Below are 243,866 nucleotides of genomic sequence, written 5' to 3'. Positions count from 1 at the left end.
CTCCCATCACCCCTGACCATTGGCTATGCTGGCTGGAGCTGGTAGGAGTTGCTGTCTAACAACATCTGGAAGGCCACAGGTTCTCCACCCCTTACACCAGAGGTTTAAACCCTTTTTGAGTCCACGGCTCCTTTGACCAATTCCTTCTTTCTGTAGCTCCCCTGTAGGGAAATGCACTCTGAGCCCCAGAAGCCTACCTGCCTTCCTGCCCAGTCTCCCACTTGTCTGACCATTCCCAACAGCAAGGGCTGACGGACGTGCTGGTTGGCCTCCCTCACCCACTTGCTTAGTTACTCCAGCACCCCTTGGCTAGCCCCAGAGGCACCATTCACCTGGGGAGCTGCTGCAACAAACAGTCGTGCAAACCTCTGGGAGACAGGGAAACAAGAGGGCATCAGAGGAGGGAGGGAAGGAAAGAGGGACAGAGGCCCTTTGTGTGGCCTGCAGCACCCCGACCATCATTCAAGGCACCCCAGGGTATCACGGCACACTGGTTGAAAACGAGTGCCTTACATAAACTCACTTTTCAATGGAGGCCATTCTTGCATTCTTTACATGATAATTATATAACACATGTGTAAGAAGAAATGTGGTGTGTACAATATTACGTGCTGTGAGTTAAACCACAGAGCCTAGGACTTACTGATCAGAAGGTTGGCAGTTTGAATCCCTGCAACGGGGTGAGCTCCCGTTGCTTGGTCCCTGCTTCTGCCAACCTAGCAGTTTGAAAGCACGTCAAAGTGCAAGTAAATAAATAGGTACTGCTCCGGTGGGAAGGTAAACGGCGTTTCCGTGCACTGTTCTTGTTCGCCAGAAGTGGCTTAGTCATGCTGACCACATGACCCAGAAGCTGTACGCCAGCTCCCTCGGCCAATAAAGCGACATGAGCGCTGCAACCCCAGAGTCGGTCACGACTGGACCTAATGGTCAGGGGTCCCTTTACCTTTAACAATATTACGGACTGGACCTTTTGTTATAATCTATTAACATTATTTTGCAGTTTTTGTTGTGATGCCTCACATTTGGCATATAATCTGGTCTCCTTCTAAGTAAATCTAGGCTGTGCTGTCTTCTGACTCACCGATGATGACATAAACATTTATATATAGCTCGTTTGGAGTGTTTGGAGCACTTTATATAAATTAGCTCATTCATTTTCACAACTATCCTAAAAAAGAAATGGGTGAGTCCTATTATAAGAATGTTACTGGTGGGGCCTGAGTAAATGCTGACATGGCAAAGGCCAGCTAGTGATCTTGTGACTATGCTGGTTCACACTTCCAGACCAAAGCTTAACACAATCCCATAAGGGTGCAGTTCTCCAGAAAAGAAACAGCATCCGTTGAGCCACCTTCCTCCTCCAAACAACACACAAGCACCAAACCCAAGAGCAGAACTTGGTTACGGCTCATTGTTTGTCTGGAGTGAGGCACACCAGAAGTCTGGGTTTGGATTGCACACTAAGTCAAACCATGGCTTAGCTCACACCAGCAATCCAGTGGGAAGATTAGCAGAGGAGCGCAGCAGCCAATATCTCTTGCATGCTCATATACATTTGTGCTAAGCAAAACAACATGCAAAGCGGCACTCTAGCTCAAATGATCGGTCTCACAGGTGGGGAACCTCCAGCTCATGGGCCAAGCCTGGCCCACCAAGCGGTCCAATCTAAATTGTTTTAAGCTGTTTTCAACATTGTGCTTTAGTTGTTTTAACCTCACTTGGGACTTTAAGGTGAAGGGTGGGTAATAAATTGTAGTAGTAATAATAATAATACCCGTGATACCATTTTCCCCAAACCATGCCAGCCTTTCAATCAGCTGACATCTGTGGGTGATGTCAGCTGGTGGGTGGGGGTAGAGTTCAATTCTGCTGGTGAAGCCGCCCACCACAGAGAGCAAGACTGAACCCTCTGCTGATCAGTCCAATCCTGCCAGGACTCCTCACTTACTAGTCACCTTATGTCACAAATATGTCAGATGGTGGGCAGGTGGATAGTCCCACCCACCTATCAAAGATGGCCATGAGGTGTGGAGAGATAAAGTTCTGGCCCACCAGACCAAAACATTCCCCCACCTTGCTCTCTATGATCTTTCATGCACATAACTGTCATCGCTTCATTTGCTCTTGGGCAGGCCTGGATCTTGATGGTAGCCTGTATGTTGTCTGTCCTTCCCTGTGATCTTTTTCCAGATATTCCCTGGTTCTGGGATTCCCCGCCCCCTCTTCCTTGCAAAGTCTAAGGGGAAGTGGCATACTTGGCCCCTCTGCCAGCAGATCTTGGAACAGAACCAGGAAGCCATGCTTTCTCTCACAGGGGTGCCTGAAGTAACCACACTGTACCGCACAGTGGTATGTGTTGTTGGGATCCATTTCGACATTGCTGAACTGACCATGTGGGCAGCTTCCCAGCCAAGAGCTGCCTGCCCTCTGCCACACAGTCCTAAGAAGAAGGGAAGGGCTTCAGGCATCTTGAGAAGCTGCCAACTGCATGAGGGACAGGATGGAAGAAACTGCAGCTGTTCCGTTCTGTCAGTCTTCGATGTGATAGGAGGCCAAACCTCTATTGTATAGGGATCAAACTAATGTTAAAAAAACAACACTCCAGACTTTTCTTATGTGAATTCATGTTGCGGAATAGCTATCCTGCAGAACATGACACTGGATCCTGCCCTTTGGACACCTTGCATTTTATACTAGCAGTAGGCATGGCTATCTCACTGGAACTTGTTTTCTAGGGAACTGGGAGCAGGATTGTGTTTTTAGGACTGGTGTCGATTTGAAGCACACCTCACTGCCACTGGACCTGCACTGTAAAATCTACAAGCTCATAATTTGAAGAAAATGAAGACTTTCTCCAATGTATAGAACTGATATGAGTCAAAGGGGACCAAATGGCTCTTCAGATTCTTCCACAAGACTGGAGCGCCCAGTTGAAATCTCCCTACAAATAAAGGCATCCAATCCTGACCACAATGTGCCACAAGAAAAGAGAGGGAACATAGAACACTGCCAGCAGAGAACGTGCCCTCAAATGACTCAATCTTCAGAAGCAGTGGGGTATTTCTGCTGCCTTCCCCAGGGCCATTTTCTATCTGGAGAGGTTTGTGGTTTTGCTGCTTTCTCCTTTACTGTATGATTGAATAATACTGCAAATCCATTAGAGGGCCCTCCATTTTTTGAGAAATAATGCAGAAAATGCAGGCCACGTTTCGCTGAGAGTATGGGCAAGTGGGCATTAACAATGGCACAGTTCTTGTAAGAGGTTAAACTAATAGGATGGAGGAATGATTTCTCAACCAACCTTTGCCAACCTGGTGCCCTCCAGATATTCTGGACTAAAACTCCCATCAGCCCCAGCAAGCTATGGCAGGATTAATTTTGGGGTGGGGTGAGGGACGGAAAATTTAAACCATAGTCTCTGGAGACATCTGCTGGATTAATGGAACATAGCAATTGTCAGAATAAATTGAGGTGGTGATGGTGACCTAAGATTTTTAAAATGTAAATAATAATAATAATTTAGGCCTATAGTATGTTCCCACTCCTTACTTACCTTACTGTAATGTTACCAATATTTAAAATGAAATTGAAACCTGTGTTCTGGTGAACGTTGACCATCAACTGCCAATACTGTATTATATTGCTGAGCATACAGCAAGATGCCAGAGGCACAAAATTAAATTTCACTTACCGTACTAAAATATCTTCAGTAACCCTGCTGGTGCTCACTAGTTTGATGCCAAACATGATATAATTGCTGTTTGTGGTGGTTTAGGGCCAAATTAGACATTTTGAGGGAAACAATTAAGTTTATGAACTCATTATTTCCTCGTAACATGAATACATTACAGGGACTGGAGCATTTATGGGGAGCAGTTGGCAATTTTGGATCCAAATTGGATACAAAATGGCTTGTTTTCCCAAGCAAAATAACCCCCTTTCAATACCTTTGTTCTGTTTCCTCTTAACAGATTTTGCAATCTCCTCTATACAGAAAAATAATAACCTTGAATCTGGAGTTTAAATCACAAACACACATGCAGGAAGCAGATTCATTTCACATTTGCCGGCCTTTCCGGATTTCCCCCATATCATCAAAGTACAAATTTTAAGGTGTGATGTGAAATGACACTTGGAAAATGAGAACACTATATGGATACCCCTACTTTAATAGGGGTACAGTCAGGTTCTGTAGCACCCTGCTTGTGGTTAACGCTTAGCTGGAATGAAATATTCAACGCAGCAATAGAGAAATTAAAATAATAATTTATTTGTCAGACAAATAAATATGAGGCACAGTGGTATATGGTTACCAAGCTCTGGCCTGGCCTCCTGCCATTCTGGCCAGCACTTATATTTCCTTAATCCAGCCCCCTTGCTCCTCCTGTGGCTGCCTCTGTCCAATCAGCCTGGTTGAAATTCCTATTGGCTGTTTGCTAGAACCAATCACAAAAGATACACCCATTTCCTTTTGCCCTTTTATGGGAAACAAAAAGCTATATATTCTTCTATCTATAAATGACAAATAAGTAGTAATATATCTTACATGTGTCTCAACAAGGAACCTTAATTACCAGCTCACCTCGCCCTATTGCCCTCCAAAACAGATGGTTTAATCTTAAATTTTTATCTTAAACAGATGTCAAGGATCTTGAGTTCACATCATCATTGAAAGATCTCCTTGTCTTGGAGGTCTTTAAACAAAGGCCTGACAACCATATGTGTGCTCTAATGATGTTTCCTGCTTGGCAGGGGGGCTGGGCTGATGGCTGATGGCCCCTGTGATCTCTTCCAACTATATGAAATAAGAATCTAGCATAAGGATTTAACATTTCTTAGCTTCTAATTCCTTTGCATAATTACATTTAAGCCAATATATTTAATACATAACATAGATAGCTTTTTAGAAGAATAAACCTTTTCAAAGTAAAAAAGGAAGGAACAGTTTCCAGCCTCAAAATAAGATAGGAAGAAACCTATCTTCTCCAGCCAAGCCAGTTGCCTTTTTCACTGCTCTTGACCTTTCAACCTTAGGAAAATATGGCTCAAGTTTAATGGGAGGCACATGGTTTTATTTTACTATTTATCAACTCTTAATTATGTTTATCTCTTTTTTTATCTTCTGTAATATGTAGGGTCAGTGTAACCTTGGCTGTCAGCCTGTAATTCCCTTTTTACGACTTTGAGAATTGTTTTCTGCTATAAATCAGGGGGCCCCCTTGTCCAGGAGAATAAACATCTTGCCAAGGTTCTTAGGCAGCTGGTCTTCTGCCTGGCATGAAACATTTGAAAATCTTTAAGCTCATCTTAATATACAGGCCTTAATCAAAAATATAAGCTTTGATAAAAATGCAGGCTTATGATTAGATGCCTCAGTTCCAATGCGCATTGTGCTCCTGTGTGAACAAGCCCGTAGCATCATGCTTTGTGTGACACATGCCCTCTCCCCCATAATGGAACATTTTCTCAACTGACTTATTATTTCATTAGGAATTTAGGTTTTACAAGCTGGTTCCAGATGGGAGTTTATGATGAAATTGGTGCTGCTCATGTATACAATGGTGTGGGTTTTTTCCAAGCACCCTCATGACATTATCAAAATTCCAGGCTGCATTTTTGAAAATCTAATCTGGATGCCCCCTTACTGTGAAAAATCAGTTAAGCAAAAAAACAATCTGCTCTGTGGTCCATAACTGTTCCCAGTCAGCCATCATAATATTATGTCCAACATCTTGTGCCCATTTAATCATAGCTGATTTTACCATTTCATCCTGAGTGTTCCATTTCAACAGCAAGTTATACATTCTTGACAAGTTCTTAGTTTTGGGATCTAACAGCTCTATTTCCAATTTTGATTTTTCCACCTGGAAGCCAATTTTTTTGTCCAGATTATATGCCTCCATTATTTGATAATAATGGAGCCAATCCCGCACTCTATTTTTTAGTTTTTCAAAACTCTGTAGTTTTAATCTATCTCCCTCTTGTTCCAGAATTTCCCAATATTTCGGCCATTTGGCCTCCATATTGAGCTTTTTCTGAGCCTTCACTTCCATTGGTGACAACCACCTTGGGGTTTTATTTTCGAGCAAGTCCTTATATCTTATCCAGACGTTAAACAGTGCTTTTCTGACAATATGATTTTTAAACGCTTTATGTGCTTTGACCTTATCATACCACAGATATGCATGCCACCCAAATACGTTGTTAAAACCTTCTAGATCCAGCACGTCAGTGTTTTCAAGAAGCAACCATTCTCTCAGCCAGCAAAAAGCGGCTGATTCATAATAAAGTTTAAGGTCTGGCAGGGCAAATCCACCTCTTTCTTTAGCATCAGTTAGTATCTTAAATTTTATTCGTGGTTTCTTGCCCTGCCAGACAAATCTAGAAATATCTCTCTGCCACTTCTTGAAACAATCCATTTTATCCAGAATTTGCAATGTTTGAAACAAAAACAGCATCCTAGGCAGTACATTCATTTTTATCGCAGCAATTCGGCCTAGCAATGATAGCTTCAGATTTGACCATATTTCTAAGTCCTTTTTCACTTCCATCCAACATTTTTCATAGTTATCCTTAAATAAGTTCACATTCTTGGCAGTCATATTAACCCCTAGGTATTTCACTTTCTTAACCAGTGTTAATCCTGTCTCCTTCTGAAACCTCTCTCTCTGTCACAGTTAGGTTTTTCTCTAACACCTTAGTTTTCATTTTGTTCAGCTTAAAACCCACTACCTGACCAAATTCTTGAATTAGTTCCAGTACTCTTTTAGTACTAGACTCAGGCTCCTGTAATGTCAATACCAAATCATCAGCAAATGCTTTCAATTTGTACTGTTTAGCTCCGACTTGTATACCTTTAACCAATTGGTCCCTTCTAATCATGTTTAAAAGAACCTCCAGGACTGATATAAAAAGCAATGGAGAGACTGGGCAACCTTGTCGTGTTCCTTTCTCTATCTTAAATTCTTCCATCACTACATTATTCACAATTAATTTAGCCTTTTGTTCTGAGTAAATTGCACCTATACCATTTCCAAACCCTTGACCAACCCCCATCCCTTGTAAGTTTTTCTTCATGAAACTACAAGAAATATTGTCGAAGGCTTTCTCTGCGTCCACAAATATCAGAACTGCTTTAGTATTAATATTCACTTGTAATTTCTCTAAGATATTAATTATGTTCCTCGTATTGTCAGACAAATGTCTGCCCGGGAGAAAGCCCGCTTGATCTTTATGAATTTCTTCTACTAACACCTTTTTTAGTCTTTTAGCCAAAATATCTGCAAAAATTTTATAATCCACATTAAGCAAAGATATGGGGCGGTAATTCTTAAGCTTCGTCTTCTCAGACTCTGTTTTCGGTATAAGTGTAATATAAGCTTCCTTCCACGACTCTGGTGCCCTTTTCCCTTCCAATATTTCATTACAGACTTCCTTTAAAGGATGTACTAACCATTCTTTCAAGGATCTATAATATCTTGAAGTCAAACCATCCGGTCCTGGGGATTTACCTAATTGCATGTTCTGAATGGCCCCTTCTACCTCCTGGTCCGTTATTTTATAATTCAACATTAACTTATTTTCTTGAGAGATTTTTTGTAGTCCATTTATTTTCAAAAAACGGTCAATGTCCATTTCTTTCTGCGTCTCCTGTGTATATAGCTGTTTGAAGTACCTCTGGAAGCACTTTCTGATCTTCGCTGGATTCTGTATATTCTTTCCTTCCACTTCCAGGTTTGTAATAATATTAAGTTTTTGTCTTTTTTTCATTTGCCAAGCCAGCAGTTTTCCGCATTTATTCGCCAATTCAAACGTCTTTTGTCTCATCTGTTTAATTTTCCATTCTATTTCCTGATTCATCATTTTCATATATTGTACTTGATATAACTTTATCTCTTTCAGGATCTCCTGCGACTTTGGTTTCACTCTCAATTTCTTTTCTCCTTCCTTTATTTTCTCCAAAATTTTATCTTTTTTCTCATTTTGGACTCTCTTCTTAATTGCATTCTGTTGTATCAGAAATCCTCTCATAACCGCTTTGCTTGCGTCCCAGATTACTCTTTTTTCAACAGTGGTGTTCATATTTATCTCGCAATAATCTCTCAAGGTTTTTTGGGCCTTCTTAGTCACTTCGTCATTCCTAAACAAAGTGTCGTTCATTCTCCATCTAAAGGAACCAATTGGTGTTAGTTTCATTTCCATCTTCACAGCATTATGGTCAGAGCAAGTTTTAGGGCAAATTTCCACTTTTCTGATCTTCGGAGCCAGCCCTCTAGTTGCCCAAATTTGGTCAATTCTTGTCCATGTCATTTTGGCCTCAGAGAAGAACGTTCCCTCTCTTCCCAGAGGGTTCTTCATTCTCCAAGTGTCAACTAAATCCATATTGTCAGTCATATCAAAAAAAGTTTTTGGTAGTCTACCATCCTTAGTAACTACCTGTCTCTGTGCCTTATCCATATTTGTAGATACCACTCCATGCATGTCCCCCATCAAAATCATATTGTAGTCCATGTAATCCAACAGAGTCTTGTGTAACTTCTTAAAAAATTCCGATTTTCCCTCATTTGGTGCATAGATGCCTACTATCAAAAATTTCTCTCCTTGTGATTGGATTTCTTTGCAACAAATCTTCCTTGGTCATCTTTAAATATAAATTTCGGTGATAGGCTCTCCTTTGCATAAAGTACTACTCCTCTTTTTTTAACTTTGTCTGATGAAATAAATTCATGGTCCAATCTTTTATTACTCAGTATTTCCTATGTAGCCTTGTCACATGTGTTTCTTGTAGACAAATCAAGTCCAATTGTTCCTTTTTCAATAAATGAAAGACTCTGCGCCTTTTTTCAGGGGAATTCAGTCCATTAATATTCCAACTTAATATTTGCAATGCCATGATGTGATTACTCTGATTTTCCTCCAACTGCACCCAATGCTTGCTCTTCTTCTGTTGGTATCACTGAATTGTCCAGTCCGAAGCGTAGCTTTGCTATGTCCAGTATTTCTTTTTTTGGTGATCTTCTGTCCAATGCTTTTTGTTCTGGTCCTCTATCAGGTGATCTTCTGTCCGGTGCTCTTGACTCTTTTCCAAGCTCCTTCTGCAGATCTTCCTCGTAATTATTCAAAAATGTAACTTTATCTTCTACTGATTTTATTTTTATTTTCCTTCCTTTGAAACTGAAGGATAGACCTTGGGGAAATTCCCACCTAAAGTTAATTTTGTTCTTTCTCAGGAGGGCAACCAAATCACTGTAATTGGACCTAAGATCCAAAAGGTATTTCGGGATGTCTTTAAAAATCTCCACTCTTGACTGTATTACTTCCAAAGGATTCTTATAGTGCCAACCCAAAATTTTATCTCTCTCTTCTTTAGTTCGGAGGGTAATCAAACAGTCTCTTATTCTATTCTTCTCTTTCCCTCCTCTTCCAAGTCTAAAGGCAGTCACGATTTTAAATTCATCCTGTTCCAAATCCAAATCCCAAAAGTCTGTGAATTCCTGCGTGAGAAAATCTATCAGACTGTCCTTCTCCACTTCAGGTACAGCTCTGATCCTCAAATTCGTCTGTTTTCCCTTAAGCTCAATCATAGAAAATTTCAACTTGTGGTCTTCAAGTTGTCTCTGCAGGTCTGGGACTCTCTCTGTTTCAAGTTGTTTTACCTTAACTTCCACGGCAGCAACTTTTTCCCTGGCTTCCTCTGCAGTCTGTCGTATCGTGGTAGATTCCTGTATCAATTTCTCGATGGTTTCTATATTTGTATTCACCTTTTGTCCCAAGTTATTTAAGCTTTCTGTGTTTAGCTTAATTGTAATAGTTGCGTCATCGACTTTCTTATTAAGTTGTTCCAGTGAGGCATTTATCTTACTTAATGCAAGCGCTAAAGCTTCTTCTGATGACATTCCTCTTGGTTTAGATTGTGTTGGAACAGCCGCTGATGAGGCAGAAGGGCCGGATGCTGATGCTCTTTGCTGCCAGGACTTCCCAGACCTTGTTGTTTTGTCTTGGAGTGGCAAATCTACTTTTTCTTTCCCATCTGCCATAACACTTAAGAATTCCGAGGTCAGTCCCACAGTCCCACAGTCACACAGTGGAAAATTCCCCAGATCCAACTCTTGTAACTGTTTCAGAAACTTCCTCTAGGGGGAAATAGTTGCTATCTGTACAAATAGTTGCTATCTGTACTCGTGTTACTCCAAAATAATGTCTTTTAAAACACAGCTCAAAGAAGAAAGTTGGTTTCAATTTTCAGTTACTTTTCCTCCTTTTTAAGATCAGAAGAGGACAGCTAAAAACAATGTATCTCTCTATTCACAGTCAAAGCACGTTCCAAGGCACAACCGTCTTATTGTCCTATTTGTAGCCCATTCCCAGGTTCTGAGCAGTGGAAATTTAACTTCCTTCCCTGTCTCTTGCAGGTATATATAGTCCAAGCTTCCCCCCCTCTTCTCCTGCTTCCAAGGGGGGGGGGATTCACTATTTATTAAAGAGCTGGAAAAATTAGTCCTTTCCGATCGGCTTTCCGAGACTTTAGCTTGCAGCCTCTTTGCTTTGATCTATTTACAAAAGCGGAATGCGGACTTCCTGTTTGAGCCTCCCCGCTTCAGTACCAAATTAAGTCTTTTTTTCTTTGAAAGCTTCCAATTTATTCTACTCACAGGTAGTTGCTTTTAAAATCAAATTGTCCACAGCAAAAAGTCAGCGCTCTTCGGCAACGGCTGTGCAGCTTCACTCCGTGGAAAAAGCAGTCGATTCACAGCACCACGCCGCTCACCCCACTTCACTCCGGAGCACCGAAATCGGGTTTCCCCGCGAGTAGGGGAGGCGCAAAAGGTGCCTGCCGAATCCCACGTTCACAGGCTTCACCCGCCTGTGATTTTTGAGGGGTCTCCGCCTTCGCCGTGGTGGCCAGACCCGGTTTCCGGTTTCCACAGAGCAAATTCCTCCTATTCAGAGGAATTCCATCATTACTGATGGCGCTAACCTGGAAGTATGAAATTTACGGTATGAAATTTACGGCATGTAATGCCTTAAGAGAGAATATAATGAAAATGATTTACAGGTGGTACATGACACCAGTCAAGCTTGCAAAAATTTACCATTTGCCCGATAATAAATGTTGGAAATGTAAAGAGACTGAAGGCACATTCTTTCACCTTAAGACTTTCTGGGATTAAGACTTTCTGGGAAATGATTTACAATGAAATGAAAAAGGTATTTAAATATACTTTTCTGAAGAAACCAGAGGCCTTTCTCCTGGGCATGGTCGGCCAATTGGTGTCAAAGAAGGATAGAACTTTCTTTATGTATGCTACAACAGCAGCAAGAATACTTATTGCAAAGTACTAGAAGACACAAGATCTACCCACCCGGGAAGAATGGCAGATGAAGGTGATGGACTTTGTGGAACTGGCGGAAATGACTGGCAGAATCCGAGACCAGGGAGAAGAGTCGGTGGAAGAAGATTGGAAGAAATTTAAAGTTTATTTACAGAAATATTGTAAAATTAAGGAATGTTAGTAGGAGGCTGGAATGAAGTTATGTGGCTTTAGCGGAAATATTATAAAGGATTAAGTAAAAATAGATTGTTAATGGATGAAAGGAGGAAAGGTAAAGTTACATTATATTAAGATAAATCATAGGATAAAAATTGGGAAAGATGGGAAGGATTTGCTGAAATAGCTAATTGAACTAGAATACAAAAAAAGGGAGGTGCGAGGAGGTCAAGGAAACAAGTTAATGAAAGATAAGTTATGGGAAGGTTTGTTGTGTTTTTTTTTAATTGTTTCTATTTTTCTGTTTTTCTGTTTTTCATTATTTTATTTTATTTTCTATTTTCTTCTTTTTTTTCTATCCTCTTCTTTTTTTATTGTGATGTGTTGTTATGTTTTTGTTCAACTTGGAATTATGTCTTTTTCTTTTTGTAACATTTAAAACTTTATTTATTTTTTAATAATACTTATTCAGGTTTTAAAACATTACAAAATAAAAAACAGAAAACACAATACAAAAAAAACCAAGACAGTTCCAAGAAAAAATGCAAAAAAAGCAAAAAAAACAAAAACAGATAAAAAGGGGAAAATAATTAGAAAATACATACAATCAAAACAGAAAAAAAAACAAGTTAAACCTTTACATAATTTTTTTTCTATGACTTATTTCCTTGACCTCCTCACACCTCCCCTCTTTGTTTTCTAGTTCAAATAGATATTTCAGCAAATCCTTCATCTTTATTTTTATCCTAATAATTTATCTTAATATACTGTAATTTTCCATTCTCTCTTTCACCAATTAGCCATCCACTTTTACTTTATTTAATCTTATTTCTCATTAAAACTGATATATTTAAACCTATTCTCTTAAGACATTTCCCCTAGGGTCATAAAAATTCCATTCCACGATTTCTCCATCTCTCATTAAAAGCAATTAAAAAATAAATAAATCTCAATATATACACTTTAAATTCCCAATTTTCTTTCACCGTCTCCCCTCCCCAGTCTCGGCCCCTGCCAACAGTTCCATTGGCTTACAACAGTCCATCAACCTGGAGATCTCAAATCCGAGGCTCTTAAGTCTTTTTCATGTCCCATCTGCTGATCTTCTTGATAATCTTTAATATTAAGAAATAGTTCTCGGTGGAGCTCCAACCCAACGATGGTCATATTCCTTCTTATCAAGTCTGCCAGATTTCCATAATTAAAGATAGGGCCCATAAAGTATTCCCGATCTTGTTTCACACTTATTCCGAGTCCAAAGGCCCCAGAAACTTGGGTCCCCTCCTGGCTCAAATTCATATCCCAAAAGTCATTTGATCCCCACATATGGTGATCTCTCCACTTTTCATTTTCCAAATCAAGCCAGGCTCCCATCTCCAAAAACTGGCTTCTCCTAATTACAGTCATGTAAGGCCTCAACTTGTAATCCTCCAATTGTCTCTGTAGGGTTAAAGCTCCCCCTTGCATCACTTTAACAACAACTTTCTCCTTCTCTGGTTCTTCAATTTGTTCAATTGAGAAAGATTCTTGTGCCGGATTCTTGTCGACTTCTTTACTAATGCCTACTTTTGTTCCCAAAATATCAACGCTGGTAGCCATGGCATCTATCTGTTCATGCAGCTTTCCCAACAGATAAAGTGTCCTATTCAATTCAAGCGTAACTTTTTTCTCTGCCGACATCCTTGAAATGTCCAAGGTCAAAGCTAATTTCTCAGAGTTTTTATCTTTAGGCTAATTTCCCAGCTGCATTCTTATGACCATGTCCCAAAACTCCCTCTAGTGGAAAGCAGTCTATCAATCCTTCCATCCTTCCAGCACAGTCCCAAAAGTCTCAAAAGTAAATTAATAACAATTCCAGTTACCTTTCCTTCTTTTTAGACGCAAAAATGGACAATGGAAACAAAGTCTTTCTTTGTATCTTAACAGCTAGCTGTCAAATTTGACAGCTGTCAAACCTTTCTATTCACTGTCGATGGGCTCCTCGCGGACCTCTCCTGGGTTTGGAGACGTGACGCTTCAGTTCCTTAAATTTTACCTTCTCCAGCAGGCTTCCCCTGCTTCCAAAGGGAGTGTAGGTAATAGTTTCAATCAGTGAAGTTTTAATCCTTTACGTAGAGCTTTCCAAGACCTTAGTTAACAAACTCTTTGCTTCAGTCTATTTACAAAAGGGGGAGGTGGACTTCCTGTTTAGACCTTCCCCCGTTCCTTGCCAAATTAAATTGTTTTAAAAAACTAATTTCCCGTTCTACTCACGGGTTGTTGTTTGAAATCCAATTGTCCACAAGAAAAAGTCAGCGCTCTCCGGCAACGGCTGTGCGGCTTCACTCCGTAAAAATAGCGGTTGATTCAAAACACCGCGCCGCTCACCCCACGTCGTTTCGAAGCCCCAAAAAAGGGGTTTCCCTGCGGGTAGGGGGGGCACTTCTGGTGTCAGCCGAATCCCATGTTCCCAGGCTTTAACATTTAAAACTTTAATAAATATTATTTTTTAAAAAAAAAATCTGCTCTGTGTCTACCATCACCACTGGGCTTTACTGTGAATGTGAGGCTGCCTTGAGTCCAGCATTTCCGGGCACCGTTCACATGATGTTGCCCTCAACCAAACCCACCCACCTTTTTTGTAGAGTTTATTTGAATTTCCCTATCCTGGGAAACACCGAAAGGAAAGCAAAATCCAGACCTAATCCACCATTGCTTGGCTGCTGCTGTTTGATTTCTCTTTAGTTAAGGCGATACCAGAAAGATCTATGTGACCTGTGGGAAGTTGGGGTGGGATGCAGAGTTTGTGTTTGCTCCCTTGTTTGGAGAGCGAAAGGAAAAGGAGAATGTTCTTTCTTAAACCTGCTCACACCAAGCATGTTTTGAAGAACAGGTTAGGCTCTGTTGCATCATTAGCTCCTGATATGTGCTGGTACTAGCTTTATCATGGTTCATAAAGCTTAAGTCCCATTTGAATGCAGCGTATCATTAGCATGCATAAATCTGTTACCTAACCATACCATACTTGCAAGGTTGTAAATCCCTTGAGTCATATGATGAGTATATTCTGCATAAATTCTCTGCAAGTTGGAGTCAGACCTATGTCCATCCAGTTCAGTGTTGTCTGCACATACTGGCAGCACTCCCTATCAGTCCTATCTGCAGATGCCACTGTGGGTGGAACCCGAGACTTTCTGCATGCAAAGCAAGTGGTCTAACCACTGAGCTACAGGGCCAATCCCATTGAGCTAGAGCCCTTATGCCTGGTCAGGCTGTTGGGAACCTAGGCTGGAGTTGTCTCTGTGGCATTCATACAGAGCACCCGGTCGTTTCACAGACTATTGACCTGTACACCTGTATTCTTCCACTGCCACCAACCAGGTTTCTTCGGCTGAAATACTGAGTCTCAGTCAGGTTGTAAAGTCAACAATGAAGATTGAAGTTTATTGAAGAACAAACAAGTTTTAAATATGTTTTGAACAGTTTCTCAAATGCGAGCCCTTAACTAGATATGGCACTATCTCACACTGTCACACTCTTTTCTCTCAGTTCTATCCCTGTCTCCCACTCTTTTTTTAAAAAAAATTCTTTTTATTAATTTTCACATTAGATCACCAAAAAGAAAAACAAATCAACGGTTACAACAGTTGTAAAAAACCCCAACACACACAAAAAAGAAAACTAAATAAATATCAATACATAACGTATAAACAATGTCGATTTCCATTACGCTTCTTTGTCTTCTCATTTATATCTTTATATCTTTAAGTATTTTAATCATTCTTCTACACATCTATTGACTTCCATCCCTCCCGGTTTCAGGCTTCTTAGTATGAATAGTTTGTTTCTCCTGCAGTTGATAGTTATAATGATTTGCACATCGTAAGATCTATATCAGTCCTGCTATAGTTTTTAGGTTCTTGTAATTCCCTTCAATATAAATCATAAATTTATTCCAGTCATTAATAAACTTTGTATTCTTTTGGTTTCTAATTTTTTGTGTCATTTTTGCAAGTTCTACAAATTCGAATAACTTTGTTTGCCAATCACTAATTGGTGGGATACTTTGGCTTTTCCAATTTTGGGCAATTAATAATCTAGCGGCAGCTGTAGCATACTGGAATAATGTCTTATCTTCTTTTTTAATTTCGTCCCCAATTATTCCCAGAAGAAAAGCCTCTGGTCTTTTGGGAAATGTATATTTAAATATTTTTTTTTAACTCATTGTAAATATATTCCCAGTATTTCTTCATTTCGTCGCATGTCCACCACATGTGGAAAAAATTACCTTCTTTAGTTTTACACTTCCAGCAAAACTTATTCCCTGTCTTGTACATTTTCCCTAGCTTTGCTGGGGTAATGTACCACCTGTACATCATCTTTTCTAAATTTTCCCTCAGTGTTACACATGCCGTGAATTTCATTCCGCTAGTCCATAAATTCAGCCACTTATCATACTCTATATTATATCCCAGATCCATTGCCCATCTTGTCATGACCTCCTTTATTTCCTCATCTTTGGTGTCCCATTCTAATAGTATATCATACATTTTAGATAATAATTTGGATTTACCCTCTATTATTTCTATCTGAAATTTGGATTTCTTCTCATTCATCCCTACTTTTTTATGTTCCGTCCATATTGCGTTTATTTGGTGGAATTGTAACCAGCTTGTTAATTTCTCTTTCAGCTCCTCATATGTTCTCATCCTCCATCCACTTTCTGATCTTATTAGTAGGTCCTCATAAGTAAACCTTTTTCCTTCCATATTGGTTTTTTTGATCACTGAAATGTCGATTGGTGATAGCCACCAGGGTGTTTTCCATTCAAGGAGTTTTTTATTCTTCTCCCACACTTCATATAGAGGCCCCCTAATAATATGACTAGAAAACCCTCTATGTACTTTTTCTTTGTTTTGCCATAGGTAGGCATGCCAGCCGAACCTATTGTCGAACCCCTCGAGGTCTAATAAGTCAGTATTTTCCAAATTGATCCAATCTTTGATCCAGCAAAGGCAGGCTGCCTCAAAATATAATTTTAGGTTGGGTACCGAGAATCCCCCTCTTTCTTTCCGGTCTGTAAGAAGTTTGAATCTAATTCTTTGCCTTTTTCCTTGCCATATGAATTTCGAAAGAGTTTTTTGCCAATCTGTAAACATTTTAGAGCCTCTGATCACGGGGATGTTTTGAAACAAAAACAGCATTCTTGGAAGTAAGTTCATTTTTATTGCCGCCATCCTTCCCATCCACGAGAGTTTCACTCTGCTCCAGGTGTCCAGGTCTTTCTTAATCTGCTTCCATGTCGTAAGGTAGTTGTCTTGAATCAAGTTTATATTTTTAGTAGTTAACCAAATTCCCAGATACTTTATTTTTTTTGCCACTTTAATTCCATACTGTAATTCTAGCTTTTCATTTTCATCCTTTTGCAAATTCTTCGTTAAAATTTTGGTCTTTAATTTATTCAATTTGAAACCAGATACCTTACCAAATTCTTCTAACATCTCCAAGGCCTTACCAACACTTTCTTGTGGGTTTTCCAGGGATAGCATCAAGTCGTCGGCATACGTTTTTAACTTATACTCCTTTGTTCCTATTTTGATCCCACGGATCTCTGATGTTACTCTTATTTTATTTGTGATTACCTCTAGTGCCATAATAAATAGAAGCGGGGATAGAGGGCAACCCTGTCTTGTTCCTTTTTCAATTTTAAATGAGTTTGTTAAGTTATTATTTATAATCAGTTTTGCAGATTGTTTCGAGTATACTGCTTTTATTCCGTTCATGAACTCGCCCTCTAGCCCCGCTTTTTCCATGCTCTTCAATAGGAACTGCCAAGAGACGTTATCAAATGCCTTTTCAGCATCGATAAAAATCAGCGCCGCGGGTATCTCATTCTTACATTCCAAGTACTCAATAATGTTTATAGCGTGCCTTACGTTATCTCTAAGTTGCCTATTTGGAAGAAATCCTGCCTGATCTTTATGTATTAAATTTACTAGACATTTCTTAAGTCTGCTTGCCAACACCTCTGCGAAGATTTTATAATCATTATTTAATAGTGATATCGGTCTATAGTTCTTAATATTCAGTTTGTCCATATCTGGTTTAGGGATCATCGTTATATAAGCCTCTTTCCAGGACTCTGGAATCTTTCCTCCTTTCAATATCTTATTCATGGTGTCACATAGCACTGGTGTTAATTGGTGTTCTAATACTTTATAGTATTTGGCTGATAATCCGTCCGGTCCTGGGGCTTTTCCTGGTTTCATCTTCTTTATTGCCTCCTGGATCTCTTCTATTTTTATGGGATTATTTAATTGGTATCTTTCTTCATCTGTTATGGTCTTCCCACTATAGTCTTCTAAATATTTTTCTATTTGGGCTATTCCTTTCTCTTCTTTTTTATACAGCTTCTCATAGAATTTGAGGAAATTCTCTTTTATTTCTTTTGGATCTTCAATCAAGTGCTCTTCTACTTTTAGCTTATTTATTACACTTTGTTCTTGCCTTCTTCTCAATTGCCATGCTAATAATTTGCCCGTTTTGTTTGCTGATTCAAAATATTTTTGTTTCATTACTTTGATTTTCCATTCTATTTCTTGACTTGTTAACATTGAATATTGAGATTGTAACATTTTTGTTGTTTGCCTGTTTTGATCATCGTTGGGGTTTGTTATTAATTTTTTCTCACACTCTCTTATCTGATTGAGAATTTCCTCCTTCTTTTGTTCTCTTATTTTCCTCCTGTAGCTGTTTTGCTGTATAAAAAACCCTCTTAAAACCGCTTTACTAGCGTCCCAGACTATGTCCAGACTTGTCCCAGTATTGAGATTCAGGGTAAAGTATTCTTTTAAGGTGGTTTTGGCTTTTTCCACAACCTCCTCGTTTTCTAATAGGTATTCATTTATTCTCCATCTGAAACCGCCCTGTGATTTACCTTTTATTTCCAATATAACCAAGTTATGGTCCGAGAGAGTTCTCGGTTGAATTTCGCAATTTGTAGTTCTTAATGCAAGCTCTCTAGAGACCCAGATTTGATCAATTCTACTCCAACTCTTATGCGGTTCTGAGAAGAAGGTGAATTGCTTCTCTATTGCATGTTTGTGTCTCCAAATGTCTATTAAATCTAAGTTTTCTTCCAAGTTCTTAAAGGATTTTGGCAGCTTCCCTTGTTTATTTTTCCCCTTTCCTAATTGTTTATCTAATTCCGGTTCCAGCACTCCATTAAAGTCTCCCATTAGGATCGTCTTATTAGATTCCAACTCCAATAGCATTTGTTCCAGTTTCTTAAAGAATTCTGGCTTGTTCGAATTTGGGGCGTATATGTTTATCACATTAAGCTTTTCACCTTGGAAGTTAATTTGTACTCCCAAGATCCTTCCTTCATTATCTCTACAGATCACTTTGGGGTCCCATTTTTCTTTCACATATATCGCCACCCCTCTTTTCTTTTCCGTTGTGCAATTTATAAACCCAACTCCCAACTTTTTATGTACCAGGATATGTTTATGTTTTTTACACACGTGTGTCTCCTGTAAACAGATTACGTCTAATTTCTTTCTTTTCAACACATTTACAATTTTATTCCTTTTGGTTTTTTCATTCAGACCATTCACATTCCACGACAGAAATTTTAAGTTCATTATAATGACTACTTTTCGGTCTACAAATAATTAGTGTTTTAAATTCGAGTGGTTTTGTTTTCTCTGTTCTCCTCCTCTTCTTCTTCTACCTCTTCTGCTACTACCTCTTCTTCTTCTTCTTCGTCTGCTTCCTCTCCTCTACCTCTCTCTTCTTGGTCCTTTCCTCTTTCTTTTTTCCTTCTTCTCTCCTCTGTATCCTCGTTTCTTCCTTCATATCTCTCTTCTATTCTTCCTAGCTCTTTCTCATATCTACGCAGAAATTTCTTCACTTCTTGCATCTTGGCGATCCTGAATCTTTTGTCTTTGTAAAAAAAGGAGATTCCTTCAGGGAACTCCCATCTATATTGTATATTGTTCTTTTTTAGGACATTTGCCAATTGTTTATAACCTTCCCTTTTGTGCAGGAGTCTGGTTGGTATCTCTTTAAAGATAATGATTGGTCTGCTGTCAATGACTAATTTTTTTTTGATAGCTTCTTTTTAATATCAAATTTTTCATCTCTATCGAGTTAAAGATAACCAAGCAGTCTCCTGCAATTTTCCTTAATTTCACTTGTTTTGTCTTTATTTTAATTCTGAAAGCGTTTTCCATCGTATATGCAACCTCTTCTTCTTTCAATTCTAACCATTTCGCTAGCTCTTTGATCATTTTTTCCTTAATATTTTCATTTATCTCTTCACCTACTCCCCTAAATTTCAAATTTAATTGTTTTTGTTTCATATCGATCATCGCCAGATTGTCTAAGATTTGGTCCTGGTTTTTATTTAGTTCTCCTATCTCATCCCTTATCCTGTCTGTCTCCTTTCTTTGTTCTTTCATTTCTTTCTGTATTTTTTTATTTGTTTCCTCCATAGCCTTTGACCGACTTGCCAAGTCTTTGATTTTGCTTGACAGTTCTCCAACTGCACCCTCTATTCTCTTATCTATTAACTCATGCATCTCTCCTAGTTTTTTTCCATATGTATTTCACTCTGTTTGAACTCCTCTTTTATTTTTAACCATAAGATGTCTAAGTCCTTTATCTCTTCTTGTCGGGATGTTTTCCTTTCCAATGGTGTTCCTCCTGCCTTTTTTCCTTCTTTCCCTGCCATTTTCTCTTTCACTGGTTTTAAATTAAATCTCCTACAATACTTATTCTCTCCCCTAAACTGTCACAACCTCTATATTCATCTTTTACTCGCTCTGTCTGACTCTGACTCCCCTATCTCCCAATGGTAAAAACCCTGGGCTGAGCCTCAAAACCAGGTAGGCTCCGCCTCTGAGCTTTCTCATTGGTCAGTCTACATTAACCATTCCCACCCCCCTGTACAAACATAATCACAAGGAATGGGCAAACGCCACATCCTCCTTCAGAGTTACATATCTGACAACGGATGGAGATGTAGAGGTGGGTCTTTCTTTCCAAGCCCCTCCAACTGTGATGCTTTCTGAACCAGAGAGAGATTGGATGTGGATATCGCTGCAGGCAAGGCCTGTGTGCTGGGCTGCTGGGCTCTGGCAGTCTGGAAGATGCTGCCATGTCAAGCCAGACTATAGCTCAGCGGCCGAAGATGTGTTATGGAAGGAGAAGGTTCCAGGTGGTGCTGGAGTGAAGTGGCCTCTGGGATGGGATACTTGCAGGCCTCCAGATGTTGCCAGACTACTGGTCCCATCATCCCTGGCCACTGGTCCTTGTGACTGGGGCTGATGGAAGTTGTAGTCTAACAGCATCTAGAGGCCACCATGTTGGTTACGCCTGCAGGGTGAAACCATTGGCAGCTTTATTCCAGTGGCAGCACATCCACTGCAAAAATTCAAAATATAAGGACAATGTTGTAGGGACTGCCACTGTGGTAGCATTGTTTGGGATCCCACCCCACAAGTCTGAGACCTTGGGCAGATACAGGTGATTACCAACAAATTTGGAGGGAGAAGAGTTTGAGCCATATGTGGATACCAGTTGCAGAGGGCGCCCTCTTTATGGTTCTCCCACCAGAACAGCCCATTACAGTCAACCACTGGACCAGGTTGAATATACTGCAAAACCATCTGGCGTCTTGCAGTCTTGAAATTACTACATCCAAAATGCACTGCCATGTTTACGCTTTCCGGAATAGCCCAACTGTTGTGAAACTGGGTAGCACAGCAGTTGGTTCCTCAAAGAAGTTGCAAGAGAAACATCTGAGATAACAGGAACATTTTAATGAATATTTAGAACACATGTGGGCAATAGACCAAGGTCTTGTCCATCACGTTTACATTCTATGTCACTACTGCATGAGTTACTATAGCACAGATTATAGTTTAAAGCAGCCTCCCCCAACCTGGTGCAATAACAACCTTGAAAAATATAGAGTTTGGGGTTTTCCCCCCCTCCTCTTTGTTTTCTCTTCTGCACAGGTTCTGTTTCTCTTTCTCCTTTTTGTTTGTGTCTCACCATGTTTGGTGCACGCATACCATATTTTTCGCTCCATAAGACGCACCTGACCGTAAGACGCACCTAGTTTTTAGAGGAAAGCAAGAAAAAAAATATTCTGAATGTAACAGTGGATGTATGATTTTTCTGGTTCATGCTGTGGCCACAGACATGTGATCTGACGGTGAGTTTGGGGTAGCCCAATGCAAAAATCCTGAGAATCCATGTGGATCTGTGCTTTGTAACCACGTTTTTGCGCCATTGTAGCCCCACAAAACAGTGGGTGTGTGGTTTTTTTGATGCAGGCTGTAGCCATGGACATGCTATGTGATCTGATGGTGAACTTGGGGTGACCCAATGCAAAAATCCTGAGGATCCATGGGCTTTTACCTCCGCTCTCCCAGGCAGCCTCCTTTATCGCTAACGTCCCTATCTCCCTCCCAATCGCTTACTGATCAACTGCTTCCTTTCAACACTCCCTTCCCTCTTGTTTTCCTTAGCTGGAGCAGTTTTTTGCTCCTTCTTTTCTTCTAATTTCTCTCCTTGTTGCTTTAATCTTCTTGTCTCCTCTCTTTGCAAGTTCGCTGTCTTTACCTCCCCCCTCCCAGGCAGCCTCCTTTATTGCTAGCGTCCCTTACCTCCCTCACGATTGCTTGCCGATCAGTGGCTTTGTTTCAACACCCACTTCCCTCTTTCAAAAAAAGAAGCACGATCTGCTTTTTGCCCCTGGGCAATTCAGCTCCAGGGACCACACATTCGCTCCATAAGACGCAGACATTTCCCCTTATTTTTTAGGAAGAAAAAAGTGTGTCTTATGGAGCGAAAAATACGGTAGTTATGTACTTTATGAACTTTCAATAAAGATGTAACATGCACACACACACAAAAAAAGATCTGGCCTGCAGACTCACTCAAGGTTTTATGGGTTATTCTAGCAGTTACCTACAGAAATGAAAATATATATTTCTTTTTTTCTTCATAGCAGCACCTCAAATTTGAATGATTCAGAACCAATACAACATGGAGGGGGGGGTGGCATGTCATTCTCTTGCCTCTGAGCCCATTCATTGCTGAGCTTTGTGATGTCATGGACTATTTTATGCAGTTTTTAATAATTTGGGGAGGGGGAACCTATCACCCGCAGAATTTTGACAGGCAGCACACTTTCCATGCCTGAAGGCAAAAGAGCTGGATGCTCTCTGCAGCAATTTCAGATCCTTTCTGCCTTCGGTGAATCGTCTTTCATGCTTTAGAGAGCAATATGCTTTGTTAATACTTTGTTCTGGTTGCATCTGACAAACCATCACTTAGACCTTTTGAACTGTCTTCCAAGCCAGCTGATCTCTTCCAAAACACGCCACAACCTTTAGAAGAAATGATACAGGATAAATCAAGGGAAAATTTGGGAGTGAACACATTGCAAGCTTTGAGACTGGAGCCAGAGTCTGTCTATGTATAATATAACATTTGAAAACACCCTTATTTGAGGTACACACCTGCATTTAGGATTCAAGACAAGATAAAAAAAAGCTGAAGTTCTAAATACCAAAGATCAAGAAGTTCTGTACTCACTAAGGATTTCCATTCTCGGGGTCCTATACTAAAAGGCCTTGATCCCACCTATATCTATCAGTTTGGGCCAGACTACATTCTGCTTACAATGCAGGAGACAGGAACTCAATGACACATTTTAAACAGGAAAACCAATTTGGGAGAGGGTGACTGGGAAGTAGAGAAAGAGCAGGTGGGGAAAGGGTTAAGTGCACGCCTGACCCTCCCACCTCTTCTCCACACATAGATTGACATAGTTCTAAATCTTATAAATTCCTTATAAAATTGCAGTCAAATATCAACAATTAAGAACCACCATTTCCTCTAGCCAATCAGAGGCTGTCTGCTTGGTTGGGTTGGTTGGTTTTTTAAATAAACCATACACTAGACAAAGAAATACCTAAGTATATTTCTGATCCAATCAACACAAAATTCACTCTTCTTGCTAAGTCATTGCTGAAACAATTAAAAATCAAACCCCATTCAAGAATCTCATCTAGGAAATCCTTACCTTTTACAGAAAGACCATGCCACTCTTGTAGAAGGTTTAATGGATGTAATTTGTTGCAATATGAATCTTGTTACCATACTTAGCAATCCGGGTGTTTTCTGCATTTGTAAGATAGCTGAAGCTACATCCAACGGGGTATGAAAATAATAATAGTAATGGAATTAATGATTTATGGAAAAGAAAAATCAGATTACACACACAAATCTCCACAATATATTTCCCTAGCAGCAGCTATTAAATGACTGGGAAATCCAATTACCCAAGTAAGGGGGACATGGCAGAAATATATATAACGATACATTGTGTGAAGACAGTGTATAGCATAATACTAGGACCTGGTGGTACAATATGTTCAATCTGTACTCTTCTATTTTGGTTTGAAAGAGTTTTACTTGTTTTGATGACTGTGTAAATTGTTTTACTTGCTTTTACAATCTGTACTATTGCAGTCTGCATTTATACAGTCTGTACTATTGCAGTCTGCATTTGTACAGTCTGTACTATTGCAGTCTGCATCTGGGTTTCTCACCTTTCGGACAATGCAGAGACAGTTGTGGCAATAGTCTGCTGCCTGCTCTATGGACTGTACCATTCTTACAATTAGAGGGCTTCGAGAAGTCTTTAGGAACTGTCCTGATAGGCGTGCTGAGGACGTCCACCCTTGGTTGTTGGCAGGAAGCCGCTTGACCAGCATGGAACAACTCTTTTTTACTGAAGACACCAAGAAATTCAACTGTTTTGGCATGAGAGCAGATTTCAAAAATATCTGACAAGAAATAATCAAAGAAACAATCAAATACCTAACAAGAAATAATCAAATATGCAAAGTAATACAAATGGCGTTTTTAAGAACAGGAAAGGGGGTTTATAAGCTTTATTGGCTATGCCCTTCCCACAAACCAGGTAAAAGTAAGAGCATATTGCTTATGAAACCAACTCTTCTTAAAATGCTAGAAGCAAACTCCAGAGTTACATAGAACTCTTCTCCAGATGTAAGTCTTCAAAAGGAGGGGGAAATAGATGTTGCATAATGAGCAAAATCTGCTGGTTTTGGGGTGGGGTGGGGTGCGCAGAGTTGGTTGGCTGTTACTTCAATTGACAAAGGAGCTTCCAGACAGGCATTTATTTGCTTGCTACTGGTTTAAGCAAGGGGTGTTTGTTTGTTTGTTTGTTTGTTTTTGTAGCATCTGCCTGATCAAAATGCCCCCCACAATTTAATTAGGATTTATGCAGAAAATTATTTCTTTCAAATGTGATATCTTTTTTTTAAAAAAAAAACAAAACCCACCAAAACCCTCTCCAGCTAAGCAGCTGTCTGCTATAGCTGAACGACCTGTTTGCAATATTAAGCCCCCATCTGGAAGCACCCAAAGATAAGTGTTAGATGCTGTTAAGTCCATAATCGTCTTTCACACTGAAGAAAAAGTTACAGACCAGAATAAACAGACCAATCTCCTATGTACAGAAGAATAATACTCTTAAATCTGGAGTCTAAATCACACACCAGCTTCAATGTGGGTTTCTCCTAGGCCAAGTGAAGAAAGGGGGTTGGGTTTATGGAGTCTGGACAGTGTACTCTTAATTCACTGTGCCTGTGAAAACAGAATAATGCTGTCTTCACATTACAGCTGTGATTGCGGTACAGAAATCTCTCCAGAAATATATAATGCTGTTTACTTGTGTTCAGAGGCACAACTTTGGGCCAAAGATTGGGGGGGGGGGCAGTGATGCAGCACGTGCATAATGTCGTGCCTGTGACATCACACACACGTCATCAGGAGGAGAGGCGCATTGTCAGGAGGAGTCATGTAACATTTTATGAGCCATGTAGCACTTACTGTTTCTGTGCAAGAAGAGAATGGCATCCAGATAGCCTTGTGAATAAAAGTCATTCAAAACCTAGGAAAAGGCATGCAATGCGTCAAAATAATCTTGGACAATTGGACTGTTCCAGTTGTCAGTGGTGTAAGAGAATACTGATGTTAAATGTAAGCACTAAATTTATTTAAATTATATTTAAATGTTAAGAAATATTTATCGTATGTAAGTTGTATTCTTTGAATGTGCCTCTTGGGATGGTTAACAGTGCCCTTTTGAATTCATTCCCCGCCAGTGAAAAACCCTTTTAAAAAGCAGTGCATCCAAATATGGCAATTAGATCAAAGTCTGGCAATTTGAACACAGAACTTTTCAGACTGTATAAAATAAATGCTTGTACTCCAGTGAGCCTTTGCTGGCATCCCCTCTCCCTTTCGGTGCTCTTCCCCACCCAATATTTGTAAGCCATTTCTTAATTCTACTCCCTCATCTTACTTGACAGACTGATCAACAACGTAATAACTAGACGATTGAGGAAACCTACCCGGCAGTTGGGTGGAAATATGGCATAGTTAATTCTGCACAAGTTCTCTATGGATATCTGAATGGTGCAGTTTGCGATATGAAAGCCGTAGAACATTGCTGGGCAGTTCCGAGGGCAGATGTCAGTCTCTCCTGTAAAAGGAGACACGGTGATGGCCGTCTCCAAGTCGGAACAAGGTTGCAAGTTAGTGAAACCTCCATCAATGTACCGCTGCAAGAAAGCAACAGGGATGTTTCATGATAATTGCGTTAAGCAAATGCAGCACAGCTGAAGCAGAACTAGTACTTTGAAAGGTTAGCAGAAAGAAAGCTGCATTCTAATACTGCTACTGTTGATTAAATTGCTTGGATCTCTAATAGCAAGTCACCATCGGACTCTTTCTTTTGCTGTGAAATATTTCTTGATATTTTTATTTTTATTTTTTTTTAAATTGCTTGTGTTTTTACTTGAGTGGATAAAAATTGGTTTAAAATTTATATACCGCCTGATGGTTAAAAAAAGAGAAAGCCTCAAAGCGGTTAACAAAATGATAAAAGAAGAAAATGAAGATAAATTTACAGCATTAGTTTAAAGCGTGCCAAAAGTTAGAATAATAAAACAAGTTAAAATTCACATCCACTTTCTAAGCTCCTTGTATAAACTTATTGTAACTGAAAGGCAATTGCTATTTATAGAATTCATGTATCTGTGGTATCCCTGAAGGCGAGGCTTTTTCTTTTCTTTTGGTAAAAAGTTAGGTACTGGCTGGCACTCATACCTTGCTGTGGGTTCCAGCACAAAATGACTGCCATTACAACACAAAAGAAAAAAAGTAATAGTGCTTCATACCAGAGAGTACCAGAACACAAAAAAGCACTGCTGGAAGGTCCACCTAGTTCTCAGTCAGTGAAGCTTCATGGTACAGTGGTACCTCGGGTTAAGTACTTAATTCATTCCAGAGGTCCGTTCTTAACCTGAAACTGTTCTTAACCTGAAGCACCACTTTGGCTAATGGGGCCTCCCGCTGCCGCTGCGCCGCCAGAGCCCGATTTCTGTTCTCATCCTGAAGCAAAGTTCTTAACCTGAAGCACTATTTCTGGGTTAGCGGAGTCTGTAACCTGAAGCGTATGTAACCTGAAGCGTATTTAACCTCAGGTACCACTGTTAGTATTGCAAAACATAGCTTGCATACATAGCTTGCATACATTGCAAAACATAGCTTGCAGGACATTCCACTGTTAGTATTGCAAACATAGCTTGCATACTCTCCAACACCCAGGGGATCCAAATTGGGACACTCGTTTTTTTGGTCCCGAGCTCTCGCAGGAGCCAGCTAACTCACGCCAGAGCACTGGGACCAAAAAAAGGGGACATTCTGGGATCTAATCAGAAGCCGGGATGGCTTCTGTACTTCTAGGATGTTCTGCTTAAATCGGGACGGTTGAGCACTATAAGTTTGTCAGTGTATTAGACAGCATGAAATGACAGAATAACCAGCCTTCTCTAGGATGGTGCTAAATAAACTCACCACACCTCGGAAGGAGGGAGGGATGAAGCCAGCATAGATTGGGATAAAGCAACTGCAAACCAATGCCTGTGGGGAGAGAAAGAATATCTGTGTGTTGTGGAGGCATGAGATGGATAGAAGCAATTCTATCATATTCTTCATTTAAAGGGACAAGCTGGTGAACTTTAGTGTCTAAGCCAGAAAGTCCTTGAAATTTAAACCTTGATTCTGCTATGAACTCACAAAGTATTTTTATTATTACCTGCCCCTCACCCCATGGTCCCAGGGTAAAAGGTAAAGGTACCGCTGCCCGTACGGGCCAGTCTTGCCAGACTCTAGGGTTGTGAGCTCATCTCACTCTATAGGCCGGGAGCCAGCACTGTCCGCAGACACTTCCGGGTCACGTGGCCAGCGTGACAAGCTGCATCTGGCGAGTCAGCGCAGCACACGGAACGCCGTTTACCTTCCTGCTGGTAAGCGGTCCCTATTTATCTACTTGCACCCGGGGGTGCTTTCGAACTGCTAGGTTGGCAGGCGCTGGGACCGAACGACGGGAGCGCACCCCGCCACGGGGATTCGAACTGCCGACCATGCGATCGGCAAGTCCTAGGCGCTGAGGTTTTACCCACAGCGCCACCCGCGTCCCACGGTCCCAGGGTGGATCACAACAATTAAAACACTTTAACAATTAAAACAGTTTATTCATTACAGGATATTTATTGAGGGTTACACACACACACCAATCAAGCAGTATAAAAATTTCATGAAATTATTATTTTTTTAAAATCCATTTTATTACCTTGATGTTAATTATTTTAATCTTAATTTCATCCCATACAAGAGGAACTGTGTAATTACCTGAAATTGCAGTGAAAAATACTATACTGTAAAGAGCTTTGAAAAACAAAAAATGAACTTTTTGTCACCTGGATAAGCTCCTCTTTGGAACTGTACTCAGAAACCACAACATTTTGGCCATCTACCAAACGGGTGAGAGAAACATAAAGCCGCCCTGTGGCCATCTGGTGAGAGTTCTCTGGCAGAATTTGGTGCAGTCTTTTCTGCAGGATACGAACCACACTGCAACCAGGGGCAAGAGGGCCAATTATGGGTTTCCTGGTATCTTGTGCAGCCCTATAGAAAAACTTTTTTACATCATCTGGCAGAGGAGAAAAAACAAACATTTATTAGAAAATGGCAGACAGGATTATTAGAATCACCTGTTATTAAATTATGCTCTTGGTTGTCTATAAGAATAGTTAATCCCACATTCCCTCCTATTATTGCTATCTTGACAAATGCAGAGCTGGGACCAGGCATCTGCAGATCTCACTTCCAGTTCTGCCCTTCTTCTGAACTATTGAACTTAACACCATGATGGGGGAGATGGGTCGCAATTAGATATGAACTGCTGACTGAAGCCTACATATGAAAATCCATGTTATTTAAAGCATGCTAAAACAATTAACAGGTAGCTGGAAGGGACAATTACTCATGCACATGCCACAGAAGCTAATTTGTGTTCCATGTGGGGAAATGAACAAAAATAATACAGAGTTCATTCACAAACCATTATAATGTTCCTTCATGTTCTCCCACAACCAGTATTCAGACATATACTGTCTCTGATACTGGAGGTAACATCTCGCTATGAGTCTGTGGGTGCCTTGACTCCCCTAAATTGATTTAATGGGTGTTGGAGTTTAATCAGTGCTTGGAGTACTAAGCAATATCAAAAAACAGTTTTTCCATGCGCAAGAAATTGCCTGGGAGAAGATGAGCCATTAGCAGGGAACAAAGAGAGGGAGATGGACTGTTAGCAAAGCAAGACTGCCAGCAAATGAGAAGAGCTCCTCCCTGAACTCTGAGATGGTGAACAGAAACAAAAGGAGAGGATTGGATTTAGGATTTGAGTGGGCTGTGACATCATCGAGGGTTAGCGCCATCGGCAATGGCGGAATTCCTCTGACTGAGAGGAATTTGCTTCGTGAAAATTTGGGTCTGGCTGCCATGGCGAAGGCAGAGACCCACTGTAAATCACAGGCGGGTGAAGCCTGTGAACGTGGATTAGGCTGGCACCTTCTGCGCCCCCCCTACTCGCGGGGAAACCCGGTTTCGGGGATCTGGAGTGATGTAGGGTGAGTGGTGCAGTGCTTCGAACCAACTGCTTCCTTCACGGAGCGAAGCCGCACAGCTGTTGCCGGAGAGCGCTGACTTTTTCCTGTGGACAATTTGATTTTAAAGCAATTACCCGTGAGTAGAGTGGAGAATTGGACTTTTTAAAACGTCTTAATTTGGCATCGAACGGGGGAGGTTCAAAACAGGAAGTTCGCCTTCCCCTTTTGTAAACAGACTGAAGCAAAGAGTCTGTAAGCTAAAGTCTTGGAAAGCCTATCTTAAAAGACTAAATTTCCATCAGCAAAAACATCTAACCCCCCCTTGGAAGCAGGAGAAGAGGGGGGAAGTGTGGATCATACATGCCTACAGGAGAGAGTGAAGGAAGTTAGAATACTACCACTCTGAACCTGGTCTGGGGCTGTCATTAAGATTGATGTGCTTTGAAATGTTTACGCACTGCAAATAGAACGTTTTTTGACAGCTTGCCAAATAAGAGAGATACTTTGTTTAGACTGTCTCTGTCTGACTTAAAAAAAAAAAAAGTAACTGAAACTGTAACTAATTAACCTTAGTATGCAACAACATTAGCAAGAATACTCATCGCGAAGTATTGGAAGACACAAGATTTACCCACCCGGGAAGAATGGCAGATCAAGGAGAAGAGCAGGTGGAAGAGGACTGGAAGAAGTTTAAAGTCTATCTACAAAAACACTGTAAAATCTTTGAATGTTGAGGACATTGAAAAGGAAAGAAGGGGTTCTAGTGACTGAGTTAAATAAGAGCACAAAGGGAGGGATCAAGAATCAAAATGAACAAAGATTGAGCTTGCTGAACTAATTATTACATAGAATACAAGATCGGGAGGCGGGTGGAAGTAAGGAAAATAAGGTTTTGAAGGTTATAATTGGAAAGTGAGGGATTTCTTTTTGTTTTTTTTATGTTAAAATCTCCTTTTTTCTCTTCTTTTTTTTGTCTATGTTTTCTTTTCTTTTGCAATGTTTGTGAAAACTTTTCTTTTTGTAATGTTTGTGAAAATTTGCTTTTTTTGTTCTTTTTTGTGAAAAATGCAATAAAAATTATTTTAAAAAAAAAAAAAAGGAAGAATGGCAGATGAAGTTGATGGACTATATGGAATTGACTGGCAGAATCCGACACCAGGGAGAAGAGTCGGTGGAAGAAGATTGGAAAAAAATTAAAGATTATTTACAGAAATATTGTAAAATTAATGAGCTATAGAAAAATGGTGAAATGAAGTTATATGGCTTTGGCAGAAATGTTATAAGGAACTAGGTACAGATAGATTGTTAATGTATTAAAGGGAAAAAACAAGGTTAGAATATGTTAAGATTAATTACAGGACAGAAAATAGATGAAGATGGAAAGGAATTGCTGAAACAGTTAATTGAAGTGGAATACAAAAAGGGAGGCGTGAGGAAGTCAATGAAACAAGTGAATGAAAGTTAAGATTGAAAATATTGGAAGTGTTTTTAATTGTTTTTGTTTTGTTTTGTTAATTCAATGTTTTATGTAGTGTTTTTGTTTCTGTTTTTGTATTTTATTATGTTGATTTGTTTGATCCTTTTTCTTTCTTTTTGTAATCTTTAAACTCTTAATAAATATTATTTTTTAAAAAATAAAAAGAATGAGTGGGCTGTGACATCATCGAGGGGAAAAGGGGTCAGGCTGTGAACGCGGAAAGCTGAAGAGCAGGGGACTCGCAGTTGACTCTGAGGCTGCAGCAATGGGAGAAACAGGACTCACTTGGGGTGTAAAGCTGGGAGCCCCTCCATCATAGGCTCAGGTTGTATATATGCATAAATAAACCATATATCATAAAGACACAACAGTCTCAGCTGTGCCTCATTCCCAAACGAAACACCAACCCTGAATAAGCACCTGAAACCCCTGAAATCTCACACTGCAGTGGCGTGTAAGAATATATAGGCAACATGACCACTGGTATCCTTAGCCTCCCTGAATTTGTCTAATCATAGGGTGGTGATCTGAAAACAGGCCTTTTCTGTTTTCCCCTTCCCTCTGCCATATGTGATGAAGCAACCATTAGTTGCCACAGACATCTCCTGATAACTTTCCCTGGCCCATAAGAATGGACCCTGTTTTACATGTTCAAATCCTCTGGATTTCCGTTTTATTTGCTTTTCTGTGCTTTTATATAGCTATTATACTGGTTTGAGGGTTTTTTGTTTTTATTTGAATATATTGTTTGGATCTGTGAGATACTTTTTGAACTATTAAGGTAGTTTATAAATGCTTTTAGATAAGTAAATAAATAAAATAAAATAACGCTTTTATAAATCAACAGTTGTAAATCATTAGCAAGACCATTGTTGCATCTGCCTGAGAGGGAAAATGCCACTTGCAATGCAAATGTTTGTCTGGTAACTGGTAAAGGCACAGAGCAGAGCTTTCCAAACTTTTCAAGTTGGTGACACACTTTCTGAACATGCATCATTTCGCGAGACAGTAAGTCAGTTTTGCATCACTTTTTGACATGGTGATTCAGTTTTACTAGCAAACTGGAGATTAAACGAACCCTTTCCAGCCCCAGGAGGAGCTCAGGGAGTGTTTGTGCAACACACATTGCAGCCAACACACTAATGTGTCGCAACGCAGTTTGATATTGTTATCAATCAGCTTACATGCATAATCATAGGCGCTTCTGCATTTCTTTGCCGTAATAGCCGCTGAGATGACCAAACTAGTTCAGCTCACATGCTATGTCTGGGAGTTGCTTTAGAAAGATGGAACATGTCGCCAGACAGATTAGATTGATCAAAAATACCTGTGTCCTAAGCATACTGGGATACCCAGGAATTAGAACAGTTAAAGATGTTTGAGTAGATATTAAGGGAGGGTGACTTAACGACTAATGCATAACAGTTCATGTAGGGTCGTGATTGGCTAAGCTTCAGTCACTGAAATACAGCTAGAAAAGCAAATTCTGAATTTTAAGTTTGGGGAGACATTGACTTTTTTGTGGCCTGGGGTCAAAACTAAGACTGCCATCTGCACCATTCAAGCAGTAACATACCACTTGAAACTGTCATGACTTCCACCCAACAATCGTGGGAGCTGTAGTTTTTAATGGCTCTGAGAGTTGTTAGGAGATGTGAGAAATTTGGCAAGGGAAGCTTTTCCTACGATGCCTAAAAACACCAGAATGGAGTAGGAGCTTGACAACCCTGCAAACTGATCTACCACCTTCTACTCCAAACACCTGTGTACAACTCATGGCTGGTGTCCCTTGATGAGTACAAGTATCCAGAAGGAAAAAATATGTGCCTTGCTGGGAGACCTGGGGCATTCTTGGCATGACAGCATAAGTCTGTCCCCGCCCCTTCCCTTGGCAATTCCTGGTGGGGTGGCAGCACGCTGTGTAAACTGAAACATGGGAAGCAGCTGTTCATGTGGCAAGGACTGGATTTTATCTATGTTTCATGGGAACTAACAGACATAAATGTCCCTTCAATTCATTAAACAAGCAAAAGGGTAAAGTCTGAGAAGCTAGGGGTGCTCATTAAAATACTGTATAGCAGTGTAACTAGGAGCCTTTTTAAACTGAAGAGTGGGTCGAAAATACTTTAAAAGAACTAAATGGACAGATGCCAATACTCTGGGTCCCTGGGTAAATATCAGCCCCTCCAAGCATCCCTACTTTCCAGGGAAACTCCCAGATTTATAGAAGCTGCTGTGGTTTCTGATTTGATCCCAGAATGTCCTGCTTTTCCTTAGGATGTCCCTATTTTCATCGGAGAAATGTTGGAGGGCATGGAGTTATGTGACACCCCCCGCCCTGAGCCAAGGAGATAATTAACTATACAACCTTTGAAGACATCTGAAGGCAGCCCTGTATAGGGAAGGTTTTTAAATCTTTGATGTTTCATTATGTTTTTATTTATGTTGGAAGCTGCTAAGAGTGGCTGGGGCAACCCAGTCAGATGGACGGGGTATGTAACAAACAACGACAACAACTTTTGTTATTGGATAGGACATCCCTATTTTTATCGGATAAATGTTGGAGGTTATAAAATATCTTATCACTGGTTTATCAAAGCAGCTTCCTTACCATAAGGGCAACTGAGAGGAAACACACTAAGATCTGAAATTATGCCTGAGCACTCACAATTATAGCTTTTTTAAAAAGATTCTTAAAGTATTCAGATGCATGCATGCCCCTGAGTAAGAGAACAATATTGCAAAGTTAAAAGCTCTAAGTCAAACAGTTGGACAGATAACGTGGTGCAAATTGATTACAATATATTCTTCAGGACTATCCAATCCCCCGAGTAGGTGTTCAGAAATCTGCAGTCAGTTAAAGAACATGTTGGGATATCTGTCTAATAAATCATTCTATATCTATTAAAATTGGGTTTTTTCTTGTTGGATATATTTGCATGGGAATCTGAGGTATTATTCCTGTCTTTATAGAACAGTGCACTCTCACAGCATTACCTCTGTATGCTACACTGAAAGAAGAAAGTTTGAGGACTCAACTTCTCCCCAAGTCCCACCCAATAAATTTTGCAGTGAATTACCTAGTTAACAGACACAAATGCATATAAATACATCTAGAACAAGCCAAACCAATTCAAGTGCTTACCCAGATTAAGTTCACACACCACAGCTGCTGCTATGATTGAGCCAGATGATGCTCCATATATTTTTGGCGCAGACCTCAATATTCCAGGCGCTAGTTCCAAGAAGCCCCGGATCACACCTATTTCATAAACAGCAAGAAAACCACTAGCTCCAAAAGAAAAAGACAATGGGGCACCAGACATGCTTAAATCCACTTCAGCCATCTTCAGTAGAACATATCCAGAATTGCCAATCTCTTCTTATGCAAAGCTCCCTTTTTATCTAAACGTCATCAATGCAATCAGGAGAGAATGAGTCACAGGTTTGCCTGCTCAGTACCAGCCCTCATAAAGTGCATTTTTAAAAACTGCTTTTGTTTTGTATCCACAGCCATGTCTCAACTACTTTTCTGGCTAAAAATACTGTTGTGCAGCTATCAAAGTAGCTTTAGAGCAGTGCAGGTATGTCTGTCATCTTCTTTTCTGCATCAGACTGAAGCTCTTGTTTTTGGATAATAAATCCTGCATGTTCTAGTTGTTAGTCTTGCATCAAGTAGCCGGAGCTTGTCTTGCATTTCCTTTGCAGTCTCCACCCCACCCCACCCTCATTTTTTTCCTCTTGGGTCTTCTTCGAGAGTGTTTTTCTAAATTGGATTTTCTCACAATCTCTTCTTAGGAACAGCTCAACACTGAATGAGTAGAGCTTTGTGCAAGGAACTCAGACGCAGTAGCTGTTGCCCAATGGATTACACAGAAGGCAGGGCTAGGTTATCTTTGAAAACTTAGTGAATTAACTCTGCACTTTATAATCTTGGAATAATATTGTTATGAGTTTGGTGGGGGCTGGGATAGGCTTAACACCCTTCTAATTCCTGGATGCAGCAAGTGTTAAAATTGAAGCAAGGATTCAAATTACTGAAAGGCTATTGCTTTCATCTGTTTACTTGCCTGTATGCTAATTGAAAATTGGACAAAAACAGTGCCTCAGTCAGATTAACCTCATTGGGGCAATCCTGAGTTACCTGTAGTGCAAAGGAAAGGATGAACAGAAAGGTGAGGATCAATGTTTTTATTCAAATTGTCCAGTGGCTTATAGCGTCAAATAGGAAGCCTTTTCCCAGAATTTCCTACAGGTGAGCTGGAGTGTTTCCTTGGCTGCGGACCGTAAGGAGGATGTGGTGACAGTGAGGGCATATACCCAAAAACCACAGCAAGCAGCTTTACTATCCCACAGCCCATCCCCTGCAGATGAACTGGAATACAGTGGTACCTTGGGTTACCGACGCTTCAGGTTACAGACTCCGCTAACCCAGAAATAGTACCTCGAGTTAAGAACTTTGCCTCAGGATGAGAACAGAAATTGTGCTTTGGCAGTGCAGTGGCAGCAGGAGGCCCCATTAGCTAAAGTGGTACCTCAGGTTAAGAACAGTTTCAGGTTAAGAATGGACCTCCAGAATGAATTAAGTTCTTAACCACTGTAGTTCCTTAGCTGAGATAACCAGAGTGGCAGGTTCAGCTACTGAAAATCCTCATTCCAAAGGAAGACTTTTTCACTACTATGCTTCTCAATTTAAAATCAATGGATTGTGATGCTCCTACTGGAAAAAGTGCAGGAAGTCATTTATGACGAATTTCTGCTGCCCACTGGAACTAAGAGCTGCAGGGGATAAGGCAATGTCAGGCGCTTTTGCTGGATCTCAGCCCCTCTCACCACCAGATCCAATTTAATGATTGGCTTAATTCATGATGTGACTTGGGCTTGGCATAGTACAAAACTGTGTAATGTTGCCTTAAAAGTCTTCCACGGTATTACTTACATATAAGGGTTGTTTTATGAAAAGATTATTTTTCTCAGAATTAAACTGTTTGTTCTAGAACTATGTGGTTTGGTTTAAAAACTGTGAAGCCCTGATACGTCTCTGCTAGTTTCTGTAATATTTCATAAATATTATATCAGGCTTGGGGTTGTGGGGTTGTATCCAACACAGTGTGAGTGAAGTTCTACTTATGCAGTGGGGCTTCCATTTCATCTCCTCTCTATGCATGCCCACAAAATCTGCTCCAGAGGGTCCCCCAACCCTTTCAAGTTGATTCTGAGGCAGTGCCAGGGGATGCTGAAGAGGACAGGAGTACGAGGGAAATCTGTAAATTGCAAATAGCAGGGGCCTAACTCTTAAGGGGGAGGGACGCAGGTGGCGCTGTGGGTTAAAGCCTCAGCGCCTAGGGCTTGCCGATCGAAAGGTTGGCGGTTCAAATCCCTGCGGCGGGGTGCGCTCCCGCTGCTCGGTCCCAGCGCCTGCCAACCTAGCAGTTCGAAAGCACCTCCGGGTGCAAGTAGATAAATAGGGACCGCTTACCAGCGGGAAGGTAAACGGCGTTTCCGTGTGCGGCTCTGGCTCTGGCCAGAGCAGCGATGTCACGCTGGCCACGTGACCCGGAAGTGTCTCCGGACAGCGCTGGCCCCTGGCCTCTTAAGTGAGATGGGCGCACAACCCCAGAGTCTGTCAAGACTGGCCCGTACGGGCAGGGGTACCTTTACCTTTAACTCTTAAGGGAGATCACTGCAGGGGCAAAGGTTTAAGAACTCTTGCTCCCACACCCACAATACCACCTTCCATCTGTCTCAGGACCCTTCCCCTGCGCCCCCAACCAGTCATTTGTTAAACAAAAAAAGTTCTGCATTGCCAAAGTACATGATAAAGTGAAATCTTGCTTGACCTTTATTTTCAATGCATATTGACAAGATAAATCACCATGAGGAAAGTATCTAAGACTGATGTCAAAAATCACACCGATCTGTGCAGACGTGCCACCTTCAAGTCCCCCTCCCAAGAAAAGACATATTATGAAAACCCTATTCATGTGTGCTTAAAGTGGAGATGCAATGTGATGCACTGTAACTAGCATTATTATATAAAATTATCATTTTCTCTCTCTGCAACCTACACTTCTTTATATTGCTTACCTTAACAGTATGATTTATAGTATAACAGTTCGCTGCCTGTGAGACTTGTGACAAAGCAACAAGACTAAAAGCTTTGGGATCATGGTTCTGCTACTAGGCTTATTTATAAAAATATTTATATAGTGCTATTTCATTTTTAAAAAATCAAAGTGCTTGACAACAATAGTACATAAAGCCAGACACTGACCCACTGAAATCAATGGACTTTCCACTTCATTAGATGTATGCCTGTACAGTATGTATATATCTATATCCAACACATACGCACATCAAAGGATAAGGAGAGAAAATTTAAGCTACGAGGTTCCTGGGAAGCAAAGCCCATGCAAAATTGCAGACTAACAAAATACAGCTAGCGAAACCTACAGCCGACCTGCCAGGAAATCCTTAATGATCCACCATGATTTGTATCTCAAAACCCTGAGCTGTGTCACCTCCTCTCGAGCAGGAGTGTGGACTAGGTTCGTAGGTTTCCTAGTGCCCCTAGGATCGCCAGTGGAAACCAAGTGCCAAACAGCGGCTCAGAAAGTGGGAAGCGAAGGGCTCCTGCAAGGCACACATTGCCGCTGTCTTCAGTCCCAGAACTGGAGCTCACACACAAAAATATGTTCCTGCTTGTCCTCCTCCACCCGGTCTTCCTAATCTCGGCAGCCTAATTTAAGAAGGGAAGAAGAGGAAAGGCTTTGGACTGCCGCGCGCGACAATCTACCCGGGGGATCACTCAAGAGATCCATCTACGAGTATCCCGATCTACTTTCTGCCTGCCCTACTATAATCTAAATTTCTCCAGCTACTTGAATTTCCCGGTGCCAATGGCGGAGTGGAGGGCAGGTATTTTAATTACCGGCTCTTTATTTAAAGCTCTGGAAAGCCTTGACAGTGAGCACAAAACCCCAGCATGTTTGGTACAGAAACTCCACCCGCCCCGAGCCCCACCTCCTTCCCACCGTCCCCAAATGGCCGCGGAAGGCGAAGTCACGCTGTTAAACCAGGCGCGCGTCTCGCGAGACTTCCTGGGCTAGTTCTGGCGGAAGCGGAAGGAGGCGTGTCCTTTCCCTCTACGAGCGAGACGGCAAGATGAGGTGAGTCTGGGTGCTGTTTCGGGCCTTTGGGTTATCCGTCGCCATCCGCGCTTTCAGGGCTGTGTTCGAAGGGCCGCCATGAGGCGGAGGTGGAAGGCGCTTCAGCGGGGCGAATATCGAGGAGGATGGGCTCTGGCACGGGAGGCGTTCGCGTAGAAGAGGCTCGCAGGGATTCATGGCTGCCTTCGACGTGGCACCGCTCCGGCTCCTGTCAGGAAGTTTGAAGGGTTGTTTTTAGAGGCCCGTAGCTGCTCCTACAGGCTGTCAGATCCGAGCAACACAGGGAGTCTCGACCTCTGAAACGCCCTAGAGGCTGAGGGTTGTAGGGCCGGCTTCCCTTCCAGGACCTCATGTTGGAAAGAGAGGCCTCCCTGCCAGAGTCCCTGAAAAAGGCCTGAGTTCGATGCGCTAACTTTCATTCCCCAAACCCTGGATAAGGGGTGCGGAGTGTGTATACACACACACATTGTAATACCAGCATGTGTTGTAATATGGGACATATGTGGTGTCACATATTCACATTCACTCAGGAGAAGGGGAATAATAAATCCCACCGTCACATAAACGCATAGAGTCCCTTCATATGCAGGTGTACAACATAGGGTGTGGACTTTGGGGGAGAACGTTTTCTTATACCGGTTAGCCTAATTTGTGTATTTTGTGGCTTTCTGGAGTGATCTAGTTTAGCAGGTTTATTTGAATTCTATTTTAGCAAACGGAACTAATTTTTTAAGAGGCTTAATCATTAGCAACTGGTAGGAATGTACAAATTTGCGAAGCCATTTATGAATCCACTCATGAATATACAAAATCGCCTTTTTCAGAAAATATTCTGCCCCCAATAACTTGCTTTTGTCACCTGTTGCCTTCTGCATTTAGTCATTGCTGCTGGCACCCATTTCTGGCCATGGAATATATGTACCAGGTCCAAATGTCACATTAGTCCTAAAGCATTAACTGTAAAAGTCAAACCTATGTCAAGAGTGCATACTGATTTACACATTCTTTTTCATTGCCCTTTCAACTGTTGGTAGAACAGTTGGTGCATTACAGTAACAGTAGTATGCACCTGTACCACCATTCACATGTTTAAAACCTGCTCTAGATTAGGCTGGGCTTGTATGTGGTCCAGCAGTTTTTGATAGGAAATGTTAGGGATGTGAGATTAACGGAAGTGCTACATCAGAAAGGCAAATGTAACACTTTCTTTCTTGAGTATAAAGCAGTCCTAAAGCTTGATATGAACCCCAACTATGCAGCCTAGTGGTTGAAAAAATTATACAGTACTTCCAAATACTTTGCCATTTCTGTCTTTATGGCAGCCAGGAGGGGGAGGGGATCATGCCTCAAGTGAAAATGGTAAAGGTACTGAAGTCTGTTCTTAGTCTTGGCACAGCTTTGACTACATAGGTATTCAAGTCCTCTTATTCGTAATGTGTTAGCCATCCTGTTTGTGGTTCAAGTGATTAAGTCTATGGGTTTATTAACTGGGAACACCTTGTTTCAAGTAATTTCTGCTTTGCCAGACTCAATGATTCAGGCAACATTTCCTGTGCCCACCTTAGGCAAATGAGTGGCAAAATCTAGAATAGAACTAAGTGATTATTGCAGATAGGTTGATATTGAACAGTGCGCACGCCAGAATGGGCACCCCCAAATTTCACAACTGCTGGGGAAAATAGTTTTTGAATTAACTCCCCTCAGCATGACCAGCGGTCAGGGTGATGGGAGTTGTGGTCCAACATCTAGATCGGGTCGGCAACATGCGGCCCATGACCATTTTACTGGCCCACAAGCCACCACCCACTCGGTGAGCCCCCACCCCCCGCACTGCGCTAAACCGGTGCAGCACGGGGACTTACCGAGCGGCGCCGGAAATCGCTTCTATGCAGACGCAATTTCTGGCACTGCACCGGCCCGGTCCACAGACAATCTCCGCAGGAGTGATCCAGCCCATGGCTGGTAAGCCTTGCCGACCCCTGTTCTAGATGGCCACAGGTTTTCTATTGCCCTAGCCTAAATAAGTATGTGCAACATGGTTATGTTTTTTTTCTTTCCTCTGCAGCAAAGTCTCCCGTGACACGCTCTACGAAGCCGTGAAGGAAGTCCTTCAAGGGAGTCAGGCGAAGACACGCAAGTAAGAAGTTTCCTGCACCTTCTTGTTCTGTGTACCACATCAAAAATTCTTCTGTCTGTGAGAGCCCAAGCAAGAAAGTGGAGATTTAAAAAGCACTTAGGTTGCAGAGGTTGCATTCTGGCGCGCACCCCCCTTTCTTCTCAACAGTAAATCCACAACTTCTATGGTTATGCAGAAGAGTCCCATTGAAATTCATGGGCCTAGGTTAGCCATGTTTCCAAACTAGGGAACATGGCGGGATGCTTTCTGCGCCTTTGGCAGAGAGGGCAATGCAACGTTTAGCAGGTAGCTTGTACAATGGTCCTTTCTTCCCTTTCTGTTAACTGAGGAGTGAAAATATGACCTGAGAGCATGTAGCTGGGCAGTGCTGCAGCTGCTAGTATTCGGTTGGCAGCATTGTTGAATTTTGTTTGCATTAGAACTGGAAGGTTCTTCCCAGTGTCTTCTTGACAGCGTGAATAGAGGCTTGCAGATATCCAAGCACATCAATTGTCCGCTTTTCCTTTGTGAATCAAGGGGAAAGACACTTGCATAGCATGGAGTGGGACATTTGGGTAGCTGTTGAAATTTAGGGGAAGCAACACAAGCTGCTCCCTCAAGGAACAACTGCAGCAACTTTGCCTAGAAATTGAGAAGGAGGGGTTGGTGATGCACAGCAGGATGATCATCCATCCCTTGGGACTCTATAATCAGTTACAGAAGTTGTATTTGTTAAATTTATAAGGACTAGAAACATTTGTTTATTTTGTATGTGTTCATGTGTATCAGTGGATCATACTATGAACAGCCACTCTTTAAATTTCTGTGGTTTGCACTGTCTTAGTTTTTGTTTGTTTTGTTTTTGTAAATGTAAACTACACTTTCATAAGAACTATCATAAGGTAGTGTAGAACATAAAACAAAATGTTGCAATAATAACATCAGTAATGGCATGCCTAGAAAATGGTTTTAAAAAAAGTTTCACAGGCCTGATTAAAGTGTACAGTTTTTAAAAGATTCCTGGCTCATGCACCTTCCAAGAGCAGTAGATTATTCCTTGGGTGGGGGCAAAAGAGAATAGGATTGCTATCTTTGCTTTTTCCCCTGGCAGGAAAATGCAGCTAAAAACATACCCTGATGCTATATCTGTACTGCTGGGTGAATCCAGGAGCAAGAATAAACAGTGCTGAATAATTGAGTAATCAACATGACATCGTTTTACAGGAGCTTCTTGGTGATAGATACATGTGGTTGAGCTGCAGAAATTAGGAGAACATAAGTATCTTGCCCACCCACTTCTCAAATAGTACTTGGGTGTACAGCTTAATTCATCCGTTGCCTAACTGGTTTCTTTTCCTGTTTCCTTAGGTTCTTGGAGACTGTGGAGTTGCAGATCAGTCTGAAAAACTATGACCCACAAAAGGACAAGCGTTTTTCTGGCACTGTCAGGTTTGGCACTGTTCCTGTACCACCCAGCCTTCAGCCTGCACCCCTCTCCCTGTTACTTCAAGGCTCTTAATTCAGCCTACCTACCCTGCAGCATGTTGACTGAAAAGTACATGGCAGCTGGGTGCAATGCTGAATTGCCCGGGAAGTTCAGATCCTCCTGCTGCAAAGTGGGTGTGGCTGGACGGACCCCTACCCTGGGTCTTAAAACATGAGGGAAGGTGTGGTGAAGCTCTTCTGCTGATCCCACCGATCACTTTATGAAGCCAGATTAGACGCTGGTGGGCGAAGACGTTCTAGCTGGCTGCGGTAAGGCTTTTCAGCCCTTGTGCAGTGCATCCCTTTAGCGTTTCATATCACTGGCAGTTGTGAGGAGGCTAATGGTGATGCTTCCTTTTCCTCTTCCACCAGGCTCAAGTCTGCTCCACGGCCTAAATTCTCAATCTGTGTATTGGGGGACCAGCAGCACTGTGATGAGGCCAAAGCTGTTGACATCCCTCACATGGACATAGAGGCTCTGAAGAAACTTAATAAGAACAAGAAGCTTGTAAAGAAACTAGGTGAGCAAAATTGGAAAAGGGCTTCTGAAGCACCAAGGATATTGTACAACATCAGCAAATAAGAATTAGCATGAAGGACATAGCTGTCAACGTTTCCCTTTTTTAAAGGGAAATTCCCTTACTCCGAATAGGATTCCTCGCAAGAAAAGGGAAAAGTTGACAGCTGTGATGTAGGAGTAGTTAAATATAAGGCATGGTTAAGATATCCTTGGTCTTTCAAGCAGAAAATGGCTTAATTGCACCTAGGCAAAAACCTTCCCCCATCTATCATCGAGTTGGAAAGGTACCCCAAGGATCATCTAGTCCAACCCTCTGCAATACAGGAATATGCAGCTGTCCCCTACGGGGATGAACCCTGCAACCTTGGCATTATCAGTGCTGTGAACTATCTGCATATTCTGGCTACCATCAGAGCATGTCTTTTTTATCCAGTGCAGTCAATACACATAAAAATTTCCACTTGTGCAGTGTTGCTGCTGCCGCCGCCGCCACCACACACCTCCATAATCTGCTCCAGGTGGTTGGGAGAATTGTGGGACAGAATTTGGCATTGTGCTGGGTAAGGAGAGGACGCTGAAATCTTGTGCCAACCAAAAATCTGCCAAGCAACGTTGGATTTTTTTTGTTTGGTAGTGCTCACTGTCCAAAGTGGGGAAACGTTGATAAGAGTGGGAGAAACAAACCATGATCACTGTCTCCCACATAACATTAAAGCCAGCCAGCCACTCTATGCCTTGTTTTCCTAGAAAAGGAGGAGCAAAGCTGAGATAGTTCAAGCTCTGTGCACCAGCACACAGCTTTAACACACATGCCAACTTGCCTAACCACAGTTTGCAGCTAGCATTATGTGCAAACATGGCTGCTATGTTGGGGTAACTTGTGATTTCTGAGCATCTTATCTAACTGGTGCAGCAAGACTGCTCAGAAGTCTTGTGCAAACAAAAGTCCTTACATAAGCCTTTGGATTGAAGGCTTTGTTTTCATGTAAATTAAATTTTGTCATACAGTTGAAAATGAACTAAAGTATATGGAACCCAAACTGCTTCTCTTGGGATCCTGTTGGATATGGTTAGGTTAGTTCTCGTTTTCATTTCAGGTTTTATTTAACCTCTGGTTTGAATTTCCCTTAAAAAGTAGGTGTATACAAGGAAAGTATCTCATTGGTGGTTTTTGAAGATGTCTGCTTTGCAAGCTTTTGAGGTGGGCCTCAGATGGTCTTGATGCCATATGCTCATCCTTCTGTTTTTTTACAGCCAAGAAGTATGATGCTTTCTTGGCCTCCGAGTCCCTGATCAAGCAGATTCCTCGAATCCTGGGGCCAGGACTGAACAAAGCTGGCAAGTTTCCTTCTCTCCTCACTCACAATGAGAACATGGTGGCAAAGATTGATGAGGTCAAATCCACAATAAAGTTTCAAATGAAAAAGGTAATTTTCTTTTAATTGCACAAATATGTAGTATTGAAGCTAAAGAACTTGATAGTCATCTTTACTTGACTGAATTTGGTTGCATTTCCCTGGGTAAGGTTTATTTACAGATACACAAATCTGGCTTATGAATGGCTGAATTTAAAGTACTATTGTACTCCTCCTATAAGGCCCACAAAAAGTCTCTGTTAATATCCCTTCAAAAATCCATAATACAGAAGGAGACTTCTTCCAGCTCAGTTCCTGATTGCATTGGCTCAGTCTCTCTTGTTAATTAGATTTATATACCGCCCTTCTCTCAAAAGATCTCAGAGCAGTTCACAAAATAGCACCCTTCCTTAAAGTGGTGAAAAATAACTTGTCTCTGTCATCAAATTCAGTGGTAGCTGATGCAGGTTCCTTTTCCTGCTTAGTGGGGCAGGTGATTGGTGGTAGTTTTGCCTTTTTCATTTTGTGAGCTTATTCTGTTCTTTTAGATGTAGCAACCATTTTGTGTTGTGTTATGCCCTTGTGGCAGCCATTTTGTGACTGGCCCACAGTGTTCTCTAGAGAGTTTATTCCCTAGTAACTATTTAGGAATTCATCCTGTATGAGCCATTGTAGTTTGCTGTGTAACAGAACAGGATAAGTACAGTGGTACCTTGGTTCTCGACTTAACCCGTTCCAGGAGTCTGTTCGACTCCCGAAACGGTTCAAAAACCAAGGTACGGCTTCTGATTGGCTGCACGAGCTTCCTGCATTCAATCGGAAGCCGCGTCAGATGTTCAGGTTCCGAAAAACATTCACAAACCAGAACACTCACTTCCGGGTTTGCGGTGTTTGGGAGCCAAGCCATTTTAGTACCAAGGTACCACTGTATTGGGACAACCCATCTCTCCCCCCCCCCCTCCAAATTATTCTGCTCACTTGGGTGAGGCCTTGCTGTAAGACTTGTGACATTTGGGATTTTTTGTATGCTTGTGAATGGATTATTTGTATGCTTGTGTTTTCCCAAGCCCTAACCGCTTTTATCTTATTGAGACAACTGAATGAGTAAATACTTTACTGTGTCCTCTCAGGTGCTCTGTCTGGCTGTGGCTGTTGGGCATGTGAAGATGACTGAGGATGAGTTAGTCTACAACATTCATCTGGCCATCAACTTCTTGGTCTCTTTGCTGAAGAAAAATTGGCAGAATGTGCGGGCCTTGTACATCAAGAGTACCATGGGGAAACCCCAGCGCCTTTACTGATGAAAATATAAATATTTTTGACTACCTTAACATGTGTGGATTTTGGCTTTATAAAAGTCCTAGTACCTGGAATCTCTGAATACTTGTCGTTTTCTGTTAAGCAGAGATTCCCCTGCATGCTAACAGTGTTGGGGAATGTACAAAACACTTGAAAAGGCCAAGGACTGGTAGCACACAGGTCCTTTCCAGCATGAAAAATGTCAAGGGGTTTGGAGATAGAGCAATTGTTACTTATTTGATTTATATACTGCCCTTGCAAGATCTCAGGGTGGTTCACAGGATAAAAATGCAGTGTAAAAGCACAAATAGTTAAAACTAAAACAACAAAATAAGGACACCCCCCCCCAAAAAAATATCACATTTAAAAGGCTGTAGAATGTTAATCAGCTAAATGCTTGCTAGAAGAGGAACATTTTTGTCTGGCACCTAAATATACATAATGAAGGCACCAGACAAACCTCTCTGGGGATAGCGTTTCAGGAAGCTGCTGCGTAGAAAGCCCATTCTTGGGTTGCCACCCTCCATGCCTCTGTACTGTGGAGGGGCACACAAGGACCTTTGATGATGAATGCAGGGTCTGGGTCAGTTTATATGGGTGGAGGTGGTCCTTGAGGTATTTAGGTTCTGTGACATTGGGAGGCTGAGGGTGGGAAAGAAAGCTGCCCAATACAGAGTCAGACGAGAATAGCCCATCTAGCTCAGTAATATATTTACTGATTGGCAGTGACGCCAGGATTTCAGAGGATGGAGAATGTTCTCCTTTCAAGAATAACAAAGATGGGGATAGGATGTCCTATAGTTTGTTACTTCCCAGTAGCCACTTCAGTACTTCACCTGAGCTGCTGAAGGCACCTAATTTTGTGGGCTGAAGCTTTTCTCAATGTGCCACTCTCCACCTCACTATGGAGCATAGAGTACCATATTTTTCTGTCTATAAGACGCCCCTTATTTTGGGGGACTCATAATGGGAGATGGCCCAGTGTATAAGACTCCCCCTAATTTTTTGACATTTTTTAGGGCAAAAGCCTACTCTTATGCAAGGAAAAAAATAGTTTCATCTTGCCACGATCAGTACGATATACTTACAACTAGCTCTTAAAATTTGGTTTCCAGATTCCTAATCGTCTTGGTTGCTTTCATCTGGACACACTCCAATTGCTCAATGTCCTTAAAATGTTTCCAGAAGAGGACATGCAGTCTGACAAGTGCAGAATAGAATGGAAATAGTATACCAGTGATCTGGACAGTAGGTGATAACCAGCTAAGTTATACTCGTGAATAGACCCATTGAAATAAACTTACTTATTAATGGGTCTACTCTTTTTAACTTTGAATATTTTATTTACAGTATTTTTAGCCTGCTCTTCATTTGAGTATTTTCAGTTTCAGAACGGAACAAAGTAATAATAAATGGGCGGGAGGGGATACAAAAAATACAAAATCATACTGACTGGTCCAATAAACTAACCTTCTGTCATAAGATAAACAAAAAATAAAATTCATACTCTTTCCAAATAGGTAAAAAGCAAATTCAGGACATTCAAAAATGAAGCAACCAGTGGGCTTGGCAACAGTTCCAGCCTCATTTTCCACCTAGGGCAGCCCGCTGTGTGCCAGCAGCCTCTCACTGTGGCTTTGGAGCAACTTAACACCTTTGACTTTGTAGAAGAAAAAATAGTCTTCAGAATCAGTTTAGGGTTTAAAACTGGCAAGATCTCTGCAAAGAAATACTGCTTTGCAGAGTTACAATGACCCAGCAAGATATTTTTCCGCTAATCGTAAAGCACTCTGGCCTAGGCAGAGATTTACACAAATTTGTAGTACAGTGCAGTCACATTGCAAAAAAAATCAAATTTGTAGTAAAATGGGTGGGGGTGTTTCCTGCTCCAAGGGTTCTGTGTATACACGAACATTGTGTATATTTGGCCTCTGTGCCAAGTGGGCCTTGCTTTATGTGGCTTGGGGTTACTTGCTCAAAGTCCTGACATATGTACAGTGCCTATATCCATGCTATGGAACAGATGGTACAGTACTGCAAAAATAAGAGTTTAGCAGACCTCAGCAAGATACTGAAAATCTGATGGGTGTTTGGGGAATGCAGGTTCTACAAATTCATAAAATTATTGTGTCATAACTACATCCATAACTTTTAAATAACAGATTTGACAATATCAAATCTTAGTCATTTATTTTATAAAATAAATGACAATATATTTCATTTATTTATATCAACAATATATTTCACAATGCCGTCAGGCTTTTCTTATAATTCAAACTGGAATTTGCACATAGAAATACGAGCTCAATGCACCTTTGTAGTTTGTGTTCAGATTCATGCCTATGTCAGAAGGGAGATTACCCAAGGTCTACTTTTGAAAATGCAGTCCCATATGATTAAATTTGATACTTTGCATCAAAGAATAAGGGAGACGACTTGTGGGTTTTCAATAACTTAAGTCTATGGAGTCAAGAGGTCTATTGCCAAAGTAGATTTCAGGAACAGGCTGGCAGAAACCTACACTGCGTTTTATCATCTATGGCTTCAGTTAGAATTGTTGCTGAGTACAGCCTAGTTTATAAGTATCAAGAGCATGGAAATCTCTTCCATCACCTTAAATAGGGTACCTATGAGGAAAGCTTATACACTTTTGAGGTTTCAGTTAATACTATTTTGTCATTTTGGATGAAAGAATTAGTCATATTTCATGTAATCTGGCGCCATATAGAATGGGAAATAGAAGATTTATAATGTTTTGTTTTCTAGTACTGAAACAACATCAAGAACAGATTCATCCTTCAACTGGGAAAGAAGCTTGGGATAATATGCTGAAATTTAAGAATCTGTTTTCAAAAAGTGTCCAGGAAGTTTACCAGCAAATGAAAATTTTTGCATTGAATGATGTCAAAACAAAAAATTACAGTAGCTCATATCCATGTACTTGAAATTGACCCAAAATGCAAATCATACTCAGTTGTGTAATTAGGGTGTTCAGTTTCATCTCGTCTTAATTTTATCCGAATTGTATGGCAGTCTTGTTATGGCTGAACAAAAATAACATAAGAAGAGCCTGCTGGATCAGAGCAATGGCCCACCTAGTCCAGCATCCTGTTTTCATAGAGGCCACCCAGGTACCTGTGGGAAAACCACAAGCAGGATTCAAGCACAAGAGCCCTCTCCCCTTCTGTGGTTTTCAGCAACTGGCATTCAGAAGCATGGCTGCAACTGAAGGCAGAGCATATAGCCACCATGGCTAGCAGCCAGCAATATCCATCAATTTGTCTAATCCTCTTAAGAGTTATCCAAGTTGCTGGCCTTTACTGCCTCCTCCGGGAGCAACTTCCATACTTTAACAATGCACTGTGGAAAAGTACTTCCTTTTATCTGTTCTGAATCTTCCAACATTCAGCTTCATTGGATGCCCTCGAATCTAGTGTTACGAGAGAGGAAAAACCTCAGTTGTATACATTTCAATTATATATTGCCGTACCTACATGTAGAAATAAATTTGGGGAGCTGTGCCAATATGGAAGGTGCAGAATCTGGAGAAACATCCTATTCCTTATTTGAGTAATGTCAAAACTCCGCATGTTCCATGTGTGCTTGCTTTGCAGGCATAAAAGGGAGTAAGATGCAGAAGTTTCCGAGCGACCCAGCAGCCCTGTTTGCTGAGCTTCAGCAGGGCACCTTCATATCTGATTTGACATGGTCTTGAGCGTGTGACATTAAGGAGCCGGTGAAGCTCCTTTCTGGCCAGTCAAACAATCTCTGCTTATCCTTATGCACAGGCATCACTGTAGCTTAAGTCTGATCAAAAGCAACAAAGCTGCTTTGAGAATGGATGGGGGAGAGATGAGGTTAGTTGGCAAGAGCAGCTATGTTGTGGGTTAGTTCAGTGCTGGAGGTGGAGGGGTGGAAATTAGCCAGAAAGCAAGGCTGCCCTTAGCCATTTGGTTGCCTGAGGAAACAGGAGTTGACGGGGTCAAAACTAGCTTGCTAGCTATGTAAAATGTGATGCTTGCAATTCAGTTTTTAGCAATTCTGTACTGAAAATAATTTAAAATTTTCTCTTAAAAATCTGCCCATTTAATTGGGCACATTTTAAACTGGTTTATCTTAACTGAATTGGTTAGTCAGTCAGCCACACACACGTTCTACAGTTCAGTGATGGAATGTCGAATTCTGGATGCAACTTCTGTTGAGGCTTCATCATTACTTAGATAAACCCTGACTGGGCTTACCATGGACACAGCTGCAGTTTAAATGTCTTGAATTCTGCTGCTGCAATTTCTGAAATGATACTCTTTCTGGAGGCAACAGTAGACTTCTGGGCCCTCCCAGTTAGGTTAGTATCTGAGAGATGCTTGCAGTTCTTGCACAATTTGTTCTCCAACTGCAGTATGGCATTGGGGCAGGATGAACAGGAGGGCCCCAAACACAGCAGGGCTGGCTGCATTTGGTAGTAAGTTTACTCAGGAGGGAACCACTCCCTTTCCAAGCTGAGACACTGGAACTGAGACAGTCTCCTTGTCAGTCTGTAAGCTGCTCTAACATATGGCTAGAAAGAGCTGAAACCATGACAAGCATGCAGTGTTTACAAGGCGGCAGCCATCCGGCTTATAAACAAGGGGCTTCTCCAGCGAGCAGCAGCAGCAGCAAAAGTGCATTCCAAAGACTGCAAGCTTGGCAAGAGGAAGTCTGCTTTGAAGGAGGAGAAGCACTGGAGCCTGGTCTTCCTTAGCGGGCGCTTTTGTTTAGGGGCAGACTGTCCCTGTCTCTGTCCAGCTTAGGCTCTTGCACTGCATTCATCAACGTAGGAGGAGCACCCTCTTCAAAGGGATTTCCTTTGGTGCTCATGCTCAGACTTTGCGGCTCAGCACTTGACAGTCCTTACATCCCTGTGTCCAGGTAGGTCCGTTGTCCTTATATATTTGCTGCACGGGCGGGGGAACGAGCACAAAGGGGGAAAGGGTCAGAGAGCGCTTGTGGCCATTTCATGGCAGGGCTGCACACACTCAATCTGTCAGTGTCCCAGATCCCTTAATTTAACAGTAGAGCATGTGCTTAAGTGAGCTTTGAAATGAGATGTGGGAGAGAAGAAATTGAAAAAAAGCATTACTCTGTCGAAAGGGTATGATGCAGTATTAATGAAAATATCCTTGCCCAGCCTGGTGCCCTCTGGATGTTTTGACCAAAGCTGTCATTCCCCAGACAGTGTGGCTGCTTTCAGACACTAGAAGACCTGGATGCCTGGATGTGACCTAGGAGGCCAGCTGAGTGAGCCCAGACACATCCAGCTGTCTGGATGAAGAGAAATTCCTAAACAAGAAAAACAATGGAGTGGATCAGGGTTGGGGAGAACCTGTGATGCTCCAGATGTTGCTGGAATTCAGTTCCCATCATCCCTGACCATTGCCATGTTGACTGAGGCTGATGGGAGTTGGACTCCAACATCACTGAGTGAGGGTGGGGGAAACAGATCTCTCTGTGTTATAGTTGTGGAAATGAGAAGAATGAATTTCCAAGGATAACTTTTGTCTAACTTGGATATCTTGACATCTTTTACCCTCTAAACCAGGGCTGGATGTCAAATATATGTTGCCCTGCTCTCATGCTTTATTTTCCTCCTATTTCTTATGTGCTCTAATGGTTTACATACCTCTCTCATTTTAATTATTGTGTTTATCCTATGTAGTATTGCTTTAAGTTGTACAACACATTGGGGACCATGCAGTCGAATTATTGTAAATAATAAGCCTCTGCTCCCAGGTCTCCTGAAGTCTCAGCATGTAGCCCTTAAGAGTAGATTCCCAAGGCCAAATCCAGCCAGTTTTGCAAAAGAAAAAAAGCACCTGTTAAGTTTGTGGAGAATAACAATATCAATGCAGCCTGTGTCCATCTGATTTAGAGGTGGGGAGCCGACACATTGAACATGTTTACTAGTATACAGGGAGATACCTGTTTTGAAGCAAACAATCTGATGGTGGAAATGACAAATATCTGACTTCCTACTTATCCCTTCTCTATTGTCTTATGAGTTTGGAAGCTTTAATGTTTGATGTGGCTAAGGATTCTTAGATGGAAAAGAGCTAAAAGCGTTAAGTCAAGCAATCCCTTCCTGCTTACTGCTTTGGTCCTGGACTCCCGGCTCTGTGCCCTTGGCCTGGATTAGAGTTGCTTTCTGTGGGAAAAGCTTCGGAGTGGGAGCTCCCAATAGCACCTGTGTTTTGCAGGGATGATAAAGAGGCTGTGAGAAGAGATCCATCATAGGCAGGTGCTCTCAGGGGAGAAGAATGTCCCACTGGGCATGGCGGTGAAGGCGCTGGTGCAACAGCAGCGGCCGTGAAACCCCATCCATCGCTTTCTCCCTCTCTCACCTTCCTGACAGCTGCTGCTTTAAAGCCAACTTGTGATCTCCAGAAGGAAGAAGGGCCCCAAGGTGAGATGAGGCAACAGCTCTCCCTCTTTGCACACATAGAATTGTTGTTAGAACAGTAGTCTCGAAAAGAGTCAAAACTGTTTGTAGTGACCCCGGAGACTGGCTCCAACCAAAAAATATTTCACAAAACGCTGAGGCATGTATATTTCATGAGTGTGTTTATATAGTGGATTAGTTGCAGTGCGTAATTGCTCTTATATGGCTGCTCTGTTGGTGAATGCATGGCTGAGAGAGGCTTTTATGAAACCCCGCTCTGTCTAGGCATTCAGCCCTGCTGGTTTCCATTACATATTAGTAGTACATCTTGGGGGGGGGGTACGTTTTTGACTGTATATGTCATCGGTACAGCTCTGATTGTACATTCACTTTATTATCTCTACGGTCTGGGGGCAGGGAGAGGATTAAGATGCTATTTGGCTCTATTCCCTTGTATTTTATGAGCTATTAAAATATGCAGTTTTAAGGAAGTGTGAAATGAGAATAACAATGAACCTGTGAGGGTGGAATCCTCCTTTACGAACCAAGATAAAACTTCCACTTGCAGCCTTGTTGCCTCTCAACTGTGATATGTACTTATTGACCATCTCTATTGGACATTCCATTTTTCATCTTCCAGTCTCTGTCTTTTTTACCTAGGCATTCTTTCACGTGTCTTCTGCGTTTATCTGTAAGGCCAGACTTTTCACAAAACCCTCAGAGCTTATAGGCTGTTGCAATGTTTCTCTCACATTTGCAAACCTCCCAAAGTGTGTGCGTGCAGCAGCTATTATGGTGAGCAGCTTAAAGCAGCCTTCCACGTGATAGCAATTTTGCGTGTAGAAACCCTCAAAGCTTGTCTGCACACCAGTGCTGAACTGAATTTGATTTACCTGACAGCTAGTCTTCAGTGTCTGCTACACTGAATACATGCGACCATCAGTGTACAGGTGCTACTAGATCTAATATTTGATCAATTTACATTCCACCACTTGGAAGAGTATAGCAATCATATACACCTGCTTTTCATGGTCACGACTTGTCTTTCTGTGTACTTCCTTGTCTCTTCTAATGTGTTTCCTCACTTCTCCGGTTTACTGCAAAACTACATGTTAATGCACCCAACTAAACTGTTTGTTTTCCACCTGCTTTGCAGTATTTTGTTGTTGTTGGGTGGGTGGGACTTGCACAATTACAGATTTGCTGCCTGTCCATGAGACCAGAAAAGAAAACAATGGCTTTTATTTAGAACAACTCCTGGAGTGAGCGTTCTTCGGATGTACTTGAGACTGAAATATTAAGCCTCCCCAGCAGATGGCCTGCTTTCTCCATCCTGGAACAAATTTCCATACCTCCTGGATTACAGCAGATAGTTACTTAACAGTAGCAGCCTGGAGACTGCAAGGCCCATTTGTCAATGTAGTTGAAATGTGATGAACACAAAACCTTTGCCAGAGGTTTGTGACTCATAGCTTTTTTTTCCTGAAAATGCCTTTACAGGGAGCTTCTTTGTCCAGTTTACCAGGGAGGGAGAGGTCACAACAAGGACTCTGCAGTCTTGGCTGCCAGCCACCTGGTCCAGGATGGCGAGTGGAGCGGTGCTGCAGAGGTAAAGATGCTGAGTCCATGCCAGCCAGGATCCGTGGAGTAGGGGATGCTCAGAAGGGAGTGGGATTGTTGGGAAGCTGTGCCTGCAGCACATCAAGCCAGATCACACTGCAGAAGGTGACCCAGCACCATGAAACTTTGACACATTACTGGCAATTGCTCCCAGGGTCTCCCTTCTGGAGTAGCAAAACTCATAGGATCTTGAAAGCCTGTGGCGGGGTGGGCAGAGGGAAGAGTTACTTGCCTGCTTGGACTGCACCTTCCTCTCCATGCTGGTGAGGCTCTGTGGTCGTTAATCCAGCCTGTTTATCTTTCAGCAAAGAACCGCTGATGCAGCATCGGGCAGAGCTGGATGGAAGTAGGCTATCTTTGGATTCAGGTAAGGAAACAGAGAAAGCCTGGGATGGAAGGAGGAATCAATTTCCCTGGGTAGGAGGAGGCTCTCTCTCTCCCTCTCTCTTTCACAATGCCTGATGTGGTTTGTAAGCACTGCTCTAAATCCTGGAAGTTGCCAGGGTCTTCATTGCTGAGCAGCTGATTTAAAGGCTCACAACCCTACAGGATGGTGGGGTTAGCTGCCCTTCTAGGAGGCAGCCCTCTGACAGCTGACCTCTTGCACAGACTACCTGCAAAGAAATGCTTTCTTCTTGCAAGGTTTAGTGGCTTGCCTTTGAACAGCATCTCTGACGTCAGGTACTGGTTCAGTGCTCCATGAGCACCTCAGGCTCCTATTGACCAGGTGAGAAGACTATGCAAACTCACTCTCACAGAACAGCATCCAGCTCTGGGTGCCACAATGTAAGGAGGATATTGATAAGCTGGAATGTGTGCAGAGAGGGGCAACCAAGATGATCAAGGGTCTGGAAACCAAGCCTTATGAGGAACGGTTGAAGGAGCTGGGTATGTTTAGCCTGGAAAAGAGACTGAGACGAGATATGATAGCCATCTTCGAATATCTAAAAGGGCTTTCACATGGAAGATGGAGCAAGCTTGTTTTCTCCTGCTCCAGAACCAATGGCTTCAAGTTACATGAAAAGAGATTCTTACAAAACATATGATAGCAAGAGCTGTTTGACTGTGGAACAGACTCCCTTGGAAAGTGGAGGACTGTCCTTCCTTGGAGGCTTTTAAGCAGTGGTTGGATGGCTATCTGTCATGGATGCTTTAGTTGAGGTTCCTGCATTGCGGGGGGTTGGACCAGATGACCCTTGGGGGTAGGCTTCCAATTCAGTAATTCTATGATTCTAGGCCCCAGTTTCTGTTCTCTTTCTCCCATCCCAACTACAATGGAGCCACCACTCCCTGGTCTTAGATTTTGGATCACATGTCTAGTGTGCATTGACATTAAACAGGCATGGTCCTTCCTTCCTTCCTTCCTTCCTTCCTTCCTTCCTTCCTTCCTTCCTTCCTTCCTTCCTGAGACTGTGTACACACTATACTTTTCAACCACATTTGAAGCGCTTTCTTTCCTGAAAAGAACTCTGAGCACTGTAATTTACCCCTCACAGAGTCACAATTCCCAGCAACCCTTAACAAACCACAGTGGCCAGAATTTGGGGAGTGGGGCGGTATTTTGAATGTGCTTTAAAGGTATAGTGTCCTTGGGAGCCGCTAGCTATCTTGTTCCACCCTTGTTGTTCAAGGGACAAGGAGGTGTACGTTGATGCCTCTGATTCTGTTGCTAGCTTCTGGTTTGGAGTTGACTGGGAAATATTCCATGCTGACTTCGCTGACCCAGCACATTAGAAGCTGAGATGAGTACAAGTCTGACCTTTTGCCCTCCATTCTCTAGGAACAATGGCCAGTTCAGAAGGTGAATCAGAAAGGGTGATGGATGAGAGAAGGCATAGCTCTGATAGCACAAACAAGGTGAGCAGCACTAAGGGGACCACTTTACTTTTAGTTGACTTATTCTTAACAGGAAGTTCCCAAGTAGTGTCCATCTTAGGTGCTGATCAGCTCCAGAACTGCTTAGTTTCATACATAGCACCATGGGGGTGGGGTCCCCCTTCTCATAATCCATTTACCAGCTGGAACCTGCCTTGTTCCACCCTAGCAAGTCTTTCCCCTAAAAGGATGTTCCAGCGTGCTCTACATGGAAGGAGACATTTTCTTCCGCCTCTGCTCCTCCCTACTGTGTGAGCTTAGCATCACTGGGGTTCCTACCTGTGTCACTCCTTCCCCTTCTAGGAGAGCCTAGTCCATCACCGCAGGGCTGTGTGTCCTCCTCTACACCTGTCTGCTGCTCTTTTCCCTTTGCAGCGTTGTGCTAGGAAACTCCAAGAACAGGCACTCAAGGAGAGCACGAGGGGCGGGGAACCAACGGTGCACTTTGAAGATAGTGGTGAGAGTGATGAAGGTTGGTGAGTGAGACTTTGCCATGGCTTTCCTCATTTGCCCTTCTCCTCTGGGAGGGTCCCCTTCACTTCTTTTAATGTTATTTATTTACATTTTCTAGACTCTCCCATCCACTTCCTTTTCTGCCATTCACTCTCTTTTGTTTTGCTTCTCCTTCTTTCCAAAATAATTTTTATTTGATTTTACAATTATAAAAATATAATACACATCCATAGTTTAAAAATTCCTCTGAATTTCTGGACTTCCCACCTTCCTCTCCATGGGTTCAGTTGTTAATTTTTTTTCTACCTCATCTTTTTCAGTAATCCCTATTTTTTAATAACTCCATTATCTCCATAGTACCCGGTTACATTACAAGTGTTATTGCAATCCTGCTAATGTTTTCATCTGTTTACAGTGGTTCCCAAGATAATTTTTTTCCCATTCCTTATTAAAGTTTTGGTCTTCTTGGTTCCTGAGCTTCCAGTCAATTTTGCCATTTCTGCATAATCCAACAATTTAATTTACCATTTTTCTCTGGCAGGGACTTTATCTTCTTTCCTGTTTTGCTTCTCCCTTTTCTTCTCTCTTTCTCTCCTTTTGTTTCTACTTGATTTATTTATTTATTACATTTATGTACCGCTTTTCCTCCAGAGAGCTCAAGGTGGCATACGTAGTTCTCCCCGCCCCCTCCATTTTATCATCACAACAACCCTGTGAGGTAGGTCAGGCTGAGAGACTGTGACTGGCCCAAGATCACCCACTGAGCTTCATGGCCAAGTAGGACAAGGGTCTCCCGGGTCCTAGTCGGACACTGTAACCACTATGCCACACTGCCTCTCAGTTCTGTTTCTGTCTCCATCCTAAAAGATCAACACATTCCTTTCTAAGCCCCAAGGAGATTAAATGGAGGAGCGTTTCTTCCGGTGTAGGTCACCAGGAACTCCCCTTAGTGTCTTCCGCACAGGTCTTGTCTTGCCCTTCCTAGCTGCCCTGGTGAAACTGTTCCTCCCTCCCTTGTCTTTCTTCACCCTCAGCTGCTCGCCTTCTTAAACTTCCTTCCTGCTGAAAGTGACAGGCTGTAAACAGCTAGAGCCTACCTTTGTTTGCGTTGAATCCAGGGTTATGAGACAATGTACACTGTTTTGCAAAAGTTAGCATATTTTGCTTGACTTCCAGGTTCAGATGGCCCTTTCCATCATTTCCCCTATATTCCTCCCTTATTTTTTGTTTAAAACTGAGCGATAATCTGTATTTTGAAACTGCATCATTTTTTAAAAAGTGTACTTGCTGCTCTCCCTCCTAATTTCCTTGTCACAAAAATCCTGTATGGTAGGCTAGACTATGAGAGGCAATGATTGGCGCAAGTTAGCCCAGGGAACTCCATAGCTAATCGGGGATTTGAACCCTGGTCTCCTGGGTCCTAGTTCCCCACTGTTTTATTTCCTGCTTTATTTTAGCTATGTCATTCTGTTTGCTTGTTTCATGGCTGAAGAGCAACAGATGGATGGTTTGCCTCTATCCTGAGTGGGAAAAGTCTACATTGCAACTGGTCTTGATCTAGGCTAGAAAGATCTTGACTATAAAGGCCTGGCAGTAGCTCGTATCTTATAAATCTAGTGTGTGGGTGACCTGTAAATCAAGTGCTTTTGACTAACCTCCAACTCAGGGGTCAGAAAACATTTTCAATAGGGGGCCGGTCCACTGTCCCTCAGACCTTGTGGGGGGCCAGACTATATTTTGGAAAAATAATAATGAATGAATTGCTATGCCTCACAAAACACCCAGAGATGCATTTTAAATAAAAGGACACATTCTACTCATGGAAAAACGTGCTGATTCCTGGACCATCCACGGGCCGGATTAAGAAGGCGATTGGGTCGGATCCGGCCCCCAGGCCTTAGTTTGCCTACCCATGCTCCAATTATTAGCTTGCCATAGCTTGGTGTTTTCTACTCAGATAAAGAATGATGTCATGGAGCTCCCATAGTGCTTGATTTTCCTTGTCTGGCTCTGGTTTGGCTCTGTTTCAAGGCTGGTCTTTCTTTACCTAGACCCAGATCCCTCTGAAGATGCGCTGACTACCTCCGCGATGGAACTTTCTGTGCTGCAAAGGCTGGGCCTGCATAGGTAGGAACCTTCCACGTATCTGTTTCTTGTGAGCAGGGAGGGCTGTATGAAGCATGGCACCTGTTCCAAGAAGGCAGCATGAAAATGATCTTGCAGTCAGACGGAAGCAAACTGCTGCATTTGGGATCATGTCGACCCACGTAGACAGTGTCGCAGGACATTGTGAAGCCATGGGGAATCTTACCATATTATTTCCCGACCGGTTCCCTTGTATACCTTGGGCTAATATTGGCACTGCAATCCCTTTGCCCTTCTTCTTGAACAGAAGTACCGGTATTCCCATCTAGATCTCTTTGCTCAGAGTTTTTGCAGATAAGAGGATCAAGAATGCAACATGTTGTGTGTGGATGTCATGAAATCTCTTATGGCTCTGCTTTCTCTTCCTTCGCAGGGTAGCTTTGACAGAGCAGGATGTGGAGGTGAGTTGAGTGCTGTTGTCTCCACTTGGCTTCGATGTCTAGTATCACTTTTGTGTGCCACTTTGAATGAAATATTCTGAGGCTTAGCGAGACCATCGTCAGAACAGCAAATGATCATAGCAACCAGCTTCAGTCTCGCAGTTAATTTTGGGGCCTTGCTTTCCAGCTGGTAGTTAGGCAGTGGCCCTGGCTCCTGTGATGCTCTGACTATTCAGTCAATCAGGTTGTTATTGTTCGTAGCCCGTGGCCATAACAATATTAAATTGCAAAACAAACAAACAAGACAATCCGAGCATGAGATAAAACATCCATGAACTGCAAATTGTCAAAACTTAAAGTTTACCCAAATAATTTAGCTTTCAAAATTCCCTTGGCAATTTACACTGTTTTAAATAGCTAAACTATACACAACAAATTTGTCTACGTTGGTCAGCAGCCTTCTAATTTTGAAATAATTTCATTTACCTTCTTAACAATTCTGGAATGAACAGAGAAATCTGTCGGAACCAAGTTGATGGACTATGCCAAAATGGGAAAAAATGGGAAGCTCAGAAATCAAGAAGACAAGAACTTTAAAAAAGAATGGGGAAAGTTCATAATTTATTTACGAGACCATTGTTAGCAGGTTAAAACATAAGGAGGATTTTAAACACCCTTGTAAAGTAATGGAAAGTATGGATAATTTGGAAGGATAAAAATTTGGATAAGTGTTGATATGCAGTTGTAAATATTACCATCAGGACCCATGGAAGAGATGGGGAGAAGTCAGGAGATTCAGAGTAATTTTGATAGTTAGATCTTGAATTGTTTTTTGTTGTATGTTTACATTTTAAAAAAATCAAGCTACAGTGGTTCCCCGCAAGACGAATGCCTCGCAAGACGAAAAACCCGCTAGACGAAAGGGTTTTCCGTTTTTCGAGGCGCTTCGCAAGACGAATTTCCCTATGGGCTTGCTTCACAAGATGAAAACGTCTTGCGAGTCTTGCGAGTTTTTTCCCTCCCCCCCTTTTTCTAAGCCGCTAAGCCGCTAATAGCGCTAAGCCGCTAATCCGCTAATAGGGATGCTTCGCAAGACGAAAAAACCGCTAGATGAAGAGACTCGCGGAACGGATTATTTTCGTCTTGCGAGGCACCACTGTAATATATAATAAAACCACAACAATAACAAATCTGCTGGTAGGTGAGGGTGTGTGTGCAGTTCCACCCATCCTTGTGTGAGAGTCTTGGTGGAGCACAGCAAGCTGGTTGAGAGCCAGATTGCTTGGAGGAACAGTCCATCTGTGTGACTGATGGGTGGCTGTTTGTATTGTTATTTACATTGTTCTGTCCATGAATGGCTTCATTGTCTTCTTGGTTTTTCCTGTTCATTTTTGTTGAGTGGAAGGAGTGACTGGTGTTAGCGGTTGGTGACTGAATGGGTGACATTCGAGTGATTGGGTGGATGATGTGTTTGTGTGTATTGGTGGGAGCAAAATGGGACAAGTGATACTGAATGAGTAATAGGCATTTGTGATTTGTGCAGATGTCAGGTAGAATTTGAGTCTCACATGTAGTATTTTGCAAGTCAGGGTGTGCCTTGGTGAGAGGCAAGCTGGAGACGGAAGGGATCCCTGACTCTAAAGATATTTTTAAATGTCATTAGTGATTTTATTGTTTTATTGCATTGCATTGCAGTTTTGCCGTTTCATTGTTTGTTATATATGTCATATTTATTGTTTTGTAAATCACATAGAGACTGATTTCAGTATTAAGTGGTATACAAATATTATATAATGCACAATGTTTCCAGTATGGCTGATGCTCTGACTAACCACCTGCTGCCCTTGGCGGGGAACATCCCGCACTCATCCAAAGTTGTCCATAGAGCAAGTGTTAAGTTGATCAGCAGCTCATTGCACACAGTTGGTAAATCTCTACATTCATAACTGCTGATCATTCCCAATCCATTTGCAGCACATTCCAAGGGCCTTGCTAGACAGTATAGCATGGGAAAATGCACTGTTCCCAATATATAGTCAAGTCACATTTTCCCAATAGTTAAATCACTAATTATTATTGCTGGGAGGGTGCAATACTTTCTTCAGCTATCAGGGCGTGTCTTGAACAATTAGGACTTTGAGATGTGCCTGGAAGATGGATTCACAAGACTCCACAGGCACCTGCTTGATGGTCATGATGACGCCAATAACAATGGGCCTCCCAAAGTCTTACTATCTCCACCCAGTGCCCAGCCTGAATGTGTAGACATTAGACTAGAAACAACCGAAGTTGACTGACCAGTCTTCAGGCACAGCCTTGAAGTGCTTCTTATCAGTTTAACTCTCACACAGAGATGTATACACAACTGGCAACCTGATTTGCCCTTCTTCCCCCCCCCCCCGACTGGCTGTTGAGGTGAAACTGAGGTGAAACTGAGCCAGTGTGGTGTAGTGGTTAAGAGCGGTAGTCTCGTAATCTGGTGAACCAGGTTCGCGTCTCTGCTTCTCCACAGTCACCCTTCTCTGAAGTCGCTCAGCCCCACTCACCTCACAGAGTGTTTGTTGTGGGGGAGGAAGGGAAAGGAGAATGTTAGCCGCTTTGAGACTCCTTCGGGTAGTGATAAACAGGGATATCAAATCCAAACTCTTCTTCTCTTCAAGAGCCTGAAAACTTCAGGAATACATTTGCATAAAATTATTAAAATATTTAAGCAAAATTAGATGCTTATTTCTAGAACTGGCCTTCCTTTTCTCACAAACCAGGCCATAAACATTTCCCCTAAAATGCTTTTGTTTTTGCAATGGTGCTGGTGAGTTTCCTTTCCTTTTTTTTCTTTTTAAACCTATGCTTGCATTTGAATGCCGGTTCCTGAGAGTCGTTTGCTGTGTTTTGACCTGCCCCCTTTCTTGGCAGGCAGCTTTTGCACACTTGGCTCTTGCCTTCCGCTGTGACGTGTTCACGCTGAGGCGGCGAGTGCAGGTGGAAGAGCGAGCGAGGAACACAGCTGAGGAGAATATTCAGCATGAGCTTGGGGAATGCCGGGCGATGCTGCAGGTCAGTGAAGCCATGTCCCAAGAACCCTTGGCCATTTGGACCATTCGTTTGCTGCATTCCTCTTAAAACATTGTGACTAAATTTGGCATGAAGGTTCCTGAGATTTTGGTGTTTTGATGCAGTTGGGTGCCATTTTGAATCAAGATGGTGGGCTGAACCTTTCAAAGCCGCACTGATTATTTTGGTTTCTTAGAATTCTCAAGCAGTGCCAGGTATGAGGCTGCTAGTCTGTTGCAAGGTACAAACAGGATCACTGTTTGCTATAAGCACTTTAGGGGATGTGGTGCTTTTTGTTGCTTGTGTCGTGCTGTCTTGCATCTATACAGTACACAGGACATAGTCCAGTGAGTGGTGCTGTCTTCTCCCCTTTACTGATTCTCATGGTCACCATATACCTCTTTTCTCAACATTTTTAAGTGGGTGTCCCTCACCATCATTTTTGCACCCCATTTAGTGTGTCATTTTAAAATTATGTTGCTTGCACTATTCCACCATGGTGCAATTGCAGAAATCTGAAAACTGCAGTTATTTCCGAATATGGTTGGGTGACAGCTGTTGGTAAGCAGCCTAAGTTAATTGCACTTAGTTTCTATTTAAATAAATGAGACTTAAATAAATTAACTTGATCCCATGGATTTTTGATTGTGCCTAATTTCAACTATCTTCATTTTGATCCAGCTGTTCACAGAATATCATAGATATTCACAGAATATGTGGTCCTGTTGGAGGAGAAGTGGGAGGTGATTTTGACGGATTCCCCCTGAAGACCTCATGGCTACCTCTCCACACTATTTCAGAGGTCCCACAATCCTCCAGAGCCATTTTTTCCTCCGGGGGAGGGCAACAACAGAGAGGAGGAATCAGCAAAAACCACCTCCCTCTGCTTCCTTCAGCTGGAGTACCCTGTAAACAGAGTTCTGCTCATGGGAACTGTGGATCCATGCAATTGTCTAAACCAAACCTGATTAAACTGCTGGTGAATATGTCTAATGTGTAAGTAATGATCCATTGCTTGGGATTGCCTTTTTATCAAGGTCTGGTGAAGAACCTCAGTTAGGAGTTAGGCTGATAGTCCAGTTAATCCAATATTTTCCATCTTGTGTTTTATCTCTCCAGAAGCTGGATCAGGCCTGCCTGGACCCCAGGCACAAGGAATTGGTAGAACATTTGCAAAGCACTCTTGCCGTCCTAGAAGGAGCAATTGAACGGGCAACGGGCGCAGCGGAGAAATTAGGAGCTGTCCATCAGGTCAATTACCAGGCTAGGTGGTGAACATAAGACAAATGACTGTGGGCTCTTCTACAAGTGTGTCTTTTTGCCAGTGTAGAACTTAAATTCACACTATCAGTTGTTTTAAAGATTTGCCATAGGCATGAGGAATCCCATTTAGCCCTAGAGTCAATTTCCCTTCTAGCCAACCTTCTTGGGGGCCACATGCCACAGCAAAAGTGGGCAGAACAATTGCTATAAATTTTACCTTTGTACAGCAGGCTAATTTTTGCAAACACTTTCACCCCCCCCCCACAACCCTTCATCCAGACAAGTAAGAGGTGTTTGCAGAGTCCAAGGACACATTCCAGCCAGGCAAAAACACCCAAGGAGAGTGGGAAGCAGGGCTCATGAGGGATGTGACCAAGGAGGGAGTCTGGCCTGTGGAGAATTCTGAGGGCCAGATTGCGTTTGGCTTCTGGGCCTGAGCTCCGCCAACTTACTGTATCGAGATCTTGAAGCTCTTTTATTAAAAGGACTCTTGTTGTTTTCTTTCGAGAGCTGATACAGCACAATGGCAAAGAGAATGTGCTCTGGAGGACCAGGAATTCCTCAGTTTAATCTGCTATTAACTCTATAGGTTATTAAATCTATAGGCAATCCACCACCTCTCACCCGAAGTACCTCCATGGCCAATCTGCCATACAGAAATAAGTAAGCACGCAGCAATATCTCCAGGCCCCTTCCCAAGAGGACTGTGCTGGCTTTTGGTCTCTGAGCTACCTTGCCCCACTGCTTTGCTTTAAACCACCCCTTGCACTCTCTCCCACAGGAGGCCCGCATGAGCCGGGCTGCAGAGGTGATGGTGCAGCACGTCGAGAACCTGAAAAGGCACCACCTGAGAGAGCACACGGAGCTGGAGGAGATGAAGAGGCTCATTCAGCAGAACTCGCGTAACCGGCAGCTGGCAGAAAACAGGGGTGAGGTGGGGCCCGCTTTTGTGCAAAGAGTGGCTGTGCGGTGCCTTGAGATGAAAACATAATGTGAACAAATGCTGGTGTGTGGACAGAAGGGGCACTAGCGGGAATAAGAAGACACCAGGCGCTGGAGTCAGTTCTCAGGAGCAAGTTGCATGGGGCTTTTTTGGGTGTTGAAATGGATTATAGATAACAGCACACTGGTGAAAAGCCAACACTTTGCAGTGCATCAGTTCAGTTGAACTGCAAATACATGAGAGGTGATTCTAGATAAACAAAGCCAGCTCTTTGCTACTGCTTCCACTCTCCTCATAACCCCAACAGAGTCCTTCCCTGGCAACTTGCATCACATGTACCAGTGAAGCCCTTGAAGCTTTGTTCAGCTGCCAGCAGAAGAAGCTGCCTTATACTGAATCAAACCATTGGTCCATCCAGCTCAGTATTCTCTACACCCCAGGGTTTCAGGTCAAGGTTTCTTCCAGCCCGCCCTGCAGATGCCAAGGATTGCACCTCAGACCATCTGCATGCAGGTGCTCCTATCCTATAGGGAAAATATGGGTGGAAAGACTTCATACTTGACTGATATACTTTATTTTTTTTGACTAAGACCCTCTCCCCAAAAGATCTACCAACCAGTACTTGGAGCAAAAGCCATATACAGTGGTACCTCTGGTTGTGAACGGGATCCGTTCCAGAGGCCCGTTCGCAACATGAAAAGAACGCAACCCGCAGTGGCGCGTCTGTGCATGTGCGGGTTGTGATTCGCCGCTTCTGCGCATGTACGTGATGTCATTTTGCACTTCTGCACATGCGCGAGCGGCAAAACCCGGAAGTAACCCTTTCCGGTACTTCCGGGTTGCCATGGGACATAACCTAAAAGAATGTAACATGAAGCGGACATAACATGAGCTATGACTGTAGTTAGAATTAAAGAACAGGGTGCCTTTGTGTACATTATGAGCCTAGGAATTTGTTTTCAGTACCTCACAGTCCTGTCAAACAAAGTACTTTCCTAGTTGCCCTTTCTGTACTTTAGCAGTCTAATTTATGACGGGCTTTTTGTCGTCGTTGTTCCAAATATTTTCCATTATATTATGAAATCATAAATTATCCATATTATCCACAAATTGTCCAAGTTATTGCAGATTATCTGCAAGTTGCTACTAAATTCCAATCTACCTTCTGCTCAAGTGTGCTCTAGAGCATAAAGCAGTTCAAGGCAGATGCAGTGATTGCCTTTATGAACATGGGAGGCCTTCCCATAGTCAGGCCATTGGTCCATTGACCTCAATGTTGTCTACACTGACCAGCAGCATCTCTCCAGGGTTTCAAACTGGAGACTTCCCCAGCCCTACCTGGAGATCCCAAGGGCGGAACCTGGGACAAAGCGTGTGCCGTACCACTGAGCTACAGCCCTTCCCCTGTTTTTGTCTCCCTAGACGATAGTGAGCAGAGACTGAAGCATCCTCCATTGCGAATGTTCCAGCAGGTAAAGTGACAGGGTGGAGGTGGGGGACTGTGTGCATCTCCTCCTATGTTTCATGGAGCACAGGACCTGTGCTGCTGCTGCTTTCCCTGAGATCATGCCAGAAGGCAAATGGGTCACTTTGGCCCTTCAAGTATTGTTCAGTTCCATGAATAGCCCCTTTTACAAATGAGCTCTTGAGCAGAGGTCTACCTGCCCTAACCATACTAGCTAGATTTTTTTATTTTTTTTTTGGTGGGGGGTGTATATGCTAATGGGACATCCAGTGGATGGGGGAGAAATCCATTCAAAACCAAAAGGCTTTCAGTACAGGTGACCCAATATGTTAGTTATTTTAATGATACTACATGTTAATAACATAAAATGTAACAGAATCAAATGTTTTAAAATGCCTGCTGCTTGTTTCAGTTTCCTTGCACTCATTGACTTAATGCAGCAAAATTGGCTTCCTTGTGCCTGAGCAACTGGGTATAATATTACCTGCAGACTTTCCCGTATATTCCATAACCCAACATACCACAAGTCTCTTTAATGAAAGCTGAACATTCAGGGAATATGCATTCTTCGCAAGCCTCCCTGTAACTACTGCTCTGCTAACTAGGATTGTTCTTCTATGTCCCAGGGATCAGCTCGTCGTAGAGTCAGCATTGCAGTTATTCCCAGACAGCTGATGGTAAGGAAGCTCTCCCTCTATGATGAGCTTTTTGCAATGAAGGATATGCCTGATCTTCATTGCTTGCTGGTTTGCAATGCACCAAAACACAGTGACGTCCCACATTCCAACTGAACTGCCCGTTATGCATTGCACAAATGTGTCTAATTCCGCCTGGGCACATTCTGGAGTTCCTCCATGAGTTTATTCAAATCTAAGTTGAGATCATTTTTGTATTGCCTGAAGCTGGAAAAGCAAGCTTTTACTAAGCCATGTTTATTAAAGCTTACCAGTATTGAAGGCTGTGTAATTCCTAAGTGCCATTGCAATGCATGATGGGAAATGAATCTGTTCATTCCCAGTCTGTTCCAATTCCCAGCATGCACCTTTAGGCCTGAAAGTGACCTGAAAACTTTTTGGTAGTGATGATCTGGTAAATATGTTCTTATTATCAATTTGTTGTTTTACATTGGTATGCGTCAATCCCATTCATTTTTTGGACATTGTTTCCACAGCACCACATTCAAGACCAGCCTTGGGTTGCTCCAAGACGGGCAAGTTTATTGAACATGTGTCCTGATTTGCTTGCACAATATCTGCAAGAAAGTTATATGGCGCTGCCATCAAGTGGTAGTTATCCCACAGTTCCAGTGCTTTTCCCTGTCACTTTTCTTACTGCAAAGTTTTTGTTTTAGCACAAGAGCTCTGTATTGCAATGTGCCCACTTTCACGGGGGTGAGTTATGAAGGTGTTTTTTATTCCATGAAAGACATATGCTGGCATCCACTTGAACGGGTGAGAGGTCAGTGCAAAAGTGCTGACAGTCTGGAAGCGAACTTAGTTATAAGGATTCCAAGTTCTGTTCCAGATGCAATATATGCTATACTAACAAGCCTGGGGCAACAGGACACTGTGCAGGAGTGGTGCCTTCTCTCCTGTTGCTGCAAGTTTGCCTATTCTCCTTATCCACTGGCTGTGAAGCTGAACTGGAAGAGTTTGGATTTGATATCCCGCTTTATCACTACCCGAAGGAGTCTCAAAGCGGCTAACATTCTCCTTTCCCTTCCTCCCCCACAACAAACACTCTGTGAGGTGAGTGGGGCTGAGAGACTTCAAAGAAGTGTGACTGGCCCAAGGTCACCCAGCAGCTGCATGTGGAGGAGCGGAGACGCGAACCCGGTTCCCCAGATTACGAATCTACCGCTCTTAACCACTACACCACACCTTCTTTACATTAGCTTCTTCAGGATTAAGCAGAACTGCTATACACAAAGGAACTAGCGTCAACAAAAGGGACTGGCTGGCAAAAATGAGAGAGAAGTAACTGCACATCATGCTTTTGTCTGCTTTCAGTGTCCATGTGAATTCACGTGACTCACTTTTATCTGAATCTTTGCTTCATGCGGCTTTTTGTTTTCATTAAAGTTAACAATCACTGGCAAAAGTGCTTTGTGCCAGCCTCTGAGGCTTCTAGTGAGCTACAAATTCCTAGCAGCACTGTTAACCACAGGGAATCAGCAGCCATGAGTCATCCCCACACCCTCCTCCTCAGATCCTGGGATTCAGAATGCCACATTTGGAATTCCCTTTAGTTACTCAAGTTTTCAGGCTTTGAGGGCTAGGAGACTCCCGACTGCCAGTATTTTGTGGGAGGGATTTTAAGTGCAAACTGGGAAATTATAGTTTCCACAATTTAAGTGGATTAAAGTGCTCTCACTCTAGTGTGGTAAATCCAGTTATAATTTTGCAGTTAGGAACATGATGAGGAAATTAACTGAAAAGTGTGGAGTGAATAAATAATTAACAGGAAGATGTGTAAACACCCTGCAAGAAAATCAGGATGGATGCTCATTGTTTTATAACCACCCTGCAAACAAATCAGAACAAATGCTCAATAAATATTGGATATAATTTAATCCCCGTGTAAGCTTTGTACCAAGAGACCAGTGTTCAAATCCCTGCTGAACTTAACAGGTGAACTTGGGCCAGTCACAACCTCTCTGTCTAACCTACCTCACAGGGTTGTTGTGAGGGTAAAATTGGGGTGTGGGGTGTGTAAGAACCATGTACACCACCAGGAGCTCCTTGCAGGAATGGTGGGATGTAAGGAAATAAAAATTCCAAAAAATAAAATAAATAAGTTAAGCTCTTGGGTTAAGCTCTGGAAAAGCTCTTGGTACTACCAAATCAAAGCTGTAGTTCTCAGAATAGTGCAGTTACAAATGGCTCACGCTCCATTATTCTGTTGATCCAGTTTTTGATGCTTGCTCTGTTTGAATTTTGTTGCTTTCCTCCAAAGAGCCCCCCCCTTCTAGTCCCCAGAAGAGATGATGCAAGTCGCTCAAGGCTTCCCAGCCTCTCTTCATCTTTTGATCACAATCTTCCTTGATTCTTATTGCAGCACTTTCACAGCCCTGAAAATGAGCAGAGCTCTGAGGGGGAAGCAATTAAGTCAGTGGCAGTGGAGGAGGAGGAGGTGGAGGAGGAGAACCCAGACAGGTAGGGATGGGTTGATGCAAGAGGCAAAGCTTGATTCAAGTGTGCGGAATAGCCTTGCTTGGTCCTTGGCATGTCCAGTGTGGTAATCTTATAATTTCCTTCCCACAGACAACCCCACAGTCTCCAGGAAGACTCTGCTGACAATTACTTTCTCCTGCATGCAGCATCTCCCAGCTTCTCCCAGCAGAGCGTGGCAGGGACAACCAGAATCGAGTATGATGTATTATTATTATTATTATTTATTAATTTTGTGTAACACTTTTCATCTGAAGATCACAGGGCGGTTCACAACATAAAAATGCAAAATGTGAACACAAAATATGTAATAAAACAAGTATAGTGGACGCTCGGATTGCGAACGTGATCCGTGCGGGATGCATGTTTGCAACCCACAGCGTTCGCAACCCGCAGTGGCGACTCTGCGCATGTGCAGGTTGCGATTTGACGCTTCTGCACATGCACAAAGTGCAATTTAGCTCTTCTGCGCATGCGCGACCCCCAAAACCTGGAAGTAGCCCGTTCTGGTACTTCTGGGTTTTGGCGGGTCCATAACCTGAAAAAATGCAACCTGAAGCGTCTATAACCCAAGGTATGACTGCACAAAACAAAACCAATAACCCCCACTCCAACAATCACATTTAAAAGGCAATAGGATGCCTGGTTGTAGACAGAGGGCAGCAACAAACAGGAAGCCACTGCAGAAAAGGCCCATTCTTGTGTTGCTGCCCTCTGGGCTTTTCGTGGAGGAGGCGCATGAAAAAGGGCCTCACATGTTGTAGACAGAAGCCACTACACAGAAGGGAAAGCAGTGTGATCTCTGCCTCCTGGAGGGAGAATCTGGCCTCTTTAAATGAGAGCAGACATCTGAGTGATGAAGGCATCAAACTACGAACTGAGACCCAGGGTTTGTTTCCCAGATAATATGTTTTGGCTATGCACTGTGCAGCAGGCATTTTGCTGCAAGTGGATTGCTGGTTTCTGCAGCAGACAGGCCCATGTTTTAAAATACACACACCTGGGAGCTCCCAGCACATGTACACAGGTGCTGTGAGGCTGCCACTTGTCAGTCACACTCCACTTTATTTGATGAGAGAAACACCGGTATGCCTGGGTATTGCCATGTAAAGTGAAGCTGTTCTTTGTGCCAGGGGACATGCCAGTTAGTCTACCTCTGTATCAGGGCCCATCTCCAAAATGGCTCTCGGTCTTCTTTAATCACCTCCTTGGGAGGACAAATATATTTTAGGCTGAGTCAATCTGCTGTGGCAAAGATGGGAGCCCAAAGAAGCTCCTTGAGTGATAGATAGACTCCATTTCTCTGAAGTTTCATCCAGCATTACTAGAAATGTACTCCATTGCTAGCTGAGCTGTGAGCCTCTTTTTCTGGGGTTAGTTGACCACTGCAGGATGCACACTGTCTTTCTTCTCAGGAGGGAGTCAGAACTTCGGTGCAGAAGCAACATCAGTAAGACTGTAGAGGAAGAACTCAAAGAGGAATCAGGCATTGAGGAACTAGATGAAGAATGTGAGGAACTGAGGGGAGAGACGCTTCTGTAAGTGAACAATGCTTTCTATGCTTGCCATCCATAGGATTGTTCTAGCCCTTCTCCACATGGGAAGTTTTCTTTGCAGTCTGAACAGAACTTTCTGTAATCCACAGTTTTGGTTGCCATATCTCAAAAAAGAAAAAGGATATTGTAGAGCTAGGAAATGTGTTCTATTGAATTTAGGGTGTTCTGTTGAAACAGATTGGCCAGAGATTTGGAGCGAGACAAAGGGACATACTCTTCCTCACATCACAAAATTAGTTTATGGAATTTGTTGCCACTGGATGTGGTCATGGCCCCTCTCTTAGGTGGGTTTAAAAGGGGGGGGGTGAGACAAATTCATAGGTGGGAAAGTCTATTAGTGGCTACTAGTCATGAGGAGAAGATTCAGAAGCAGCATTGCCACCAAATGCCAGCTGCTGGGAGTAATCTCAGGAATGGGCTTCTGTCTTCATGTGCTGCTTGTGGACTTCACTGAGGTATTTGGATCGGCTACTGTGGGGAAACAGGATTCTAGTTTGGGTGGATCTAGCAGGCCTGTTCTGCTGTATTTTCATTTCTGGGAATTCAGCATTCTGTGAGGAACTATTTTTGTAAAAGAAATGTAAAATGTTTAGCCTTTATGACCATGGAATTGATAAATAATACAAAAATGTGTGTAAATGTGCACATTCAGTATAGATTGCAGAATTCAGCTGTTTCAGGAGGGATGTATAAATTTGTGTTTGTACATTTTACATTTTACATAATTTAGTGTTTCCTTAGTGTTGTTAAAAGTACTCTCATTCTTATGAAGGCTACAAATAATGGAAGCCGGAGCTTACTGGGCCTAGCTTATGGCAGGGCATCAGACTGATAGTTGACTGACTGCACCAGGTGATTATTTTCTCTCTTTTTTTTCCCTGGCAGGTGCAAAGGATCTAAAATGGAGCTTTGCAGAGCCTGGTTCTCCATGCCCACCTACTATTGGGTTTTGTTGTGGCTGTTTTTTCTGGGGGTTGCTTGCCTCATTCTGATCAGGATCCTGGAGCTGCAGAAACAATACCCATTTACAACCTCTGATTCTTAAAGTCACATCAGGAGCAGAATAACCATGCCAGGACTTTGCACCATCAAAATCCTGGACAGTTTACTTCTGAAAAATAAAAATAGAAAGGAGGCCCTGTTTCATGTGTGACCAGTGAACACTGCCTGGGATGTGGTTCTAACAGGCTGGCTGGTGCGAAAAGAGCCTGGTCTCCAGGCGGGACTTCATCTGAATCCGAGAGGTGATTTTAGCTGCTACTACTCCATTGGTGTCCTCAGCATAAGCCCAACAAGCCTAACAGTTGTCTAATAGAGATAATGCTTGCAACTCTTCAGAGAACTCCAGCTAAGACATTTCTTCTATCTTTGGAGGTTAAATATCCTTCAGAGTCCCTGTGAAGTGGCAGGTATATTAGAACATTAGGTTTGTATAGCGTTGTTCACACTGAGGTTCACCAGAGAGCAGTTTGGGACTATAGGGCTCAGACCACCTTTGTATCTTGCTACTTCATTTTAGCACTGCTCAGTTGAAATCGAATCTCATATTTATGGCCTGGCATGTGAGTAACCCTAAGCCAAGCCATAGCTAAATATGAATGAGAAGTTGTGCAGGTGCACCGTTAGAAAATTGCTTCACTCAGGGCTGCTGACAGCGGGGTATTGGGGGTATGCATGTACCAGCAGGAACCACAGATTTTTAATTTTCACTTTTTAAAAAACATGACTTTGGCCCTCAACAGACAGCAGCATTGCTCAGGAGGCTTGTTCGCTTAATCACTGTTGCTAAGTGACGGGAGGAAAGAAGGTTGACCACCCCCACCAGGAAAAACAAGCTCTTTATTGCTGCTACCGCTGGCATGAAACACTACTCCAAACCATGGCTTCTCTGTCAGTTGTGCAGCAGCAGCAGGAGGAAGCAGCAAAGCACACTCGCATGCTTGCTTGTTCACTTAGCTCATGGTTAGGCTTACCATTATATGCAAACAAGGCACGTCAGCAGTTTTCCTGCGCTTTGTTTAAAAGGTTGCCCTCAGGTTTTGTTTGCATTGCAGCAGCAGTATGGTAGAAGCACATCATTGCAAACATTGCTCTGCAAGGCTACAAAACGTTTTTAAAGAATCCGTAGTGGACTTGGATCATTTTAGCCTCCAGATCACCTTACCAGGGGATCCTCCTTAGATGAGGTGTATTACTTCAAAGTGTGATAAAACGGCCCTGTTGTGTTTGGGGAGCCCTCCTGCTCCTCCTGCTGTGAGTGGGGCTCTGAACTTCTGCTCCCGAATGTACCCAGACGTGAACACGGAAAAGGATTTGTTGTACAGTGACAGCTGTTGCACGGTCGTAGTGCATACAGATGGGTTGATGTGTGGCGCAGCATTTCTCTCCGCCAGCAGGTGGTGCCGATGCCCACTCAGTGCAGCTGAAGGGCATTGCTATGAGAAAGGGTATTAACTTCCTCATTCACTGCTACAGTGGTACCTCGGGTTAAGTACTTAATTCGTTCCGGAGGTCCGTTCTTAACCTGAAACTGTTGTTAACCTGAAGCACCACTTTAGCTAATGGGGCCTCCTGCTGCTGCTGTGCCGCCAGAGCACGATTTCTGTTTTCATCCTGAAGCAAAGTTCTTAACCTGAAGCACTATTTCTGGGTTAGCGAAGTCTGTAACCTGAAGCATATGTAACCTGAAGTGTATGTAACCCGAGGTACCACTGTACAATCCTAATCGTAATTATTTGGGAGTGTGCCCCATTGAATTCAGTGGGACGATCTTCTGAGTAAGGATGTAGATGGCTGGTCTGCAAGAAGGAAAGGAGAAGAGGGCGCCTCTCTTCTGCCCAATAAGTGCCATTGCGCCAATAAGGAAAAGACAATAAAATTGGATGGTGAAGCAAGTGCTCATCTTTTGTGAAGCACAGTGCCTCCTGCTCCCGTTTGAAAGTCAAAACAAAGCTGGATTTATTATCTAGGAACATGGGATGGAGGGGGGGAGTTGAAAGAAGGATGCAAGGCAACCCTGTAAGAAGTTGTTTAATGTGACAGGTGCTGTTTACCTCAGGAAAGGATGCATGCAGAGGACAGGAAGAAAGCCGGGAGAGAGTCAATATGACCTTTCAGGAGCACTGACATGTGTCTCTCCCGCAAACACAACACACCTTCCTTCAGTTGCAATCTGGGACCGTGGGTGGTGGAGGCTCAAAAGCATGACTGTTAGAGACTCTCTCTCTCTCTCTCTCTCTCTCTCTCTCTCTCTCTCTCTCTCTCTCACACACACACACACACACACACTATCAACAATGCTCACCAAGTTTTGTATACAGAGGGAACGATTATTACTCCACCCAGAACAGTCCCGTGCCCAAAGGTTGTGTGCCTCTTAGGAAACTCCTCCAACCAGCTCAGTACTATGTACACTGACTGGCAGCAGCTTTCCAGGGTTTTCGTACAGGGAACATCCCCAGGCCTACCAGGAGAGAAGCTTGGACCTTCTGCATACTAAGCAGATGCTTTTACCAGAGCTAAAGGTAAAGGTAAAGGGACCCCTGACTGTTAGGTCCAGTCATGACCGACTCGGGTTGCAGCGCTCATCTCGCTTTATTGGCCGAGGGAGCCGGCATACAGCTTCCGGGTCATGTGGCCAGCATGACTAAGCCGCTTCTGGCGAACAAGAGCAGTGCACGGAAACGCCGTTTACCTTCCCACTGGAGTGGTACCTATTTATCTACTTGCACTTGACGTGCTTTTGAACTGCTAGGTTGGCAGGAGCAGGGACCGAGCAACAGGAGCTCACCCCGTCGCAGGGATTCGAACCGCTGACCTTCTGATCGGCAAGCCCTAGGCTCTGTGGTTTAACCCACAGCACCACCCGCGTCCCTCTTTTACCAGAGCTACAGCCCTTGAAAAGCAAAGTTAACAGATTCAAAATCTTTTATAGGGCCAAACATGGCCAACTAGAAAAAGAGATGATCACAGAATTGGAAAGGGACCGCAAGGGTCATCTAGTTCAATCCACTGCAATGCAGGAATTGCAGCTAAAGAATCACAGAAGACCTGCCTGTACTTCTGGCCAGAGGGGTTTTCAGGTGCTGCAATCTGAATTTGGCACACCTGGCAGCAGCAAGGGCTAAGGCAGTGGTGGTCAGACGTTTTTCTCTAGGCCACACTTTTGGAATGAAAATTTGTTCGTGCCGCACTGAATTTTTTATTGGAAAACAAAAAGAAACAACTCCTAGTTGAACACAGAATACAACAATTTTATAATATGTTCATGGGACATCCAGAAATTATAAAACAATGCAGCTGCATAATCATACTGCTACTGAATATAGCTACTAAATCATTCCTAAAATAAAATATTGATTGTCCTTGAATCTTCCTGCCACACTGGCCGTCCTCTCCTGCCACACCAGGTTGGCGTGCCACATCCTCTGAGAGCCACTGGGCTAAGGAGACTGTCCCCTGGTGCCGAGTGCTGTTAGTCCAAATGGCAGATTGGGAGCTTAAAAGATTGTTGCAGGTGCTGACACAATTCAACAAAACAGGAACCTTCAAGCTAGTTGGTACCTCATCCCTCCTTGCTGTACTTCCCCTCTGCCTCTGGTCGGGCACTAAATCAGCGAGACAGGAAACCACCATCTAAATGTAGCCTTCAGGCAGAGAACGAGCAGATAACCAAGAGGAATATGAAGATGTGAGAAGAGAGGGGCATTTGCAGCAAACGAAGTTGATGCTGAAAGCGGCAGATGACGCAGGTGAACCTACAACTATATTTTTAAATAGCATGTTAATTTAATGGGTTGCCTATTCTTGTTGTAACGTTATGAACTGAATGTTCTTGTAGCATTTTGCACCACAGCAGGGCCAGCTGTACCATGGCACCCCCATAGTTAGCCTGCTGCCTCCCGGTGGAGGCCATTGCCATCGTTGAAATATTATTCAGCTGTCCTGTTGACTTATGTACCTGGAACAGTGAGGGCACTACCATGTCCTTTGCCTCAGGCAGAAAATGACATGAGCCAGCCCTGCACTACAGAAAACAGAGGTGCTTTATTTTCTTTTCAAAGCTACTTATGATCATATATATCCTATTGTCTTTTGATTGTGGCAACACAACCAACACACTGTGTATGCATGTGTTTCATTGCGCAGCACATGCGAACACCCAGGCCCTGCAATTCTCAAGCATCACCACAGACGAGCAAAAGGCGGTGTGTGGTGAAATCGAGGTGGGATGTCACTTCATGCATGTCATCAACCCATCCAGTGGATCAGGATAGCATTTCCTGTGCAGCCACCACACATGTATGAATCAGCCCTAAGGAAAGGGCAAGTAACGCTTAAAGGAATTTCTCCCCTCCCTGCTCTCTGGTCACAAGTGACGCTGAATTTCCTGTCCCAGACCACCGGTCCCGGATAAAGTCGGAGGGGACAGGATGAAACACCCTCGCTGAAGCTAAGCCGATCTGGGATCCCGACGGTGCCTGTCCTGGAGGCTTCCTGGGAGTCCTTTGCATGCTGGCTTGAGGACTGTGGAAGAAAGGTAGGATATAAAAAACGTTGCACCGGCAGAGCGTTTTGGGGGCAACTCGCTTCCGGTGGGAGCAGCGCGCATGGGCAACACGTGAGGCCAAGAGGGCTTCACTTTTAACTCGACATGTGTGATGGCTACACTGCAAAATAAAATAAAATAAAATAATAATAGTTGGATCGTACATCCTAGGCTCCTCTATGCTTTATGTCAGCATTTGTAAACGGATCCCACGCTAAGCATTCGCGCATTTATTTGTTTTTCCAAAAAAAAAAAAACACAAAAAAACCGCCAGTGAAGGGTCGTATTACCCTCGCTTTTGGATTATCTCCCTTGCTGCTGCAGTCGTCTTCAGGTTGCACAAGAAGTTTTTAAAGTGCCCGGGCAAGAAGCTCCGCCTCCGGGCTATGTGGCTCCGGCAGACTCGCAGCCCGAGCGCGCGATGCTGCCGTCCCCTCTCCTCCGCCCTGCGGAGCCGAGGGAGCAGTTGAGCCGCGTTTTCCGATCCAGAAAGGCAGTGAAGGGGGGGAGCAGTCTGCTGGGGAGGGGTGTCTCTTCCAGCAGCCTAAGCACAAGCCACTCCTAGCGGGGAGAAGCCGAGGAGCCCCGGCGGCGGAAGAAGCGGAGCGCAACCGGGAAGGAGGAGGTAAAGTGGCGACGGAGCCGAGGGGCGCCCTCGATCGCCAGCCGGGCTGCGTGCTCGGCAGCCCCCGAGACCGGCGCTATCGCTGCGCGCCTGACTCACCCGACCGGGCAAGGCGGGCACAACGGAATTGCCGTGCGCCTCGGGTGCCAAGGCTCGACGGGTCGGTCTAAACGCGCGTGTTCGTGGCAAGCAGCCGCGGCTCAGCCTTGGAACGCGAGAGCCAATGGCAAACCCGGGGTCCCTCTGAGCATGTACAGAGTGCGCGGCTGCCCTTTTCTCTTCTTCCTCCCTCCGCGGCCAGTCATAACTAGGCCCTCTTTGGGTATGCGCTGAGCCGTGGGCGCGAAAGGTAGAGGATGCGGGAAACGGCTTTGAGAAGCGACCTTACGCGTGGGACCAGGAGCTCAAAAGAGAGGGACGCCCCTGCGGTCGGAGCTTTGGGGAGGACAGAGCCGCTTGCAGCTTAAAACTTTGATCTGGGAGGGGGAGGGGGTCCCCGCCCCGCTGGCTTCCAAAGCAGCAGAGACTAACCAGGAGATATTAGGGCGCGGGTGTACCCCATTAAAAGTGTGGGGGAATCTTAGCCCCTGGGGGCTCGGGAGGGGACGGGTAGGACTGCGGGCTGATGGTTGATGGGCGGGGCAAGGGTAGCCATAGAAGCGCCCAATAAAAGTGCGTGATCTGCGAGCTGCGCCCCAGCATTCTCTGCGACCTCGCAAGGGATCCTCTTGGATCCTGCGGTGTGGATGATTGAGGGCTTGGAGCCTTGGACCATCCCTGTTGGTTGGATTACGGGCTCGGCTTTCTAGACCACGTGCCTAGGGAATGGGAGGGGTTCTTTGAGAGCTCCAGCTGGCTTGAGTATGTTGTGTAAGATGACGTCTTTGTATCGCCTTACTTTTTACGACTGGTAGAAAGGGCTCGGTTCCTCGTTTTTTCAGTCCCGAAGTAATACGAAGAGTGCGAGTCTGCATTGGCGGTGGTGGAGAATGGGCACTTTGCGCATCTCGGGTTAGCAGCGAGGCTGTTAATTCACACTGTGGCTTTCAAACTGACTTAAGTCTTACATTTTTTTTAATTCTACAAATTAGCACTTGCCTCCAGCAAATTAACCCTTGCCAACATCTTGCCTACACCTTTTGCTATCGGGGCAAATGGTATTAACTGCATCTCCACACCTGAAAAAGTTGCCAGCAGAATTTCTGCCTATCCTGCACCTGCAATCTTACCGACAACCCTGTGACCAAGTTCATTCATCCTCAGTTTGGAGACAAGGAGTGTAATTTTAAATTTTCCCAACAATGAGAGAAGATGCAACTGTTGGGCTTAGTGCCCTATTCTTTCATTGAGCCTTGTGACCATCCGAAACCAAGACCTCCCACCCCTTTTGCCCCATTGCAGGTGCCTTATGTTTAATAAAACTAGGGCACATCTAAATTTGTGCAGATAATGTGCATGCGCTATCTGCACCCTTTAGCACCTACGTGTGCTTGGCAGGCTTGATAAACACTGCAGCACCTTGACTAACAGAGTTTACACTTCCTGGTTCTCATGCTTACTTCCTCCTTGGCTTAGGCAATTTTAATTGCTGAAAGAAAGTTAAGCTTATCTTCCATCTACTAGGTGCTTTGCTGAAAACAGGAAATGTTGCTCTCCTAGGTGTTGGAAGGTGAAGGGGAGAAGGATCATAAAACTTATTTCTGTGTTGTATACCTACTTGTAGCTGGTTAGGGATGCATGACTATGAAAGGGAGATTGGTGTGTAAGGCCTCCTATAAGCCACCTCCACAGAATAAGCAGAGAGAACTGCTTGTGTGTGTGTGTGCTGATAAAGTGCAATGCTGAAATATGAATGCAAATTGCGGATGCTGCTGGCTCCCAAGTAGTAATCCAGATTGGCCCCTTTCTTTTTTAGCAGCCAGGTGGCATGTCTTTTGCTGCAGCAGATGTGCAGATGACAAAAGGGATGGCTGTAGGGCTCTCTCTAGTTCTTACTCACACCACCTGTACCTCTAATTGCTTAACTGTCACAGCAGCCTAATTCTCTTGCAGGAAAAAAACAATTAAGTGTAGGGATCAGATGGGATTGCCATGAGGAATTATAAAATATACATCAAGCCATCGTGTCCACGATGAAGACATTGTGTTGACTGGGTTTGATATATTGACGATAGTTTCTGATTAAATCCCATAAGATCCTACATTCATGTCCTTTTCATGCCCTTTTGACTCTACTGCCCATTTCTCTCCCCTCGCATGTCACGTACACAGCAGCTCAGCAGTTGCTTCGCCAGGCAGGCATCCTGGGCCATAAAGATTGTGGGCAAGCTTATTTGAAGTAGCTCTCTAATGTATATTAATCTTAGGATGTTAATCTTAGGGCCAGGAAACAGATCTCACATGAAGGTGATACTGATTGCTATCCTCCTGGCCATCCTTCTTATCATGTGTACCGATTGTTTATGACCTCCGGGGTTGCCAGATGCTCTTCTTTGTAGTTCTCAACTTATTTACCACCCCTTTGTAGTTCTCAACTTATTTACCCCAGAAATATTTGTGCTTAATTAGTTTTAGTAGTTTAACTTTCTCCCCATGTGGGGTTTGATGAAATGCTCAGAGGAAATATGATTGGTTCTTATGAGCACTGTGTAAAATATTCTTTTGCTAATAAAATGGCCTAGCGAGGGGTGTGGTTTACGTACTTTCTCCGAGAGCCTTGCTGGTCAAAGCCTCGTGTCTTGATTTTTAATCAGTGTCCAGTCTTTCCTTTACTTTGCAAACGCAACATTAAGTGCAACTCCTTGCTGACTCGAAAGGAAAAGAGTGTGTCTGTTGAGTCCTTGATGTTGTTCATTACAATGCAGAGTGTAGCTCAGTTCCCTGGGGAGGCATGTTGTACAAGCCTGTCCCATGTTGCTGGCTTTTTCATTAAGGACAGAATGAGCATTAGAGTGGTCTTGAGGGTCTTTCACAGCAGAAGTAAACAGCATGTGAAAAGTGTCCTCTGGAGGAGAGCAAAAATCCAAAAGTTTGGTTCCAGATCTAGACTTCCAGGATTTCAGTCGTTGAGCTTACTCAATTGAGCTGTAGGTTGTTCTTTAGTTGAACCAGCAGCACTAGAAGTTTTCAGTGGGTTCTGAACTCTAGATGTTGTCCTTTCTGTTCTTACACTGAAAGCTTGCTACATTTTTTGTAAGTATTTTTCTTTTGTGTTTATATTATGAGAACATATAACTGAATGCACTTCATTTCCACATAATAAATAAAAAAGGAAGGAAGGCGGTATGTGTGCTCACATGTCTCCCTAAACAAGGTGGCTTGTTTTAAACAACCCATAGTTAATGTTAACCTCAGTTTGCTAATATGGACAAAATGGCAAACTAATGTTTCTGAATTACTCCTGACTGTGCAGGAGCAGGGGAGAAGCATGCAAACACAAATCATGCTGCAGCTAGTTCAAGTTTGTGCATGTCACACTGAACTATGGTTTAGCACAGGCTTCCTCAACCTCAGCCCTCCAGATGTTTTGAGACTACAATCTCCATCATTCCTGACCACTGGTCCTGCTAGCTAGGGATCATGGGAGTTGTAGGCCAAAAAATCTGGAGGGCTGATGTTGAGGAAGCCTGGTTAAGCATGATGGTTTGTGTGCATCAGTTCTGTTGTGACCAGATTGGCTCGCTAAATGAACTGGGAGGGAAACCCAGCAAAAGTTCAACATTTTTGTCAGTTATTATCTGACAGGAAATATGAGGAAAAGCCTAAAGGTTCAGAAAGTATGAGGGGTAGATGAGGAAAGTTCAGAATGTTCTATTTGTTTCCCTTTAGCTCATGCCCTTTTAACTGTTGCAAGTCTAATGCAAAGCATGATTGCATAAGCAGTAAGTATCCTAAGCCTGCCCTACTGGATAATCTGTGACATACAGACCAACCTGCTCCTCCAGCAACTTCTACCCTTCTTCTTGTGATTTCATTAGTCTGAAAGACCTTATTCTTCAGCACTGTACAAATCCAATGTGCAGGGCTTATCCAGGCTTTTTTTTTTAAGTGGCAAGTAACTTACAGTGAAGCCCTGCCATTTCCTCAACTGCTTTCCAATGTGTGTGCAAAAGCATCCTTTTGTTACCTATATATCCAATGTTTTCTGCAGCATCAACACATTCTCCCTGGCTATTCTCCCTCCACAATTATCAACACATACTGTCCCATCGATAATGCTGAAAGGCTTTCTTTACATTTCACATTATGGCTAAATTAAGTTGGTGTGATGCTTTCACTGATTGCATGGGAAATCCTTAAAGATCTTAAGTTTTGCTTTCATCCAGCATGTGCTTATTGCAGCTTTGCCCTCCAGATGTTTAGGGCTACTGCTCCCACCAGCCCCAGCCAGAATCACTGTGCTGGCTGAGGCTGATCAGAGTTGTAGTCCAATTCATAAAGTGGTATGGGCATGGGAGGAAGGGTTGTGTTGCTGTTCACTAATTATGACAAATATCTAACGGGCACCAATTAATATATGTGGAGCCAACCTACATTCTACTTGGTGTATTCATGAATAGCATGATTCCAGTTTGGGAAAGAATGCAATTTTCCTAAGTATGATTGGCTGAACAGGACACTAGGGAAACATGATATTTGGAATTGCAATCTAGTGCAGAATATCGGAAGGAAATGGTAGGCAGGTGCAGTTTACAGTGCAAAGTCTCCAGCACCATACTGTGCCACCTCGTCTGTTTTGCTTTCGTTGCCCAAGGATTAATAATTAATTATGCCTTTTAGCACTCTTTTAAATGTCTTCCTAGGTCAGACCAGAATACTTTGCATTCAGATTGCTCCTAGCACCTCAGGGTTTGTTCCAGTAAGGAAGTAACATTGTACAAAGGGTCTTCCAACCATTGTGAAATGGTTACTCCTCATGGTTGCAATTTTTTTTATTTTTTTTTGCAGCTTCCATGCAATATTGGGGGTATCAAAATACCAGCCTGTATTCCTCACCCTGCTTTTAACCTGGATTTACCCTGCTTTTAACCTGGATTTACCCTATATGCTTTTTAAAAACAACCCATCTGCAATAGCAGAAGAATATGTTTACTGTGTTATGCCCCCCCCCCTCCTGAAGCACCCTAATTCTCCTTCACCTCACTGTCACATGGGTGTTTTGGCATCTCTTATCACCAGATCTTGTGAAATTGTCAATTGAAAGCCTGCTAATCGCTGTGATTCATGATGATGTCCTTGGTCTAGAGTCAGTGGTCAGTCTTCCGTCATTCCTTCCTACCACTCAACAGAGAAGTGTATTGTCTGTGATGGTTATAATCACCAACCAAGAGCTGTAGATAAGGACTGCAGAACCTTGACAGTTGCTTTTTCTTCTAGCAGATGTTAACATTTCGGGATGGGGAGAAAGTGCAAAAAGTAAAATGCCTCCTTCATCTAGCTGCGCCTGCTTTCTTTAGAGTGAGGACCTGATTTTTAATGTGCAAGATCTCCTTCTTCATAACATGGGTAAACTAAAGATGTAATATTTTGTCATACAGTCCCAGAACAAGTTTGTAATCTGTTAGATGGGGAATAAAGCTCAGGCAGGCTGGCAAACAAGTTTGGGTGGTGAATTTCCGAGCGATAACAGAGAGAAGGATTTGGATGTTTGTTTTTGCAAAACTGAAATCGAGCTCTGGATAGGTTTAGTGAAGAAATGGTAGCTAAACTAAAGCTCAGTCCAGGAAAAACAGAGGTCCTGTTGGTGGTTTCTTCTGCCCTGGAAAGTGGTGTTCTCCCCACTCCAGAGTGGGTTGCATTCCCCCTTAAATCAGGGGTGAGGAACCTGTGGTCCTCCAGATGTTGATGAATGACAGCTCCTGTCCATGTTGTCCAAGTTGGCTGGGGCTGCTGAAAGTTGGAGTCCAACAACACTGCAAGGGCCACAGGTTCCCTAACCCCTGATCTAGACTATGGTTGCACCAGCCATCCTAGAGTGAGCAATGGGTGCTAAACTTTTTTTTTAGAGATGTTTCTTTGCCCTCTGGATTGCCTTTTATCTTAAACTCTGCTCACCCAGTGCATTTGAAGCTGATTATTCCCCCCAAAGTGTTCTGGGAACTGTAGTTTGATATGGGTACTGGGTATGATAGCTGTGTGAGGCGTAAAGTTCCCAGAATTCTTTGGGGGAAATAATGTGCTTTAAATGTATGGTGCATACACAGCCTCTTATCCCTCTCCCACAATGTCCTGCACTAATTGCAGAAAAATAAAAGCAGGTTAGGGTTGGCTAAAGGAGAAACTACTTTCGAACTGGACTGAAGTTAGCTTTTTGTAAGGCCACCAAAGTGGAAGATAGCCCAGTCTGCATCTTAGTGGCGTGCTGTGTTATTTTTTTAATATCTGTTGTAAATGTGAGTCACACAACTAGGTGTGTAATCATGCCAGTTGTGTAATCACGCTTGATATGCAGGTTCTCTGATGAAATGTGTAGTAGCCGAGAGGTGCACAGTCTGTTTATTTCTCTGCATAAGCTTCTTTCAATCCTGCACTGCATTGGGGAAGGGTTTTTGTTTGTGTGTAATGATGTTGCGTGCTTTTGAAAAGATAGGTTCCTTCTTTGGTTAAGGCAGTGGTTTGGGATTTGGAAGGTCATTGCTTCAATCCTCTCTTCCTGTCTGGGAGCAATTACTCAAGATCACTTAGCAGGATCACATACTCCTTTAATCTTCTCGTTGAACTCACACCTACAGAGGCTGAGGAGTCCAGTGTCAGGGCTTGTTCCTCCCCTGTGCAGTGCATGCTTGTGGGTGAAGAGAGGGCTGTGAGTATGAAGTCTGGGGCTGGCAGTTCTTTTCCATCAGAGTGGTGGATACAAAGCACAAGGATGTGGGTGTGGGGGGCATAGGAGTCACTGAAGTTTCAAAATATTTGGAAGGATCTCAGAGTAGGGGTGTGGCTTTCACAGGTATTTAGTATGCAGAAGATCAAAACAAATGCATGTGTTTGGCAGCCCTGGAAATCAAGCCGCACACGGGGTGTCTATGGCTTTAGACAGTCCTATTCAACAGTGGTTGCAGGATGGAGGCACGATGAAGGCAAATATCTGCAGTGCTCTTTGTATCTTCCTGCTTATGTGTGCAGTATTGACAAACAGATCGTTTTCAGGTCAGATTGCTGCTCCTGCAGTCTATTGCTCCAGTTGAATCTCTTCGGAATACAGTGGTACCTTGGGTTACAAACACCTTGGGTTACAAACACTTTGGGTTACTGACTCTGCTAACCCAGAAGTAGTACCTCGGGTTAAGAACTTTACCTCAGGATGAGAACAGAAATCACGCGGCGGCAGCAGGAGGTCTCATTAGCTAAAGTGGTACCTCAGGTTAAGAATGGTTTCAGGTCAAGAACGGACCTCCGGAACGAATTAAGTTCGTAACCGGCGTTACCGCTGTATATTGAATAGAGACAGAATCTGATAGACACAAATGGTGTCTCCAGGCCTCCCTCTACATTGCTTGATGCAGTCAGTGCTGCAGAGCCTTTAAACAAGCTATGCTGAGCCTGCCTGTCTGAGGGCGCAAGCATTTCCTCATTGGTTAAGGAACCAGCTGGTTGCTTAGGATATTACATAAATAATTCCAAGGTGCAATTGGTTAATGTTCTTGAGTGTCTCCCCTGATCTCTGTCTTTGTCTCTAAAGCAGGTTTTTCTATATCAGTGCTATTGGCACAAGGGTGGGTGGGGGAATGGATTCTGAGATGTTCTTAGCACTGCCCAAGGCTTTTGCTTCAACACAATGTTGCATGCTGTGATGATCATATGTTTACTGTCACTCCACTTCACCACAAAACCACAAAACAAAAAATGCAAAATACATAACAAAAATAAGATAAAAAAACAAACCAATAATCTCCCCTCTCACGATACATTTGAAAGTATATCAGATGTTAATCAGCCAAAGGCCTGGTTGAAGAGAAACGTTTTCACGTGGCGCCTGAAGGTGTATAATGAAAGCGCCAGACCATGGGTAGGCAAACTAAGGCCTGGGGGCCGGATCCAGCCCAATCGCCTTCTAAATCTGGCCTGCGGACGGTCCGGGAATCAGCATGTTTTTATATGAGTAGAATGTGTGCATTTACAGTGGTGCCTCGCAAGACGAAAAGAATCCGTTCCGCGATTCTCTTCGTCTAGCGGTTTTTTCGTCTTGCGAAGCAAGCCCATTGACGGCTTAGCGGATTAGCGCTATTAGCGGCTTAGCGGATAAGCAGATAAGCGGCTTAGCGGCTTAGAAAAAGGGAGGGGGAGGAAAAAAACCCCGCAGGAACTCGCAAGACATCTTCGTCTTGCGAAGCAAGTCCATAGGAAATTCGTTTTGCGAAGCACCTCCAAAACGGAAAACCCTTTCGTCTTGCGAGGCATTCGTCTTGCGGGGCACCACTGTATTTAAAATGCATCTCTGGGTTATTTGTGGGGCATAGGAATTCATTCACCCCCCCAAAAAATATATAGTTCGGCCCCCCACAAGGTCTGAGGGACAGTGGACTGGCCCTCTGCTGAAAAAGTTTGCTGACCTCTGTGCCAGATGAACCTCCCCAGGGAGAGCATTCCACAAACAGGGAGCCACTGCAGAAAAGGCCCCTTCTTGTGTTGCCACCCCCCCGGACCTCTTGTGGAAGAGGCACATGAAGAAGGACCTCAGATGGTGATCTTGGGGTCTGGGGATGGGATATAGCCAACAAAGTTAGCGCAAGAATTTCCACCTGTGCAGTAGTACTTCCTCTTCCTCTTCTTTCCTCTCCTTATGCAACTCCTGTGCCCCTCTAAACAGGTCTTTTTTTGCACTGGTGAGGTGGGTTGCACAGGGAGTGGATTGGGAAAAGAAACCCCATTGCATAGGAGGTCCTTGCGCTAACAGGATGACTCTGTTAAATGCAACCAGATTTTGTGTGTATCTCAAATATTTCCCTGAGTTGAAACCTTGGGAAAGAGTCTCTGGGAAAGGGTCCTATATGCTGTTCAAACAACTGGCAAAGACAGTTACTGATTAAGCCTGGGCAGCATATAGTTTGCCATGATTCAAAGTTTTGAGGAAAACAAGCTTTACTGGAATATTCACAAAAGTCTATGCCGTAAAATATTTCTTTGTCTTTAAGGTAACTTCCGTTGTGTGTTTTCACTAACAAGGTAGCTCGTTTCACAAATTTGTTTCCAAATTTGGGTGGGTGTTTTTTCCCACCGTCAGAGAAATTTATTGCATGGCGGTTGGGGTCTGGATCACCAAGTGTTCAAAAGGTGAGACGTATGCTTTCAAATTGCAAGTGTCAGAAGATACTTAATCTTTAAGTTTCAAGGACTGAAAGGAGAGGGCATTGAAACAGCCCTCAAAGACTTCCTTAGATAGCGAGTCTCCTGGCTAATATCCTGTTTACTAATACTTGGCACTGTTGGTTCCCTCCATACCTACCCCCCTGTTTAATTTACAAGTCAAATGTACCCAGACAGTTTCCTGCCTTACATGACCCTCACTGGGGAATGAGGAGGACTTAATCATACATGGGGAGGGATTATAGTCTTGGTTCCCATTGTCCTTTGTGTTCACTGTATAATGAACAGCTTCCAGTTCTGGATGATGTCAGCATAGGCTTATTAATCCCAAATGTTTGAAATGTAACGGTTAGCATTTTTAAAAAATCTAATTTTTTGTTGTTGTTGCTTCTAGGGTTAGCATGTACCCTCATGCATACTTTTCCAGCAGTAAACACCACTGGGTGTACTTCTGAGTAAATCTTGCAGCACAGAGCACTTTTCAATGTTATATATTCAAATCCTCCTCTCCAACCATAGCCAAAGTGGTTAGAAAATGATTGAAAGAGAGGAACTCATTGGGTTGCCAGACCCCGGTGTATTTCATGTCTGGAAGATAGAGAACAGAGGAAGTGGGAAGGCAGGCAGAAATGATGTAATAATCCTCTCCTGCCCCCTCATTTTGAGGGAATAACCATGTGACACACTGGAGGTTTGTAAAAGTGGTTCCCAAGACAAACAGCATGCTTGACAAACTGTGGAAACATTTGCATGTAATCAGGAAGTGTCAGTGAAATGCACTTTCTTTGTATGTGTGCGTGTCCAGGGTTGGTATTCGTTTGTCTCAAGAGACAATGGAGTGCGCCTCTAGGGGTGAGGTCAAAGCACTACATTAGCAGCCAGCACTAAAGTGACCTCTTTGGGACGCAAGCCTGGGCAGTGTGTAGGTCCTGGGATGCCCAGGAGACAACACACACACACACACACACACCCCACCTTGCTGATACGGTCCAAAGGAAAGCAGAGCAATATGTTTGGTATCAGCTTGGCTGCAGGAATTGCCGGAAGGAAGTGTACAAGGCACCATCCAAAAGCCTTAGGAACGCCACTCCAGATTTGTGTAGGGTTTGCTCCTTAGTCTTGTCTTCTTCCAAAGATATCCCGCAAGGCAGTAGAGGTTTAAGATCAGAGTCTTCCTTCTCCTAGTTGAGCTACCTTCCCTGGTTGACGAGTCCCACATGCACCCTACATCACATGCAGAAACCACCTTCTTGACTTGTTGGACCCACTATTGGTCTCATCCGCTCAATCCACTGAAGCCTTTCTTCACATGCAGGGGAAATTCCTGACTCACAGAGGGTTTGAGACACATCAGCTACCCTCACCTGGTTTAGCTGGCCTGTTGAAGCCGTTTCCTGGGGTGTGGCCACTATTGCATGCTGACAGCTTCTAGGAGTCACAGATCAGAGCTGAGTGCAAAGTGAGGACCAAAGGTGGACAAGCTACCCTAGAGGGAGCATTATGTGTCCCCCCCACCTCATGGCATACTACCCCCCAACACCCCGGGGTAATGTGTGGTAAAGGGTAACTCTTGCATGTCCTCTCTGGGGAGAGGCCTGTGCATCTCATGTGGGGGAATTTTTTGCACTAAATCAAATTATTTCCTTCATTTCTCCAAGTAATCCAGAAAGAGGACATGTGCCGCATGTTTTCTTTGCCATACCACGAGAAATCACACTGGGTTTGTTCTGACTGAGTGCTATGATGCCACCAACCAACCTCCCCATTTTTCGGTTCATGTGGGGCAACTCTGGAGATCTGTGAAAAAAGCAAAGGGAGTCATGTTGGTTCACAAGAAATATTCCAAAATCCACAGCATTCTAAGGATCAACAAAAATGTTACAAACTCTGTAGTGGACATAGCTTTCAAGCCCAGAGTCTTTGTACAACTCAGCTGTTAACACTGAGCATAAAGATGTTTGTACAAGATGAAACATATATTGAGGAAAAACGTATTTTAGAGTTGGAAGGACTCACAAACAGAGCAGGACATCCACTGCCACACCACCACTGATAGGTAACTGTCCAGCCTCTGCTTAAAAACCTTTAACTAATGAGAGTTCACCACCTTCTATGACATGAGAGCTGCAGTGTTTAATGTTTAGCTAAATGCAGCCATGGAATTTGTGAGTGCTAATTTGATTAGGGAAGAAGCACAGAGGTGAATATTTTAAACTTATTATCCCTGCACTGTTTGCCTGATTTAAATTGCTCTCACACAGATGTGTGTATATGTGCACACACACACGCGCACACGCACACACACACTTGCTATTTCTTCCATTCAGAGAAAAATACTGGCATGATACAAGTTCCTGTATCACACACAATAGGCATATTGGGGAGGGCGAGTTTAATCAGGAAAACATGGGGCAGATGGATTAAACACCTGCACCAAAACAACACTTCCTTGATCAAATTGGCTGCCCACTGACTTCACAGCTGCATTAAGTAAAAAAATAAATTAATGCCCTGGTGCTGTGATAGGAATTTTGAGGTCTTAAATATATGGTAATGTTCATAAGTGTACCAACCAAGCACGTACATAGATCAGCACAGGAAGACCAACCTGGAACCATTTTGCTTCCTAAACTGAGCAAATGTTTTCTCTGCAAGGTCAAAGTGGGAAACCTCCCCATTGTCTCTTTCCTCATAAATCCTGTCTTTAAGATATGAATAGGGTGTGAGCCTGTGACCTGGCCCAGGAACTAAGTATTTATCATTACAAAAGACTGGCCAGGCTCCCCAGTCAATCCAATCAAGTAACCTGCCAGACAGGAGATAAACAATGACAGGAGAAAAACAACTTTCAAATTTCTGTTTTAGACTGCCTTTTTTGTGATGTAGGTGTGATGTATCTGGGGGGTGGTCTTAGGTTATACCACTTCTGTGATGTATGTATGATGTTTCTGGGGGTGGTCTTGATCTGTTGTTTAGTCGTTTAGTCGTGTCCGACTCTTCGTGACCCCATGGACCAGAGCACGCCAGGCACTTCTGTCTTCCACTGCCTCCCACAGTTTGGTCAAACTCATGCTGGTAGCTTCGAGAACACTATCCATCTTGTATTTTTCTTTACAGCATTGGACTTTCCTTTCGCTTCCAGGCATATCTGCAACTGAGCGTCCTTTCGGCTTTGGCCCAGCCGCTTCATCAGCTCTGGATCTACTTGTACTTGCCCTCCGCTCTTCCCCAGTAGCATGCTGGACGCCTTCCAACCTGAGGGGCTCATCTTCCAGCGTCATAACTTTTATATGCCTTTTGTCTTTGTCCATGGAGTTTTCTTGGCAGGGATACTGGAGTGGCTTGCCGGTTCCTGCTCCAGGTGGATCACGTTTGGTCAAAACTCTCCACTATGATCTTGGGTGCCCTGCTCGGCATAGTTCATAGCTTCTCTGAGTTATTCAAGCCCCTTCGCCACGGCAAGGCAGTGATCCATGAAGGGGTGATCCATTAAGGTCTTGATCTACAGGGTGGCAATTTCAAAAGTCTTTATAAGGCCTTGCGCGCCATTGTTCTGGGTTCCTCCTCCCTCCCTTGTGTGGTGAGTGAGGACCCTGTTGCAACAGATCAATAAAGATCGGGCTTACTAGCTGCTTTGCTTCTCAGTATTCTCTGGTTGGCCTCTGTTATTTTCTCCTACCAATAGGGAACCTATGTAAGGACTCTATATGGGCTCTTGGATACCCCATAAGGGAAAAGGGCAATTTTTGTTTACAACAGTGCTAAGAAGCCAGCATTCTAGGCAAGGAAAGCTGACTGATTTCAATGAAAGACAACTTTCTCCATGCAATGCATGCCTGAAAATATGCAAAGCACTTGAAAGAAACTTCATTAGCAGAAGTTAAACCAGTCAACTGTTTTATTATCATTTCTGTGTGCAGAAGGCAAGACGGAAATAGCTCTTTCTCCATGGTTAGTAAACGATTTATCGATTTATATATATATATAATGAGATGTGTGTGCACATTGGCTTCTGCAAACCAGAAAGAAGTCTTTAGACACTGCAAGGAAATTTTCCAGCCTGTGTTAGTCTTCTTTAGCAACAAATGTGGTTGAGTGGGCGCACAGGAAGTTGCTAACCACGAAGCTGGGGGAAATTAGTACAGAACGCCGAGCAAGTCACTGTGTTAGGAAACTTAGGGCTGCGGTTAGGAAAATGTGCAGGCTGCTTTGTAGTGCTTCCAAATTACAGCTGTATCATTGACAGCAGGTAAACACATCACTCCTCCTTCTCCTGAATATGAATAAGCTGCAGCAGGACAAGTATATCAACTGCCCATAACATTCTTGTTAGAAATATACAGACTCATTTCTTGAAAATCAGTACACATGTGCAGATTAATCACTTCATCAGTTTCCTTGTTTGGAGGTGCTCTTGAATATGATTAGAGGGGACCGGTTGGTGGAAGGGATTCAGGTCGGAGCGAAACAATATAAACTTAAAGCTTTTGCAGATGACCTAGTTCTGACCCTGCAGGAGCCAGAATCTAGTACAAAAAGAGTATTACAACTGATCCAAGATTTTGGTCGGGTGGCGGGATTTAAACTAAATAAACAGAAAACTAAGGTGTTGGGGAAAAATCTGACAGATGCAGAGTCGGAACAGTTTCAGAGAGAAACAGAACTAACTGTGGTTAAAAAAGTAAAGTACCTAGGGGTAAACATAACAGCAAAAAATCTGAGTCTATTTAAGGATAACTACGAAAAATGTTGGTTTGAAATTAAGAGAGATTTGGATAGTTGGACAAAATTGAAGCTTTCTTTGTTAGGCCGAATTGCTGCTGTTAAGATGAATGTATTGCCAAAGATGTTGTTTTTGTTTCAAACATTGCAGATTGTGGATAAGACAGAGTGCTTCCGGAAGTGGCAGAGAGATATATCTAAATTTGTCTGGCAGGGCAAAAAGCCCAGAATTAAGTTTAAGATACTAACTGATGCGAAAGAAAGAGGGGGCTTTGCCCTGCCGGACCTAAAGTTGTACTATGAAGCCGCAGCCTTTTGCTGGCTAAAAGACTGGCTACTTCTTGAAGACACTGACGTATTGGATCTGGAAGGGTTTAACAATGCTTTTGGTTGGCATGCATACCTATGGTACGATAAGGTTAAGATCAATAAGGTCTTCAAGAACCATATTGTCAGGAAAGCAGTTTTTAATGTCTGGACAAAATACAAAGACTTATTGGAAAACAAAACTCCGAGGTGGCTTTCACCTCTGGAAGCTAAGGCCCGAAAAAGACCCAATATGGAGGCCAAATGGCCAAAATATTGGGAAATATTAGAAAAAGACGGAGACAATTGGAAATTGCAGAGTTTGGAGAAAATGAAGGATAAAGTGCGAGACTGGTTACATTACGCTCAGATTAAAGAAGTTTTTAAAAATGACAAAAAGGTAGGGTTCCAGGTGGAGAAATCGAAGTTGGAAACAGAATTGTTAGAGCCAAAAACTAAGGTATTATCAAGAATGTATAACTTGCTGTTGAAATGGAATACACAAGACGAAATGGTTAAATCGGTTATGATAAAGTGGGCTCAGGATATTGGGCATAATATCATGTTTGAGGACTGGGAAAGGTTGTGGACCACTGGGCTGAACTTCACTGCATGTAATGCTTTGAAGGAAAATGTAATGAAAATGATATATAGATGGTACATGACCCCAGTTAAACTTGCCAAAATATACCATTTGTCTGATAATAAATGTTGGAAATGTAAAGAACATGAAGGAACATTCTTTCACCTCTGGTGGACTTGCCCTAGAGTGAAGGCCTTCTGGGAAATGATATATAATGAGTTGAAAAAGGTATTTAAGTATACCTTCACTAAGAAACCAGAGGCCTTCCTTCTGGGCATTGTCGGCCAGAAGGTGTTAAAGAAGGACTGAACATTTTTTATGTATGCAACAACGGCAGCAAGGATACTTATCGCTAAGAGCTGGAAAACTCAAGATCTACCCACACTGGAAGAGTGGCAGATGCAGCTGATGGACTATATGCAACTGGCCGAGATGACTGGTAGAATTCGAGACCTGGGAGAAGAGAAGGTTGAAGAAGACTGGAAGAAATTCAAGATTTATTTACAAAAGTATTGTAATTTGGTCGAATGCTAAGAAGGATGCTAGATCATAAATAATTGCCTACCATTGAATTAGATTTGAATTTGACGATAAGTGAGATTGAGGAAAACATAAAACTTTTGGAGATTAGATTAAATTAATTGAACAAGATTTAAGAATATAAATAAGATGATAAATTGCTGGAAAAAATTTACAATGATGTAAGTGGGAGTGGGAGACGTGAGGGAGTCCAAAGAAGTTTTGAAAAATGTGTTATGATACATGTTATATTGTTTATCATTTTTGCATTTCATATTTAAAAAAATCTCAACAAATATTTATTAAAAAAAAAAAGTTTCCTTGTTTGCTACAGTGTTTTCTATTCCTGCCTTCTTTGCTAAAGTCTGTATATCTTGCATTCCAGAATTAATATTGATTAAGAAAGAGCAGCCGAATCTTGTGTAACCTCCAGTCTTCTGTAGATCTGCTGTTTAGCACAAAGCAAGCCTGAATTAAGACTTTTCATGCGTACTCTGTAGGCCAGACTTGGTGAGTGGGATGCAAATGGACTAAGGGGAAAAGCAAGTGGTTTTTCCCCACTTCAGATAACTTCCCAGCTATTTCTCTGGTCCCGACATGCATGAGTCAACCATGGTGTGCAACATTTTCACACTGACTGCTGGCCTTGTTTGTGAAAGGAGACAGACCTTTGCTTGGAGGTAGAGCTTGGATTTTTCCTAATGCTGCTGAGGGCAAAATGTGCGCCCTAACTGGGAATAAGCATATGTTTTTATGCTCTTTCCATTTTCTGTGCTAAATATGACTCAGGGCTTTTCAAATACGTAAATATGTTTCTTTGGGATTTGACAGTCTGTATATACCTATCACAGTTAACACCTGACCTCTAGACGCTAGAAGTGTTGTTGTTGTTATAATCAGGGGTGGGGAGCTTCTAGGCCGTAGGCCAATCTTGACTAGGCAGGGGTCTAGTCTGGCCCCATGGGGCTATTTCCCCCATATCAAGCCCGCTTGTCAATCAGCTGGTGTGCTCACTATTTCTCTTGCATCTATTAAATTGGGTCATGGGGTGCAGGAAGATAAAGACCTGGCCTGCCAGGCCAAAGAGTTCCCCCACCCCTGGAATAGCTCATATAAGACACATTGCCTTCAGACTTAGGTGTCTGCTCATACTGCATGCATAACTCTAAGAAAGATGACTTTCTGTATTGAGATCTGCTCTCATGCCTAAGCTTGAGTTACGTCCTGCTGTTGGGTGTTGCCTTTCAATGCCAAAGGAGCTGTTGATGCTCACCTGTTGCTTTCTTTCTTTTCCAGGCTTCTTCTTTGCCCCTGAGTTCCCAGGAGGATGAGCCAGCAGAATGGGGAGCAGTCCAATCTGTCTCATTCGCTCTTCGACACTTTTCTCCACGCCAAGCAGTGCAAAGAGGTGCTGGGAAGTTTTGAGGCGCTTTGCAGACACCTGGGACTGGAGCATACTGGCCAGCTCCAGTTCTATCACAAACTCAAGTCTCGCCTCAACTACTGGAGTGCCAAGGCTTTGTGGACCAAGCTAGACAAGAAGGCCGGGCACAAAGACTATGATCAGGGGACAGCATGCGCCAACACCAAGGTAAGGTGGCAGAACTGCGGTTGCTATGCTGCAGAGAATAGCCTACTTCAGGGTTGGGGGAACCTTTTCAGCCTGGCGGGCCACATCTTTATCTCCACCACCCTGAGCGGCCAACTTTTGACAGGTCATTTGTGCTGCCCACCTGTCAACGTTTGCCCACCGGGGGAGATGCTACACAAAGGAGGATTGAACTTTCTATGCATCAGTTGATGTGCCAGGGGTTCAGTTTTTGCAGCCGTGTCTCTACCTGCCTCACACCTGATGTCACAAATGACATCAGATGTGCGGCAGGTGCAAGTGGTTTTAGAAAAATGGCTGTGTGGGCCAAATAGGAACACCTGGTGGACCAGGTTTGGTCCATGGGCTGAAGGATCTGCAGCCCTTGTCTACTTGATGGTGATCACATGAGATGCTGAACATACTAGGCCTCTCCCCTGGTGACCAATACCAAGGACCATCTTCCCGTGTTTCCCAGATGCAGGCCTGTTTCTTAAATGTGTGCTAAACTTCAGCAGTACAGATGATCATATATGGGTTATTTTTCGTATTCTGTGGTTGCTGTATCTCTACCTCCAATTCCTGATTTGTTGCTATACATAATGTAAACATTAGTTCTGCCTACCTCTACGTGCATTGCTACAATGTTTTATCATTACTTCCTAGTTCTTAACTTACAGAAGTAGATTGTCTGTTGTGTTCCTGTTATTCTAAAAGATAACTCGCACTGATAATGGTGGGGTTTCCATTGATTTCCAAACGTGTAGGCAATTGTGCTCCTGAAGAACCCTTCCAAAGTTCACTTTATGCATTAAAATCAAGATTTAATTGCATCGCCACCAACAAACCGATCATCACACATAAGCAAATGGAGATGATGCAGTATGGTTTCTTCATAAAACCTCAAAACAACAAAACGTCAATTAAAATTAAAAGGAACAATTGAGAAAGACCAGTGTTGTGAAAATCTTTCAAAATATGTAAACACTTGGAATTGGAAACCTGAAGGAAAGGAAAGAAAGAGAAGCCATTCCTTTATATATATATTAATTTTATTTATTAAATTTCTATTCCACTCTTCCTCCCAAAGGAGCTCTGAGTGGCTGTTAAAAGATTCTGTCCATGAAACCCTGTAGCTCAGGAGAACCACCTTCCCTGCTTAACATCACACCCAGGGATGCCTAATATAATTGACAATCCAGCCATGTGAGAAATGCAGGGAGCCCTTGTGGTCGAGACTCCAACTGTTACCGCACGTAAGAATGTGTTGCAGGGGGATTAAATGCCCTACTTTTGTGCTAAATCATATGGCCAAGTAACCACGGGACAGAAAAGCCTACAGGATGGTAAATTGGTACTTTGTATTGTTTCCTAGTTGCATTCCCTTGGGAGTGAGCTTCTGTTTCAGAAACACTTAACATCTTCCTAGCACTTAAGCAGCAACAGGTTGTTGCTGGGAAAACGTGACTCTTTGCTGAGCTTGTGGAGCTTTGGGAATGTGAAGTGCTGAACAGTCTGGACTGTGGTTATATGAACATTGCCGCGGATGATGAGTGACTCTTAGCTCCATGTCACTTTGTGACTCTGTACTCTGTCCAGGGCTGGCTTTAGGTTTGAGAGAACTGGAGACAAAGGGGACTCTGGGGGGCCTTGCTGGGCTTACTGTGCACAAAGCACTGGATGGCAAGGAAGGGGCCCTGTAAATCTCTCTGAGCCTTTGCTGGGCAGCTAGGGATGGTTGATTGAATTTCCCACAATGCCCTGTCCTGGAACAAAGCTATGCCATCTTATGGGAGACTGCCATTTTGTGGCTAGACTCGGCTAGGAGCATCAGGCTGAATTTCTTTTTAAGGGGGGAACCACTGGCAGGAATGGGGTTGACCTTTGGCAGCTTCCTTTTTTTTTTTTTTAAATGATATTTATTGAGGTTTCCATTAAAACACAAAAACATACAAACATATGCAAACAAAATACAAGTATAATTTCAATCCTTTTTTTCTCTTAAACCTTATTTCCTCGACCTCCTCACACCTCCCCCTTCTGTATTATAATTTCATTACTATCCGCTCAACAAGTTCTTATCTTATTTCTCACCCTTAACTTAATAATTTTGTTAAGTCCTGCTATTATTTTCCTTTTCTTCTTTCTTTCATTCCTCAATTTATTTTTCAAACCTTATATCTATTTAGATTAAAAAACCCAATTTTAACTTAATCTTAAACCTTTTTCCTAAAGTCGGCCCAAATTTCCCTTCCACGATTTTTCCACATTCCATAAAAGTTACAGAAAAGAAATAAACATATAAACAAGATCTAAACAGATTATATTTTAACACCCTTCGGATTCCCTAATCCCACCCTCCCTTTCCCGGTTTTGATCCCCAAACCAGTGTCCATAAAAGCGTCCATTTCTCAGCCTGGATCCCAAACACCGACCTTTGGCAGCTTCCCAAGGATGCTTGGTGCTGGTCTGTGAGGTTCTGCTCTATGGAGCAAGGGCTGCCTTCCTCCCAACCCCATATACGGATTCAAACTGCCTTTGAACGGAGGCTAAGCAGTTCAGCTTGAGGCGATTGCCAAGATAAGCCTTAAACGTTCGCTCTGAGAGTAGGGCTCAGAAGTATGTAGCAGATCTCGGAATGCACTGCAAAAATAATGTTTGGATCTGCAGTGACTTGTTGGGGTGTACAGGCAAGATGGGCAGCATCGGGCCTTAGGTGGTTTAGAGTGTAAACATCTGTTGCAAAAAATCTTGGTGGATGTTTAAGAACTTCCCGTATGGCTGGATCTGTTGCAACAAAGCATGATTCAAATTCTGACTGTCCACTCATGTGATTGAACGGCTGCTTTGCTGAAGGAGACTGAGACAAGTCACTCTGTGTGGGTTTACCAGACTTAAGTTCCGTGCTAAAACAGGTTTTTTTTTTGAAAAAAAAATCCCTGAAGAAGGCATTTATAGTAGTGAGGAGACAAGACCATGGTAATGGCAAAAAACAGTTAACTGCAGAGCAGTGGTGTCCAAACTTTTTTCAAAGAGGGCCAGATTTGATGAAGTGAAGGGCCGTGAGGGTTGACCAAAGGGCCAACCAAAGTTGTTAACCTTTTTTTTAGGACTGAAGTTGTTAACCTTTTTTTAGGTCACTCAGGAAGTAAGCTGCTACAGGGGCCAGATTAAACCAACTGACAGGCCGGATTAGGCCCCTGAGTTGGACTTTGGACATGCCTGCTGCAGAGGCTCCTGGGTCTTCCTTTGCCTCTGAAAAGCAGGATTGTGCCCGCCTGCTCTTTTGACACAATGCCAAGCTCACAGTCACTCTTATGGATTGTATGTTACCTGCCCGCTCCAGAGGCTGTGGCCACGGCACCTTCCAAGTGTAAGCACTGTCTCCTTTATGGCACCATTTTATAAACTTACCACCCGGTGATAAATCTTTTTCCAGTGCCTGATTATTGGGGCAGGCCCTTGCGGCCTCCGCTCGGCGATTGAACTGGCCTTCCTTGGAGCCCACGTGGTGGTGGTGGAGAAGAGAGACTCCTTTTCCCGGAACAATGTGCTGCACCTTTGGCCTTTCAGCATCCAAGACCTGCGGGCTCTGGGAGCTAAGAAATTCTATGGCCACTTCTGCACAGGATCCTTGGATCACATCAGTAAGTAATGCAGAATGGACCAGGGCAGGGAAAGGATCTTCAACATTATGGAACAGTGGCGAGAAACCAGCATTACCAGCTAATGGGAGCTAGTAGTGGTGGGAGTGGGTAGGTTGGAATAAGAATAAGAATAAAACTAACTAACTAACTAACTAACTAACTAAATAAATAAATAAATAAATAAATGGCTTTGTCTAAAAAGTGTTTACTGAAAAAGCCATTTAAAATTGCATTTAAAGGTCCAGCATCCCTATGTAAACTGAACATTTACTGCAAAATGTAGCATTTCTGCTTTTGAAAGGGCCTTCTCAGGAATTGGTTCTTACTAGATAGCTCAGTCGATGGAACATGAGGCTTTAATCTCAGGGTTGTGAGTTTGAGCCCCACATGGAGCAAAAAGATTCCTGCATTGCAGGGGGTTGAACTAGTTGACCCCCATGGTCTCTTCCAGCTCTACGATTCTATGGTGTGTCTCATAAGGAGGATTGTGTTTCATTGAGGGAACTGCAATGGGTACCCAAATTAAACTGTACATCTCAAGAAAGTAACTGTACATCAAGGTGGTACCAATTCAGAAAGAACAGCATTGGATCAGTGTTTCAAATAAATTACCGTATTTTTCGCTCCATAGGGCACACCGGACCATAGGGCACACCCAGTTTTTAGGGGGGGAAATCAAGGGAAAAAATCTTATTTCCCCCCCAGCCCCAAAGAGCAGCATACAGGATGTGCGTAACCTCTCCCTGCCGGAGGGGCTGCACGCAGCTATGGCACAAGCCAAGGCAGCCAGTGGGATGGATCCCACTGGCTGCTTTGGCTTCCTCTTTAGCCCCACGCAACCTCTCCCTCCCGGGAGAAGCTGCGGGGGGCTAAAGAAGCCATAGCCCCGTGCAGCTTCTCCCTGCTGGAGGGGCTGCGCACGGCTATCCCTGAAGCCTGGAGGGCGAGAGGGGTCGGTGCGCACCGACGCCTCTGGCTCTCCAGGCTTCAGCGAAAGCAACATGAAGCCTTTGGAGTACAGAGGGAGTGCTCCCTCTGCGCTTCGGAGGCTTAGCGTTGCTATCGCTGAAGCCAAGGAGCCTGCATTCGCTCCATAGGACGCACACACATTTCCCCTCAATTTTTGGAGGGGAAAAAGTGTGTCCTATAGAGCAAAAAATACGGTATTAAATTGTGTAAGTAAATAAATCGGTCAAATTGCCGGTGTGGCAGAGGAATTAGCTGACTTTAATGATCATTCCTGTCTTTTGGGCTTTGCTTTCACTTTAACACTATTGGCTTATTGGAGTTTAGCTTGTTACACACTTCTCCCCCCCAACCTGCATCTAGAAAACGCTCCATGGTGCCATATTCGATAGCTCTTTGGGACTCAGTATCCCTCTTGTTGAAGTTGGGGAGGGCCATGATTTTCCAACCCCATGACAGGGAAATCATGGAACAGACTTCTTTCTGAAATTGGAAGAAGAGGTGGCTGGAAGGTGGAGCTGGGGTTTAAGGCAGTGCTTGCCTGAGGGCAACTTTGAAATGGGCACAGATGGGCTTGTTTGTTTGTTTAATTGGGCCAGCTCTGCTAATCCTCTCCTTCTCCGTCTTGCAGGCATCCGTCAGCTGCAGCTGATCCTGCTGAAAGTTGCCTTACTCTTGGGAGTTCAGGTTCACATCAATGTGCAGTTTAAGGGGCTCGTTCCACCTGCAGCAAATTCAGATGGACAAGGTAAGAACGACAAAAGTCTCAAGCCTTTGGAGTCCTTAAGGGCAATGCACCAATCCACACCCCTCCCACACCCCTTGTTTCTGCAGGTGAGAAGGTAGCTCAGGACGTCACAGTGAAAAACTGTTTCATGGATGAGTTTCTTTTCTGTTCTGCCTCCACTTTCAAATGTTCATTTCCCCCTTACTTTGCCATAGAAGCAGAACCAGAAAGAAACCAAGCCATCAGACACACCCTGCCAAAAAAATGGTCATGGTCTCTCACAGCGCATGGCTCTGAGGCACGTCTTGGTCAAGCTGTTACATTTTCATGGGTGTCCTGTTGGCTACAGGTCCCTCCACAAAGGCAATCCCATCTCCAAAATTGTGAACAAATGCAGTTCTTGAGTTTCAGACCAGGACATTATGGTGCCCTTAACACATTCCAAGACAGGATTGGGTTGCTTTTGAGACTGAGACCTGCAGCTTCTCCTGCTTTGTTCCTGCTTTCTTTATAAACATGCAAGTCTGGTGGATTTGGCGGTCTTTGCAGCAGGGATCCTGATGATTCCATCCTCTGTTATTACAGTCAGTGGCTGGAGAGCCATCCTACATCCTCCTTCGTGTCTCCTGAACCAGTGTGAATTTGACGTTCTCATCTCTGCCGGCGGTGGCAGGTTTGTGCCAGAAGGTAAGCAGCCCTTTAACGCCTCTGGTTAAGGTTGTGGGAGGATTTTATTTTGGGTGGGGTTTTTTTATGCTCCCAGTGTCTTATCAACTGCTCCTTAGGCCTCTAATCACATCTCTCCTCAACACTGGAGGAAACTTGTGCCTCTGGCCTTTTGATGATCAGGTTCTCCCCTTCCCCTGTACTGAGCACCTCCAGCAGATAGAATAAAGGGCAAAGCTCCAAGTTTTCTAGGAACAAACAGGGCAACTCAATGCAGATGCAGTCCAGTTTGTAGATATGGTGCTTAGCCAAGTGAAAGGCCAAAGCATTATTGCAGATTTTGGGGATGGTAGACACTTCCCCAAACCTCAGCTTTTATGACACTCAGAATTCAGGGGAGCCCTGCTTCCTATATTTTTGGTTGTTTGGGGAAATGTTTGTACAGTATTAATATTTGCCCTGGAATCTGCAAGCTGAGTGAAGTAGAGTAAACTGAAATTGCCTCTTTTTGAGTGTGTTTAAATGTTTTTCATTTTGTCAGTTGGGGAGTTGGCCTAGAGACCATGAGTTTGACACTTAAGGTTTTGGATTCAGGTAGGTAGCCATGTTGCTCTGATGCAGTAGAAATAAATAAATAAAAAATGTCCAGTAGCCCTTAGAGACCAACTAAGTTTGTTCTGGGTATAAGCTTTCATGTGCATGCACACGAAAGCTTATACCCAGAACAAACTTAGTTGGTCTCTAAGGTGCTACTGGACATTTTTTTTCCTGACTTAAGGTTTTGCTTTCATCTGCTCTGCTTCTCCCCTCAATACCAAATCAAGGGCTCCTCAAGAGGGCTTTAGGTGCGTCGGCAAGAGCAGCTGCCCAGCCTACCACAACGCCAACCACTGATAATAACTTGGGTTATAAAAAAATCTGAAAGGCATCTTGCCTTGGGGCAGGAGAGGAGATGAAAAGCAAAGGGAGAGGGAACATTCTCTGTAGACGCTTTGGCACCAGGAAGCTGGCTCTGGTGGCAGCTTTTACTGGGGCTTGCCCAGACCATTTTCAGAGCTGACCTGCCACTCCACTCCAGCATTTCCTTGCCCCTCTCCTTTCATTTCCCACACCTTTATAGGAGTGCTGCAGTAGTTTTCAAGCCCTACCAACAATTCCCCAAACAGAGGGACCCAATTTGGCTTTTGTGAAATGCTGCCAGCCTTTCAGATCGTAATAGATGAGTACAATTGCCGTCCTGCCATGGTGCTGAGCTTTCTTGCAACGTTCAATCAGAATTCCTCATGGTGTCACCTTGAGAGCTGGTAAATCCCATGCAACTCTTCAGAGATCATGATATTCAATGGAGCTGGTGCTTGGCGTTTGCTACTTCACTACTAGAAATAGAGTGGCTAGTCTGGACACTTTTGGGGTGTTACCATATTTCAGATGAGGGAACAGGCCCCATGTTCTGTTCTTCGATCCTTTACCTAGTCCTTTCACAAACTGCCAACCCTTCCCTTTCCTTCAGGACTAGCGCTCTTTGTGTGTTTATCTCCAGGCTTTAAGCGGAAGGAGACCCGTGGGAAACTGGCCATTGGCATCACCACCAACTTCGTTAATCACCACAGCAGGGCTGAGGTGGAGGTGGCCGAGATCAGCGGCGTGGCTCGCATCTACAACCAGAAATTCTTCCAAAACCTCTACAACAAAACAGGTCTGGGCTGGATGCTTCTTACCTACAGTTAATGACACTTTCCCCTTGTGCCTTCAATTAAATCTATATCATTCCGTAGTTTGCAGTGAGAGAAAACGGGGAAGCCCACACAGCAAATGGAAAAGGGTCAACCTGTTTCAAATACCTTTTTGACCAGTCCTGGATCCTTGCCATTTTGGATACATTCCAATAGAAGCTGAATAAATTATGTAAATCTGCTTGTTTGGGTAGTTTAACAAATCAGGCTTTCTTGGCATGGGATTTTTGGCAGATAGGATATTTGTTTCCTCAAGTGCCAACTATATAAAGCTCTGTAAGCACAAAGGAAGAGCTCTCTTGGATCAAACCAAAGACCTGCTTTGTCAAAAATCCTGCTTTCTTACAGTGGCCAAGCAGATGCCTTTGGGAAGTCTGCAAACCAATCATGAGGGCAATGGCCAGCCTCCCCGACTGTGTTTCCCCAGCAATTAGTATTCAGAGACACGCTGCCTCTGGTCTTGAAAGCAACATGCAGCTATCATGACTAGTAGCTATTGATAGCCTTCCATGAATTTAAATCCATGTAAGCCATTTTACATGTAAACAACAACAACAACAACAACAACAACAACAACAACAACAACAACAACAACATATTTATACCCCGCCCATCTGGCTGGGTTTCCCCAGCCACGCTGGGCGGCTTCCAACGGAACATTAAAATACAATAACCTATTAAACATTAAAAGCTTCCCTAAACAGGGCTGCCTTCAGATGTCTTCTAAAATCTGGTAGTACAAAGTACCATGTTACATCATCAGAAGGCTTTCCTCTTGTACAATGGAAATTCCCTCCTCTTCTTCCTGCTGTGTGTGTCCTGTGTTCCCCCAAATCTACACCAGAGTGTTGGGGGAACCCCTGGAACAGATTTAGGGGCACGGGGGGCAGTGGCGTAGCGTGGGTTGTCAGCACCCGGGGCAAGTAATTTGCACCCCCTAACCCGTGGATTTTAGCACTCAAGTGTGAACGCGTGTCCCCCCAGATGTTGCGCCCGGTGCGGCTGGCCCCCCCTGCACCCCCCACACTACGCCACTGACGGGGGGAGAAGAGGGCAGAAGAACATTCCTTTGCCCAAGCAGAAGTCCTTGCACTGATGGAAGCTTCTCGTAGTGCTAGGCTGAAAACAGCCCCCAGCCTTTAACCTTATGCTTGTGTTTGAACAATTATAGGCATTGACTTGGAAAACATTGTCTACTATAAAGACGACACTCATTACTTCGTCATGACAGCCAAGAAGCAGAGCCTGCTGAAAAAAGGAGTTATCTTAAACGTACGTATAGAGACTGAAGCTCCTGCAAGTACCATGTGGGAGGGGATGGCGACCCCAAACCATCTTTTGAATTTACATGCTTTGGAGGTGAAAGATCCTGCCAGGCCAAGAGCTGATTGACACACCCGTAATCTTGAACTCTGCCACATTCCAACAAGATTTTTTTACTATTGCTATGGAAGATATCTTAGTCTCCATTCATTTCTAGGACAAGTCAGACATAGAGAGCCTGCTGTCTCCAGAGAATGTGAACCAAGAAGCTCTTCTTGCTTATGCCAAGGAAGCTGCCAACTTCTCCACCAATTACCAGCTGCCTGATTTGCAGTTTGCACTGAACCACCGCAGCCACCCAGATGTTGACATGTTTGACTTCACCTGCATGAGCCGCTCAGACAACGCAGCTCTGGTGCGTGACTGCAATGGTGCCAAGCTGCTCATTGGATTGGTGGGGGACTGCCTGGTGGAGGTAAGTGTCCTCATAATGAGACCACAACAAGCATATGGACAGAGTCCTTTTCACAGTGGGAGAGTGGGTGTGGTGGTGGTGCAGCTCAGCCATCCTTGATTGCAGTTCTCATTCACTTATCTTTCCATATGAACTGACCTACTTGTTCAGAAAAATCACATGGCACACTGCCTTGAGATTGTACTGGTTCAGTGGGGAGCGGGTGGTGCTGTGGTCTAAACCACTGAGCCTCTTGGGCTTGCTGATCAGAAGGTTGGCTGTTTGAATCCGTGCAATGGGGTGAGCTCCCCTTGCTCTGTCCCAGCTCCTGCCAACCTAGCAATTCAAAAGCAAGTAGAAAAATAGGTACTGCTGCAGCGGGAAGGTAAATGGCGTTTCCGTGCACTCTGGTTTCTGTCATGGTGTTCCGTTGCACCAGAAGCGGTTTAGTCATGCCGGCCACATGAGCCGGAAAGCTGTCTGTGGACCAACGCCGACTCCCTTGCCCTGAAAGCAAAATGAGCGCTGCAACCTCATAGTTGCCTTTGACTGGACTTAACCGTCCGGGGGTCCTTTGCCTCATGCTGGTTTTATTATTATTATTACTGGTTCAGAACTGGAGAGGGTTTCATTAAAAGCTTTCTCATCTTAAAAAATTGCTGTCAGTTGGGAAATGTAGGTTTAAACAATTTGTGTGAAGTTTGTTGTAACTGCGTTACATGGGAGCTTTACTTTGGGATTTTTCTGACACTGGCTAAGCTTTCATTCCCATTGATTTCTATGAGTGTTTATAAACTTGCATTACAGTAAATAATGCTGTACCGATTAGAAAAAAAACACTTTCCTCTTTTATGCATTGTGATGGGAACCATTGCAGAAAATGTGTTGAAAGCTGAAATGTTCTTTAAAGTTAAGCAACCTGCTATCTTGTTTTAAATCTGCATATTTCTCAGACAGACTGTCTTTCACCTGGACTTAGCAGGGAGCCATGTTACTTGACTATCTGGGCTTGAAGGCAAATCTGCTCCTGGATTTTGTGAGGCCTGAAGCTAACTTTTGGCTGGGGACCATATGCATTGGGTTTTTTGTTTGTTTGTTTTTGTTTTTTAAATAACCCTGCCCTTCTGTTTGTCTAGCTTGGAGGGCTCATCCAACATCTGGGAAACCTGCTGTCTCTGATCTAGCACTTTATCCTTTGCACTAATTCACTTCACTATGCAGCCCCCTTTATCTGGCAAAACAGAGCTAGCCAGCTGACACCTGGTGTGAGTGGGGAGTGGGCCCCCATTTAGTGCAAACATTTGCCAAACCAACATGCAGCACACAGAGGGGCTGCTGTGAATTAACCATGACTGCCAGAATCATCCTGGAATCCCTATTTCCTGCTGCGTTTTTGATGCAGCTGAGCTGCTGGCCAACGTCTGCTATATCTCATTGACTCATTTTGCTAAGAGACCCCAAAACATCTCTTTGTTCTTTCTCTCTCTTTTTGTTTCCCAGCCATTCTGGCCTTTGGGCACTGGTGTGGGCAGAGGGTTCCTGGCAGCTTTCGATGCTGCCTGGATGGTGAAAAGATGGGCCTCGGGGATGCCCCCTTTGGATGTGCTGGCTGAGAGGTGAGCACTCTGAGAAGGGGCATTCTCTGCCCACAGTGATGGAGAGGTGATTGGCGATGGTGGTGGTATCTTGAGGTCTATAGATGTTCCAGGTTATGCGTTCAATGTAGGGAGGAGAGCTATTGATACAGTGAGCCAGGACTGCCTATTTTGTCTAGAAGTAGTGCTTCAGAGCCTTGGGCAGTTTTCTCCCACTGAACCATACATAGACAGTCTTTTCTGAAAGGTCTTCTGCTTCATGCTCTCTTGTTCAGTCTTTTAAGCCCTAGCCTGGTAGCCATAAGACACCAGGAACTGCACACAGGCAAGTGAGTGAGCTGGTGGAGCCCCTTTCTGTTCTGCTGCCCAACCTCAGGAAGTTCCCAGCATCATCTAGGAGACTGCAGGGCTGTTGAGTAACTGACCTGGAGCATGGAATGGGGGACAGGAATGGGTGTAACTGTCTGATGTAGTGGGAATCTGAGAGTGCAGGAGAACTTGTTGATGCTGCTTACCCCACAGACCCAGGCAAGGGGTGAGGAGGGACTGCTGTGAAGATGAGAAGGGTGAGAGCATGTCGATCTTCCTCTTTTGCCTGAATGCTGAAGGCTGTGAGTGCCATGTACACAATGTATCTTGGTGCTGAGGGACTAAGAGGGGGACATTCCTGCTTAATCTCCATGCAGGGAGAGCATATATCAGCAGCTGTCGCAGACCTCACCTGACAACACCAACAAGAACATCAGTCAGTACAGCATTGATCCTACTACGCGGTACCCAAACATCAACCTCCAAGCCATCAAGGCCTCTCAGGTATTGCTATACATATAGGGTGGTGGTGAAGAACACAATATCTCCTCCTTTTCCTTGTCAGTTTTCTGATGATTCTCTTTGCCTCATGCACTCTTCTTTGCAGCTTTTAAACACTGGCACCATGCCACGTCCCTGAGCCATGTTCCGAAAGTAACAGAAATGTATAAGAAGGCTGGCATTCACTGCAATAGGGCTTGGAGAAGAGACCCCCTTGGAAGACATCCTTTTGTGCTGTTCTGGCGCTGAAGGCTGTTCTTTGTTGAGTAATGGGGTGTGGTGTGTTTTCCAAGCTGGGATGCTAAGGGCCACACAAGAAGCATTTGGGCAGCTGCAGACCTGGGGGAATTAGCTGGGTCTTGTTCTGGATCCAAGCTGTGGTCAGTGATAGGAAATAAATAACTGGGTGCACCTGCTTCCAGGTTCGTAATCTGTATGTGACGGGAGAAATTGAAATGGATATGAAGAAAGGAAGAAATCGTGGCAGCCCTGAGATAGTCAGCAAAGGCAAGTCTGGGTCATGTTCTCCCCTGGATACTGGTTGCATGGATCCATCTGAAAACCAGTACCAGACCCCTCCACACTCGTTCATACTCGCTGTTCTCTCCCTTTAGATGAATTGGATTTCTCTGCAACAAAGTGCAGATCCTCCTCTTCTGTTTTTCTACCCATATGACCTCTCTGCTTGCTTTTCCTTCCCTAGGACTCAGCTTTACCCCCAAGCAGCAAATATCTGGGTCAATATTGCTGTCTCTCAAACTGGGATGTGGAAGAGTGATCCCAAGCATTCACTCTAACAGACTTCTTATGTAGTAAGAAAATGAAGCAATGTGTATATATTTAGTTGTTTTGCGAGTTCCACTTTTGCTAGATATGGGCAAGGCACCAATGTACCTCCTGCCCCCCTGAAGTCCAGTTTTAGTCATCTCTTCCAGACCCCTGCAGTGTAGGAGTCACATTGCTTCAGGAAACCTTGACAGATAGTCATCCAACTTCTGTTTTAAACCTTCTACCACCTTCCAAGGTAGTCTGTTCCACTGTTGAACAGCTCTTACCATCCAGACATTGCTGACACATTTTTCAAACCTTCCTTTGTCTCCATAAAGGCTAGAAATGTCCTGTTTTGAAATAATGAGGATTGAGATTCTGGAGATACTCAGTTCTGCATGTGCAGAATCCACACCGCTCTGCACATAGATTAAACATAAAATTGGGAGAGACTCAGTTGAGTCTGGAACAAGAGACCCACTGCCTGCAGCATCCCAGACAGATGTTTGTCTGGCTTTGCTCAATGGTCTGTAATTTGCAAAATAGTCTCTGAAGGCAGGTGTTCTTAGCAGAAAGGAATCAGTGTTAAGACTGACTACTTTCAAGTGTTCTGGCATAGTGCATAGAGTCTACAAGTCAATGTCAGCAGATTGTTACTAGTATATAGGAGAACTTTTTCTTTCTTTTTTTGCTGGGTTTTTGTTCTCTGATCTCAGTCCTTTTTGCAATTCTTTTTCTCCCTCCACCCATTCTCTACGGTTCCACTTCTGGAAGTGCTTCAATTTTGTTACCCCAGAAGGAAACTGGTTTAGGATATTCCTTTGGGGGGAAAATACCAGGAATACACCTGCATTTGGGGCAATATTCCCATGATCCACAAGCACACAGCATGCACCTTAGTAACAGAGTAGCAGAATCCAGTTGTCTTAATAGGGTTGAGGAAACTTTGGTCAATTATAGTCAGCCAGGCAGTTGACTCTGGACTGTAACTTGGTTAGCTCTGTGCAACATGGCTGGCTTGTCTTGGGGCTGGTTTGCCTCTTGGTTGGCGAGAAGCCCAGAACTAAGGCCTTGCCGTATTTTTGCCTCACTGCAGGCATGCCAAGGTCCCCTGGAGAAAGACGGTCCAAATCTTTCCACAGAATAAAATTCCCTTTTATTCTGGTGTAAACTTGGGTGTAAAAACTTCTGCCTCCCAACAAACTAACAATGCTGAAACATTTCTGCCTACTGCATAAAGGTAAAGGTACCCCTGCCCGTACGGGCCAGTCGTGTCCGACTCTAGGGTTGTGCGCCCATGGGGGCCAGCGCTGTCCGCAGACACTTCCGGGTCACGTGGCCAGCGTGACAAGCTGCATCTGGCGAGCCAGCACAGCACACGGAAACGCCGTTTACCTTCCCGCTAGTAAGCGGTCCCTATTTATCTACTTGCACCCGGGGGTGCTTTCGAACTGCTAGGTTGGCAGGCGCTGGGACCGAGCAGCGGGAGCGCACCCCGCCGCGGGGATTTGAACCACCGACCTGACGATCAGCAAGTCCTAGGCGCTGAGGTTTTACCCACAGCGCCACCCGCGTCCCGCCTACTGCATAGGCACCCTCTATTCATCTCCCAGGAGAGAAACACACATTTGTCACAATCTTTCACTCCCAGACTATCACTTCTGTGGGGAAAAATCCCCTGCTGCCCAGTTCTTAAACAGTGGAGAGGGTGTTTATCTATTACATTTTGCTCTAGTTGTAGCATTTTCCTTCCCAGCTTTCTATGAAATAAACTAAAAATGCCACAGATCGCTCTTCATTTCTTGAACTGTTTTTCTGCCTTCTCTTACGTGTGTGTGCATTTCTCTGTCCCTCTGGCTCTCTCTCCCCTCTTTAAATTACAGCTCTCTTGTTTCTTCTCTGTGTTTTCTCATGTTTCCTCCCACACTGTCATTGTTTTCCATAGCCCAGTCTGTTCCCCTTGGCCTTGCTCTGCTTATGGAATAGCCCTTGTGATGGTTAGCAAATAACTGTGTGTTTTGGGACGTGGGGAGATAATGTGACCTGCCCGTTCACTGTCACCCTGGTTAGAAATGGAGTGCTAGCTACTGGGAAGACTTCTCTGATTCACTTCCACTCAGCTTTTAGGCTGTGCGTTGATGGATTCTAAGCTAAGGATGTTGTTACAAGTCTATTGCATGCTGATGTGTAAATCGGCGGTGCAGATGATGGCAATGTGATTGTTGTGGGTTCCTGTGTGGCATCAGAGTAGGGTCAGTGGTGCCAGGCTAGCCCTGTGCTGTACTGCTTTTGATGGAAGCAAAGTATACTTTGATGGTTGTTCTTCCTGTCGCAACAGAGCTGTGGTTTAGGCAAAGCAGTCACATGTTGTCAGCATAAAAGCTGGCTGAAGCTCCCTATTTAGCTGGACTTGGAGTACAGCAGTCTGCCCTAATCCTAAAGTAGCACATACACAGTCTCATCTCTGTTGGTAGCTATGTGTTAGGCTTCTCCCCTTTTCTGAGCTCTGATGGAGGAGGAAAAGTTCAGACAATAAACCCCAATATGCTGCCAGACTAGGTACTGTGCATTACAGAAATCCTATTAATTCCTATTAAACCGCTGGCCCACAGGCTAATCTTGGTCTGCCAGGGGGTCCAGTTGGACTCATGAGGCCATTTCTCCTCCCAAACCATGCCCACTTGTCTATCATCTGATGTCACTGGCTGATGTCAGTGGTGGGAGGCGGTTTTCAATCCAGCTGGGTGTTGCATCACAAGTGTAGCCCAAGCAGGGAATGGGCTGGGGGAGCTGCTCACCAGCTGGTGAGTGGAGGGTTCAGTCCTGCTGGGTGCTGCTTTGCCAACCCCTTTCCTGTGGGTCAGCTTGGCTAGATGGGTTGTACTGCCTACCTATCAAGTCACCTGATGCATCATGACACCAGAAGATTAGAGTTGGCCCCTGGGGGAGGGGGTGGAAGAAGATTGGGCTGAAAGGTTCCCAATCCCTGCTTGTCACTAGGTACATCTTGGGAATTGGACCAAGTTTCTCTCTTTCATGTACCCTTAGCTTGGTTTGCTCTTTCTCTCTCTCCTCTTCATCATCCTTCATCCACCCTTCTCCAGATTCCAACAGAGCCTATGAGGAGCTGCTTAGCTGGTGTCAAACTAATACAGCAAATTATCGCGGCATCAAGGTAGAAGACTTCACATCCTCCTGGAAAAGTGGCCTGGCTCTGTGTGCCCTCATACATCACTTCCGACCAGATCTTCTGTGAGTGAGCCTTGCCAGAGGGAGGGAATGCTTGTGGGCACATTAGAGGCAAACTTTCTAAAGGCATAACGATTAGCCATTGCTGTACTGCTCAGGAAATGCTACTTCAGAGTGATTATACTGTCCATTTGTAGAAAAAATTTGTTGTGCAGGTCAACTCATTCTGTGGCTAAGTGCTTTTTTCTAAATCACACACACACACACACACACACACACACACACACACACACACACACAGCAAACTGTGTATCCCAAAGGCCTAAATTAAGGGCTAGTCCATATATGCCTGTACATCACTTTATTTCTTGATTCTTTATAACACAGCTGAGAGTGTGAACGGACTGCAGTGAAATGTATTATGTACAAAGTGATATGCAGAGATTTGCAAGAAGTTTGATCTGTGGTGGCTCACACACACATGCAAGTTGCCGTTTGATGCTGGAATGGAAGCTGTGTGTGTGAGCCACAGATCTAGTCAGCCTAGAGATCTCCGTTACAGACCTGGTGATTTGCTCCCATTTTGGGAAGCTCAGCATCTATTCCCCACCCCTCCTCTAGAAATCACCACATGGTGCTGCTGCCTTTGTGTTGTAAGTGGAACTCTCCTACTCTATACAGTTCTACTTCAGAAAAGCAGAGCTGAACGCTTCCATCCTAGCCTTCCTTTGTGTTGGAGGTTCAGAACCAAGGGGAGTCCACTGAGCCTCAGATGTCAGGGTCAAGCTAGGCCAGGCATGGGAAGACCTTGTGGCCTGCGGGTAGCTTTTGCCTTGCTGATCTAGAGAGGTATCAATTCTCTAGCCTCTTCCCCACAGCAACCATCCTTTCCTCCCTCTCTCTTACCAGTCACGGAGAAAGGGGTGGGGGCCATAAAGGCAGATGTGACTTTAAAAGATGCCTCTGCTCATGTTTATGTTGCCACAGAGCAGGGATGGGGAACCTCAGGCCCAGGAGCCAAACACATCTCTCCAGGTCTCTCCTGTGGGACTTTCCCCATAACATCTTTTCTTCAGCCACACCTTTATTTTGCACCTCCTTGAGTCCCTATGCCTGGCTGGGATGTGTCTTGAGATCCGATCAGGCCTCTCACTTACCTGGATGGAGGAGAGAGAGGGAGCTGCAGGTGTGAAGAAACCAGCTACTGTACAAAGATAGAATTTACACTAATTGCTCTACCCACTTATGCTGCTGGTCTCCCTGCCTGCCACTGCCATGGGACACTCCACCCAGGCTGTGGGAAGGGAGTGTGGTCTTCAGTCTGAAAAAGGTGCCCCGACCCACCCACAAAGCAGTCTCTGCATGTTTCTCAAGTCCTAGAGGGTGTTTCAGGGGGTTAATGGCCACAAAGCCACGGACTCCCCAAACTGGGAGTCTGTTGCTTCACAGTCTTGCCTGCCAGATAGGATGGCAGCGACGTTTCATTTGCCTGTTTTTGGTGATCAAGTCTTCCCGTCCTTGCATAGTGAAATGAGATGGGAGCAAGGTTGTTAAAACAGGGGTGGGAAGATTGCTGGCTGACATCCCATTACTTGAAGCAGTGCTGTGTGTGGTTTTCTTGTTTTGTTTAAAGTGTAACGAAATTTGTGTGACTGCCTCCTGGTGCCCAGTAACGCACATGGCAGCCGCTTCACACAAGCCAGCTTGTCATGAGCTGGGAGTTGTGCTGCTATCATTTTTAAAGAAACCGTCACACACTTCACCTTCTGCTTCAGGTGTCTGGTTAAAGTTTCTCTCAGTCTGAGCTAAGTCCTGTCAGTCACCTTGACTTTGTAGCTTCCTTCTCTAGAGATGTCAACGCACTCAACCAGAACGACCCCATTGGGAACAACCAGCTGGCCTTAGACGTGGCAGAGCAAGAGCTAGGGATCCCGCCGGTCCTCTCCAGCACTGAAATGGCTTCGATGTCTGAACCTCAGAGGCTTGGCTTGATCACCTACCTGAGCCAGTTTTATGATGCCTTCAAGAACTCTCCAGGTAGAGAATCCCAAGGAACCCAGCCCTGGGGATTTTCCTACAAGGGGAGCCTCACAAGGGGAGTGGGGAACCTTGTTTCCAGGCCTCTCTGCCTGGTCCTTGGGGACTCTTCCCAGGCCATTCCAGGTTCAATCTGCAGTATCTCCAGGTAGTTCGGGGAACCAGTGTGGTGTAGTGGTTAAGAGCGGTAGACTTGTACTCTGGTGAACCAGGTTCGCTTCCCCGCTCCTCCACATGCAGCTGCTGGGTGACCTTGGGCTAGTCACACTTCTCTGAAGTCTCTCAGCCTCACTCACCTCACAGAGTGTTTGTTGTGGGGGGAGGAAGGGAAGGAGAATGTTAGCCGCTTTGAGACTCCTTCGGGTAGTGATAAAGCGGGATAGCAAATCCAAACTCTTCTTCTTCTGCTGCTGCCACAGTCATTGTAGACAGTAGAGTACTGAGCTAGATGGACTAGTATCTGGCAGCTTCCCAAGTTCCTAAACACTTCATTCTCTCTTCCAGAACCAGAAGAGAAAAGTTCAACACTTCTGTCGACACGTGGTACCAAGGGAGCTATCCTCTTCCTCAGCAAGCTTCAGAAAAGTCTCTCTCTCTCACGTAAACGTGCCCTGGTGAGTCTCTCTCCAAAGCCATTGCTGGCCCATCACCAGACATTCCCAGCAGTGTGTTTGTTTGTGCCTTATGTGCTGGCTAGTGGCCCTTTGGCAGCTGGTATGATCTCTTCCCAGGTCACTCTAGCCCTCCCCATTTTCAGATGTCCCTAGTACAGGACCATCTGCACAGGACGGGGCGGGGGGTGGGCAGTGGGGGTTACGTTTATTGCAGGAGCAAATTGTCTTTGGCCTTCTGTCTTTTCTGCTGCTCCAAAGTCATAATTTTCGATTGCAGGAGAGCTCTTCAGTGGATGACCAAGCCAAAAAGACCAAGCAAGAGGCTGGGGTAAGTTCTGCTGCCATTGCACTTAGGGGTTCATCTGGTACTAGACAAGTTTTGGAGGGTGTCATATGTGATGATTCCACATGGAAAGTACTGACTTGAAAAAATGAACATGAAATCTGCATGTGGATCGTAGTATACCAAACTCTTGTGGTATTTCACTGCCTGATGGGAAGCTTTAGCCATCTGCAGTTTCCCACTGCATGAATATACGGGGGGGGGGGGACTTTTTAGTGCAGCATCTTCACACATTATGGTTACATTTTGGGTTTCCTGTGAATTTCTACATGGAAATGCCTTCATTGCAGGAATCTGGTTATGTGTGAAGTTAACATTAGATATGTCTGGGTCCAGAGTAGTGATGGGAATGGATATTCATTGCTTCTGAAAATTCATTGCTTCTGAAAAATTCCATTTTTTAATCCAGTGTGTATATCAGGGAGTTTCATTTACGGAATGAATCCTTATTTGAGTCATTGCTATTGACTCTGTAGATTTTCTGACCTTTTAACACATGATGGGAAATCCAGTGCATGCAGTTTATTGACTGCAACTGCCAGATGACTAATATAACTTTAAGACTGCAGTTCAAAGACTGATCCCAAGGGCCAAATTCCACCTGTGAAAATTGGAATTCAAATGGCATTTGGGAAATCCCACCCTGCCTCAGTTCCAATTTGAACTTTGCTGTGGCCCACCACAAATTAATTTTTAAGGTCTCAAAGAAACATTGATTTCCTCCCTTTTCACACAAAATGTTGCATCTGAATTCTGGCTGGTAGGATACACTGGAGGCAAATAACAGTTGTGAGGAGGTTGGATGCTGTCTATGAAGGCTGACCACTTGCACATACTCAGGGCGGCTGCTAAATGTTCCTCCCTGTATCAGGCTGCAGGCTGCTAGCTCTCATGCATAAGCCAAGCTGAAACAGCTGTTAGGCCTGGAAGAAGCCAGATGTCACTGGGCAAAAAGCGAAGGTTTTTATTGCATTCATCTGCTGCAGTTAGATACTGGCAGAGAGCCTGGCAGCTCTCTTCTCTCGAGACTCAAACCCGCCCTTCCTCTTATCTGACGGAACGACTTGCTGGACCTTGTAGCCATTGTCTTGTTGAGGCCGTTTTCTTGGAGGAAGACACTGGAATGTAACTTGTAATGCTGCCTGATACGGTTATCTCACTCAGGATGGAGTGAGGTCATCGCTAGATGTCGGAGGCAGAGAGGCCAGAGGGCTGTTACCATTACCGGGGATGGGGGACCAGCGGCTCTCCCAGATGTTCTTGGATTACAACTCCCATCATCCCAGCTGGAGCTCAGGGATCATGAGAGTTGTAGTCCAGCAACTTGTGGATATTTGTTAATGTGACTCATTGGGTTGAACCATGTATTTTGAAACCAAAGCACAAGATGACTTGGAACGTGTGGTCCTAAAGGTGTTGGTCTTTTGGCAGAGCCCTGTCACCTCCTCGGTGAGGAGCAGTGATGCCTGCTATTTCTGCGGAGATCGTGTGTACATCCTGGAGCGAGTCAGCGCGGAGGGATGCTTCTTCCACCGTGGCTGTTTCAAGTGTCACCGCTGCAAGACGACACTGCGCCTGGGGGATTACGCCTTCAATGAAGACGATGGTGAGTGGAGTTGAGAAGACGCAGTTGGTTAGCCTGAATGGCACAGCTGTCAGTGCAGACGGGGGCATTGTTTGATTTCTCTGAAATCCAAACTGGCTGCCTTTCTTTGCATTGTGTCTCTACTTCCTGCAAGTGCATATCAAGATTCATTTGCGCCATTTGCTTTTATTCTCCTTGAGGTATCTGAATCTGCCCTGGCAGTCATGTTTCTTGGCAAGTCAGGTGAATGTAGGCAACATACCCTACCTGATTATGGCTATCTTGATTTTACTCCTAGGTAATTTCTACTGCATGCTGCACTGTCCTACCTCCAAGGATATAACTACACCTAGCAGCACAGCCTCTGTCATAGCAGCACGTAAGGTGAGTGGGATGGATGCCTTTTCAGAATTGGAGGCATTTGGTGCTGACTAGCAAGGCCACTCCCTAGCTGATAATTAACCTAGTAACTCTGTCCAGTAGCGTATTCCATGCTACTTCCTGTCACACTCGTGGGCGACAGCCTTGCAATTTGCTTGCTTGGAAAACTGGCTTTTTTGTCTCCATAGGATTCTTCCAAACTCCTCATTCCTTCAGACAAAGGCACTCTGGACTTGGCTGCTGAGGACAATAAGATGGAAAAGGGTCCATATCAACCAAGCCTGGATGAGAACCTGTTGTCTTTCGAAGATCAGCTGCCAACAGGTCAACCTACAGAACTTCATAAATCAGCTGCTGAAGGCCACAGCTTACTCCCAGCCGGAGTAAATGGAGGCTCTTGTACTATGAACTCATCCTGGCATCCACATCGTCAACCATTAGTGGAGGTGGACAAGAAGTTGGGGGACTCTGTTTCTGAGGCTGGTTTAGCTTCAGAGGTTGTAGGCAAAGGCAGAGATGGAAACAAGGCCAGTCCAAAAAGAGAGAGACTTGAACCAGAAAATTGGACTGGCAGCCAGTCCCAAGAAGAGACACGTGACAGCCTGGTGACAGGAATTCAAGGAACTGATACAGATCCTTTTCTTTCTGGAAAGGTGCCAACTGTTCAGAGCCCCAAACTAGAACAGAAGGAGTGTGGAAATCTCCCAAAGAAAAAGATTTGCTTGTCAGCCCTGGAAAAGCTTGAGTTATCCCGACTGAGTCCAATATCAGCCTCATTTCATTTTCCAGATATGAAAATAGAAGAACCCAGCTTCAGCACCATCTCAGAAGGTTGTTTTATTTATATATCATATGCCTTATCCCAAAAGTTTGGGGCAAACCATATACATGGGAGGAAACCTCAGCAAAACTGAATAACATCAGAGCCATTGAAATGGCTCCCCCACCTTTGATTTTAAACCTAAGCGTCAAAGGCCATGCTCAGCTGTCACCATGTGCTCTTTCCTGTACGGCTGCATATGGCTTCCGGGCTTCCTGAGTAACATATCTATTTGTGTGTGCTGTGCGATGTTCACCCTGCTCACATGGGATTTCTCCACATTGCAATCCCATATTAAAACACATTATTCTTTGTGACATTGAACATTTAGCTTGTTGCTTCTGAAACGGAAGCATTTGGGATGTTAGCAGATCAGAGTTGCCTTCATTGTGGCCCAGAGAGCTGTTTACTCTGGTCCACTTCCATGGTAGTGTCTTCTAATAAACCCTCATCCTTTAAGATGAGGTGGTTTAAGTAGGTGGTGGTGGCGGTGGCGGCAGCAGCAGCATTCTCCACATTGCCTGCGTAATCCAACTCACATAGCTTACCAGACCTGTTTCTGTTCTTTGACATCGGAGTTAACCCTCCGATATTGTGCTATCCTGTTATCTTTCTTAACCTTTGTCCTCTTTCTGGAGACCATAAAACAGGAAGCACGTGCTGTGTTCTATTAATGCTTCCTAAATGTTTAAGGGCTATACTACCAGCATCCACTGACCTCTATGAAGCAGTTTTGTTCTGGGTCTCAGACCACTGCAGTACTAACTGGTGATGAGGAACCCCACTTCATTATATAAAACCAGTTCTTCTCTTGGATATCTCTAGCTATAAAAGATAGCTTCACTCCACCCCCAGCCCCCAAATCACCCTTTAATTTATGGCGTCATTCCACAAGTCACTGGAATGAAATATTTTTCTCTTGTCCTTTTTTTGACAGATTCTCTGGAGATTGACAGTGACAGTGAAGAGGAAGAAGAGGAGGAAGAAGCAACGAGCCAAGATCTTGCAGCATACATTGTGAGTGTAGAAGCCCAAAATTCAATTCCACCACAGCAGACAAGCACAACTCAAACCACTTTCAGGACCATTTTCATTTTCAAGTAACTCAGGAGGGCTGTGTTATCATCACGACATCCAAACATAGCAAAACTGGGATAGCTCAGTTGGTAGAGCATAAGACTTTTAATCTCAGTTTCATGGGTTTGAGCCCTGTGTTGGGCAAGATTCCTGCATTGTAACGGGTTGGCCTAGATCACCCTTGTGGTCCTTTCCAACTCTTCAAGTCTCTGCTTTTAACAGCAGAAGAACATTTTCTTTTGGTTTTTAACATAATCTCGTCAGCAAATCATGGGATTCGTCTCACCACCGCATCTCTCAGAACCCTTCTGTTAACTCTGCTTCTTTTTCTCCCCCCCATTCACTATTCTCCCTCTCCATAGCTCCTTTTTTGTTGTTTTCTGACTCAACAGGCTCACCTTCTCTCTTCTTTTTCTCTCTCTAGCCTATTAATTTTTGTGTTTATATATTTTTTAAAAAATCTGCATCCCATCATTTGCTCTTCTCCCCCTATGCTGTCACAAGTTTCTCCACAACTATTACCCACCATTTCTCTTTCCTTACCCTACAGGTTTCTCTGTACAACACATCTTCGTTCTCCTTTTCTTCCCCAAACCCCTCCCATTGCCCCATCTCCTCCATCTCACTGGCAACAGGCCACAAGTCTTTCAAACTCCCAGCAATTCACATCAACAAAGAGAGTCTCAGAAGTAGTTGGCCAAGTGGTGTGGCTGGTTGGAAGCTCCAGTAGGCACCTTGTTATCCATGGAGCTCCTCCCTGTCCCCAGTTTGGATGGGTGATGCTAGGCCCTAGATTTATGACACACATCTGGAAAAGGACCACAGACAAATATTTGGAATTCCCCCTCAAGGAGGCTGCAATTGGCTTGGGGGTCTGTAAGAACAGCAGCAGACATCCGTGTTCTGAAAGGATGACTAACAAGAACCTCACAAAGCCCTGAAGACAACCCTCTCCATTGTGCATTCTGGGCATGGTCCTGTCTACACAACAAGTTTTGACTGGAGAGTGAGTCACTCTGTCAAGACTTCTTGCAGCTGCAGGGTCGGCCAGACTTAGACTCTGAGCATTAAGTTGCTCTCGATTTTGCGATAACAATTCACTCGTCTTTTCCCCAGTGATGGCATACCAGGCACCTTGGGCCTATGTATTTATTTTTGTACCTTCTTGTAACGGGGCTGGGTCACTGTTGGTTATAGCTGGAAAGTATGCAGTAGTCTAGCCCTAAACTGTGGCTGCAGTTTAGATGGTGGCCAGCGGCTTTTAAAAACATCTCATCTCATTTGATTCTTGTTTGTGTGTTGTGGCTGCAGCATTTTCTGAGCTTCACTGAAGAACCTCAGTATCCAACGTGGAAGAAGACACTGATGCGACGAGCCAAAGAGGCGCAAATGAAAAGGTTTTGCAAAGCGCAGGTAATACTTGCATGCTCCGCTGGTGGACGGGCACTGATACTTTTACAGGGATCATCCCAGTGAGGAACAGGGCTGCAGAAATTAAGGGTGGAAGCTTCAGATACCTTGCAGCCTGCTATTTCACATCTCAAGCCCCGAGGCCGTTAGGTGTCTCTAGAGAGTCTCCCTGTTATTATAAACAGCTGCACACTTTATGTGGTGAATGTTTGCTTGCATATATCCAAGCTTTACTACCATTTCCCAGAGAAAATTCATTATGTAGACATCCAGCTGTTCCAGGAAGGGTTTCCAGCACACAAATGCTTAAAGATTCACTTGGGGTAGGGAATCACTCTTGTTGTGTTTGCTGCATAAAATGGGGAGCTGCCCTATACCAGGACTAATGATGTGTGACATTGTTGACCTGTATAAAAAGTATTATTTAATGGATTTCGAATCTGCCCTTTAGGAGATACACACACACACACACACACACACACACACACACACACACACCCTTCTAAGCTGGATTGTAACAAATGAATGAATGACTAAAAAACAGTGTTCACTTCTAATGTGAAATAGCCCATTTCCACTGACTTGATAGTAACAGTTCCTGGCTTTAGTGTCACCCATGCACCACCTATTTTCTCCACTTTGGAGCCCTCTTCCTGTTAATTTAGATGTAAACTCTCACTTAGCTTCCCCCACTTTTCCTCTTGTATCCTAGTTGCTCCCACTGTTAATGTCCCACCCCATATAAGTAGGTTAGGCTTCCTGAAACTGGAATGTGATGCACTTCAGAACTCCCATGAGTCCCAGCGCCAGACGATTGGACCAGGTTCTTACTTAATTAATTTTTATACTGTTTTACTGGTTTTTATGTTGTATTTTTTCATACCGCTTGGAGATGTTAAAATAGGGTAGCAGTTTAGAAATGCTTTTAAATAATAAAACATCTCAAGCAGACCTGCTTCTGGAAGGGTGTATATAACTACTGTGTACTGTATATATACAGTTGAAGCTCACAGTGCAGGATGTTTGGGTTACGTGGAAATGGTGTGCTGCTTCCTGTGCCGAAACACCTTCTGTGTGAAGCCCTAGGTTGACTAATTTGCTCATTCAACTAATTGTATAAAGTATTTCCAAATTTAATTTATAGAACTGTATGAGCGTGATGATTATAATAGTTATAAATCCTTTGTGAGTTATTTCACAGCAGTTGATAGGTTCTAAACTGTTGCAAATGGTACGCACATATAAAGTTAATGGCAGAAATATTCTAGAAACTGTATAATGACTAAATTGCGCTTATAGTCTTAAGTAGCCTGTACATCCACAGTTTCAGGTGCTGGAGGGATTGGATCATGCCCTTAGATTTTTAATGATGTAACACACGGGCATTTTTTGCTTCATAGACAATCATAAGCACTGCCAGGTTTTGCCAAAAATGTACTACTACCCTATAAGAGTTCCTGCCAGCTATTCTGGGAAGCTATCCACCCGTGCTTGGGTTCCTCTTCCTTACACTTTGAAATGCTTTCTTCATTTGACTAACTCTTTATTGCTTGGGCATTCCAGTCAATCCAGAGGAGGCTGGAAGAGATTGAAGTGACTTTCCGAGAGCTTGAACAACAGGGAATAGAGCTGGAGCGATCTCTGCGGGAAGAGAGAGGTAAGAGCCTGGGCTTCCGCCAAGAGAGATGGGAGTGAGGCTGCAGCCTATGGATAATACATGCAATGGCAGCTGTACTCCTGGGATAACTTCTTCCCTCCTTTATCCTCCAGGAACAGATGCTGAACTAAAACAATGGATGAACCAGCTGCTTTCCCTGGTCCAAAAGAAGAACAGCCTGATGTGCGAGGAGTCTGACCTCATGATTGCGTAAGAGACCCTGCCTCTCATAGTTTTGAGACCTGGTACTCATGTCAGTTCTGATCACAGGGGAGTTGGTACAGCACTGCTCCTTCCTGTACTATCACATGTAGTGCTCAGTTTTTCTTGATACCCCAGTGGCATTATTCTGGTTCCTGTGCTACCTTGAATGCCGTTGACAACCCAACTTAGTTCATATTCAGAGTGCTGGAAGATAGTGTGTCACACAGACAGCATGAATAGAACTACTGTGCCAGTCAAGGGTGGGGAAGGGAGGTTAAGGGGTTTAGAGTTGCTCTTGGACTTAGTAGCAGATCTCAGTCCCCTAAACCATTTTAAAAAGTCATTTTTGTCCCCTTTCCTTGCTTGGTTTTAAACAGCTAGCTCATTTGAAACAAAACATACAGCTGGCAGAATACACCAGCCTTTCATTGGACTACAGCTCCCATCATCCCTGTCCACTGGCCACATGAGCTGGGGCTGATGGGAGCTTGAGTCCAGCAACATCTGGGAGGCTGATGCAGACCAGCAGTGGTAATTCTGAGAATGAACCCATGCAAAGTTGGCACTGGACCAGACCTTATGTTGAAAGTCTGCCATGTGTATATAGAAGAACTACTCCCCTGGTAATGTTCTGTAGATAGAAAGGCCTCTGTAAACTGCAGAAGTATTGGCTATCTCAGAGAGAACAGGACCTTTCCCTGGGAAGCTCCAGTTAGACAAGGCAGACATGCCTTATTCATTACTACTTTAACTCATGCCCAATAGTCTGTTCTTAATGAGGCTTAAAGTATATGGATATTTGAGCTGACAGTATACAGAGGACTGTTACTAACAAAGGCAGAATCAATTGGAAGACTTCTCAAGAGTGGATCTTGTATACTATCATGAGCTTCTCAATTATGGATGACCAAAGTTCTCAGTTGTTATTTATTACCCCATAGGGTGCAAGAGCTGAAACTAGAGGAACAGCAGTGCCAACTGGATCATGAGCTGCGCCAATACGATAATATGGACGGTAAGAGAGAGTATAAGGGGTCCAGGTTTATACTAGGAAATGTAGAGAAACCCAAGAAATGCTTGCCAAGCTATTTTTTGTAACTGCTGCCCAGTTAATTGGGAGCATATTTTTATTCATTCACAGAATTGATTACTGTAAATCAATTGATTGAATGAGGGGAGGGAAAGGTCATTTAGGATGGATACATGAAACAGAAGCTTGCTACCCTGCTATTTACTATATCTGATTCTCTTGGGCTTTAAGCTAGTTGGCAAAGGAACTCAAGGCTCTTGCATCAAGCAGAATTGTTTTATGCACTCAGTTATGCCTGCTGTAGTCTAGTTAGAGCCCGTTAGTTATCAAAGTAAATGAACTCTGGCATCTTATATGTACCTGCTTCTATCAGAAAACCTGCGTACCATTGCAGAAAGCAGTGCATGTGATTCCTGCCCACCCCCTGCTAATTTAGCATGGCTCAATTATTCAAACTTTGAACCAGCTCCTTTGTTCTCATGATCTGTTGTTAGGGTTAGATATTTTCATTGTGCGTATAGAATGTTTCTAAATACACACTGGTGATGGAGAAGACGGGGTATGTGGATTAATTTGTCCTAAACAGAATGCAATTCTGGGAATGTCATAATGGAGACACGCTGTCTGCCTGATTTCACTTAACTGCTGAGAAGAATTACATATACAGACGCTAAACAGAGATTTCATTCACAGCAGGGGTGGGGAGCCTGTGACTCTCCAGATTGTTGGGACTACAATTCCTGGCCAGTGGGCAGGGATAATTTGAGATGCAGTCGTGTAATATCTTGATGACCGCAGGCTCCCTATTTTCTATGCCATAATAGTGACTGACTTGGAGCCGCATTTTTGTGTGTGTTTTTTAAAGAGACTTCAAAAACCCTAGAAGACCAGCTGAAAGAGAAGGAGATCCTGTCCCAGCTGCTGGAGGTTGTGAACCAGCGCAGTGCTCTAATTGAGATGCAGGAGAAGAAGCGTCTAAGTGAGCTTTACGAGCACGCACCAGCATTTGGGGACCTTGGGAAGATTTGAGAGTTGGCTATATTGAAGCTTTTGTCTTTGTGCAGAAGCTACATTTTAACACAAGTTCCGTTTTAACGCGTATCTGCAGAGGACTGTGATCTTCAGCAAATATTTGTCTGAGGCACCCCAGTAATAATGAAGGCCAAGGTGCTGGCTGCAGCTCTGTGCTGTAAGCATCAGGCACTTCAGTGAGTTCGTTCATTAGCAGCCTAGGCCAGCTGCCTGGGATTGAGTCCCTTGCCCTCCCCGCTGCCCTGCAGATTAGTGTTTGGTAGCTGCTATTAGGTGTAAGGAGAACAAGCCTGACCTTGATGCGAGTGTTTTTAAGTAGTAAGACTGGAAATATGGCCATTTTTTTATTTTATTTTTTTTATTTTATTCTTTTTGCCAATAAGTGATTTCATTATAGTGTGTCTTAAGGTTGTCCTCCAAATTCTTCTTTACACTGGCTACAGGGAGACAATATTGCACATGTAACTATCTATAGCTGCCTGCATTCTCCCCTATGAAAAAGGCCTCATTTACCAGGACAGCTCCTCTTTCATGCCACTTCAGGCAGCTGCAATGTTTGCCACTTGGGTAGCAGGGGGCTGCTGCTGCTGTGCAAGTGAGCATTTCTGCCTTCACCCATGCTCCAGCAAAGCAATATTACTTGCACCTCCCACTCCCAAACTAGCATGAGATATTTGGAGGGACATAAATGCTATATAATTTAATATATAAACCAGGTGTAGGGAACCTGTGCCCCCCACCCAGTGTTGTTGGGACTACAACTCCTATAATCCCTGATCATTGGCTGGATCTGAAGGGAGTTGGGAGTCCCAACAACACCAGCAAGGCCTTTCTAATATAAACAGTTTACAGGGTATTACTAGGGAGGGGGCACAGACCTGTCAGTTGAATGAGCAAGGCTGCATGCAGCCTGCCAGGAATTATAATAAAAAACAGCATGGCCACTGGTGAAGTGTGATCCTGTCACACAGTATCTGGACAGGTATCTTTGCCACTCATACTCTACTTACATGTGTAATGGATTGCCAGCTATAAAACCACACAGGTGTGGTCTGAATATAGTATCCCAAAGCAATAAAAGAACAGCCACTAGAGAAGAATTAGGGGCACTTTTTCATCACCATAAACTGCTCCTGCAGCAAGCCCCTTTACAGAACAAGGGTCAGACCTCTGCGGCTGAGGAGATGGCTACCTGTTAGAATCAGAAGGTTGCCATGCCTGAACTGCTGTTAAGCCACAGCTCTTTTTATGGGCTGTGTGCTCCTCTTTCAATAAAGATGCATGGAGTGAGCTGGAAGTGTTATCCTGCCTTTTCTCATCCAAGCTAATTTAATACAAGGAAAAAAAATATATCCCACAGGTATCTTCTGAAGTTTTCTTGGGCTCTACTTAACTTTTTGAGAAGACAACTGTGATGCCTGCCTTTCTCTCACTAAATGAGAATGGCAAGGAAGGGCACATAATGAAAGATACGCAGGTAATGTGCCCAGATGGGAGAAACCTCGATGAAAGCTGCTCTGAACCCTTTGAGGAAGAGGAGGCTACCGGATAAGCTTATAAACAAACACTCACATGCATCAAAAAGATACTGTTCTAGGCTGGACATGATTACCTACATGCTTTCACAGACCTGTCTGCTATCTAGGCTATTTGCATGCAGCCTCTCACAATGTTCTCAATGTAACCGTGGTTGACAACTACGTCTTCAGTAACACACCAAACCATTTTCTGCCTGCTAGGTGAGAAGTACTTTTTGTCAGCTTGGCACAATGAAGAGGGGCATGGGGTGGTACGATGGGGGTCATCCATGGTAAGAAAAATATATCTACATACCAAGGTAGGATTCCTGGTCTCATTTGCATATAGGTCTCCATCTCTCCCAAGATGTTTTAAGCTGCTAAAAGGGTGAAATTCAGCCTGAAGACTGCTAATCCCAGCTCTACAGGTTGCCGCTGGTGTCAAAGGAGGGCTTTTCCAACAGAAGAAGAGTATTTAAGAGATTTTTAAAAAGACTCACAATTACATAATACGCTACTAAGAACTGTGCTGAAGGCTAGCTCCTTAGCTGAGAGCCAGAAGTGCTAGTGGCATGTCTTTTGCATGCAGGTTGCAGGCTGAGACTGGCATCTGCAGATTCCCAGGATCTTAGGCAAGACAGCTGGGAAAATGCCCCCTGCCTGATACCCTGGAGGCCTGTATGGTTCAATGGTTTGACTTATTAGGAAGCAGCCACACCAGCCTTAAGCTTGCTGGCTGGACTGTGGGAAGCCCTTTAGCATCACTTCCCCCCCCCCCCCACCTCCAAAGAAATGCAAACAACAGCGATCTACTTCACAAGAGCTGCAGGAAGTATGATGTCAGTGAAAGGATTTCGGTACATTCAAGTGCTAAGCAAGCAATTAATAAAAAGGGTTTCAAGAAAAAGAATTTCACCAGTAAATGCTACTTTCTGCTCTGTTGTATTTGAAGACTGATTTATTCTGTTTTCAATTCAAAAAGGAACTTTGTATAAACTAGAAATGCTATACACATTTTAACTCGTCTGCTTAACACCAGGCTTTTACAGTACTAATTCAGCCACCCGACTCGGTCGGAACAGCGTGGTTTGGTTTGATAAATGCTGGTTTCTAAACAGCCACAAGCTGAACCGCATGCAGTTGAACTGCTTTCGTTTCAAAATTCCCTTCTGCACAAATCGTACTTGTGCTAGAATCCCTTCAGCAGAAGGTCAGAACTATTCGTAGAGAGTTTTATTGCCCTAGAATTAAGCTAAAAATAATAATAAAAAACTTCTACGGCAATCGCTGCCACGTGCTTAAAAAACGACTAACCCTTAGAACCTGGCGGCACAGAGGAACTTACGGCTCCCGGAAAAGCTTTCAGCACAGTCTCTTGGTCCCTGTTGGAGTTCCGGCAAGCGACAGGCCTCACCGAGAGCTCAGCTTGTCCTGGAGTGTCTGCAGCCCCACCCGCATCTGCTCCTCTGTCCCCTGGAGCACCTTGACCTCGATGGTGTGGAAGAGGTAGAGCACAGCCGAGATGAGCAACACCAACACCCCCAGCAGGCTGAGCAGCGAGAAGGAGAACTTGGGGAAGGGCTGCAGGAGGGCATCGCCAAACATGGAGCTCAGGCCCATGGTCGCCTGCATGAGCAGCAGCAGCACGGCCAGGACGGCCATGCGGCCACAGGAGTACTGCTGCCGCTCGGCCGCGTGCAGCCCTACCCGCACCTCCATACGGGCTTCGTTCAAGACGTCCACCAGCACCGGTTCTAGGAAGACAGACGGCAACAGGACTCAACCACAGTGCATGTTGAGGCAGTAAAAGCCCTAACACATTTGTGTCCAAGCCCACTCGCTGGTCTGGAGAGGCAGGCCAAGACTGCTGCTTTATGCAGAGATACTGGCTTCTTGACTATGGTAGTGCATGCCTGCAGAGAAGCCAGGGCCCTAGCGCAACGGCCACACTCTTCTCTCAGGGAGGTTAATGGGCGAGAGCAGGCCTTGAAGGAGCACCACTGGGGATGGAGCAGGCAGGCTTTGCCATCCCTCCCCTCTTCCCAAAGGCATGAGTACTTGCTCCCTCCTGTGCCAAAGCAATGAAACTGGGGTACTCACCAACTTTAGGGTGGTTTAGGCTTTTGCCTAACCCTCTCTTGTTCACAGATAGTGTGGCTATGACAGCTTCATGGTCAGAATAAGGTATGTCCTTGTTGGGAGCTGTTCCAGTAGTTGTCTCATGGCGGTTGCATTTTACTTCATAGTGAGACAAACCCTACAAGAAGGGAAGTTAAGCAGGAGAGCAAGGTGCTTATTATGCACGTGTGTCTTAAATAAGTAAGGCTCCCAGAAATTCTAGGCTGTAGACTACAGGTGAAGAGGGTGGGGAACTATCTTATTAGAGTCCTCTTTGAATGGCAAAAGTAATTTGGAAGTGTCCTCAAGGATTAGCTAAAGAATTCCTATGTCTGTTCTATCATGTGCTTATTTGGCCATGCAACTCCAAGGAAAGCTATTCAGCAATGTCCTTGAGCAACTTCAGCAAATTCATCTTAAATCTAAACTTTTGCCATTTAAAATCCATTGCCCTACATCTACAGTGTTTGGCAACAGGCGCATTCTTGCCATCAGCTTTGGGGTAAGATTTTAATACAGACTGAAGATTATTTTCAGGCTCAACGTCAATCTGATTTTCTCATGGGTAATAGATGTGCTCAGTTCTTTTCACCTTTTCTCAATGATGTGACCTTTAAGCATATTTGCTACCCTCTTCTGAATTCTCCCCAAAATCAGCATAGGGCCACGGTTCTCACAAACGTCCACCTCAAACCGAGGAATTAGTTACAACTGTAGTTCCCCTCTTACAGGAAAGGCTGGGCATCTTGGGCAACTTTCCACGCCCCAGTGTTAGAATAGGAAGGAGCAACAGCTGTGGTTCAAGTAGTACCCACATGTTTACAGAGTTCAGGAAGTGATCAAGCAGTGCAAGCTAATCTAACTCCCCAAATGCAGCAAGTTCTTGCAGAAGTGTGCTTAGTGCTTTGCTCATTTTGGCTCTAAAGCTTTAAGTGTTATCCTCATGTCTTGAAAAGCCAGTCCCAGCTGTTACACAGAACATGCCCAAAGACAACAACAGCAGGAAATCAAGCAAGTGAGTTCAACCCGGTGCCAAGAGGTTGCCCGAGGCCATACCAGTCTGTGAGCACATGGTTTTGGAGACTATTGGACAAAGAAGACATTCCAGACTGAAGATACTGACAGGAGACAGACCTGTCATGGGGCTAGTGCCAAACCATATTTGACAGCCTTTATTGCTTAACTGCTTTCTGAACTCTGTACTGTCGCAGTCTGCTTTCTACGTGTTGAACTTGCACATACCTTATACAGAATGTAGTCAATACGAATCCCCTGGGGATAGCACCGCAGTTCTTTCTTGCTTGTGAAGCAGTTGGTGGGCAAGAGTGTAGAGCCATCCTCACCACCCTAGGAGCAAGACCAGAGTCTGAATTCCCAGTTCTAAAAAAACCAGAGGTGGGGGAACTTTCTCAGCCTGAGAGCTGCAATCCCTCCTGGGCAGCATTTCAAGGGCCATATGCCAGTAGTGGGCGGGGCCAGGGACAAAAGCAGATGGAATACCTAATGCACATTTGCGTACTGTAGGCTTATTTCTACACACACTCTCACACAATCACTATCCAGACAAGCAACGTGCATTATCAGAGTTGAAGGACACATTCCAGCCACACTCTTAAGTATGGCAGCACAGGCAGTGAGGGGTGTGGCCTGGAGCCAGATAGGGAGGCCTGGAGGGTCACTTTTGATCACTGGGCCTGAAGTTACCCACCCTTCTAATAAAAGATACTAGAGCATCTGCAGCAAGCTGTGTTGTGGAAGAAGCTGCCAACTGAGTCTGGCTGACAGTGCAGCCTGCAGAGCTCGGAGCTTTCAGGAAGGCAAAAGAGAGAGCGAGAGCCATGTGGATGGAAGAGGCACCTTTAATCTGGTTGGTATAACCTATCTCTTGACATTCTTACTCAAATAAAGGTAAGGTTCTAGTTTCCAGGCCCCAAGGGCAACTTTCTTTTCCTTTTACTGAGTGACCAAAGGAGGGAGAAGCACCTCTCCTTTCTGGACCATTTCATAGGGCGGTACATGGAGACTCACCTCAACCTTCTCTGCGGCAATGAAGGAGTCCCGAAGCCCTGCCCAACCTCGCAACAGCCTGATGCCCACATCTTCTGGGTGCATGTTCAGATCCCCACCAAGCAGCACCACATCGGCTCCTTTTGAAGTATGTCTGGGAAGATGAGAAGATGCCACAGACTGAGAGGAAACAAGCAGCCCTCAATGATACAAGGATGTTTTTTTTTGTCATGAGATCTAAGCCATGTTAGACTTGAATTCTACTACACACCCAAAACCATGGCTGCATCCTCTCCCCCTATCCACCCATTCATTCTGTCGCCGGAGCGATAGCATTAGATGGACTGAGTATGTTCTAAGCCAGAGCTCTGAATTACTGCCAAGGAGGGAAACCAGCTAACAGAGAGAGGGACAAAGCGTGCACACACAAACCTCATTATAAAGATTTTTGGAGTCTCCCCATGACTTACTGTATAAACTGGGCAAGTTCCCAGGCCTGAACTACTCGGTGGGGCAGGTAAGCATCCTTCTCCCGGCAGTACTCTGCATGGAGCTTGGGAGGAAGAGAACAAGACACACATGAAATTCACACTTGCATAGTAATATATGTGAAATCGCAAAGCAAATGTACTCGCCTTGCTGCCCCACTTTAAGCTGATCGGGGAGCCTGCGGCAGAGATCAAAAGCAACAAGATAAGGATTCTATAACAGACAGTGGGATTTCACAGTTTCAGAGACACACAAAGCAAAGAGTACCATCTGGTACAGATACAATGCTAAACTACTGTTTCGCATTACTGGTATAAATCTTGGGCTTTTGTGTGCACTCTTCTTCTGCTCCAGCAAGATCACAAGCTCCTGCTTCCACTTTCAACTAACCATGCATTATTGCTAAGCCCAAACGTTGGAACTGTGGTTAATCTTAACAATGTAATAGAGAAACTAGACTACAGATTGAAGTTGACTTGACCTTGGACCAGGGATGGGGAGCCTGTGACCCCCACCAAATGTTGGTAGGCTATAGCTCTCACTGCCCCTGACTTATTGTCTATTCTGGCTAGGGCTAGTGGAGTTCACCAGCAACGGGAGGGATACAGGTTCTCCATCCTTGCTATCAGTGTTTGCCCAAGTAACTGAATAACAAGGAGCCACAGTTAGCTGAAAATAGAAGTGAAAGCTTCTATCTCCTCTTTGTGACTATGCCAGAGAAGACGACGGGAGCTTGTGATTCCAAAACTTATTCGCATTAATACCAACCACAGTTGCGTCCGAAATGCTGGTTGTGTGAATGGATGAACAAGTCCCTTGTTTCTGTAGGCAGGGTTTGTTATCTCCCAAAAGGTGCCCCAGAATAATATCCTCCGATTGTGTAACCCAGGCTTCACTAAAGGAATGATCTCGAGATGTCATTACACTACAACTCCCAGCATGGCCAAGTGTAAGTAGACCTCAAAAATATTTCCACATGTAGCTTTCGGGCTTCAGCAGACTAGGCAACACTGATGCTCCTGCATTAGTACCAAGCTTGTGAAATCATACTGCTCATTAAGGCTGCCTCCTGTGGGAGTTTCTCTCACCCGTTTCATTGTGCCGGCTTTCTATTCCTCCTCAATGCTAAGATAATTTAGACATAGTCCCACAAGCAGAAGTTAGTTTATTGATCTTTGGGACTGCACTCACTGCTTGCCTGGCATTACACAGAAATTTTATTTGCATTACCTACTAAGCATAGCAATAAAATAAAATACAATATGCTGAGGATAAAGCTAAATGCTTAGCTATACAAAATACGTTCTAGAGGTTTACATCAATACAAATGACAGAATTGATACATAATCCTTTAACTACTTAATCCTTTAACAGGCAGCTTCTATTCATCTATGCAATGTGGCTTGCATTTATTGTACCTTGGGATAAGAATGAACAGCAGCTTTCTAATGATGCATACATTTGAGAGAACACACAAAAATCCTTCTTTAAAAGGTGGTGTGTCATTTTCATTTTTAAGAAGGTGCCACCCAAGAAAATAAAAAGCCTTGGCTGTTCATGGACACCCCCTGCTGGCAAATAGGCTGTAAAAACAATGAGTATCACTTGTGAAGTCCAAGCCAGTACAGTCCCACCTTGGAAGTCAAATGGAATCCATTCCGGAAGTCCATTTGACTTCCAAAACATTCGACAACCAAAGCGCGCCTTATGATTGGCTGCAGGAAGCTCCAGATGTTCGGCTTCCAAAAATAGTTCACAAACCAGAACAGTCACTTCCGGTTTTGTGGTGTTTGGGAGCCAAAACTTTCGAGAACTAAGCTGTTCGAAAACCAAGGTATGACTGTAATCAAAGGATTTATTCAGCAATCTAAGCAAATCTGAAGTGCTATCCTGTGTTCCTCATGTAAATCCTACTCACATTTAGACAGACAGACAGACACACACACACACACACACACACACACACACAGATGATTTCTGTAATCTTGCTCCAGGAGTTGAATAAGTTTGTAACACACAAATAAAAAGAATACAACAAAATAAATAAAACTGCTCACATGAGTCACATAGATGTTGAAAACAATCTCCTGTATCTTCAGGACCACAAGCCCCACCGATTTGCCACCAAACCAGTCTCCGTGCTGGAACTGTAAAGAGAAGAAAGTGGAAGACTGTAGAAGAGATGTGGACAACGCTGGTCACAGTGAAAAGAGCCTTAGAAGAAGGGTGCTCTTTGGCCCGTTCCCCACCTCCAAGCACGGCATCGCCCACTCACCATGTAGGGGTAGCCATTCACAGAGTATTGGTACAGGAAGGTGTCCAGGATTTGATATCTGGAGAAGATGCAGAGCCCACTGCCAATCACTCCACTGTGAAAGACACAGGCACCACAGGCGTCAGGTGGGGGGGGGGACATTGCCAATCCTTGCTGTTCCCATCCTCCATTTGAAATCAATAGCCAGAGTTTACAGAAAAGGGCTGGCATTTGGGACTCCTTGGAATTATTCCTGGTTCTAGGGACAAAGCGAAGTCTTCTGACACCGTGACAGAGTCAAGACTGAAAAGGGATGCTGCCTCACCATTATTAGCTTCTGTAACAGCACGCAAGTCAAGTCACAGGTTCCCACCAAAATGTACATTTAAGAAGAGTTTAATCAAGTGGCCTGTACAAGGTGAGTCTGTAAAACTCAGATTAATTAATGTCACAACCCATCCAACCCATGCATCCTGCACCATGCTGCCCATGTAGTGATCCAGTGCGCAACCATGGGCTCTGTTTCACAAACACAGCCTTAAAAATAGACCTGTGGGCTATTCAGTCAGCATGCCACATCTGGAAGGCATGGACTGCTAAGGGAACAAGGGCAATTAAAGAACAATTATCTGTCACAAGGGGTGAGGCTGCTGCACAAGCAACAAGGCACCTGTTTCCAAGAAAATATTATTTTGATCAGCTAAAGACCCAACTTATTCCAAGGCCTTTTATGCTAACCTGTCTGAGCTCTCAAGAAACTAAAGAGTGGAAATGATTTCCTACCAGTGTCTGAGAGGGTCCTCTCTAAAAATCATATAAATTGCACATCTATGAAGTCAAGCCTATACTAATTGAGCTCAGCCATTGGCATGGACTATTCAAGCTCCTTTTTACCTTTTAAAATAGTGGGAAGAAGGGTAGCAGGCACACAGCTTCTTTTTCAGCTCCCAATAATCTCTCTCGCTCCACACCTGGAAAAGCAGAGAGGTTGTAGTCACAGTGACTGCAAACCAAAGAACAGAAGTGGGAATTGAATCAGTGGGCTAAGTTGAAGCTAGGCATGGGGGGGGGGGTAACCCCTCCCCTCCCCTAGTATCCCTCCTCCCCGATTAATCATGCTTATACAGCACTTCAAGATCTTGCCATGCTCTGCCCACAACCTATGCCAATACTAGATGCACTATAACAGATTTAAGTACTCACCTCCTGCAAGAGCGCCAAGTCATATCCCTCCTGGTTGAGGACATTGCCAATCAATTCAATGCGCTGCTGCCGTACTTTGCTCAGGTAGCGAATGGCCCTGGAAGGGAGAGAAAGGGAAGGAAACTGAGTGAAAGATTAGGTTCCAACTAGGCTCACTGCTCATTTCAATCTTAGCCCTTCATTACTTACACCTGGTAAAGAAGGCAGTATCACACTGAGATCCAAAGGAAGCACCCCTCCCAATGCAAAAAGCACACCTGGAGGAGCAATTTTAATCAGGACTACAGTAGGGAAGGAAACAGTTAAATCCCCTCTCATGACTGAGGCAAGCAGCCCTCCCACAGCAGCTGTTGTTGCACATTAAGGAAAAGATCTGCACATTAAATGCAAAGAAACATTGAATGCATTTATGTACAAGCAGCACTATAAGAAAAACTGGTCAGACACAGACAGAGTCAGGCCTGGCTGTTGCATGCCCCCAAATGAGGTCATAATGGGGTGGAAGATTCCTGGGGTAATACAAGGGACTATACATTCACCAGTGCAAAAAAGAATTAGCTGAAAGGAGTTTTTCTCCATGACTTGCTAGCAGCTGCTTTGTTTGTTTTACTTGTTTTACATGGGAGAGAAATAAAACAGATGGCCTCCCTCCCCCATCCTGAAACCTGGCACGATAGACTCCATCACCTGATAATTTTACCATCTAATTATAGGACATATGCCTGGCTGAAATGTGTCACTGAACAGTGATAATGTCTCTTTTTTACCTGAATGAAGAAGAGAGAGAGAGAGAGAGAGAGAGAGAGAGAGAGAGAGAGAGAGAGAACGAGCACGCGCATGCCGGTGTAAAACCTTTGACTTTTGTGTGGCTAGAATGTAGGACACTGTACAAAATTAAGGGTCACATGCATTGTTCCATCTGTTTTTTTCTCTGGCCTGCCCACTTGAGTCTCTGCCCCACCCCCAAAGTTTGTCCTCAGCATGAAAAAGATTCCCCTCTCTCTCCATTTAAGCATAGATGCATGTTCAGCCAAATCACTTAATCATTGGGTTGGAAAAGGGCAGGAACAGAGAGATTTACAATACCCTGTTTTATTTACATAAAAACAGCCCCAGACACGGGAGCTTCATCATTTCCTCTCTGCAAACATGGAAACAAACAGGTGAAGAATGCATTTGCCATAACCCAGAAGACTCAGCAACTTCTTGATCAGAAAACATGACTGAACCTTCACCAATAGTCATGCAGATCAGAGCCAACCCTCACCTGCCTTAAACAAACACAAAGAAATAAAGCAATGGAAAAACTCACCAGCAATTGAGGTCAAAGACACGCAACTGCAATTGAGGGTCCTTATCCATCACAGTGGGGACAAGACAACACAGAGGTGGGTTTCAGATGGTTGCACTCACAATGCTGACAGGTTCTGCCTCCAGCTCTCCGGCAAGCAAGGTGTCAGACTTTGGCTTTGCTCCTCTGCCAGAAGAACAGGAAGTGTGACTGTAATATTGCAAGCTAAGACGGTATGCACTGGCAGCTGGAAAACAAGGAAGGATGAAGCCTTGGTGGCACTGATTCAACAAGCAGCACATGCTTTTGTGGCCAAGGCCTATAATGCCCCTCTCTCTGCTAAAGCCCTCTGGGCAACAGCATCTGAAAGTCCTTGATAGGAGGGAGAGGTGCAAAGATAAGATAAGACCTAAAGATTAGCAGAGTTATAAAGCATTAAAGGGACACTCTCAGGTCAAGCAAGGCCCATCTTTTGCCTGTTACAATCCTGATAGCAGGAGTCTTTTGCTTCAGTGCTGTCACTGCCACCAAAACGCCGCAAATGCACACCTTTCCAGGCAATAAACCCTCATGGTAAAGACAATACTCTTGTAATCATTTAGGGCCCATCAAGCTTTTAAGGTCCACAGGCAAACGTAGATCTTTGAGGGTGCTGGCGCCCCATTATTCCCTCTCTGGGCACTTCTCTCTCATCCCAACGTCACCCCAGACAGAGAGAGAGAAAGCACACACATACAAACTTAGCTTTTCCAAGGAATCTGGGTGAAAGCTGGAACCAGCAGAATTAGTCTGAATCTTGAAAAGCATATAGAGCTGAAAGAAGTGGGAAAGACTGGCACTCTTCCAACTTCCTCCTTTAGCTCTGTGTACTTTTCGAGGGAGAAATAGGTAATCACCCTCACCAAGGGAGGTGTGTGTGTGTGACTTCAGAACCTATGCAGGTACCACTGCATGCCACACTGATGACCAACACATCACAGGGCTAGTCCTTAAAAAAATATAAAAAAGCATTATGAGTGATTCCACAGGCCTACCCACTTTTTAAAAATATCATGTGTTTACTTGGTAGATTCTAAAGTTCTTTCCTACTGGCAATCCCTCCGTGCAAAGTTCCAAGGACAAGAAGCTGTGCTCACAGGTCAATGACACCCAATCCAAGTCTCAGTTCTTGAATTTCCTTCAAGGATCTGTTTTCAACCATGCTGGAGTGCTGGGACACCCATGACCAAACCTACAGTATTTACTTATATCCCTCAATATCACAATTCCTCACCATCATTTATGGTTTTCACCAGTGCTTTCCCCCCTAGAAAAATAGTTGCCAGTACTCACCGTGAAGCTCTTACAGTAAGTGCCACACTTTTTTAACCCACAGAGAGAGAGGTGCTGGTATTGTGTACCCTGGAGTACCCCCTGAAAATAAGCACTGGTTTTTACTGCCCTTGAGGCTAGGGATTTGTGTCTTATTGAACTGAATCAGACTCAGTATGGCTTGCCCAAGAACCCAGGAGAGAGTGCATGGCAAAGCAGCAGGGGGTCTGCTCTTCAAACTGCTTCCACCCTGCCCTCAAACCATTCCCTCCCATCTTCTTTGAATGCATTTTCTTACACTTGTTCACCAGGTGGAATTAGCAAGAAAGAGAAAGTAGCTTTCCTTGTGTTCACTGCCAAGATGAAATAAAATGGCTGTGGTAAATATTTTGACCCAAATATTTTCAACCATATACAAGCAGCAAGAAATGACAACCACATGTTGAAGACATGTAAGTAAGGATGGAGCAGATTGTAAAATACATATGCCAATCTACCGTTCAATTTATGTGTGTAAACATCCAGCTCCCAGAAAATATATTCATTGTGTTCATATTGAGCCTGCCTTATCCCCAAGAGCTTTGGGAGCATAGCACTTCCCTTGTGCTTCTCGGCGAAAATTTACTGCCTTTATTTCTTCAGTCTATAGCAAGGATGCTTTAGTTAATACACAGCAATGGCAAACTGCATAATGCAGGTGTCAGGATTAGCACTGCATATCACTGCAAATGTTCATTGATTTCTGTGTTCAGTCTGAAGCATGAAACTGTCCTACAACTACTATTTGCTAGCTGTGCTGTGAAACGACAATAGACCACAGCTTCTTCATGCATGCAATGATTTACACACAAGTAATACTGTCATGTGCCTACCTCCCGGGGTATTCATGTACTCCCCTACAAACAACTTCCTTATAAGAAGCTGGCAACAAGGGAAGGAACACCAATTCAAACAAAAAAACTGGAACAAACAGAGGGGGAATGAAGGAGTGCTGAAATGTCCACACTAGCATCAATATCTACAGGCCCATAAATTAGTTGCTAATAAGCTTTTTCTGATTCAAAATAATAAACGATCTGGCATCCGTTCAGCAGCTTTTTACATTCTTGGAATTTAGGGAGCAGAGTATTAATTTATCTTAGGCTATACATTCAAGTTGTGGTTGCTGCATCGTAAAAATACTGCAGAGCTGGAAAGGGTTCAAAAAAGGACAATCAAAATGACAAGGGAATGGAGCAACTTCCATATGAAGGAAGGTTATAACATTTAGAGCTTTTGAGTAGAAGGGGAGGGACACAGCAAAATTATAACATTACTCAAGAGTCTGGAGAAATAATATTTTATTCCTCTTTTAATAGTAGTATAACCCAGACACATCCAATGGGGCTGAATAGTGAAACAAAATGAAGAACTACACACAGTCCATAGTTAAACTAGAGAATGCAGTATCAGCCACTAACTTGAATGGCTTCCAAAAGGAGCCTAGGAAAATTAATGAACCAGAAGGCCACTGACGACTACTAGGCATGATGGCCCTGTACTAACAAGGTGTAGTTATGACTAACTTTAGACGAATCGGGGACAATATGAGAGACTAGAGTGTATGCACATATCTGTAAAGACAGGCAAAATCCAGAGATGGTCAATGCGTGCTGTTGGATACAGCATAATCAGAGATTACGGGAGCTGTCGTGCAACGGCACCGGGAAGGCCACAGGTCCCCAACCTCTGTTCCGATGGCGGCTAATGCAAATGAATAAAGTCGCATTAGCTGTCAAAGGCCAAGAGAAGATTGCTTTAAAATCATATATTTACTAGTATGCGTACACCCCCCGTTTCTTTTGGGAGGGGGCGGAGGAAGGAAGAACGCAAGGCTGCTGCAAAATAGCAAGAGATTAAAAGGTGGGGGGGGGGGGGAGAACAAGCCAAGCAAAACAAATCCCTAAATCACACTAACACAATGTGGCAGCTTGAGATCAATTCCCCGGATTGCGCTCCCTTCTCTTGGCCGCATTTCCCCAAAGGGAAGGCGACTTTGCGCTTTAGGATCTTTTCCCTTAAGCCCTATATAACCTGAAACGTCCCACGGGAAGGAGCCATAATTAAGCCTGTCTTCCGGGCTTCGATCCCAAGTCGATCTCGGAGCGCAGCGCTTGGCGCTCGCGGGAGTCTTCCAGCAGCGCACTTTATCGATCCACTATGTTAGATCATCGATCGCTCCGAGGCGAGAGTTGCCGGCTCAGGCAGAGTTTCGGTTATGGCAGAGCAAGACCAGGCGCGGCTGGAAAGAAGAAAAAGGGGCGCGCAGCGGGCGTTTGGGGGAGTCTTCGAGAGCCACTACGCACCTGGCGGGAGACGCTGTCTAGGCCGGCCGGCCGAGCCCCACTTCCCACTTCTTGCTTCCCTTCACTTCATTCTTGGCGCGGAGACCTTGCCTAGCCGGCAGCAGCAAGAGCCGGATTCCCGCAGTCGAAGAGGGCCAGCCTCGCCTCTAGCCGTAAGGCGCGCAGTGCATCCCGGGGTTTGTAGGCCTCCTTCCGCGCAGCAGCCTCATCTTCAAGGCTTGCCTCCTGCCCTGAAGAACTACAAGTTCCAGGAGGTGGCGCTGTCGGCTCGGAAAGGAGAAGTGCTCGGTAAGTGGGGGCTTTAAAAAAAGAAGGCGGGACTGCAAGTACCGAAATGCTTTGGGGCGGCCGCAACCTCTTCTGTCGGCAACTCTTGTGCTTTTGAAGAACTTGTAGAAAAGTATTAAAAACTGCGCTGCCTCCGCGAAGAGCGGTTGCAATAGAATGAGATATGAGAAAGCACGGCAGAAAATGGCTGTGCTTGCAAGAGTCAAAACAAAAAAAATTCCTTCCAGTAGCACCTTAAAGACCAGCGCGGGCGAATCTTCACTTCTCTTGTCAATCACCAGAAGCCTGTTTTTGGAAATTACACCAAAAAAATAATATAGCATTCCTTAGTTGGTGGGTTGTTGTAGTGTTGTTGTTTTTAAGCCCATTATCTTTTCAGGCATTTATTGTTAAGTACCCCAAACGGTGCTTCAATAGAAGTTTACATAAATTTGTGACTCGAGAGGGTTGAAAATCAGGCCCACAAGTGGGCCCTGAGGGTAGGAAGTTCAACAGCCCCTGTGCTACAGCATAACAACAACAAACAGTTTGTCACCCTGATTAGAAGAAAGAAATTCTGAGCATGGTCAGTTTCACATTTGAAACTTACTTATAGTGCCATAGTGATTACAGGAGTAAATGGAGTTTGCTTCTGCTGCCTTGAAGTTAAATGCATTTGCATGGGAACTAGCACCATTTTGTTGTAGAAACATCAGAGTATATACTTGAAGTAAAAATAGTAAAAGCAGCACTTGTAATGTCTAGCTGCCAAGTTGTTTCTAGCTGCAATTCAAAGTGCTGGTTTGGACCTTCAAAGCCTTTACATGGCTCAAAACACTGTTTCCCAACCTTGGGCCTCCAGCTGTTTTCGAACTACAACTCCCATCATCCCTGACTAGCAAGACCAGTGGCAAGGGATGATGGGAATTGTAGTCCAAAAACAGCTGGAGGCCCAAGGTTGGGAAACACTGATCTAGAGCATCACCTTTCTACATATGAACCAGCCCAGGGAAGTGCCTGCTGTTGAGCTCCAGATATGCCCACCTCCCATCATCCACCTCTTATCTTTCCTGGCCCTGACTTGGACCCTCAAACCCAGCCCTAATGGCACCACTGGAAGTACTCACAGATTACACAGCTGGCAGGAACCCTCCTCAAAGAGTTATTTCTCTTCTTGCTCTCACAAGAGAGAAGGCCCTTTCAAGAAAATGTCTACTGAAAAAGGATGCTGCTTTCGACACAAACTACTTCTTTATTCCTGTGCCCATTTATGCAAAGCCATACCAGTAGTTGGGTTGCTTGAAACCGAAGAATCCATATTCTTAATCTCTCTTTGCTGGCACCTGTTTGTCACTCCCCCATACCAAGACCATAAGTACTGTTTGATCTGTCGACTGAGAGTTGATTCAAAGCAGCAGAGTTCATACTTTAGCTAGTCAGAGTGGCTGTTTTATTGTTCAAGGTGAACATAAACATTTGAATAAACCCTCATACCACCAAGGGACCAAACAGTAAAATTCAGATATTCCAACAGTGAAATTCCATGACACTGTCTGCATTCAAACCATAGTTTGGAGGATTAGGAACAAACCATATGCTTGAGGGCTCTCTTCTTCCCCACTTTCTTTTTCCCCTTTTGAGAACAGCTTCTGCATTACTCACTGTTCTAATCAAACCATGGATTGCTATTACATCCAGCCTAAAATCTATGGTTTCAGCAAGCCTTAATAAACCAGGATCAAACTAGTTTACAATTCTAATTTGGATGGCTCACTCAAACTCTATCGTTGCATGTAAGTGGCAAAATATGGCTTGATTAAACTACCTCAGATATGCAGATGACACAACCTTGATGGCAGAAAGTGAGGAGGAATTAAAGAACCTTTTAATGAGGGTGAAAGAGGAGAGCGCAAAATATGGTCTGAAGCTCAACATCAAAAAAACGAAGATCATGGCCACTGGGCCCATCACCTCCTGGCAAATAGAAGGGGAAGAAATGGAGGCAGTGAGAGATTTTACTTTCTTGGGCTCCATGATCACTGCAGATGGTGACAGCAGTCACGAAATTAAAAGATGCCTGCTCCTTGGGAGAAAGGCGATGGCAAACCTAGACAACATCTTAAAAAGCAGAGACATCACCTTGCCAACAAAGGTCTGTATAGTAAAAGCCATGGTTTTCCCCGTAGTGATGTATGGAAGTGAGAGCTGGACCATAAAGAAGGCTGATCGCCGAAGAATTGATGCTTTTGAACTGTGGTGCTGGAGGAGACTCTTGAGAGTCCCATGGACTGCAAGAAGATCAAACGTATCCATTCTTAAGGAAATCAGCCCTGATTGCTCACTGGAAGGACAGATTGTGAAGCTGAGGCTCCAATACTTTGGCCACCTCATGAGAAGGGAAGATTCTCTGGAAAAGACCCTGATGTTGGGAAAGATTGAGGGCACAAAAAGAAGGGGACGACAGAGGACAAGATGGTTGGACAGCGTTCTCAAAGCTAGAAACATGAGTCTGACCAAACTGCGGGAGGCAGTGGAAGATAGGAGTGCCTGACGTGCTCTGGTCCATGGGGTCACGAAGAGTCAGACATGACTAAACGACTAAACAACAACACATCTGTGAGGGGAGGAAAATAGTCAAGCCCACAGAGGATCATCTCAATGCAACCAGTCACACTTGTAACTGCATACTTTGAAGCTAGTATGTATTATTATCCAAACACATTTCTATTTATTTCACACACCCACATAAACATACGTTTTGCAAAATATACATGGCTTCCATTTTGAGAAGGGGTAAATGAAGAACATATGAAGAACCACCTTTGCAATCTGCCAGATTCACTGGCTTATTTGTCTGTCAAAACTCCATCTCAGCTGTGAGCATTGTGATTTCCCTTTGGGCAGCTGGCAGTTTTAAAATGTTTAAAACAGAACACATTCACAAAACAGTGCAAATTGCTTTGGGGATTGGGAAAGCTTCTTGATGACTTCACGGAGTGCCAGTTCTGTAAGCTTCGGAAAAGAAAAGTACGTTTGGACTGAACACAGTAGTATTGCTTCCAAACTGGGTTCAGCAAATTAACTCCCAAGTACGAAAGCCAGACCTGCAATCCTACCAGTCATAACTTCACAGTCACAAAGCAGATGTTAAACACGATTATTTTTTTAAAACAGCCATTTACACAAATGAAGGCTGAATGCAATACAAAATCCTCCCCTCACCCAGTGAGATTGTAGTAAGGTAAAGGTAAAGGTACCCCTGCCCGTACAGGCCAGTCTTGCCAGACTCTAGGGTTGTGCGCTCATCTCACTCTATAGGCTGGGAGCCAGCACTGTCCGCAGACACTTCCAGGTCACATGGCCAGCGTGACAAGCTGCATCTGGCGAGCCAGCACAGCACACGGAACGCCATTTACCTTCCCGCTGGTAAGCGGTCCCTATTTATCTACTTGCACCCGGGGGTGCTTTCGAACTGCTAGGTTGGCAGGCGCTGGGACCGAGCAACGGGAGCGCACCCCGCCACGGGGATTCGAACCGCCAACCTTTCGATCGGCAAGTCCTAGGCGCTGAGGCTTTTACCCACAGCGCCACCCACGTCCCCATAAGTGAGATTGTAGACGTATATAAATACACAGACCAGTGTATATTATGGCCTGGTAAAACATTATGGACAAGTGGTGGAATTAAAAGCTGCACTCTTCTCATCGTTCAATCTGTGCAAGCATCCAGCTTGTCAGGTGGAATGATACGCCGTACCGTCTCCACATGTGGAATTTTTCCTGACACTCCTTCCCCAATTTTAGAGGACGTGGGGGAACACATGGGGAGGAGAGTGCCCAGTTGCACAAGTCCCTGTGGAGGACTTCTGCTGATAGGGGCTGATGAGGTGGATCCAACTGCAGCTTCTTATTGCTGGTAAAATGCTCATGAACATATAAGAGAAAATAAAGGGAAGAATGCGAACAGGTGTTTGAGCCAACCCATGAACAAATAAGTTTAATAGTTTTCAGCAGACCATAGCTTTCTAGAAGCTCCACTGTCTCATCTACTTGAAGATGGACATACAGTAAACACAACAATATATGATACAACCCATCACAGCTGGATTAAAAAAAAATACACAAAATATAATACATAAAAATGGTTTTACAATGTGGACTGACAGAGCTCTAAAAAAGGTGACCATAACCCTGGTAAGCTTTACAAAGTCTTTAAAAAAATAAAACAGTACTTCATGTGAAATTCATAAATACATGGGATGTGGGGTGACATGAGACTTGGTGACTTGAGTTTTTGGGTACCAGTATTATGTCCAACTAAGAGATTCGTGAAGCTGGCGTTTCTTTAGCCTTGCTGCCATTCTCTGAGGGACACCCAGGTGGGCAGTGGTTTGTAGGTCTATTTGTGCTCACAGACTTGTGGCCTGTGCAGGGGATTCTACAAGCAGGAAGGCTGGGGAATGGATCTAACTACGTTGCACTGAAAGCAAGAATGGTATGGCATGGAAGGACTGAAAAGGGGAAAGATGAGAAATGTAACATAGGCCAGTTATGGAGGAGGTTTATTCCAAAGGCTCCAGCTGGGTTGAAGATTGTGGATAAAATACAAGAAACAGTTTTTATATAAGAAAGTTGGGGTTTAGGCAAGACGAAGGCTCTGCTCCACTTTCCCCATGTTGTACACTGAAGTCTCTGCCCCAGGGGTTTATATATGCCCTCCCTTAAAAAAGTATGTTTAGCAGAAAAGGGAATTCTATTGTACATAGGTTAAGGAGAACAGTGAAGGTTTTAACCTTAATTCCCAGAGTTTTTGATCTAGGAATGAAAATAAACATGCTACATATAAACTAGCCAGCTCTCCTCTCCTTACAGCTGCAGAGGCTCTGGCTGTAATCATAAGCAATTCAACATCCTGTCTCTTTTAACTCTACCTCCTCCCACTAGAATAGCAATAACTGTTATTCACTTCCAAGGATGCTGTACCTCTCCCCCCGCCCAATGCACAGGGGTCTCAGAAACGTACCTGAACTTCAAGCTGGCTTTTACAAAGTAGCCAGTTCTTCCTAAGAGTAATAATACACTGGAGAAAGAGTTGTGGCACTAGAGAGACCAGTTTGCCCAAAACATCACACACAGAGATGCATGAGACCATCAGCTTTGCCAGAGGCAATGCAGTAGGATTATCACATTGGAGGCAGGGGGTAGAGGATGTGCTCACCTGAATTTAGATTACAACTGATTTTTAGAACTTTCTGCACCTGTTGCTCATCCCTCAAGAGTGCAACATGTGTTGCAAAATAAGGCACTGTTCCTGAGCAATTTGTGACTTGCTGCTCTACCAAACCAGTCCCCACGTACCATTCCCCTTAGCGTTACCACCTGGGGGGTCCCACATAACACAGAGAGGAGTGTTCATTTCAACATTCTAGTGGAGTTTTCCAGAAGTTCTTGGGTGGCATCAATTAAAAACACTTCACAGGAAAAAAATTATTACATTAATTATAAATGTCCTTCAAAAAGCTGGGAAACCATTCTGTCAGTTGTTCTCATGGTGTCACCTCTCAGCTGCATGTTGCACTCAAACGGCAGTCCAAAGGATCCTGGGAACATTCTTAGTCTGTGTTAGCTAGACTTAAGTTTGAGTTAGCCAATGCCTTTGTACCTAGTCCTTCATCCACAGTCGAAACATGGGTGCTAAATCAACAATGCAGTGGTGATACAGGCCAGGCCTGAAGGAGAGGCCCAAGTCAGTTATGAAAAGCCAGACATCAAGACTTTACGAGGCATCTCCATTACATTATCTCCTACCTTTTAAGGCAGACAACGGAGAAGGGAGGAGCTCTAAATTTTAACCTGACCCTTATGTTCCAATGAAAGGCACCCAGTACTTCAGCGTCACCACAATCTGTTTTTAACAGACATTTTTCCCCGCAGCCAACACACTCTGAATTCCTAGCTCCCTTCCACTGTCTCTTTGGGAATCTCTTTGCACAAATCTTGATACCACTATGAAAATGATCCTGGTGGTGAAATCTCTTCTTACAAATTGGGTCTGGTCCTAGCATTAGGTAGAGTGAAATGGTCTCCTCGGGCAGGTGTGTTGAGGTGTCATGAAAACGGCAGAAACATGTGAAGTTACTATAGTATTTATTGCCAGGGGTGGGAAGATGCACCTGTGGGATTTTCTGCCTCAGGTGCCAAAATAACTCAACCAGCCTTGAGAACTATGCACTGGGGGCCAACCTCCATTTAAAGCTATAGTCAAATACCCCAAGCATAAAAAAATGTAATTGCAAACTCAAGTCTGTGCATTCCAATTTCCTCGTAGAAGTGGAAACCTCAAATTCTCTCCTTGCTTGCAAATGGCTTTTCTTTTTCTTTTGCACTGTATTGCACCTTTTCCAATGTTTTGAGGCTTCTCCATAGGAATCTCACCAGGCCCATGGAAGCATAGGGTGGAGATTAGTCTGAGTGGGTTGAGTAGGAGTATACCAGACTAAAGAAAGGATGGAGCAGCAAGGAGAATTCTCTTAAAAAATGAAAATCAACCAACTTAAAAGCAAACAAATCACCATGTGGCCAGGGAAAAGCTGAAGGACAAAACAGAAAAAAGTTCAATGGTAAAAAAGAAAGGTAGGAAGGCACAAATATTACATTCTGTTAGTTCCTCTATTATTTAAAACTACAAACTAGCATTTAGACAAAGTATAGCTGAAACCTATGGGCCTGAGCCCTGGAGGTGCCACGTACAGTGAGGTTACTGATATCTTGGCACTGTTCATGTAACAGGATTCCTATAAGCACCAATTTAAATCATAAGCCCACTGTCTTAGTCTCCAAGCTTAAGGTATAGGGGCTCATGTTTATACTTAAACCCTACACAGAAACTTTCTTCAGCATTTCCAACAGCAAACAGTACAGCTTTCAAATGAAGAGGGATTCTGTATGACATATTGTACTTTGTTTCATCTTTCAGCACCTCCTTGGGTTTAGGCTGCCAGAATACGCAATTTTCGCTTTGGTTTTTGTTTTTTTTAGCAGCCTCCACAAAGATATCCTAGGTGGGAAGTACATAATCCAGAGGAAAGACTTGCATTGTGATATTTAGATCATGCCCTTTCCTGGATGACTACCACAGATGAACAGAGAAGCAGAAGGGAAATTAATACCTTACCAGAACAATGCCCAGGCAGCAAGAACTTTGGTCTAAGCTTATCCCATGCTGTTTTTGACATGGCAGATGTAATAATAATGCTCCATTGAGAGCTGGTTAAAAACCCCATACAAATTCAGATCCCCCCCCCAAGTTACTCAACCTTAGCCAGCCCTAATATTTTTCCAGTCATCTCATTGCTCACCTAGAGTCAGCCTGCTTATCTGCAACCCTATGATTGCAAATCTATGCAAATCTCCAAATCTATGATTTCCTGAATTGCTCTTCTCCAGCTGAGCACCCCTCCTTCCTCTTAATACATACTCTAACCTTTTAACATCCCACAGACAGATATCTTTAAGTTTCTCCATTTCTTGTTGGCGCACGTGCGCGCACACGCACACACACGATCCTGCAATCCTACTCCTGTCTATTATCCAAACATCTGGGACATGGATGTAAAAGCGCCACATTCCTGCCATAATCAACTCCTGGCGCCCTCCCACCACCACTGTATCCTGCAATAGAAAATGCCCAGGAAAATGTTGGAACATAATTGTTTTCTTGCAATTAACCCATGGGTGGCATGTGTGCCACATGACGCAAGTTGCCAATTCCCTGTGCTGGCTCTGCACGCAGCCTGCGTCAAGAGATGGAAGAAAACTCTTCCTCTTCTTTGTCGGTGTCTCGAACAGAGTGGGATCGGTCACATAAACAAGGCAGCATCTGATTCCCCATCCCTTCCCAGAACAGACATCCTTCGCAGCCCTCTCAGAACGCTTTTCTCTAAATGAAACCACCCAGGTTTTGAGGACAAATTGGCACAGGATATATAGGCACATCCAGGTATTAAGAAGTAGTGGGCAGTCCCGTTTCACTAGATGCTGTTCTAGTGTTGTGTGACGGGAGAGATATCCAGAGGTACCAGGCCTTGGCGCCAATGTCTCCTGAAATACTGATGACCGAGCCCCCAGGAACAGTCCTCCTCCTTGCTGCCTCCAGATACAGCTCTCCTTCCGTTATATGCTTTCCTGTCATGCTTTTCTTTTCTGCTTGTTTTTTTCTTTTTAAAAAAATTGTTCCTAAGTAGAAAACATCTGTGATTGTGATACAGTCTTTTTTGGCATTGCTTTTTGTGTGTGTGTTGTGTGTTCATTTTTCAAAAGACTTGCGTCAAGGCATCCTATTCGGGTGGCTTCTCTGACAAGACTTCTTCTCTTCTTCCTCAAATTGCCCGATCACCCCAAGGGGGCCTCTAGTCTTTGACCAACTTGTACACATGATGTTGGGCTCCGTGCTCGCTGGTGGATACCTCAAAAACAAAGGCTATGCAGAGCAAGGTTTCCTGGGTATCTCTGTTCGTAACAACCTGAGGGAAGAACACACACATACCTTGAGATAAGGGAAGATGGACTGGGCAAGTCAGACATTGAGACCAGAGAAATGACATAGTTTCTTGAGCTGGGTTCCTATAGTACGAGCTCTCATACTGTATTTTGTACTCAGGTACAGAAGATGAGTACTTTATTTCTTTAGAAAATTAATGTCTCCCACTCTTCAGCAGAAAAGGGAGTGCCAGAGTGGCTTGCACAGCACTATCTCAAGAGTCATGACACAAAATGAAAATGAGATTTGAGAGAAAGGTGGAAATTGCAGCAGCTGCAAAGAGCACGCTTATTTCAATAGCCACCGCCTCTTTTAAAATATGGAAGCAGAAGATTGATCCTTTCCCTGTTGCAATTTAACCATACACATCACAATCAACAAGCATAATACAGATGTAGTTATCTGCACCCAAGTACAAAATAAGATAAAAAAATTCCTTCCAGTAGCACCTTAAAGACCAACTAAGTTAGTTCTTGGTATGAGCTTTCGTGTGCATGCACACTTCTTCAGATACCTGAAGAAGTATCTGAAGAAGTGTGCATGCACACGAAAGCTCATACCAAGAACTAACTTAGTTGGTCTTTAAGGTGCTACTGGAAGGATTTTTTTTATTTTGGTTTGACTATGGCAGACCAACACGGCTACCTATCTGTAACAAGTACAAAATATTATTTCAATCTTCTTTACTTTTACCATCTATCCACTTGATTTCAGTAGAACTTATTTGATGAATTACAAAATCTCAAAAATCAAAGCCACAATTCTAAAGATAGGGGTGATTTAAGATTTAAGTGGTAACTTTTAACGGATTGCCTATAACCTGCGAAGTGGTGAAGATAAAGTTACCACTCTTCTGTACCTGAGAATGAATCTAAGACACTGGTAAAATTTACCTCCTCTCTACTTGCGAGGATGAGACAAATGCCCATCTGATCAAATAAAAATATTTTAAAGTGGGGATTAAGGACTGCAGCAAGTTACTCAACTGAGCCAACACATATAATGGATGGCAGGACAGCACTTTAAATGAGGAACAGACTACATGAGCTTGTCCTTGCCAAAGAATCTCACATGTGCTGAACAAAATATTTTCCTCATAAGAAATGTCTTCATGACAAACCCTTGCCTTCTTGATAGAAGCAGATGATGAGCATGACAATGAAAAGTAGAATAAAAAACAACAGGAGGAAAGGAATGCAATTGTTATTTTGGTTGGATCCTTGTTATTGGCATCCATCTGTCTTGGGGGACAATGGAAGAGTGTGCCTAAAGTCAAACCATTGGAGAGATACAGCACCTGCTTGTCGCTGTAGGGGAGAGAGAGGTTTTATTACAAGTGTGGCAGATGAAGGGGTCTGCTTTTGCTGCTACAGGCCCATATTTAGTCATATTACGGGTAAACTAATTCAAACCAATGACCTAACTTCTACAATTGATTTCAATGGGTTTTTACTCCAAGTATGACCAAATCTGAAGCTGGTTTCTTCAGCCATGAAAAGCCTACTATGAACATCCAGAAGGAGAAGTTACTCCTTGCACCAGCTGGAAAGGATTCAGGATGGAAGGAAAATGTCATTTACCTGCAGGATGGTGAAATTCTCCAGGACGCTGTTCATCATGTATTTTTCTGGGAGGTGTTTCAGTTTATGGATAAAGTTGATCATATACTCGCACATGGGAGACCGATGGATTCGGTACACACACCGTCCGTTCTCCATCCGGGCAAATTCCGTCTGCAGAAAAAGCATCGATAAGGTATACAGTGGTTAAGAATTTAATTTGTTCTAGAGGTCTGTTCTTAACCTGAAACTGTTCTTAACCTGAAGCACCACTTTAGCTAATGGGCCTCCTGCTGCTGCTGCATGATTTCTGTTCTCATCCTGAAGCACTATTTCTGGGTTAGTGGAGTCTGTAACCTGAAGCATATGTAACCCGAGGTACCACTGTAGACCCTAACAAAGAAGTCACTGAAGGTGCAATAATATGAGAGAGATTTGTTAATTTATTTATTATTGCGTATCGAATGGCATTCAAGCTTGGTGCAGGAGAACTGGGGAGGTGGCACACCCTAATTATCCTTAATTAAGCAGCAGGGGGAAAGGAAGAGAGGACTATACTGACATTCTGATAACGCATGCATTGCTACTTATTACACATGTACTGTTAGCACTTAAAGTGTCTCAAAGCACTTTCCCCTTGGGCTGTACGTTCTTCCCAAGAACTTAACTTCCAGTCCCACATTAACTGCTATGCTCTTCACCCACTCTGCAACATTCCCTTCCTGCTGGTACCACACCCAAAGGAAGCGCAGGACTCACCTCCACCTTCTCGACTACTTGCTTTCCGAAGGAGCACACTTTAGTGGAGACTGTGATGGTCATGTTTTCTGCACTGCTATACTGACTGCTTACGCCATAAAAAGCACCCGGACCATCCTGAATGGTGCTGTTCAGATCCGCCTAGAGCAAAGGCAAGGAAGGAGGTGTTATAAATCAAGTACGGATTGTGGCTTTCTGCTTGGGGCGTGGAGGTCTCTGACCCAAGAGTTCCGGGATGCATTCACTGAGGGGAGCGAAGATGCCAACAGAGAAGTGTATTCATGGTGATATTGCTAATTATTCACATAAGTATTTAAAAATAGCAAGCTGCTTTCTAACCCTTATCTCATTCATCCTCACTGCCACTCTTTGCTGTTATGCCCATTTTGTAGATGGAGAATGGAGGTGACTCGCCCCAAGTCCAGAGGTGAGATGGAATTTGAAATGAAGTCTCACAAACATTCCAAGCTGGACCACATCGGCCCATGTATTTTTAGCTAAGGGTTGAGAAGACGAACTGAAAACGCTTAGTGTGGGATGACAACAGCTTTTAAGATTTGGCGGCAGGGGAGAATGACAGCTTTTAGGCAATATTAAGTCACAGGTCCAAAGGAGGCTCAAACCAGGCTGAATGCCACAGAGTGGCATTAAAAAATTCAGATTCAGATGATAGAGCAAAGTCAATATAAAACACCAGCTGGTCTTGCAGTATGTGCTATGGGAGCCTGAATGTGTTCAGAGGAGGGCAACCAAGATGATAAAGGATCTGGAAACTAAGCCTTATGAGGAGTGCTTGAAGAAGCTGGGTATGTTTAGCCTGGAAAAGAAGAGACTGGGAGGAGATATGATAACCATCTTCAAATATCTTAAGGGCTGTCAAATGGAAGAGGGAACATGCTTGTTTTCTCCTGCTCTGGAGGGTAGAACTCAAACCAAGGGCTTCAAGTTACAAGAAAGGAGATTCCGACTAAACATTTGAAAAAACTTTATGACAGTAAGAGCTGTTTGGCAGTGGAACAGACTCCCACAAGAAGTGGTGGTCTCTTCTTCCTTGGAGGTTTTTAAGCAGAGGTTGGCTGGCCACCTGTCATGGATGCTTTAGCTGAGATTCCTGCATTGCAAGGGGTTGGACTAGATGCCCCTCGGGGGTCCCTTCCAACTCTTATAGAGTCTATGATTCTCTGAACATTTGTGAGAGAAAAATACCATGGTATTGCTTAGACCTCAAAACATGCTATTGAATGCAGCTCTTTTTCTAAAGGATGAACCCTTTCCCCCAGACCCCTTCAGAATTTCATTTCATTTTTAATATCCCTTAGGCTCTTCTACCAAGATGCCTGGGTCAAGCCTGATTAGCATATAAAGCCAGGCAAAACCACATCAAACATGTGACTGCCCACTGCTGTGTGGAGAATCTGAGGCCAGAAAGCATCCCCCGTCCCATCGTCCAAACAACATCCACATTCATATAGGAGAATAATGTAAACATGGTCCTCTGGTCTAATTTCCTTAGCCGCCTTGTCCGATGAAGAAGTGCTCAATAATGGCTTTTTCAGAGGCATTGTTCGGCTTTGGGCTGCATGATTCTTACCCAGAACTTGACCAGGAAAAAGGAGTTCTGGGGCCCCCTCTCATAGAGCTCCTTCAGGCCACCTTTCTTCTCAGGGAACTTGTCATAGATCTGGCGGATGTCCACTGCCTCCAGCAGCGGGTCGCTGTACGAGGGGTTCGTCTGTCCAATGTGCACAAAGAGGTGCTTGCTATACTGTAGGGTGGGAAACACAAAAGGCAAAAAATGTGGGAGCGGAAGGTAGCGTTCTCCACCACAAAGATTCAGCCATAACAAAGGGAATGAGATACTCCTGCTGACACTGCAAATGCAAAACTCAGCTGCCTTATTGCCAGTTACCACCATCCAGACCAGGAGCAGCCAACATCTCCAGATGTTGTTGAGCTCCAACTTCCAACAGCTCAGGCCAGCATGAGAAATAACCAGAGTTGATGGAAGTTGCATGCCATTGGCGACTCCAGCCCAGACAAAAGGGCTGTAAAAATACAGCCAATGTGATATGTGTCTACATTACACAAAACAGCACAAGGAGACCAGAGCTTGAGTCTCTGGCAGCATTTATTACATGGGGCTGGTAAGTTAATGCCAGGCTTTATGCAGGTTAGAAAAGAGGGCAGTTTTCTGCAGAGACCCAATGCACTGTAAGAGCTGAAAAACACCATTGCCACCAGCTCCTGCAGTGCCAAACATTTCCCCCGTAAGAGTTACCGTTTCAGGGTCACGCTGCACTTCCATAAACGCTGAATACTCAAGGAGCCGCAGTTTGGTGGAGGCGATGGTGCGGTCCTGCCAGACTGGCACAGCCGAGGCAGCAGGTGGGAGAGGAGCCAGGGGCTCGTAGCCTGGAAAAAAGAAAGTGTTGCCACATTCTTGAGCACTGCAGGGGGAGGTTTCAGCTGCAGAGATGAGGACAACCCTTTAATGCTCCCCCATCCTTCCAAGAAGCCAAGGACTATTTCCTTCCTTATTGCCCAGATGACAGTTATAATGCAAGAGGACACTCTGAAATTGTAATGATTGAAATTTCATTTTTAAGCATTTCATATTTGTAATAGCTCTGGGATGCCCATGCATTTAGAAGATGGAAGAACTGAAATGGATTAATTTCTCCTGAATGTTAAGCAAGACTGTTTGTAAACAAAAAAGGTGTAATCTCTTAAACTCCAGATGAAGCAAAGAGGAATGAAGCAGAAAATACAATTTTAAACTCCCGAGTACTATAGCATTCCAGAAAGCTACCCTTCTACTACCATGGAGGTGTTTTTAGAGGAGAGCTTTCCAAACTTTTCATGTTGGTGACACAGTTTTTAGACATGCATCATCTCACGACACAGTAATTTGGTTTTACTGGCAAACCAGAAGTTAAACCAACCCCTTTCCAGCCCCAGGAGGAGCGCGGGGAGCATTTGCGCAACACACCTACACACTGCAGTGGACACAGTAACGCGTCGTGACACAGAGTTTAGAAAGCTCTACTTTAGAGCATAAAGAAGATCACTGGACAGGACAGATGGGCTTCCTGATTGACTGCATCATTTCCTGCTACAAAAATTGTCTTCCATCTACACAATCCATCTCACAGATGACATTCTGTGGGTAATATGAAGGGATCAAAGGGCAGCACAGAGGCTAGTTAAAATATAAAAAGCTTTGCTCTAATAATTAAATGCAAAACATCATTTACTGAGTCAAATTTTAAAAACTGGAAGCAGCTAAGGTGTAAAAAGAGGCATTTATTTATATTTTATTTCAGTGCTTTTGCCATATTTCCTTGCAAGCAAAATGTGACCATGGTTGGGAAGACAAGGTGGTCCATGATAACTCTGCTTTCATCCCCATCATACAGAAACATCCTAGGCAAATGTGAAGGTAGAATCCCTCTCACTCAAAGAGGGAGATGATGGAAAACCCATGAGTAGATCATCCTCTTTTCTTTTTGAAAAGCTTATCAAGTGGCACGGAAGGGGGCTGAATTAGGCCAGCAACAGCAAGGGAGAAATGGTTAGCCCTCTCCACTGCACTGTTTTCCCCCAATCTAAATTGCACCCTGAAAGCTCTATGAGGGTGGGGAGAACATACAGGTACCATCACCGCTAATAGCAGGATGGAAAGAATCAACCCTTTGGAATAGACAATAAGGCATTCAGTTTCTACAAATGAAATCAAAGAGATTCACCATCATGGCTGGGCCAAGAAAAAAGTTCAAGCTCTCAGTGAGGTCCTGAGGAAACAGCTAGAACTGTCTGTATGAATAAACAGGACTGGGTGCTGGTGGTGACAGGGGAGCCAAGAAAACATTATGAGGCAGAGCATCAGTTAGTTGGAGAAACAAAATCACTTACTGGCTAGTGATGGAGGCATGGGTGGCTGGATGGGGTAGGCTGGTTGTGCAAAAGGTTTAATGCTGAAAAACAAAATAGTGTTAAGTATGTTAGTCAGTATGTCAAACTGTTAATGTTCCTGTTATATGCGTACACCCTAAGTTACTCCAAGGGCAGATGTCTTGCAGAAATCATCAAGGTAACTCTATGGTGGCCTCTCATATACATACAGCCACCAGCCATTACAGGGCTCCCCCTCATTTGCCTTCCCCACTATTTCAGAAAAAAAAGCAGTCTATCTGCAGGCCTAATGTAACCAACCATTAGGAACCTGACCAACAAACATTCCACTATATTATTCATTTTTATTTTAAAATAAAAATATTTTATTTATAATTATTTCATAAAATTTATACACAACTAGATTTTGTAAACTGCTATGAGGTTTCCTATGAAGAATAACAAATATATTTAGGAGGTTGTGGATACCCAAAGTAATTACTTTAAGAGGGTTTATGGGACTGCAGTTTCTAGTGCATTTTATTATGGCTACATGAACAGTGAAGCATCCCCACTGGAGATGCTGACTTAGCGAAATAAAGGAAGGGCCATTTGTGTACATGTTTCGCATGCAGAAGGTACCAGGTTCAATCCCTCGAATCTCAAGATACCAGCTGGAATAATCCTTCAAACCCTGACAATATGCAGTCGAGGAATTGTTTACTTGAAACACTGACACTCCCCCCACCCCGATGAATATTGTGTGTAATGTCAAAAATCTACCACATCAGATAAAGAACTCTCTCTCTGACCCCCCCCCCCCCCCAGTGTGGCCCTATATGGAGGAGCTTTCAAATAAATGATTTCCCTACATGAGACTTGAATTGGAGCAATCCCTGCATGCAATTATGCATACCTGAGATGACCCTTTGGAAGAATATGAACATAGCAGTTTAGAAATGGAGGCATAAGCGATCAAGTTTTTGTGTGTGCGTGTGTGTGTGTGTGTGTGTGTGTGAGAGAGAGAGAGAGAGAGAGAGAGAAAGAGAAAGAGAGAGATTGCACAATGTGGCATCTATTTCTGTGGAACAATTCAGAAATGCTATGCAAGTACCATCCTCTAACTGCTAAGCCTTTTAATTCTCCACCAAACGTAACAATTGCTTTTCACTTACTCCTGAGAAGGTCCAGACTGTCCTGGGATAGGCCCACTCCAAAACTGAGGAAACAAAAAATGAACACAGAAAACATTGTCATGCATATTCCTACCACCTGACTTCATAGCTAAAGTTGTTCAGGTTCATCAAAGTTGTTAAAGGGTTGTTTAAGTTTATTGTTACAGAATGGCAATGGCTAGTCAGTTTTTTTAGAAAAGTGCGGAAATACCACAACACAGTTGAGGAGAGTCAAGACTACAGCTGGGAGTTTCACACCAAGTCAGTACATGTCCTCCACTCTCTTGTGAGCCACTAAGGGGAAAGGGTGGGTCAGATATGCTACTCTTTGGTGGTGGTGCCGATGGCATGCGGAGATAAGAAGAATTAGGGCAGGGATGGAGAACCTATGGTTTTTCCAGATGTTACTGGATTACAACTCCCATCTTCTTTGATCGTTGGCCATGCTAGCTGAGTCTCAAAGGAGTTTTAACAACACCTGGAGAACCATTCTCATATGTGACAGCGAAAGGAGCAGGTGTTGGGAGGAAAAGCATGAGTTAGGTTTTCTTTTTTCTTTTTTTTAAAAGTAAACTGGGCAAAAATGAAAATTAGGGAGACATGGGTGTTGGGTGTGGAATACGTAAATTACGCTTATGATGTTTGATTTAAACTAAGCCTATTGGGTCAGGAACACAACAACAGATAGATAGATAGATAGATAGATAGATTAGATAGATAGATAGATAGATAAATAAATATCCTCTCTGGAACCATCTCTGTGTTAGTCACCCAGCCCTATAAGAGAAGCCGCTGTCTTGCAGAAGCATCGACTCTATGCCGTCCTTCTGGGCCTGACCTTCCTAACCAGGCAGGAAAAGTGTTGGAACATCCCTTACCCTGGGAGCAGCAGAGAAGACAGCCTGAGGGAGTGGAGGAGGGGGGCTGAGCTTGTTCTGCAGGACACTGGCAGATACGATCTGTGCAGACGACATGGAAGCCATACTCTGCAGAGCCTTGTCCTTTGAGACCTGATCCTTGAAAACAGGACAGAAGAGGAGAAGCAGAAGGGAGAGTTACTAACACTGGCCTGGACGGCCCACTAAAGACAAATTAATGGGGGACAGTGAGCCACGTTACACATGTGTTAGCTGCATTCAGACTTATCAAAACATACTAGCAGCAAACCATTCAAGCAAGCTGTTTTATGCCACTTCCCCTCCCCCCAAAGCTCATTTTTCCAGGGAGCTTACTAGTCATAGATAATAAATCCTTTAGAGCAGTGCAACATGTCTGTAGATCAAAGGAGGAGAACACAAACATCCATTTAAGGTGCTGGTGTTTAGCCAGTTTTGTGTCCAAAGTATCCAAAAGATGCTCATCTCAGCTACTAATTTTGCACTTCCAGCACCACCTGCACCTCATCTGCACTCTCTAATACTATTCATAGGGATTTATTCATTTAACAGCTGTATGGTCCCTCCTTCACCAGTATAGATACCAAGGCAGCACATAGCATACAACAAAATTAAACACTCAGCATAAGGATAAAGACAATCACCAAGCAGAGAACACTTAATGGGGCAGAAACAAGACTGAAGTGCACTTACCAAGTTCATAGCCTGTGTGAAGAGGAGGGAGGAAAGAAAAGAAATATGGTTAGTGCCTCTGCTGTCATAATGGGCACTGCAGGGAGGGGGGAATCTGCATAATCCATAACTGGTATCAATAATGGGACTTCAAAGCATCAAAGGATGTCGGACTTCATTTTGTAAACAAACTACATCTGTCCCAGGCTGCTTTCTAATGCAGCCTGTTTTACTGAATCCACATGATGATCTGCGGCACGTGGCACAATGGGAATGAGGAAGAAAGGAGTGGATGGTATGAGGTTTCTCTCAATAGGTAACTTCTTCAACTTTACAAATCAAGGAAGATGCGCAGGAAGTGAGAACAGACCGCCCTGTTCTGTGGTTCTCCAAATCTGATGCCGGTCTAGGCACTGACAGCAACATTCTTTTATACATTGCAGAGTTACTAGTGCAAACAATGCACTAGATCTGGTCACTGCACTCTTCTGCCTGCAGAGCTATACAAAATAAACAGTGTGTTGCTGTATGTGGACAAGCTAGGCTTCTTGAGTTGCGTGCACATAACTCTTAGAGTAGTGCAAGTGGAGTAAAAAGTACCTAGGTAGTAATGATTCTTCGGTATTTGTGAGGGGCTAATTTGCACAGTCCTAAGTGGGTAGTGCTGTGGGTTAAACCAGAGAGCCTAGGATTTGCTGATCAGAAGGTTGACGGTTTGAATCCCCGCAACGGGGTGAGCTCCCATTGCTCAGTCCCTGCTTCTGCCAACCTAGCAGTTCAAAAGCACGTCAAAGTGCAAGTAGATAAATAGGTACCGCTCTGGTGGGAAGGTAAACAGTGTTTCCGTGCGCTGCTCTGGTTCGCCAGAAGCGGCTTAGTCATGCTGGCCACATGACCCGGAAGCTGTACGCCGGCTCCCTCGGCCAATAAAGTGAGATGAGCGCCGCAACCCCAGAGTCGGTCACGACTGGACCTAATGGTCAGGGGTCCCTTTGCCTTTACCTAAGCCTGGATGTAGATAAATGGGGCAATAGATCTTTTGCAGTTTTCTCCGTTTACCTTTGGCTCTCTCTTTAAAGACTCAAGGTGGTAAACTGGACCTGCATACTACTGATTTGCCTAGTCTTCTGGCATTGCAGAACACGAAACCACACTGGTTGGAGGTAGAGTGGTTCAGCAATACAGGGCAGAACTTATGGGCATGCACTTAAAATGTCCTCTCAAATAGGTTTGCAACAACAGTACTGCAAGGACAGAGTTGGGAAACCTATTTTCTGAGCATTCCCTCACCCTAGTCAGATACTTTACTTACTAGGCAATACCACTGATGACTGTTTGCATTTCTGTTCAGATATGCCTTAAATTAAAAGCTTTGATGTGCTTTTAGGTTTGTCCCAGTCAGCTGTAGGCTTAGGGGGCAAGATACATTTGCTCCTCCCCTTCTTAACAAAGGAGACCATAACAATATAATAATTTTTAAAAACTCAACAACACTGCCATGGGCATTCTTTGAATATTTGGCAAAATCTTGCCATAATCTAACAAGCATCAGTTGACTAGCATGCCAGCCCTAACTCTCAGGCAATGTATTGCCTGTCTTTTGTGGAAGACATGCTATTGACTAGAATTAAGATATATGTAAAAGTGTTCTACAGTTACATCTGGTCATCATATAATGTGTGCTACTGACTACAAGGACAGATCCTTTTAAAAAGATATTTTCCTCCATTCCATGCTGTTCTTCAACTGTGAGAGTTTTTATTATTAACTGAATTTTGGGTGTGGGGCACTTTATGCACACAATTTAATCTTCTTATAAACCAGCCAATTATTTTCTTAGTTTGGGGTAGAGGAATGAGGGCATGGTGGGAGGAACGACACACTATTTATGAGTTTTCCCAACCTGGTAATGGCAGCTCCTGCTTTGTGGACTCTAGAAAAGGAAGGGAGAGTATTTTGGACTAAATAAATTTGAACAGCTGAAAAGATTGGAATTTCTAGGTACTTTCCGATGCATAGGCCAAACCAAAAGAACAGACAGAGAACCAGAATCAGTTCAAAATACCCTTCAACCACTAACCCTTCATTAAGACCCCCCCTCCCCCCTCAAAAACCCAAATCACAATACACAGAACACACAGAGGAAAGGGTAATAGGAAAGGTTAGCCAATCTCCAGTTACAGAAGAAAGAAGAAAAGAAAAGCCAACCACAGAAAGAAAGGCAATCACAGGATAAAAGCTCTCCAGTTTTATCCCTGCTCAACTTCCTTGGCTCCTGGTCCCACGTTCTTAGTCCAAGCATCCTGAATCAGCAAGAGCAGGCCTATGATGGAAGACACTCATCTCTGGTTCTGTGCATCTCCATCCTAATCGCCTTGTACCATTGCACTGGCCAACTTAGCCAAATATCCTCCCCTGGTATTAAAGGTTGTTGGCCATATAGACTGGAGGTATGATACACTGATTGCACAAATTCCTATGCCTGCTATATGAGCCTCAGCTGCATAAGTCCATCAGAATTTGTACCTACAAACTTTGGGGTTTTCCCCTCCTATATACTTCCCCATCCTCATCCAGTACAGAATGCTTTCCAAAAGTCTGGCTCTTCTGCTTTGGGGTGGGGTGGGGGAATGTGTTTTGGTTTTGTTTCATTGAAGCCTTGGTCTGCTACTTTAATGGTCAGCCCTGCTTGATGCATCATTGAACATCAGTAACACTTATTTGAAAAACATTTTTTTTTTAAAAAAACAACAACCCTGCTCCAGCGCTACCTAGAAAATCTTAATGCGACAGAGTGGTAGATAGTGAAGTAGCACAGCAGAAGGAAATGGCTTCTTCTGTTGAATGGAAACAGAAGGAGAAGGGTGTTCCGTCCTATGCCTCTACTGGGAGGTACCCTTCCACTCAGTTGTTGCTCAGCAGAAGCGGCTGTTTAATATCACGACTGCACATTTCATGAGCCGTCATGGATCCTACTTGGCTTCCCTGATTTAGGCAAGGTTCCAGTTCCTGTAACAACAGTGGAGCACTTACATGGATATACCAAAGATGGCGGGTGGAGTGTGGAGAACTCTAGAAGTTCTCCTTGCTATGTCACCACCTGAAGGCTCCAGATGTGACTGGAAATGCACTCTCCAAGCTGACAAGGGACAGCTTTACTGGACTGTTTAGAGGTGGCTTGTCCTTGCCAGATCCTGCCACGCGGAAGTGCTCTATCGCTTTTTCCTTCCGATTCTCTCTCTCACCTCAGCGGCATTCTGAAAATTATCAGGTCCCAGGAACAAAGGGAGGGGAGCAAAGACACAACAAGCAGGGGGGAAAGAGTGGCAACCACAGAGCGCAGCATGTTAGTTGCCAGCATGGCCATGGCTCAAAAGGTGGGAAAGCCGGGGAAGCGCGTACCTTCAGCTTCGACTGAATCTCACGAGATTTCCGTCTGGCTAGAACCTGCAAGTGGCTAGAGACCTGCAGAGAGAAAAGCAGAAGGAGAGGGGGGAAAAACAGCAGAGCCGTCAACCAGAGGAAAGGAGAGGAAGGAGAGGGGGCTGCCCATGCTCACACACCACGGACGCATGGGCAGGGTCTCCAACGTACCTTAATGCCAACCTGGTACTCTCGCACCTTCTTCCGAGCTAGAACCTGTATGTGGCTGGACACCTACGCCCCGCCAAGTCATTCAAAAAGGAAAACACAAACAGAATGAAGACATGATCCCAAATTGTTTTGCGTGACAAGAGTGCTTCAAGCACCTAGGTTGGACGCGTGCACGCGCGCGCACACACACACACACACACACACACACACACACACACACACACAAAATACACAGTCAAACAAGCCTCTGAAGCCATGTGAGGTTCCAGAGGAGAAGGATCTGTACTCAGGATGAATGGCAGGTAATACAGACTGTAATGATATGGCTAACCTCTCAATGTGAGGAAATTGCTACAGACCCACTGAATGCCATGGACTTGAGCATAGTGTGCTATATTTGGGGATTTTATCCTTTGCAAATAGCAATTAATAGTGTAAGTGTAGCTCACTCTCATGAGAATTATATGCACTACTGATCATCATGCTTTTAGGAACCACTCGTGCTTCAGTCTATAAGCCATTCCCAGCAAAATGTTTTGCTGATCCAGATCTGTACCCACATGACTCCTCTCCATAGCCATGAAAATCCAGATGCACTTCTTCAGTTCTCCTAATTGAATTGATACACAATCAAGCATTGAAAACAGTTTCCAATCTGGGTCTCAAAAACCTAAGTGCACAGTCCCCTGGTTCTTAAATATTTTTCAGCTCTTCATTCAGAGAGCAATAACCTCAGTATTGCCGCTAAATTAAGCAAACAGAACCACAAGTTTACCTATTGTGATCCCTCTAGAACAACATGCCTTACACAGACAGTTTTTACCACTAAGCGATAATATATGGCAGTGTTTTTATACATCCAAGGCTTTGAGAGCAGAAATTGTCTATTGGACATGTGACCATGGCTCTGAGAGCTGTATGAACATTTTGGGTAGAAACCCAATTTCTTTTTGGTTTAAACCTGACTCCAGAAATAATATTCAAAGGAACCACTAGACAAAGCTCTTTGTTACCAAAATATAAATCAGAATCTTGCATATGATCCACAGAAAGGAGATTTGACAAATCTGAAGACTATATGAGAACACCCAAGACTACACCAACTATTTGTCTATGTTAGAGACAACCAATGGAGACTGGTGTTTCCTTGCTGTGTAGGCTGTTGTCTACTTTAATTGCCTTTGGATGGATTTAGTTTTATATCAGAGCACTGCTCCAATGATTTAGCATTACTAGTCACATGCAGTGAGTCAAACAATAGGAAAAAGACAAGTTAAGTCTACTTTCTTTCATAATGGAGGCTATCCATGCTTTGCCATTGAAAAGGACAACTCTCATTTGCCAAAACAAATGAGTGTGCTACTAGCAAGTCTGAGCTAGGGGCAGCCTTCACAAACCTTGTGTCATCCAGATATTTTGGGCTACTGGCTAGGGCTGCCAGGAGTTTTAGTCCAAAACATCTGGAGGGCACTGAGTTGGCAAAGGCTTCCCTAGATTCACCAGAAAGTGTTAGGACTGCAGACCTTGAAGCAGAGGCCAGAATGACTGTATAATAGATACATATAATGCATAGCACCTCTAAGTTTAATTCCATAAGATCTGCTTCCATCCAATCATAACTACTGCCTGGTAAAATCAGCAAAGACATGGACCTGATATTTCCAACTTTGCCCTAATGCAGGAAACAATCCAGAAACAAATAAAGGGGAGCTGGTGATATCTTAATTGATGGATTTTAGAAGGTTTCAGCTCTCCCATCAATGACTTTCATTAACATACCATACAATGTGGTGCAGCAATCAAACTGCTAGCACATTTGCTAAGCTAAGCAAGATCTGGTATGGTATCAAACTCGATGGGGGACTGAGTGTTGAGATTCCTGCATTGCAGGGGGTTGGACTAAATGACTCTCAGGGTCCTTTCCAGTCTTTGGGTCCTTTCCAAGTTTGATTTGATAACATAATACACTACAAGTAGCTAATGAGAACTAGGAGTTCCAGAAAGAATTCTACGCTTGCCCACCATTGAAGTCTAAGCACCATGAGCTTCTCTTACATGTTTGTGGGGAGGCCAAGATACAAGGAATAACTCTTTGGCCATGCCTTTGGTTCTGTGCCAATTGTTCATTTGAGTATTTAAGAACAAGCCAGCATACAGGGTACGTCCCACCAGGAGGCAGTCCTAGAGTTACACGAGAGTGTGTTTCCCATGCCTTTTGGAAAGATGTTACGGATAAGCCTTTGGTCTGACACTCTGTCAACTGCTCCATGAATTCTGAGATTACAAATTCTGCAACCATTTAATGGATTGCAGAGCAGGAATGTGTTGACTATTACAAAAAAGAGGGACATCTGCCATTGCTACAAAAAAAAAGGAGTGCCTTCATGAGGATTCTTTCAGGTTCCAGGCAAAGTCTTTAGCTACGTTTGCACATCACACTAAGCCAAACTACAGCTTAGTGCGAATGTGCAAACATGCTGGCTCCTGGCAAGCGGATCGCATTCATTTGCTCCTCTCCAGGCTTTTGAGGTCTTAAAAGTGTTGTCCAAACCTGGGGTCATGGTTAAGGTCTACCATTCTTAACCACATTCTATAGCCAAGTTTTGTCCTGTGGTTAAAGAAGAAATACTTTAGACCAGGGACGTCCAACTCCCAAGAGACTGCGATCTCCCAAAAATAAAAAACTGGCAGTGATCTACCCCTTTTTTTTGGGGGGGGGGGTTGTTCAGGTCAAATTGCAATCATGTGCAAATGGAGGATGGGGAATACAGGGTGTTTCAGCCCAAGGGCTGCATTTGCTCTTGACCGACCTTTCAAGAACTGTATGCCAGCAGTGGCTGTGACCAAAATTGTTGCTGCCACCTCATTCCTTCTCTCTTCCTCTCCTGCTCTTTCTGCCCCACCCCTAACACAGCATCAAGACCAGTAATGGCGGCGGTGGTGGAGTTAACTTGATGTAGGACAACCTGAACATGAACACAGCATGATAAGAAGAATCAAGTAAATAGATCTGTCACCAAATTGCTGACTGCCTGGGTGGGCAATGCAGCCCTTAGGTCGAGTGGTTTTCACTTCTGCCCTGAAGATTCAAAAAGCACCCACAGTCAACTGGAAAGATGGAAGCTACAATTATGGATGCATAATTGTTGCTAGGGGCCAACTTCTATTTTTGAAAGAAAAATCTTCCCCTTCACCACTCCCAATGTTGTGCAGCATCTCCTATCAAGCTCTACCTATGGTCCTACTTCAGGATTCTTCCCAGTCAAGTGGTGGAGACAAAATGATTATTTACTCCTTTAAGGGAATTTGGAAGGGCAATAAAAGGGCCAGTAAGTTTGCTGTGGTGGGAGAATATGAAGTTACAGAGCTCCTATAACTCCAACTAATTCTGGAAGGAGCATTTTTTTTAAGCCTTCACCAATTATGAGTGCTTGCAAGAGAGAGAGAGCGCTTGCGATGCATCAAGGCACCTGCGAGTTACAGTTGCCATTACACACCTCTTTATTCAGTAACTTCCTACCAAAGATCCCAAAATATTGAAGCCAAGGTTAATTCTCTAACTTTTAAGGCAACTATCACCTATGTTAGGAAAAAAAGAAACTGAAGCAGGGATCTCAACCGTACCCAACAGACTGGAGCCAGAAAAAGAACTTTGATGTCCCAGACCTCTCCAACATATTTACTACTAGCTCTGATGCCTCATCACACTTCTGAGTGGTACACTGAATTATGGCAATGGAACAGACACACACACACACACGGACACACACACACACACACACACACACACACACACACGGACACACACGGGTGATTTCACGAGGCCACTTCCTCCTTCAGTCATCCTATTGCAAGGTTGATTTTTTATTTTATTTTTAAGGAAAGGGCAAGAGCTAGGTACATTTTTACCTGTTTCCTTGTCCTTGTTTTCCCCGTCCGTAACTTGATGTACCTTGCTATCAATTCATTGCGACCTAAGGGGATAAATGAATATATAAATGACATGACGAGACAGCTGGAGCTTTGCCTTCCTTCTCCGACTACCTGCTGAATAAAGGCTGTCCCCTCTGAGAAGTCAGAACAACCTTCTGGAACTCTTAACTCTGAGAAACCAAGAACCACAAAATAACTGGAGCAAGAGGCCTAGCTCAATGACATTTTACCAGAAGGTGGCACTAACACAACAGTTGTCCGAATGAAGGAGGTTAGCCAGAAAGGCAGCGCCCCCAGCCCTGGCTGTTTATACACTGAACAAGGCACCTACAACAGCACACCACGTGGATGGCAAAGGAACACGAAATTTAATGGTGTGAGCACAGAAAGCAGGGCACAAACACGGGACACCCAGAAACCTAGCAGGGAAGGCACCGCTCCCATTGTGTCAGCTACAGAATTTCCTCCCACTATGCTGGGAGAGGCCCAAGAGGCCACTGCTGAGGGCCGTGCTGGGAACCGGGCACGCTTCTTTCCTAATCCCAAGTTCTCACACGTGTGCTTCACTCCAGAACCTTACAAGGGTCCTTTGGCCACGATCCCAATGGGAAATTAATCAAAATATTGTGACCTATCAAGGAATTGGCTATGATATGGAGCGCGCGCACACACACACCCCTCCCAGAGTTTTGGGTTTCATTTTGCGGCACTACACAGGACACCCAAACCCATGGGATATTTTAAGTGGTGCTGGCCTTTTAAGAGAGAACTTCCCAACCGCCACCTCCTCCTCCTCCTCCTAATTTGAAGCAGAAGAGCTTTTGCTCCACATTTTACAGGCCAGCTGTGGCCAATCTAAATTCAAACGTCAGAGCAGCTGGGAGCTCTCTTTTTCCCTCATCCCCTCCCCTCTGAACATGGTGGGGGTGAGGGGGGGGAATGGGGCGGGGAAGCACGCCAGATTTATTTTAATGGACCAGATGGTGGTGGCTGAGGCTTCCTGAAATGCCCTTGCAGCTAACTTAGAAGATCTCTAAATAATAATATATTTATTTTTTCTTTAAAAAAGATAGCTGGAGCAACTGTGGCTGCCCTGGCGATACCAATGCCCTGTATTCCTTTCATGACAGCCACTGGATGTCCTCTCTGAGAACAGGCTTCACTCTTTGAAATAAAGACACGCAACAGCCCCTCACCCACTCCTTTCGCTCCCCACCCCAACACACAATCCCAGTCTTGGACAGACAAGGCCAGGTGCTTCACAGGGTCAAGCAGCACCACGTGAGAGGGACAGAGGAGGATGATACCCTATACCGGGGTAACAATGCCCTTATAAAAGCCAGCTGGCTCAATGCACATCCCTTGATATCTGTAGTTCCTGGCACGCCTTTAAAACAAACAAACGAAAAAGCAGGCCCCAAAGGCCTTGGTCTCTCTTACTGGGGGACCCAAATAGCTCCGCAAACCACTTAAGTACCGGCGTACTCTTTACAACCAAATCAGCACGGTGCCGCTCGACTTAGCTGAGGAGTTATGCCTTCGGTGTTGTGGGTCCAATTCTATGGAACTCCCTCCCCACTAGAAATCAGGCAGGCACAGTCCCTGACGAATTTCAGGTTAAAATAGTTTTATTCCAGGAGGCCTTTGCACCATGAATTTTGTTCTGTGGGGCGTTTTTCCCCCCAGCTGGATCTCGCCAGAACTCAGTTTGGCACCTCTCAGGTGGGTGCCATTGCCATTCTAAGAGAACAAGGGAGGTGTTCATGGTGAGTTCCGGCACCTCTTTTTCTAGAGCAATAGCACTGATGTTCCGCGATGTTTCTTTTATGTTTAAGCCTTCCACGTGGTATGTTTCGAATTTTGTAAGCCACTCGGAGATCCAGTCAGTCAGTCAGTTTTATTGCACATAGCCAAAGGCTGCCGCAATGTATACAGAATCATTCAACAATTAAAAGAAAATATACTGGATTGATACAAAAAACATAAAACGTTTATGTTATCAAGACATTACCTACTCTAAACAGAGCTATAAAAGTACCTTAATATACAAATCAAGACATTAAACAATAAAATTTATAAGCTAAAATTATCACATGGCCACATATATTAAAAATATATATCCAGGTGCAGTCAAAAACTGGGTATATTTTAAAAAAGGAATAGACAGACCAGGAATCGGGAACCTTCACCTCGCCCTGTGGAGGGCTGCATTCCTTCAGAGGTGGGGGACTGAAGCCAGTCAGGGACCGAGCCCAAACCAAAAGTGGGTGTGGTCACACCTGCGCTCACTACTGTTGGGAAAGGGACAGATTGCAGAAGGCTTTCTCCGCTCATCCGTCCATCTCCATTTTGGCTTTCACTCCATTCCACTTATATGAAATTAAGACAAGGCTGTGGGTGCCCTGCAAGTAAGGCCTCTGACTCCAGAAGGGCAAACAGCTGTATTTGTGGGGGACCCTTCCCCTCATTCCCCCCCTAGGCACTACACTAATGTGGCATTATAAGCAATTCACAAATATTTTATTTAAATTCCAGCACTGTCTCTCACTTGTGCACGTGCGCACACGCACACCTGATTCATAGTTGTGGAAAATGAGGCACAAAACTAAAACAATCCCCATGAAAGCATACCACTCATGGCATTGATAGTCTCATTCTCCACTCACCTGTGCATGCTAGGATAAGACAGAGGGCCCAGTTTTATAGACATAGAAAGTGGTGTTTCTGGTGTGATGAAGATACAAATGTTGCTGTGCAACTCAGCAATTCTTCAGCCTTTTAGACTAGCAAAAGTATTATTTGACATTGTCTGTCAACTATTTATTGATTCAAAAAGGTGATGGGTTTCCAGATTAGACTGCCCATTAAACATTGAAATAACTGCACCCAAAGGTGGCCAAAGTCAATTCCAGAGCAATAGATGGTGGGGCTGCCATAGCTTAAACCCACAATGACGTTTTGCCTCCAGTCTGGGCTATTGCAGGCAGCAGCATAGCATGGGAGCGGCAGGCAAGCTAAAGGGCTGACTCCTTGTCATAGCAATGCCTGGTAGCCCTCCTACCCTTGGTCCAGGTGTGCTTCAAATGCCTTGATGCTTGCAAAAGGTTTGCCACCCATGACCCACAGGCCATTCTGAGAAAGAGCTATACAGTGATACCTCTGGATACGAACAGGATCCATTCCAGAGCCCCGTTCGCATCCTGAAGTAAACGCAACCCGTGTCCGTGCATCTCACGATTCACCGCTTCCATGCATGCACGTGACGTCATTTTTACCATCTGCGCATGCGCGAACATTACTTCCGGGTCGCCGCAGAGCACAACCCGAAAGCGCTCAACCTGAAGTAACTTCAACCCGAGGTATGACTGTACAAATAAACTGGGAGATACAGGCAATTTTGGCTAAGCAGAGTTCAACAAATCTCTTTTTCCTCCTACTTGCCTCCCTATATTTTGTATGCATAATTCATTAACTGATCCTTAACTAGAAAACTTCATTGTTTTTGACTGGCTCTCCCCCACGTGGGATCTGACATCACAATGGATCAAAGGAACGCTTCTTTTCAGAGGGGAAGTGTTTTAATTGACTCAGGATGTCCAGGTCCTGTGCTGACTTAATCATTGTTTCCATGGATGCAAACTGCATGCCCACCACTTGGGAGAAAATAATTTTGCCTGTTAACGCTCTAAAAACTTTTGCAATTCAATATTTTGCCTGTGGACATTTTGTTCCTTGCTTTTAGAATTCAACATCTTAAAAGTCAATTCAGAGTACTACCAATAGGTCCACTTCTGTTTTATTTCTTTAAAAAAGGAAGCTACCTTTATAGTGTTACCAGATAGTCTCTCTTACATGCCCAAACAAATCTTATTTTTGATGTGATACTGAGAAAACCAAAATAACATGGCCAGAAAGCCACAGTTGAAGAATTGTGTGCAAGGATACAGAATCTGGGCTTGCTGTGATTCTTCAACAGCTTAGATGAATTGCTTGTTATTTGCTGCATCTCATTCCCCTTTCCTCTTTGAGAGGGGTAAGAAGGAGGCAGGTTTCCTGCCTGCAAATTTAATATTTTGCAACTGCTTGTAGCAGCAGTGCCACTGCATGCAACCATATGCATACTCATGTGTGTTAATAAACACACATGGGATCTGAGCCATTCCAAGACAAAAGACCATAAAGAAGGAGACCAGACCAACACAGACTGTGAGATGGGGAACTAGGCAGGTGTGTAAACTGAAGTCTTTCTAGATCAGCGTTTTAATGGTTTTAGAAGCACTTAACCCTGCACTGACAGCTTTCTGATGTTTATTTTACGAACAACAACTGACTTTTCAACTAACTGATTGCTATACTGGTTGAGAAATGAATTAATGGACTGACTCATGGTTTCACAGCACTAGTTGGATATCTTGTCTTGACTTAACGTCGCTCACCATTTAAATTCTCCTTTTTAATAGTGCAACCCTAGGCATGTCTACTTGGAATTAAGTTTCGCAACAGAGTCCAATGGTGCTTGCTTCCAGGTAAGCAAGCACAGGATCATAACCATAGTACATTAATTGATCATTTCACTGGCTGGACGGATTATAATATTGACTGGGTTAATTGTTTATTGCACCTTCATAGGTGTGATATTTGATTGGTTACTATGCTGCTGGAAGATAAAATGGAAAGAAGAGACACTAACTTTACTATGAATGAAATATCAACTTGCTTCACTCTATATATGCTGCTGAGGCCACTAATTCTTTCCCCAACTTTGGCTTAGTGTGGGAGAAAGGGAACAATGCAATTACAAGGAATGTGGAAGAGATCCCTAGCCACATCCATGCTATGTTTGCCACTTTGATAACAAGGCTCCAAACTCCCACCATTATCTTTCTCATCAGAACAGCAGCAGCTAAACTGAGATTTACAACAGAGCTAGAGATTTCAGCCTCTTTTTATCTTTCGGCATGTACCCTGAACAGAGGTAGCACAGGTCTCTCCAACTCAAGAAACAAAAAGTATTTTTTATGTTCTTCCCAACTAGGCATCGGCCGGGAGGCACAACCAGTGTTAGAAACTCAGATATATAAGCTAGGTGCCAAATGGTTCCTTAAACCAAAGTTACAGTCGCCAAAACGGAATGTCTTGTTGCCATTTGGGGGCCAGATGATTCTAAAGTCTTGTTTTTCAAATGACGGACTGATTGTGATAGATTCTCAGTCAAACATCTGGCCAGTTCAGAGGACAACTTTGAGCTAGGTTAAGCACTTTGAGAACTTAAAAGAAGAAAAGTCACTTGATCCAGGGTGAGTCCATATTTATATTGGCATATTCCAACCTCTTTTTCTTATCTGTGACATGGACCATTCATAACGTAAGAATATTCTTCACAACTATGAGCACTGCAGTGGGGTGGAGTAAGTGAAGACATGCTACAACAATTAGCTATAATGTTCACTGCCCCTGCTCAGGCTGCACAGAAAAGCATTTTGGTTTCTGAAATTCATTCTGATTGTGCAGGTAAAATATAATGGATAGAATTCTACAGGATGGGCATAAGTGTGTGAAAACAGTCAAGATCCAAGGAGGCAAGCACCTCCAGACAGTGGAGATGTCAGGCACCATTCTGGCACCCAGGCATCTTCACTTGGTCGCAAGTGGCCAAAAGGCAGATGCAAAATGTGCCTGGTGCCTGGCTAATGTCAAACACTGGGCATGACACAGTCAAGCTACTGGAAAAACACATCAGCCTATTCCTGAACTTCTAAACCATAAATGAAGTTTTAAGATATTGAAGCACAGTACAGCAAAAGGTCAATAAAAGAAACCAAAATGTTGAATTCGCTCAGGTACTTGCTCAAATTATACAGAGGTAAACAGGGTAACTTACAGGAATTGCAAGCTCAGTTACTACTAGTAACACTTCATCACACACTCAGTACAGAGACAGAGCTGTAGGTAAATACACCTGAAAGTTAACTAGTCTGACAAGAACAGTTTAGGAGTAAACAATGGGTGTTAAGTCTCTAGTTCTGCTATGCAACAGGGGGTGGGTGCTAGGAAGGTACAATGATGGGATGGAAACAAACAGATTGGTTTTTACAAAGCAGGCAGGACCAATGTGTGTGTGCTTTGATGAGCATAAGGAAATCCTTAAATTGGGATCCTGAAAAGCAAAGCATATACCCAGGTGATTGGTACAAAACTATTTTTACAATTGATGTCAAGAACACAAATCAGTGCCAGTGTTTGCTGCTTTTTAGGTCTGGGCCCCACTGGGAATAGCAAGGGCACCAGGACAGAGAAATGTCTCCAAGGAAACTACTGACTCTGGATGAGTCCCTTAACAAAGGAATGCCAACAGCAGACAGGAACCTTTATGATCCTGGATGTAGAACAGAATTGCGAGTGCTGTTTACAAGAAAATTGAAAATAAGTTGTTTGGATAGGTAGGAAAGGCAACAGAAAGAACTTCTAAATTCACCCAGCACTTTCACTACAACCAACTGATGATTTGCTGGAGTGCTCATCATTTTAGTATGTAGATGAACTGATGGGAGATAAAGCCAACAAGCATTAGCAGTCTTCCTCCTGTTCACAATGTCCCTTCCGTCCAGTCTATGGCAGTGTCATTTTCGTTAACTTGTTGAAAGAATTTTCATAAGAGAGAATATTATGAAAATGATGTATAGGTGGTACATGACCCCAGTCAAGCTTGCAAAAATCTATCATTTGCCCGATAATAAATGTTGGAAATGTAAAGAGGTTGAAGGTACATTCTTTCACCTTTGGTGGACGTGCCCAAGGATCAAGGCCTTCTGGGAGATGATTTATAATGAAATGAAAAAGGTATTTAAATACACTTTCCTAAAGAAACCAGAGGCCTTTCTCCTGGGCATGGTCGGCCAATTGGTGCCAAAGAAGGATAGAACCTTTTTTATGTACGCTACTGCAGCAGCAAGAATACTCATCGCAAAACACTGGAAGACACAAGATCTACCCACCTTGGAAGAATGGCAGATACAAGTAATAGACTATATGGAATTGGCAGAAATGACCGGCAGAATCCGAGATCAAGGAGAAGAGCTGGTGGAAGAAGACTGGAAGAAGTTCAAAGTTTATCTACAAAATCATTGTAAAATTTATGAGTGCTAAGGGCAGTGTAAATGAAATGATGGGGTTCCAGTGATTAGGATAAGGAAGCGTATAAAGGGAAAGATAAAGGATAAAACGAATTTGAATGAGCTTGCTGAAAAAACTTTTAAAGTGGAATACAAGAGGGGAAGGCGGGAGGAAGCAAGGAAAATAAGGTTTTGAAGACTATTAGAATGAACCAGAGTTTTCTTTTAATGTTTCTTCTATTATTATGTTGAATCTTTTGTATGTTTTTGTTTTTTATGTTTTTTGATATTGTTTGTATTTCCGATGTTTGTTGTTTGTTGTTTCGAAGTTTGTTATATCTTGTGAAACTTAATAAATATTATTTAAAAAAAAGAAAGAAAGAAAGAAAGAAAGAATTTTCAGCTCATCTTATTACCGTAAAGTTTCCTGGTTTTTCAGTGCTCCCGATCCCACAGGACTTTGCACATATTAATTATACCTGTGAAGGATTCCTCCCTGTGGATGTTTGTGCTGTGCTGCACACACGGGCATGGGTGGTGGTGTGGAGAGGATCAGGGCATGGGCTACTCAGCATGGCCCCCTATTCCTTGCTGTCATCTTGCTGAATATGGGAACTGAAACAAACTTCATAGGGCTTAGAGAGATTGTTCCTCTGAACCAGTCGAATGGTTTTGTGTCTTTCTGTCTAAAGCTAAACATTTCTAGTCCATGTCAACACATATGGGCGGATGAGTAGAATTACCAAGGCATGCCTGTCTCTAAGAGCACACCTGTTTATTTTACACTCAAAACAGTCTTCTAATGACAAGACACGTAACTGACTGTGAGCTAAATCTAAACACAATGAAGACGTCTTTGGTAATTGTCAATATAAGGTATAACCTACCCAAATAATGAACCTATGTCTAGGATGCCAGCCGCAACCACTGCATAATTTTCTCATTCTCTTGCAAGCAGATAAGAACCGTGCATACACAAGCAGCATTTCTCACTGAAACGAGGCACAAACAATTACACGCCTACTTCTCCGTAACACATTCTTCACTGTTGTAAATCACTACGGCCAAGTAGAGAGACAGCAGAATTTAAATATGGAAAAGTCCTGCTTACGCAAAGTATTAATTGTATATGCTTGGAGAAGTCAGGCCACAAACCCCAGAATCCTTCCACGTGTTAAGAAGCAAACTAGATGTTACATGAGAGGTGTGTGCAGCCGTCTGACTTCTTTAAAAATGAACAAAAGCCTTAAGAGCCTTCAGTTAAAAATAGTAGAATGGGGAGGGGGGGGTACTTTATGGTCCAGGTACCTGTATGTACTATTCTTCTCCATGAGCAGAAGTGGGGGGAAATGAATGGAGAATAAAGGGTTACACAAAGTTCCCCTCCACCCCTCTTCCTATCGAACTGTCATCTCCTGATGGCTGCTTGTTGTTCACAAGAGCAGCAGCTGCCCAGCTGCCCTCGGTGTGTCTCCTGCGTACCATATCAGCTTGGCCCTAAAACACAAGAGGAACCCACCTCAAAGAGTTGCAAAGTGAGCACACTAGAAGACTGTAAAACCTTCTTTAAATCAGAAGCTGTATATAAGCTGGATTAAAAGAAAAAGAGCACTGGCAGTAGCAAGCATAGGCAAAGAAACCCCTTTTGCAACTTTTCTCTCCCAGTGTCATTTTGTGTTCCTATCTGAGCCGTGAAGATAAAGAGTCAACTGTGAAGCTCTGTGTGTGTGTTCTTCCCACTCCAGGGCACCTGCCCTGGCTAATTGTCTCCCTCTGGTACCGGCAGGCACTGCAGACCTGCCCCTGCTCAGCTGTCCCGGTCCCGTGATTCACCAGAGGCTGTGCCATTCCCTCCGAGGGCACGTCCTCCTCCAAATTACTACATTCTCCAAATTCCTCTTCCCTGACACCACCACGTGAACCAGTTGGACAGCTCTGTTAAAAATAACCTAGTGGGGCAACCTTCCAGCCAATCAGCAGCAGGCAGCATACCAGCCCAGGCGGAGCGCAACTCAAGTTACACCTGCTGTCTGGGGCAAGTGCGCAGCCTCCCCTGTGCCTGGCTCAGCTCCCTTCCTAGCCCAGCGGAGGAGAAAGAAATGCCCCTTGCCATACACGGACCAGACCCTTCTGCTCTCTCGCCTGCTCTCTCTCCCTCTCTGGCTCTTGCACACTGGCCACCGTTCAAGTGCTATAGGTTACCACAGGTCACAGCTCTCCCTCCTTCCCTTCAGCCGCTCTTCACAGCAGCTGGGAGATCAGCCCCTGTGTCAGTAACCGGCTCGCTCTCAGCCAAGCACGACCCATTTATCGTAGGCGTTCGGCTCGCCTCGTCAGTGTTCTAGGATTCCTGAGGCATCCTGCTTCCAGCACCTGCTCTGAAATGAAGCTCTCTTTGACCTTCCAGAAGCCCTTGCGCCCCTGCCCCCCCCCATCTCATCCACCCACCTACCCAAGGCTGGACAGCTACGAATGGAATGTCTCACCACCAAGTTCAATCTAGACCAAAAAATATATATACCCACAGCTGAAGAACACCATTTTGTTAGTCTAAGAGCACCACAAGCAATGGTGCTTTAGCAGTCTGCTGCTAGGCTTTTTGGTACAAAGCATGGCATATTCTTAACAAGCAGTTGGGGCCTTTTGCAGAAATAATTTCTAAGAACTGTCAGCCAAAACGCTCGGAAAGGCCAAGCCGCATTCACAGAACACCCTTCATGATTATCCTGAATGGCTACCCTACTTCCTCACAGAAAGGGTTTTACTAAGCGGCATTGCAGAAGGATACCCCAGACGCAAACTCTACTCTTTTATATATAATCTTTATTTACAAATTAAAAATTGCACATAATCAGATACGTTGTTCTGTTATGAAATAAAAAAACCACACAAAAAGAAAATAGAAAAGAAAAAGAAAAACAAGAAAAAGTAGAAGAGAGGAAAAAGATGGAAAAAAATAGGAAGAAAGTTTAACGAAACATCTTATCAACGACATACAGGTTTTTTTAGGAAATACAAACCATCATCGACATTATTTTAAACATACAATTCCAGTAAGCAGTCCTTTTATCTTCACCTTGTTGATTTCTCCTCACTACTCTTACTCTCTTATCTGCGCCTATTCTCTGGTTTTATTCCCTGATTTGTTTAATGACTTCCTTCTACCACTATGCGGTTCCTAATTTCTCATATCTTAAAATTTCTGTGTCCATTCTTGTTCTGCAGGAACCCATTCTCTTACCTCTGTGGAATTTAGTCCATGCTCAGCCAAGAGTAATCATTGTAAACATGCTTCTTCATGTAATTTTTAAAAACATCCCATTCTTTTTTAATTTAATTTTAAATTTTCTTTATGTCATTACGACCACCAAGATTCTTGTAGCAAAATATTGGAAGAGTAATGTAATACTGATAAAAGAAGAATGGTATTTAAAGCTATGTGAATACCTTGAACTAGCAAAACTAACAGAATCAATAAAGAATCATTCGTGGGGGGGGATAAAAAACCTCTACTGTTATTTAATGCAGAAAGTATTGTTGTAAACAAAATCTCACAATTCCTATCACAGTATGCACCTATGGTATGCATGTGCGCACGCACACTGGAAATGGGTGGGCTTGTTCATGTGAATACAGTTCATGTGAATATAGTGAATACAGTGGATATGCTCCACTCTAAGGAGGAGTACCTGCTCCTGCTCCTTCTTCAATGGAACTTCACCACTCAGACCCAGTTCACACAGCACTTTTTTTACTTCACGCAATCAACTTTCCTTGGGTTTGTGCTCACATAGGGAAATATTAACCCATGAACTGGGTGTTCTCTGAGACGGCCGGCAGCAATTCCCAAGATCTGAGGTGGCACTTTTCCCATGTCCGTTATCACTAGTACATGAACTACATTTATCCACATAACTGTCTGCCCAAGGAAGTTTTGAGACCAGGGAGCAGAGGCAGGGGTGGTGCTATTTTGTGCGAATAAGCCCTCATGTGTGAACAGGAACTAAAGTGCAATTTGTTGTTGTTGTTTAGTTGTGTTCGACTCTTCGTGACCCCATGGACCAGAGCCCGCCAGGCACTCCTGTCTTCCACTGCCTCCCACAGTTTGGTCAAACTCATGCTGGTAGCTTCGAGAACACTGTCCAACCATCTCGTCCTCTGTTGTCCCCTTCTCCTTGTGCCCTCAGTCTTTCCCAACATCAGGGTCTTTTCCAGGGAGTCTTCTCTTCACATGAGGTGGCCAAAGTATTGGAGCCCCAGCTTCAGGATCTGTCCTTCCAGTGAGCACTCAGGGCTGATTTCCTTCAGAATGGATAGGTTTGATCTTCTTGCAGTCCATGGGACTCTCAAGAGTCTCCTCCAGCACCATAATTCAAAAGCACCAATTCTTCGGCGATCAGCCTTCTTTGTGGTTCAGCTCTCACTTCCATACATCACTAAAAGTGCAATAAGGATTTATAAAACTGGAAGTTGCTACTTGCAAGAGCAGAAACTTGTAACTTCACAGCAGAAAAATTGAGTGCTGCTTTCTACGTTATTTAACCGTACTTCCATATTTATAAGCACACAAAAGCATCAGGCGAAAGATGGTCAAGAATGTGCATCTTTAGACTTCTGGGTTGGCGCCTCCGGTAATGGCGGAATTCCTCTGATCGGGAGGAATTTGCTTCGTGGAAATCCGGGTCTGGCCGCCACAAAAAATCACAGGCGGGTTAAGCCTGTGAACGTGGGATTCGGCTGGCACCTTTTGCGCCTCCCCTACTTGTGGGGAAACCCGGTTTCGGGGATCCGGAGCGACGCGGGGTGAGCGGCGCGGTGCTTCAAATTGATTGCTTTTTCCATGGAGCGAAGCTGCATAGCTGTTGCCGGAGAGCGCTGACTTTTTCCTGTGGACAATTTGATCTTAAAGCAACTACCCATGAGTATAGTGAAGAATTGGATTTTTAAACGTCTTAATTTGGCACCGAAACGGGGAGGTTCAAAACAGGAAGTCCGCCTTCCCCTTTTGTAAATAGACTGAAGCAAAGAGGCTGCAAGCTAAAGTCTTGGAAAGCCTACTGTGAGGGACTAAATTTCCATCAGTAAAAAATATTAAATCCCCCTTGGAAGCAGGAGAAGAGGGGGGAAGTTTTGGATTGTATATGCTTGCAGGAGAGAGTGAAGGAAGTTAAAATACCACCGCTCCGAACCTGGAAATGGGCTGCTAGTAAGACTGACGTCTTTTGGAATGCTCATTGACTGTGACTAGAACGCTCACTGACAGTTAGTTAAATAAGAGAAATACATTGTTTCCAATGTCTCCGTCTGCGTTTAAAAAGGAGTAAAAGTAACCGAAAATTGAAACTCACTTTCTTGTTTGAACTGTGTCTAAAAGGACTAATACAAATAGAAACTGTTTCCCTCTAGAGGAAGCTTTTGAAACTGTTACAAGAGCTGATCTGGGGGAATTTCCAGCTGCAAGATAAAAAGCTGTGAGACTCTGGGACTGACCTTGAATCGGTTAAGAATGTCGATAGAAGAGGCCTTAGCGGTCGCATTAAGTAAGATAAGTAACTCACTGGAACAGCTTAACAAGAAGGTGGATGTGGTAACTACCAAAATTGATAATTTGGGACAAAAAGTGAACATCAATACAGAAACTATTCAGAAATTGATACAGGAATCTACTTTGACATGGCAAACTGCGGAGAAGGCTAGGGAGAAAGTTGTTGCCGTTGAACCTAAAGTAACACAGTTGGAGAGAGAGAGAGTCCCAGCCTTACAGATGCAATTTGATGACCATATGTCGATGCCTTCTACGACTGAATTTAAAGAAAATCAGATTTTGAGGATTAGAGCCCTACTTGAACTGGAGAAGGAGAGTTTGATGGATTTCATCACGCAGGAATTTGCTGATTTTTGGGACCTGGACTTGGGTCAAGAAGAGATTAAAATTGTGAGGGCCTTCAGACTTGGAAGAGGAGGGAAAAAAGAGAAGAAAAAAATAAGAGACTGTTGGAACTACCAGAAGAACCTAGAAGAACAACAGTCAATAGTGGAAATTTTGAAAGACATCCCGAAATATCTTTTGGATTTTGGGTTTAACTACGGAGATTTGGTTGCCCTGTTGAGAAGGAACAAAATCATCTCTAGGTGGGAGTTTCCCCGAGATCTACTCTTCAGCCTCAAAGGAAGGAAAATAAAAATAAGATCAGTAGAAGACAAAGTAAAGCTCATGTATAAATACGAAGAAGACTTGCAGAAGGGACTTGGAAAAGAGTTAAGAGCATCGGACAGAAGATTACCAGGTTGATGAACTATATGGAATTGGCGGAAATGACTGGCAGAATCCGAGACCAGGGAGAAGAGATGGTAGAAGAAGATTGGAAAAAGTTTAAAGACTATTTATAGAAATATTGTAAAATTGACGAATGTTGGGAAAATGTTGGAATGAAGTTATATGGCTTTAGTAGAAATGTTATAAGGAATTAAGTATAGATAGATTATTAGAGTATTAGGGAAAAATAAGGTTAGAATATCTTAAGATAAATATAGGACAGAAAACAGAGAAAGATGGAAAGGAATTGCTGAAACAATTAACAGAAGTGGAATACAAAAAGGGAGGTGTGATAGGTCGTTGAAACAAGTAAATGAAAGATATGACATTGAAATTGTATGATGTGTGTTAAATTGTTTTTGTTTTGTTTTGTTTAGCTTATTGTGTTAGTGTTGTGTAATGTTTTTATATTGTATTGTATTGTCTTTTTTTCTTTTTTCTTTTTTCTTTCCTTTTTTGTAGTGTTTAAAAGTAATGAATATTATTTTTTTTTAAAAAAAGAATGTGCATCTTTATAGCATGTGGCCCAGTAGATATAGGTGAACGACATGCAACAGGCAAACTGCCAAAGCTGAATGCCTATATTTCCAGGTCATAAAGCTGCCCATCTTCAGCCATTTTACAATTGTTCCTTAAAATGCAAGCAGCGAAAAACTAACATATAAAGCAACCATTGGCCACAACACTATAAAAATCAGGACTAAAAAGGTAAAGGGTAAAGGTACCCCTGCCCGTACGGGCCAGTCTTGACAGACTCTGGGGTTGTGCGCCCATCTCACTTAAGAGGCCAGGGGCCAGCGCTGTCCGGAGACACTTCCGGGTCACGTGGCCAGCGTGACAAAGCTGCTCTGGCCAGAGCCAGAGCCAGAGCCAGAGCCAGAGCCGCACACGGAAACGCCGTTTACCTTCCCGCTGGTAAGCGGTCCCTATTTATCTACTTGCACCCGGAGGTGCTTTCGAACTGCTAGGTTGGCAGGCGCTGGGACCGAGCAGCGGGAGCGCACCCCGCCGCAGGGATTCGAACCGCCGACCTTTCGATCGGCAAGCCCTAGGCGCTGAGGCTTTAACCCACAGCGCCACCTGCGTCCCCTAAAATCAGGACTAAGACTTTACAATAAGGCAAACAATTTTAACCATCCAGATTAACTTTTAATTCAATTATTCAATATAAATAAGCAGACAAAGGCAACAAGTAGTAGAGTAGACATGCAACTCTATTTTTACATTGTTGCCCACGACTGTTTGCAATGGTAAGCTGTCTTTGTTCCTGATAGGGACTGTCCTTCCAAATACCACAAGGCCAGCTCCGACTCATTCATTATGGACAGCAAGTGTCGCACACACAAAATGAAGTTTAGAACAAAGTCCTGTGAAGATGGAACTCACAAGACCCTCTCCAGCCTGTGCCCTGAACATATGGCGCTATCAGTGTTGCTACTTCACATTTTTTTACCTAGTCCACATGAGTTTGTTGCAAAGTCTACCAGGCAAAAGAGGAAAGCTGCAACATTCCAGGCCATAACAGATCTGTGGCAGAGCACTTGAGTGATTCAAGCTTTCTTCTAACCAAGTAAGGTTAAGGATGGGCACAAGTGGGGATCAGAGATCCAGTGGTCCTTTTCCAAACCAGCTTCTCCCATCAAGACAGGTCTTGGAACAAACTGGCTATTGGTATTGCAGCCAATTTAAAATAGAGACTTCCCTCTCCTCACTCACTTGAAAAGGTAAGTGCAGATGGCGTGTCCCCTTTCCTTCCAGTCATACTCTGGGAGAGAGGCCAACTAAAAAAACCAACAACCTCTATGCTGCTCTACTCTTATTGCACATGCAGTCAAGAAGAGATTTCTAGAGAGTGAAGAAAAGCAGAGGTGGGGTAAAGTGTAAAACAGGGTTAAAAAAAAAAAGACGGGGGGGGGGGGAGAGCAGCCAAATTTTAAAAAGGCAGAAGCAGAACAGGGCTGCTGTTTCTTTAAGCGATTGCCAGATGTCTCCAAGTGGCTGGAAAAACCAGTTTGTACACTTGGGCTTGATGAACAAAGGCCAAGCTCCCCAGCGGCACTCCAGCTATTCCTGGAGAAATCTAAAAAATGTGCCTCTTCAGAAACCTTCCACCCCTGCCTGTCAGAGAGACCCTGAGCCATGTTGGGGGCGCAAAAGGGGAGGGGAGGTGCAATGTGCCATCTCCCCTTTAGATAGGCTCCTGGTAAGAAGGCATGGGAAACAGTTATGGCAGGAGCACAAGTACTCAGCTACATTAAAAATATAAGTAAAGTGGATAAAACAGGGGTCATTAATTTGTCACCTGCAGGCACACATGTGCCACCAGGGTCTCCTCTCGCAGCTGAAAACAGGCTTGAAAGTAGCATTCTGTTGTAGCCAATATATTAGGTTGTGGAATGTGCTTGGTTGTGTCTTCAACAGTTTCTCTGGTTTGCAAAAGGGTCTACAAGTCCAAAAATGTTTTCAACCCCAGGGCTAAAATAACTACTCAGGCCAGATTTCAACATCAGGCGTATGCATTTAGTGCCAGGGCTCAGCACTAGAACATGTGAAGAATAACAAAACATGCCACTGAACACAACAAGTTCTCTCAAAATGGGTAACCACAACCTACTCACCTATGTTTAGGATTGGGCCAGGCTTTCCAGGATATGGATACCTGCAGCACTCCCATTTTTAATGGTGAACTACTAGGACTACTGGGATGTGGGTGGCGCTGTGGGTTAAACCACAGAGCCTAGGGCTTGCCAATCAGAAGGTCAGCGGTTTGAATCCCCGTGACGGGGTGAGCTCCTGTTGCTCGGTCCCTGCTCCTGCCAACCTAGCAGTTCGAAAGCACGTCAAAGTGCAAGTAGATAAATAGGTACCGCTCCGGCGGGAAGGTAAACGGTTCACCAGAAGCGGCTTAGTCATGCTAGCCACATGACCCAGAAGCTGTACGCCGGCTCCCTCGGCCAATAAAGCGAGATGAGCGCCGCAACCCCAGAGTCGGCCACGACTGGACCTAATGGTCAAGGGTCCCTTTACCTTTACCTTTACTAGGACTACTAAAGGCGACAACGTAACTTGAGGAAGACATCCCTTACCAATTCTAGCCAATCATTTTCAGCATCCATGCACTATGCTGAATATGTATATCTATTCTCCCAGCTACATGGGAACTGTTTATCCATGAGCATTTTGGACAATATGGAAACTGCACGACTCTGTCCATCTGCACCTTTGTGCATGGAACTGGGAAGCCTCTCTTCTTCCATGGTGCACATTCTGTAGGAAGGAGTCATGGTTGGAATCATGTCAATGTCAGAATCACAGAGTTGGAAGGGACCATGAGCCCAATCCTGCAGTGCAGCTCAAACCCATGACCCCTGAGGATAAGAGTCTCGTGCATTACCGATTGAGCTATCCACTAGTGTTATCACAGTCTTACAGGAGCTGCACACAGATAAAGCAGCTACTGCACGGCTGGGAGGCTAGTGTCCCAGGAGGAGAACAGCAGTTACACTTGGGGAGGCTCAAACAACGTTAACAAAAAAAAAAAAAAAAAAAGAGAAAGAGAGAGAGAGAGAGAGAGAGGACAAACAATTATGCACTTAAAACAACAGGCAATGTTCTCTTCCGATCCCTGACTCATTCAGCATGGTCATTAATCCAGTGTTTGTCAACAGGATGATCCATTCCTATGGAGATAGTGCTTTGAGGTCACAAACATAGAATTATGACATCACAGCAGGAGCTGGTGAGTAGGAAGCAGCAATACGTGTCTGTTTACAACATTTCACTCTGCAGCAACACGAAACAGTTTGGGTGAAACTGTGCCTGAACCCTACGATCGCCGATGCCACCACAACCTGAGGCACTGGCATAAGGGAAGATATTCAAGCCCTATCTGGCTATTCAATCTCCTCACATTTAAGCAAGACACAAGGGGCACACTGCCAAGCTTCACCCTGCAACATGACATCCCTAGACAGTTCAGAACCTTCCACAAGTTTGAGGGCAACTGCCTGAAACAAGGAGCCTCTTTTCTTCATGGAAGCACCCAGCACAATCACGACCAGAGATAGCATCCCACTTCAGATCCTCACCCTCAAACTTGTGGAAGGCTCTGAATTGGGACAAGTTAACACAGTGGAAGGGGCAGAGCTTGGCAGTCCACCCCTACCTCTCCTTCTGTGTTTACTTAAATGTGAGGAGACTGACAGAATTACTTAACTAAGCCAATTATGGTGGCAACATGGATTTATCACATTCAAACCAATCAGGAGTCAGGGACCTTCATTCTCACCCTCCCTCCTTTACTTTTTAACTGCTTTCTTAGGTGTGGTGGGCACAGAGTTCAGAAATGTATCATCTCAGTGGCAAAAGGACCAAAGCTGCCCTTTCTTCTTCACCTCCTCACCTTGCATAAAAGTATCTAAAGCAGCCTTTCTCAATCTGTGGGTCCCCAGATGTTGTTGAACTACAACTCCCATCACCCCTAGCTAGCAAGGCAGGAGCTCAGGGATGATGGGAGTTGTAGTCCAACAACATCTGGGGACCCACAGGTTGAGAACCGCCAATCTAGAGCAATACAGGATCTACAACCCATTCCTTTCATAAGCGAGAGAACTTATGTTGTGTAGTGTATGAGCCTTTTTGTCTTTGTTACCACCCCATTTCACAACAGCATCTGATAAGGCATAATCTCCTCTCCTCCCTCCCTCCCATTCCAGATGAAACCATTTTTACACTGAAGGCTGGTTCCAACAAGATGCCAGGGGCCAGCCTGAGAAAAATTCCTATTCATATGAGTGACCTACTCATCTGAATGACCTAACATTGGAGCTGTGATCTCGTGTGAGTCTGTAGCTCCTACGTAACACTGCTTACACAAGTAGAGCACTTCTGTTTTGGAGGCGGTGGCTGAAGATGGCTATTGGGTTTTTACTGGAGCCAACTGATGCAGGCTGGTTATCTCAAAGCTTGGCATAAAACCATAACAATTAAAATCTGCAACAGAATGTGTATACAAACTCAAAAACAGAAAAGGAATTGCAACGAATTAATATCTGACAACTGAGCCTTCTTCAGTTAATCGAGCTCTCATGCTACACAGGCACTGGGAACCTGTGGCCCTCCAGATGTTGCTAGACTCGAGTGCCCATCAACCCTAGCAAGCAAAGCTGATGGTCAGGGATGATGGGGTGTGTAGTCCAACAACATCTGGGGAGCCACAGGTTCCCCACCAATGCACTACAGTAAAATATCTCTAAGTATTTCTGATTGTTTATGGTAGTTTATTGTTGTAAGTCATTTTGGATGGGGATGGCCCAGGAAATCAGTCTAGAAATATTTTAAAATAAAGCAGTAAGTAAGCATACCCCGGGGGTAAGCTAAGGGTATGAATTTGTAACATCACCAACTTAATGAGGGCACATTAAATGCACAAAGAAGTCAACTGAAAGATGGGAGAGTTTGTTCCACTGGAATTCCAGCGTGTTTCTATAAATGCCTACTCAGGAGAGAGTATAGGATTGCAGCCCTAGCCTATCTGAGGTCATATTATGAGAAGCAAGAAAATCACAGGCGCAGACCCTGTTGTGACATTTAATAAAACCCCAATCCAAGGAAGGTGATAAACCTAAAAAAAGAGAATAGAGTGTTTTGCTTGCGAGAAGATACACCATCTTTCACACCCAACAGCAGGCATGTGGGATCCTCAAGCAGACGAAAATCAATCTCTCCTTTGACAGGAATGAGCTTACCAAACCAGTCAGTCAAGCCAGGCAGAGAAAAGAGTGGGAGGGAGAGGAGAGATGAGGCATAAGGGAGTGGGAGGGATATATAGACCTAGGGAAGTACAAAGGAGATGTGAGTCAACAATCTAGGGAAGAAGAGTTCAGCGCTACCCTGGAGTTCTTTATCCACTCCAAGACAGCCACCTCCACAAACACTTCATCTCCCCTCTCTCAGGATGGTCTTTGGGTAGTCCATCTCCTTTATTACCATCCAAAGCGATCAGGGAGATAAAACACAGCAGGGACCAAGTCAGGCAAACGGACTGGAAAGCAACCTCCTGAAGTGCCAGAAGCAAAACACACTTTTAGCATCTAAGGCCTGTGTGTCAGAGGTACATATTTTAAACCTAAGAATGTTTATAAGAAGCAAATTCCTACTCCCCCACCTGGATCTCCCTAGCCAACAGCTGAAGGGATTTGGTATGTGCCTGCAAAACAAAACATGGTGGCTATTACACCATAATATTTTAGGCTGTACATAGATGATAAATAAATAAGGAAGACATCCTCAATCAAATCCTCAGATACAGAAGGCAATGTGGTATAGCGGTTTTAGCTCTCGTTGCTCGGTCTCTGCTCCTGCCAACCTAGCAGTTCGAAGGCACATCAAAGTGCAAGTAGATAAATAGGTACCGCTCCGGCGGGAAGGTAAACAGCATTTCCATTGCTCTGGTTCACCAGAAGCGGCTTAGTCATGCTGGCCACATGACCCGGAAGCTGTACCCCTCAGCCAATAAAACGAGATGAGCGCCGCAACCCCAGAGTCGGTCACGACTGGACCTAATGGTCAGAGGTCCCTTTACCTTTTTAGGACTTCTGAGACCCAGATACTAATCCCGATTCAGTCACGAATCTCACCTTGGACTAGTCACTCTCTCTCAACCTTAACCTACCTCTCGAGATATTTGTAAGTAAAAATGGGGAGGGAAAAGATGAAAATCACGCTGAACGACTGCAAGGAAAGGTGGGATAACTGTGAATAAATAAATATCCAAAGCTGCGGCCATCTGAATGGACAACGTGCAATGAATGGGTGTCCTGCATGGAATCTGGTTTAAGCCACATGAACAGAGAAGCATGACACGGTCTCACTCACCATACATTTTGCCCTCGTCCGAGAGAATAATCTTCCGCCGGCCACATGGCGGGTATATTGCCAGCGCCTCCTGGAAGCTCTGTTCAATGTCTGGACTCCACACTCCTTCGGCATCATTGTCCAGGCTCTTGTCCATCCCCTCCTGTCCATCTTCTCGCCCCTCCCCGGGGCTGCCGCTGGCGTTCCAGCTGTTGGACGCTATTGTGATGGCTGCTCTGGGCTCTGACCCTGAGCCCCAAACGGCAACTCAGCAACCTAAGGGCAAGAAAAGTTTGCTGATTAATCAACCACACCTGCGGACTCCTAGTTCTCCTTTATAATTCTAGACTACACAACTGTACTCTTTCAATCAAAAGTAAATGGAAAAGTGTGAACAGTCAGTCTTTTCTTTCTCTCTTTTGTTGGGGGCTTGATCATCCTTCAAAAGCATTATAAACATGAATCTTTTGAACACACACAGAGAGAGATTGGCTCTGGAAATCAATATGGCCAAGTGTGGGTTTTTTTAGTGTTTGACATACAACTGGTTTTCTACATATACATGTTTCACATCTCTCTGTGTTGATGTTCTCCAAGCCACAGAACATACAATCCAAAGCCCATTGGTTCATTCAAGGCTACCATTATTGCAGCCACACTGTGATAGTCTTACAATAATCTGAACATTTGACTAAGGAAACGAAGAGACACTGGGTGATATTCAGTGATGTGTATCCATTTACACACTGGGACTTGTGGCTTCTTTTCTCACTTCCCCAGCCCCAAAAATCTGTTTCGGAGGGTCCCCTAACCTTCTGAAGCAGATTTGGGGAGAGAGATGGAAGAAAAAGAAAGAGAAGCCATTGCATGAGAGGACAGCTGCCTGTGCTATATTAGGTGTCACCCATCTTCTCTCTCTCTCTCTCTCTCTCTCTCTCTCTCTCTCTCACTCACACACACACACACACACACACACACAAAATCTCTAACAAGTTACTTGAGCTGAAGCAGGGATTAATTAAACAGCCTCACTTAGTATAAGGGAGAGTCAGATAACCCCCCATGGCACACAACACAACATTTTTTAAATGATTGTTTCTTTGAACCCCATCGCACACAGCATAATACCATTTTCTTATTATTTATTTGACTTATTAGTCTCTCACTACAAGATAGTCTCTGAGCGACTGACCAAAAGATTAAGAGCCAAAAGCATAACATAAAATCAGAAAACAATGCATTACAATAAAAACTATTACAGTAACCCACAAAACAACACGACAGAAAACTTTAGAAGCAAATTAATAATAATAATAATAATAATAATAATAATAATAATAATAATAATAAATGTTCAAATACAGCCACACTAAAACATGTGCTTTTTCTCAATTTCAATCAGGTTTTTCCACAAGTGTCTTTTTAAAAAGTAACTGACCATAATACTGGATCATAGATATTAAATACTGATTTGAATGCTGAATCATAAGCATCTATCAAACACAGTGGCTTGTATAATAAGAAATACTTTAAGAATGAGGCTGGTGGGAGGGGATTTTCCTGCCCTCACCCTGCAGTCCCCTGAGTTTCCTGAAAAGGATCCTGAGAGCCAGAGGACCCTCCAGAATGGGGTGGGATCAGCAGGAAGGAATAAGTGCTCCAGTTTCAGAGCGCTGTAGACAAAAAGTGTCTGCACTCAGTTTGAGGTGATTTGCACCTCATACCACAGTCTTTCCCAATCAGAAAAAGTGGGGGTAATCAGGAAAGCCCCTGTCTATTACTACTTCTGAGAAACCAGGCCATTTTGGTAAAAACAACTTTGTCATGAAAAAAACCATGAAGAAAAAAAGATCTCATTTCTGAGGTTAAGCATTATAAAAAAGACACATTACCACATATTGTATTTATTATTGCTGGCTTCCTACTGGACCCGGGACTAAAAAATAATCACAGGCACCAGGAACCAGGATCTGCCATCCTGCATCATGATCTTGTACTTCTGCTTTATGTAGAAGATCTCTAATTCTCTAATGAATATTGATGACTCTACCTACCAAACATAGAAATTTACTTTCCATTTCATGGAGAGACACTAATGCATGGGTAGGCAAACTAAGGCAAACTAAGGCCCGGGGGCCGGATCCGGCCCAATCGCCTTCTAAATCTGGCCTGCGGACGGTCCGGGAATCAGCGTGTTTTTATATGAGTAGAATGTGTCCTTTTATTTAAAATGCATCTCAGGGTTATTTGTGGGGCCTGCCTGGTGTTTTTACATGAGTAGAATGTGTGCTTTTATTTAAAATGCATCTCTGGGTTATTTGTAGGGCATAGGAATTTGTTCTTCCCCGCCCCCTCAAAAAATATAGTCCGGCCCCCACAAGGTCTGAGGGACAGTGGACCGGCCCCCTGCTGAAAAAGTTTGCTGACTTCTGCACTAATGTGTGCAATTACCAGCCCTTACCTTTGGTAAGACTTATGGTCTGATGCTATGCAAGTTGACTTTAAAAGTAAATTCCACTTCCAGTGGGAACTTACTTCCAAGCAAATGTTCACAGGGTTGCAGTCTTAATCTTGCTTGAGTATCAGAGAACATAATCTCACTCAGTATCAGAGAGAAATAAACAGAAACCAGTCTCTTGCTTCTAAGCAGATATAATTCCACAGTGCATGTAGGCTGCATGACCGCAAATTTCTTGTTATGTTCTTAAGTTGTATGAAGATTCGTTTTAATTGCAAACCAACATGTTTTAATCATTCTAGCACTTAGTATGCAGGAATCAGTGTTAGAAACTGAGATATGAAAGCTAAGAGCTAAATGGCACCTTAAACCTAGGTTATGGGCGCAACAACGGAATGTCTAGGCACACTTTTTTTATAACAAGAATACAAAGCTGAAAATGAATGAACTGCAGCTAAAATATTATGCTCATTTTTCACATGCTCTAGTCCTTCCCCTGCCCACCCCCTAATATTCTTAAGAGGGTATCTTCTCCAGTCTTCAGAGAGTAGCTGGAAGTGGAGAGGCAGAAAAGGTCCTCCTTTCCTTCTACTCTGCAGTTTTAATCTGAAATCTTAGGCGTGGTGCTGCGCCGAGCTCAGAAACTGATCACGGTAATGAAATTCCCTATCGCAAAATGCACCTAGAACAATGGGAGTTTTGAACCCTGGCAGGAACCCCTGAATTCCAAACTGAAACTTGACTTACAGCACAATCCTCACCAAGTCTACTTAGAAGTAAGTCCTGCCGAATTCCATGGGGCTTACTCCCAGCTAAGTGCGGACAGGGTTGTAGACTTAATGGTTTAAAGCTGGCCCTTCGCTTGGCTTTTCCTCCCCTTATTTTCCAGGATACAATGATCTGGCATCTCGGGGAAAGAGGAGTAAACACAGATACAGACACACACAGCCTTTGGGACTCATTACTCAGAGGTGCTCTCAATGGCCCAAGTCTTCAGAAACATCTTTGGGAGATGTGTGCTGGGCGCAGACTCCCATCCCCAGCCAGGCTGTGTCAGTGGGCCTTGAAATAGTGCCTGCCACTTCCACTCCCACTCCCCTTTGCTCCCCCAGAGCAGCTAAGTGTTTTGCAACAACATGCTCTGCGGCAGCCCCACCAGCTGCTCCTGGGGGAGCTGAGAACAGAGAGGTGTCTCCTTTGGCTAGAGAGCTTCCCGGACAGAGCACAACAAAGGTCTCCAGTACAGACATCTCCTTTTTAAGAAACTGCCGACAACGAGCTTGGCTCAAGTGTTTGGTGGTGATTCCGTCCCTCCACGCACACACACACTCCCCAAGCAACTTCTTTCCTGCGGCTCCAAGCTCTGTGATGTCACCCAGTCTCTCCCTTGCTCCCCCTCCCCTTCCAGCCCACCCCACCCCTTCTTTGGGAACAGTGTAGCCAAATAAGGAGATCAGAACTGGAGCAGCTAGCCAAAGGGAAAAGGGGGAGGGATGGAGGGGAGGCTTGCTGTCCGCACACGGCTCCCAACACACTCTTATTCATAGTCAGTCCGTCTCTCTCGCTCCCTCTCATACATACACAGAACTGCGAGGGGTGCCCAGGGATCAGTCTGCCAGCGAACATTCAGGAGGGCACAGGATATGCCAGAAAAGTTCAAGAGCAGGCAAAACATGTGTTCGCAGAAGACGCTGTGGGTACATTAAAGGAAGGCAGCTCTCAAGCAATCTGGGACACAAGCTTCGGTCACCAAGTTGGTTTTGCAGAACACCAGACAGTTTGTTCCATCTCAACAAAAACCACACACACACACACACGGGCCTCCCTACACAAGTCCCAGACACAAGTGCAGCCAAGTCTCAACGTCCTATTGCTACTCATAAGATGAGTAGCACAGGGTCCAGATTTTGAGTCCTCTCCAAGACATCCTTAGCATGCCTACAACTCCTTGAATTGCTCTCACTCTCTCTTTGAATAAAATCACCACCACTGCCTTGGCGGCAGTGGCAGGGGTGGGGGTGTGGGGAGTGTGATTGAGCAAACAGGCAATGGTGGTAACAGCTGCTCCACTGACTTGCTCCTGTGTTGGGCCCTTTGCTGGGATGTGGGCCTTAGCAGCTGCCCCAGCAGTGCCAACCAATATGACTGGCTCTGCTTACAATCCCCCTGCCCCACAAGTTTTCTCTAAAGTGTCTACAACAGGAACTGCTGGGAAGAAAGAAATTCTCAGGCAATCGTTGACATCCGAGGTGAAGCTCCCTCTCAGGAGAAAAGTGTATACCTGGCATTGTTTGGATGGCTTTTCAATCCAAGTAACCTGCCCCCAAATGAACAGCTGTGTCACCATTCTAAAATACAGGCCAAATGTGCACATGAAAATAAGCCAGGCTTTCCGGCTTGTTGGGCATGGGCAGCGTGGTTTATTTCTTCCACCAGCGCTGGGAAAGGAGCGACGCAGGAGTGATCAGGCAGCATGCACAATAACACGATCAGCCAGAAATTTGACTTGTTGTGCTGTGTGAATGTAGACAGGAAAAAGGTTGGCAAACACGTCTGCATTAGGAAAAAGTAATGCATAAAAGATCTTCAACAGCAGCCCCCTCTCACATGCCATTACAAAGGTGATTGGGAATGTAAGTGTGATGGGCCAAAATTTAGAAAGCTATAGTAATTGCCTTTCACTCCCCCCAAAAACCCCTCTACCAGCACCTAGTTATCTGCCCTGAATAAACAGCGATTCCCTCACCCCAAAAACACTCAACAGGCATCTTGGAGGTCAGTTTTACAATGATTTGTTATGATTCGCACAAGGAACTTTGAAGGGATCCTACACAGAAAACGGGACCACTTTTTACACAAACAACCTCTCCAACAACCACACCAACTTGGTATGGGCCCTAATCAGAATAGTAAAATGAGTTTTGTGCTTGTAGGTGTACTTGAAGCCAGGGAGAGGGTAGGAGAGGGTCTGTTCTGAAGGCAAAGAATCCTAGCCTTGGGGGGAAAAAGAAGAAAGATTAAGATGCCTATTCCCCCCTCATTAGATATGCTAAGGATTGCCCCCTCAGTATTAAAGGACTTTGGGGGTGAGGCAAAATAGAAAAAGCAGTGGGGAATGCTCTGGGGTACTGCCCTATCAAGGGACATTTCATGCAAAGTTGTCACCAAATTCACAAAATCTCAAAGCCACTACCTTTCCTGGCTCCCATACACTCATTATCCTTCCATTTAAATTTAGACACACATTTATTGCATATTCTGGGCATGCTGACTGGCGACTTTCAATATAAAACTACACTGCTACTGCTATGTCCAGGCAGAATAACCATAGGAAAAAAATATCAGTTTACTAGTGTTAGTCCGTTTTTTTTTACCTTCTTGCCGGAGCGGTACCTATTTATCTACTTGCACTCTGACGTGCTTTCGAACTGCTAGGTGGGCAGGAGCTGGGACCGAGCAACGGGAGCTCACCCCGTTGTGGGGATTCGAACCGCCGACCTTCTGATCGGCAAGTCCTAGGCTCTGTGTTTTAACCCACAGCGCCACCCGTGTCCCACAAACAGTCCTGGTGCAATATTCATAGGTCTGCCTCTGGGTAGACCTATCCAAATCATGGGTGTGTGTTCTGAGCATGCTCAGAGCTGTTTCCTTGGAGTCCACCCCTTCTCATTGTTTTTTGGCATGTTCTGGAAATCAGAGAAACAGCAGGGTGCATTTCCTATTTTGTAAAGTGTTTTTGTTTGTTTGTTCAATATTTTTTGTGACAGAGAGAGACAGAGTGAATGCAAGAATAGACATTGGTCCATTGGTCTATTTTTGTAATAAATTTTTATTTATTTTTTACTTAAATTGTTTTGCATTTATCCTTGTGAACAGGGGAATTGCGGGGACAATTTGCTGATGGCTTGTGTATGTGTTGCAAAGTGCTCTGTATTAACCAGTGACCTGCATTCATTCATGAGACGCTGCAGCAGCAGCTGGGTGAGGCAGGACATGCTGATCTGAGCCATGTGCCATTTCAGAGTATTTTTCATACTACAGTGGTACCCTGGGTTAAGTACTTAATTCGTTCTGGAGGTCCGTACTTAACCTGAAACTGTTCTTAACCTGAAGCACCACTTTAGCTAATGGGGCCTCCCGCTGCCGGAGCACGATTTCTGTTCTCAACCTGAAGCAAAGTTCTTAACCTGAAGCACTATTTCTGGGTTAGCGGAGTCTGTAACCTGAAGCGTATGTAACCTGAAGCGTATGTAACCTGAGGTACCACTGTATTTCAAGAAAAGGGGGGGGTGTGCGTGCACACGCCCACCCACCCCCTACTCTACGCTGTATATGCAGATATCTGCTTCCAATAAGCCACTCCCCTAGCTTAAGTTCGGAAATCTTGAATGCTGAAAGGAGGAAAATGCTGCTTTTGGAAACACCAGACAAACTCTCTTACACAAGAGAAGCTAAATGGTTGTACTCAGGAACTTGGTTGGAGGAAGGGCACTGAACTTTCCTCCTGCCTCTGGAAATTCCTTGGTTTGGGGGGTGGCATTGCCCCACTCAAAAACATTGTGATTGCAGCCAGTTAGGTTGTAGCAAGATACCATAAAACCAGTGCAATTTCATCTGCATAGTCCTACTCTGATTATAAACCTCTCTGTGTGTGTATATTCTATCTACTTCTCCCATTGCTCAAGTGAAAAACACAGAAACACAAAGACAATACAGCTCATCTGGAAAATCTTACTTTTAAATTACTTTTCATAACAGGGCGTGAAAACCGTACACTTTAGATACGAAGCTTTAACAGCATCAGAATACTGAAAAGGAAATTTAGGATTGCTACGAGTATGGGAAGGGCTTTTCCAGAAACTTTGCTTAATTGATGGAATCTGAACATTGAAACTACACAAACAAGCAAGGCCTGTGGGCAGTTAGCTGTGAGAGGTAGTTTGGCAAGATTGACTGAGAGGAGTTGGAGCAGCAGCAACAGCCCCGTGGAATGTCTTCCAAATAATTTTCATTAATGTAAAACAAAATCTTTGTTTTCAAGTTCCTAGAGCACTTGAATACAACACCAACTGCAACAGCAGCTGCCACAGTACTATCTATGAGGGAAAAGACTTCATGATACCAATTGCAGAGACATAGACTTGGGGCCTGGTTAACCCACTTTCAAAGAGATTCCAATTAGGACTTTTTACAACAGCTTTGAAGTTTAAGCTCGAAAGAACACAGGTTAATCAGCATCAAATCATCATTATGCCACAATTATGTGTCACCACATGAACTACCTCCCCATCAGATGCAGGGGGAAATAACTCTCCCATGTTTAGAAGAAGGAACAGGAACACAACAAGGGTAGTGCAAGTATCAGAGGACATTATATATGAATCTACCATTATATATGAACCTACCTCTGTCACAAGAGCCAAGGGCCCTGCGGGACTTGACATCTTTCCGCAGGGCCTGCAAGACAGAGCTGTTCCACCTGGCCTTTGGTTTGGACTCAGTATGACCCTTATGTTTCCCTCCCTTGTGGTCTTGATTTATTGGCTACTTTTAAAATGAGGCTGCATTTTAAATTGCATTTTAACCTGTATTTTAAATTGGTCCCCCCCCATTATGTTTTTACTGTGATTTTATTGGTGTTAGCCACCCTGAGCCCAGCTCTGGCCGGGGAGGGCGGGGTATAAATAATAATAATAATAATAATAATAATAATAATAATAATAATAATAATTACCTTGCTCAGTCTACTGTCTATTTGAACTGGCAGCTGTTCTCCAAGACCCCAAGCAGAAGAAGTGTCTCTTAGGCTTGCAACAAGAGATCCTTTTAACAGGAAATGCTTGGGAATGAACCTGGAACTTCTTAATGCAGTGCATAGTTAAACTATGGGACTCACCTCTCACAGAAGGCAATGGTGGCCACCAACTTAGGTAGCTTTGAAAGAGGATTAGGCAAATTCATGGAGGAGAAGGCTCTCAATGGCTACTAACCATGAAAACTATGCTCTGCCTCCACAGGCAGTGATGCTTCTGAATACCAGTTGCTGGAAAATACAGGAGGGGAGAGTGCTCTTGTGTTTGGGTCCTGCTTGAGGATTTCTCATGGGCGTCTGGTGGGCCACTATGAGGTCAAGATGCTGGCCTGGCCTGATCCAGCAGACTTCTGCCCTTAGACATCTCCATGCAGAGCATGTAGCGCAACCACTCAGCTATGTTTCTCACTCTTCCACAATTAAGGGGCTGGAAAAGAACAGCAGCGACACAATTTGGGACCAAGAGGGTTATGTGAAGCCTTCTGAAATCTACTTACAGCTTTTGCAGCAGCAGATACAAAAAAATAAGAAAAAAAAAATAAGCTGCAGATCCTGTAAAGCCTGGTTCTTGCTAGTCTAAACTTTCTATTTCCTGGAGGGTGGGTCCTAGCAAGCAAGCAAGTCAAGAATTAATCCAAAGCTCCACCCAAACCTTACAAAACAGCAACAAAAAACAGTACGGAAACTGACAGTGTTGGGTATGTTTTCCCCACAAGTGTTTTGTGCTGCCTGTTTTGAAATCAATGGAGAGCAGAAAGAACCCCCAAATGATTAGAATAGAGCAGGCTGACCAAACTTGGCCTTCCAGCTGTTTTTGAACTACAGTTCCCATCATCCCTGACCACTGGTCCTGTTAGCTAGGGATGATGGGAGTTGTAGTCCCAAAACAAACATCTGGAGGGCCATGCCATGGCCATGCCTGGAACAGAGTGTGGGGGAGGGCCATGCTGCCCCCACCCTTTCCATCATGTCCCCACTGCAAGAGCCACTGCACTCCACAAACTGGAGTGGAGAGCCTGCTGTCTTTGTGATGGTGTGGCGTTCTGTATCTCTCACACAGAGAGTATAGTGGGCTCTCTGATATAAATGTCGGACCTCCAGATGTATGGAGAGAACTAAAGCAGCAATGGGGATTAAATGGAGAGGATGGAACTGGCCAGCACATCCTTGCTCTCCTCCTCCTTGCCTGAGAAGAATGCCTGAATAGACATTCACCGCCTCACAGTCTTCTCTGAAGATCATGGGGATAGCCAGGGGGGGTAGCTCCCCCCCCCCAATCAATAAAAAATACATGAAAATACATAGCAAACTGAGATTCTTCCCCCCTAACAAAAGGTCTGCCCCCCACAACAAAAATCCTGGCTACGTCCATGCTGAAGACCAACACCCTTGCAACATTTTACTATTATGCCTCACTCTCTTAATAATTGTTTTGCACTTCCTTCATCAGGCTTATGGGGCTTTCCCTTTAATAACACTTAATTATTCAGTTACACCCATGTCCCATTGCCTGACATACATGGTGCAGCTTGCCTAAGGCAGAGGTCATCAGCATGGTGCCCACACATGCACAGATGGCTGCAGAGGCCGCCTCTGGGGCCCAGAGGGTCTCTCCCGCTGTCCGAAATCAGGCATGAAAGCAGGATTCTTTTGTAGCCAATAGAAAAGGCCTTGATGCATACAGTGTCTACAACAGTTTCTTCCATTTGCAAATGTGTCAATGGGCCCCAAAAGACTGGTGAGTGCTGGACAAAAGAGGTGGGACCCTGAGATGGAATTGTGTGAAGGTGTGAAGTACAGTTTATACTAAATGATATTAGATAAAAATTAGCAAAAAGTACCTAGGCTTTTGTTTATGATTAAACATTTACAATTAAAGAATAAGAAGCCTCTGATAAGGCAGAAAGGTATGACAATAGCCAGGACCTATCTCTGTCCAGGCCAAATCACACAAAAAGCTGGTACTTCTCAGATGAGTGCAGTTATACAGAAAGGGTGACAGGCACTGCTTGAGGCATTGACTGTGCCCTCTTCCTTGTTCAAACTTCCATAACAGTTTATACAACCAGCCTCACTGGTTGTGGTGATGGAGCCTTGAGTCCAGCATCTGGAAGGCACCAGGTTGGCAATTCCTGGCCTACATAATACACCTTCTAAAATATATATTCTAACACGGGAATTTCCCAAACCTTCAAGCTTTTATACTGGATCTTTCTGAGACTCTTGTGATGGCACCATAAATGGCAAAATGAAAGAAAGACATACTTTGAAGAGCTCTGGGCAAGAGCCTCAAGGAAAGCTCTCCAGATTTCATGTTCTGGGGAACATTTAATGTCTCTAAATCCATTTTCTTTGGATTCCACTTGACTAATCAACATTTTTGGAAGGAGGGGAAGTCTTAAAGAAATATTGCTGCATTGTTCAAGGATTGTCCAGCACAGTGCATTTTCATAAAATCTGTAATGTGATGTCACTGGATACATTCTATTTTGTGTTTTATTACTTTTTATAAAAAAAAGGTACAAAATTTCTTGAGATTGATTTGCAAAGGAACCTCCCCATGTTCATCTTCCTGACCAACTTTCCTCCATTACTTGAATGTCTTTCCCATATGTGTGCATTTGTGTGTATAGACACACATACATAAGAAGCAGCTTGTGTGCACAGACATAATTCACCAAACACCTCATTAATTAGTTCTGCTGAATTTCTGATCTTTCTCCAAAAGGGTGGGGACAGTTTCTGATCTTATACAACCCAACATCCACTTATCAAAGTTTCATCTCCTTTTCTTGGCCCATCACATGAATGACTGATTATGGGGTTAATTACCTAACCCGGAAGAACTATCCTTCGATTTCATATTCCACAAGAAAGGACAGTGATAGTTCAATGGCAAAAAAATCAGAAGCAGCGTATGCTCAGAAACTTTATGTCAACTATTAAAGCCTGCATATAAACAACACACCAATATTTGCATTTGAGTTACTCAAAGCACTTCATAAACATACATCACAGCACAAGGACATCTAAGAGGATATAATATTTTTTTCTGCTACAAGCAGCAGTATACATTCTTGTCCAAAACTGGGGGAATGAAACAGTTACTCCACCAGTTCTCTCCAGTTCTTCTCAAGTGTGGCCAATCCTATCATCACTCTTCTTGGATACAAAAGCTCAAAAGTTGGTCCTGGGGAAACCCTTGCAGTCCTCCCAAACTCTAAACTAATGAGGGAAGAAGGGAGGTCATACTTGACAATCTAGCTTCAGAGATGTTCTACAAAAGCTTTCCCTCAACTTGGTGTATTTCAAATGTTTTAGACTCAACTTCCATGATCCATGATCACTGGCCATGCTGATGATGGAAATTATACTCCAAAGCAAAGATTTGGAGAGCCCAAGATTGAGGGCAGCTGATTCTGCAAGTGACAAGACGCCTTGCTGCTTTTGAGTCCTGTCTAGGTTCAGTGCAAGGTCACCCTTTCTTAGGCCCTAGAGTAGGGAGGCTTGCCAGTGATAAATGCACTATAGACCCTGGCCTATAACTTAGAAAGAAAAGAAAAAGATTTACCCACATGGTTCGGAAATTCTTGATCATCCTACTCACACACAACCCCCTTTCCACTCCAAAACAAACCCTCTAGAGACACATTCTTGTGATTTTACTCATCTCATGCTTACAAAATCTTGTATCTGCAGCAGCTAACAATAACCAGGTGTAACATAGCTGTCATAAGTTCCAGTGAGCATGGGTAAATTTTGCAAAGACACTGTAGGAGGACAAGGTCACTATTAGAGGATTCCTTCTCTAGACCTTCTGCATATAGAGAAAGGAGACCAAAAAACAAACAGCAGGCTGAAGGAAGGGTTACCAAAAATGTGGGAGCTAAAGTTTTTCCACTAATGATTCAACAACACAACAGAGAGTAGACATTTAAAATAAGATTAAAGGAAAGCCACAAGAGACAGAGGTAGAAGATTAATATACAATTCAGGAGCATGAAATGGTAAGGGTATATCAAAGGAATTGCATCTTTCCAGGTGAGTTAATTTCATTTGTTGTGCTGGAGATATAGGCCAGAACCTACACAGGAAGAAGTTCTGGAGATTGGCCTTGATAAGACTCAAGGGAGGTGGCATCCAGTAACAGATTAGTGAGTATGCTGCAGAGCTGAAATCCCAACCATCACACTCTTGTTTCTATCAGCAGTACAGAAGAGACAGCTTGTCATCAGGCCTCCCAAGAACTCAGAAAAAATAATTCAGGTGGCAAAGAAGAAGGGGAAAATGTGTTTCATGGGAAAGTGAACATTAGAGCCAGATATGAGACTATATTATGAGGCATCCTGTCTTTGTTGGTTGAAGGAATGGATGGTATTAGAGAATTCACATATTCTAGACTTAGAAGGTCATGACAATATTTTTGGTTGGCATGCTTAGTTATGGTATGAAAAGGTGAAAGCTCATAAAGGATTTACAAATCTAATAAATATACATTTCCCCCCAATTATATGAGGTAAAAACACCACTTTGGCTCTCACCGTTGGAAGCTATAGCGGTAAAGAAAAAGAAGAGGGAGGAGAGTATAAATTAAAAGAATTTAAGGAATTATCAGGGAAATTAACAACATGGATACAATGTCATCATTTGGGTAACAAATATCACAATTGGAGAGAGATCTGTTGGAATGCAATGTAAAAGTGCTATCTAAAATGTATAAAATATTATTGGGAGGCAAAGGACGAGCAAGTAAAATCCTCAATGATATATTGGTCATTATAGATATGGAAGCATGGGGACAATTGTGGAATATGGATATAAAATTTAAAGCATTTTATGGTCTAAGAGAAAATTATATGAAAATGATATACTGATGGTATCTAACACCGAGTAAATTGGCAAAAATGTATAAATCTAAATCAAATAAGTGTTGGAAATGTACCGAGAAAGTTCTTTTTATCATTTTGGTGGCCATGTAGTAAGCTTACTGGGAAATGATATATAATGAATTGAAAAGGATGTTTAAAATAACATTTGTTTTTTAAAAAATCAGAAGCTTTTCTTTTGGGAATTATAGGGACAGAACTACCTAAACTGTATAGAAGCTTATTCCTGTATGCTACTACAGCAGCAAGAATGTTACTCGCCAAAAAATGGAAAGAAGCAGAAGTCCTAGCAAAGGAAGAATGGATACAAAAACTTGTGAAATATGCAGAAATGGCGAAACTAACCAGAAGAATAAGAAATCAAGATAACAAACTTTTTATAAAACAATGGAGATGGTTTATTGGATATTTACAGATAAATTGTAAACAGATAAGAACATTGGCAGGATTATTATAATAACCTACAGTTTTATAAGGGTATATATTTAAAGTAGACGAATAAATAAGCAAATTAAGTTTATTTGGATATGCAGAAGATATTAAAAATAAGGAAAGGCAGTAAAGGGGAAATGTTGAAAGGATTGTAAAAGTAGTGAAATGTATAAACCTGAAAAAGCATTTACACACACACACACAAAACGAGAACAACAACAACAACAACATTAGAGCCATCTTGCTGCATCTAGGCTCAGTCCCCAATTATTCATTAGGGAGTGGCAAAGAGAGATGAAGCATTCCCCAAGTCTGCCCAAGTATATACAGTGGTACCTCTGGTTACGAACTTAATTTGTTCCGGAGATCCATTCTTAACCTGAAACTGTTCTTAACCTGAGGTACCACTTTAGCTAATGGGGCCTCCTGCTGCCGCTGCGCCGCTAGCACACGATTTCTGTTCTCATCCTGGGGCAAAGTTCTTAACCCGAGGTACTATTCCTGGTTAGCAGAGTCTGTAACCTGAAGTGTTTGTAACCTGAGGTGTTTGTAACCTGAGGTACCACTGTATGCCCATGCTGAATTAGCCCAATTTATGCAATTTGCTGAAGTGATGGCTAAATGATTTAAAAATGGAAGTGGAACATTAACACATGCACTCCGGTTTGTGAAAATGCCCCATTCTTATTTGATCAGAGCTCTTGGGTGCCTTTGAAACTTGAACATCTGCATTGGTGTTTTCCACTCACCTCACCTTCTCCATCATGTGATTATGTGCTGATGGATAAATCTGGTTTAGGGTTGGGGAGGGATGAAAATGGGTGGGAGACTAATACTGTTAAGAGAGCTGTATGTATTTGAAAATACCCGGAGGCGTATTCAACACTGCAACTCCACTGAAATAACAGACTTCTGTGCATGAAATGGATCTCTCTTTTCCACTTCTGTCCCCTTAAACCCCAACCCCATTTGCCCTCAAAACCAGCTCTGCAAGGTTGTACCAAATCTTGGGGAAGTTTGGAGGAGAAGAAGAAACTGAATTCCTGTTGCACCAGTAGATCCCCTCTTATGCAGAGCTGAATACAATCCTAGGTTAAAATTTCTGATTAAAATGATGATAGTGTTTTCTTTATCTTTTTAACACTGTTCTCCTTCCATGTGATGTAGAAAGTTCAGTTATCTCAGAGGAGCTACTTCTTCTGACATGTGATCAGGTAAGACTTCCAATCAACTCCTTCTTCTGCTTACCCACTAGGGGTAATTTCTACTGTACACAGTTTTGCCAAAGCAAACTTATCCTGGCAACTTGAGTCTGCAGTAGGTATTTATCACAGCCAGGCTGGAGCTCTTGACATTTTCCCATTCCTTGCCACAGTTTACTCTTATTTGTTATGGTCCCAAGTGCGCAACTAGGCACATGCTTTCCTAGAGCAACACCGAAGAGCAACATCTGCATTAAAGCATGCATGGCAATGCTATTTAAAGAACTGCTGGTGTAAGCATTTCTTAGTGCAGTTTGATTTTACTGTCTTCTGAATGGGTTGCCGCTGTTTCAGGTGTTATAATTTGCTGAATCAGTTTGTATGAATATTACTACTACTAATAGTAGTAGTAGCACTTTGGCTGTGACTGATCTGTTAGCCAGCATGGGGATATTATTTATATTGAAGGTGCAGGACATAAATCACTTTGCATATAACAGTTCTGCAAAACGTATGTGATGGTAGTGGCACTCACGTGCTGTGGTGGCTGTTCCAGCCCCGCACCTTGGAAGACCAGAAAGACAAAGACCACATCGGAACTCTTTCTGGCCTGTCTCAGTCCGCATCAGCCCTCCGGAGGCATTCTCATAGAATCAGAGTTGGAAGGGACTCTGAGGATCATCTAGCCCAACCCCCTGCGATGCAGGAAGATGCAGCTGTCCCTTACGGGGATCAAACCTGCAACCTTGGCGTTGATCAGCACCATGCTCTCTAAATAACTGAGCTATCCAGAGAAACTAGCACATTGTGTGAGCCTGGCCATGCAATATTTTCTTGTTTGGGGATAAGCAGAGAGGGCAAGGCCTCCTCTTATCCAAAGTTGTAGAAGAAAATATATACTACAGTTATAAAGGGATCCATTCAAAACCTGTCCAATCCTCACTTTTACCTCTGCCACAGATCAATGGACAGATAAATAAAATGATTTAATCATCTATCTACATACAGTGGTACCTCGGGTTAAGTACTTAATTCGTTCCGGAGGTCCGTACTTAACCTGAAACTGTTCTTAACCTGAAGACCACTTTAGCTAATGGGGACTCCCGCTGCCGCCACACTGCCGGAGCACGATTTTTGTTCTCATCCTGAAGCAAAGTTCTTAACCTGAAGCACTATTTCTGGGTTAGCGGAGTCTGTAACCTGAAGCGTATGTAACCTGAAGCGTATGTAACCTGAGGTACCACTGTATTGGGATGTAACCACTGGTGGGGCTTACTCCTTTACAATCACAAAGTCCTTTTTTCTAGTCTTCAATTTAAGAAACCAATTTTTAAAATAATGTCACTTAACAGCTGAGGTTTAGCTAGAGCAATAGGCCTCTCATACACAGCTGAACCAAACTGCCCATTTAACCCCTTCTTCTCATCAGCAACAACGTGACTTAAGATCTGCTACATAAATCAGATACTAAGGGAGACAGTCATCTAATCAGCTCCATCAGCAAACACCCTGAACAAGGACTTCCATTTGCACAATGGGGCTTTCCCTCCATCTCCTCAATGCCAAATTGGATCAGGGCAGGGGGGTCCATGAGAACCATAGCCAACCAGTGTCCATTTTATTCTTTAGTTTCTCAGCAGCAAGACCATGAGACCAGCTGGAACCAGGTCATTTCTTATGGTCCCCATATAGGAACTGGCCTTTTCCCTCCCTCCCCCATCCCTTAGGTCTGCATTTGAAGAAGGATAAAAGTTCACCAACATGTCTCAACAGGAAGCTGCTGCCTTAGAGCTACAGAAGCAAGCTGCACCTCTCTCACTTGCGGAGCCAAAATGTTTCTGCTTACAGGTTGGGTGTGATCTCCCCCAGCATAAAGTTTCCTCCTCTAGACACCACACACACAACAACACTGAAACACACGGGGGAGGGAAGAGAAACCAAACTGCCAATCCTTGTTTGCGGAAGAGTCTGAAGACAATGGAACTTGACTTTTCCTGAGCATTCCTAAGACACATACCCAATCTATTCAGCTTCCGATCAGCGAGGGAGAATTCTAGGCCTGGTCATAGGACAAAACTATTTAGAAGAGCAACCTGGAGCTGACAGAAATAAGCAGGCTTGTTTTCACTGTATATTCTACAAAAACCTTTGAGACATTAGCTCACATTTGGGAGTAAATGTGATGAGTACAGTCGTACCTTGGTTGTTGAATGCCTTGGTACTCGGGCGTTTTGGCTCCCAAACGCTGCAAACCCACAAATAAGTGTTCCAGTTTGCGAACGTTTTTTGGAATCCGAACATCCGTTTCGGCTGTCGGCATTGCTTCCGGGGCCAATCAGCCAATCAGAAGCCACACCTTGGTTTGCGAACGTTTTGGAAGTCAAACGGACTTCCAGAATTCCATTCGACAACTAAGATATGACTGTACTGGTAAATTCCTTCTCCATGTCTCCTTAGTATCACAGGTTCAAATCTGCTCCAATTTTCTCATTTTTAATAGACATCCCTGCAGTTTAATGTCTGAGGATTTACAGGAGGACTAGCATACAAAGCTTGCACAGTGGTACCTTGGTTCTCGAACGTAATCCATTCCAGAAGACTGCTCGACTTCCAAAACGTTCAAAAACTGAGGCACAAAGGACTGGCTGCAAGTTCAATTGAGAAAATTGAAAAACACACAGCGGAAGCTGCTCGACTTCCGAGGTGTGTTCAAAAATGGAATCATTTACTTCCAGGTTTTCGGTGTTCGAAAACTGAAATGTTCAGCTTCCAAGATGCTTGAAAACTGAGGTACCATTGTATTTGTGAATGAGCAGAGAAGTTTCACACACATGTAGTGTTTAGTTTATCAACTGTCCCCCTTTATTTCATAAATGGGGAAAAAACTGAATCAAGCATCAGATGAAACTGAGTAATTGGCAAGGCACAAATATGTAACTGCCCCCAACAAACATGCAATTCAAACATTTGTTAGTTTCTTGTTAATGTCATTAATGTTGTTTCATTTTCATTTTCTAAGACTTGGGCTCTATGGTAGCAAAAGGGCAGGATCAGAATGCCTTAAAATAAAATAAAAAGCAATCGATTTTGAAGCTTAACTGCCAAACTGTCCTTTGTGGGGGAACACTGAGCATTCTTCGGCAGAACCTGAGGTGTCTCTAGATGAAGTTTGAAATTAAACACATACAAGCGCCAAGTGGAATAATTAAACTGAAAGTGTAACCTGATAACGCTATATGATGAAAGTTGTTCAGTTGATTCAAGAGGATCTGTGACTGCTGACTGGTAGATACTCCTTTTCCAGTTTGATGAAAGAAAGAAAGAAAGAAAGAAAGAAAGAAAGAAAGAAAGAAAGAAAGTCTAGAGCATCTTATTTTAGGGGAAGCAAATGGCTCTGCCATTCTCAGGGAGCCTTTATTGCATGTATTTACAGTTCAAGAGGACCACTCTGCTGCCAAATTCAGCTCACCAGTCCAACTGCAGTAGCCTGTGAGCTTGGTACCTCTCACACTCACCCCAGAGGAGATAATGAAAGGTTGTCTACAGGCAGGAGGTGGTCTGTCCTGGATGAAAAGAGCACAGGACAAAGCCTTAGCCCCAAAGAGATATTAACAAGTAGGCCACAGTTACAGCAACTGGGATTAAGAATGAGTTGTTCACAGCCAAAAAGGTACAAGTGCAGGTTTATAAACTTTACTAATTTTTGAAGACAACGGTTTTACAAACCCCACTGTGCAGGAGAACTCAAAGAGAATGTTTCTGCATCTGGAAGAGACGGCTATCTATCAACCCCAGAAACTAGAGAGGGCTGTGTTCATGTTCAGTTTATGGACTTCTCAGAGGCATCTAGTCAGCCATGGTGAGAACAGACTGCTGGACTAGATGGGCCTTTCTCCTGATCCGACTGAGTAGTTTGAATGTTCTTAAAACCATCTACAAACGTTCGACTTTCACAGTACAGTGGTACCTCAGGTTAAGAAATTAATTCATTCTGGAGGTCTGTTCTGAACCTGAAACTGTTCTTAACCTGAGGTACCACTTTAGCTAATGGGGCCTCCTGCTGCCGCCATGCAATTTCTGTTCTCATCCTGAAGCAAAGTTCTTAACCCAAGGTACTATTTCTGGGTTAGCGAAGTCTGTAACCTGAAGCGCATGTAACCTGAAGCGTGTGTAACCCGAGGTACCACTGTATTAGCAGTCCCATTTGCACAGTACTTGAACAAAACTGCTGGGCACCAGTGCTGCCGTGCATGTGAAGGCCACCAATGGCAGAGGTTCAAAAATAGCACAAGGGAAAATGAGCTGAGCGACTAAGCCAGCCTGACCATCTATCAACTCTGTATTGGAATAAAGCACGCTCTTCTGCAGGAGCTATTGGATACCTTTTCTACACACAGAGGGGGGAAGGCAACAGCCAAATAGTCTAAATAAAGCAGGAAACATGTAAATCTTTGAAGTCAATTCTAATTCTTAAGGAACAAGAATCAAGAGTTGACCTCCCACTCCCATAAGAGAAACCTTTCATAACATAGGGTCTTCATTAACTCAGAATTTTATATTATAAACACACGTCGTAATTTAATCCAAACTTTTGTACTACCTGAGTCTGCGGCTCATTACAAGCATTTAAGACTAAAACCCCCCCGTCAAAATATATACTTTTCTGGATTATTATACGTTTTTAGCCTCACAACAAACCTGTGAGGCATGCCACTGCTATCCCAATTTATATACGATGAGTTTAGGAAAAGCAAATTTGGCCTGGGGCCCATTCCTGAAGCAGAACTTGAAAACAGGCCCTTTAAGTTCACCTCTCCATCCAGTGCCCTTTCCACTGAACTGTACTGGCTAGTCACCCACCATGCTGATCACAACATCAATACACTCTCTGCTTTGCCAAACAGCAGCCACATTTGACATCCAGAAAAGCTGCTTCTCATCAACTAGAGTCCTGGGGGTTCTGCTGGTTCTGACAGAGCTGATAGTGATGAATCACAAGGATTTCATGGCATGGGGTGTGAGAAAACCCAGTCTGCACCTCCCCCCTCCAAGAGAAACCCTGGCCTAACAGTGCTAAGGGTTTTCAGAAAGCAGCTCCCTTCCATACCAAGAATTTCAGTTAGGCAAGAAAAAGTACAGTCTCAAATGCAGGTTGCGGACTCTTGACAGGAGGAAACAATTTGCAGGCACGCAGAGGCCTTTGCGAATGTGCTTCTAATTTTGGGAAGGAGAGTGTTTGCCAGGGGCATTCTCCATGATGCTACATCCGACAAAGCATGACTCCTCGGTGCTCACCCGCCCTTGCTCCCAGCTCCTGCATGCTTGTTTTGTCTGTGCGCTAATGCGTTTTTATCCATCCACATACATGGGGGAAATGCGGAGGGGAGACGGACACAATGAAAGTGGAAAGGGAATGATTTGGTTATAGAAACACCTGCAAAAGGTTGCACAGCTCAGATTGGCCCTTTGGCCTATGAGCATTCATTTCTCCAGGGGATGCAAAGAACAAGAACAGCCTGCCCAGTAGGCAAACATCATTGCAGACATTACTGAAAGATGTTAGATTGTTTTTGTACGCCTCAACTGCCGACCTGACCGGAAGAATCCGCGACCAGAAGGAGGAGTAGTACCAAGAGGAATGGAAGAAATTTAAGGACTATTTAGTTAAATATGCTAAGATAATTTAAATAGAACTACTTGTGAATAACAGATTGGCCCAGGATTTAAATATGTTAAATTCTATAATACTATGGATAAAGTCAAAATGAAAAGAAAGAAAGATGTCAATTGAACAAGTAAATTTTATTTGAAAATAGTATTGGTAAACTGCTACAATGCATTACAGTACAGGGAAACTCAGCCAGAGGGGTTTGAGGAAGTCACCTAACAATGGTAACAAAAGTGGGGTTATAACAGTTAGGATAAATGTTTGTTTGTTCTTCTATATTGTAATGTTTTTCTTGTTTGTTGTTATGTTTGTTATAAATTTGGAAAATCAATAATTTTTTTTTTTTGAAAAAAACAACATCATTACAGACATTACAGGCACTGGCTAGAGACTCTTTTCAGAAAAAATGGCAAAAGAAGCAGTAAGCCCATTGTTTTCCTTTATTTTTACTCTGAAAACTGTGAGCGAGCGAGATCTGGTAGCTTAACTGTGCCTGAAGTTCCACGTAGCCGACATAGTTGATATTAAGTGCACAGCCCCTCAAGAAGCTGTCAGCAGCATGAGCTTGTAGTCGGAACAGCTGCCCTGTTGAAGTCAGCTGATCCTTTGATGGCAGGATACAGTTGAGGAAGGGCCCATAACACAGCGGCCTTGGGCCACGCAGAGATTCACTGCAGATCCCGTTTCACCAGTACTGCTTCAAGCAATGGTGAAAAATGTTGCTCGAAAGCAACACTGGAAGTGGTCTCTTCCAAGGGAGTTCAGATCCCTGCATATGGCTGCATTTGCAACATCCAACTGGATTTCCAATTGCTCAGCTATTGTAGCTTCACCCATCCTGGTGTCCGAATGATGAAGCTACAATAGCTTCGACAGACTCTCAAAAGTACAAATTTCGCCATTCAAGGAGGTGAACTGAAAACAAGACATACACAATCTGGAAATTGTTTTAGACAGTAGATTTTGATCTGAACTAAGGTGTACTCATTATCAGTTTTGAGCCCTGCCTCAAGCAGCGATTGGGTATATAATGATTGGTCAACACTAACCACTTATTGATGAATGCTTGCGATATTTAATGTAGAAACTCTGTGTACCCTTATATCACTGATCAAGACTTTATCAGATTCACTTTCCGGAATCAACCCTCAGACCACAAAACTGCCTCCACAGTGTCTTTCTAGCTGCCTTATTTTGCAATGACTCACTCTCAAGTACAGACCAGATCATCTACAAGCTGCTTGTGCCATTAAGCTGTTACCTGACCTCTGTACAGAACTGAAGAACAACCAAAAATTGTACAAGCTTTCATGACTTCCCCAGTGCTTCAATTGACATAAGCAACCACAGCACATTCTACAAGAGTCAGGTGGTTAGTGCTGGAATGTGCTTCAGAGATCCATACACAAATTGCATGGATACAGGACTCACTAGATCTAAGACGTACCAGTGCCAGTCTGAAAAAGCTCCTCCCTTGGCTTCCTTAGGCAACCTGCTCTGCTCTTATCATTAACTACTTTTCACCCTCCCTGCCACCCACAAAAAAACAAACTGGAAAGGATAACAACTCTGCTTCACCTGCTTATGAAAATATTTGAAATCCATATAGGCTACAAATATTATTTATTTTCTACTTGCCACTTCTTCAAGATGAGAACATCTATTCTCTCAACCTTTCTTTACATGCTCTGAATCTTCTCCAATTTGTCTGCAGCTTCCTTAAAACATCATACCACAGAGTAATTTTTGTAGTACAGTGGTACCTCGGGTTACATATGCTTCAGGTTACAGACGCTTCAGCTTACAGACTCCGCTAACCCAGAAATAGTACCTCAGGTTAAGAACTTTGTTTCAGGATGAGAACAGAAATCGTGCTCCAGCGGCGCGGCGGCAGCAGCAGGAGGCCCCATTAGCTAAAGTGGTGCTTCAGGTTAAGAATAATTTCTGGTTAAGAATGGACCTCCGGAATGCATTAAGTACCACTGTAGTCTACCCAAAACAAAATAAAAAAGATTCCTTCCAGTAGCACGTTAAAGACCAACTAGGTTAGTACTTGGTATGAGCTTTCGTGTGCATGCACACTTCTTCAGACCAACACGGCTACCTATCTGTAACTGTAGTCTACCCAATGTCACTAATTGTCATCTTCTACCTCAAAATATTTTGAGAAAAGCACTAATATTAGGCACCTTAACGACTGCCTGGGTAGCAGAATAAATTTCATGATAAACAAAAGCAAACAATAACCAGTGGCTCTCCAAATCTGCATAGTCCAAATCATGCCACACAATGAAGATTGCTGTTTTAGCACAAGGTAGCTTTTAATTCTTTGAATTTGAGGGGGTTTCTTTTGCTCTGTCTCTACATATATGTTTCATATTTATAAACTCTAGCCTTGCCCCCAAATCAAAAGGCAAAATTTACTCCAAAAAAAGCTACAAACACCCACTAGCCTCTGCCTTCATTACTTGTATATTTTGTTCACATGTCATTTCCTCAGCATATCGAGATCACTTAAAATGTTGACCCCTCCCACATGCCAAACGGTATAAGAACACTCATACACTATTAATTATAATCAAATAAATGAAGAGCACCAGACTCATGGCAGACACAGAGTTCTAATGGATGTCTCCTCTCAAAGATGTAAGGATACTGAATAATTAAGAGTTATCCACTGGGATTGTGTATCACCCCTGACCAACATGCAACTCAAAAGGATTAAGCATCATTTATTGATTCCTTTAAGAATTACAGAATAATAGTTGCTTGAAAACTGCAAATGCCATCTGTCCCCAAAAGAAACTGAAAATATATAAAACCACAACTTTTAAGTCTTGCACTCTGGTGCCCTCCAAGCCTGAAACATGGCCGAGCAGCAAGGCCTCTCAGCCAGTTCAGGTAAGTCAATCTAGTTATGGGTTTAGCACTCCAGCCGCATCTGTTAGAAATAATGATTCTCAGTGCTGCTCATTCAACTGCACAGGACAGGACCTTGTGTGGCCCATATTTTGCTGCTTATAATCTTTTCTCTTGTACTCACTAAGGACTGTTTCTACACCATTGTCCAAAACATGCACCAGCCCATGTTTCTTTTTATGCCACAGTCCTACGTATAATTATATAGCCATATGTTGTCCACGGGACGCAGGTGGCGCTGTGGGTTAAAGCCTCAGCGCCTAGGGCTTGCCGATCGAAAGGTTGGCGGTTCGAATCCCTGCGGCGGGGTGCGCTCCCGCTGCTCGGTCCCAGCGCCTGCCAACCTAGCAGTTCAAAAGCACCTCCGGGTGCAAGTAGATAAATAGGGACCACTTACTAGTGGGAAGGTAAACGGTGTTTCCGTGTGCGGCTCTGGCTCGCCAGAGCAGCGATGTCACGCTGGCCACGTGACCCGGAAGTGTCTCCGGACAGCGCTGGCCCCCGGCCTCTTAAGTGAGATGGGCGCACAACCCCAGAGTCTGTCAAGACTGGCCCGTACGGGCAGGGGTACCTTTACCTTTACCTTTATGTTGTCCACACGCCATAGATTCAGAGTATGGAAAAAGAGGAGACTCAGTTAACGGAATGCTACAAGGGGCTACAACTTCCCCCCTTTGTGGGACTGGCATGCCAGTGAATGGATTGGTAATATACTGTCAGTTGACCACGCATTATGTGGCCACAGTCAAATGCTCCATGAAGCCTGCTGCCTATTTAGTACAGCTGCCTTTAAAAACTAACAAGTTCTTTTAACAGTTGTTGTTAATTAAATTTACTTCTGTTTTATTTTCTCTCTTTAATCATGTTGTAACTCTAAGTTGACACTGGTGTTCCAAAATAAAAGTCAAAGAAAAGAGCTGTTCAGTCTGCTGTTCAGTTATACAAACCTTCCTCCCCAGGAATTCTGAGGTTTCTCTCCCCCCCTCCCCCATATTTTTATTTACACCTTAAAACATACTGTTACTTCAGGTGACCCTCTGGGCTGCTTGTACATTAGGGCTGGCCCTGTGAATAATAAATACATCTTACTTAACTGGTGGTCTGTTTGCTGGTGGAGGAGCCAGAGCTTCCTACCCAGTGAGTTAGCTCCCAGGTTTAATGACTTGTTGCGAAGCAATTTGGGAACAAGCAGTGATCCACAAGCAGGTTTTTTTTACTCCTCTCATTGCATCTTCTTGTAAATTCTAGTAAAGGAACTACTGCCAACTTCTCTTTGTCCCATGGAAAGAGACAGCATCCAGATATACCCATCTGAAGTTCATACTTTTAGGAGGAGGTTAACCAAAGTCTGGCCTGATGTTTATGGGGAATGGGGGTAGCTGCACTTAAAATAAATAAAAATTAAAAGCAGCAAAGACCACTATGGGGGATTTCTTTCCTAGCATTTCAACCATATGGCTCCATGCTGTGTGCCAGATAGATATCAGATCTAAACTGGACACACCAAGGAATTCAGAGCTTTACAGTCCTCAGGTTAATTCAGAGCCCTGCAGAATCTGGAAACCGTACCAGTACCACTAAGCAGACCAGACACCCTTGTTGACTACAGAAGTAAAAGCAATGTTCTAAGAGGAAGTGAAAGTTGTTCATAGGTCATTCATCAAGTGTTATTTACAACTCATTGAATCCATGAAGGGTTTTTGTCTTCCACCACTGTATACAGATCTTGGATGGAACAATCCTACTGAGGAGCAAAGGTGAAGCCTGCAGCATCCTTCAGTTTGCCCAGCCCCTTGCTCCCCTGTGAGAAGCCCTGATTAATTTCTCTTTCCTCTATCACTTCCTGTTCTTTCCGGCCTGGCACAAAGCTCAGGAAGCAATCCAAATAAGAAACCGCAAGAGGCCACGTGGCTGGGAAGCCGCAAGGGACACCACGGCATCAGTTGGCAGTTTCAGAAGGACTACGTAGTTGCGTCAGCCTAGAGAGAGAGACCTAGTATGAAAAAAAAGGCTTTCAATCCTACCACATTCTGCTTTGACAACAAATAAGCTGAATTATTTCCACCTGTCAGTTACAGACCAAGATGAAATGGATCATCTGGTGGTGACTCCCTGCAACTGGTTTGAGATAAGGGAAGACCAAGGCACTTTGCTCCAAGATGGAACAAGGCAAAAGCAAGAAGGATGCTGCCCCTTCCCCTGTCAAGTATTGTGGCCGCTTCCTTTTCCACTACATGGAACGAGGGATTATAGTAGCCAACACAGAACTTGCTTTAGCATCTTTTAAGTTTACTCCTGCCCAGAGCAGCTGACCAGGTAATAGCCTGTGGGAGGTGGAAACATGAGAACATTCAAATGTTTGGCACCCAGCCAAATATGTTGCTCAAGCTCTTAAAACACATGTCTTTCTCCTGTAGCCATCCAGGAGCAGGTGGGAGTGGGGAAGAGCACATTTCTGCTTCTGAAGTGGGTCAGTTAAAGGATCCGCAGTCACTTACTCCTGCCTCTCTCCCTGTGAGACATGGGGCATGTCTAAATGCTTAATGGAGGGAAGGTTTGGATATATTCAAGAAGCACATGGAAGCCATAGAATTCTAGAGTTCTAAAGGCTTGCAGGGGGCAGGAATGAGGGGGAAAAAAGTTTAGGACAATTGTGATTTTCTCAATTTCTGCATGAAAATATTCAAATCTATGGTGTATTGCTAACATCCAAATAATACAAGCCACTACAACTGTGTTCTACCTTCACCATCAGATGCAGAATGCCATGTCCTATTTGCAGGCTTTTCTCATGGGCACCTGGTTGAGATCAAGATGCTGGACTAGATGGGCCATTGGCCTGATTCAGCAGGCCTCACTTAAGTTTTTATAAGCTTTCTTGTGGGTTACCACAGGGTCAACTTCTTTTTTTGTCAACTTTATTCCAACTGGCAAAGGGGTATACTTAGGTACTTTAGAAGTTGAGCTGCAAGCTGGTGCACTCTACAGTGGTACCTCAGGTTACATGCGCTTCAGGTTACATACACTTCAGGTTACAGACTCCGCTAACCCAGAAATAGTACCTCGGGTTAAGAACTTTGCTTCAGGATGAGAACAGAAATCGTGCTCCAGCGGCGCGGCAGCAGCAGGAGGCCCCATTAGCTAAAGTGGTGCTTCAGGTTAAGAACAGTTTCAGGTTAAGAATGGACCTCCAGAACGAATTAAGTACTTAACCCGAGGTACCACTGTAATTCTGAGTATTCAGTGTTAGACTGAAAACTGAAGAGTATGCATTAGTTTTCAACGGGGAAGAGGCAGTGTTTTGGTGCCCAACCCAGCTCCCTAACCTTCCCCATTATTAGCGGAGGCTAATTATACAAAATAAGCTATGCTAATCTAAATGATTTGCATAAATATATATAAACCAGCACATAATGCTCTGTTTCCTGGAGAAGAATGTGGATTTATTTATTTTCATTTATTAGTCACTTCCCATGAAACATTCCAGGGCGATTAATAATAAAAACCACCAGCAATAAATAACACACATAATAACATTTTCAGCACTGGGATAAAAATCTCCCCTTAAAAGGTTTCTTGAAAAAGAAAGGTCTTCAATAGGTGCTACGACGACAATAGAGACTATGCCTGTTCCAATTCAAAGTGGGAGGGAGTTCCAAAGGTGAGGTGCCACCACTCTAAAGGTCCTGTACAGAATGGATGTTTTGATAATATTGTATCTGCAGGAGACCTTCTTCTGTGGACACAGTGACGTGCTTATATATCTGACGAGACAGTCTTTTAGGATCTTTATGTGCACCATACACTTTTCTTGAGAACACTACATCCAGTTCAAGTTGGGTGGCAACTCTCACACAAAGACTAGCCTCTCATCGAGGAACCATCAGGGATATACTAATTATAATATCTAAAACTGAATGGAGGAGACCAATCCTATTACACAGCTTTGGATTTCTGTAATCTCATCTCAGTAAATTGAGCAACATGTGAAGCTGTAAGGCCAAAGTAAATATAAGTTTAAATGTAGCGCCTCTTTTTACATTATGTGCACTGGTTGCTGATTTATTTCCGGGTCCAATTCATAGTGCTGGTTTCTGCCTTGAAAGTGGAGAGAGCAGGATGCCGATAAAGACTGTCTTCTCCTGCACAATCCTTCCCACTCACTGAGGACATCTGGGGGAAAAAGTCTCTTGTGTTTAGGACATCCCAATCCAAGGCACAGCCTTGGAATTCCCTGCCCCAGGAGACTGGTTTGACCCTCCGTGCTTTCCTTTTTCCTTTTGTTAGGTGTTTGTCCAATCTGCCTAATTTTGTGGCAGTATTTCTCTATTATTGATGTGCTGCTGTTGTTTTGTGGCACTTACAAATAAAGAACAGACAACAAATATTATACATATCTGTAAAGTGTGTTTTGACTGTTCAGTGTGTTTCACATAAATTTGCTCTTATGCTTAAACCAATCCTGTAAGGTAGGCCAACAGTATTATCCCCATGCTGTAGAGATAAGAGGGAATCCTCAGATGGAAAACGCGTCTCACCAAAGGCTACCTAGCGAGTGCAACTCAGACATGGGACTTCCCAGTCCACACTCATAACCACTACAACCACGTTAATTCTTACTGAAGACAGGAATGACCTGCTTATATGAAGAATGAGCTAGGAAAGTAAACTGATTTAGTTATTTCTACAAACCCTACTAGATACTGGAAAACCGAACACGGGAGAGTCACACAGGCACTAATGCATCCTATTTAGCATTTAAGTTTAAAAAGTTGGCCTGTATCAGCTATTTCTAGCATTGGCATCTGTCTGCAAGAGGTTCCAATGACAGGATGCCATCATATACCTACTGAAAGTCGGTGACATTTCAGGCCATTGAAATCCTGCACCCTGTAAAATGTGCTTAAGCCCATTGACTTTAAAGGAACTCAGAATGCATAACTCCACGCAGGATTCTGCATCCTAGATGTCTCGGACATTTGAAAGTCTTCCAAAGCGCAAGCGCGTGCAAACACATATACACCCCTTTAGAGATCTAGAATCCTCCTCCAAGGATGCAGGTCTCCTAATATCACTCTTCAATTTAATTACAAGCCTATTCTACAGAAGCAGGCTATTGTGATGAGAGGCATGCATTGGGTCCCTTCATACAGAACCATATAATCTGGTCCAGAGGGAGCCTCCATATAGGTAATATTCACAACAACAAACTAACTGGAGTAAGGCAGAAACAAGAGGGATCATGCTCTTAATAATATTGCTAGAGTTTTCCCCATTCAGACAGTAGATATAGATATGCTTGTTAGGATCAAGCCACGTATTGCCTTAAGTTTCACATAATTTTTCACTTGCTTTTTCCTGTTCAAGCAGGAAAAGCAGCAGTTGCAATCAAGAGGAGAACAGGTGGGGCAAGGAGGTACTGTGGTACCTCGGGTTACATACACTCCAGGTTACATACGCTTCAGGTTACAGACTCCGCTAACCCAGACATAGTACCTTGGGTTAAGAACTTTGCTTCAGGATGAGAACAGAAATCATGCTCCGGTGGCACGGCGGCAGCTGGAGGCCCCATTAGCTAAAGTGGTGCTTCAGGTTAAGAACAGTTTCAGGTTAAGAATGGACCTCTGGAACGAATTAAGTACTTAACCCGAGGTACCGCTGTATTTAACTCTTTCCCTGCTGGCCACTTTACCTCTCACATTTGCACCATCGAGGTCCCCGTATCTTTTCCTATGTGCAGAAAAGCAGCTTATGGAGACAATGCTTGGTTTATAGCTCCACAGAACTCTGTCTAACATGTAATATGGCCTCTTGGTTATTACACAAGTTTTAATCTCCTTATAGTCAATTGGTAAACTTCAGTGGATTTTGTTAGGCAGGGCAACCACCATTTACAAACAACACAAACTATTTAGCTTGAAGTGGTAAACCTAGTCTCCCCTTGACACTCACCATTTTATGTAACCCTAAAGTGGCACAAAACCACAATCCTTCCCAGCCTTTTGTTGCTGCTGTTGCTGTTACAAACCATTCACCCTCACCAAACACACACTTAAAAACCCTAAACTGGCAGCTGCAGCCCATACATAGTTATTTGGAAGTCTGTCCAATTGATAGCAATGAGACTTCCATTTATTTATGAAACGGAATGTATATACCACTTAATTTTAATAAAACCTCAAAGCAGTTTACGAAAACAAGACAGCAACATTACCAATAAAAGATAGATAAAAACAGGTATTTAAAAACCTTCAAAAGCTAATTAAAATAAACAACAAACTGAAAACAGAACAGCACATTAGTAACTCTTCTAGAATAAGCTTTCCTAAACAAAAATGTTTTAAGCAGCTGCTGTGCTGGAAAGGATAAAGCAAAGGCTCCTGCCTGATGTTAATAGACAAGGGGTTCCAAAGTGCAGGTGCCGTTACATTAAAAAACAAATTTCCTACAATTGAGGAACAAGTATTCCGTGGTGGCTGTAACAAGCCAGTTCTGCAGATTGAAGCAATGGAGTGCGCCCATATGGGGTAGGGTGATCTTGCAGGTCTCAAGCCGTTAAGGGCTTTATATACTAGTAACAATTTGGCCTGGCAGCAAATTGGCATCCTCTACAGATCTCTGAGCAGAGGTGTAATATGTTGGCAGGGTCTCACTCCTTTCAGTAGCAGTGCTGCAGCATCCTGCACTAGCTGCGGCTTCCAAATCCAGCGCAAGTGAAGCCCCGCATGGAGTGCACCGCGGTAATCCATCTTAGAAGTCACCAGGGCTACTGATGACAAGCATTGTGGTTAACTTAAGCCCCATTCAGCCAAGTGTGGTTTTAGTTATGAGTAAACACGCAAGAGGATCAGGATGTAAGTCAAGTTTGTTCTGCATGTATATGCAAAGCAAAGCTCTAGACGTGCCATGGCTTATACTATTCTTGTAGGGAGCACGGGCAGATCCATGGATGTTCTGGTTTCTAAGCACGGTTTCTAAGCAGGGTTGCTACAGAGTTGATGTTATTGTTTATGTACAGGTGGGGACCGACTGACGTGTGACCACCGATGTGCAGGTCGTTTTGGACCCGGAAGAGGGCAGAGCAGGGACATAATGGGGTGGGGGTGGGCTCATGCATGCTCGGTTGACATGGGGTGGCATGAAAGCAACCCCCATGCAAATCGAAGGTTGCCTGTATTGATATCAGGCCTTTTAGGATGAATTCCTCACAGAGAGACTTAAAGAAATTAATAAATATTAGATATCAAACAAAAAAAGTTGTTAACAAAATCAGCAATTTAATGAAAAACGTAAGAACTAAAAACATGAAACAATGTTTAAAAGCCACCAAAGTGTGGGATTATATACATACCTCCTGTGGGAGTAAAATCCAATTATATGGGGCCAACATTGCAATATACCCACCCGTTGGTTTTTTTCACCCTTCCATTAAAAAAAATAAGAAAAAAAGTTCAGTACATTTAAAAGAAGCTATAACGTCTTCCAGGGAGCCAAGCTCCCCCTTTTAAAAAAAGGTGGCAACGCTTCTCCTAAGAGTGATGATCCTTAACTGAAAATCCTCTGTGGACAGCTGGTGCATACTGCCAAAGTTACGCTGGAGGTGGGTGGGAATTAATCACGAAATTAATTCAGAATGAATACCAGCTCTCTGTTTCTGGCACAGCAAGCACATCCATGGATTAAAACTGCTACTCCAGCTTTCTAAAGTTTGCCTTTCACACGTCATTCCATTATTTTGTTACAGGAAGATGATCAAAATTGCTGCATACCATTGTTAACACTGAATAATTTCACCTACCAAATTGTCCTCTCAACCACCAATCTAAATGAGAGTTCACAATCCTCTGGAAAAGGGAGAAAGTTCAGCTTTCAACCATTTATTAACTACCCTCATCTAAAAGAAAGGGTGTTTACAACATGTTAAAGTCTTTTAAAGCTAACCTTAGACTCTTGTCCCATAATGCACCACATTGGCACCCTCACAACAGTCAACAAACTCAGAGTAGAGCCTATGAAGACCCTTAAATCAGTTTAGGACTCAGGTTCAAGGAGATCAACTGAAGTGCAACCCTAACTAAGAGGCCAGCCCTGTTGAATTCAATGGGGGCGTGCTTCCAGGTAAGTGGGGTTAAGATTGCAGCCTTAATTAGGGTAATTTCCCCTTAGTACAGAGCAACACTTAGAGGCAGGTTTTTGCAGGCTTCCATCCAAGCTTCATGACCAAGCCTGAGGGTACCAAAATCAGACAGAACACTGAGCCAATGGATCTTCATAAGCCCATTCTGGATGAAGTATAAAGAAACTGGGCACAAACTAGCAAATTCCTATAGAATAGGAAAGCTAACGGCAAACTCCACTTCAAAAGACACCTTTCTCCATTCACATAGTCTCAGCAAAACGAGGTGGTTTATCTATCTATGCAGATTGCATGAAATTTCCCATGTCACACATTCTGCTAACGCTTTCACAGAACCTCAGCTATGCCATAATTAATCCAAATATGCAGGTGCATATCATGTAATGCACATTTCATATGCAAGAAATCATCCTTGGGTGTCCTGGGCAAATGCATAAGTTCTATCCAGCACCTTTCATATCAAACACTTCACTGTGCAACTAAATGGTAATGCCCATGAAGTTTGATGTGTCTCCTGGACACGGGAAGGAAATTCATAAAAAAGTCACATACTCTTTCGCAATACAAACTCAGTTCAGACACTAAACAGACTGACTTAAATAGCTATCTGTATATTTCTGCAATGCTAAGTTTATGCTTCTAAAAGGGGGCAGCAATTGGAACATTCTTTAGACATTCATAGCATATCCTTTTCAGATGGTCCTGAGATTACCAATATAATAGCCTGTCCAAAATCTATAAGAAGCCACTGGGTGAGGCCATGAGGAAACATGGAGTTAGATGCAATCAAGTGGATGCCAGTTGCCCCAATCTCTCCAGTGATACCCAGAATCTTTTTTTTTTTTATAAATATTTATTAGGTTTTTCCAATTTAATATGAAACACAAACAACAACAACAAAAATGCACAAAAAATGACAAAAATACAAAAACACACACAAAACAAATATAATTTTCATTACTTATTCCATTATCTTATTTCCCGGACCTCCCCTCACCTCCCCCTTTTGTATTCCAATTCCAATTCTTATCTCAACAAATCCTTATTATAACTTATTATGACTTATTTTAACTTATTACTCGACCTTCACATTACAGCTGGAAACCAATTAATTTCTGTCCAACATCAATCTAACATTCATTAATTTTGCAATATTTCTGCAAATAGTCCTTAAATTTCTTCCAGTCTTCTTCCGTCGACTCTTTTCCCTGGTCTCGGATTCTGCCGGTCATTTCTGCCAGTCCCATGTAGTCAATCATCTTCATCTGCCATTCTTCCAGGGTGGGTAAATCTTGTGTCTTCCAATATTTTGCAATCAGTATTCTTGCTGCTGTTGTAGCATACATAAAAAAGGTTCTGTCTTTCTTTGGCACCAATTGGCCAACCATGCCCAGGAGAAAGGCCTCTGGTTTCTTCAAGAAGGTATATTTAAATACCTTTTTCATTTCATTATAGATCATTTCCCAGAAAGCCTTAATCCTTGGGCACGTCCACCAAAGGTGAAAGAATGTACCTTCAGTTTCTTTACATTTCCAACATTTATTATCAGGCAAATGATAGATTTTTGCAAGCTTGACTGGGGTCATGTACCACCTATACATCATTTTCATAATATTCTCTCTTAAGGCATTACATGCCGTAAATTTCAAACTGGTGGTCCATAACTGTTCCCAGTCAGCAAACATAATATTATGTCCAACATCCTGTGCCCATTTAATCATAACAGACTTCACTGTTTCATCCTGCGTATTCCATTTCAACAGCAAGTTATACATCTTTGACAAAATCTTAGTTTTAGGTTCTAGCAATTCTGTTTCTAGTTTCGATTTTTCACCTGGAAACCAATTTTCTTGTCTAATTTAAAAGCCTCCATTATCTGATGGTAATGAAGCCAATCTCGCACTTTATCTTTTAATTTTTCAAAACTCTGCAATTTCCATTTGTCTCCTTCTTGCACCAAAATTTCCCAATATTTTGGCCATTTAGACTCCATATTAAGTCTTTTATAAGCTTTCGCTTCCATTGGTGACAACCACCTTGGGGTTTTATTTTCCAATAGGTCTTTGTATCTTATCCAAACATTAAACAGTGCTTTCCTGACAATATGATTTTTAAATGCTTTATGTACTTTAACCTTGTCGTACCACAAATATGCATGCCATCCAAAAGCATTGTTAAATCCTTCTAAATCCAAGATGTCTGTGTTTTCAAGAAGCAGCCAATCTTTCAACCAGCAAAATGCTGCTGATTCATATTAAAGTCTGAGGTCTGGCAGGGCAAGTCCCCCCCTTTCCTTTACATCTGTCAATATTTTAAATTTTATTCTGGGCTTCTTGCCCTGCCAGACAAATCTAGAAATATCTTTCTCCCACTTCTTGAAACAATCCATCTTGTCCACAATTTGCAATGTTTGAAACAAAAACAACATTCTAGGCAATACATTCATTTTTATAACTGCAATTCGATCCAACAAGGAAAGCTTCAAATTTGACCAAGTTTCTAAGTCTCTTTTCACTTCTGACCAACCTTTTTCATAATTATCTTTAAATAAGTTCAGATTTTTTGCTGTCATATTGATCCCCAAATATTTCACTTTCTTCACTAAAGTCAGGCCTGTCTCATTCTGAAACCTTTCTTTTTCAATTGGTGTTAAATTTTTCTCTGAAACGTTAGTTTTTAACTTATTCAATTTAAATCCTGCCACTTAACCAAATTCTTGAATTTTAGTGCTAGATTCTGGCTCCTGTAACGTCAAGTGATGCCCAGAATCTGGCAATAGTGGGGGGGTGAGGTATGGGTGAAGTAACTGAGGCTGAATAATTGAGAACTCTTAATGGCCTAAGGAGATTGGAATGGACTTCATTGATGGGTACAGATCCTCTTTACTCACCCCTAAAGTAACTTTAGGTAGTTTATGAACAAGTTAACAAGCATCAGTCCTAAAACAGTTCCTTGGGGAACTTATAAACTTTCGTGGTAAAAAGTGCCCATTTATTCCTACTTTTTTCTTGTTCTTTAACAGCAACTGATCCAGAGAACCTGATTTCTCTTATCCCATGACAGCAACATTTACTCTGAGCACCACTTAGAATTAAGACCAAGGTTGTCTCTCCTCTGATCGGTTCCTTTATCAGCAATTCTGGAGTACAATCAATTAGGGTAATTTTACTTTTTTGCTGTGACTGGAACACACATTTACTCATTAAGTCACCCATTATGACAACATTTTCTCCTATGGATGCTTCCCTGATTTGAGATCAACCCAAGCCTTTTGGTCTTTGCATGTGTGATAACACAGCGCTAAATTACTTTTGGGTCTGATTCTGCCACCCACAGTGGTTCTGTGAAGGAGTTGGCCCCTTTTGAGATTTCTAGTTTATTTGATTCTTATGCCTTTCCTGCTTCTGGGAGGTGGGGAGAAGTGGTTAGATGAGCTGGCACGCAAAATACCGCCCATCCTCCACTAACTGGAAGTCATTCTCTGCCTGTGAACTCTGAGCATCTTCTCTGGAAGTTAGTGACTATTATGAACAGCTGGATCTAATTTAGGAGGAGATGGGAGGAGACAGTCATCAAGCAACAATAACATATCTCAAAGCTTTTCCCAAACTTATAGAATTCACGGCACTTCCCAAATAAGAGTGCTGCTGCGGATTTATGAAACAAACTGAAGTACAGAGAACTAACAAACAGTATCTGGATTATATCATACAGATAAAGGCTGCAGTCTCATTTCCATGTATGTGAGAAAGCCTCACTGGACTCAGTGTGCCTTAGTACTGAAGCAGAGAAATACAAGGTAAGAAACGGCCTTGAAAAATAAAATTGGTTTATTTCAGCTTCTCTTAACCCCCTCCTACTTCCAAGTAAAATCAACTAGAACAAAACACCCAGTTCAAAACAGGATGCCCACACAAGATAAAAACGTGCTAGTCAACATTCAGAGGATCTACTCATGCTAATTGTGTCGTGTTAGTATAAGTGCAGTTCTGCCAGGTCAGACCAAAGGCATCCTTTTCTCACAATGGTCAACCATATGTGTATAGGAAGCCCACAAGAAGAACCCGAATGCTACAGCACATGCCCCACTTGTGATTTCCAGTGGAGGCAGAACACAACCTTCATGGCTAGAAACCATTTTGTATAGCCTTATTCTCCATGAATTTGTCTGATCCTCTTTTAAAGCCACCCAAGTTTGTGCCACCTAGGGCTGCCATAAGTCCGGGTTTTAAAAAAAGAAAAGAAAAAAAGGCCAGGATTCGGGCTAAAAAAGGCATCCGGACAGATTTTTGCTGAATCAGCAAAATGTCCATGAAAACCCATACGTATGGCAAGTAGAGCTCTCTTTAAAAAAAAAAAAAAAAGCCTGCCGAAAAGCTCAACAACTTTGACCAAAAAAACACAAAACAGAACTCTAGTGCCACCACTATATCTTTTGGGAGAGAATTTCAGGCTTTAACTACTTTGTGGTACCTCCACGTGTCTGTCCTAAATCTTCCAACATTCAGTTTTATTGTCTGGCCCCTGGGTTCTACCCAAATATCACAAAGTTGTAACTTTTCTTTTTGCAGTTTCAAATTTTGATTAACTTTTCAAATTTTACATTTCAGATCTATTAGTGCTTCTGTGTAACAAAACAAAGTACAGCAGAGCAGGAGTAGGGAACCAGTGGCCTTCCTGATGTAGCTGGACTACAACTTCCATCATCCCTGACCATTGGCCAATCTGGCTGGAGCTGAAGGAGAGCTGAGAGTCTGACATATGGAGATTTCCGCACCCCTAGAATACAGTACAGGCCCCAGGCCCTTGCCTTAATGCCTATGATGGCAGTTAGCTCGGTTGGCTAGAGCAGGCATGCCCAAACTCGGTCCTCTAGATGTTTTTTCGGACTACAACTCCCATCATCCCTAGCTAACAGGACCAGTGGTGAGGGATGATGGGAATTGTAGTCCCAAAATATCTGGAGGGCTGAGTTTGGGGGTGCCTGGGCTAGAGAATGGTGCTGATAACGCCAAGATTTGATCTCCATATAAGCCACCTGCATGTTACTGCATTGGAAGGGGTTGGACTAGATCAGGGGTCAGCAAACTTTTTCAGCAGGGGCCGGTCAACTGTCCCTCAGACATTGTGGGGGGCCGGACTACATTTTGAAAAAATATATATGAATGAATTCCTATGCCCCACAAATAACCCAGAGACGCATTTTAAATAAAAGGACACATTCTACTCATGTAAAAACACGCCGATTCCTGCTGATTCCTGGACCGTCCGCAGGCCAGATTGAGAAGGCGATTGGGCCGGATCCAGCCCCCAGGCCTTAGTTTGCCTACCCATGCACTAGATGACTCTTAGGATCCCTTCGCACTCTACAATTATATGTGGTCTCATCTCCAAGAACTACCAAAGAATAGCAACATTAACTCTCTGCTAAGGGGGAAGGGACGCGGGTGGCGCTATGGTCTAAACCACTGAGCCTAGGGCTTGCCAATCAGAAGGTCGGCGGTTCCAATCCCCGCGACGGGGTGAGCTCCCGTTGCTCGGTCCCTGCTCCTGCCAACCTAGCAGTTCAAAATCACATCAAAGTGCAAGTAGATAAATAGGTACTGCTCCGGCGGGAAGGTAAACGGCGTTTCCGTGTGCTGCTCTGGTTCGCCAGAAGGGGCTTAGTCATGCTGGCCACATGACCTGGAAGCTGTACGCCAGTTCCCTTGGCCAATAAAGCAAGATGAGTGCAGCAACCCCAGAGTCAGTCACGACTGGACCTAATGGTCAGGGGTCCCTTTACCTTTACCTTTTAAGGGGGAAAGAAGAGGAAGAGAAATGGGTGCACATTTTCCTTAAGAGTTAAGAATTGATTGACTGGGTTTCTGTATTTGTGCTTGCTCTTTAAAATGTTCAAACAATTCATGACACTCACGAAGCTGCTCCATGGGCATAGCCAGCAGGGGGCAGCTACCACCACATTTCCCCCACCCCCCAATTAAGTAAATGAATAAAAATACAGTGAAACCTTGGTTGTTGAATGTAATCTGTTCCGGAAGCCCATTTGGCTTCCGAAATGCTCGACAACCAAGGCGTGGCTTCCGAGTGGTTGCAGGAGCTTCCTGCACTCAAGCAGAAGCAGCGTCGGACGTTTGGCTTCCGAAAAATGTTTGAAAACCGGAGCATTTACTTCCAGGGTTTCGATGTTCAGGAGCCAAAACGTTCCAAAACAGAGATGTTTGGGACCCGATGTTTGTCTGTACAACTAACTGACCAATTTTGTGGCACATAACTCAGTTCTGCCCCAGCCTGCCCCCACAACTAAATCCTGGCTATGCCCATGAGCAGCTCTGCACCAAGACTGAACTATTTTGGCCCTGAAACTGTATGTATTCAATCAGAGTTTTTACTGACAAGTGCCCATATTCAGCATAATAAACTGATTATATGCAAAACTTTTCTATACCAGAACAAAAACAAAAACCACCCACTGCTTACATTTCAAAACTACTTTGTAGCCAAATAAAGAAATATGAGATGCAACAAAATATAGACATTGAACAAACAATGGTTTTAAGCAGTGCTATTTTTCTAGAAAAAGAGGTGCCAGAACTCACAATGAACGTTTCCCTTGTTCTCTTATAATGGCAATGGCACCCCACCTGCAAGGTGCTGGAACTGAGTTCCGGTGAGTTCCTGCTGAAAAAAGCCCTGGTTTTAAGCAAAGAAAGACTCAGGTGAAGAGTGGGTCAGACCATCAGAAACCTAAAACACACCATCAAAGATCACTGAAGCCAGTTGATTGTGCATACATGTTATTCTACATCCATACAGCCAATGGTATACTCACCAAATAACTACTGTAAGGCAACAAAAGTTATTTACTGCAGGTAATTGACTACTTAGAGGACATTTTTATGGTTTGTAACTGAGAAACGTATGGTATATGTGCAGTGGCGTAGCGTGGGGGGTGCAGGGGGGCCCGGGCGCACCGGGCGCAACATCTGGGGGTTAGGGTTAGGGGGCGCAAATCCACAGGTTAGGGGGAGCAAATTACTTGCCTTGCCCCGGGTGCTGACAACCCACGCTACGCCACTGTATATGTGTTTGGCTCCTGAAAACATGCTCAAACACACATACCGCAGACTGAAAACTCTAGGTTGGACAGAGATCCTCAATATCTACAATGTGATCAATAAAAATGTTAACCCCGTGCCAAGCTATTGAGAAGCAGCTGCACTAAAACAGTTTAGGGAATGTATCTGAAGAACAACCAGTTTATGAAAAAGCAGCTTATTAGAGCTAAGCGACTGGGGGGGGGGGAATGGCAAAATTACAAATAAATTGCCCAAGGGTTCAGTAGAACTCAGACAAGGAATATATAAAACTGAATTGTGACTTTTCATTAACCCACTACCACAACACTTGGACTCGCTACCAAAGCAGACCTGGATGTTAGCCAGAAATAATTTCCATCTGTTAAATGAGTATTCCTTCATATATCACACTATTCCTACAAATGTAACTGTGTAGGGCAACCAGAGTTTATCATGGCATGTGAAGCGTGACACAAAAATATACGCATGCCATTAAAATAAAATCCTAGAATAATATTATCATGGTGTTAAAAAAACACAATAGGTAAAGATGCTCTGAAACTTCAGGGGTAATTCTAGAATGTATGCACAGTAATCAAACGAGGACTCCTTACTAAAAACTTAAAATTGTTCATGTTACAGTAGTCCATAAATTGGCTCCTCTGACATGGCACCTTCTATTAGGAACATAAGCACATTTACAGCACAGAGACCAATTCTTAGCTTGGCCTCTTCCAATCAGCTGCAAACTACATAGACATGGGAACCAGCTGAAGCCAATGGATCAAAAGATGCAGCGGATTGTCAAACCTGCTTATATATTGAACTGATTTTACGAACCATTACTCTCTGGCACTGGATGATTGAAAGACTGAAAAATTAAATAAGTAGGCAGATATTAACCCATGAGCCTATCTTGATGGAGAATTGATTAAGGCAACAAACAATACCACAACTATTGGGGGAAGGGTGCCCATGTGTTATTGGACTACAACTCCCTCCATTTCCATGCTGGGAGTTGGGAGTCCAACAATATGTGAAAGAGCACAAGTTCCCCATTAAGAGGTGTGGTCAGAAAGCCAGCTTTCCCTGCTTACTTTTGACACCATGGCTACTTCTCACTAGAGTAATAAAAACAACAGGGGCTCACTTGAGACCACAGTGAAATTCAGAATTGCATTTTTGCAGCGATTTGGCAGCATTGCACTCACACCACCTCCAAAAACCAGAAGCTAAAGCTTCTTTCAAACTCAGATCTTCAAATTCAAATTCAATTCTTGTTGAAGACCTTAACAATGTGTCCTGCATCAAGAAGGAACACAGAAACTATCTAGCGTTGATACCCCTGTATTGTAGAGAATGAGACCTTAGTCATGGGAGGGGTGTGTTTCCTCAAGACTGTGAGAGGTGGCTTACAGCAACCTTGCAATGAAGTGCAGCCCCATCACCCGTGTATTTGAGGCCAATTGATGAATGGCATTTCCGTGATATAGTTCCAAGCATCAATATTGCGGACCGGTTGGAGGAGAGAACAAACGTAGTGGCTTATGACAATCTTGCAATGTAGACCACTGGTAATATCCCCAAGCTGAAGATTGCTGGGAGACTTACAACTATCCTGCACTATGATTTTAGACAAGGGATGGGATTGATAGCTGCTAATTTCACAAAGAAAGATCAAATGGATGACGATCATCCAGATTTCCAAAATAATTATTGCACGGTACATGCAAGTTACCCTGATGCATACAAACAGCAGAACACCTGCATAAGATACACAATAAACTTCATTTGATATCTAAATGTGTCTAAATTGGCACACATTCATGTTCAAACAGCACAGCAGACACTGTCCTGTACAAAATATACCTCGGAGGCAGTAACAGTAAATTTAATTACATTGCCACCTCTACCACCTCCTCAGCCTTCTCCCAACCTAAAGTCAGCACTCAGCTGAATGCACACACTGCTTCATTCACTTGCATGCAGACACATTGTGCTTTTCCACTCTTGCAGTGTAAAATGGAGAGATTCCAAATCAAATCTGGATGCCAGAGGAGAGACATTACTCTAGTGTCACTTTCTATAGCTTATAGCAGGAGTGTGGAACCGATGTCAAACAAAGAGTCACGTTCCTTCGTGGCCAGCCTTCCAAGAGCTGCATGCCAAAGGTGGACGGGTCCAAAATAAAAGTGGTTATGGGAAATGTGGACAGGATCAGAGCTGGTAATGGGCAGGGTCACACACACCCCACTCACCACTTCACATACCGAGCACCCACCATTTACAGTCGTACCTTGGATCTCAAACGGCTTAGTAGCCAAACAAATCAGATCCCAAACACCGCAAACCTGGAAGCAGGTGTTCCGGTTTGCTAACGTTTTTCGGAAGCCAAACTTCCAACACAGCTTCTGAGTGAGTGCAGGAAGCTCCTGCAGCCAATTGGAAGCTACGCCTTGGTTTTTGAACAGTTCCAGGAGTCAAACAGACTTCCGGAACAGATTATGTTCAAGAACCAAGGTATCACTGTATGCTCATATGCACACACAAATATACTCTACACACACATTCATTCTTACATGCACATTTTAGGGGCTGGCCATTTCCTGTTGTGCTATATCAGAAGCATATTTCCTATGCTTCTGTTATACCACGCATAAAGAACACTGTTAATTGATGGGTGACTGGAAATCTTTGAAGATATTAAGAGATGCTACATGGCAGAACAATCCAAACTGAGCCAGACAGCAGCAGGGCAGGGCAGAACAGCGTCTCCACTGCCGAATCCATGGCCCGAGTGCACATGGCAGCTGTGGCAGAAGGTGGGGAGAGGGCAGGCAAGGCCTGCTTTATAGACTCTGTAGCAATCACACTCAGGTAAATCCCAATACTGTCAAGTGACAACAGTGGATCCTGAGTCAACCCCTCTGTACCCCTAGAATGCCCCAGTTTAGGATTTTCTGTGGGCTACTGCCAATGGGAGCTCACAGGTGCAATGGGAAGCTGCTCGTAGGCACCTCGCTCCTCAGGCAGAGGCCAGTGGAGCTGTTTTGGGCTGGGCAAAAGGAGACTGTTTTTGAGTTTGTTTAGCGATGGGATGGAAGAGGCTAAACTAGGGTGGGCTCCTCCTCTATTTCCACTGCAGATTGTCGAGTCCTAAATATGAGAATTCTAATGAGAACCAAGCCTGTTTTAACACCTCTATCCCTGCTCCTCCTAGGTAGTTTCCTCTGCAATGAGGCAGCAAGCCTCAAAAGTCCTTGGGGATGTCACTGCAGCTGTCCTATGCCAGAAAGTCCACAAGTCCTATGCCAGAAACGAAAGAGCAAGTAACTCCTTTAGAAGGTACTGTGTCAAGTGCTGAGGATAAAAAACCAACCAATCAGAAGGTGCATTTCCAAAGCATATGCAGCCCAGTTGCTCTGCATCAAGCAGAAACACACACACCATTTATATTATATCCTCATTTCATATGAGGATCAGTTCATTCAAACGGATAGTGCAAGCCTGAGGTGCCTCACCCCCCTCCCCACCCAAACAGATACACCACAACTGTAAGGCACCCAGAAATACTTTTGTAAAATCTATCAAATTGATAGAAATTATGAATTTACTATTCTACAGTTAATAAAACTTAATGCAAAGAGCAGTTACACTGCGACATCTTGCCTCACCCAATAGTTGTAAGAATGTGAATAAAACTTATTACAATCTTTGAAGAAAAGTAATCCTGGGAGTAACAAAAGTTTTCATAAGCTTGAAGGTGGAATGCAAGTACAGAGTTCACCCCATGGAAAAGGTAGGCATTAATATTTCCCATGTACCAGTATCATATTCCCTTTATATTCCCTCTATTCAATAAAAGGTTTGGGGGAAGGAGGCTGAAAAATGAAGTGATGACACATGCTGACAATACCCATTTTTTATTTTATTTTTTTTAAAAAATGCTTTGCAGCCGCCTTATGGCTTTATTGAAATACCTCTCAACACTAGCGGTCAGAATTAGGAAGCAAACCAAGAAGCTGCCTTACACCAAATCAGACCCACTGATCCATCTAGTTCAGTGTTGTGCATAGTGACTAGCAGCAGATCATCAGGGCTTCGGGCAGAAGTCTTCCCCAGACATTCCTGTAGATGCCGGAGAATGAACCTCAGACTTGAGCTATGGAGCCTTTCTCCAAATTAAATAGAGGCTGCAGGCTTGCCGAGGAGGGATTAAGCCATTAAGGGCTCTGTCCCGCCTGCAACAGGAGCCCACTTCTATGTGGGTGCTCCATGAGTACTCCTCTTAGGTTTCTGTGCTGGTCACAGAAGGATGACACGCTCCATCCATCTTCCATCCATCCATGCTCACGTGCATGTCTGCAGCTCTTTGTCACCTATGGCTACCAGGCGGATGTTTAAATACACCACTAGAAACATGTGAGGGTTGGTATCAAAACTTGTTTTTTCTTGGAGGGGGTAAATTTATGGAAATAACAACTGGGTCCCTTGAGCTTGGGGAAATATTTTCAACCTCAGAAAGTTTAATCAGATTGACAACAAGGAATGGATTGCAATATCATCATTTTTAAAATTGCATGGCTAGTCTCTTAGTGTTGGATGATACAAACATGATAGTTGTGCTACATGACATTCACCTCATTTAAAGCATTGCAATGATGAATATCAAAGTGATTTACAATTTAAAAATGCATAACACCATATGGTAAAATCCATATAAACAAGTTTAAAACAAAATATTCCTTCTACCACGGGTGGCAAAATGGTTAACATCAATGGTTGCATTCAGACACAAAAAGAAGCTTTGTCTCAAGTTCTCACACTCCCTCTTCTTTTCTGTTTCACATTAACAGCAGTTTAATGTCTTGTCTGAGCCCTAAACTGCTGTGAGAGTTAACTATGAGTAGTAAAAAGAAGCCAGCTACATAAGTTATGGTTAGAAGTGGGCTTGTTTCAACTCACCATTGTTAAGATAACCACCGTTTTTGCAGGTTTAGACAATGCAGGAAGCTGCAAGTTAATCTAAAACAGAAATGAAAGCTTCCAAACTCCTCTTTAGAGGGGGGTGCATGAGCCCTGGGGAAGGCTTGTTCTCAAAACACTAAATTATGGTTTGTGTTATATCCAGACTAGTCCATTGTCTAGGACCGACTTGCCCAACCTGATGCCCTCCAAACAACCCTGGTTGTTTTGGGCTGCAACTTCCCTTACCAAGGTTAATGGTAAGGGTTGATGGGAGTTGTATGCCAAAACATCTGGAAGATACCAGGATGGGGAAGACTGAACTATGCACAGGCAAACACAAACACTGCCTAGTATGTTCCCGCCTGCCATTAATATCTTACAAGCAATATCATACAACTAGAGGAATCTTATGGATGGATTTAACCTGCTTAACTTTGCATAAGAACACAATAGCCCTGTTTTTAGATTACGTACACATGTTGCAACATGTGTCATATGGGGCATACCTCCTGAAAACATTTGCTATATCTACGGTGTATCTAAAGCTGCTGCCCAAGTAATTTAAGACACCTTCTGAATCAATTAAATTATGTAAACTGATTAACCCATAAATCAACTAAGTGTTTCAGCCCTTGTTGTTATTGGAGTTTTTCTATTATTATTATTATTATTATTAATATTATTATATAACATTTTTAAGTGTTTTAATCATGTTCTAGCATGTTTCGGCAGAGACCTAAAGTTATAATGACCTGTGTCACATACAAGCAGTGTCTGTGGCCCAATGTGGCAGTAAGTAGATATGTATTCTGGAGATCTGGATTAAAAACAGGACCCAGTAGAGCATCCTGTTCATGTCACCCAAAGGAGGAAAATCTAAATATCTTAGCACTGACATCACCTAGCTGAACTTCACCAACGACTTGTATGGGGGTGGATTTAGATTACTGCCAGGTGTTCATGAAAATCCTAGTCTTAATTCAGTGCTTTTTTTAAAAAAGAGAGGAGTCAAAAATTCACTTTCAATATTTTGCCTTAATTATTTTCACTGGAGAGTGCTGGGGTTCCACAGAGTTCAACTTGTCCTCCCATAATGTTTAACATCTACGCAAAGCTACTGGGAGTGGTCATCAGATCTTGTCTGAAGCGTCATCCATACACTGCTGATACCCAGCTTTATCTCTAGTTCTCATCAGACAGGTAGGGCTGTGGTTGTCCAGAACTAGTGTTTAAGCATGGTAATGGACTGGATGAAGGTCAACTTGATCCAGACAAGATGGAGGTATCCTTGGCTGGTGGTTCATCCACCCAGGTGAATGGTGTCCAGCTTGCTCTAGATGGAGTCGCACTCTTCCCAAAGGATCAAGCTCATAGTCTGTAGGTACTTATTTATCCAACATTGCCATTAGAGGCTCCAGTGATCTCGGCAGTTTCTGTTTATATCCAACTGTGATCGTACCTGGAGGGAGATCACTTGGCCAAAATTACCCATACTCTTGTAACCCTGTTCATAAGTTATTGCAACACAGTGCTGTCTTTAAAAATGCAGTTCGTCCAGAACATGGCCGCAAAATCATTAACAGGGACTGGACTGCCTTGACTGTATTACACTTGTGCCTTGTCAGCTTAACTGGCCCCTTGTCAGCTTCTGAGTCCAATTTAAAGTGCTGGCTTTTACCTTCAAAGCCCCCAACACCTTGGGACCAGGCTAATTGTAAGACCATCACCTCCCATACACATCCACCAAAACTTCAAAAGGTCTAATCCAGGTGCCAATGGCAAATGAACTGAGACCTGCAATCACCAGAGAGGGGGCCTTTTTCCAGCCCAGAGGGGCTGAGGCAACCCAGCCAGATGGGTGCGGTATAAATAATAAAAGTTTTATCTATCTCTAATTACAGAATCTTCCCAGGGAAGCTTTTTTAGCACCAGATTTGTGGTATTTTCACCACCAGTTGTAGGCCTTTATGTTCACCCGGACCATTTGATAGCACAAGGCTGTATAAGATTGTGCATCATACTGCAGACATAGGGAACCTCTGGTGCACATGCCAAATTAAGCCTGGCAGGGGTTATTTTGCTCTTAATGTTGTTTATTGTTGCGGTTCTCAGCTGCCTTGGGAGCGTTTTCTTTTTTTAACTTAAGGGCAACAATGGCTTGCCATGGGTAACGAGGTGAGTGTTAAATTATAAGGCTGACCATCTTGAGTGCATGCAGGAACTGCTTGTGGGTTTCCCATAGGCATCTGGTTGGCCACAGTGGGAACAAAATGCTGGACTATAAAGGCCTTTGGGCTGATGCAGAAGGGTTCTTCTAACGCCCCTCCAAAATCCTGACAGTTACACCATGGTCCATTACTGCAGAAGGTAGAGGACATGTGTGAGTGCATTAAATCATTTTGACAGGAAAAAGAGTCAAATGTCTTTGTCCCCACTCAACAGAGTTAGAAAACTAGAGTGCTCCTAGCACCACAGGCCACAGGCCACAGCTCAGTGACAGAGTATCTGTGTTGTATGTAAAAGTAAAGGTAAAGGGACCCCTGACCATTAGGTCCAGTCATGACTGACTCTGGGGTTGCGGCGCTCATCTCGCTTTACTGGCCGAGGGAGCCGGCGTGCAGCTTCCGGGTCATGTGGCCAGCATGACTAAGCCGCTTCTGGCGAACCAGAGCAGCGCACGGAGACACCGTTTACCTTCCCGCCTATTTATCTACTTGCACTTTGACGTGCTTTCGAACTGCTAGGTTGGCAGGAGCATGGCCCGAGCAACGGGAGCTCACCCCGTCGCAGGGATTGGAACTGCCGACCTTCTGATCAGCAAGTCCTAGGCTCTGTGGTTTAACCCACAGCGCCACCCGCATCCCGTGTTGTATGCAGCAGGTCCCAAATTCAATCCCTGGCATCTCCAAGTAAGGCTGGCGGACCCCCTGTTTGAAATCCTGGAGAGCTGCTACCAGTCAATGTAGACCAGGCATGAAGAATGTCCAGGCTATGGGCCAACCAAGAGGTTGATAGATGAACTGTCCCACTCACTAGTCAAAGCTGGCTCAAAAAAGTTCCCCATCCTTGGTGCATTCTCAAGCATAAACCAAATTCTTCCAAATGTACTCACCTGCGTCAAATGATGGTGTTTCTAGAGGAAATTAACTATTCAGACTGTAGATTAAATGGCCTTACTTGCCTAAGGTTAGCCACTTTTCAAAACACATTATTTTTATTGGAATTATTCAATTAAAAATGTATTACGATATATTTTTTTGCATAATACACATAATACATGCCAGTCAATTACAGGAAAAGGTTGCACACCTTTTCACTGGTCCTGGCTCTTGTGTAATATGGCTTGTAGACATGAGCAAGCAACGTGCTTATCTCCGTGCTATGAAAAGTGTCACCTGTTAATGTCTGCAAATCATAAGAAGAACTTTGCTGGATCAGACCAAAGGCCCATCTAGACTAGCATCCTGATTTCACAGTGGTCAATCAAATGTCTGTGGGAAGTCCGCAAGTAGAATATGAGGGCAATCTCTTGTTTAATTTTTATTGAAGCCTACCCTTACACTTTGCCTATATAGCAAATAAATACTAGTTTTTTCCTAGTCCATTGGTAGCCCTATACCTGCCTCCGATATCTAGGCCTATCACTGTTCAGCATCCCCGATTAAGGTTCAGTGAACTCAGCATTTCTTCTGGTCCAAGGTAACACAGATACACATGAAATTAGATTATATGAAGGATGCACCTAAAATATGGAATATACATTTGGTAATTGTATGCTGCGGGCGAGGGGAGCCATAATGGTCCCAAATCTCAGGCTAGTAGTATGATTAAAGAAAATACTTTCTGGTCTTAAATATTTTTTTATTGTAAACCACATTGATTTTTTTTTTATGAAATAGTGATCTATAAATATTTTGATAAACACACACACACCTGCAGGGTCACAGGTCCGCAAACCCCTGCCACAAAGGAACACCAAGTATTTCATATTATAGACATTGAAGAACAAATCTGCAGATGGCCTTTTCTGACCTGTGTTATTACAATGAGACTGTGAAAGGACCTAGTAACCAGCGCTCTATGAATCACATCCAAGTAGGATCAATTCATCATGCATCCCACTCAAGAGTTTGCTCATATGAAGCAAGCCAGATAACAGCAAGGGGGAAAGGTCTCATCTGACATGTCTATATTCCCAAACACAGCAAAAGTAGGGGAGAAGACTCCAGATCCTTGGCACATCCAGTCTCTGCTCTCTACTGAAAGTGCAATTAGGGATGGTCAGTTACTGTCAATAGGACTGGTGGTTTCTATAAGACAAGCACAGGTCTCACAAGGAAACTAGACCAAGAGCTGTCAAACTTGTTTCACAAAATGTATCAGATTGTGACAATTGCCATTACTTCTAGCTCAGTTTGAAGTCAGACTTCTAGGCAAAAATCACACGGTCCCTGGCAGTTTAAAATGGTTGTGCTCTTACATTTGGGGATGCTTAAGACCAAAACCCTACGTCTGCCTGAAAGTAGGTTTAGCATGAGCATGTAGGCTGCCAAAGAAACCAGTCGCTTTGCTCCTCCTCTGATGCTGATGAACTGTGTAAACTAAGTCATGATTTGGCTTAGCACATTGTCTGAACAGGGACTCATGGTTTGTCTCAATGTAGACAAACCGCAAGCTGTAACTAAGATTTGTACTTTGGTTTACAGCTTGTTGCTCTTCTGCAGGAGAGAGACAATAAGTATTCTGCCTTTGAAAATATTAAAGCTAGCAGCTATTTGACTCCCTTTCTGTAACTGGAATATTAATAAAGTGGAAATAAGTTTTAAATGGTGCAGCAGGCGTGTAAAATACCAAACACCAACTATCACCTATCAAAATATACAGCAACTTGTCTACAGTAGCATTTTAATGTGTTTTAACTTCCAAGTTTAAGCAATACTTTTAATCATGTGTTGAGTAAAGTAATGTAAAAACTTTCTAACCAAAGCTATAAATCTTATAATATGAAAGCCAATATGTCTGCAAAATAAAAATGGTGTAGTGAAATTATGGTTTCACATCCAAGAATTTCACAGCTTGAAAAGTTTGTTTTCTTACCAAAAGATAGGAAGTTTGGGCTTAAGTTTAGTAAGATTTACAGTCACTTCTTCAGGTTCAAAATTGGATTTGAAACTTGCTAATGTGGGAAGTCAGTGGATTTCAGATCCCCACGACACATACGTAGTTTCAACACCAGTGTTAACCCTCCATAAAGAGAACATTTCTGGAGACACAGAGACCCACAGGCATGCATATCATTATGAAATCTCCAACTGACCTTTTATGACTAGACCTACAGCCTTATATAAATAAGAAAGTATGGAGAAGCTATAAATGACCCAATAATCACCATCTTGCCTTGCATGTTAATATACAGACACTTCTAAGGTTGAAGAGCAGGGCTACAAAGGCAGAACACAGCAGTTGTTGGTGCTAAATGTAATTACTTTGAAACAAAAGGGAGGGAACTTCAAGCTTGTTCTTAGGAGGTTTGGGGTGGGTGATATCCAGTAAAAACTCAGAATAGCTCTTTTCTGCTTCCATAATACAAATACATAATAATAAACCATAATATTTCTAGAACAACACAGCAGCCTAATGGCTTTCTGGAAATGAAATATATCACTCCGAGTTTACTAGTAAACATTTGGAGGATATCCGCTGGAACTGTGATTGCAATTATTAAGCACTCACTCAAATCAATATACTACAGCATAATCCTAAATACGTTTATTCAGAAGAAATTCCTGTTGTTTTCAGTGGGGCTTACTCCCAGATAAGTGTGTATACTGTTTGAGTACAACCATAGGAAATTTGCACTGATTTATGAGGAAATTGGGGTACATGCAATTATACTTGGCTGTATGTCTTGCTCACAATCACCATGGGAAAGTTGAAACCTTGCCCACAATCCCTTGCCTCAGTTTCCCAGGACAGGTAAGCGCCTACCCCATACCTAAAAGCAAGTAAAAGCCCTATTATCTTTATGTTTCCTCATGGCACAAACTTCACAGCTTAGACAGCTTAAAAGACAATGGTGGAACAATGTCCCCAAAGCAGCATGTCTTTATTTGGGAGGTTATATGTCATGCAGTAGCATACAGTGCAACCCAGGTGCTGTTTTCGAGATAGCTATTCCCTAGAACGGTGTAAGCTCTTGCATGTCTAGGCCTGCAGGACCAACCATACATCCAGCCCTGCAGAGCCATGACCAAACAGCAACCTGCCTGCAAGGCCTCACCATCAGAAAGTGGCCTGGAGTACAAAGTGCCTCCCTCTGAGAAGTCCCATATACAAGAGCTCCTCAATAATGCTTTGCCTTATTCACAGGAGGCTTCGTATATCACAGGGAAACTCTCCAGTTTCCCTCGTTAATGTTCCCCTGCACATCCATAAGAACTCTACAAAGAACAGGCAAGCGGCAGCCTCCAAAACATTGCAGCCATTGAGAAAACTATTAAATGGAAGGGAGAAAGGGCCTGACACAGTCCGCCTGCCCTGGTGCAACAACCAAAATACCATGGATTATGACAGACAATAGGAAACCCTCAAGAGACCTCTCTTTTTAGTTCTTTGCCCTCTGATCTCACAGCTTCCCTATTTCTTTGTTAAACCATTAACACTGTAGGTCAGCTGCCAAGAACTAATCAGTCAGAACTGGATCCCCTGTTATGACTGATATAGGGTGGATATTTAACACACTGGTCAAGCCCATCCCATCTTGGGTTTTCAATATTAACACAGTTGTCATGTCCTCTCCCTTCCCCGCTCCCCAATTAAATTGCTTGTCCTTCTCCCCACCCTCCCCTTCTCTCTCTCTCTCTCACACACACATCAGTACTATAAACTTCCAAATGTAACTTTCCGCAATACAACATAAATCTACACATACAACAAATCTACCAAAGCATTTGTTTTTACGCACATGACCAACGAGTGAGAAACACAGCATTACGCACATAACACACACAAAGGTAATTAATTGAGTAAATGTGTTTGTGCAATCCATGAGTTGTCAACACAGCGGCCCTATGGCCTAGGTTCAAGTTGGCGATAGATACAGGCACACTGGAGAACAAATCCTGCTTCAAAAGACTTCCTCTTGGATGTTAATAAATAATATGAATATTATAAGATTTTTAAAAACTCACAACGTCCGTAAGAGCAACACTGTGATGCCCGAGAGACCAGAAAGATTATATAACCTATTTTTATACAGAGATATATGCTCCATTCTAGTTATCAATATACAGTCTGGATCATACACACGAAAGCCCTTTTGGCAGACGGACAGGCTCTGATTACAACCAACCGGGGTCGGACAAAGCATAACTATATATAAGGAGGAAATTAATCCAGCTCTGTTACAGGCCACGGACTTCAAAACTTGAAACGGAGCAGGAACCATGACTCGACGTCAGGCATCTCTGAGTGTACCCCCAAAAGGACAGTGTAGGATTTGTTGTTTTTCCTTTTTCTTTTAAAAGGTTTGGAGCTCCCAGCAAAGCGAGCCCTGAGAGCAGGGAAACTTGCCCCCAAGGAAAGAGTAGCTGCCCAAGACAGGCTCCATAGACATAAAGTGGTGGATACAATGTTCTTTCCCAGAGGAAAACCGCAACAAGGCATGGCTGAAACCCGGGGGGGGGCAAGGGGGTAGAAAGAAAATGGGCTCCCCCCCCCCTTCAACTTTTCTCTTCCTAGCGTGACCAATTCCATGGGCGGGAGAAAGGGGGGGGTCGAGGTTTGGGTCTGGGGGTGGATAAATATGGGAAGGGGCAGGGGGCGGGGAAACTCCCCCCGCAGCCCGGGACATCTGTGTGGAAAAAGGGGGCGCAATAGAGACGAATCCTCTCCTTCCTCTCCCGGAGAGTTTCCAAGGCCGGGATGGGAGCGCTCGCCCGCCCGCCCGCTTGCTTGCTTACTTACTCCGTGCTCCGTCCGGGGAAGGGTGGGTGGTGGTCCCGCCGGTGCAGCCGCTTGAGGCTCTGGATCGTTTGGGTGAGGGGGGGGGGAGAAGGTGACAGGGCAGCAGGAAGAGGGGGGAGGCGCGGCTGGCTGGCTGGGTGAGGAATCCGCCGCGCACCGAAAGGAGCTCTAGCCGGGCGCCGAGCAAGAGCGACGGGAAAGTTTGTGCGAAGGAGGGAGGAGCAGAAACTTGGAAAGGGAGAGAAAGAAGGAGGGAGGGAAGGAAGGAGAGCAGGAGCCGCCAGCCCCCGCCCTTCTCGCCGATGGACAGCCTCCTCCTTCCGCGACCATCTCTGGGGGGAGGAGACCCGAGGAAGAGGGTCGTCCCCCCACCCCGCGCCTTCGCTTTCTCGGGTGGTGGGGCGGGGGGAGTTTTTCTGCCGGAGGCAGGACGGGAGGGAGGCTGGAAGGAAACTGGATGCGTTTACTGGAAAAGGCTGGATCATTAGGGCCAACCACCTTCTTCTAATAAAGAGGGGGGGGAGTCTGTTTGCAAGGGGGAATCATGTCCGGTGGGTACATAAGGCGGAGTGGACTTCGTGGCCAAATGTTGAATGGGGCCCCAAAGAGTTATCTTCCTTCCCTTGAGGGAGTAATGCATGGCTTGAGACAGAGCGTTTGACTTCAGCCGCGAAGCTCCAGGTTCAAATCCCGCTTTCACTAGGAAGTTCAGCGTGTGACCCTTCGGACTGATACTTAAACAGCCTTAGTGGGCTGCTGGGATGCGGGACGGCGGGGTGGGGAGTGGAGAGCGAGCGAGGTACACTATACACACTCAGGACCGACTTCCTTGCAGGGAGGCTCGGCTCTAAAATGTGCTTTTTAAAAAACGGGCGAGAGATCCAGGCCTACTTTTGAATGTAGCAACAGGCGCATTTGCGCAGCACTCCAAAGCGAGTTTGTTTTCCTTGTTAGCATTGCATGGGATTTGGAGGCTGCAGGTTTGGAGAACTTGGTTTTGGTGTGTTTTTTTTTACTCTTGCGTGAGAGGAAGCCGTGGGATGAATGGTCTCTTTGGGGTAACTAACAGCAACTTTTCCAGAAGGGATGAGCTGCAGTTGTGGGGGCGCCTGCCTGCCCCCTCTTCCAGGCGCAGCCCAGAGGAACGCCTGAGCGCGGAGGTCGTCCTGGGCAGGCAGAACCTGTCTGCGAACAGGTTGGGCGGGTGGCGACCGCCTCGTCTCTCCTTTAGCCCCGGGCAAGGAGTGGCAGGGAGAGCGCAGGGGGGCTAAGCGACCCGCCCGCCTGCGTCGGGGGCGGGCGGAGGCGGAGGCCCGGCTGCACTGGGAGTCGCCCTCCGCTGGAGGAGGCGCGTTGCCGGATCTCCGACCAGCAGCCCCTCCTGCCCTGAAATCTCAGCCTCAGCGCTCAGCTGCTGACGTCAAGGGCGGAGGAGCGGCCTTCTCGCTTCCAGCCGGCCATGGCGGCTCCTCTGCCGAGCCTCCTTCTGCAGCGACTCCTAGGGGTCACGGGGCGCAAAGGACGCCGCTCCTTCGGAACCGCTCGATTGCAAACCGACCAAGCCGCAGTCGGCAATAGAGGAAGTCGGTCAGACTTTTCAAATCTTATTTTCTTCCTCTCTTCGCCAAGGGGCGGGCTGTAGGAAACGGATCCGACATGGGGTGGGGTGGAGAGGGAAACAAAATCTCCTCGCGCGCGCGCTCCTGCTTCAGCTGCCGCCCGGCCTTTTTTCAAACGAGCGAAAAAACGCGGGTTATAAAACGCAGAGGCTTAGGAAGCGATGCGGAATTTGCGGCACACGTGCAAATGCAATCGGTTGAATGGGGCGTTTTATAAGGATTCTGAAGAACAGTCGCGCTTGGAAAAGTCGCTTTTGAAGTACTGCATTTGAGCACGAAAAAGAGGTGTCGCCACTTTGCTTTTTTTGTCCGTGTTTCTCATTACGTCCCAGCCCGTGATCGTCCCTCTTTCCACCCTCAAGTGTCCCAGAGTCTCCTGCGCTCTCATTGCACACCTCTGCCCGTTCTCCTTTCCAGACCCTCAGCCCGAAATACATCTAGCCAATGCATCCCCCCACTTCCTTGACACATCGCTTCATAAAGCCCATCGATGAATTCCATGGAAGGCCATAGCTGACTGGAACCTGGATGCCTCCCTCGGGAATATTGCAGACCGCTTCCCCTGAACGACCTACTTTTATAAACAAAAACAATTTGTCTTTCCCCTACAAGTCCTTTTATTTGTGGAGGCAGAAGGAAAGGCAAGCAACCAGTACTAGTATTCTTCCCACCTGCTCCATAAGAAGTAGATCATACGCATACCCTCCAACAGTTCTCTGATGGAAATATGGGTGTTCTAGTCAATAATAATAATAATAATAATTCTACTATTTATATCCCTCCCCATCTGACTGGGTTGCCTCAACCACTTGGGCTGGCTTCCAACATACAAAGAAACATAATAAAACATCTCTGCTTATCCTCCACTTTTGAAATTCAGTTTGCTTGGAGAGGTGTCTCTTTTGCTTGTGTTATGTTGTTTCTAGCTCTTGGAACAGGATCCTTCCTTGCAATGCTACTCGGACCTCTTCAGGGGCAGAGATCACAAATAGAGATTTATATCGGACATCTTCACCATCTACCGGTTCGGAGGCCTTCCCCTAGTTAAGAGTCACCTTAGTGACATTGATGGGTAATAGATTAAGGATAAAGAATGGACAATCAACATGTGGAACTTGTACAATGATCTAAGGTGTGCTCACTTAGCACCCCACATGAGGGACAGCAGGGTCACACCCACTGGTCATGCCACACTGCCATACTAACTGGTCCAGACCCATGGCAGCTGCACGTGCAGTTCTAATGAGCAGAGGTCTTACGCATGCATATATAAGGGCTCCTTCATGCAGGTAGTTCTGTTTGCACCTGGGGTCCTTCTCACTAACAACAAATGTGAAGCCACTGATTACAGTGGGATGGGGGGGGGCATGGCCAGCATGTACATTCCTCTGCCTTTCATGCATGTGATGATTGCATGGGAGGGTGTTGTGTGTGAACGCCCCATTAGTAACAATCACTGCTTAGATAGAGGCTTTAAAAAGTTGTCTGTTCCAGGCCCCTGTGGCTCATGGATCATCTCCTTTTAGACTTCAACCCATTACCCATTTAGGACATGGGTGGCACTGTGGTCTAAACCACTGAGCCTCTTGGGCTTGCTGATTGGAAGGTTGGCAGTTCAAATCCCTGTGATGGGGTGAGCTCCCGTTGCTCTGTCACAGCTCCTGCCAACCTAGCAGTTCAAAAGCATGCCAATGTAAGTAGATAAATAGGTATCGCTGAGGTGGGAAGGTAAATGGTGTTTTCTTGCGCTCTGGTTTCCGTTATGGTGTTCTGTTGTGCCAGAAGCGGTTTAGTCATGCTGGCCACATGACCCGGAAAGCTGTCTGTGAACAAATGCTGGCTTAATCGGCCTCAAAGCAAGATGAGCGCCGCAACCCCATAGTCGCCTTTGACCATCCAGCAGTCCTTTACCTCTTTCTTACCTTACCATTACCCATTTAATTTTGGAATGTGATCCACTGAGTATTTATTCCTGAGGACTGCATGGTTAAAGGCACATTTCAGGTGCAGGTTTTGATGTTGCTTTGGGTCAACACTCTTTTCAGAGATCCATTTTGCGTAATGGCTGCTCTTTTTCCCCTTACATTTTCAGGATCAGCTGTTTCCATTTCCAAATTATAAAATAAAAGAGCTGTATTTAATAATGCTATAAATAATATTTCCATATAGCTGCTATGTCCTAGGCAAAAAATAACTACAGCTCCATAGAAATAAGTACTTTCCCCTGAATAGTTCAAAACAATTTCTTTCAAAAACTCTTTACTGGATGTAAAATGCCTTTAAATTCACAGAGACAGAGAAAGATAGAGAAAGATGGAAAGGATTTGCTGAAACAAGTAACAGAAGTGGAATACAAAAAGGGAGGTGAGAGGAAGTCGATGAAATAAGGGAATGAAAGATAGACTAATGAAATGGTATGCTATATGTTTTTTAAATTGTTTTGTTTAATTTAGTGTTAAGGTTGTGTTTTGTATTGTTTATTGTATTGTTTCTTTTGTTCTTTTTTCTTGTCTGCCGTAAGTTTGAAAAGTAATAAAGATTATTTTTTTAAAAAAATTCACAGAGACAAAATTCATGATGTAATGCCAGTAAAGGATCCCTCTCCCTATTAAAAAAGGTTGAGATTAGTTATTTCTAAGTCTCTCTGCAGCTGTTTCCAACTATATCATTTTACTGTGATCTGTTATAAATGATGCAGTCAGTTCAAAATGCTCTAATCACCTTTCTAATCAATGCCCAAAGCCAGGGTAAAGAGGTGCATCTTCAGTATTCGCCAAAAGCTACCTTATATAGTGAAGGCGCCAGATGTCTCCCAGGCCAACCCCGCCCCCAGAGCTTCTGAGGGCAGTGGAACAACCAAGAGGGTTGTTGGTTGTTGTTAGCAGATGAAATGGTCTGTAGGGAAAGAGGTGGTCTTTCATGTGTTTGGGGACTGAGTCCTTCAGGGCTGGAATGAGCAAGGCTAAAAGCTGCAAAGGTCTGTGTGATCAGGAATACAGAAGTTGAGGGGGAGGAAACAGCAAGGCTAAGTGCTGGCAGGCAGGGAAAACCGGAGAGGTTAGGGGAAAGAAAAAGAAAGAAAGAGTTGAATGACGCTGGGAGGAGGCAGCAATAGCTATTTCTCTGCGCTTTTCCCTCTAGTTTGCTATTATCGTTATGTGATTCAGGGTAAAAATTAGGGACTGAGGACTCGTCAGGTTGATCAGTCAGTATATGCTATCCCTGGGCACTTTAAGTCCATTTTCAAAGACAATTGCGAATTCCTCCTCTTTTTTATTTTAATAGGGCACATGTGTGCTCTGGCTCAGAAGAGGCAGAAGCAATACAGCCTTAAGGACACTAAATGTGAAGAAGTTCATGCAACAGCAGAGCACTGCTGGGGGGGGGAGGTGTGTTGCATACATCAGTTGTTGTTTTTACGGTTAGATTTATGTTCCTGGAATGGGGAGCTCTCGGCCCCTAAAGCAATAAATAAAATGACCCCAAATGACACAGGCCAGGGTGGGGGAGTTGTGTCAATCATCATCACCCTTCATATAACAGGCAGGATCCATTAGGTGCTCCTTTGGAATGGGAGATTACATTCTAAACGGCAGTCACAATTGCACACAACTGCTGCACTGTTTGGGAAAGGATCGCCTATTTTCCCAAGTGCAAATTAGTATGCTTTGAATGCCTAGAAAATGCAAATCGCCCAGAAAGAGAAGTTCTAGCTTGAGGGAAGACCTCAAAATCACATGCAACAAATGAGTAACAACCAGTTAGGTGTTTTTTTATTCTTGATTCCCATAGTCAAATGGAGGTGCATTAGAAGATGATGCGTATTGCCTCCCTTACTTCAGCTGGGTAAGCCAGCCCAACTGTGTATATAGGCCCTCCGGCCTCTCTTTTTGCTGATGTCTACCCCATAGTCTTGCCTTGATGACACCACTTTTGTTATTATATGCAAAGGAAATTGTGCCACTTGAGCTCCCTTCAGTGCACCTTAGTATGTGGAAACATGGTGTTTCCACATGTCTAACATGGTATTTATGTGGAAGCCTTTCATCAAGGGAGGGGGCCCTCCAGGTGCTGTCAGTCTTCATCTCCCAGCATCCCTGACTATTGGCCATGCTGGCTGGGTGTGATAGGAGCTGAAGTCTATCAACAGCTGGGGAGGGCACAGGTTCTCCATCCCTGACTTATTCCTCATGGGAAATAGGGAAAGGAAAGAGAACTTGGAAGCCAGTGCCTTTGAGGCCCTTGCAAAAATAGGGATGGCAAGGCAGCCATGAGTGGGCGAAGGAGAGGGCGTGGTAAGGTGTGAGATGTAGACACAACAAGGTCAAAAGAAATTAGGTCAGATCTGTTGTTACAGTGAAGGGTTATTGTACAGGACTTCTTGTCCGCCACTTACAAACCATTGTAATTAAGTGGTGTATGAATGGCTGAAATAAAGAAGAGGCATGAACAGAATGGACTGTAACAGAGAAGGGGAACTATGGACCTTCAGGCATGGGTTGGATTATAACTCCCATCATCCTTGACCTTTGGGCCAAGCTGGCTGGGCTTGATGGAAACTCATTCAGCAGCATATGGAAGGCCATGAGTTTCACATCAGTGTACTGGAACCCTAGGTAGCAATATCAACACAAAATCATTTTAAAACAACATTTGGGTTATCTCATTTTTCAGTCTTGGATGATCGATAACATTTATAAGTTCACCCTTCATCAAAAGGGCATAGGGCCCATGAGGCAAGGTGAGGCGGTGGCACGTCCAACTCCTATGCTTGTTGGCCACCACCTCCTCCTCCAATGTGTGCCTGCACACTCTTCTGTTTGCTTTCTGGTTTTGCTGTACCCCCCTCCCCAAATTTTCCTTCTGCAATTTGTTCTCTTTGCTGTCCTGCATTCCCTTTCCTCCCTCCACCTCTCAGGAGTCATGTCAGTTTTCTGTGATACAGCACATGGGATATCCAATGACACCAAAGTGGGCTTCTTCCATGACAGTCTGCTCAGCTCCTCCCTGGGATCTGAGTCAATTGTCCCACAGCCCACTGAGCCCCTTCTCAGAGTCCAGTTCTGGCACTTCCCCATTTTCCTCCTCTGCTTCAGACCAGTCCTGCCAAGATGTCTCCATTTCAATAATGGCAAAAAAAGAAAAAGAAAAAAGAGCGTCCCAATTTGGATCACCCGGATGTTGGAGGGTATGATATAGGATTCCTTCCCACACTGCAGTTAGCAGGAAGCATGGCCAGTGGGGTCAGTAGGGATGGCCAGAGCTAGCCTAGGGGGCTCGGTAGCTCCATCACATATGAGGGGATTTATCTAAAACCCCTTAGTATTTATTTCCTTGAAAAACAAACAAACAAACAAACACTGGTTGAAGCTGCACATGTGAAAATGTGTGTGTGTGTGTGTGAGAGAGAGAGAGAGAGAGAGAGAGAGAGAGAGAGAGAGAGAATGAAATGGATTAGGCTGTTAGCAACAACAGCAATGAACAAGTCTTAGTTAGTTGGGTTAAACCCAAAAGCCATTAGCCTGCCATTAGCTCAACCTTATGCAGAAAGAGTGGGCTGAAAGTGTTGTAATAACAGGCCTTCTGGTGACAGTACCAGGACTCATCTGTTTCTCACTGATCCAGAAACACCACCCAGGCATCCTATTCCTGTACATTTCATGTCCACAGAGACAGGTTCTGGGAGTGGGATAATGCAACAACTTCCTAATTTCTTTTTTTTTTTTTAATATTCTTTTTATTAAATTTCATTTATCACACACACACAAAGGAAAAACAGAACCATTTAAAGCAACAACTAAGAAAGAAAAAAGAAAGAATTACAAGTACTCATTAAATCCAGTACTTATTAAATCAAATACCAGAAAAAAGTGACGAAAAAGCACCAAAGAAGTGGGGGGGAAAGGGTGTAAGATAAGAAATGAAATAAAAATAAGCTAATACATAACATATACTAGCTGACTTCCCTCCCTCCTGATTTCGGGTTCTTAATTTTAAGAGTTTCATTTTTACAGCTGATATTGGTTAATTGATCTATACATCGGAAGTTTCATAGCACACCTGCTATATTTGGTAGGTTACTATAGTTACCTTCAATATATGTCATAAATTTAATCCAATCGTTGTTTAACTTTGTATTCTTTTGGTTTCTAATTCTCTGCGTCATTTTAGCTAATTCGACGAAGTTACATAGTTTCGTTTGCCATTCCCTCACCGTTGGTATATTTATATTTTTCCAATTTCTTTTTTTATAACACCTTTTTATTTTGTTAATGTTCTAGTTTTGTATATCACTTCAGTATTTTAAAATATTAATCAGATTTGAAGTGTTTTAAAATAAATTCATAAAGTCAGGTGTGAATTTAAACGATAATGATTATTTTCAATAACAAAACATGGAATTAAAATTTGTCATTGCATTTTCTTCAAGTTATTTTGAGCCTTATTTAATTTCCTACACATATATCAATTCCATCCGTCAAATGTGTAGCATGTTGGGGATGTGCTATTATACCATGTGCACATGTCACTTGAATAGGTCACCAGTTGGGACTTCGTGCCACTTGCCCAAACAGTGAAACTGTCAACTATGCAAGTACATATGCTGTACATATATGGAATTTATGTTGTGTAAAGCAACCCAAAGTTGAAATTGCATGCAAGCTTGGTTGTTTGCTCTCCAGCTTGAGAAGTGTAAATGTAAATGTGTGAAACCTCTGGAGGCGATGAAAACGTGCAAGACTTGAGTTGGCTTTGATTGAGATAAAAACATTAACCACATCAGTTAGTCAGTGCCCAGTCACCATCCTTTCAAATTCAAGATAATTATGCTGCATGGAAACAACCTCAAAGCATTTGTGAAGCTGACATGATACATGTTTTCTTATATTACAGAGAATTGGGAAACAGTTCTTTAGGTGAGGAACCTGTGGCCCTCCAATGTTGTTGAAGCTCTACTCCCATTGGCCCCAGCCAGCATGACCAATGGTCAGAGATAATGGAAGCTGGAGGATTATGGATTCCTTGTCCTTGCTTTAGATGGTAGAATAGAATAGAATAGAATAGAATAGAATAGAATAGAATAGAATAGAATAGAGTATCTACAAAACTGGACCCAGTTGTTGATAATCACTTCTTGCATATTATACATATTCATTTTAATAGGAACACACAGAAATGTCTATGCCAGATTTCCAATCATTGCAGAGTATGAAGTGGTGCTAACTATAGTAGAAGCCAGAAGAACCAGATTTCATTTTTGTTTTCTAAGCTTTCCTCTTTAAGTCAGTAATTTCACTGGGTAATACAGTGCATACATCTTACGGTTTCCCTTCTTGAAGAATTACCCAGGGATGCAATATCTTGGGTTTATTTCCCAGTCTAAATGCTGCCCCAGTGAGAGATAGGTAGGAACTCGTGCGAAAACCATTTTGTTATTTTAATCAGTTGAATGTCCAGTTTTCTTTACAGAGGTATTTGGTTAAATTGAACATTCTAATCATCCTTACTGCTGTTCACTTTTGTTTGTTTTATGATAGAGTCATTAATCTGTTTATGATATTTATTGGACCTGTTTTTATGGATTCTGCTGTGGGTGTGTGTAATTTCATTGTTCCCTGCTGTGGAACTGAAATATTCAATGAAGAGAGGGCTATAAATACTAGCACTACCATCACAAATACTGCTGCTGCTGCTGCTGCTACTACTAAATGCACTTGTCAGATGTAACAGTGAGCACTACTACCACTGCTGCTGCTGCTATTACTGCTACTGCTACTACTACCGCTACGACTATTAAATGCACTGAACAGACCTAACAGTGAGCATGGTGCTTGACAATGATTGTCCTACTTGTTGACATCCCTGTCCAACTCCTCTTGCTTGACATATTCCTGGCTAACTCATGAGGCACTCTGTGTTTCATTCTGCCTTAATTCCTGCCATGTAGGAAGCAGCAGGAGAATAGCAGGAAGTTGCAAGAGTCAGATACTGAGAAGAGGAAGGGCACTGGCACAGACTCTTGGACAGACCAATATAGCTCTACCTTACAAACAGAAGCTATGAACACCAAATGACAGTAAAAGGTTGGCTCTGAGTTCCTGTCACTTTTCCTTGCAAAAGTAGGAGACTGCTACCTCCTTTCTTACATACCCTCACCTCCCACTTCGGTTCCTCTTTTCATAAACAAAGCCTATCCTTTGGTGGCTGCTTATAAATTCAGGGGTAGAAGACACTACAGAAGAACAAACTGTGTGTGTACATCTCTCAGGGTCAGTTCATGTCATCCAAGGATAAGGGTCTCCTTGCCCTTCTTGCCTGTTTTGTCATGCAGATTTATCCACTGGCTTCTGGCAACAGTGGCCTTAGGCTGCTGGGAGTTGAGAAATTCCCATCTATATTGCAAATGAGAAGCAGGAGGTAGCCAGAGATGGTGGTTCTGTGGTCAGGTGCATGGTGGAGTGGGTTGCTAGAAAAACAATTTCTTCTGATCCATCCTGTTGTTTGGGGAGGCATTCAGAAATGAGAGTGTGCCAATTGTTTTGCCCCTGTTGAGGCTATATTTCTGAGGGAAGCTAAGCAGGATTAGGCCGAGGCGTTTCTTGGTTGGAGGAGGCAGCCATCAAGGGAAGAAAGCATCAATGGGAAGGCCAAACTGTTGCAGGAAGTGCTTGGTGGCAGTGACTCAGAAGGTGTGGTGCTCTTCTTTGTGAGTCACTTTGTGACACTTTGCAAGAGTATCGATGAGGGCTTTGATTATTTTTTTCCAGAGGTTGCTGGGAGGATACATGTCCTCATGGGGGTTCCTGTGATGGTTTAATTTATGAATGGATGTGCTTCAATTTGGTTAGGATGCTGGAGTGGTTTAAGTACCTTCAAGCCTTATTTTTTTCTGGGTTTCAGTTGGATAGAGTGAGAGCCTTTACTTCCTTTCCTTATGCCTTTGTGTGGTGTTAGTTGTGGGATGGCAGATGTCTTCTAAGCCATGATGAATCATCCAAGTAGGTGTGGAAGGAAGGTTGAAAGATGTTTTGTACATGTGAGCTGTAATTAATTGTTATTGTTAGTCTTATTAATTGCCAAAAGGAAGACACCTAGCAGGCAGAGCCTTGAAGGTTTCTGACATCTTTCCCCCTCCCCCTCCATCTTTAATATGGATCCAGTGTTGTAATAATTTACAATAGCTAAGCAACTCCAGGATTAGCACTTTCCCAACCATGCTGGAAAGTAGGAAGACAGATAGTGAGGGGGGAGGGACCCCGCTGTGCCTACAGCACAGCTATCTGTATGTTGTTTTCCTCCACTGGACTCTTAATCTTTCTATAATGTGTCTAGTCTGACATAACCTAAGAGTGTAAAGCAGGTAAGATGATGTAAACCTAAAGAAAAAGCAATCAGGCTGTACAGAATAAGTTGAACTCGAGAAGTTCTGATTCAAGAGGAAGACAAAAGGAAACTGCTTATACACAGCCAACAGAGGGGACCTCTAGATACAATAGGGCTAATTTGGGTTACCCGTTGGGAAATTAGGTTTACCTACATAGGTGCTTTATCATAGACAACACTTACACTTTTTAAAAATCCCTCTCCTAAAATTTCCATTTATTTATAACGTTTATATGGGGACAACACTGGGAAGTTAGTGCTCTCCTCCTTAGTAAAAATTCCTTTGTGCACATTACTTCTGAGTGATGAGGATGGAGAAATTATTTTTCAAGGTCTAGAAAGGTATTTGGGGATGGTTTCCCACTTCCACACCCCAGCTTCTACTCTACACACCAGTTTGTGCACCAGTAAAGTTTCCAAACTATCGCTGTTTTCAGATGGGATCCAGGCAAATTCAAGCTGCACAATTATAGTTGATTGGGAGGCCTTGTGCAATAAACCCATTTCCTCAAAAGATCAGACATTTTTCTCTAAAGAAAGTGATGGGGAAAAGCATTGGGGAGTATAGATAACACTTGTTTTGATGCAGTGTCATTTAGCCTTCCCAAACACAAATGAGAATAAATGCTAATTAAATAGTCAACACGGCCTAATCTTTCTGCAAACAAATCAGGGAAAATGTTTTTTAAAATGGTCTATTGGAATCGACTTTTGTCTTAACTAAAAAGAAGTCCATCGTAAGT

The 243,866-nt window shown here is 43.7% G+C and overlaps 6 protein-coding genes and 2 long non-coding RNA genes across 19 annotated transcripts; 3 read left to right on the top strand and 5 right to left on the bottom strand.

Moving 5' to 3' along the window:
• Window positions 1-21,272: 21,272 nt before the first annotated feature.
• LOC307219379 (omega-hydroxyceramide transacylase-like) lies at window positions 21,273-34,721 on the bottom strand. Its single transcript, XM_079982524.1, has 8 exons — window positions 34,156-34,721; window positions 28,343-28,575; window positions 27,438-27,503; window positions 25,931-26,140; window positions 25,407-25,467; window positions 24,098-24,334; window positions 23,569-23,689; window positions 21,273-22,870 (listed from the first exon to the last, which is right to left on the bottom strand). The coding sequence occupies exons 1-8, from the start codon at window positions 34,355-34,357 to the stop codon at window positions 22,810-22,812; spliced, it is 1,191 nt and encodes a 396-aa protein (XP_079838650.1). The 5' UTR covers window positions 34,358-34,721; the 3' UTR covers window positions 21,273-22,809.
• A 3,375-nt stretch (window positions 34,722-38,096) lies between these two features.
• On the top strand, window positions 38,097-44,986 carry RPL10A (ribosomal protein L10a). The gene is made up of 6 exons (XM_079982289.1): window positions 38,097-38,179; window positions 40,245-40,316; window positions 41,664-41,744; window positions 42,153-42,301; window positions 43,555-43,727; window positions 44,786-44,986. Exons 1-6 carry the CDS (start codon window positions 38,175-38,177, stop codon window positions 44,954-44,956), a joined length of 651 nt encoding a protein of 216 aa, XP_079838415.1. The 5' UTR covers window positions 38,097-38,174; the 3' UTR covers window positions 44,957-44,986.
• LOC307219250 lies at window positions 44,858-49,103 on the bottom strand. The gene is made up of 2 exons (XR_013840344.1): window positions 46,275-49,103; window positions 44,858-46,227 (listed from the first exon to the last, which is right to left on the bottom strand). It is a non-coding gene; the product is annotated as an uncharacterized lncRNA (long non-coding RNA).
• Window positions 49,104-49,901: 798 nt separating this feature from the next.
• Window positions 49,902-72,165, top strand: LOC307219248 (inositol 1,4,5-triphosphate receptor associated 2-like). Of its 3 annotated transcripts, XM_079982286.1 has the most exons (16): window positions 49,902-51,393; window positions 52,870-52,978; window positions 53,295-53,356; window positions 54,770-54,846; window positions 55,240-55,336; window positions 57,369-57,444; window positions 57,836-57,863; window positions 60,756-60,896; window positions 62,013-62,144; window positions 62,938-63,085; window positions 64,522-64,571; window positions 65,191-65,241; window positions 67,622-67,719; window positions 67,828-67,932; window positions 69,150-69,272; window positions 70,176-72,165. In XM_079982286.1, the coding sequence occupies exons 2-16, from the start codon at window positions 52,953-52,955 to the stop codon at window positions 70,333-70,335; spliced, it is 1,374 nt and encodes a 457-aa protein (XP_079838412.1). In that variant the 5' UTR covers window positions 49,902-51,393; window positions 52,870-52,952; the 3' UTR covers window positions 70,336-72,165. The 3 variants fall into 3 exon arrangements, with proteins under 3 accessions (XP_079838412.1, XP_079838413.1, XP_079838414.1); XM_079982287.1 differs by lacking the exons at window positions 49,902-51,393; window positions 52,870-52,978 and adding an exon at window positions 51,548-52,826; XM_079982288.1 differs by lacking the exon at window positions 49,902-51,393 and having other exon boundaries at window positions 51,548-52,978; window positions 55,240-55,340.
• Window positions 72,166-74,436: 2,271 nt separating this feature from the next.
• Window positions 74,437-121,789, top strand: MICAL1 (microtubule associated monooxygenase, calponin and LIM domain containing 1). 3 transcript variants are annotated; one of them, XM_079982510.1, is made up of 24 exons: window positions 74,437-74,829; window positions 92,193-92,487; window positions 95,924-96,131; window positions 97,729-97,845; window positions 98,410-98,511; window positions 100,031-100,186; window positions 101,395-101,495; window positions 101,704-101,961; window positions 103,441-103,556; window positions 104,222-104,348; window positions 104,768-104,852; window positions 108,218-108,365; window positions 110,152-110,339; window positions 110,844-110,953; window positions 111,231-111,281; window positions 112,728-112,902; window positions 113,180-113,265; window positions 113,451-114,093; window positions 115,020-115,099; window positions 116,471-116,572; window positions 118,133-118,226; window positions 118,340-118,436; window positions 119,372-119,445; window positions 120,326-121,789. In XM_079982510.1, exons 2-24 carry the CDS (start codon window positions 92,224-92,226, stop codon window positions 120,487-120,489), a joined length of 3,546 nt encoding a protein of 1,181 aa, XP_079838636.1. In that variant the 5' UTR covers window positions 74,437-74,829; window positions 92,193-92,223; the 3' UTR covers window positions 120,490-121,789. The 3 variants fall into 3 exon arrangements, with proteins under 3 accessions (XP_079838636.1, XP_079838635.1, XP_079838637.1); XM_079982509.1 differs by lacking the exon at window positions 74,437-74,829 and adding an exon at window positions 75,260-75,463; XM_079982511.1 differs by lacking the exon at window positions 74,437-74,829 and adding an exon at window positions 76,325-76,474.
• A 1,160-nt stretch (window positions 121,790-122,949) lies between these two features.
• On the bottom strand, window positions 122,950-135,055 carry SMPD2 (sphingomyelin phosphodiesterase 2). Of its 3 annotated transcripts, none has more exons than XM_079982521.1 (11): window positions 135,028-135,055; window positions 131,393-131,557; window positions 130,081-130,177; window positions 129,772-129,848; window positions 128,899-128,992; window positions 128,681-128,770; window positions 126,605-126,687; window positions 126,156-126,288; window positions 125,370-125,474; window positions 124,110-124,266; window positions 122,950-123,763 (listed from the first exon to the last, which is right to left on the bottom strand). In XM_079982521.1, the coding sequence occupies exons 2-11, from the start codon at window positions 131,440-131,442 to the stop codon at window positions 123,420-123,422; spliced, it is 1,230 nt and encodes a 409-aa protein (XP_079838647.1). In that variant the 5' UTR covers window positions 131,443-131,557; window positions 135,028-135,055; the 3' UTR covers window positions 122,950-123,419. The 3 variants fall into 3 exon arrangements, with proteins under 3 accessions (XP_079838647.1, XP_079838648.1, XP_079838649.1); XM_079982522.1 differs by lacking the exon at window positions 135,028-135,055 and adding an exon at window positions 134,756-134,923; XM_079982523.1 differs by lacking the exon at window positions 135,028-135,055 and adding an exon at window positions 134,640-134,769.
• A 1,666-nt stretch (window positions 135,056-136,721) lies between these two features.
• Window positions 136,722-138,894, bottom strand: LOC307219380. Its single transcript, XR_013840387.1, has 2 exons — window positions 137,902-138,894; window positions 136,722-137,119 (listed from the first exon to the last, which is right to left on the bottom strand). It is a non-coding gene; the product is annotated as an uncharacterized lncRNA (long non-coding RNA).
• A 369-nt stretch (window positions 138,895-139,263) lies between these two features.
• TEAD3 (TEA domain transcription factor 3) lies at window positions 139,264-232,415 on the bottom strand. Of its 6 annotated transcripts, XM_079982513.1 has the most exons (15): window positions 232,121-232,415; window positions 180,616-180,870; window positions 160,288-160,352; window positions 156,379-156,441; window positions 156,187-156,249; window positions 154,688-154,717; window positions 152,806-152,817; window positions 152,095-152,232; window positions 151,217-151,260; window positions 150,063-150,124; window positions 148,429-148,562; window positions 147,742-147,915; window positions 146,151-146,291; window positions 145,413-145,565; window positions 139,264-143,815 (listed from the first exon to the last, which is right to left on the bottom strand). In XM_079982513.1, the coding sequence occupies exons 2-15, from the start codon at window positions 180,749-180,751 to the stop codon at window positions 143,702-143,704; spliced, it is 1,329 nt and encodes a 442-aa protein (XP_079838639.1). In that variant the 5' UTR covers window positions 180,752-180,870; window positions 232,121-232,415; the 3' UTR covers window positions 139,264-143,701. The 6 variants fall into 6 exon arrangements, with proteins under 6 accessions (XP_079838639.1, XP_079838640.1, XP_079838642.1 ...); XM_079982514.1 differs by lacking the exon at window positions 154,688-154,717 and having other exon boundaries at window positions 232,121-232,414; XM_079982516.1 differs by lacking the exon at window positions 156,379-156,441 and having other exon boundaries at window positions 232,121-232,414.
• Between the last annotated feature and the right edge of the window lie 11,451 nt (window positions 232,416-243,866).

The sequence above is a fragment of the Podarcis cretensis genome, assembly GCF_951804945.1.
Source record: "Podarcis cretensis genome assembly, chromosome: 6".
In the NCBI taxonomy this organism is placed as follows: domain Eukaryota; kingdom Metazoa; phylum Chordata; class Lepidosauria; order Squamata; family Lacertidae; genus Podarcis; species Podarcis cretensis.
Note: the sequence above shows the minus strand (reverse complement) of the source record. Positions and strands in the feature narration are given on the sequence as shown.

Excerpts from the sequence above, each read along its gene's own strand:
- RPL10A (XM_079982289.1), top strand. Across the intron at positions 41,745-42,152 it reads CGTTTTTCTGGCACTGTCAG|GCTCAAGTCTGCTCCACGGC; the intron begins GTTTGGCACTGT and ends CTCTTCCACCAG. Across the intron at positions 43,728-44,785 it reads TAAAGTTTCAAATGAAAAAG|GTGCTCTGTCTGGCTGTGGC; the intron begins GTAATTTTCTTT and ends GTGTCCTCTCAG.
- MICAL1 (XM_079982510.1), top strand. The coding sequence starts at position 92,224 with ATGAGCCAGCAGAATGGGGAGCAGTCCAATCTGTCTCATTCGCTCTTC. Across the intron at positions 97,846-98,409 it reads AGCAAATTCAGATGGACAAG|TCAGTGGCTGGAGAGCCATC; the intron begins GTAAGAACGACA and ends CTGTTATTACAG. Across the intron at positions 111,282-112,727 it reads AGACCAAGCAAGAGGCTGGG|AGCCCTGTCACCTCCTCGGT; the intron begins GTAAGTTCTGCT and ends GTCTTTTGGCAG.
- SMPD2 (XM_079982521.1), bottom strand. The coding sequence starts at position 131,442 with ATGGATAAGGACCCTCAATTGCAGTTGCGTGTCTTTGACCTCAATTGC. Across the intron at positions 129,849-130,080 it reads ACTTGGCGCTCTTGCAGGAG|GTGTGGAGCGAGAGAGATTA; the intron begins GTGAGTACTTAA and ends CTGCTTTTCCAG. Across the intron at positions 125,475-126,155 it reads TTGCCGCAGAGAAGGTTGAG|GGTGGTGAGGATGGCTCTAC; the intron begins GTGAGTCTCCAT and ends TCTTGCTCCTAG.
- LOC307219379 (XM_079982524.1), bottom strand. The coding sequence starts at position 34,357 with ATGGCTGAAGTGGATTTAAGCATGTCTGGTGCCCCATTGTCTTTTTCT. Across the intron at positions 24,335-25,406 it reads TCTCTTCTTGCACAGAAACA|ATATTTTTGAAATCTGCTCT; the intron begins GTAAGTGCTACA and ends ATTTCTTGTCAG. Across the intron at positions 23,690-24,097 it reads GTCTCTGCATTGTCCGAAAG|CTTCAGCTATCTTACAAATG; the intron begins GTGAGAAACCCA and ends CGTTGGATGTAG.
- LOC307219248 (XM_079982286.1), top strand. The coding sequence starts at position 52,953 with ATGGCGAGTGGAGCGGTGCTGCAGAG. Across the intron at positions 52,979-53,294 it reads AGTGGAGCGGTGCTGCAGAG|CAAAGAACCGCTGATGCAGC; the intron begins GTAAAGATGCTG and ends TTTATCTTTCAG. Across the intron at positions 54,847-55,239 it reads GCTCTGATAGCACAAACAAG|CGTTGTGCTAGGAAACTCCA; the intron begins GTGAGCAGCACT and ends TTCCCTTTGCAG.
- TEAD3 (XM_079982513.1), bottom strand. The coding sequence starts at position 180,751 with ATGGACAAGAGCCTGGACAATGATGCCGAAGGAGTGTGGAGTCCAGAC. Across the intron at positions 156,250-156,378 it reads AGTACCAGGTTGGCATTAAG|GTCTCTAGCCACTTGCAGGT; the intron begins GTACGTTGGAGA and ends TTCTCTCTGCAG. Across the intron at positions 147,916-148,428 it reads TGCAGCGTGACCCTGAAACG|TATAGCAAGCACCTCTTTGT; the intron begins GTAACTCTTACG and ends CCCACCCTACAG.